The 288,358-nt window shown below is 42.7% G+C and overlaps 3 protein-coding genes across 6 annotated transcripts; 2 read left to right on the top strand and 1 right to left on the bottom strand.

Annotated features, from left to right (window-relative positions):
- Nucleotides 1-91,758: 91,758 nt before the first annotated feature.
- Nucleotides 91,759-159,453, bottom strand: mrrf (mitochondrial ribosome recycling factor). Of its 4 annotated transcripts, none has more exons than XM_085965719.1 (8): nt 159,281-159,453; nt 126,487-126,698; nt 125,494-125,649; nt 121,485-121,603; nt 114,887-114,978; nt 102,667-102,826; nt 101,851-101,983; nt 91,759-95,213 (listed from the first exon to the last, which is right to left on the bottom strand). In XM_085965719.1, the coding sequence occupies exons 2-8, from the start codon at nt 126,668-126,670 to the stop codon at nt 95,182-95,184; spliced, it is 876 nt and encodes a 291-aa protein (XP_085821845.1). In that variant the 5' UTR covers nt 126,671-126,698; nt 159,281-159,453; the 3' UTR covers nt 91,759-95,181. The 4 variants fall into 4 exon arrangements, with proteins under 4 accessions (XP_085821845.1, XP_085821844.1, XP_085821846.1 ...); XM_085965718.1 differs by having other exon boundaries at nt 159,318-159,452; XM_085965720.1 differs by lacking the exon at nt 101,851-101,983 and having other exon boundaries at nt 159,318-159,448.
- Nucleotides 159,454-159,559: 106 nt separating this feature from the next.
- rbm18 (RNA binding motif protein 18) lies at nt 159,560-193,759 on the top strand. The gene is made up of 6 exons (XM_085965723.1): nt 159,560-159,671; nt 165,776-165,894; nt 178,206-178,332; nt 184,251-184,337; nt 187,392-187,477; nt 191,460-193,759. Exons 2-6 carry the CDS (start codon nt 165,782-165,784, stop codon nt 191,632-191,634), a joined length of 588 nt encoding a protein of 195 aa, XP_085821849.1. The 5' UTR covers nt 159,560-159,671; nt 165,776-165,781; the 3' UTR covers nt 191,635-193,759.
- A 31,115-nt stretch (nt 193,760-224,874) lies between these two features.
- On the top strand, nt 224,875-285,040 carry lhx6a (LIM homeobox 6a). The gene is made up of 9 exons (XM_085965717.1): nt 224,875-225,367; nt 226,663-226,734; nt 228,307-228,489; nt 230,596-230,717; nt 247,482-247,702; nt 269,041-269,141; nt 269,909-270,004; nt 277,391-277,565; nt 281,054-285,040. The coding sequence occupies exons 1-9, from the start codon at nt 225,290-225,292 to the stop codon at nt 281,131-281,133; spliced, it is 1,128 nt and encodes a 375-aa protein (XP_085821843.1). The 5' UTR covers nt 224,875-225,289; the 3' UTR covers nt 281,134-285,040.
- The last annotated feature ends 3,318 nt before the right edge of the window (nt 285,041-288,358 follow it).

Genomic DNA, 288,358 nt, shown 5'->3' with positions numbered 1-288,358 from the left:
ATGAAGAGGAATTTCTTCACCCAGAGAGTGGTGAACCTGTGGAATTCTCTACCACAGAAGGCAGTTGAGGCCAATTCATTAAATATATTCAAGAAGGAGTTAGATATATTTCTTAAGGCTAAAGGGATCAAGGGATATGGGGCAAAAGCAGGGACAGGGTACTGAATTTGGATGATCAGCCATGGCAGAGCAGGCTCGAGGGGCCGAATGGCCTACTCCTGCTCCTATCCTCTATGTTTCTATGGTGAAGAGATTCACATAGCCAGTATCACCATGAGCAGAAGGATGAGACGACTAATGCAACAGGAACTTCTGAATAGGCCTTCCTTTTCAGTCTTCTTGAGAAGACAAAGGTATATTCGTGGAAACTGAATCAACTGGTTGTGGGTGCAAGCCCCGCTCTAGAGACTTGAGCACATCATTTTGGGTGACACTTCAGTTTAGTACTGAGGGGGATACTGCACTGGAGGTGACATCAAACCGAGGCCCGTCTGCCTGTTCAGGTGTACTATTTGAAGAACAGTGGTCCCAGTGTACTAGCTAGCATTTATCCCTCAATCAGCACTAGTGAAACAGATTAGCTGGTCATTTATCTCATTGCTGTTTGTGGGACCTTGCTGTGCACAAATTGGCTGCTGCGTACACCTAGATAACAGTGACTACACTTGAAAAGTAATTTGTTGGCTATGAACCACTTTGGGAATGTTCTGAGAATGTGAAAAGCAAATAAATACAAGTTTGTTCATTCATTCAATTAAAATGAACTCTGTTACTAAAGGTAGAAAGTACTTATTGGTAGCCATTCTAGATTTCCTAGGCAAAGTGAATAACTAAGTAAATGGAAGGGATAGTAGAAAAAAGTAGTCAATAGTTATTAGCAATGCCAACAATTCTGTCCAGGCCTGCTCTTTGCTTTAAGGCACCCTGATAGGTGACATCATAGATTTTATATTTAGAATCAAAGTTTAAATCAGTAGTCAACAAGGAACATTTGGACAGCAGTGATCATTGAATGTGATTTGAGGAATTGATGAGGTATGTAGCCAGAATGCTGAACTCTAGAAGAGAAGATATTAGTGCCGTAAAGGAGCAAGTAGGAAAAGAAGCTGGAAAACTGCATTTGAAAAGAAACTTACTGCAGGAAAATTGCCCATTTTAGAAGGTTGGAAGAAAGTCTGTTGAAAAGTACACAGCCGAGAAACAAAGGCTAATATCTTGTCCTAGTCCAAAATGCATGAACAGGAAGGTAAAGGGGACGTCAAAGGCCAAGAAAAAAACTTTAAATCAAAGAAGGAAGGAAGGAGGTAGGTTGAGTGCAGATAACAGATAAAGATTAAAACTTGCGCTGGCCATTAAGGAGAAAGCTTCTTGGTTATATTTGCAGCAGGCAGAGAGCTGGAGGACAGGCCGGGTCTTTAAAAGGAGAGGCTGACAAATGAGTTGAATGGGCTTCAAGTCTAAAATAAGAGTAAGCTAAGTTTAAGCTAATAAATTCTTTAAAGCAATCCTGGAATATAAAACATAGGAGAAAAATTCAAAGCTGAGCAATCTAATCAAAAAGTAAGAGGAAACTCATTCTCACCTAAGACCATTAACTTATGGAATACACTAGTCTCCAGTGCACAGAATGCTGAATCTGTAGGTTTCTTTTTTTTAAAGGTAGTTTGAGGTTGAATGGATACGATGGGCGCTATTGGTCTCAGTTCTTATGTTTTATGTTATCAACATAACATAAAACACAACCTCTGAGTCAGAAGGTTGTGGGTTCAAGTCCCACTCCAGGGACTTGAGCACATAAAGCTAGGCTGACCCTCCAGTGCAGTGTTGAGGGAGTGCTGCACTGTCGGAGGTGCCATCTTTCAGATGAGATGTTAAACCGAGGCCCCGTCTGCTCTCTCGGGTGGACGTAAAAGATCCCATGGCACGATTTTGAAGAAGAGCAGGGGAGTTATCCCCGGTGTCCTGAACAATATTTATCCCTCAATCAACATAACAAAAACAGATTATCTGGTCATTATTGCATTACTGTTTGTGGGACCTTGCTGTGCACAAATTGGCTGCCGCGTTTCCCACATTACAACAGTGACTACACTTCAGAAGTACTTCATTGACTGTAAAGCGCTTTGAGACGTCCAGTGATAGTGATAGGCGCTATATAAATGCAAGCCTTTCTTTTCATTAACATATCACAGCAACAACCCTTTAATATCTTTCTAAAATGAAAACAATTACTTTATTCTGTATTACAGTAGTTATTTAACCATCATATCAAATAAGTCACCATATAGTTCCTGACAAATCAAGAGTGACTTTTAGAAGAAAAAACTTCCATATATATAATCCTCAGGATGCCCCAAAGCATCTTGCATCCAATGAATTGCTTTTGAAGTGCAGTCGCTATTAAATAGGCAAATACAGCAACCAATTTGCATATAATAAGATCCCACAAGCACCAAATGAAATGAATGATCAGTTAATCTAATTTTGGTATCATTAAATGAGGGAGCAATGTTGAGCTGGACATTAGAAACACTCCAATGCATTTTGAATAGCACCAATTGATCTTTTATATCCATGAACTGGCAGACAAAGACTTGGGTTTAATGTGTCATCATCTCTGGCAATGCAGTACTCTGTCAGTACTGAAGTGTTAGCCTAGATTACGTGCTCAAGTCCTGGAGTGGGGCTTGAGCCCACAACCTTCAGACTCCGAGGTGACAGTGCTACCAAAGGAGATAAGAGTACTACAAAGTGAGCCAAGCTGACACGTATTTAACCCTGAGGAATGTTATTAAATTGTACATAAACAATAAGCAAACTATGTAGGTATGAGGGGCGAGTTGGCTAAGGTAGATTGGGAAACTGCATTAAAAGGTATGATGGCAGACAAGCAACGGCTAGCATCTAAAGAATTAATACATAATTTGCAACAAATATACATTCCTTTAAGGCACAAAACCCCCACAGGAAAAGTGGTCCAACCGTGGCTAACAAGAGAAGTTAAAGATAGTGTTAGAGCAAAGGAAGAGGCTTATAATGTTGCCAAAACAAGTAGTAAGGCTGAGGATTGGGTGTATTTTAGAATTCAGCAAAGGAGGACCAAGAAATTGATAAAGAAAGGGAAAATAGAATATGAGAGTAAACTAGCGAGAGACATAAAAACAGACTGTAAAAGCTTCTATAGGTATGTAAGAAGGAAAAGATAAGCCAAAGTAAACGTGGGTCCCTTACAGACTGAGACAGGAAAAATTATAATGGGGAATAAGGAAATGGCTGAGAAATGAAACAAATACTTTGGCCGCGATTTTAATGTAGCAGGTGGGTTGACGGCGGGCCCGCTGCTCGGCGTCTTCTAGACCCGCTCCCAGTTGCCGCTGCCCTGCAGATGAGATTTTAGCTTGATTGGCCTCGTTACAGCCGACGTGCGGGTCCCTCCAGGCAATTGCTTGCAGAGTGTCAGATTCTCGCCTCTGGTGACGTGTTGTTTCAGTAAAGGTTTAAAGGGGCCATGTCCCCTTTGCAGAAGCAATAGCTTTTTTGTGTTAAAAGTGCTGGCTTCTGCAGGAATGGCAGCCCCAAAAACTAAGTCTGCACCCAGGTTCACTGAGGGCTCTCTCCATGCTCTTGTGGAGGGAGTTAGAGGACATCAGGAGGTCCTCTTCCCTGGAAACGGAAGGAGGAGGCCTCCTCAGCAAACCAAGGCAGCTTGGCTGCAAATTGCTGAGGAGGTGAGTTCGAGGTCTGTGTGCAGATGCACTTGGGTTTAGTGTTTAAAAAGGTTTAATGATCTGCTGAGATCACCTAAAGTGTGGCCTCTGTGTCTGGGAAATGGAAGTTCAAGAGTGAGGGCGCAGGGAGAATTCCATTTAGAATGTTGGTGGTGACACGGAGCGCAAACCACTGTTTATTGGACAGATGATGCCTGGGGTTTTGAGAATGTCGTACTTATATTCATCTCCATGTGCCAGCCACCTGTGGTTGAAGCATAAGCTTACACGAATCTGGCATGGATGAGTGCAGCCCTTGCCTGACGGCCAGCAATGTGGTCGCCTGCTGCTGGATTGGCCACATCCGGCCCCGCAAGGCATCGCTCCCCATCCTCCTCCTTGTCCTCTTCCTCGTCCTCTTCCTCGTCTGAGGAGGAGGCTCTGTGCTGAGCCATTTGTTCGTCCAGCAGCACTAATCCGCGCTGCTGTGTGATGTTGTGCAGGGCACAGCAGACCATGACGATTCTTGACACCCTGGCTGGTGCATACTGCAAGGCTCCACCAGATCTGTCTAGGCATTGGAAGCGCATTTTGAGCAAGCAGGTGGTTTGCTTGATGAGGCTTCTGGTGAAAATGTGGCTCACATTGTACCGCTCCTCAGCATCGTTTGATGGCCTCCTCATCGGTGTCATAAGCAACTTTTTCAGGAGATAGCCTTTGTCGCAAAGAAGCCATCCGGAAAATTGGGTTGGCGGATGGAAGAGCTGAGGCACAGTAGACTGGCGCAGGATGAAGCAGTCAGGGTATTTGCGCAAACATGCATGATGATCTTCCTATGGTTACACACCAGCTGGATGTTCAGGGAGTGGAATCCCTTGTGGTTGACAAATACAGCTGGGTTGTGATAGGGGGCTCTCATGGCTACATGTGTGTAGTCTATGACACCCTGCACCATTGGCAAGCCTGCCATATTGGCCGCACACTTGGGCCATCCGTAGAGAAGTGGATGTAATTGTGGGCCTTTGCAAAGAGGGCATCGGTGATCTGTGTGATGCGGGTGTGTGCAGCCGACTGGGAGATGCTGCTGATGTCTGTAGGTGATCACTGGAAGGAGCCCGAAGCAAAGAAGTTGAGTGCGGTGGTGACTTTGACAGCCATTGGTAAGGAGTGTCCACACGATCCTCTGGGCTCTAGGTGTTGGTGCAGCATTGCGCAGATGTCAGCGACTACCTCTCTCGAAAGTCTCAGCCTCCTTTGGCACTGCTGCTCAGTCCTGCTGAGGAAGCTGATCCTCTGCCTGTACACCCTGTGTTGGGGGTATCTCCTGCGGCGTGGTGCAGCCCTGCGCTGAGGCCCTCCGCCCTGTGCATCATCAGGTGGGTGTGGAGGAGGTTGGCGCTCCTGGTGCTGGTGCTGCTGTTGTGGCTGGTTGTGGAGCTGCTGCGGCTGCTCTTCCTCCGAATCTGACGATCAGGATGAGGGGATGTAAATGGTTCCCATCCCGTTGCTATAGATTTCAGTTGAGGCAAGAAGCTTGCAAGCGCACACTCAAAGTGGCCTGAAATTATTCCAATCAGGTCACACTGCAGACGGGTGTCAGCTTGAACAGTCACAAGGTCAGTAGATTTGCAAAATCTTATCCCAAACCTCCAACAACAAAGTTGTTGCATTTGAATGTCAGCCATGTTATAGGAGCGCTTTTAAAGTGCTGCACCAATGACTACAATTCATGTCCTCGAGAAACCTGTCTCCTCGCAGCTGGCATGTTTCTGACAAGACGGGAAACAGGAGCCAGAAGCACGAAAATGGAACACTACTATAAAAATATGATTAGCAAGGCAGTTAACAGGCTCTTAACTGCCTTAACTACCTGCCCCACCAGTTCCCATCGGGTCAGTTTGGGAGCGGCTGACCCAACACTCATGAAAATCGCGTGGAGGCGGGTTGGCAGTCTGAAGCCATTTTTTCCGATTTTCGCTGCCAACCCGCATCCAAAACCGCCTCCTCAGGGCTATTAAAATTGAACCCTCTGTGTCTGTCTTCACGGAAGAAGATGCAAAAAACTTCCGGGAAATAGTGGAGAACCAAGGGTCTAGTGAGAAAGAGGAACTGAAAGAAATTAGTATTAGTAAAAAAATAGTACTGGAGAAATTAATGGGACTGAAAGCCGATAAATCCCCTGGAACTAATGGCCCACATCCCAGGGTTTTAAAAGAGGTGGCTATAGAGATAGTGAATGCATTGGTTGTCATTTTCCAAAATTCCATAGATTTTCGCACGGTTCCCGCGGATTGGAAGGTAGCAAATGTAACCCCACCATTTAAGAAAGGAGGGAGAGAGAAAACGGGGAACTACAGACCAGTTAGCCTGACATCAGTAGTAGGGAAAATGCTAAAATCTATTATTAAGGACGTGGTATAAGGGCACTTAGAAAATAATAATAGGATTGGGCAGTGTCAACATGGATTTATGAAAGGGAAATCGTGTTTGACAAATCTATTAGAGTTTTTTGAGGTTGTAACTAGCAGAATAGGTAAGGGGGAACCAGTGGATGTGGTGTATTTGGATTTTCAGAAGGCATTCGATAAGGTGCCACACAAGAAGTTATTAAACAGAAATAGGACTCATGGGATTGGGGATAATATGCTAGCATGGATTGAGGATTGGTTAATGGACAGAAAAAAGAGAGTAGGAATAAACGACTCATTTTTGGGTTGGCAAGCTGTAACTAGTGGGGTACCGCAAGGATCAGTGCTTGGGCTTCAGCGATTCACAATCTATATCAACGATTTGGATGAGGGGACCAAATGTAATATATCTAAGTTTGCTGATGATACTAAGCTAGGTGGGAATGTAAGTTGTGAGGAGGATGCAAAGCGGTAACAAGGGAATATAGACAGGCTCATTCTTCTAAACACTAAGGAATATAGGCCTAGTCTACTCAATCTCTCCTCATAGGGCAACCCCCCCATCCCAGGAACCAGTCCAGTGAACCTTTGCTGCACTCTCTCTAAGGCAAGTATGTCTTTCCTTTGGTAAGGAGACCAGAACTGTACACAGTACTCCAGGTGTGGCCTCACCAATGCCCTGTATAATTGTAGTAAGACTTCTTTACTCTTATACTCTAATCCCTTTGTAACAAAAGCTAATAAGGGATAGTGCAGGAAAGTGGAGTTGAGATAGAAGATCAGCCATGATCTTGTGGAATGGCGGAGCTGGCTCGAGGGGCTGAATGGCCTACTCCTGCTCCTATTTCTTACGTTCTTATGTTCTGAACACTGGTACATTACACTCTCACAATGTTACACTCTCACTGCACACTACACTCTCCCACAGTGAATTCTGCCCTCCCATGCAACACTACACTTACTGCTTTTCCTTCTGTAATAACTTTCATCTCTAATATTTTCTCCTGAAAGCATTCATTTCTTGCATAGGTGTCGATCTCTTTCAGTACCTCGCCAGCTTGTCATTATTTTTCCATAGCCTGGTCTAGTCGTCGCCTGACATTTACATGTGTGTTCCCACCAATGACATTGGATAGTGATCAGGAGCAGGAATCCTGGATGATTTTGTCCCATCCTAAACCAGTGACTCTGAAGCCAATTGAATGTAGCCAAGTGCTTGAAATTCAGAGCTCAGTAACTCACTGGATAAGCTCTCTGGGCCATCGGATGAGTGATCACACTCTTGGTTCTAAGCCCATGTCTGCATTGTGCGTTTATCCATAGCAATTCTGAAGTATTTCTTGATGGAAGGACTGGAGAAGTTTGACCTCCTTTTCAGTCTAGAAAGGAGGCACCTTATAGAAGTATGTAAGATTTTTAAGGGTACAGAAAAAGTTAACCCCTGAATATTACTTAAATTCAGGAATAGTACAAGGAGACACAGGCAGCTGGTAATTTTAAGATTGATTTCAGGAAACTCTTCCTCACACAAAAAATGATCAATGTGTGGAATAAATTCCCAGATTGAATAGCGGAGGCAAAAAATCTGGGAATCATTTAAAAAACAATCAGATACTATAATGGGAGTCATTAGGATCTCTCTGGATGAATTAATATGGCCCTTCCTCATTTGTAATTATCTCATAATCTTGTGAAAAAACACATTTTAAAAGACTTGGGTCTTGCATAGATTTTGTGCTATTTAGAGTTTATTATTTAGTCTTTTTTTTTAATATTCATGCAATCATTCATTGCTTGGCAGGACCCACTTAGGATGGGGAAGCAAATACAGAACCAATAGTTTATAAAAGCATTGAAGTCTATTGGTGAGTAATGTAAAATTATTAAATTGTAAAATGTATTATCTGACAAAAATTCAGAATGATGCTTTGAGGGACGGTATAGGGAACATTTACATGTGTGTTTCCACCAGTGACATTGGATAGTGATCAGGAGCAGGAATCCTGGATGATTTTGTCCCACCCTAAACCAGTGACTCTGAAGCCAATTGAATGTAGCCAAGTGCTTGAAATTCAGAGCTCAGTAACTCACTGGATAAGCTCTCTGAGCCCTGTTCTACACTACAGAGCTGCTAGACGATTATCTCTTGAGCCTTCTGTTTGGGAGAGACACATGATAACTGAAAAGAGAGTTCGGTCACTCCCAAAAAGTATCATTAAATCATACAAGATTAAATGTTTTAGGCTCTATTTGGAGATGGTTACAGTAAAGCCACTTTGGAATAAACTCAATGTTTTTTTTCTTACAATCATTCGCCAAGATCTCCCTATTATTTTAATGGGAATTTTGTTCCAGAACTTAGAACATTTTCTTTAGCAAAACAAAATGAATTAATCATTGCTGTGCTATATTTAAAAAAAAACATTTTGCATGTCCAAAGCATTTTGTATAACGTCCAGTATTATAATTCAAATAGATAATAGTGAATGAGAAGCTGCAGCATTCAAACTGCAAAACAATCTGTAAGTAATGAGTTGATTTTGTTTACATTATGCAACTATTCTTGACCTGAAACAGTACCATTTTCATTTTGACAAAATACTGCTGTTTGGGTAATTTGTCCTAATTTCCCCATTGCCCCTTCATCACTTCCTTACTCCACTGAACTCTTGAGAGTGAAAGATGTTCTTTCTGCCGCATGTCTGGTCTAGCTCAGAGCTCAAGGTTTATTATTTAAAAGGGTGACAGGGATTTCCTATGCAGTAAAATAAGTTTAAAGTAAACAATGTTCTAGTTTCTATGAACTGTTCTACTATCCTAACATTTACTAACCCTCGTGCATTTCTCCAGATTAGTTCCGAGGCAGTTTCTTTCACCATGTGCACAGGGGAGACAGTAGCCTTGAGGTTTAATGAACATGTCTAACACTGCTAAGGTCATTGGCTAATCCCAGGCTCCCCGAGGGGAGACCTGATACTTGTACTTGGCTCAGTGCTATGAAAAACCAAAAAATGTTATTTAAAGAACTCATTTATCTTTGTTTTAAAATATGTATCTTAAGTACTGTACACTCAAACTTACATATATATCATAAGCAGATTCTTAACTGTGTCTTGATGAATGCAATTTGTTACCGAGCCCCAAATTTTCTCCTCAGACACATAAGTGATGACATCCTTGTCTTGTTTTGTGTAAGTCTGGTTAGATGCAACTCTGTGGTTTTCAGAGTTTAAGGCTAGGAGTTACTCTTGACTATAGCAACAAATAAATGCTTAACAAGTTTATGACATTCCTTCATCCGCCATTTTAACGCAGGCATTAACCCATTTAAAATAAATGGGTCAATCGCTGTGTTATAATAGCAGGCAGAGGAATGTCACAGGGGTGTGTTGCATTTACTATTGTCACCAACATTAATATCTAGGCTGTAATGTATGCAAGAGATTATCACTATGTCACAGATTCAATTTACCCAATGGGGACCTTCCCTTTCCTCTCTCCCCCTGCTTAAAAATCTCTCCTCCCTAACCTTTTCCAGTTCTGACAAAGGGTCCTCAACCCGAAACGTTGACTCTGTTTCTCTCTCCTCGATGCTGCCTGACCTGCTGAGTGTTTCCAGCATTTTCTGCTGCTAATCACACGCTTTGTTGTGTTAACAAACTTGAGTTCCTGTTTACTCAGCAGGACCAATGCATATAGGGACTGAAAATCCATGGCCCTACCAGCACACTCCCACCATAACCATGACAGGAGTGCAGTGGAAAGGCCAGTGTACCCAGCTCCTGGTCGTGCCTTGTAAGAGGCAGAGCCTCTGCCTGTCCTTTACAGGGCCACTGATGCAGGAGGCAGTGGGCTGAGATTCGGGCTTCCCGTGTCCAGCGTTACATAGATCTGGCGTATTCTTGGAGACCACTATACCTGTAACAGGGCATCAAATGGCAGCTGAGGATCCCACCTGAAGGTTGTGGCCTTGACTCCAGAGAATTTAGGTGGAGAATTTATTTTTAATTTTTAAATCAGTCGCCTTACAAAGAGGGCCTGTGAAGGAATATACTGTATAGCCTTTTTAGAAAAATACACTATCTTATGAAAGAATTCTGGCCTTGTTGAGATAAGACAGTGGTTGACCCTGAAGAGTACCTTATCAGGAATTCTACTGCATAAATTCTTTAAAACATGACAAACTGGGTTTGGAAATTTAGAAACCTAACTATGAAATAGCTATGAAAGAATTCTAGCTATTGGAACAGGACAAGTTGTTGACCCTGAATAAATAACCTTATTGAAACAGAAGGTGGACGGTCCTGAGTGGCTGACCTTTTGGGAACAACACAATGGTCAACCCTGGATAAGTGATATAAATTAAACTTCGTAAAGATGGCACATAAGATAAGGAACATCTGCCCTCGTAAAGATGATATATAAAATAAGGGACATCTGCATTTCACACCTTTTTATATGGTGAACCCAGAACACCTGGAGATGTGGCAGATTCTGGAATATTACAAGCTGATGTGGCAGTAAAGAATTGCAGAGGTCAGCAGAAAGATGAATAGTGATAATTAACTTACATCAGCAGAAACCTTAAAGGAAACACAACTGATAAAGGGTATAAATAGTGAAGTCTCAAATGGGATATCAGAGTTGCTTTAATCGGGCAAGGCGATTCTCGACTACAGAGGCGGCTCTGTGGTCTTCCACTCTTTGTACCTCGGGGATCAAAGGTATTTTGATATTGATGGATATCCTGTATAAAAAACTTTAAGAACTGTAATACTGTAGCAAAGTTAAGATTTAAAAGTAAGATTCGCTGTTAAAAATAAGATTGTATTTTTTCTCTTTTTAGAACTGTTAACGTTGCGATTGACTGATTCACCAACTGTAAATTACATGTCAGTTCTTTTAATAAATCTCTATATATTTTTAGAATTGTCTCACATAAGTCTGCTGTATCAATAACTCGCAAACTCAATCTCTGTACACTCTTTGGTGGAGAGTTACATTTCTGAGTGGGTTTCTCCGGACCCTCATAATATCCGGGACGTTACAGTCTAGCTAAACTTATTAAAAGCGCTATCTGGAGGACGGTAACATTCTCAGGTTGTTCCTTTCCTTTCGGGAGAGATAGCCCGGACCTTTAGACCCAGTTAAGCATCTTTAGGATTCGGCTACCTCAAACGTTAGTTGAAAGTGAACATCTGAGAAATACGCCTGATCCGGGATAACCCCAAAGGGGCTAGGACTAGTAAATATCCTTTCAGGCCAAGGGGCCAAGATAATCTTGCTCCCACTGGGAGATATAGTCAACGCCCTCCAATGACCCATCAACCAAAGCTACAGTATACAACCCCTTCGGCACTAGTCATTCATATTTAAATGAAAGATCCTCCCCTGACTCTGCGAGTTTTGGCAGACATCCCAGTCAGGCACATCCCGGTACTTGCACCAAGATACAGTCAACATGGATTTTCGGAACCATAGTAAAATCAAGTAATGTTATTAATGTATTTAATAATTTATCACCGTTTGAGAGTGGTAGCTGCTTAAAACAAGTAAGTTCTGATGTAATTGGCGTTGGATGTAAAATTGTGATTTAATCCACAGTTATCTGTGTCCTATACAGTCACACCCGCTTTCATTCTATTCATTATACTGCTTTGCAAAACCTGTTCATGTGCAATTTTTGTAAAACTGTTTATTTCGAGGCATTCCTATCCATTTCAATGATTCCAATTTCTGGGTAAGTGCTGGAAAACAAATGAGATTATGTGCAATCACTTGTTGATTTAAATTACCAGTTAATCTTCCACGGCATTGCTGACAGAAGTGAGGTGCTTGTGCTCCTGGGACTAAAGGACGTGCTCTGTGAAGGGGACTGTAGAGGTGACAATGGTTCAGTGGATGTACAATGCACTTCCATCTTAGCCCCATTAGGCACTGAGGTACTGTCTTCATCTGCAGTCCCTCCCTCTTCTGTAGCAGTGTCACTGAGGTGGGCATTTCTCCTATGACGTCCATCCATAATGCTACTAACTCTGAAGGCTCTGCTCCACACAGCTGTTGTAGCGGCCATGACCACTTTAATTCCAATTATGAGGGTTGTTAAGGTAATTAATAGATATTCAACAGCCCTCTTTCTCACTGGTTATTTTTTTGCTTACACGCGCAGCACAGTTATAAAATCCCAGCATGGCAGTCAGGAGCAAGGCCTAGTGCTGTTGGTCGCCACTAATCTTTTTAGTTAATGGTAGCATTATTGTTGTTTCCAGAAGCGGGCTAATTAACCTGTGGTAACAAAGTGTTAATGTGGTGCCAATCAATCACGTGCTTAGCATGGGCCAATGAGAGGTCCTGAAACTGACAAATTTTTTTTGTTTTTATAAAGGTGGGTAGATAACTGTAAAATACAAAGCTCGGATTCTCCTGCCACAATTAATGGTTGTTCTATCCCCAGTTTTGCCTTCCAGTGCCCAACTTATTACAAAAGTGTTCCAAGTGATTCAGGAATATGACGCAAGGAAGCAACAATATTCTTGTACCGATGCTGTGGTACGTTAATTAAAAATAATTAATAATCATTGTTATAAATCTCATCATCATAAAGAAACTACTCATGAAATAACACTGGACGGCCAGCTGGTGGCGCCGTCCAAGGAGTATAAATACTCGGGCATGGGCCCAGCTTGCTCAGGGACATTTTGTAAGACAGGAACTAGTGAAGTACAACTAGACCTCCATGTTCTGAAACAAGTTGATTAAAGCCTTGCTTTATACTCAAACCAAGTGTGTAGTGAGTTTTATTACGTCAATCATATAGATACTAGTCAGAATAATTCATAAATCCTATTATGCTATACTAAATAAAGACTGGTAGGATGTTTATGAAATTTATAAAATAAAATTTACCTCTCCTTGTTATTCAGACAAGGAATTGTATATGATAGCAAAATACTGCAGATGTTGGAAATCCGAAATAACAACAGAAAATGCTGGAAAAACTCAGCAGGTCAGGCAACATCCGTGGAGAGAAATTTGAGTTGACGTTTCGGGTTTGACCCTTCTTCAAAACTGGAGAGAAAAGGAACTAGATCGAAGGCAGGGCTGCGATCGGACAAAAGAATAAAAGAACCAAAAGAAGTAAAAGAGATTAGAAGCTAGACGAGATGGTAATAGGCTGGGATTAGGTGTAAAGTGTACTGGCAGGGCACTGTATTCGCTGCTCACGATGCGGTCTCCTCTACATTGGGGAGACCAAACGCAGATTGGGTGACCGCTTTGCGGAACACCTCCGTTCAGTCCGTAAGGGTGACCCCGAGCTTCCGGTCGCCTGTCATTTCAATTCACCGCTCCATTCCCACTCGGACCTCACCGTCCTTGGCCTCTTGTACTGTTCCACGGAAGAACAACGTAAACTCGAGGAACAGCACCTCATCTTCCGATTAGGCACTCTGCAGCCTTCCGGTCTCAATATCGAGTTCAACAATTTCAGATCATAACCTCGGCCCCTATTTCATTTTTACTTATATTTTTCCACTCCTTTCCTCCCCCCCCCCTTTCCTTTTGTTTCTCTCTCACACCTGGCAGCTATCTTTTGCCCTGCCAGTACACTTTACACCTAATCCCAGCCTATTACCATCTCGTCTAGCTTCTAATCTCTTTTACTTCTTTTGGTTCTTTTATTCTTTTGTCCGATCGCAGCCCTGCCTTCGATCTAGTTCCTTTTCTCTCCAGTTTTGAAGAAGGGTCAAACCCGAAACGTCAACTCAAATTTCTCTCCACGGATGTTGCCTGACCTGCTGAGTTTTTCCAGCATTTTCTGTTGTTATTAAGGAATTGTATATTACTGACGGATAATATTAAATGTGTTCAAGGTCTATTGTGTCATGTTAGATTCTTTAGAGAAGTGATTTAATTATTAATAAGTTAAAAAGCTGTAGGGGGTTTATTGGCCCAGAAATTCGGGTCTCCACGGGTGAGTACGCACGGGGTACTCACCCGTAGGCCCAATGGAAGTGCCGGTTTCCTGCATGCACTGCGCATGCACGGGAAACTGGCACTTCCGTTCCCCTGAACGAAGGGGTTCAGAGGTCGAACGCGTGCGCAGGAGAGGCAGCGCGTGTGCATCGAACTTACGTTTTTTTTGCAGGTTTTCCCGGGAGGGTACGTCTCCAGAAGTTACACATATAAAAAGCAAGCGCAAGGCCTGCTTTTTACAAGGTAAGTTGTGAATTAATTAAAATTAAAACATTTTTTCCACAGTTTTATTATTTTTAAATACTTTAAAGAAAGGTAAGTTTATTTTTAGCCCCGTTAGAAAATAAAATTATTTTTTTCAAAAATTTAAATTATTGTTTAAAATAGTTATTTCATGTAATTTATAGTTTATTTAAAAAATGTGCTGTTTTTTTTAATTTATTTGAAAATTTAGTGATGTTTTGGGGCTTATAGTATTTATAAGTTTGACAGCCCTTCCTGTCAAACTTATGAATGAAGCATTCCCTGCTCCGATTGGCTCCCCATGGCCCACGTGATCCCAGGGGACGCATCGAACTAACTGCGCCCCTGGGATACGCAGGCACTGCGCGCCGGCAGTTGGAGGAGGCCCAGGATCGCAATCCCACGCGGGCCCAAAGCACAACGGCCGGCACACTAGGTAAGTGCAGGTCGGGGGCTTACGCCCGCAGGAAGCCCCCGACCCGAATTTCTGGGCTTAAGGTTAAACTAATAGCAATAATGTGCAACCAGCAATGATACTTTTTTTTTTTTTTTTAATTGCCCCATACCATAGCTCTCAAATTAATAAATTTACTTAATAAATTTGCATGACGGCAGATTCATCTTTTTCTTCTCAATAATACTAGGTTTTTACTGTAGTGTTGAGTAAATCCACAGAACTGGTTTCTGTTTCTCCTGTCTCTTACAGAATTTTGATTATTACACAATACCATGCACCAGTTAACTTCTTTTCCAGCACAGAGTTACATTTACTTTTTATAAATTTGGAGAGAATGAGGCCAAAGTGTAGACTGGCAAGCCATAATGGAAGCTGGCGTGGTAACAACAATCAGGGTCAGGGCTCAGTAGCAGAGAAGTAGTTGGGGAGCAGGGACATAAATCTGGAGAATGACGGCAACAGGGTTTTGGAATGGTAACGTGTAGACAGAGGATTAGTCAATGTGGGAATAGGGAACTATGTGGTAGTATGCCACAGATTTTTTTTTAGATAGATTGCAACTGGAAGCAATTAATTAGAAATGATGCGATCTGATTGAAGGGACAGTGATCTCTGGGATTCGATTGGTTGAAGTTCTGGGCAATGGTCTCTAAGTTCTGATTTTTTGAAGGAACACTATAATTATAAATTCCTAAGTTCTTACAGACACAAAGGCCGGAATTTTCCAGGGTGGTCGCGGGCGGGAATGGAGGTGGGTCGGGTGGGAAATTTGAAAAAATTGGGAGCGGGTCGGGAACTTGCCATCATCCCGCTCCCACGTGCCTTTCTCATGGACGTGTTTGCCGGTGTGGCAGCGACCCAACTGGCAGAGGCAGGCGACCTAATTGAAATCATTATCAGGTAGTTTACAGACACTTAAGAGTCTTTTCCCCCTACATTTTAAATTTCCCTGCATGGCCACGTGATTCACGCAGCTCGGGAACCACGTCTGTCAACCTGAGGCAGGAGTTCAGTGGCCATTGCTCCAGCTGATTAGTTGACAGCATCAAATGTAGTTTAAAAGCTCCCACCTGACAGCTGATCACTTTCCCCAGGCAAAAGCTGTTGCTGACTACATTTCCAGCACAGATTCTGCAGGCTGCAAGTCTTTCCAGCAAAGTCGCCATCCAGTCTCACCTCATTGGAAGAACCTTTCTTACCATTGACAGATTGCTTCTGTCAGCTCTACTTCACCTACCATCTCTTCCATCAGCATGGATGCCGTTTATACTGTCTCACCTTGGTCTTTAGAATCTGACCACGATGAGGCCCAACACCAGCAGCACCAGGCACACCAGCAGTACCAACATCACCAACCTTCTCCTCAACGCCCTGATGCTCCACAGGACAGAGGGCATCAGCGCAGGGCTGCACCGCGCCGGAGACAATACCACCAACAAAGGGTATACAGGCAGAGGATGAGCTTCCTCAACATGACTGAGCAGCAGTGCCAAAGGAGGCTCAGGCTATCGCGCCAGGTCATCGCAGACATTTGCACATTGCTGGAGGAAGACCTGCAGCCCAGAGGAGCGGGTGAACACGCCTTACCAGTGGCTGTCAAATTCACCAGTGCAATCAACTTCTTTGCCTCAGGCTCCATCCAAGGATCTGCAGCAGACATTTGCGGCACCTTGCAGTCGGCTGCCCACAGATGCATCACACAGGTCACCGATGCCCTCTTTGACAAGTCAGCCAATTATATCAACTTTGCCACTGATGTAGCCAGTGTTACTGAGCGGGCGCTCGGCTTTGCCACTCTGGCTGGCTTCCCACGGGTGCAAGGCGTCATCGACTGCACATATGTGGCCATTAGGGCACCCATCATTACCCAGAAGTCTTTGTTAACCACAAGGGCTTCCACTCCCTCAATGTGCAGCTGGTCTGCAACCATAGGAAGATCATCATGCATGTGTGTGTGCCAATTTCGCTGGCAGCTGTCATGGCTCTTTCATCCTGCGCCAGTCCACCCTCCCTCAGCTCTTTGCACCTCCAGACATACCTTCCGGCTGGCTGCTTGGAGACAAGGGCTATCCACTGAAGACATGGCTCATGACACCCTTGAGGAGGCCAAGTACTGAGGCCGAGGAGAGATATAATGAAAGCCACATTTCCACCAGATGTGTCATAGAGCAGACAATAGGCATGCTCAAAATGCGATTCAGATGCCATGACAGATCTGGAGGAGCCCTTCAGTAGCACCAACCAGGGTCTCCAGAATCATCGTGGTCTGCTGCGCCCTGCACAACATAGTGCAGCAGTGAGGATTAGCATTGCATGAGGTGCTAGTCTCTTCAGAGGAGGAGGAGGAAGAGGAGGAGCATCAGCTGGAAGACAAGGAGGAGCAGGAGCTGGAGGAACCTGCAGTACAGATGGCACCAGCACCCGAGCACATTGCTGCCCGGGAGGCCAGGGATGGCTTCATCATGGCCAGGTTTACTTAACTTTACGTAGTCCATCCGTATGTCTGCCACATGCTTCGCCAGGTTGGCATCACCCCACAGCCACACCATAAAGCATTCCTACAATGACCAATCCATTCCTTTCACAGTCACCACCATTTCTGGAGGTAAAATTATGTCTGACCCTTCACTCCAACTAATTAAGCAACTTCCAATGGTACACACAAATGTGTCCAAGACCAGAAAGTTTTGAAAAGAAAGAAATTTATGGTTCACATTAAATTAACTGAAACTTCACATTAACATTGAATAAAACACCCAAGTGGCTACCCTTGTGAATCTACTATCTTTCTCATACACGTGCTTCTACACGGTGTTACCTCTGTGGCTTCAGCAGAGGCTGAGGCAGCCTCCTCACCTCCCTGCTGTGACTGCTTAGACACTGTTGGCGGTCGTCCTCTGGGTTTTGGAGCCTGTGATGGCTCCGCCAAAGTCTGCTGCTGATGCGAATGTGCAGGGGCAGAATCGGCCATCGCTGTCCAAGGAGGCATCTGGGGCTCTGACTGAGGGGGTGGCAACGGGGGAGAAGTGTGAGCGCTTTGAGAGGAATCCCCACTTCCATGTCCCCCCTCAACATCACCCCTCTCATGGTCCACCTGTACTTCCCTGCTAGCAAGGAGCAGGAGAGCACCTTGCTGCACTTCAGTGGGGCCACGAGGACCCACATCTACAATGACATCCCTCCTAGAGAGGACATCTATGAACCTCTGCCATCTATCGTCCATAGATAGCCATCTATTCTGCATAGATAGCATGTGCTCCTCTGAGTGGCACATTAGCTGCTCCATGCAGATGGCCATCCTATCCATGGAAGAGCCTACAGTCACCATCGCCTGCGACACAGTGGTGCTCATGTTGGAGATGACCATTCTCTGAACACTGGCAGTCATTGCGCTCACAAAACCTGTCAGAGCCCCTTGCATTTCTTGCTGCACCTCCAGGAACGCCCTCTTTCTGGATGACCTCCAGAGCCTTACCGTCTGCATGCAGCTGAACAGCGCTAGGAGAGTCCTGTGCCCCCCGATGAGGAGTCTCCACTGCTGTCCCTATCTCCACCATCTGCTGTTGCTCGGTTGTGATTTGTGACACACCAGGTGACAACACTACTCTATCTTGTGAGGGACCCATTGAGGTGAGTATCTGCACTGATGCTGGGTGTACTTCTGTCTGGTGACGGTGCACCCTCTTAGGCTGGAGGCTCCTCTGAGGAGTTGTCTTTCTCTTGTGCCCGGACAGTGGTGGGGGCTCTTGATCGACCTGTGGGAGAGTAAAGAGATGAGTTAGATATGTCATATGTAGATTGGGTACAGAAACCATTAGGCACATAATGACCATTCAATGGCTGCTGATATCAGCCCCCCTATGAGTGACTGATGTATGCCATGTAGCTGTATGATATGTAATTCTGTCACCAGGTTACTGAGATGTCCCCTCTCTCCGACTCCCACCAACTCTAAGGCAGCCTTCTCTGCTGTGGTCAGGGTTGCCATTGATGAGGGTCCACCACCAGTTCTCTCCCTCTCCCTCTTATTGTGGGCTCTCTTTTCCTGCAAGGAGGGAAAGAAGTGAAGGTTGGGTGAGAGTGATGGAATGAATATAAGGAATGAATGGGTTACATCTGTAGAGGGTGACTATGATGGAGTGGGGTGGCAATTCCAAGTGGGCTCCTTATATGGACATGGATGGAGTCATCGGAGAACCTGGGTGCAGCCCTCTGCCTCTGTGCAGCCATCTCTCCGACTGTTTGGAGCAATGAAAACCTCCAGTGTGCTGCCTGCACTATCCTAGATCAACCTTCAAATGCAATGTGACCATGGCTCCTTTAAATAGCCCGACTGAAAACGCGTCATCGATGACGTCACCAGACGCGCACCATTTAATTGGGCCGGGTAACGCGCAGGGCAGGCTTAATAGACCCCATTAACGTAAAGTCATTCTGTGGAGCGGGATGGAGCCAGCAACAGGGTCACGACCCGCCATGGCGGCAGCCCGCACCGGACTCTCCCAGGTAGGGAAAATTCCGGCCAAAACATTAAAAAATATAGGTAGTTATGGAAAACCTACAGCTGTTAAATCATTATCAGACTTTGCTAGCTAATGGCTCTATATTTCGTGATGCATGTTCTCAGTGTAACTTTGCCTGCACAACTAGCCAAGGCGCAGTCGAAGGCAAAGAAACAATGGCAGCCTCAGTTTCCTTTCAGACTTTCATTAACTAAAGAAATGCCCTGCTTTCCTAAAAGGGCAGTGCAGCTATGAAACAATAATATTAATTAGATTGAATTTGCATGTTCCAGTTTAGTTAGACAATCAACTTCTTAAAAACTAGAAGATTCCTGGGGGGGACCAGGCCTGTTGCAAAGGTATAGCACCATTGTATCCCTATGTTTGTGTGTGTGTGTGGATTGTGTCGGATGTTACTACTTGAGGACTTAACTGGCCTGGTACGTTTCATGATAAAACTTAAAAGTTTAGAAACCCCAGCCCTACCTTTCCTTTTGGTAGTCAGTTTGTGAGTTTTATTATTCCAGCTGAATCTATTCATTTTCTTGGCCAGATCGCTAAACAAGGCCTCTAAACAAGGTCTCTGGGAAAGAAATCAGAATCGTATTCATAACATAATTATCCCTCTTGAGAAGCTAACATTTAAGTCAAATCTATTCATGTTTATGGACCTTTGTCCATATACCAGAATCTTTGTAACTGTTGTATATTAATCTGTCTGATTTATTTAAGTAATATATTTTCCTTTTACAGTATTTGGGAATCGGAATTCAGATATTTCATCATATTTTCCATTCAGTGGAACAGGATGTCTTGGATGGATTCTTTTGTATTCACATTACTAGTAATGATTCTGATTTATCCCAGTTTATCTTGTAAACTCAGAGATGAAAATATGCATGTGATTAAAAAATTTATAATTTTGGCGAAATTACAAATATCAAATGTACGCAGGCCAGCTTTAAGACTTGACTTCCCAGCTTAATTTCTTTAGCTATTTTATTATTTCTCCTTTAAAGTTAGTAGTTTTGTAGCTGCCCCATTGTAAAATGATTGCGGAGCAGCTCACCTTCATTACCTTTACTGTTGCTTTATTGCAGAGGATTTTTCCTATATTTACAGGAACTATCATTTTAGTCAAGTACAACCTGAGGCCAGTCTCATTTAATGTGTACAGCTAGAAAGGTAGCGTTTGCTTTTTTTTATAGCAACCATCACATCCTCAGGACATCCCAAAGTGCTCCACAACAATGTTCCCGTTAATATTTTTGGTGGGGTGTGCGGCCTCTTTAAGGGGCTGCACGGCCCATTCAAAATACCACACATGCGCATTTTTTCCCATTTAAAAATCGATGACTTGCCAGCACAGGGCTTAAAGGGAACATTGCTCCACAACCAATTAATTACTTTTCAATTACAATCGCTGTTATGCAGGCAAAATGGTGCCATTTGATCCTTTATGTCAATCAATGCCTACAGGCAGGCTAGAGCCATTGTTTTATCCGAAGGATGCACTCCAACACTGTAGCACTCCTTCAGTACTGCACTGGAGTGTCAGTCTAGGTTACGTGCTCCAGTCTTGAACCCACATCCATTTGACTCAGAAGTGAGAGTGCTCTCAACTGAGCCAAGCTGACTTGTCACTCAGTCAGGTTAGAACCTGTCTGAGCATCTAAAAGCCAAGTTACTGACGTAAATGTAACTTTTTCAAAATTCATTCATGGGATGTGGGCGTCGCTCCCAAGGTTGGTATTTACCGTCCATCCCTAATTTCCTGGGAAGCTGGTCGTGGGCCGCCTTTGTGAATTGCTGGTAGCGAGCGGGTTGATGCAACTGAGTGGTTGCTAGGCCATTTTATAGGGCAGTCTGCTGTCAAGCACGTTGGTGTGGGACTGGAGTCACATGTAGGCCAGACCAGGTAAGGATGGCAGGTTTCCTTCCCTCAAGGACGGCAGTGAACCGGTTGGGGTTTTACCACAATCTGACATCGTCATGGTCACTTTAACCGGTGCCAGCTTTTTATTTCCAGATTATTTCTTTTTAAACTGAATTCAAATTCTCAAACTGCCATACAAAAGCAAAATACAGGAAACTTTCGATTAACCGGCCCCTAAATAACCGGAACGCTCTATCCACCGGCAAAATTCAGGAGTCGGTTCAGGTAACTTTTTTTACTTTAGTTACTTTTTTTACTCCATTTGTTGCTGTGCAAGGGTGTAGCTGAAGCTGTTGCTAAGCTACAGAGACGCTTGCAACTTGTGCCGATTGTTTTGATGCTGGCAACAGGGTTTGTTGCTTTATACGGAGCTCTGAGCTCCGTATCTTTTACTATAGCGTTCGGTTATCCGGAATTGTTGATGAACCAGCAACACGTCGGTCCCGTCCGTGCCAGATACCAGAAAGTTTCCTGTACTGCAGATGCTGGAAATCTGAAATAAAAACAGAAAATGCTGGGAAGAACTCAGCAGGCCAGGCAGCATCTGTGGAGAGAGAAACAGAGTTAACGTTTCAGGTCTGTGACCCTTCGTCAGAAATGCCATGGTGGGATTGGAACTTACTTTCTCCGGATTGCTATTCCAGTAGCATAACTTAAATCCATTTAACTTGCTAACATTTTCTGCACAGTATCTGCCCTTAATGAATCCAGACAGAGCTTTGTTAATCAGACATGATAGTAAAATGTACAGTTTTGTTGCTCCAAGTATTTTTATGAGCCACATTGAGTGTAGATACTTGGCATCCAGTCTAATCTTTTTCCTCTGTGGAATTAAGGAACAGACAGATCACTTCTTGTCAAATACCACAAGGATGTGTCTGCAATTAATTACTGTCTTAAAGGGTTTCTATACACTCCCAATTGTCGAACAAATCTTAATCAGGCATTAACAATCTGTTTATTTAGTCATAACAGTTTAAAACAGAAGGGTACAGCTCAGGTGCCTCACTGATAGACATAAACTGTACCTCACTAGATTCAATAAATATCATTAAACTCTGTAAAAAGGAATACACAAATCACTTAAGGAATGAAGTAGAAGAAGGATCAGCAACTAAACTGAGTGGAATTTGAAGCTGTGTAGTATTTTGGAGAGAATAATGATATCCAGTTCTATGTTTTATTTTGAAGATATAATTAGATGATAATGATCCATGCATTACTTATTTTAATTATATTAATAAATGAATAAATTCAGGTAAGGTTATTAAAAAAAACTGATGATTGCCAGCTAAATACTAATTTAAAAGGGCCCTAACAAGAATTGCATTGATAGTGAGCATGGAGTAAAGATCTCTTGATAACTGGTAGAGGAAGTTTAAATGGTGTGTGAATGCAGAGTGGGGAGATGTTACATTGGGCCAACATTTGCGATTGGAGGCTTCCCGCGGGCGGGCCCCTCCGACCTGCATAAAATCTACGAATTTACCTGGTGGCCGGGAGATATGGAGGCTTGCGATCCTGGCACTCTCTGGGTCCGCACAGGCAGAGGTTCCCGTATCCCAGGGACGCAGGCGGTTCGTAGGCGCCCCTGGGATCACATGGGCCGGCCCAACCAATAAAAGAAGGGGATCCCCATTCATACTTATGGGGATTTCCTACGTACGGAACTCCAATAAGTATGAATGGGGATCACTTAAAAAAAATACACCAACGCATGAACAAATATTTTTTAATTACATATTTTAAATTAATTAAAATTTAATTTTTTGGGGAAAAAATTATATGTTTTTACAGGGCTAAACATAAACTTACCTTATTGAAGAGTATTTAAAATTTATAAATGAGTGATAAAACTTTATTTTTCTCTTTTTAAAAATTCTTTTATGCTGGTAAAAGCAGGCCATACGCCTGCTTTTACCAGGCATAAGAATTTGACAGGCATTCAGCAGGCGGAAGTTGTGCAAATAGCGCAACTCTCCACCCACAGAGGCCCATCTTCAGGGGATGTGGAGGCTTGACAGATCGCAAGTGCCGGGTTTTCGTGCATGCGCTTCGCATGCCTAAACCCAGAACTTGCGCGGCCACTACGGGCGCGTACACACCTCGTATGCACCCGTAGGGGTCGCAAAATATGGCCCAAATTGAGTTTCCTAATGGGCGTGATTGCATAGCTTCACTAACATGGGGTTATGACTGCACACTGAACTTAATGCAGGGCTGAGACCTTCTATTACAAATTTAGTCATTACAAAAGAGGCTAGCAAACATGTGCATTTATGTTGCACTTTTAATAAAACATCCCAAAGCAGTTCGCAAAGGTGAAAAACAGACATCAAGCAAGTAATGGGAGCAAGCTTGCTGAACTAACCAAAGGCATGGTCAAAGAGCTAATCTTTGAGGAGGTATTTGAAGGAGGGGGAATGGGGTAGTAAGTCTGAGGGTTTAGGGAGCGTGTTTCAGACTGTGGCTATAAGATGGCTGTGAGCCCAAGGGTGGAGGGCAGGTGCAAAGGAGGCCAAGTTGGAGGTGTGGAGAACATGCCCATGGAGTGAAGTTAGAGGCAGAAGTTGGGTGATGTTGTGGCGCTGGAATTAGGTGGCCTTTGTGCTGGCTAGTTTGGTGGGATTTGGAGCTCAGCTCAGTGTCAAAACAGGACACGAAGGTTGTGCAGCATCAGGATCAGCCTGAGTAAACAGCTAGGGAGGAGGATGAATCAGGGGGCTAGGGAGCGGAGTTTGGGTGGGAGCCCAACAGGATGACTTTGGTCTTGCTGGTGTTAAGCTGGAGAAAGTTACTGCCTCTGTCTGAGCTGATCTCTGACAAGCAGGTAGGACAGTGTGACGCTGTCGCTGCCTGGCACTGTTATATTTCTTACCAGTTCAAAAGTGGGATCATAGAGTTATCAACATTTTGTGAGTTTCTGGTACATTCATAGAATTAGGAACTGTTGGGCTTTGATCTTTCTAGTGTAGAAATGTTTAAGGAAATCCCCCTCTTCAATTCACTTTATCCAGTCTCACGCCATGTGCTGTAGGTCAGAAAATAATCAGTTGAAATGTCTGTGTTCAGATTTTGATTTGATTTGGATTATTTTTGTGATGAGATTGTCCATTTAATCTCTAACTTTGCTGTAACATTTTTGGTATGGAAGTAGGTGACCACTGTAAATCGATCTTTGACTAAGCTGTTTTTCCTTTTTTTGCGCCCAGATTGTGAAGGATTAGTAGCTGTTTGCCTTGGGTGGATATGTATGCTCTTTCGTCAACAGATCATTAAACTTCTCACGTTTAATTCAGTGCAAATTATACTCAATCCATTAGCCTAACATAAAGTGTTCTTTCTTTGAGGTTAGTGTGGTGTGATGTAAAATCTAATTAACTTGCATGCTAACAGCCTGTATATCTGTTGCATATAGGATGTCATTTATCTCTAGCTACAGACAGTCTGGATGCAATTCATTGTCTGTGCCAACAGCTAATCAGCTGCAGTCTGGGTGCATGTGCTGCAAATGTGTAAGGCATATGTGCAACATTGACACGCAGAATGCTTTCAGATGTTTACAGTATTGCATTCTTCATATCCATTCTTTATTCACTTGATATACAAAGGCACAAAACTATCTGGGCAATAATATTTACAGTATTATAAATAGGTATGTAATAACACAGCTCTTGAGTTATATCCTGTTTAATGTGTATTTCATCTCCACATAGGGAATCTATAATGAAACAGATTTGCCCTTTCATAGGGATATTGATACAGATAACAATTCAAGAAGAAAAGTTCAATCAGTTCCTAAAATACTCAGGCAGACAATCTGCTCTTTCTGTTCTTGGGCTTCATTGCAGATGCTTAGATTGGAATCGGCTGTGGTCTGGTGCCATTGCAGTTGGTTTATTTGCCTTTAGGCCACTTGTCACAGTATCTCGAAAGAAGTTGGCTTCAAGGCCTTCTCACAGTCACTCGCCTGAGTTTCTATCCCATTCTACCACACCAACCCAGTGCATCTCTAGACAGCATCACAGGCAGTTGCACATATTCCTGTCATCGTCACCCAGGATACGTTCTGTCTTCCTAACGGCCTGGTTTCTGATTAAAAGAAAATAATAATTCTGAGGATGACGAATGCCATCAATTAAACGGAAGTTCCTCCAACACCCAAAGCCGAGGGTGAAACCCGAGAAGGTGGAGCTGTTGCCTGATTTCATGACTGGCAGCAAACACTTCTTACAATCACACTCCCTTTAGGCAAAATCAGGAGCTTGTTTTTACATGAATTTGCCCACAGGATGCTTGACAAGAGATCGTCATACTCTTCCACATATTTTCTCACAAATGCAAACCACTCCTTGTAGTTTCTGGCACCGATGTGTGGCTCCCTGCCACATAGACCCTTCTTGTGTAGCAGTTGTTTCACAGTCTTAGCACTTACATCAGCTATACTTCTTTATAACAAATGCTTAGCAACTTGGCTGTTCTTCTTGGCTTTGCATTGTTTGATGGTTTTAGAAGTCTTTCTGGACTGCTCAAACTGATGCAAACCTGGTAACACCATTGCTAGATGATCCCTGACATGAATCTTGTTATTCATGTGGTAATGACTTATGAAATAACACTGGGTGGCCTGCTGGTGGCGCTGTCCAGGGAGAGTATAAATACTCGGGCATGGGCCTAGCTTGCTCAGAACATTCTTTAACAGGAGCTAGTGAAGGACACAACTAGACTTCCATGTTGTAAAACAGTTGATTAAAGCTTTGTTTAACACTTAGACCAAGTGCCTAGTAGTTTTCTTACGTCAATCCCATTCACAGTAGACCTTGCCAGATGAACTGTGGAAGCTGCTACATACTGAGACCATCCTTGACTGAGCACTGTCCACATTGTAATACAGTAAATGTTGTCACTGCTGCCCCTGTATAGTACATTGATCTGATTAATACCTAAATTAGCACTACAGGACAAAATAGGATGGGCCAGTAAGGTTTCTGGAGATTCTCATACTGCAAGTGGAAGGATGTTAATAAGACTTGCTTTTTTTTATTTTCACAAGACTGTCTGGGCATTGTGTAGGTAATTCCTTCTGTGAAGCATAAATTATTTCCCTGAAAATAGGTTGGCCTAGAAATTCAGTAGCGCCCCGTTTGGGGCACCAGCCTCGCCAGGGCGCTAAAAGTAGCGCCCCGGAAGCAGTCGCAGCCGCCTGCCGGAAATTCAGTTTACGCGCCCCAGAGGGAAGCGCAGCGCTACTGGAGGCGCCCCGCATCCCTCTTGGGAGGCTGCAGCTGAATATCGCTGCGCAACGTGCCGCAGCGCCACACGCTGGGGCACGGCGCGCTGCGGTACTGCAGGCCTTCCTCCCCTTCTTAAAGGGGAGGGGCCTTGTGCAGCGCGATTGAGGATCGCGAGTGCCGGCAAAAGAGCCCGGCACCGAGGAGAAGTGCCGGGCTCTTGGAACGCCGTCGGCACTCCGCGGGGGGGGGGGTGCTCAGGAGGCTGGAGACGGCAGCGCAGAGAGGTGCTGGCAGGCGGCCAGCAAAAAAAATGGCCGTCCCACACCTCTCCTTTAATTAGCGCCTCTACTGCTGCAGGTAGGCCCCCCTGAACCGGTCGCAAATAGTGTCCGGCGTTAAAGCAGGGGGCGCATCTAAATATCGCAATCGGGGTGTTAGCAGGGCGCTGCGCACACCGATGACGTCATCGGTAGCGGCGCAGCGCTAACGGCTAGCGCCGCCATTAGCGTCCCGCTGAATTTAGCGGGAGGCGTGGCCAGTGGCTTCCGACCCACTTAGCGCCCTCTTAAGGCACTAATGGGTGGCGCAGCCCACTGAATTTCTAGGCCGTTGTGTCTAACATCTTGTTACCTATACTTTTTTTGTTTATTTAACTATTTCTTGTGGGATGAACTGGGGGTGAATAACCCCAATCTATGGGATAGTCTTAGGCAGTCTTTTTGTTCAAAAAATGACTGCAGAGATTGTGCAAGAGATTTTCTTTTTAAAGCCACAGCATTGTGGATAAATTCCAACTGTGATGTGCCTTGATCTCAACCCATGGGTTAATGTGAGCAATCCTAATTCCTGAGAATATTTACTTTCAGAATACATTTACATAGAAATAAAGGCTAACCTTGATGGTTCATTTTACTATATCATTCTAGGAACATTTCACACGTTAGATTACCGAGATTGCCAAAAAAAACAAGCTGTGTCCTGAATAAAAACAGAAAATGCTGGAAAACACTCAGCAGGTCAGGCAGCATCTGTGGAGAGAGAAACAAGAGTTAACGTTTCAGGTCGATGACCTTTCATCAGAACTGGAAAAAGTTGGAGATGTAACAGGTTTTAAGCAAGTACAGAGGCAGGGAATGAGGGGATAGGGAGGAAAGAACAGGAGGGAAGGTCCGTGATAGGGTCGAGGGCAGGAGTGATTAAATGTCAAAAGGGATGATGGTGCAAGGTGAAAAGGGGTGGTAATGGGATTATAAAAGACATAAAAGATGGGTCTAGAGGAGAAGATAATGACAAAAGCAGAATTATTAGCAGCAACTGCTGTCCGAAAAAGTGGGAGCAATGGTTATGATCTGAAATTGTTGAACTCAATGAAGGCTGTAAAGTGCCTAATCGAAAGATGAGGTGCTGTTCCTCAAGCTTCCCTTGAGCTTCATTAAAACAGTGTAGGAGGTTGAGGTCAGAGTGGGCGAGGGGTGGAGATTTAAAATGACAGCTTGCCATAACAGAAAGCAGACCTTCAACCGTTGAAGGCGAGGGTGCCATATCCAACACACCTATGGAAGATACCAGTCTCAGCACAATTAATGATGTCCTGGGGTTTGTAAGCTTTGAGGGGCCCAGGCAACAAGTTTTCCATCCACAGTTCTGCACCGGTAACATCGGAGTTGAGTTTTCCCCGTATGCACGGCAGGACACTGTGTTGTGGCGAGACTTCCACCTCTGAAGCCACCCCTCTGACTGATTACAATCAGGCTCTCCAAGTGCTTCTGCCATCTGCTTGGGCCTTTGGGCTAGAAAGGGGGCCACTGATAATGGCAACTCTCCCACGTGCATTCTGAAACTAGCGGAGAAGTGCCTCCTCGATTTCACCATCCTTAACCTAGCATTTCCTTTTTCTGTTTGGATTATAATTCTGGTGACAGTCACAGTAAATAATAAAAATAAATTCGAAGGATAGTAAAATATTGCTTGGTTGTTAATTTGCAGAACTCTGTGCATCACCTAAAATTATTGAATTGTTACATTTTTTATCTTTTTGTTGGAGAAATTCAACATGAAGGGATGAACAGTTGTACTTGCGAATTTGGCTGATTAATACTCATTTTTATATTGATCTTTACACTGAGTAAACATAGTAAGAAAATAATGAATTGGGAATAAGTAAAAGCTAGCGTTCCCCATTATTTAACGGGGAAAAATGTGGTTGCCTTGCCCCTCCCGTTAGCACTCCAACGGGTGCAAAGCACCTAGCACCCGGGCACGGTGGCGCAATGCCTCCTGCGAAATTCAGCGGGAGGTTAGCGGCAGTGGTAGCCGGTAGCACCCCGCTGCGCCCTCCAGTGATGACGTCATCGTCATGCGCAGTGCCCTGCTCGTGCCCTGGGCACACACTTGGCTCGAGCCCTCTGACATGCCACCGGACGCGATGTCCGACAGGGTCAGGGTGGCGTTTTTGTGGCCGGGGCGACGCTAATTATAGGGCAGGTGCCGGACGGCCATTTTTTTGGCTGCTTACCAGCACCTGCTCTTGCGGGGTGCCGGTTGAGATCGGGCAGCCCGGCACTCCTCGAGTGCCAGGCTCTTTTGCTGGCACCCTGCTCCCCAGTGATCCAGCAGGGCCCCGGTGCGCGCTGCGCTAGGCCCCTCCCATTTAATCAGGGGAGGGAGGCTCGCGTGGCGCTGCTGCACGTCGTGCCGCGATAGTCAATGGGAGCGCCCCCAGTAGCACCCCGCCTCCTGCTTGGGGCGCTACCATTCAATTTCAGGCATGGAGGCGCTAACTTTTTCAGGGTGCTAAAAGAAGTTATCGCCCCAAAGGGGCCGCGAGCCAATTTTTCCAACATTTCCTTCAGAATTCGCCACAAACTCTCATTCTTCATCTTGCCTCTGTGTCAAGCCTATGTTGCTCTACTTGCTGTTGAGTCAGGTATTCGTCTATTACCTTACTGAATACTTCCAACAAAATTAGCATAATTTGTTCATTTTTTATTTCAACAAGAGAAAGCTACCTTTTCACCATAACATGGATAAAAAATGCGTACAGGATTGCATGATCTATATTTAGGCATATATATTGCTTTATTTCTGTAAAAATAAAATGTGACTGTGACATTTTGTGAATGAAAAACATACAGGGGCCAATTTTTCTGCCCCTCCCCCACACCTCAACAAGAATCGGGGATGGGGGGGGGATACGCATTTGAAACCCAACTTGAATGTAGCTCAATATGACTGAATTTCCGAGTTCAGTTCAGTTGCACAACGTAAAAGGCTTGCACCAGTACAGATCCCAGTCAGCTACAACAGCCGAGAAGGCCTCCTGCCCTACAGTAGAGCCCCGCTGCACCCAAGAAGGAAATTCTATCTGAGCTGCAAACCTTTGCTGGCCAGTTTCCATGTCAGATGCCAGGCAGAATCCCCAAAATGGCGCAGGAGGCAATTATGACTTCACTCCCGCATCGTTTATGTTAAATTTGCAGGTTCCTGACAGTTTTCTGGATGCACTACAGGTTTCACTAGAATTCCCTCTGCCTGCTTCCCCCCCAGAAACCAGCGCGGCGAGGCCATTACGCAGAGAAAAATCCACCTCGCCTAGTTCAGTGCAAGTGTCTGCAATTTTATGTGGATAGCAAAAGAAATATAAAATTTGAACTAATGTTAACAACCACTGCAGCTTAGTGCTGTAATAAGAGCTTGTGTGTAAGCGATGTACTGGTTAAAAGGATTAAATAACAGATAAATGCCAGAGGTAAATATTTATTATTCTAGGATACTACAAATTACTTTGGAGCCTGTTCAGTAGATATGCTCTGAGGGCATAAGACATTGGTTTGATGTTGCTGTGTCTGACAGGCTCCCTCTGTTTCGGTTCTAATATTCAGCGTATGTCAGAATAGACCACTCTGCCAATTTAATATGAAGTAACTGTGCCTGGGGAGATTAAAATAGAAGTTTATAGGAATGTACGGCTTTTATAAGAACTAAAGCCTCTATGGGATACTGCAGTTTAACATGATACTCTTATACAACTGGAAGAATGTAAACAGTAATGTGCTGAAAATACAAGAATACATCATCTTCTGATAAAGGAAACTCTGCAACAAATGCTGATGGTTATTGATTACCCTCTGACAACTTGTACTTTTTCTCTATTTAATGGAGCTCTGTTTCACAGAATTGAAAGAATATTTTATTGGATGTAGCTTGAATTTGATGTCAATGCACAACTATTAATTCTAAAAATGCTGATGGTGAAAGATTGCTGTTGTTAACATTCTGGAGAAGTGTATGTTTTACAACAACTCTGGATGTGCTGAAGGAAAGAGGGTCAGCCATGGCTCAGTGGGCAGCACTCTCGCCTCTGAGTCAGAAGGTTGTGGGTTCAAGTCCCACTCCAGAGACTTGAGCACAAAAATCTAAACTGACAGTCCAGTGTAGTACTGAGGGAGTGCGGCACTGTCGGAGGTGCTGTCTTTCGGATGAGATGTTAAACTGAGGCTCCGTCTGCTCTCTCAGGATGGGATTAAAATACCCATGGTATTATTTTGAAGAAGAGCAGGGGAGTTATCCCCGGTGTCCTGGCCAATATTTATCCCTCAATCAACACCGCTAAAACAGATTATTTGGTCATTATTACATTGCTGTTTGTGGGAGCTTGCTGTGCTCAAAATTAGCTGCCGTGTTTCCCACATTACAACAGTGACTACACTTCAGACAAAATACTTCATTGGCTGTAAAGCGCTTTGGGGCATCCGGTGGTCGTGAAAGGTGCTATATAAATGCAAGTCTTTCTTTCTATATTTAGTCTCCACCTTTTGGATGAAAATCTGAATTCTAACAGTATTTTGTGTCTTTTAAAGATGACTAGTGTGCTCTTTGTGGTGTCTTTATGAGTCAGTGCTTCTTTCCTCCTCCTATAGCTCCATAGCTCGCTTATTCATTTGTCCCTTCTGAGTTATAAGTCAGCTTCATGAGTGGGCATAAAAAATGAAATCATACGCAAGCCTCCGCAAATTATTCTGTTCATAAAACTTGGAATTTTCAGTGGATTTGTGCTGTTTTAAAGCAATTTCTTCTTTGCTCTAGTTCATGGAATTTCAAAGCCATTCATGTGGTGATGTCACTGCCATTGCTAGTGTGGAAACACAATTTTTTATTTCCACAGTTCTGGGACCACACAAGCATTATAAAAAATCTTTACTGAATTTCACAATTTTACAAGTTACAGCTGAGGGGGAGGAAGCATACAATCATCAGGAATAAAGCTGTCTACTCACATTTAAGTGACACAAACGAAATATGTGAATCTCACCACAATCTACGAATCTCTTTCCTGATCTATTTTGCCCACAGGGATTAGGAGTCACTCTTAATCTACTGCATTTGTGCAATGCTTTCAAACCTAGTACTCGACAAGCTTGAGCTGAAAAGGGAGGCCACAACTACAAGAAATGGCAGAAATGAAAATGACTTTTCTAAGAACGACAGACGAGTAAATAGATTAAGACCTAAGCATCAGACAGTGATCCATCTGGATGTTACTGGCCAGAAAAGAAGCTTACTGTCTTGTTTTGTATTCTTTCTTAAAAGCAAATAACCCAAGAGAAGTTTGCTACTAGTATGTATAATATTTGTGATTGTAATAAAGAAATAATTGAGGATATGCTTCTGTTAAATAGCTCCATGTACTGTACACCATCTTCTTCAGATGTGTATTCTTAGTCACACAATCTTCAGTGTTTCTTCATATCTCAGTCCTCTATAGTGACTGTGTATCACACAGCGTGCAACTGAATTTCCTAAAGGTAACAGAATGGACATGTCTGTCATAATCACGAAGCATAACTTGGATTAATATTAACAATATATCTAGGAATTTCTAATTTATGTTGGAGATGACTATCTTAAAAAGAACTGACATTACGATATATTGATGTGGCAAGAGTTGATAATGAATACATGATAACTTGTTACTGAGTTTAACAAATAACCACGCGTTCAATCCTTAAAACTAGCCAGTGCTCCTTCCATGGCTCCAGTATATTGCTTTATGTCTTTCATCTTCTTATTAACTAGATAGGAATAACCGCATTTATAATTCTGCTATTCATTCCAGTAAAAGCGGACTTGCATGGATATGATAAACCTTATTTTTGTCATGCCTTGTGGAAGCACATCTCTTGCTAAATAATTGCCAGAGCGTTGTTGGTATTACAAAGAACCTATGGATGTTTCCTGGCAGAATAGTGAGCGGCCCCAAAATAGGAAAGAAGTATGAATAAAAATGATTCGAAAAGTATATTTAAATATGGTATTGAAGTCTCTGAGACATAAATAAAACACATGGAGCCTCTTGAGCTTTTTGATTTAAGACCTCAATGACTCCTCAGTAAAGTCGTGCTAAAACATGATAGGCATATGCTTTTACTTTTAAAATTTCGCCTAATTGCACGTGCAAATCAAAATGCCGAACAATACCATGGTTTAAGGTTCCACAGAGTCCTGCAGCAACATGTTGTGGGTACTGTACTCGGAGAAGTATCAATATTGAACATTAAGTCGCGAAGGATCAAGGCTGTAGGTCAGGAAATTGCCACAGACACAAAGCTAAATATACAATCTCCCTGTATCAGGCAATCATGATTTCCAGCAGATTTGAAATGACATTTTAACCACTTTAATTCAAAGAAGCTCTGTCTAAGGAGCGCAGTGTGTGCCACGGAAGAACTCGTGCCGTTTTTCTATTTTGGGTTGGGTTTTCCTATAATTGAGTGCATGTTTGACTAACTACACTGAATTCTTTAGGTCAGTTGTTTGTAGAGACAAACTGATGGGAGGAAATAATTTACCTTATGGGATCAGTTACCTGATTTAGGAGTTTACTTTATAAAAAATTGCTTCGGAATGGTTCGGTGAGCTAACAGCTGCCACACAACAAATCTGGTTTCCAAAACTAAACCATGTGTAGACTGAAGGGAAACATATGCACATTTTTGACCGAATGTTGCTTCGAGTAATTAAACACTTTCTTTTCACTTTCATTTTTTTGACAGGATAAAATAGTTCATATTCACCATCAAATGAGATTATGTGTAAAGTTTGTTAACCTAATTACGATGACTGTGTCAGTCCTTTCTACAAAACTGTCTACAAGCTTATTTATTTCTATTTAATGGTTTATTGAATTTTTGATTATACGAAGACTGTTTAAACTCTAATTACTCTTGAGTGTTTTTGCAATCTTTTCTAAAGAAACTGCACAAACCTTTTTTTTTCCTTTTCCCATTTTAACAGCTTATTGATTCCAGGCCATATACTTGGTCTCAGGTCCAGGATATACAGCCCAGGCTGCAGGAATAAGAAATTCAATTGTGACTATACCTTTGCCAGGCTTTATCAGACTATGACAGCAAAATCTGTGATTTCTTAACAGCCCGCACACCACCACATGCTAGGACCACTCTGATAGTTGTGCTTCCTATCTTGGCAATGATTTTGATGTCCATGCCAGGCTGTTTGTTTTGGTCGGAGTTCTGAATGATTTAAAATAATCAGTTGCCCCTTTATTATCTCTCTGACCCTTACTTCGGGCTAAAACAACCTGGGGTATAAATGACATTAGCTGTGTCTGAGTGAATTACAAGGCGGTAATCTAATTGAGTGGCTCTGCCAATATCACACACCGAGAGAGAGAGAGAGAGAGAGAGAGAGATGAATGAGTTAAATTTCCTGTTTGAACCCCAAAGGCTGCATTAGTGCCTTAAAATTACTGACAGACATCTAATTTACTTTTCACTGTAAAAAGTGTTTTTTTTTATCACTGTGGCTCAATACCTATGATTCCATTGCCAATTAAAAGTGAAAATGATGCCATGTGATGTAGAACAAAGGGTATTTTTTTAATTGACCCATGACCTGAAAGTGTATTTTGTGCAGTTATACTGCAGCTACTAGTTGTACACTGATGTGATCTTGAGTGTGGTACATGCAGTTATAGGGCTAGAAATTGCTATGCGTTTTTCACGTTTTCTGGGTCTAAAATGGGCATCTTGAAGTCGAATCCCAATGCCTGATATTCCATGCTGCAACGGCACCAGAAATGCGCCCACCATATGGCCTATTGGTTTGAGTGCGCAATAGGCGGTGAAACAAATGCAGGCTTTATTTAAATATGTTAATAAGGGTCCTGCGCCTGAATTAGGACACTTTTTTGTGACATTGTTGTCTGCGCTCGCCTGAAATGTCACGTCCTTAACGTGACGAGCAAATCATGGTGGGAACAGTCGGCGAGCAGCTGTCACAAGCGGTCTTTAAAGGGATCCTCGCCTCCAAGATAAGTCTCACAAGTTAGAGCTGGATTCCTCCATGACCTCTGACATTGTGTGCAAGCTCACTAGCAGGTAAGCCAGTGCATTTAGTTCCGTGTGGATTGACATCTGTCATCTTGTATATGGTGGACCCTCGATGTCTTCATCTGTATGCTTTGCAGCAAGGCTAGGATGCAAGCTCGCTCTCTCTCTCTCTCTCACTCTCGCTCTCTCTCTCTCTGGGCCATCCTATCTCCCTGCTCCTGCACAGTAGTGCTGGGTGCATCTCCATGTGCTGACCCCCCTCTAGCCTATCCTCTGAACTACGCGGGGGTGCCAGTCTCTGAGCTGGTGTCTGCAAATGTAAGGTCGAGTGACGCTTCCTGTTCTGCGGTGATGCCCTCTTCCTCCTCTTCTGCTCCCTGAGGGCTGCGTGGAGCTTCTTGACCTGAAATGGAAGAAAGGGACAAGGGTTAGCATTTAGTGGCATATGGGTAAGCAGAGACAGATGAGTGGCTTCCGAAAGCAGTAGCAATTTGCCGTGCATAGTAAGAGTGAGATTTACGTGAGAAGGGAACGAGAGGAAGATGGTTTAAAAACCCTGCAGGGCTGGTCCTCCAGCCTGGACAGATGTCACGCTCCTGACATGCCCCCTGCCCACGATGCCCATAACCTGTTCAAGTGGGGACAGCACATGTTCGAAATGTGACTGGCTGCTCCCTGTTATTGTGTGCGAGTTTGCCCTGCAAGAGAGCGTGTCAGTGTTACAGTAGTGAGAACTTTTGAGGACACGCATGTCAGGGTAGAATACTGCTGCTGGTGTGTGAAAGGTGGCAGAGGTGTGAGTAGGTGAAGGAAGTAATAGTGAGGAGTATAGCAGGTACAGTAGGAGCAGAAGGAGGTGGTGTGAAGTGTGCTGCAGTGAATTGAGGAGAGTGCTGGTAACCGGGGGAAGGAACGGGAAGGGTTGTCAGTGCTGGGGCAACAGGTAGTGCAAGGCTAAGCAGAGAGTAATGAAAGATCTGTTAGGAGGCTTACCTTAGCAGCCATGTCCTGGGGCGATACTTCTGACACTCACCCGTTTTGCCTACTCATGCTGGGCAGCTGCCTTGATATCTTCCTACCACCTGGTGAATAGAAGACGTCCCTTCTCCTGTCAAGAATCTCCAACCTAAGCATTTGAAAAGCAGGGGCCCTTGCAGCTTTTCCTTTGCCTGGCATTGTCCACAATCTTCAGTTATTGTTATCTGCAGCCAAAATGCACCTTCCGTTTAAGAGGTGCAGGCTTCCTTTAAATGGCATCAGCAACGTGCGACATTAGGCGAGCTGCCAATGAACAGTGTTAGTTGCATCCACATGATCAGGCGTGCACCCATTCTGCACTTGTAAAGGCGCTTGAACTAATTTCTCCCACATACTGCTTTACTGTGATGGAGACAGATCTTCCTGCACCAGTAGTTAAATACATGCGCAGAGGTCTGCTTGATGACATCTAACTGCATCTGACGTTTTCCTTAACTTAGTCAAGAGTCAACTCGCTTCTTGACCCTTTACTAACATTAAGATTTTAACCGCCTAGGCACTTTTCAAATTTTAAACTTTTCCTACATAACCACAGTGACTGCATTTCAAAAAAAATCCCTTGACTGTAGGTGGCTTAGGGACTTTCTGCAGACATGAAAAGGCATCATGTGAATGCAAGTTCTTTTTTTCCAAACTTTAATCTTACACTGGCTTCACAATGGTTGAAAGCAAGCATTCGGAGACTGCCTCCTCAAGGTGAGATCACACCTGGCACCAATCGCCGCAGTTATATTGCACACTTTCAGTTACTAAATTGTCAAAGTAGCTTTGTCGTAATAAAAGCTGTTCAGTGTTACTAACCTGGTATATCTGCAGTATCACATGGTTACTGTTTGTAATGAATTACAGATAAGCTCACAATCTTGTATATATTATGGGCTCATTAAAAATGTCTTCCATTGGGCTTTTGATGTGCGCAGATAGTGAACATTCTGATATTGAGCCAAACTATTTATCATGTCTTTGCCCAGGTTGTAGTTTATCAGAACTTTTCTTTCTGACCTCCTACTGCTCGAATGGTTGTTACAAATTTACCAAATGCCCCTTGACATTTCTTAATGAAAGTGTATATAACTTCACTCTTACATGATGTGTCATCGCACCAATGCTCTTCTCGATCTTCCTTGTTGTAATGCTCCATCTCACCCTCAGTAAGCTCCACACTGGAGTGGAGCTAATCTACAGAACAAACGGGAAACTGTTCAACCTCCGTCGCCTCCAGTCTAGATCCAAGGTCATCCCATCCCCTGTCATCAAATTACAGTATGCAGACGACGCTTGCGTCTGCGCACACTCTGAGGTCGAACTCCAAACCATCGTCAACACCTTCACCAAAGCGTACGAGAGCATGGGCCTTACACTAAACATCCGTAAGACAAAGGTCCTCTACCAACCTGCCCCTGCCACACAGTACTGCTCCCCGATTATCAAAATCCATGACGAGGCCTTGGACAACGTGGTCCACTTTCCATATCTCGGGAGCCTACTGTCAACAAGGGCAGACGTCGATGACTAAGTCCAACACCGCCTTCAGTGTGCCAGTGCAGCCTTTGGTTGCCTGAGCAAGAGAGTGTTTGAAGACCAGGACCTCAAAACCAGCACCAAACTCATGGTCTACAGAGCAGTAGTGATACCCGTCCTCCTGTATGCTTCAGCGACATGGACCATATACAGCAGGCACCTCAAAGCACTGGAGAGGTACCACCAATGCTGCCTCCGCAAGATCCTGCAAATCCATTGGCAGGATAGGTGCACCAACATCAGTGTTCTCTCCCAGGCCAACATCCCCAGCATCGAAGCTCTGACCACACTCGATCAGCTCTGATGGACGGGCCACATCGTCCACATGCCCGATACAAGTGCTTTACTCGGAGCTCTGACACGGCAAGAGAGCCCCAGGTGGGCAGAGGGAATGCTTCAAGGACACCCTCAAAGCCTCCTTGGAAAAAGTGCAACATCCCCACCGACACCTGGGAATCCCTGGCCCAAGACCGCACAAAGTGGAGGAGAAGCTTCTGGGAAGGTGCCGAACACCTCGGGCTGGATTTTGTTAGTGTGGGCGGGCTGGAGTGTGTCAGGTGGAAATCGTGCCAGGACCCTGACTCCTAATTGAAGTGCTGAAAAAGTGGGATTTTCCCCTAATTGGCCAATTGATTTCCTGCATGTGGGAACCCCTGGCCCAATGAGTCTTTTCAGACAGAAAGTCGCCTCCGATGACATCATCAATGCTGCTGGATTTAAGGCCTGCAAGCAGCCTTGCTTCTTCTGGAGACTGCAACCTTTATGGCCATTGCTGTCTTCGCCTTCTTCATCAACTATGTCCAGCAGTAGGCCAAAGTGTGCTCCACGCTTCGATGAGCCCTCCCTCCAAGCTCTGGTGGAGGGAGTGAGATCCAGGAAGGAGGTGCTGTTCCCTACTTCAGGGAGAAAAAAGCCACCCCAGCAGACAAAAGCTGTGTGGCTGCAAGTGGCCTAGGAGGTCAGCTCCATCTCGCTGAGCCGCAGAACCTGGCTGCAGTGCAGGAAGAGGTTTTATGATCTTCTCCGAACAGGAAAAGTGAGTATGACTTTCCCATCACCCTCAATCTGATCCCCATCGCCGCTCCTCACCAGCACTCCACTTTGCCAACCTCTTCCTCCACATTCCACTTGACACTTACATGCCTGCACCCTTACCCATTCCCTCTCTCTCTAAGGTCACATTCACTTAACTATTCGACCATGCAGCCCTCACACTCCCTATCACTGTGATGCCATGACAACAACAACTTTCAGCACACAGGGAGGGCCCTTTGTCTCCTTCTAAGCATCTATGCTATGGATTCTCTACATTCACTCCTTCATTCTCACTCAAACTCCACTTGTGTCCCTCATTGCAGGAAAAGAGAGCCCACAATAAGAGGGAAAGAACCATGACCGGAGGAGGCCCACCCTCAGTAGCCCAGCTCACCCCCTGGGAGGAGGCGGCCCTGGAGATCGGCGGAATCGAGGAGGATTCCCAAGTGGGGGACGGACAGACGGGCGCATCGCAGCAAGCTGGTGGCAGAATAGTTTGGCATCTCTCTCATTGACATTGCATGAGTCACTGATAATGAATCTGATGCTCTAACAGGTTGACTTACATCTCTAACTCTTTCCTTTACTCCCCCACAGGATCATCGAGAGCCTCCGTCCCCACTGTCCAGGAGGAAGAGCCTGAGCTTCCAGACTCCTCAGGAAGCTGCAACCTCTGAGGGCGCAGCATCAGCAGTCAGCACCAGCGTAGGCACTCACACCTCGGTGGGATCTTCGCAAGATAGAGTAGTGTTGTCACCTGGTGTATCACAGCTCACAAGTGAGCATCAGCAGATGGTGGAGACAGGGTCAGCAGTGGAGAGCCCTCATCGGAGAGCACAGGACTCTACCAGCTCGGCTCAGCTGCATGTCGACCCTGTGCCTCCGAGTCCATCCAGAAGGAGAGCGGTGCTGGAACTCCAGGAACTGGTGCAGGAATCTCTGGCAGGTTTTGTCTCCAGGGTCGCTGCGAGTGTGGAGTGAATGGAAGAGTCCATCGCGAACATGAGCAGAGCCTTTGTGGAGGCATTGGCGCATGAACGCATCACTGCCGAAAGGATGGCAACCTCCGTGGAAAGGATGGCTACCTCCGTGGTATGGCTGGCTACCGTAGAGGAGAGGATGGCTATGTCCATGGAGGAGCTTAGTCGCCAGGGTATGGAAAACATGGTAATTGTTCAGAATAGACTGACATTTCTTGAGGAGCGATGGTCAGCTATTGAGCAAACAAACCAGACCTTCATGCAAGTCCTCTGGAGTAGGACTTCCAGTGCAGAAACGAGTCCTCATGGCCCCCCTGCAGTGCAGCAAGGTGCTGTCCAGCCATTTGCTAGCTCTGAAGTGGGGCTGACCCATGAGAGGGATGTTGATGGCATACAACAAGGAAGTGGGGGGCTCCTCTCCAAGCGCTCACACGACCATGTCACTGCAGAGTGCTCGGTCAGAGCCCCACCAGAGTCCCCACCCAACTGAGATCGGCGTCTCAACCCCTGCACAGCCGCAGGAGCAGCAGACTGTTGCCGAGCCTTCACAGGTTTGCAACCTCAGAGGACACCCGCCAAAGGTGTCGAGATAGGAGCAGCAAGAAAGTGAGCAAGGGGCCTCCACATCTGCTGAATCCACAGGGGAAGCACCATGTAGGAGCACACGTAAGAGGAAGATAATGCACAAGTAGTCACAAGGGTTGTCACTTGGGTGTAATGTGTTTAATTTTGAGAAGCCATCAGTTGCTTATTGTCATTAAAAATTCTGTTGGCAAGCTGTTGCATTTGTGGCGTATGTCATTTCGCTAATGGGACTTCCACATTGAGGGCTTAGGGCGACTTGCAATTGTCAGTATGGTGGTCAGAGTGAGAGGAATCCGTAGGGTCTTGTCCATTGTCGATGCTCTGGTAAGAAGGTGCGAGGCTAAACTGTTTGATTGTGCAGGCTAAGCAAATGTGACCAACATGAGTGCGTCCCTTGCATCCCGGGCAGCAATATGATGGTGCTCTGGTGCCTTCTGGCCTGTGCATCTTCAGGTGGGTGACTAGCAGCTTGGCGCTCCTGTTGATGTTCCAGCTGTTGGTGCTGCTGCGGCTGGTCTTCATCTGAATCTGATGTCCAGGAGGAAAGGAATTAAATGGTCACCATGCTTCTGGTATATGCCTCAGTTGAGGAAGCGCTTAGTCAAGGTGGGGAGAGGGGTTTCCAAGGAGGTCACACTGGAGATGGGTGTCAGGCTCCAAACTTCCACACCACTGAGTATGCCTGCTAAAAGTTCCCCCAGACCTGAAACAACAAAGTTCTGCCACCTGCAAATGATCATCGGTGAGAACTCCTTTGTAATGGTGGAGCTGCAGCTGTTCGTAAGCAATCCACTAGTGAGCCCGCCAAGATTACCTGGCGTGTTCCAGAGGAGACGTGCAGGACAGGGGAAATGTGTTAAAATCGGAAAGACCTCTCAAAATGGGATTATAGAGGCAATTAAGTGGTTGTTAAGGGCCTATCCCACCTCTTGGAGGCTGGATGGAAAGCGGGTCAGAAAACACGCACTTGGGAAAATTGCTTGGAGGCGGGATGGAGGCGGGAACGGGCCCGCCCGCCAGTTTTGGCGATTTTAACAACTCGCACGCCTCCAAACCCACCTCCTCAGGGCTGGGAAAATCGAGCCCCTCGAGTCTCTTCACCGGGAGCAAGCAGAAGCCAAGCGCGAACAGCGGAAGGAGCGCACGTCAACCCAAGCACCCCACCCACCCGCCCCTTCAACCACCATCTGCCCCACCTGTGACAGAGACTGTAAGTCCCGCATTGGACTCATCAGCCACTTGAGGACTCATTTTTAGTGTGGAAGCAAGTCATCCTCGGTTCCGAGAGACTGCCTAAGAAGAAGACATGATTTTCGGACACCAGGCTTGTCACTCCGTTTTTTTTTAAACTGGAGTGGTTACATTCACTGTTGCTACTTGAGAAAAGCCTCTGGAGTATTAATTGTAAATATGGATATTGTTACAGATACCGACTAGAAACAGGTTGACTTTCAAACTGGAATAACTTGCGTACGTGTGAGTGTCAAAGAAATAAGAGTAGCGAGGGCTGGGTGCCACACAAAGCGAAGTTGAGAATAGACTTGCACTTTATTGTGGCTCTCAGAAACGTCTCAAAGCACTTTGCATAGAATGATTTACTTTGACATGTAGTGTGTAGGCAATCACTGTACTTATTTTGTGCACAATATCGCACAAACATCAATGAGGTGATTGGTCAGTTAATCTGTTTTAAGTGGTTGAGGGAGGAATGTTGGCTAGGACACTGGGAAATCTCCCTGCTCTTCCCTAAATAATGTCGTGGGATCTTCGACATCGACCTGAAGCACTGGAACAAGTGGGTGTCAGTTTAAAGTCTCTTGTGAAGGGTGACACTTCTCACAGTGCATTGTATCCTCGTTAGTGAGTATCAGCCTAGATTATACTCTCAGTCAAAATGTTCTGATTCTGAGGTGGAATTGCTATCAACTGAGCCAGTTTAGAGTGAAAGGACAGGAGGCCAATATTAAGGCTGCTTGTTTGAAAACAGCAAGGTCGATCCAAAGAAGTTGTTATCAATTTTAGAAGCAAAGAGAGTTAAAAAGACCAAGTTAACAAAATCAGTCAATGAGCAGACAAAGATTAGGTACTTTTTGATTGGAGTCACTAGTTTTCATTCATCATCTGACATGCTGTCCAGTGCTAGATTTTTCAATAGACGCTGGTGGAAAATTTGTCCGTAACATTTCTTCCTGATACAGGCCACTGAAGCTGCACAGCGGCATTTTCTTCATCACAAAGTTTAATTTTATCTTCATTGACAGTGAGTGAGTTTCACTGAACCTTCTTCATCACTCAAAGAACCACACTCAGGTTTAGAACCCTTGTACTGTAAGTGGTGCTCTGAAACAAACAAAAAAGGAAAGTCCTGTAGACATTGCTATGAAAAACTTGCATTTAATGTTTACGTTAGGGTTTAGCTCAGCAGCTTGCATTTATATCACACCTTTAATGTAGAAAAACAATCCCAAGGCACTTCACAAAGGCACAATCAGAACACTAGAGTTTCCTTGGGGACACTGGCTAATTAATACTCAGAGAGACTGTAGGTGCCCAAGACGGTAAGTAGCCGACCTTTTAAACTTCTTGATCTTCCAAAAATATTTATTGGTTATTGATTTGGCCAAAAAGACATATGTGTTTGCAGATTCCTACCCTAATATTATGGCCTTCAAAGAACATATTGCTTGTTTTGTTTAAATTATAAAATACAGTGTATAAAGCTACAGAAGGAAAATATAGGGCCAATTATGATCATTTTATATTGGTCTTTTGTGTGAGCACAATTTATATAAATCTGCATCCAAAGGTGTGTGGAAAATATAAGTAGTTTGAGGGTTAAAACCTACCTCTTTGACCAAGCTTTTGATGGGGCCAAACACTTACTGTGGTGCAATTTAATGCATTTGTAACAAATTCTTTTGTTCCTGTCTTGACCTCTGTGTGCCACTCGCCTCCATTTATATTTGTTGTCAGATGTTGACCACTATAGGCCCGCTGAGCTCCAATATGTCAAAGAGAGAAGAGCAAAGGTGCAGGACCACACCACATGCTACATTTGATGCAGATTCATCGACCCGCGCCTTCATGCTCTATGATGTTGGCGGTTCTCTGCAGCAAGTCATTTATATTTGAGTGCAGCCGGTGGGCACAGAGCCACACTGAGCTGCACTCCTTCAAAACAAGAGTCTTCAGAACGATTTGCAGGTAGACATGCAGCAGGTTGTGGCTGTTTTAATGCAGTGTTTAAATGTGTGAGTCGAAGCTGCATCGATCAGTGTACAGGAAACTCTCTTTTTACCGGCACCTAAATAACCGGAAATCTCTCTTAACCAGCAAAATTCAGGAGTAGGTTGAGGTAAGTTTTACTTCATATTAGTGCTCGTGTAACCGAGGTTCCTGGATCTGTGGTCGTGTAACCGGGGTTCCTGCACCTGTTGCCATGCAACAGGGACGCCTGGATCTATGGCCGTGTACAGGGTTCTCGTACCTTGGTAAGTATACCTCTCTGTAATCCGGTCTTTTTGATCAACCAGCACCACGCCGGTCCCGTCGGTGCCGGATAAGAAAGTGTTTCCTGTACTAAGACATCGGCCACTGGTACCTGCTGCGATGCCAGTGGGGAGCATCGGAAGCCCACTTGCCTCAGATTGAATGCTCTCTCTCTCTCTGGCTACAAACATAATTTCCACTGGCACAATGTGTCCTTGTACATCTACTAAAACCTGTCACTCCACTGTTTTGTAATGAAGTAAACAATGAACATGATATCTCTCTCTAACACTCATCAGCAGTTTTGTCAGAATAAAGGAAACAAAATTATAGTCATGTTGGATGTCCTGTTTTGATGTAAAAATGGGGTCTTAATTCTCAAATGGTCAAAAAATGACTACCCTCCCCCTTCAATCTTCCTCTTATTTTTTGCTTTTCTTCTGTCTGAAGAATCCTGTGGATCTCGATGCATTAATTGATGCGGTTTCAATTCATACTTTTAAATGCTGCATTAAAACGGTCATAACACGCTGGATGTTTGATAGCGAATCGGTCTAAATTACATTTGTTTTTTGATGACTGCGCCACTGAAAGAACCAGGTGCCCAGGTCAGATTAAGTCTTACAGACATAAAAGGACGGAGCCCATGCAAAACAGAGCCACTGATTGCATCAGTTTGTGCCGAAATCACTTTTTTATTCATCTAGGTGAAGATTACAATGTAATGTACGGAGCAGATGGAGATAAGAGTCGTTGACAGCCAATTACAGCCAACTGAAGTGATTAATAAAGCTCTTCAGTTTTGTGTAACTATCTCTGCATCCAATTGCAAATTGCATCTCATCAGTGCTTGCAGAAGGAAGTTAATAACAGACTGATTCATTTCGAACTTACTGTCACTCAAGCATGCAGCTTTACAAGAACACTGGTATGCTAATGTCATACAATTTTGTGGAAAAATTGTATTCTCCTGGAAGTGCTGAAAGTGCTTTGCACCTTGGAGCCCAGGAATAGATTCTGAAGAAAATCTCTTAAAATATGCTGGCTGGAAGCAATACAGAGAGAGAGAGAGAGAGCGAGAAAAATAGGAGCACAGCAGTCAGAATATTGCTTTTAGTGGACAGTTATGCAGGGCTCCATTTGGGAAAATCTATTACTGTTTCTTTTTTCTACACAAAAGAAATTTCACACTCTGCAGAAAAGACCTGGCAGTTTGAGGTCTCCATCAGGGGTGGGAGAGAGGGGGGGGGGAAATTAAATGCTGTTATGATGGAAATTATTGGTCACTTACCTGTGTTCAACCTTATTTTCTGATTTCAGTCCCCTGCTATTTTAAATTAGACTCCCAACGTCCTCTGAGCTGAATCAGTGCTCTTTAACCCCTCTGCATTCACAGTCACCACCTGTAGCATGGCATAACCTGGAGGGGGATTTACATCTTACTTTGGTTATTTGTCTGATTTCAGTGAACCTCTTCCTTAGAACCTTTTGCTTAAGTCAATGAAGGGCTGTTTTGTGCACTCACATATGAGTCATACTTAGCGTACCTGGGATGTTCGGCTAATTAGGTTCTCACACCGTGCAATGAAACTGTAATTTCCCAGTTCTGACTTGTTGCCCTTTTATTAAAATATGTTTACTTTCATAACATTTCAAAAGTAATTTTTTATGTGAAGTAATTTGAACATTTTGGTGTGGGGAAAAAACGCTGTATAAACACCATCCAGGACAAAGCAGCCTGCTTGATTGGCACCCCATCCACCACCTTAAACATTCACTCCCTCCACCACCGGCGCACCGTGGCTGCAGTGTGTACCATCTACAAGATGCACTGCAGCAACTCACCAAGGCTTCTTCGGCAGCACCTCCCAAACCCATGACCTCTACCACCTAGAAGGACAAGGGCAGCAGGTGCCTGGGAACACCACCACCTCCAAGTTCCCCTCCAAGTCACGCACCATCCTGACTTGGAAGTATATCGCTGATCCTTCATCGTCGCTGTTCAAAATCCTGGAACTCCCACCCTAACAGCATTGTGGGAGTACCTTCACCACACAGACTGCAGCGGTTCAAGAAGGCGGCTCACCACCACCTTCTCAAGGGCAATTAGGGATGAGCAATAAATGCTGGCCTTGCCAGCGACGCCCACATCCCATAAAAACGAATAAATAAATAAATAAATAAATAAATAAACAAACACATATTTTCTTTGTGGTCAGGCAGGATGTTCGACATTCATGTAAAACCATCATGTTTCTCGTCTCCAAACCAGTTTAACCATCTGAAACTAGAGAGCTTACCAGCACAGGGCATTTGTAAGCACCCCACTCCTTGATAGGCTGAGTGAGAAGATGCCCAGTAACAGGCCTACACCTCCAGGCACCTTAGCTTCCATGCACGAGCCCGACATCAACAGTGCCTTGGATTACTGTGGACCTGCCTATCTTAAGTATCAGATCACCAAGTTTGCCACAGGCAATTGACTTGGTTCCAATCTCTCATTTTTCTGGTGTGTCATCTTGAATGCAGTTTGACACTGAGTAAATCCGCTCATCTCCCTCCCAAGCAGGGTAGACACCAATTAGTCATTCGACAACTAACAAGTACAAAGGTTTGAGCTCTAAGTGAGCAGCAGCTACCAAGAACTGCTGAGTGCCACGCTGAGTAGCACACCTCACCATAAGATCTGTGAGTACATTGATACCATCGTCCTGACCACATCATTGAAGCTTAGCACAGCAGACCTGCCTGTTAGTTTCAATCTTCTGAGGAGGGATAGTTAAGCCTGTGACTACTGTAAATCTACAGGGTGGTATTACTACTGTTTAATAATCCGTTTACTGCTGATAAACTGCCAAACAGATGTATCAGTCTAAGCCACAGGTCTAGTAGACTGCTCCTGAAATTGAAGAAGATCACTTGAGGCATGTGGTATGATCAGGGAGCTGAAGTACAGTGGTGAGGGTTTTCTGTTCAACTCCTGGACTTACTACCTTAGATAATGAGCAAGTAATGGAACACTCCAATTCAGAGGGGGCAAATGTTTAGCGATGCTGAGACCAAGATCGATATCTGGAGTAAAAGCCCAAAGAACAACACTCAGTATAAGGTCCTAATGGTTTGCCTTACCTTGGCTGATTTCTTCAAGTCTGAAAGGTTCCTAATTTAAAACGGGGCTGTAGACAGACAATAACATTTTTATACATCCAAAAAAAACCTACAGCTCACTTTCAGTTGGGCCTTGAAATAGGCAACCAGTGCCTCCCTCCTTCCATAAGAACAGTTCATAATGTAGAAGAACTTTCCAAAATTGTCTGTTGTCAAAAGAGGCCCTTCCCTTTAAATGGCTTCTGTAGCTCTGGTGGTCACATATCCCATCCCTCAAATCTGTCAGCTCCCTGTGCTAACGAATGACATCCCGGACGCTCACTGTAAGGGCTGATCGCAGATGATTCAACGGACTTGGCTAACTGCTGCCCATACAGGTGAAGAGCCTGCAACACTATGTTCTGGCCAACCCACAACCATCACAGAAAATCTACCCCTTTAAGTAAGTTAGTCCAGTCCTTATTGCCATCAACTCAAGTGTTTATTTTCATTTGTTTAATACACTTGGGGGAAAAAATTATATGAAATGAATGTTAAAACCTGACTATTGAATCGTGGTGCATTAGAGACCATTGTGCATGAATTTTAAGAACATTCCTGGTTTGGGAACTGCTTAACCAACCTATTTACATCACACCTCATTTCTGCATCGTATCCTAGAATGTTACAACACAAAAACTGGCTGACGTAAGAAAACTACTAGGCACTTGTTCTAAGCGTTAAACAAAGCTTTAATCAACTGTTTTACAACATGGAGGTCTAGTTGTGTCCTTCACTAGTTCCTGTTAAGAATGTCCTGCGCAAGCTGGGTCCGTGCCCGAGTATTTATACTCTCCCTGAACAGCGTCACCCGCAGGCTGCTCAGTTGATTCATGTCACTGGCCATTTGGTCCATGAAGTCTGCAATGATGCTTCCCTCCATAAGAACCATCTATTCTAATCCCCTCTCAAGCTCACACTCCACACCATTTAATATTCCTGTTTTTCAAGCAACTATCTAATTTCCTTTCGAAAGTACTTATGGAATCTGCTTCAACATTGGTTAATGCAGTGGATTCCACATTGTAACCACCCTCTAAAGACATTTCTTCCAACATCCCCTTTAAGTCTTGTGATTACCTTAAATTTGTACTCTCTGACCAGTGGAAATAATCCATCACTTTTTAACCTATCATAAGGCTTCATAACTTTGAAGAGCTCTGTCAAATCTCCCCTCAACCTTCTTGGCTCCAATGAAAAATGCCCTTTCTCAAGTGTCTCTTCATAACTGTAACTGCTCATCCCTGGTAACATCCGAGTGAATCTACCATTTGCAGTGCTTTTTAATTCTTCCTATAACGGGCTACCCAAAACAGTGCTCAACACTCAAATTGTGGCCTAACTGAGGTGTGGAATTTTAACATTACCTCCTTGCTTCCTATTCTATGCCTCCAGATACAAAACCCATATTTGTGGCCGTACCTCCTTTAAAAACCTATTTATTGCTCCAAAGGGACACCGGGGGCACAGTTTGCCATTCCAACATTGGCACAGAACAAGTTTTGTTTTTCAAGTAACAAAATGCAAATCACGTTCTGCATGAAGTAAACGCAGCAGAAGGATTCAGAAAACCAGCAGAACAAAAGAGCAACATGTGGAAGAATATTTCAGAAATGATGAAACTTGTACCCTGTAGAGTAAGAAAGAACATGCCTTTAGATAGCAGACCTGTTGCATGAATACCTTGTACCACTCTTCACAGTGGAGGAAGAGGATACACTTAAACTTAAAGTGTAAATCATTTTATTAATCAAGTTTAAATAATTTCCCCTTGCCTCTAATTGACTTAACTTACTGCTGATAACTTGATACCCAGTGATGCTTAAAGTGGACACAATTGTCTGGGCAACAGTTGTCTAAACCTGGCAGTACATAAGCAGAGTATTTAACACTTAGACAGCCTTCCTTCTGAGCTACCAATGGCTGAGGAGGCTGATTACATTCCTATTTGTTTATTACTTTTCTATTTATTTATTACATTTAATGATGAAGATTTTGTTGCTGTGTAACAATGTACTATCGATTCCAAAGCCTGGATTTTCCACTTCCTACCAACTGATAGTTGGGTGGTTGGGCTGGGAAATGAATTGGGGTTTCCCCTTTGCTGGATCCCTCGCATTGCAGCACCCACCTCATTTTGCATCATCATTCCTAGTGGACGGTGGAAGTGCCTGCCCTAAAAAGGGTGGGTTTATCATAATGACGTGACGACATTACACATCGCAAATTCTGTCACTACCACTTCACTTATGTTCAGTGGGAACCAGGCCCATAGACAGCAGGTGTCATGGGATGCTAGTCAGTGGGGGGTGGAGGCAGTGTTGGAAGGGGAAAGGCAGAGGTACATTTAAAGAACCATACACAATATTTTAAAGTTTTGCAGAATTCTTTCTCCGCTGATTCCTAAAATTGTTTTTTTTTTTGCTCCTACCGACTGCTTTACCGCCTGCCATTTGTTGCGGGGCTGCTGTCTCCCCTATTCATCAGGGATTATCCTCCACCTCTGCTTCCTGGAGAAACGGAAGATGGAATGGAGGGAGAGCAGGCTGCTGAGGCTGCACTGGAGACACTTGGCACCTAACCACTGGTCCCTCCACACTTTAGGCAGTGGTGCTGCTACCTGCGTTTGCTAGAAGAGAAGGAGGGGCAGCAACAACAGCAACCTGAAGAGGACAATCTTCTCCTGACCACAAGGCACATTCATGCCGCACTGATGCAGGACACTTTTACATTCCATAGAATTTACAGCAGAGAAACAGGCCATTCGGCCCAACCGTTCTATGCCGGTATTTATGCTCCACACTTTTTTTTCTTGACCATCACATCTGGTCACTGCACTAAGAGTCTTGTGTACATCTCCAGCCACCCTAAGCACCAACCCTACCCAACCCGCTCTCTTCCCCCCTACCCCATTCCTTCTAGCCATTAATATGCCATCATCCACAGAACTTTCCTTGTGCATATCAAATCACCCAGTCCCCATTCATACCACCTCATCAAATCCACTTCCAAACTTTGCCAACACCAATGTCTCCATGTGCAACAATGTTAGTGCAACCTTAATTCTAATCAAAAGATGTAGCACAGGAATCCCTCCCCAACTGCGGGGGATGCGTCCCTGAAAACCCCTGTGGTTAGTAAAACTGCGGTTGGCAAATACAGTATAAATGTTCAAATAACATAACAAAAAAAGAATATAAAAGCAATAAAATCATGTTATTTACCTTAATCCTAAATTAAAAACTGTGTATACGCAAAATTCACTGCCGCAGTTGGCAAAAGTTGTCGCAGAGAAGAAACCTTGTATACTTGAAATCCGCATATGGCAAAACCGCGGTTGGGGCGGGATTCCTGTATGTGTGTGTGTGTGTGTGTGCCTGGTGCTTCTTCCCACTCTCAACCCAAAGGTAGTGCTCCTCCTAGAGACTAGCTCAATGGGAGGGGGGGTGGTGAGATGGCTGTTTACTGTGTGAACCATAGATGTTTATAGCACAGAAGGAAGCCATTTAGCCCCTGGCTCTTTACTAGTGCCACTACACTGCTCTCCCCATAGCCCTGTATCTTTCTCTGCTTCAAATACCTATCCAATTTTCCCTTAAAGGATACGGTGGTCTCTGTCTCAACCATTCCTTGTGACAAACCATTCCATGCTCCCAACAACTCACTGCACAAAGAAATGTATTCTAATCCCTTTCCTCACTCTCTTGGTGATAATTTGAAATTGATGACCCATTGTCATTGAATCCTCAACCAGAGGAAATAATCTTTCCCTATTCACTTTGCCAAAACACGTCATAATTTAAAAAAATCTCTATTAAACCTCCTCTTAGCCGACTGTATTCCAGGGGAAATAGCCCTGGCATCTCCAGTCTCTCCTCATAATTGTAGTTTCCCATCCCTGGCATCATCCTGGTAAAACTACACTGTTCTAATCACTTTAATGTCCTTTCTATAATGGGGTGCCGAAATCTGCATGCAGTACTCTAACTGTGGCCAAGTCAATGTTTTATATGCATTCACCATTACTTCATTACTCTTTGCAAAACATAGAATTCCATTGGCCTTTTTCATGACTTTATATACCTACACTTGCACTTTCAGGGAATTCCGTATTTCAGTGCCTATGTTTCTGTTAATCCATACCCTTCAGCATTTTTCAGTTGAGTGTATATTTTCTTTCCTTGTTTTACTAATAAAGTATCACCTCACACACATCCACCTTAAATTGTATCTGCCTGTTCCACTAGCTTTTCCATATTTTCCCGAATACTTTTCCAGTCCTCCTCACTATTTACCAAAACCCTCGACCTTTTCATCATCAGCAAATTTTGAGATTGTGCTCCCTATGCCTAAATTATCTATATATACACCAAGAAAAAAAATACTGGACCCAGCACTGACCCCCTGGGGTACAGAAGTTCCAACCTTTCCACCATCAGAGCAAAGCCCATTTTTCCTAACTCATCGTTCCTGTTGGTCAACCAACTTCCTGTTCAAATTGTTATATTTCTTCTTCCATACACTGGATTTTTTAACAGTCATTTGTGAGCCACATTCATTATCAAATACCTTCTGAAAATCCATATACTGTATACTATATATACGGTGACATGAATCAGTCATTCATGAAACAAAGACTTATGAAATAATACTGAGTGGCCTGCGGGTGGCGCTGTCCAGGGAGAGTATAAATACTCGGGCACGGGCCCAGCTTGCGCAGGACATTCTTAACAGGAACTAGTGAAGGACACAACTAGACCGCCATGTTGTAAAACAGTTGATTAAAGCTTTGTTTAACGCTTAGACCAAGTGCCTAGTAGTTTTCTTACGTCATACGGCATTTCTTTTATCTGTCGAATCAATCACTTCTTCAAAAAACCCTGTTAAATCTGTCAAACATGACTTGCCTTTAACAAATCCACACTGGCTGTCCTTTATTCACACATGCATTTCTAAATGTTCAATAATTGAATCATAAATTATGAATTATAAATTTACCCACAACTGGAGATGGACGTGCTGTTCCGTAGTTACCCGGTTCATCATTCTGTCCCTTCTTAAACAAATGTTTTACATCGGCTACTTTCCAACTCCATGACACAATATTCATATTTAAGCAGAATTTAAAAATTGTGGTCACAACCTCCACAATCACCTCTGACATTTTTAAACAGCCTACGGCGTATGTCATCAGTTCAGTATGAGCCTTCCAAGATTAAAGTGACCATTGCCTCTTGGAGCCAAATCCTCAGGTGGATCTGCTCCAGGCTACTACTCTTGTGCTGGTACCGGGGTCCCCTGGCCCTGCTTTCCCACAGACCAGATGCTGACTCTGACCTGTGGGAAAGCAACCCTAATGGTACCAATACAATCAGTAAAGTCCTGCGAGATACTTGTCCCAATTGCTTGGAAGCCAGAAGAGGCAGCCCTCTCCAATCTGGTACCCCAATTCTCTATGGCAACAGTCTGAGCATATATGGAGAAAGCGCAGATTGCCCTTAGGGCCTCTGTCCTGGGGACCTCTGCTGCAGATCTGCCTGAAGCTGTCACAAGTTCCAAAGTGAACTGCAATACTTTGAAACCATTCATCAAAGTGAATGTAAAGGCAATGGATTTCTCTGTTCACTCAGCCATCTGCAGCACACTGTTTGACAGCACCTACAAATACATTTGACACTCTGACTGCTTTTTTTAAAAAGCAGAATCTGTAAGATCTGTATCACCAGCAAGGGGTGACATTTCTTGGCCCACCAATCAGCCACCTCTGCATTTAACCCAGCGCGCATTCTGGCTTATTCTCTAATTGGTAGGGGGTAGAGGTTTGGGGGTCCGCCACCTGTTGCCAATCTCTTTCTGTGATTATTGACTGGCTCCTCCGTTGGAACAGAATATAAGCAGTGAGAATGACAGTAAGATGCACTCAAACTCAAAGATCAGCATGCAGACCATAATACGGGTCATGATAGGTGCATCAATCAAGCAAGTAATTATGTGAGACTTTCAGTGGGGTGATAGTATTTAAGGATATGGGAGAAGGAATACTTGCAGGGAAAAGCTGATGGTGTAAAGGGCACTGTGCTACACCATTGCTGGTAACTTATTGAACTTTAACACTGTGAGGGGAAGGTGATTGGAAGTTGCAGACATGCTTAGTCCTGATCATTCTTGAAAATGTGTGACTGGCTCCTCTTATCTTGCTAGATTGGGTAATGTCATTAAACTTTTTCCGGCACTGTGCTTGCGTCGTTGTGTTGGCAGTGACTACATTGGCCACCTCCTGCCACTACCACTGATATGAATCAGTCATTCATGAAAGAAAGACTTATGAAATAATACTGAGCGGCCTACGGGTGGCGCTGTCCAGGGAGTGTATAAATACACAGGCACGGGCCCAGCTTGCGCAGGATATTCTTAACAGGAACTAGTGAAGGACACAACTAGACCTCCATGTTGTAAAACAGTTGATTAAAGCTTTGTTTAACGCTTAGACCAAGTGCCTAGTAGTTTTCTTACGTCAACCACCATGCTGCTCTCCTTGCGAGTGGCGTTGATGATCACTATCCAGTAATCCCTGTTGTATTGTGTATGCATGCGAGTATCAGGCTTGGGTGTGACGATTCCCAGGTTGAATATCCATTGATACTTACCAAGCAGGTTCATATATGAGGAAAAGACACTTGGGTGAAATACCAGAGGACAGACAACTTGTGCCCATGAAACGGTACTGCAGCATGAGTCCATACCTTCAAGAGATAAGGGGAGAAAATTGTAAATAAAGGGGAATTAATGTAAGAGCTAACATTTAATACTCCTCCAAAATCCTTTCTGGTAAAAATCCTTTCTGGTAAAAGTCATAATGAGCTTGTTTCCTGCCTGTCAGCTTTGAATGTAAAAACCAATATTGTTGATTTGTTAACAACCAGATGACTTCAAGTGTTATTTGATTTTCGCTTCTTTTTTTCCCCTCCTGTAATTTTCCCTGCATCCTTTCTAGCCGGGAGGATAGGAGGGAGACCTCCTCCTGACCCTCCACCAATGGCATTTGAAAGTCCCCCGCAAGGAAGCAGTTGAATTGGACAATGGGTGATTGGTCCTCAGATATCCTGGGAAAGTACAGCCTTTACTCAGCATCTCCTTTCATGTGGAGATTCAGTACCCCACTGCAGGTCTGCAGCTTTCAATCTATACATTTTCAAAGTAGATTTAAGCGTGGAGCCCAAGCTTCCGGTCGCCTGTCATTTTAATTCTTCGCCCCACTCCCACTCTGACCTCTCTGTCCTCGGCCTCCTACACTGTTCCAATGAAGCTCGAGGAACAGTGCCTCATTTTTCGATTAGGCACTTTACAGCCTTCTGGACTCAACACTGAGTTCAACAATTTCAGATCATAACCTCGGCCCCATTTTTTTGGGCAGCAGCTGTTGCTAATGATTCAGCTATTCCCATTTACACCTCCTCTAGACCCAGCTTTTGTTTCTTTACTTGTCCCATTACCACCCCCTTTTGCCTTGCACTATCATCCCTTTTGTCATTTAATCTCTCCTGCCTTCCACCCTGTCACAGACCTTCCCTTTTGTTCTTTCCTCCCCTCCCCCTTTCCCTGCCCCTACACTTGCTTAAAACCTGTTACATCTCTAACTTTTTCCAGTTCTGACGAAAGGTCATCGACCTGAAATGTTAACTCTGTTTCTCTCTCCACAGATGCTGCCTGACCTGCTGAGTATTTCCAGCATTTTCTGTTTTGACTTAATTTCTCAGAACACTTAATGTTACTTATGATCCTTTCTACAAAGCTAGTTGCAGCTGATTTATGTTAATAATTCTCACGAGAATTCTATGCATAGACTCTCAGCACCTGCAGTAAATTTATCCATCTGTTTCCCTTCTTCCCATTCCCTTTTCATGTTCTTTTCCAGTTCAGTTACATGTTGGATTTAGTATGAAATTAGTGATGTGTGGTTTCACTGCAGCACTATATAGGCTGCATAATGCAGTTGGTTACCTGTTTACTCTGCGTTATGACATTGAGCAAGTCGGTCATTATTAACTTTGAAAACTGCTAAACTGCTGACCATCCAATTTCCCTTCCTGGCTCCCATGTTAGTTGAACATAAGAACATAAGAAATAGGAGCAGGAATAGGCCACTTGGCCCCTCGAGCCTGCTCCACCATTCAATAAGATCATGGCTGATCTTGGGCTCAAAGCCACATCCCTGCCTGCTCCCCATAACCCTTCACTCCCTTATCTTGTAAAAATGTGTCTATCTCCACCTTAAATGTATTTAATGACCCAGCCTCCACAGCTCTCTGGGGCAGAGAATTCCACAGATTTACGACCCCCTGAGACAAGAAGTTCCTCCTCATCTCAGTTCTAAAAGGGCGACCCTTTATTCTGAGACTGTGCCCCCGAGTTCTAGATTTCCCCATGAAATCTCAAAGAACTCCAGCAAATTTGTTAAACATGATTTCCCTTTCCTAAAACCATGCTGACTCTGTTTAACTGCAGTATATTTTTCCAAATGCCCTGCTACTGCTTCCTTAATGAAGGACTCCAGCATTTTCCTAACAACAGATGTTCGGCTAACTGGTCTATAGTTTCCTGCTTTCTGTCTCCCTCCTTTCTTAAATAGGGGTGTTACATTTGCGGTTTTCCAATCCGCTGGGACCTCTCCAGAGTCCAGGGAATTTTGGTATATTGCAACCAATACATCCACTATCTCTGCAGCCACTTCTTTTAAGACCCTGAGATGCAGGCCATCTGGTCCAGGGGACTTGTCGTCTTATAGTCCCATTATTTTACCGAGTACAGTACTATTTCCTTAGTGATATTGTTAACAGTTCTCTCTCCTCAGGTACTGTCCCCCTCTCCCTCAAATCTGCCATCATCACCGCTCTCCTCAAAAAAACAACCCTTGACCCCTCCGTCCTTGTAAACTACAGCCCCATCACCAACCTCCCTTTCCTCTCAAGTCCTTGAACATGCTGTCACCTCCCAAATCCATGCCCATCTTTCCCGGAACTCTGTTTGAGTCCCACCAATCAGGTTTCCACCTCTGCCACACCGAAACGGTTCTTATCAAAGTCACAAATGACATCCCATGTGACTGTGACAAAGGCAAACTATCCCGCCTCATCCTTCTCGATCTGTCTGCAGCCTTTGACATGGTAGACCAGACCATCCTCCTCCAACGCCTCTCCATCGTCGTCCAGCTGGGTGGGGCTGCACTCGCCTGGTTCCATTCTTATCTGTCCAGTCATAGCTAGAGAATCACCTGCAATGGTGTCTCTTCCCACTCCTGCAACATTACCTCTGGAGTCTCCCAAGGATCTATCCTTGGCTCCCTCCTATTTCTGATCTACATGCTGCCCTTCGGCAACGTCATCCGAAAACACAGTATAATTTTTAACATGTACACTGACGACACCCAGCTCTACCTCACCACCACTTCTCTCGACCTCTCTAAATTGTCACACTGCTTAGCCGACATCCAGTACTGGATGAGCAGAAATTTCCTCCAACTAAATATTGGGAACACCAAAGCCATTGTCTTTGGTCCCCACCACAAACTCTGTTCCTTTGCCACTGACTCCATCCCTCTCCCTGGTGACGGTCTGAGGCTGAACCAAACTGTCGCAACCTTGGTGTCATATTTGATGAGCTTCCGACCACATATTCGCGCCACAACTAAGACTGCCTATTTCCACCTCCATAACATCATCTGACTCCGCCCTTGCCTCAGCTCACCCGCTGCTCAATCCCTCATCCATGCCTTTGTTATCTCTAGACTTGACTAGTCCAACGCACTCCTGGCTGACCTCCCACTTTCTACCCTCCGTAAACTTGAGGTCATCCAAAACTCCGCTGCTCGTGTCCTAACTCACACCAAGTTCCGTTCACCCATCACCCCTGTGCTCACTGACCTACATTGGCTCCCGGTTAAGCAACGGCTCAATTTTAAAATTCTCATCCTTGTTTTCAAATCCCTCCATGGCTTTGCTCCTCCGAGATAGCTGCACTCCTCTAATTCTGGCCTCTTGAGCATTCTCAATTTTAATCGCTCCACCATTGGCAGCCGTGCCTTCAGCTGCCAAGACCCTAAGCTCTGGAGTTCTCTTCCTGAACCTCTCCGCCTCTCTACCTCCCTTTCCTCCTTTAAGACGCTCCTTAAAACCTACTTCTTTGACCAAGCTATTGGTCATAGAGTCATAACGGCACAGAAGGAGGCCATTCGGCCCATTAAGTCCATGCAGGCTCTCTGTAGAGCAATCCAGCCAGTCCCATTCCCCTGCTCTATCCCCGTAGCCCTGCAAGTTTACTTCCCTCAAGTGCCTATCCAGTCTCCCCTTGAAAACATTGAGTGTCTCCGCTTCCACCACTTCCATCGGCAGTGAGTTCCAGGTCCCCACCACTCGCTGCGTAAAAAAGTTTTTCCTCACACCCCCCTGTATCTCTTGCCCAAAACCTTAAATCTGTGTCCCCTAGTCCTTGTACCGTCAACTAGTGGGAACAGCCTTTCCCTGTCTAGCCTATCCAAACCCGTCATAATCTTGTACACCTCTATCAAATCATCTGCCCTAATCTCTCCTTACGTGGCTCAGTGTCAAATTTTGATTGATAACGCTCCTGTGAAGCACCTTGGGACGTTTTACTATGTTAAAGGTGCTTTTTAAATACAGGTGGTTGTTGTTGAAAGTGCTTATCTTTAAAAACACCTAAATAATCTGAGATGCGAATGAGGCAACACTAATCAATGGCTTGCTGGTAGAAATGAAAAAGGAAAATGGTTCATGCAGATCCTATGGAAGGATTGGATTGGTGAGATACTAGTATCAGGGCAATAATGGGTTCTTGATAAACAAAAACCATTTAATCAGCATAAGCACAGGCACAGTGGTACAGCTCAGAATCTTCACATGTTGTCTTTGCATTCTCACCTTATTAGTTAACCCTGATATTGTGGTTACTAATTAGTTCATTTTAATTGCTGTGTTTTTTAATCTATTCACACTGCTGTGCCATCAGTAATACCTTCAGTAGTAAACCACAAATTATTTCGAATGACAGGCCTTATTTCACAATCTTATGCTCAACATGAATGACAGCTTGTATTACCTGGAGCAGATGGTGTCTAATGAAGACCTTCCAACTCAGGCACATGAAAATCAGCTGTGCATTAAGCTCCAAACCCTCAGAGTGGTTTTGCCTTCTCCTGACTGGAATTTCTAACTACATAGGCGCTACACAGACAAAAGTAATCTGCCAGGAATCAGGTGCACATTCACTGCTAGGCTGTTGGGGAGCAGATTTTTCTTTGGAGGATCCTAGGTTGAAGAGAAGATGATTATATGATGCCAAGGTTTGCTTTTAAAAGCCCGTAGATTGTCAGAGGAAGGGAAGAATGAGAAAGGTAAGGGGTTCCACATTTATAGGATCCTCAGAAAGAATGAGTTACAACTTAATGGGACGTAGAGAGGAGTAAGGGTGGCATATTTGATGTTGAGGAGGGATGAGAGAGGAAATTTCAGGGGAGTGAAGAGCACAATATCGAGATGTGGAGAGAGAGGAGGAGGATAGTGGTGAGCAAAGGATTGGATATCAAACAAGTGGTTTTTTTTCTTGCGACTCACCGGTGACCATTTTGACTGTCAGGGTATCTGGTGCCTTACTCACTGCTAGTCTGAGCCTGACATACATAACTAGCATTGTGAGTTTTGTAAAGGGCAACGGTCATTTACAGCCCACAAGCCAGTCATAAGAACATGAACTGTGCCATCAGAAAAGGCCAATGGCCCAATCAACCCGACCCCTTCCAACAGGCCACAGAACTGAATTTGTCTTCACTAGAGATTGAGAGCAGATATGATCCTGGTTTTACAAATGCTGAGAGGAATTACTAATATAGATACAAGCAGGTTATTTAAAATACACAGGAAATGTAAAACCAGAGGATGTAAATGTAAGGCTTACAAACCAAACATGAGATTAACATGTAAAATATAAACAGAAAATACTCAGCAGAACTGGTGACAGGTACAGACCAGAAACGTTGGCCCAAATTTTGCGGTGGTTATGGCGGCATACTCTCTGAGTACGCCATCATACCTCCTTTAAAATCCACTGCAAGTTCGGGATTTCCGCATGCGCTGGCATGAACAAGCAATTGCTGGCGCAGACTTGGGCTATTTGCCCATTGACTGGCCAGCAACTGCGCACGGAAATGTTACGGTTGATGCAAACAGGCACAGGGGCTGTTTGCATCAGGCATGTTTTAAACATTTTCATCTCGGAAATCGTACGGTTTAATTGTATCAAATGAGTTTTTCAATGTTTCTGCAAATATTAGAGTTTTAATGATGTCGAAAATGATCAAAAAATTAAATTTTTAGTGAAGTTAGTGGAACGAAGCTAATTAGGAATTAAATTCCAATCCTGTAAATTGTAATTAAATCTGATTACGGGATTCCATTAAATCTGATTACGGGATTCCCTTCTGAAAAGATTAAAATCTAATTCTATTTGCTGATTGGAGGACCAGGCCCACGTGGTCCCGGGTACGCTCCCACACAGGCTGGGACCCGTGGGCCATTACGCTGCCCTCCGCCTCGCAGCGTCAGACTGCAGGTTTTCGCAGGAGCGCCGCCATCAGGTAGGTGCGTATTCGTTTCACGGGTCGGAGGCGTACTCAGGAGGTAGGCCTCCGACCACAATGTTTGGCCCACGTTAACTCTTTCTCTCTCCACAGATGCTGCCTGACCGGCTGAGTACTTCCAGCATTTTCTGTTTCTATATTTCAAATTTCCAGTATCCGCAGTATTTTGCATTTTGTATGAGATTAACATAATGTTTTGTCCCCACAGAGTGGTGAATATGTGAAGTAGATAAAGTTACTAATCCCATCTCAATTTAAATTTTTAAAAAAGCACAGCTGGGCGAATATCTAGTCAGGAACAAGACTGAGGATACAGGATAGTTCCTAAGCTGCTGGAACCCTGGAAATATACCTAGCCTGGGAATTTCCTCAGTGCTTCTCCTGCTTTGTCCATAAACAAGGTTTTACCGCACTTCCGGCGAAGTTACGACAGCAGAACAGGAGCAGGAGAATCCCAGCCCGTGTTTTGCTCATTCGGCCCCTTTGGTTTGTGGTTGCACATTTTTTTAGTGCTTTCTGTCAAAAAGGTAAAAAAAATCAAGACAAATGCAGTAACTTTACTCACCTCACTGTATTCAACACAAATAGAATCAAACATCATGCAAATCACCCTGTGCAATAATTTTCTCTCTTACTTTGGAAGAAGCTCAGAAACATAGTCCAGCATTCTTAACAGTAAAATCAGCGCTGCAGAAGGTTATGAGGGTGATGATGAGGTTATCGGGTTTTATCAGTATAACTCAAAAATCAGAAAGTTTAATTAGACTTTGCACACTTGCTGTAACTCTATGAAGGTGCAGAGATATTTAGCTGTGTATGGATTGGGCCTTTATCCCCTCTCCTGCACTCTAGTGCTAAGTAAACGCCACCTGCTGGATTTTCCAAATCATTACAATGTGTAAAACAATGTTATTAAATGACGTAATCTTATTTGCTATAAGCATTGCCTGTTCCAGATTCTGAGCATGATTTCATCACGACTCGTTCCAAAATAATATGCAGCAAATACTAATTAAAACATGCACTATGAATGGCGTCATGCCATCTAATGTTTATGAATGTTAAGTAGAAGACTTGGCCTCACTAATGATAACTACTGGGTTAAAAAAGTACGAGGAGCCAGATAGCAAGCCATGGGGTAGCCTAAAGACTTTGACTGTTGCATGCAGGAGTTCCAGGCAGGGGACCTGAGATGAAATGTGTACATCACCTTTAAAGCTTGCCTTTCCCCAGCCAATAGTTGAAATATATTGCACTAGCAGAGGACTCCATATTAGAAGTCAGCACTGAAGATTAACCTACCCAGTGAAATGTGCGGCCTGTGGGCTGATATGGAATGATGGCAGACATTCGAGAGGTCTGCAGGTCAGTGGACAGGCTGGGTAGCAGCAGATACAGAGATGGGAAAAGATCTTTTTTAAATGCATGAGTGATTCATCATTTTTATAAAGCAGGATATGTATGCCACATCTATAAATAGGAATTGTATTTTTGCTTTGTATTCCCTGGGCATTTTTGTGTGTGTGTGTGTTTTTTTTAACATTTTTAAGCTGTTAGAAATATGCTACATGGTGCTGTGATGGTGTTTTGCTTTCAGATATGTCTAATGAATCTTATCAGAGTGTTCTTCAAAGCATTCCACTATGTATGGATGGCTCCTAAATAGGAACAGTTACATGAGTGTTTGTTTTTGTTGCAAGCTATCTGATATTTTGTGCCCTGCCCCCTCGCATGGATCTCTCTGCACTACCCACCATACCTGGGCTGAGGATGTACTGGGAAGTTGCTGTCTGAACTCTACTAATGTAACTCCGTAACCAGGCAGTGAAAATTGTGTAGCACCAGCTTAGTGTGAGTCATCCTCTCTCCTTCCCTACCTCCGTCTGCTATTGGTCCACACAAGGGAGGAGGTTTTGATCATGGATACGCATTTGCAGACTGTTAGATCCATGATTCTGAGAGTATGCTGTTTTTCAATAACCACACGGATGCTGTAACTTAACAATAAACAGGTCTTTACTGGAGGAGGGTAGTCTCAAGACTGGGGGTACAGAGGCATGCGCAAGGCTTATATACAGGTGTGGTCACTGCCGGTACTACAGTATACAGGAGCTGTAAAAGTAGTTCTGTCTTAAAGGCACATACACTACACAGACTACCACAAAATCTGTCAGATTATTATTTCTTTGGAATAACATAAGAACATAAGGAGTAAGAACAGGAGTAGGCCATACGGCCCCTCGAGCCTGCTCCGCCATTCAATAAGATCATGGCTGATCATCGACCTCAACTCCACTTTCCCGCCCGATCTCCATATCCCTTGATTCCCCTAGAGTCCAAAAATCTATCGATCTCAGCCTTGAATATACTCAAAGACTCAGCATTCACAGCCCACTGGGGCAGAGAATTCCAAAGATTCACAACCCTCTGAGTGAAGAAATTTCTCCTCATCTCAGTCTTAAATGGCCGACCCCTTATCCTGAGACTATGCCCCCTAGTTCTAGACACTCCAGCCATGGGAAACAACCTCTCAGCATCTACCCTGTCAATCCCCTTCAGAATCATGTATGTTTCAATGAGATCACCTCTCAAGGCAGGTGTCCTGCTGTCTACCTGAAAATTTTTAATGGAACAAGTATTTAATACAGCACAATCACAGATGGTAACATGTACTTTAATAAGCTGCACTGACATTCGGTATCTAACTGCAGCTACAAAGTTCAAAGCCATTCTTCATTCTCCCAAGGCTTTATTTCCGAGCATTCCCTATATTTGAGAATGTTGCAATGTCTGCTATTATCAGTGCACGTGTGCGGGTGATGCTGTTTTTCTGTAGCTGGCACAGGAGGGTTCATGCACCAAACACGACACGTACTGGTCCTAAAAAATATAATTGAAAACAGCAAGTTTTTAGATAATCACTGGGGCTTTGTATTTTTAAATGTCATTGTTAATAGTTGAAAGCTTGTTCTGACTTAGTGAGCCCATGACATGCTTTCAGTGCGAATGTTGTCATCCAGAAGCAGGAAGGGAGATGGTCCTATTTACCTTCAGTAGCAGCTGGTTGTGGAGGGGTCTCCTGGTTACTTCGTCCAGGTGCTGTCTTCCAGTCAGATTTGACATAGCAGGCCTCCACAAATCTTTCAGACTTAAATATGTCATCTCAGCAAGGAGTTGTATTTAACAATCATTTCTAATTGTTTTACAGGAGCATTCTATATTGAAAGCACTGCTCCTCCAGAGCAACATTCCTCTTTAACCAGAGCCTCATTGTGAAACATTCCTTTAATAAGTAGATCCAATTTGTGCTTATTAGGGTGTGAGGTAATCTGAAATGCCGCTATCCGTATCAAAACAAAGTGAGACTGAGACAAATGGAGTAGTCAATGGGTATTACAATGTAAAAATATAAGTCTTATTGATAGGTGCCCCAGGCTAGATTCCATAACGTGTGTGTGATTGGTTCTAATTGCTGGACTTAGTAAGCTTCTAAGTTGCCTGATTTCACATGCAATTGAGTAATTCTGAAATGACTCTTCCCTTTTTGTGTTTTATTTTGTATTTCTCCCTCTTTAGGTCCCTCCTTATCGTGTCCCAGCTGCTAGTTGAGAGTATGGGCACCTGGGCAACCTGTTCCCAGTTGTTTACCAGTGCCGTGCTTAAGTCAACTGCTGATTTTGCTCCCCACCCTGTGGGACCCAGCCTCCTCCTTTGAAAATCACAGGCAGAATAGCGCATCCTCCCATTCGATAGGCACAGTGCCCATGGGAATGCCAGAAAACTTGTGCTTCCGTGCTGTGACCCATCCTCATTTATCATTTTATTTTATTTTAATCCATCAGAATCATAGCTGCTAAAAAGCTTGTGCTCTCCTGCAATTGTGCTTGTCCTTATTTAAATGTGAATGAATGCATATTAGCATATTAATGCATATTAGAACGTAGATAACAGTTTCACGGATTGGATGCCTGTGCTCAGGAAAAAGAAAATAGGGAAGTTAACTCTCCAAATTGAGCCTAACAACTACTGGTTAACTCTCTCCGAGTGCCATCGTAAGGTGTCACCCTTAGCTCGGTTGGTAGCACTCCTGCCTCTGAGTCGGAAGATTGCAAGTTCAAACTCCACTCCAGAGACTTGAGCACATCATCTAGTTTGACACTCCAGTGCAATACTGAGGGAGTGCTGCGCTTTCGGAGGTGCCGTCTTTCGGATGAGACGTTAAACCGAGGCCCCGTTTGCCCCCTCAGGCGGAGGTAAAACATCCCACGGCACTATTTGAAGAAGAGCAGGGGAGTTCTCCAGTGTCCTGGCTCAACATTTAGCCCTCAACCAATACCTGAAACAGATGATCTGGTCATTATCTCATTGCTGTTTGTGGGACCTTGCTGTGCGCAAATTGGCTGCCACATTTCCTACATTATAACACTGCCTACACTTCAAAAGTACTTCATTGACTAAAAATCGCTTTGGGACATCCCGAGAACGTGAAAGGCACTATATAAATGCAAGTTTTTCTTCTTACCAACAGAACAATAAAGTTCCGTTTAATTTGTACTGTAATGGCCATCAGTGTAACAACCATTTTAGCAAACATATTGCAGAAGCTTGCCCAAAACTGCTGCTGTCTAATATCAAACTTGACTGCACTGTGCTGCCAAGGATTTTTTGGCTTGTGAGCCATACGGTTGATTTGGGATTTTTAATTATATGTGCGCCTGCAGCCACCTTTTTATTACTATTTCTATGACAGCAGCTAGGAATGGGCATTTAAGTCTTTCAGGGGCCTTAATGACTTCTCCTTTAGAACGACTAAAATTTGCATATTGTTGTAATCAAAGCAGCAGTCTCCCTGAATTGCCAGGAAACATGAAAAATTCCGCTTCCTTTGTCGTGCCCTCAGGAAATGTAAGTGAGGTCCTACACACCTGGGACTGAATGTAGATTCCCTTCTGGACCACTTAACTTAGTGCCTCCACAAAAAGCAGATGCATCTCACCTGCTGGACTAAAAGGGAATGTAAAAGTCTGGAGAGCGGTACAGCGATTTTTGTCGGGCTTCATCCCAGGCAGCCCCATAACACGGGACTGTTCCCAGGGACACACACAGACAGACAAAAATCAACCACTGATGTCAAGCCATCAATCGGCAAAAAGACACCCTTTTGGCTGCCTGAAAATCTGCTTCGCTTCCAGACCAAGGCCCTGTCCATAAGAGTGTTACAGACGGACACATTCCATGGTCCAGGCCTATGTACTGAGGGATGGCACTGAAGCTCGGTGCAGTTGCTGCAAAGGCAAAATGAGGAGCAGCTGCGATCAGAGGTGCTCTTGCCATTTGTGTACGCAGAGCCTGAATTTAAATGAAACAGCCTTTCAGTTTGAATATTTACAAGAGAACCAAATGTATTAAGGTGAACAAACCTCCAATGCACATGTAGCACCTTCCAAATGTTTGGATGAGGGAGTTCTCCAGATGTCCTGGCTAACAATTATCGTTCAATCTCTACCTCGAAAAACGGATCAACTGGTTATTTGTTTCTTTGTTATTTGTGGGATCTGGCTGTGCGCAAATTGGCTGATGTACTTGCCTTAAAAACAATAGTGACTGCACTTCAAAAATAATTCATTGATTGAAAAACACTTCCTGAGGATGTGAAAGGTGCTCTTTAATTAATATATATAAATGCAAGTTTTTTTCTTCTTTCTTCGTCTCTTCCAAGCCAAAGTAGTTCAGATTTGAGTAATGTTATATTTTATTGAGTAAACCTAAAAGGGTCCCATAATATCTTAATGGTACTTTTCCCTTCCCTTTCTTCAGTTTAATAGTCTTTGGAGATCTACACTTTATTACAAAGTTACTGACGTAAGAAAACTACTAGGCACTTGGTCTAAGCGTTAAACAAAGCTTTAATCAACTGTTTTACAACCAGTGTCCTTCACTAGTTCCTGTTAAGAATGTCCTGCGCAAGCTGGGCCCGTGCCCGAGTATTTATAATGTCCCTGGACAGCGCCACCCGCAGGCCGCTCAGTTGATTCATGTCAGTTATCCCTTTAAAAAAAAGTGTGTGTGTTTGATATTATCATTGAATCATGGAATTACACAGCACAGGCCATTCGCCTATTATGCCTTAGCTGGCTCTTTGAAAGAGCTGTCCAATTAGTCCCACTTCTCTGCTCTTTCCCCACAGCCCTGCATTTTTTTTTCTTTTTCAAGTATACATCCAATTCCCTTTTGAAAGTTACTATTGAATCTGCTTCCACCACCCATTCAGGCAGTGCATTGCTCTGGTTGTGGTACTGCCTGTCCACTCTGATCACTGGCCTATATTAACCCAGGAATGTAAAACACTTGGATATGAATCACATATCCTAAGTTGTAACATCTTCTCATTGGACATTGAATGGCTTCCCAAAGCGAAGCATGCTGAGAACAGTGCACACATGTGTGGAGAGTATCCATAAACAGTGCCTGACTCACTCAGCGGCTTGGACCATTTTATCAGATGTTAACCAGAACTGATCAACTGTCCTTAAAGGCTTAATTCTTTCCACAAATCAACAAGCTGGGAGCTGCCCATGTGTTTGCTTCAATAATCTGGAAGTGTTTTTTTGTAAAAAGCATTTGGAATTTTATAGCTTCAACTGTCTGATCCTGCTCAACAGCCCATAAAATACTGAAACGTTTACAGCTCTGACTTTGTAAAACAGAGTGTGTGCTCCCCAAGACCACGAGGTAATATGATCTGACTATTAATGACTTTGATAATGGGTGAAGGAAAATATCCCCTGTTCTATGAATATGATGGGATTATACCAGGTGTTTTACAAATAGACAATACAATAACATCACTACATCTCCAGTTGTGTAAAAAAATAAAAACCATCTTACAAAAGCTGCATTTCAAGTTTGCGCTGTAGTATTTTCCACAAGAACAAGCTGAACAAAACGATTTTGTCCAGCTTTGATTTTGCTGCTGGCCATTTTTGTGGCCTTTTTTTTTTAACGAAAGCGACAGAAACATTTGTGACGATTTAATTTTCACAACAAAAGTGTGGAGGAGAAATCCGCAAAAGTAAGGCCCACATGAAAATGATCGAATTTGCAGCTCGTCACATCTACTGCGGTATAAAATAGCGCCTGTAAAATAGTATTTTCAGAGCAACTGGACCGGCCTGAGAATTCCCCCCAGGGTGTCCGTGCCCCAATTATCGGTTCTGCGAGAAGAAAAGTACCTCGACTGGCAATGCAATCTAAGTCAGAAAAGCGTGTCACAAGTTGCACAGTCTGCTTCGAAAGCAGCAAGATAGATGTTGGAGCAGCAAGGCAACCAGAATTCAAAAAGATCATAAAGATCATAAAGCACCTCATCTTCCGATTAGGCACTCTGCAGCCTTCCGGACGCAATTATCGAGTTCAACAATTTCAGATCATAACCTCGGCCCCTATTACTTTTTTACTTATAATTTTTTCCACCCCTTTGTTTCGGGTCTTCCTTTTCCCCCCCCCCCCACTTTCCTTTTGTTTCTCTCTCCCACCTGGCAGCTGTCTCTTACCTGCCAGTACACTTCACACCTAATCTCAGCTGTCTTTTGTCTCCACCGGCCTATTACCATCTCATCTGGTTTCGAATACCTTTTATTGTCTCTTTCACTTCTTTTGTTTGATCGCAGCCCTGCCTTCGATCTATTTTCTTTTCTTTCCAGTTTTGAAAAAGGGTTTCGACCCGAAACGTCAACTCAAATTTCTCTCCACGGATGTTGCCTGACCTGCTGAGTTTTTCCAGCATTTTCTGTTATAAAGGTTTGACACCCTGAGAATTAGGTTTGCTTTGCGCTACTGAAGGATGCAAGCAGCAATCCACATATTACGGGCATTTTACTTGGTTGGAAAGAACATTTCTGCTCGCTTTTTAACTTATCTTCCACGATTGCCTTTGTTTGACCTTGTCTATTGCTTTTGGGACAATGGGAGGAGACCACAATGAACCACTTATTATGGTTGAAATTTGCAAAGAAAATAAACGGAAAGCAGTAAAGCAACAGGTTTTATTTGGCAGTGGCTGTGTTAGTAGTCTGAAGGTAATCTGCAGCATATTATTAGAAAATGCTGGGAATGCTCAGCAGGTCAGGCAGCATCTGTGGAGAGAGCAACAGAGTGAACGTTTCAGGTCGATGACCTATCCTCAAAACTGGAAAAAGTTAGAAATGTTAACAGGTTTTAAGCAAGTACAGGGGCAGGGAAAGGGGGAGGGGAGAAAAGAACAAAAGGGAAGGTCTGTGATAGGGTGGAAGAAAGGAGAGATTAAATGCATGATTTGTACAAAGCAAAAGGAGAGGATAATGAGACAGGTAAAGAAACAAAATGTGATAACTCCATGTAGTGAGACAAGGAACTCGAAGAGGCGAGGTATTAGAATTAATACGAGTACTTTATTAAACGACTGCGAAACAACCAGGCAGGCCTGCATCCAGGCATTGCACCTTTGCTGACCTTAACAGGAAGCAAACCCCTGACCTTAGCAGCAGCATTGGCTACAGCACCACCTGGTGGATAACCTTAATGATAACATCCCAGATTACTATATCTGTTGTGTATGTACCTTTAAGGGAATAACTGGTCTCAGACTGCAGTACCGGCAGTGACCACCCCTGTATAAAAGGCACTAGCAGCCTTCTGTAGTTTCAGTTTCCCAATTGTCTCCATTCAGTAAAGACTTGTTATAATCAACTCCTGCTGTCCATGTCTCAATTATACACGGACATAATATTGGCGACGAGCAGATACGAACTTACCTACAGTCTGCACCACCTCATGGGATCCATCCCTGAAGCGAAGTGAGCAGAGGTCGAGGCCAGAAAGAAGAAAGAAACAGTAGAAACGGGCGTCGACCGTGGGCATCCGCCCCTGAGTCAGCGGAGTTCAAGATTTGCAGGAGAGGCTGTCAAGAGCGGGGCTTGGTTCCTGTCGACGGTGCTTCAGCTAATCGGGCTGGTGGCAGGTAGTACACTGATCCTTCCTGGGCTGCGGCGGTCTAGAACTCGAGCGGGTGGCTTGCAACGGGGCCGAGCAGCGTTGTCGGGAAGAGGAGAGAGAGGATGGAGCACACAGGGCGCGGCTGGTGCTACGAAGCCGGGCAGCGTACAGACGCGAGAAGAGGGAGGCAAGAGTCCCACAGGGTTGTTCCACGACGGGAAAATAATAATAAAAAAATATATATTAAACGCGCAGAAAGCCGCGAGGAGCTGCAGGTTGCCACGGAAACTGCGGAAAGCAGCGCTAGCAACAGCGGGGAAGAAGGCAAAGCGCGGGAGGCGCCATCTTAATCCAACGGGGAAGAAGGCAAAGCGCGGGAGGCGCCATTTTGTTAAATCGTGGAAGAAGGCAAAACGCGGGAGGCGCCATTTTAGATTTCCAAGATGCCGAAGACTGGCTATATCACTGCCTTTGATAATGCAATAGAAGACTGGACCACGTATGTGGAAAGAGTCGAGGTATATTGCGAGGCAAACGAAATAGCCGATGAGAAAAAGGCATCGGTACTGCTAAACTTAATGGGCGCAAGAACGTACGGCCTATTGCGGGACCTGATTACTCCAGCCAAACCGAAGGCGAAGAGTTTTAACGAAATTGTTGCTATCCTACAGGAACACCTAAACCCTGCACCGCTGCTGATAGCAGAAAGATTTAAATTCCACAGGAGAAATCAGCATAAAGATGAGAGCAATGCTGAGTACCTTACGGAACTACGCAAGCTATCAAAGCACTGCCAGTTCGGAGCAGGACTGGCAGATACCCTATGGGACAAATTTGTCTGTGGACTCCTGAGTGAAGGAACCCAGAAGAAGTTACTCTCAGAGAAAGAGCTGACGCTAGATAAGACTTTCAGCGTGGCAGTATCGTACGAAGTAGCAGCCAGGGGAGCTGCGGAAATACAACAAAAGCCACAGGAATACGGCACCCACGAAATGACACGGGGATTTGCAAAATGTTATCGCTGCGGCAGAACAAACCATGACCAGAAGGACTGCTGGTCCAAGGACAAAATATGCAGGCAATGCGGAAAGATGGGACACATTGCACGAGTTTGCAGGTCTGGGAAGAAGACCAACAACAACAAAAAGGCTACTAAGGAACCGTACAGGAAAGTACAAAAGATGACGGACAGTAGTTCCGAAGACCAGATGAGCGATAGTGAATCCGGGAACAAGAGACTAAGCTGTCTCAAACTTCACAACGTAATTGCAAAAGAGGATCACCGAATCATTTGGGTCACCCTCACGATAGCAGGGTCCCAAGTCAAAATGGAATTGGATACAGGATCAGCGCTAACCGTCATGAATCGATGAGACTACGAGCGGCTATTCTCACACATACCCTTGAGAGAGACATCCATCGTCTTGAGGACGTATACAGGGAAAAAAGTATACCTCAGAGGAAAAATAAGGGTGCCTGTCGAATACAACGGCAAGAAAATACGGAAATTGTATCTCTACATTCTGCAAGATGGTGGACCACCGTTATTGGGACGTGAATGGATCAGAAAGATAAGTTTAGACTGGCACTCCATTCAGGCACTGACGGTGGCTGGTAAAAAGGATGACGACGTCACTCCTGGACGATTGTCAACAATCTTAGCTGACGCCAAAGAGGTATTTCAACAAGAACTGGGCACTCTTAAAGGCGTAGCCGCCTCGATAAAAATAGAGGAGAATGCAATTCCCAAGTTTTTCAAAGCAAGACCGGTACCATATGCAATTCGCCCAGCCGTCGAGGCAGAGCTGGAGAATCTGGAGAATGCAGGCATGTTATCTAAGGTAGACTGGAGCGAGTGGGCGACACCCATCATTCCTGTCATGAAGAAAACGTTAAACAATAAGTCTGAGGAGCCAAGGAAGGTTCGCATCTGTGGGGACTTCAAGGTGACGGTGAACCCAGTCCTTCACACAGTACAATATCCTCTTCCAAGGATAGAAGATATCTTCGCCTCACTATCTGGAGGGAAGCGTTTTACAAAAATTGACCTAGCACAAGCATATTTGCAGATGGAGGTTGAAGAATCCTCTAGGAAGTATCTCACGATAAACACTCACAAAGGTCTTTACCAGTATAATCGACTGGTCTTCGGAGTAGCATCAGCTCCGGCGATATGGCAAAGAGCGATGGAACAAGTCCTGCAAGGGATTCCGGGGACTCAGTGTTACTTAGACGACATCCTAGTGACAGGTGAAGATGACAGTGAACACCTTGCCAACCTAGAGCAGGTGCTCACTAGACTATGTGAACATGGGCTACGAGCCAATCGCCCCAAGTGCGAGTTTTTTAAGAAACAGATATCGTATTGTGGCCACGTGATTGATGAAGAGGGGTTGCATAAGTCCCCTGACAAAATTGAAGCGGGAGTTATGGCTCCGGCGCCTGAAAATGTGTCGCAACTGAGGTCATTCCTCGGATTGGTGAATTACTACCATAAGTTTTTGCCGAATTTGTCCACAATTCTGCATCCACTGAATGCCCTACTACGAACGGGAGTAGCATGGAAATGGAGTGATGAATGTAAGCGGGCCTTTCAGAAGAGTAAGGACCTAATCACTTCAAGAGAAGTATTGGCTCACTACAACCCATCACTACCGATAAGACTGGCGTGTGATGCGTCTCCCTACGGCATTGGGGCGGTACTGTCACATAAATTCCTTGATGGTTCAGAGAGGCCGATAGCTTTTGCGTCACGCTCGTTAACTTCAGCCGAGCGTAACTATGCTCAGATTGACAGAGAGGCCCTCAGCCTGGTGTGGGGGGTGAAGAAGTTCAATCACTATCTGCACGGTCAGAAATTTACTTTACTAACTGATCATCAACCTCTCGTCTCCATTTTCAACCCTCAGAAGGGCGTACCGATAATGACGGCACAACGGCTGCAGAGGTGGTTCCTTTTCCTAGGGGCACACCAATATGACATCGAGTACAAGGGAACTAAACAGCATGGGAATGCTGATGGATTGTCGCGCCTACCGTTACCGATGGTGGAAGAAGAACTGGCAGTGGATCCAGTGGAGTTATTCCACTCGGCTATAGTCGAATGTCTCCCTGTGACAAATGCAAACATAGAAAAGGAAACACGAAATGACCCGACACTCTCCTGGGTCTATGATTTAACGGTGAAGGGATGGCCAGCACATGGCGAACCACTGCTGCCAGCATTCGCGCCGAGAAGAGAACAGCTGTCAGTGTGCAGAGGAACCTTGATGTGTGGATCCAGAGTAGTAATTCCACCCAAATTGATGGATAGAGTGCTCAATGAGCTTCATGAGGGTCATCTGGGTGGGGTAAAAATGAAGAACTTAGCCAGAGCGTTTGTGTGGTGGCCGGGAATCGATAGAGAAATCGAAGAGATGACCAAGAGCTGTACAGGATGTCAGAAGGTCCAAAACGCCCCACCACAAGCTCCTCTACATCCATGGGAGTGGCCCTCATCTCCATGGCAAAGGGTGCACATTGATTTTGCTGGTCCCTTTATGGACTCAATGTTTTTAATTGCGGTGGATGCACATTCAAAGTGGCCAGAGGTAATAAAAATGTCCTCAACCACCACAGAAAAAACTATCACAGTCTTACGAACCATATTCGCCAGGAATGGGCTGCCTGAACAGATTTGCTCTGACAATGGACCACAGTTTGTGTCTGAAGAGTTCCGGAGGTTCTTAAAGAACAATGGTGTTAAGCATTACACATCCGCCCCATATCATCCAACCACTAATGGATTGGCCGAGAGGTTTGTTCAAACATTCAAGAAGGCTATCAAGGCAATGTGTAATGAAGATATACCCCTACAACACAAGGTGGATAACTTCTTGTTTGCCTACCAGAATGCGACACATGCGGTTACCAACCAAACTCCAGCCATGATGTTCTTCAATCGAAGACTACGATGCCGCTTGGATTTGGTTAAGCCAAACGTCTGAAGAGATGTGGAGAACAGGCAGTTTCAGAATATGAATGAAAGGCCGACCAGGAGTTTTAAGATAGGTCAACCAGTTTTGGCCCGGGACTACCGCACAGAGAAATGGCAGCCAGGAACGATCTGTACACGGCAAGGACCTCTAATGTATACCGTGGACGTTGGAGAGAGCATTGTAAGACGCCATGCTGACCAGATTCTAGAGTCACTGGAAAACGTCAACTCCACACCACGATCTGATACACCTGGCGATGAAACCGAAGTACCAATTGCATCTACCACAGAATTGGTGATATTGGAAGCAGACGAACCAAACAACGACATTGATCCCGACTCAACCTCACCAGAAGAACCTGATACCCCAAAGAGGCGTTATCCAGACAGAATCAGGAAGCCTCCTCAAAGACTGAACTTATAATTGCTTAACCTCAACCAATGTATCTAGCAACCGTAATTGTAATTGTAATTAGTTATTATTTAGTTGTTAAATGAATGTTGTGTACTGTTTATCTAAAAGGGGAGGAATTGTTGTGTATGTACCTTTAAGGGAATAACTGGTCTCAGACTGCAGTACCAGCAGTGACCACCCCTGTATAAAAGGCACTATCAGCCTTCTGTAGTTTCAGTTTCCCAATTGTCTCCATTCAGTAAAGACTTGTTACAATCAACTCCTGCTGTCCGTGTCTCAATTATACACGGACATAATAATATCCCTCCCCCCTTAAGATTTCAATATGAATTTCTTAACAAACAACCATTCCTAAGGGTCACATAAGAAGCCTCCCTTCACCATGTTCCATACTTGGCGAATCTAACAGGTCAGTATCAATCTCTTTGGTGGCTTGCGAGCCCTTTGTGAACGTCTGACAGTAAAGTCCCTGCTTGTTTGTGGTGAAGCCACCCACTGCTCCTGAGCAGTGCTTGGAGCATCTGACTCTGCAACGATGGTTTCCTCTTGACGAATGGGTTCCTGTGGAATTGTCTCTGTCCCTGGTGGTGGCACCACAGATGCACTTGGATAACTGGGGGCAAACCTGTCCTCAGCCATTGCATCTGAAACCTTCATTTCAATTTCCCCTTGTCTGGTAAGTACCTGATCTACATGTCTGTGTACTACCCTACCATCACCCAACATGACCTTGTATGATACGGGACCGGTCATTGAGTCTATGAAGCCAGGAATCCACTTGGGTCCATAACTGAAATTCTTGGTAAGGACCGCATCTCCTTCTCCAAAACTTCGGCTCTTTGTTCTTTTGTCATGGTTCTCTTTTTGTTTGTTTTGTCTGTTTTCCATTTTCCTTTTTAGGTCTGGGTGGACAAGGTCAAGAGTGGAGCGTAGTCTACGACCTAATAACATCTCAGCAGGAGAGAGTCCTGTGGTGGATTGAGGTGTTATTCTGTAGCTGAACAGAACCCGTGACACTTTGGCTGCTAAACTCCCTTCTGCACTTTTTTTCAATCATCTCTTTAAATGTTTGTACGGCTCTCTCCGCAAGTCCATTTGAGGATGGATGATATGGAGCCGAGGTCACCTGCACTTATGCCATTTTTTCTCAAGAACTCTTTTGTCTCTGTACTCACAAAACAAGTGGCATTGTCACTCACCACGATCTCCGGTAGCCCTTGATTACTGAAGCTCCGACACAGGCAGTCTATAGTAGTAGTGGCGGAAGCAGAATTTACAGGATAAACATCCATCCATTTGGAATGTGCATCAATGATTATGAGGAACATCTTCCCCATGAATGGACCCGCATAATCTAAGTGCAATCTTCTCCATGGTTTATCCGGCCACTCCCAGGGGTGGAGAGGAGCTGCTGCTGGTGCCTTCCGGTGTTCCTGACAAGTGCTGCATGTCTTGACTAGATTTTCTATCTCCTCATCTAGCTTTTGCCACCACAAGTAACTCCTAGCCAAGGCTTTCATACGCAAGACCCCAGGATGACACTGATGTAGTTGCTCTAGGATAGACTGTCGTGCTGGCTGTGGAATAATCACTCGTGCTCCCCACAACACGCAACCATCCTGCACACTCAGCTCTGTTTTCCTGACACTGTAGGGTGTGAAGTCAGCCTTTCCGGATGCTGTGGCCATCCCCTCACCACATATTCTCGAACTCTAGACAGTACTGGATCTTTACCTGTCCATGTTCTTACTTGCTCTGCAGTCACATGTGCCGTGTCAGTGTCCTCCAACATCAACACTCTGTCCTCTGGAGCTGCACGGATAGGTGTGCCTGGCAGTGGAAGACAGCGCAAGGCATCTGCGTTCCCATGGTACTTGCCCACCTTGTAGACGATGACATACTCATATGCCCTCAACGTCACGGCCCACCTCTGGATCCGGGGTGACACCATCTGTGGAACTGCTTTCATTTCATTGAAAAGAGAGAGAAGAGGTTTATGATCGGTGCATATGGTGAACTTCCTGCCATATATGTACTTGTGGAACCTCTGTAACCCAAACATTACTGCTAACCCCTCCTTGTCTAACTGGGAATAGTTTTTTTCCGCTGGTGTTAGAGTTCAGGACATGAACCCTATTGGTCTTTCAGTTCCATCTTCCATGCAGTGTGAAAGAACTGCCCCTACCCCGTATAGTGAAGCGTCACAAGGGAGAATGATGTCTTTCTCTGCATTGTAGTGAACCAGCACATCCGACGACAGCATCAGTTTCTTGGACTGTTCAAATGAAACCCCCTGCTCCTCTCCCCACTGCCACTGTGTCTCCTTGTGCAGTAGTTTGTGAAGAGGTGCTAACACAGTTGACAAGTTTGGTAAAAACCTGTTATAATAGTTCAGCAGTCCCAGGTAAGCTTTTAACTCAGCCACATTTGTAGGAGCAGGGGCGTCCTGCAGTGCTTGTACCTTCTCCTTGAGTGGATGGAGCCCGGTGACGTCCACTCTGTGTCCCAGGAACACTGCCTCATTCCCCAGGCAAGTGCACTTACTCCTCTTGAGCCGGAACCCTGCCCTCTCTAATCTCTGTAGTACCTCTCTCAGAGTGCTCAGATGCTCCTGGTCGGTTCTTCCCGTCACCAGAATGTCATCCAGATAGATGGAAACATGTGGAATCCCTTGCAGTACACCTTTGATTGTCCTCTGGAAGATAGCTGGACTAGATGAGACACCAAATGGTAAGCGGTTATATGTAAACAAGCCCTTGTGTGTATTTATGGTGACATACTTCTTTGATTCGTCATCCAGTGTAATCTACAAGTAGGCATGACTCATATCCAACTTTGTGAATTTCTTTCCTCCAGCCAGGTTTGCAAAGAGATCCTCTGTTTTGGGAATAGGATACTGCTCTAGTTTGGACACCCGATTGACTGTCAATTTATAGTCTCCACAGAGTCTTACCGAATTGTTCGGTTTTAAAACAGGTACGATGGGAGCTGCCCATTCCGAACATTTCACTGGCTCCAGTATGTTCTCTCTCAATAGACGGTCAAGCTCAGCCTCTACCTTTGGCTTCATGGCATAAGGCACCGGTCGTTGTTTAAAAAACCTTGGCGGTGCCTCCTTGTCTACATAAATCTTAGCTGGGGGGGCCATTAAATGTGCCAAGTTCCTCCTTGAACACATTCGCATGTTCACTCAACACTTCTTGCAAAGTCAACTGTTTGCCCGCATCTATTTGATTTACTGCTCCCCAGTCTAATTTAAGTTCTTTTATCCTGCCTCGACCTAACAGGTTTGGTCCGGTACCCGATACTATAACTACCGGTAGCTGTTCCACGGTGTCCCTGTGTTGCACAGTTACATAAGCTGTACCTAATGTCACTACTCGTTCACCTGTATATGTTTTAAGATGCAGGGAGCAAGGCTTTAACTCTGGAACTTTTGCACGGTTCCAGAATTTTGAGTACTCTGCCTTGTTCATTATGGTCACACCGCACCCTGTATCCACTTCAAAGTTCACCTTAGAGTCATTTACTGTCAGTTGCAATGTGATAGGAGCCACTTCTGGAATGTTCTCTAACATGCTATACATTATGAACATGTCCTCCTCTTCCTCAGCTTCCCCGCTGATGTGGTGTGCTCCATGCTTTTTCACTTCTCTTCCTTGGTTTTGCTTTCCTCCCCCTTTTGGTTTGGATTCTTCCACAGGTGATTTTGCCCTGCATGCTCGTTTTATGTGTCCTTGTTTCCCACACTTGTAGCACTTTTCCTCCAGAAACCGGCATTCACTCGCCAGGTGATCGCCCTTGCATTTATAACATGCCTTCACATGCTCACGTTGTGGTTTCTGATGCATGTTCAACTTGTGCACAACAACCTGACCTGCAACTTGCATAGCATTAGCCCTGTCTGAACCCTGTATTTCTTTTACATCTCGGTTCGCTGTCTCTATGGCTTGAGCAAGTTCCAATGCTTTTTCATAAGTAAGCCCAGTCTCGGATAATAATCTACGCTGCATTCGGTCATCCATAATTCCGCAAACTAGCCTATCTCACAGCATTTCCTTCAGGTTGTTCCCATAATTGCAATCTTGTGCTAATTTACGCAACACCGCTACATAGTCCATTACACTCTCTTCCTCTTTTCTGTTCCTTGAATTAAACTTGAACCACTGTACAATCTCACTAGGCTTAGGGTTGAAATGTTCTTTTAGCAAGGCCACTAATTCAACAAATGATTTGTCTCCAGGCTTTTCAGGACTGAGCAGATTCCTCATCAAACTGTAGTTTTGGCTTCCCACTGAACTAAGCAGAATGGCTTTCCTTTTTCCGGCATCATTTATTTCATTTGCTTCGAAGAAATAACCCAACACTTCACAGTATTCCTCCCAGGTTTGTGCTTGAATATCAAAAGCGGAGACCGTTCCTACTGTGGCAGCCATGCTCTCTTCCAACTGGTAGCTAACTTTAGCTCGCGAGTTTGTTGTTTAAAAGTCCTGGCAGACTTCTCTTCCTTATTCAAGGTCCTTTTTACCTCGTCGCCAAATGTGATAACTCCATGTAGTGAGACAAGGAACTTGAAGAGGCGAGGTATTAGAATTAATACGAGTACTTTATTAAACGACTGCGAAACAACCAGGCAGGCCTGCATCCAGGCATTGCACCTTTGCTGACCTTAACAGGAAGCAAACCCCTGACCTTAGCAGCAGCATTGGCTACAGCACCACCTGGTGGATAACCTTAATCATAACATCCCAGATTACTATACAAAAGATTGGTCTAGAAGAGGTGTAAATGGGAATGGCAGAATCATCAACAGCTGCCATCTGAAAAAATAGGGGTAGAGGTTATGATCTGAAATTGTTGAACTCGATGTTGAGTCCAGAAAGCTGTAAAGTGCCTAATCGAAAGGTGAGGTGCTGTTCCTCCACAGATGCTGCCTGACCTGCTGAGTATTCCCAGCATTTTCTGTTCTTATTTCAGATTTCCAGCATCTGCAGTATTTTGCTTTTGTACAGCATATTATTGATTGGTTTGCTAGGTCAGCCTTGCATTATGGATTGACCATCAGGCTAAAAAAAATTTGAAGCCATGCACCAAACTGGACCGGGTCACCTTTACAATGGCCCAAGATCATGGCGGGCGGCACAAAGTTAAATTCAATTAACAGTTTTACATACCTGAACACTGTACTTGGTTGCAGTACGCAATGGGAGCACGAAACCAACAGCCACATCATAAAGGCCAATGCAGCATTACAGCCCATCATATTTGGAACCAATGCAACCTACAGCTATGGCTGTACAGCGCAATTGTGCTCACCACATTTGTTTTTTCATGTGAAGTACAGGAAACTTTGTGCTATCCGGCACCGACGGGACCGAGCTGCTGCCGTTCCCTCAAAACTGCCGGACACTCCAGAGTTAATGTTGACAACAAACACTGTTGCTTAGCAACAGCTTCTAAACAGTCCGGTGCAGCTGCAAGCGTCTGTAGCTGAAGCTGTTGCTATAGCTACAGACCTTGCAGTGCTTGACTGGGGAAAAAAAAGCAAAGAAAAGAAACGAAAATAATAAAAAACGGCTCCTGATTTTTGCCGGTGGCTCCAGCTTGCCGGATGGTTCACCTCCGGATAATTCAAAGTTTCCTGTAGCTCAGAAAATTCCACTTGAGATGTACATAATTGCTCATGAAAATGAAGTGGCAAGACAGAATGATGGACCCTGAAATTTTGCGGTGTGCAAATATGACTAGTATCCAAGTTATGGTTATACAGGGACAGCTCTGATGGGCTGTACATGTTTGAATTTCAGACGTATGGCTCTTCCGAAGCCATATATTGCAGCTAGCTGATGACAGAAAAAGTATTTGAAGGATGTGATGCTGAAATTTAATGGATGTGACATGCATCCAGAAACCTAGGACAATCTAGCCAAAGATCACTGTCTGTAAATCTGCTGTGATCATAAGGTTCATGCTTTGAAACCAACAGAGTAACAACAAAAGAATAGCCAACCAGCTACAGTTGGCAATGGACATGAAATGTGCATAGCTGTCAATGTGCTTTGCACATTTATCTATTTAGGCATTCCTAAAAATACCACTGACCGACTCTCCTGCGTACATGCTGTGGCCAAATCTGTTTAATAGCATTACTATTTGGCAACATATCCTGGAATCAGTTGAACCAATGAGATTTTTTTAAGGAAGGAAAAGAGGGTACTTGACTGATCACTCGCTTTTGTACTTGCGTTCTAAAACTCAAAATAAATCTAAGCATTTACATTGATAAATCTTCAGCGTAAAACTGTGTGTTTTCCCAGCACAGTTTAGTTAGTTATTGAATGAATAACATGTTTTCCTAGTTCCTGGACTTGTTGCAATCATGTTATTTGTATTTTTCCTCGGATGTGATGTGTTCCAATTATAGAAACATAGACATAGAAAAATAGGAGCAGGAGTAGGCCATTCGGCCCTTCGAGCCTGCTCTACCATTCAATATGATCATGGCTGCTCCTCTATCTCAATACCATATTCCCCCTCTCTCCCCATACCCCTTGATGTCTTTTGTGTCTAGAAATCTATCTATCTCCTTAAATATATTCAGTGACTTGGCCTCCACAGCCTTCTGTGGTAGAGAATTCCACAGGTTCACCACCCTCTGAGTGAAGAAATTTCTCATCTCAGTCCTAAATGTCCTACCCCGTATCCTGAGACTGTGACCCCTCGTTCTTGACCCCCCCCAGCCAGAGGAAACATCCTCCCTGCATCTATTCTGTCTAGCCCTGTCAGAATTTTATAATTCAAAAAGTATTAAATTAAATTTGAAAAACGTAAGCACTAGATTGTTTCAACCAAAGGAAAATGTAAGGTAACACTTGTTGCCATCTATTGTTTTTCAGTAGCTGTTGCAGTGCTGCAGGAATTTACCATTTATCAAACCTTTGCGTCTGGTGGCATTAACAGACCTCCAATGAGTCATGTTGTTCTAGCAGCCAGAACTGATTCAAACACATGGTGGGGGTGGGGAGAGAGGTGTTGACTGAGTTGTTCATTAAAGCCGTGTGTGTTTTTAACACTGTTTCTGATCATGTTCCAGAAAACTCCAGATATTTACACTCCGGCTCCTCCTAACAAGTGATTTCCCAACCTCGGTGGTCCTTTTTTTACACTTGTGACAGAATGTTTGTCTATGATAGATTATAGTATTGACGTCTGTCTTGCTGGTCACAGAATATGCAGGGTTAAAATTAGGTTCAAATACAGAAAATGGCTGTCTGGTTGATGTATATGTGAAGCCAGTTCAGAGAAGCAGGATTGTTGAGGGATGGCTTACTATGTGAATGCTTAGTACCACCATTGTTTCTGGATGGTGACCTGTCTCACAGGTCATCTAGACTATTTGAGGATAGATTAATCTGTTTCCCAGGAAAGGGTTCAAGCCATTCAATTCCAGCATGAGCTGAGAGATGTCTTTTGAACCTACTGTAAGTGACAGATGTATTTTGAATGGGCAAATACCTTTTGTCCTGAGTCAAGTCTGTGCAGGGGAGGGACTGTGATTCTTGTAGACCATTTGATTCACAGATCTGTAGCCAGTAGCTGTCTGACGTGAGTTTATATTTGGCAGCCTTTTCCCGATTCTGGATCCGGAACGACCATGAGAGGAGCACGTCAGAGACTGTGTAGGTTGATCCGCCGAAAACTGTTACATCAGGGACCGTGTTTCTGATACAGTTTATAGTGAAAGTTAGTGTCGGAGAACGGCTTTTGTTGTTTTTGATATTCCAAGAAGGAACAATAAAATTAGTAATAACTGTAAATCTACTGTTTGTATTTAATACTGCTCATCTACCTGTTTAATATATCTGTCTATAATAGCTCATAGCCGAAGCTACTTCTGATCGAATGTTTGTTCTGAAGTTGAGGAAACTATATGACAGCAAATGAATCTATCCAGTAGGTCCAAATACAATGACGCAGGTTCTCTATTCAACTGCTGGGCTCACTACATTTATCTGGATATTGAGCAATGGGTCATAGGGAGCGAGGCCTCATTCATGGGATTGGTCTCCTGACGCTCAACCCTGGGAAAGTATCCACTGTTAAAACCCAACAACGTAACAACACTGCTCAAGGACAACTCCCGATTGGTCAGCTATAGACTGGTAGTGATGACATCAGGGCGATTTCTGAAGACCAGACAATTACATCCTCCTTATGAAAAATGGGGGGAAATGTTGAATATAAATATCGATACATTCTATTCCCTGGGCTCGCTCAAGGGCAATGGAAAAGCTTGGCCACACCCACAAAGAATTATTTTCAAGTTATTCAAAAACCAATCCAGACTCTGCTGAACCTGAAACAGTGAGGGAAAGATCAGTTTTGCTTAGCCTTATACCACCAAGTAAGTTTTGGATGAGGAAGTTGGGCGCATTTGTTCGGGTGCTGTGTTCTCTCATAATATTTGTCAACTTAATAAATCACATTACCTTTTAACCTTTTGAATGAGGATTATTTTGTGTGCAACACGGCCCCAAATTATAAATAGCTAGTAATAACTGTCAGAATGGAAAATAGGTAGGATAATGAGTAAAATGTGTAAATGTATATGTGCAACAAATATAAGACACAGTATCCTTTGAGCTACCTGGGCAGGATGCCAAACGTACCAAATTACAAAATGTTAATAATATATTCCCAATAGCATTAAAAGAGCTGAATTTGTTTTCTATTATCTTTATTCATGGGCCCATAATAAATGCTTTGAACTTACAGTGAAAAAACTGCCTAAGCTGAGATCTGAGACCTATTCTGAATGCTCTCCCCTCTCACCACAGCTCCCTCTCTCACACACACAAAACATTGGTACAATAGCAAAATACTGCGGAAGCTGGAAATCCGAAATAACAACAGAAAATGCTGGAAAACCTCAGCAGGCCAGGCATCATCCGTGGAGAGAGAAACAGAGTTAATGTTTCAGGTCGAAGACCTTTCGTCAGAACTGGAAAAATGCAGGAAATGGAAAGCAAGTTTAGAGGCTGGGAAAAGGGGGAGGGGATGAAAGAACAAAAGGGAAGGTCAGTGATAGGATAGAAAGCAGGAGAGATTAAGAGACATTGAGAGACATTAAGAGATATTCAAGGCAAGAGGAGGTGGTAATGGGACAGGTTAAGGAACAAAGGATGGCTCTAGATGAAGTGTGAATTGCGATTGGTTGTTGACTTCTGCTGTTCTATTATCAGGCTACATTTATTTAAAGGAGGCGTAGGCTTTATTTTGTAATAATCTTTACATGAGAGTACAAGGCATCCACATCTGTGTCGAGAACACTAAATAGGTTGGTCCCTCCTCCCTCCAGTGATGTGACGGTGCACCGATTATGTCTGGCTCTCTACCACCTGTAAAATGGACTTAAACTACAGGTGAACGGTAGCGGGCAGATACAGCCTCCCCAACCTACCCACACTCAAAATGTTCACTCTGCTGGGGTACCAGATGTAAGGAAACTATATTTTTTAAAAATCAAATGCCTATCCACTGGTGTATTAATTTAAATTACTTATATTTAGGGGTTAATTGTTTTGTGATCAATTGTTAGTGAAGTAAATACTTTGGAATGGAGCACTTTTCCACTTTCAGTACTAAGTGTTAGCAACAGGCTCCCTCCCTCCCGGAACCACGATAGGGTTCCCCTTGTCCTCAGCTTTCACCCCACCAGCCTCCACATTCAACAGATCATCCTCCGCCATTTCCACTACCTCCAAAGTGATCCCACCACCAAACACATCTTCCCCTCCCCTCCCCTTTCAGCATTCCATAGGGACCGCTCCCTCCGAGACACCCTAGTCCTCCTCTATCACCCCAAACAGCCCTTCCCCTTCGCCTGGCACCTTCCCGTGCAAGATGTAACACCTGCCCCTATACCTCCCCCCTTCCCACTGTCCAGGGCCCCAAACACCCCTTCCAGGTGAAACAGCGATTTACTTGTACTTCTTGCAATCCAGTATACTGTATTCACTGCTCACGATGCGGTCTCCTCTACATTGGGGAGACCAAACGCAGATTGGGTGACCGCTTTGCGGAACACCTCCGTTCAGTCCGTAAGGGTGACCCCGAGCTTCCGGTCGCCTGTCATTTTAATTCACCGCTCCATTCCCACTTGGACCTCACCGTCCTTGGCCTCTTGTATTGTTCTACGGAAGCTCAACGTAAACTCGAGGAACAGCAACTCATCTTCCGATTAGGCACTTTGCAGCCTTCCGGACTCGATATCGAGTTCAACAATTTCAGATCATAACCTCGGCCCCTATTACTTTTTTTACTTATAATTTTTTCCACCCCTTTGTTTTGGGTCCTCCTTTCTCCCCCCCCCCCCATTCCTTTTGTTTCTCTCTCTCACCTGGCAGCTGTCTCTTACCTGCCAGTATACTTCACACCTAATCTCAGCTGCCTTTTGTCTCCACGGGCCTATTACCATCTGGTCTGGCTTCGAATACCTTTTATTGTCTCCTTTTCTTCTTTTGTTCGATCGCAGTCTTGCCTTCGATCTATTTTCTTTTCTTTCCAGTTTTGAAGAAGGATTTTGACCCGAAACATCAACTCAAATTTCTCTCCACAGATGTTGCCTGACCTGCTGAGTTTTTCCAGCATTTTCTGTTGTTATTTTGGATTTCCAGCATCTGCAGTATTTTGCTATCGTACTCCTAGGTCAGGTATGGATCACTTCGACATCACACCCCCGATTCCCAATTCCCGCCCCGCATTAAAATTGGGGCTTGAGTGGAGCTCCTCTTACTCTCCAACAATTTACCATAAGGCTAGCCTCAGAAAAGCCCCATCTACAACATCCACACTGATTTATCCACATCCCAGTTTGTGCTATAGTTGCACAGTTCTGGGCTGTGGATCCACACTTGTTGCAGAGCTTGGAGTTAGCCACCCAGATTGAGTTGTCTACTGAGCCTAAAAAACATTCAGGATTACACTTCAGTTGGAGTCATGGGGGTATTTGCTGCTCTTTCAGGGTTCATCGTTATCTTGGTGTATATAGTTTGTGATATTGCAGTGACTAGAATGGAATGTTATTCCATTGAACACTTTATAGTGTTCTTGCAGTCTAAAGGCCAACTACAACTTGGAATAAATATCCCCACACTTAATGTTCAAATTTGTCATTAAGAAAAATGGATGTTTGTGTATTTCCTGTCATATTAGCTCCTCTTTGAGCTTGGTTGTCTCAATCACACCAGTAATAAACCCTTGGAGAAGGTACAGAAGAGGTTTACCAAGAATGAGAGACCAGTTATGTGGAGAGATTGGAGAAGCTGGGATTGTTCTCCTTAGAGCAGCGAAGGTTAATGGGAGACCTAATAGAGGTTATTAAAATTGAGGGGTTTTGATAGAGCAAGTAGGGAGAAACTGTTTCCTCTGGCAAGTGGGTCAGTAACCAGAGCTCACAGATTTAAAATAATTGTCAAAAGAACTAGAGGGAAAATGAGGAGAAATTTCTTCACACAGAGAGTTGCTAAGATCTAGAATGCACTACCTGAAAGGGTGGTAGAATCAGATTCCATCGGAACTTTCAAAGGGCAATTGGACATGTACTTGAAGAGGACAAATTTGCAGGGTTATGGGGGAAAAGCTGGGGTGTGGGACTAAATTGGAGAGCTCTTTCAAAGAGCCAGCATAGGCACGACGGACCAAATGGCCTCTTTCTATGCTGTAAAATTCTATGATTCTACCACCAATTATCAGCACAAAGCAACTCCAAATAGGCAAAAATAGGGCATTTTATAGTTGGTTGTTTCACTGGTGTTAACGGGGCAGTAACGGCCTCAAAATGAGGTTGGTAATCTAACCATCTCGTTAACCCCAACGATGAGGCTGACATTTGAAAAGGGGCCCACTACTGGGCACCCGAAGTGCCCACCTGCTTCAGGCAGTCAGCCCCTTTAAATATGCAAATCAGGGTCCTCGGACCCTGATTACCACTTAAGGTTACATGCGTCGTTCAAACTGATCAGTTCCACGGGCGATAGAGTCAAAGAGGCCCAGCAAAGGTAAGTTTCAGATTATTTCTATAGTGCCAGGGGTAGCTGGCTCCAAAAGTCAAAATGGAACTCTAAGAATATAGAGGACCAGAAAAAAAACCCCATTGCAGTCCATCTGACTGGTCCCAGGAAATATCTCGCATTCCCCCTCTATTAAATCTTTCAGCAGGTACGTATGCAACTCGTTCTTGAATTTTCTGATATACTGTAATCAGCCCTCACTGCTTTCTTTGGCAGTTCAATTCCATACATTCACCACCCTCTGCATAAAGGAAATCTTAACTGTCTTTTCACCCTTCCTCTTCTATATTTGAGGCCACGTTACTGCCAGTGTGAAATCTGATCAATCCACTACCATATATTGGAAGTGTTGGAATGTGTTACATTGTCTTGCCTTCCTGTACAGAATTCCGGTGTGTCCACCTTTCGAGTCCTAAGCATTTGCACAGAAAAGGGTTTCACACACACACAGAATCACACAGAAACCCCACAGTGCAGATAGAGGCCATTTCGGCCCATCGAGCCTGCACCGACACATATCCCACCCAATCCCCGTAACCCCTACACCAACACATATCCCACCCTATCCCTGTAACCCCACGTATTTAATCCCCCTAACACTAAGGGTCAATTTATCATAGCCAATCAACCTAACCCGCACATCTTTGGACTGTGGGAGGAAACCGGAGCACCCGGAGAAAACCCACGCAAACACGGGGAGAATGTGCAAACTCCACACAGACAGTCGCCCGAGGCCGGATTCGAACCCGGGTCTCTGGCGCTGTGAGGCAACAGTGCTAACCACCATGCCACCGTGCTTTTTCTTCTGCAATATTTTGTTTGCTGCTTTTCTCATTTCTCCAGATCACTTAAACCTCGACTACAATGTTTCAGCAGCGACACTCGAACATTTTATTTCCAATAAAAAAAACTAGGAGACCTTGGTTCAAATTCCAATCTTAGAAAAAATATTGAAAAAAGCTGCACAACTTAAAGGAGATTGAAAAATGGACACATTAGAATCAAATCAAACATTTCTGTGTATTTATGCATACTTTAAACGTGGAGAATGACCATGCCGAAGAAATATCTGAACCGCTCCCTCCAAATCTAAGGGGAAGGGGAGGGAAACCAAAATTCTTCTCATCACTCCCAAAGCTAATCTTAGTAAGGGCATCTTTCAGCTTCAAATTCTAATCTTAACTGACTTCGATACTCCAGTTTCCGCCCCCCCCCCCCCCCGGAGAGAGCCAATTGATGGAGGGGAGAGAACTTAAACCAGAGAATGAGACCCTTGCCACAGTGTTCCAATACATCTCCAAATGAAGAAGTATCACGCTGTTCAGACATGAAGCTAACAGTTAGCCTGCCTGCTGGTCCTTGCACAACGTTTAACACAACTTTTTATCTGACTGCTTCAGAATGGACCATCTTCATCTCGCTCAATACTGGTGTTGGGGCCTAAAATGAAGAGGTGGTGGGGGTGGGGAATGGGGAAAAACTTAACAGGAGCAGGCAGCCCACAAGAGCAGCAAGTTTTGTTTGAAAGGCGCTGATGTCTTGTAGAAGTGTCACCGGCTCTGTGTCTTAACTTCAGCAGATTAACATTTTTGCATCAGCTAAACTTATTAACACAATTACGTTGAGATTTAAAAAATTATTTTAACAATCTCTTGCACAGTAGTAGAACGATGTATCCATTGAAAACTATTTGATAAATGTCAAATGAAATAAAGTAATCAGCTGAAAGCAATTTGCATGGCCCTGGGACTGCCAGGGGCTTATGATTTTCCTTCATTCATCTATCATGAAATACTGTTGTTCGCCAAAATACACAAAGCAGTAAAATTGCTGACATATGTAGACTAACTGCAAAAAAAACCCCCACATTTTTCTTGTGCCTGGGCAAAATAAACTTTTGTTTATTTGAAGACCATTGAGCATTTTCTCGCTATTAGCAAAGATGTTTTTTTAATGCAGTTCTTAAACAATGTGCAATTTCCTCAGTTTATTAGGAAGGACTACAGCCATGGCCTGATTTGCAAGATAATATGGCAGTCTTTTCACAGAATGTTTTAGCCTGTGCATAGACATGAAATCCAAACTACTGTAAAATGCATCACATTTCAATTTGAGTGCAAACAGCAGCAAATAGCAACAGTTTGCTAGGACTGTGTTCCTCTGCAGAAAAACAGAAGCGTGCAAAGAGAAAAGTGAAATTTCTGCGATAATTTATGATTCCTCTCAAAATATTTCTATCCTGAAATTTAACAAAGACAAAGGAACAGGTAAAGCTTTGTGCCAGCAGCTTGTTAATCCCACTCTGCCTATGTGGATCTGTAGGTGCAGCCTGCCAGAGGGGGATCATTTCTTTACATCCATCTTTTAATTTTGTTCACTGAATAATCCAAACGAAAGAATAGACTGTCGTCGCGTGCATTTTTGTAATTCTATTTCATATTAGATGTCAGTACACAGGTTAAAAGCAAATGATTCAGCGGCGTTTGATATTCTAGGTTGTAGCACTGTGTCAAATAAAAAATACGCTTGCTGTAAACTGTGTGTTAAATTGCGTGCACAGCACAGCAGAAAAAAACCCAGATACCTGATAGCAGAACGAGCTGTGTTGGTGAAGGAGGAGCCAATATTCTATTTAACTACAGTATAGGCAGGGACAGCAGCTGGATAAATAGCGTGTGTCCCACTGTGTAAATATGCTGTACAAATCACATACAGCTTTAGTATGGTGCATGCACCAGTGCCAGTGTTTAGCTGATGTTTACAGTATAATAGATACTGTACTGGAAGGGTGCTATAAATCTAACTCGGCAAAGGGATTACGGTGATGTCATTGAGACATCAGCAGAACGCCGAGATCTAATTGCAGCTTTTAACTCCTTGGCAGCTGTTCTTTTTATATTATACATAATGACATCATACTTAAAATAAACTTTTAAAATCGTTACCTTACTGTTACTCTGGAGAGGCTTTGAGCACTTAAGTCTCTAATTATGGTATCAGCAGTTAGAACTAATGCCAATTGATGTAATTGTATTTTGAAGTACATTAGCAAACAGTTCATTATGCTGGATATTTTAGATGGAGAATTACACATTTTAAAATTTACAAAGCACTTTGGAGCTATATGGTTGAAATTATGCAGTTTGTAAATGTCAAGGGGCTTTGATGCTGCAAAGGTTAGCTAATACCTTCATAAAATGTAGTTTATGTTTGTTATAAACTCATTTGTAAAATAATTATAGTCTTTAATTATTTCACTGGAAAAAATTCTAACAGCACATTCATAGTACAGAAGAACCTTTTTTCTCACAAGCACATCCATCCAGAACTTATTTTTCACACTCACCCAGCCCAGATTCTTTTGTACTCTTCTAACCAATGGGGGAAGAGGTGAATTTAAAAGTAGGTGAAAGATCTGACGGTGTTTTTTTTAAAGTAGCCATTACAAAATTACATTTTACCCATCTTGCCCATTTTAGGCTTAAATCTGAACAAGAATGTATTGCAATCAATGAACAGAATAAAAGCTAGCAAAGCAAAATGTTACTTTTTGACACTAGCTGAAACGAACGTTTGTTTTAGCAATTAGGCCTTCGGACATTATTACAGCGACTATGAAGCAAATCCCAAACATAATTCAGCAATGTTGTTCGCAGTCTTGCAATTTTTATTTTGTATCAACGTAAACAGAAGTTCCTGGCGCACCACAGCTCACATCACCAGGTCACATCACCAGCTCACATCACAAGCTCACATCACCAGCTCACATCACATCACCAGGTCACATCACATCACCAGCTCACATCACCAGCTGACATCACCAGGTCACGTCACCAGCTCACATCACCAGCTCACATCACATCACCAGCTCACATCACCAGCTCACATCACCAGGTCTACCAGTTGAATGCAGTAATGCTGTTCTGGGAACTTGTGTGATGTTTTTGTTTTCAGCAAGTTACTGGTGCAGTATGGTCAGGATTGTGCTTCAGTGACTGACGTTCCTGGTTGAACTTGGATCCGTAGCAAGAAAACAGCTCCAAAATAGCAAATGCGTGAGTTCAGGTGCTGCACGAAGCAAGATTTTTTTCTATTTAGTTTAAAATGGAGTAAGTGTAGATCTTTATCCAGAGTCCTTTACAGTCTTGTAAAGTTTGAGACCAACCAAAAAACTGTGCTTCTTTAAAACAACAATACAAATATTATTTGTATTTACAGATGAAAATTCTGGCCCAATGCCAGGGCACTCCTATAGGGACGAGAGTGTTTTTTGTCAAGTCTGCATCTCCAGAGGTTTAACGGGCATGGGCCCAGCAGAAAAGGAAACTGCATTAAAAAAAAATGTGTTTATGCGATGTAGGCGTCGCTGGCAAGGCCAGCATTTATTGCCCATTCCTAATTGCCCTCGAGAAGGTGGTGGTGAGCCGCCTTCTTGAACCGCTGCAGTCCGTGTGGTGCTGTTAGGTAGGGAGTTCCAGGATTTTGACCCAGCGACGATGAAGGATCGGCGATATACTTCTAAATCAGGATGGTGTGTGACTTGGATGGGAACTTGGAGGTGGTGGTGTTCCCATGCGCCTGCTGCCCTTGTCCTTCTAGGTGGAAGAGGTCGTGGGTTTGGGAGGTGCTGCCGAAGAAGCCGTGGTGAGTTGCTGCAGTGCATTTTGTAGATGGTACACACTGCAGCCACGGTACGCTGGTGGTGGAGGGAGTGAATGTTTAAGGTGGTGGATGGGGTGCCAAACAAGCGGGCTTCTTTGTCCTGGATGGTGTCGAGCTTCTTGAGTGTTGTTGGAGCTGCACTCATCCAGGCAAGTGGAGAGTATTCCATTACACTCCTTACTTGTGCCTTGTAGATGGCGGAAAGGCTTTGGGGAGTCAGGAGGTGAGACACTCACTGCAGAATACCTAGTCTCTGACCTGCTCTTGTTGCCACAGTATTCACTGTGCAAGAAATGGCAGTTTCACCTTTTATATGCCTCACACCATTCGAAGTTATGTATACCCAGCATGACTTTCCACAGCCCAGCCTGGAATAAATCCAGGGAGCTTCTACACTTTGTGTCGCGATTTGCTGTCTGAGTCCCACAATTTTGCATTAAAAAGTCCTAAAAGGCAGCGAAAAAGCTGGTGTGTAGATCTGAATAATCAGGTACCTTACTCCTACCTCACGAGCACCGCTCAGATTTAAATGCTATTTTTTTGCACACACAGTCATTTCATTTAGAAAGTGGATATAAACTCAGAAATGAAGTGTGAAACTGATAAGTCTTGATTTTCTGCTTTAGTGGATTTGGGCCACATCTTCAGTGAGTCACTAGGACTTCCACCGGCCACAAAGATGTGCCCCTAACCCCAGCTAATTTTCTGTCCTCAGGGCCATTTGCATTACAGTATTTTGCCAGTAGTCCCTATGCTGCTGGTGTAAATCTGAAAAAGTTTTCAATTTTTTTTAAAATTTGGCACCTGAACCTCTGCAATCACGATCAAATGCATCATTTTCTGGGCCAATTAACTACGGGTCAAATGAAGGAAAATGAATCAGATGATGTATTTCCATCATTGGAATATGATTTCAAAACATCCGTCCGTATATGGGCAGACTGATTGAAGATTGTTGGTGGAACATCAGGTCGGTGTGAAGATGGACAGGTGCACAGTGAAGCATGCCCTTGTCCAATTTTCTGCTAAAGTTCCACCCATAAATGGTGTTTGGTGCAGGTATAATCAGCAGATTTCCGTTTTTCTTTCAAACTGGTAATAGATGGCAGACCTCGCCTCATCCATCCAGATTTAAAAAAAAACTGAAAATATTGAGTACATTGACAAAAATTAAACAAAACTAAGAAAACTAACTGATTAGGGGTCTAGACAGAGTAGATAGGGAGAAACTGTTCCCATTGGCAGAAGGGTCGAGAATCAGCGGACACAGATTGAGGGTGATTGGCGGACGAACCAAAGGCGACACGAGGGAAAACTTTTTTTTTTACGCAGCGAGGTGGTTAGGATCTGGGATGAACAGCCTGAAAGGGTGGCGGAGTCAGATTCATTCATGGCTTTCAAAAGGGAATTAGATAAGTATCTGAAGGAAAACATTTACAGGGCTACAGGGAAAGGGCAGGGGTGTGGGACTGGCTGAAGTGCTCTTGCAGAGAGCCGGCACGGGCTCGATGGGCCGAATGGCCTCCTGCTGCGCTGTAACCAGTCTATGATTGTAACCCATTATTTTGCTTTTTGTTGCATCTCTTTCACCTGAAAGTGCTATAATTCAGAGTTGTAGTATGCAAACATTTAACTTTAATTCCATGCACGGCTATTAACTTTCTAAAAAAAAAATACATGTATAGGTTCTCAATTTAGATCAACCTCAATATTTCGCCTGAAGGTGATTGCAAATACTTTTGGATTCATTTATAGGAAATCAAAGCAAAGCCTTTGACGCTAATAAAGTATCAAATAAGTTCAGTGTGGAAGGTAGTCTAGACATTTTGGGGTGCATTTTCCAGTCGGATAGTTTATCAGTGAAGGGATATGTGGGGTCCTGGTTATGGCATGCTATCCTATTATGTAGATTCTCCGCTGAGAGCTTCATTATCATATACAATTTGATGTAAATTTACTTGTGCAAATCCCAATTGTTAATCCATAAATTCCACAGTGCCGTTATCCTGCCTAAATAAAATGGGCCTTCAAGGCCAGTCTTGTTCTTGCCTTTCAGGAAGTAGTTTCTTACAAGTTAACTGTTTGAATCGTCATTGCTCCAAGCAAAATTGTGAAAATTAACATCGCATTCAATGCTTTTTGGGAGGCCAAAAGGATGAAGAAGAAGAAAATGCCAGGGAGGTTTATCTACACCAGAGGGCTCTGTCTGCACCTGCCATTGTGCACTGAGCTGTGATTAAAGACCTAAGTGCAGTTACCTGGGACCTTCACCTGCTGGGAGCTGACCTGCGGATGAGAGAGCCAATCGAGGTCCCCACCACCACCCTCAACATCTCCACCTCCAGATCCTTCCCATCTGCCAGAAAGGACATCTGCAAAATCATTCAATCAGTGGTATACAGATGGATCAAGCAGGTTATTGATCTTTATTTATCAGGCCAAACACCTTCATTACTTTCAACAGAGAAAAGCAATAAGGGGAACAGATAGGGTAGATAGAGGGGAACTATTTCTGCTGGTTGGGGAGTCTAGGACTAGGGGGCATAGTCTAAAAATTAGAGCCAGACCTTTAAGGTGTGAAATTAGGAAACACTTCTACACACAAAGGGTGGTAGAAGTTTGGAACTCTCTTCCGCAAACAGCAATTGATGCTGTATCAATTGTTAATTTTAAATCGGAGATTGATAGATTTTTGTTAACCAAAGGTATTAAGGGATATGGGCCAAAGGCGGGTATATGGAGTTAGGTCGCAGGTCTGCCATGATCTCATTGAATGGCAGAACAGGCTCAAGGGGCTAAGTGGCCTACTCCTGTTCCTATGTTCCTAAAAGAAAGGACTTACATTTATTATAAACCTTTGTCATGTCCTCAGGATGTCTCACATCACTTCATAAGAATTACATTTTTGAAATGCAGTCACCATTATCATGTAGGCAAGTGGGCAGCAAATTTGCATGCTGCAAAGTCTCACAATCAGCAAATGAGATGAATTACCAATTAATATGGGGGTTTTGGGTGGTCTTGTTGAGGGACAAATATTAGCCAGGTGAATATTGCCCATGGGATCTTATGTCTATCCGAAAAGACAGGACCTAGGTTTTAATGTCTCTGATGTCATCTCGACAGTGCAGTCTAGATTATGTGCTCAAATACGCGTTTGAACTTTCAAGTTTCTAATTTAACGGCAAAATGGATACCAACTGAGCAAGATGACATTTAATGACTGAGCACTGTAATCCTTCCACATCAGATTTCCCCAAATCTAGGGTCAAATTGGTGCTCATGCAGCTACCCAGGGCCCGAGATACATTGTTACAGTGTTCATGAACTGTAAGGCCTTTCACTACAGGTGGTCAGTTATCAGAAGCACCGGATCATACAGGTAATGGCAGCCTCCCAAGCAGTCACGATTCTCTTATTTTTAAGGTCATCCTCTGCACCTACATCACTTGAAGGAGAATGTAGACTTAAAGGATGGCTCCTGGAGAAAAAGGCCATCATAAGCCCAGGCTATGAGTCAGAAAGTGAATACAGATACAATGATGTGCAAGCATCCATCAGGTTGATTATAGGACAGATCACTGGCATCATGAAACAGTGCTTTAGATGTCTGGACAGATTAGTGGATGTCTTGAGGCATCCCACAAGCGTCTCCAAGATCAAAGTCATCTGATGCATGCTTCATAATTTTGCTACCCAAAGAGGTCTAGTATGGAGGAGGTGGTCCATCTGAGCCAGCACTAGAGGACATTGACGATAAGCCTGAGGGTACTGCCTCAAAATAGCTTTGCACCTGGTAGTACAACACTAGGTTCTCAGAGATAACATTCATCTAAGTGCCTGAACTGCTCCTGTGCATTATGCAGTGGATACAAACAGAATCAACATCATTGTCCTCTGCACTACCTAAACTACCATAATTCGCTACCTTATTCTGCACCAGCATTATCAGCTTGCAAACAGGTCAAGAAATCCTCTTCTCAAGATACGCCTGCAAAAATTGACCAACCATAACTGCAGCACCAAATATCCCACCCCTAAATCGATGAGCTGCCCTTGTGAGTTACACCAGGAGTTTACTTTGAATATGTAGCTAGATTTGAACCCAGAAGATTAACTGGAATTGGACATGCATCACTCGACCGTTACAAAGCCCACACCGCAACACTCCTCCACCATCTACGACCATTGCAGAAATCTACCCCTTTATCCTCCTGAAACTCAGCATTTTCTAGGAGTCCAGTGCATGAACATTGGGTACAGTTGTACCAACTTGAACTTAAAAGCTTCAAGGGCTAATATGTTCTTTGAATTTTTGAAAAGTTGTAACATTTGCAAAAAAAACTCTACATTTATGTTAATTTTAAATTAAAACTGGAGAAATGCACACAGCCCCAGAATATTTCTTCTAATAGTAAATTTACTGTGTTTTAATTTTGATGCAAAATATTGTGTCAGATTAATGCTGTTTGTGTTCATTTTCTTAAATAGCCACCTGTTCAGAACTAACATTTTGTGCAAATGACTTCCAATAATTTTCTTAAATTGACATGTGGTTTCATATATTTTACAGAAAGAAAATAGTGAAGAAACAGCATCTTTTCATTTTAAAGTCAAAATTTACACAGTCTCATTTTCTGACAACAGCATTATAAAAGGATTTCTCAATTATTCACATAATTCAAGTGACAAAATGTAGTCTTTTACCTGTGCCAGTTAAACTAAGTTATTCTACTTCACAAAATTAAGTTACTGAGACACACCAATCAGAATGTGTTAATTTCATTTTCTACAGTTCGAAATAGCAACGGTGTAGAACGGAAATGCATTCAGTCTTTTCAATGTACAACGTACCTTCAGTGACCAATGCTCAACGCTGTGTGATACAGGGCCATACAACAGAAGAAAGGAAAGAGCTTACATTTATATAGATCTTTTCATCTCCTCAGGACACACCAAAGCACCACTATTAGATTACTTCTGAAGTACAGTCGCTGTTGTCATGCAGGCAAACAGATCAGGAACATCCCAAGTTTGATCCATGATCTGTGCTCATTTAACTGATCTCAGCCACACTGGCTACACAGGGAGAAAATATGGGCAGGGTTTCTGCGCCTGTTGGAAGGGTGACTGGTACCATATTCAAATACTGTACCTTGTTAATATTCAGTGGCTATGTTAACAGGTGTCAGCCTTAGCTCAGGGGCTATCCTCCTCTGAGGCAGGAGGTTGTGGGTTCAAGGCCCACTCTAGAGACTCGAGCACATAATCCAGGCTGGCACTACTGTGTAGTACGGAAGGAGTGCTGCACTGTTGGGGGTGTCGTCTTTTGGATGAGACGTTAAACCGAGGCCCTGTCTGTTCTCTTAGGTGGACGTAAATGATCCCACGGCACTATTCAAAGAAGAAAAGGGGCGTGCTCCCGGGGTCCAGCATTTATTCCTCAACCAACACCTAAAATAGATTATCTGGTCACATTGCGTTGCTGTTGTGGCAGCTTGCTGTGCGAAAAATTGGATGCCGCGTTTCCTACATTACTACAGTGATTACGCCTCAAAAGTACTCTATTGGTTGTAAAGCACTTTGGGATGGGTGAAAGGTGCTATCTAAATGCAAATCTTTCTTGATTAACACACAAAGAATGGTCTCTGGAATGAACAGATGGATGGCTGCCAGTACCTATGGAACTGTATCCAGCATGAACAACCATTTTTGGGAAAGGACGTGGGGGAATAAATGGAATTATTTATCTCCAGCCCATTTCATATACTTCCCATCTTGCTTATCCTAAGAGCTCTTTGGTTTTTGCCATCAGATGTTTGTCCATGTCAGCAACAACATCCTCTGCCATCTGTTGAATCTGCAAAGAATAACAAAGGAATTTACCAACTACCACCACTGCTTAAACTCTCACAGAACCAGTGTGTGCACTGAGAACTTTTGCTATAGCACTGAATGCAGTTTTTTTTGGAACATTATATTTGAAGTTAAAATAAGATTAACTAGCAAATAAATGGTAATCTGAATCAAGTTCTTGTTAAATTGCATTGGCTTTCTGGACACCAGTGTGTATATTTTGCTGTGTGTTTGAAATAAAGATTTTTTTTTACTAAGCCATAATTTTAAAGTTCCCTAATTTAATTACCTTTACACAGAGCAAAATATACTCTAGGTTCATACAACATCAATTATCTAAAAAAAATATAATTAACTATACAAAGATAATGAGAGCGCTTGTACCAACCACAGTAGAGTTTTACATTATTCAGAAAATGCTCAGACCTAAATACAGCACCACATTGGTAAAAGACCTTGTTCTTTTTTGATCAGTGTAATTTCATTCAAATGCAACTTCTTCTAACAATTAACACTTATCCAGCGCTGTTAAAGAGCAGTGATTTCTAAAAGATGTTGCAAACATCACAGAGGCCAGTTGTTAGCAGCTTTGTCCAAATGATTTGCTTTGCTCCTGCCCCTCCCCTTATTCACTCATGAATAGTCAATTTATAAAAGATAACTTACTGTGGACAATTGATAAATGGAATGAGCTGGCCTTTCGGGGGCACTGTATTGTTGGGTTTGGTAAAATAAAAGTTAGTGTCAATAGAAACATGCAGGAGAAATTTGCAGAGTTATGGAGAAAGAGCAGGGGAGTGGGATTAATTGGATAGCTCAAAGAGCCGGCAGAGACACGATTGGCCAAATGGTCTCCTTTGGTGCTGTATGATTCTATGCAGAGAATATGGAAATGCACGTATTAAGCAATGACTTGATAGAAATCAAGTAATTCAGAAGCACTGGGATGACACGTTTCACCTAGAAAAAGATCCATTCCATGATTTGCTGCTTGTCAATCCATTCCATGATTTCTACTTATTCACAACCAACTTTTATTGGATTGGATCTATTAATCTTATATTCCTTTGCTGTACATGTTATGGTACAGGAACAGTGATCATAATATCATAAGGTTTAGATTAGCTATGGAAAAGGACAGGGAGCAATCTAGAGTAAAATTGTTTAACTGGGGGAAAGTCAATTTCAGTGGGATGAGAACGGATCTGGCCCGGGTAAACTGGAATCAAAGATTAGCAGGCAAAACTGTAGTGGAACAATGGGCTGTCTTTCAAGAGGAAAGTGTTTGGGTACAGTCGAAGTACATTCCCACGAGAGAGAAAGGTAGGGCAACTAAAATTAGAACTCCTTGGATGACGAAACAGATAGAGAATATGATGAAGCAGAAAAAGAGTGCGTATGACCGATGTCAGGTTGCAAATACATCCAAGAATCAGGCTAAATATAGAAACATCAGAGGAGAAGTGAAAAAGAAAATAAGAGGGGCAAAGAGAGGATATGAGAATAGAATGGCAGCCAACATAAACGGTCATATAAATAGTAAAAGTGTAGTATGAGGAGGGGTGGGGCCAATTAGGGACCAAAAAGGAGACCTATGCATAAAGGCAGAGGGTATGGCTGAGGTACTATGAGTACTATGCATCGGTCTTCACCAAGGAAGAGGATGCTGCCATAGACATAGTGAAGTAGGAGGTAGTAGAGACACTTGATAGGATAAAAATTGATAAAGAAGAGGAATTAGAAAGGAAAGAAGAGGTATTAGAAAGGATGGCTGTACTTAAAGTAGATAAATCACCAGGAGCGGATGGGATGCTTCCTAGGATGCCGAGGGAATTGAGGGCGGAATTCGCGGAGGTACTGGCCATAATATTCCAATCCTCCATAGATACAGGGGTGGTGCCAGAGGACTGGAGAATTGCAAATGGTACACCATTTTTCAAAAAAGGGTGTCAAGATAAACCCAGCAACTACAGGCCAGTCAGTTTAACCTTGGTAGTGGGGAAGCTTTTAGAAACAGTAATCGGGGACAAAATCAAGAGTCACTTGGATAAGGGGTGAATTAATTAAGGGAAGCCAGCACGCATTTGTTAAAGGCAAATCGTGTTTAACCAACTTGATCAAGTTTTTTGATGAGGTAACAGAGAGGGTTGATGAGGACAATGCGGTTGACGTGGTGCACATGGATTTCCAAAAGGCGTTCGACAAAGCGCCACATAATAGGCTTGCCAGCAAAATTGAAGCCCATAGAATAAAAGGGACAGTGGCAGCCTGGATACGAAATTGGCTAAGTGACAGGAAAGAGAGTGTAGTGGTGAACGGTTGTTATTCGGCCTGGGGGAAGGCATATGGTGGTGTTCCCCGGGGTCGGTACTACGACCACTGTTTTTCTTGATATATAATGATGATTTGGACTTGGGTGTACCGGGCACAATTTCAAAATTTGCAGATGACACAAAACTTGGAAGTATAATGAACAGTGAGGAGGAGACTGATAGACTTCAGGAAGACATAGACAGGCTGGTGAAATAGAAAGACACGTGGCAGATGAAATTTAACGCAGAAAAGTGTGAAGTAATGCATTTTGGAAGAAAGAATGAGGAGAGGACATATAAACTAAATGGTACAATCCTAAAGGGGGTGCACAAACAGAGAGATCTGGGGGTATGTGTGCATAAATTGTTGACGGTGGCAGGGCTGGTTGAGAAAGCAGTTAAAAAAGGCTTATGGGATGCTGGGCTTCATAAATAGAGGTATAGAGTACAAAAGTGTGGAAATTATGATGAACCTGTATAAAACACTGGTTTGGCCCCAACTGGACTAGTGTGTCCAATTCTAGGCACCACACTTTAGGAAGGGTGTGAAGGCCTTGGAGAGGGTGCAGAAAAGATTTACGAGAATGATTCCAGGAATGAGGGACTTCAGTTACGTTGATGGACTGGAGAAGCTGGGGTTGTTCTCCTTGGAGCAGAGAAGATTGAGAGGAGATTTGATAGAGGTGTTCAAAATCATGAGGGGTCTGGACAGGGTAGAGAGAAACTGTTCCCATTGGCAGAATGGTCGAGAACCAGAGGACACAGATTTAAAGTAATTGGCAAAAGAACCAAAGGTGACATAAGAAAAAACTTTTTACACAGCGAGTGGTTAAGATCTGGAATGCACTGCCTGAAAGGGTGGTGGAGGCAGACTCAATTTTATCTTTCAAAAGGGAGTTGGATAAGTATCTGAAGGAAAATAAATTGCAGGACTACGGGGAAAGGGCAGGGGAGTGGGACTAGCTGAGAGTCAGCCTTCCGTGCTGTAACCATTCTACAAAAATAACTGAAAAGCAGTTTTAAAATTAAGATGTACAGTTGCTATTTTGCCAGTTTATCTGCACTGGGGCATTTAAATATAATTGAGGGGATTATTCTCAATCTGCATGCATTATATAGTTATCCCCTCTAACTTCACAATAACAATCAGAATCAACATGGTTAGATCAGTTAAACCATTCCAGAATACTAACACTAGGCCCTGAATTTACTCTGTAATATCAGTGTACGAATACTTAACTTTCAGGATAATTTCAGAGCCCAGGTTTAAAAGATTGGTTTAAAAGGAGGATTCCCTAGGTGGGACTTATTAGAATCCTGCACTGCAAACAATTAAAAAATATTCCCCAAACTTTAAATAAAATAAAGTAACAGAGAGCAAAGTGACACCCTTCCACAATACACAAACAAGCCTTTTCTAAAAGGCTTATTTGTCAATTTCAGAACAACATTACAAACGCGACCAAACAGTATAGAGACGATTGTAATTAAAGTTTAAAGAACTGTAAAATGAAGAACAAAACCAAACAACGCAGTCAGAAGGAAGTAATTACAGGAAGTCATGCAAGAGACTGCATAGTGATCCGCAATGGGTTTTAAGCTGGAATATCATTTACCAGAAAATTAATGTAGCAATGCCAGTATAATTACATCTTGCTTTATTTAGAATGCATTTCATCTTTGATATATATGATATCTATACTAACATTAATTGGCCTTCTCTATAAAGATTTCTGCAGCCAGCAGGGCCAGGTGCTTCCCCACAGGAAGCAAGAAAAAAAATCAGAGGAAGGATCATTGCTGGTCTGTTGTGCATCTCCTCGTGGCCAAATTCACATTGGCACACTGGCAGATGCCTGGGAGTGGATTACCTGACCTAACTGTGAATGATTTGTGGCGCGGGAAGTCAGGAAGATAGGAAAGAAGAATCCTCAACTAAGGACTAATGCAGCATGATGTCCAATCTATAGGCAAGACCACCCCGTAACCCCTTCTCAAGCTCAACAAAACACAGGGAACCTGACCAAACAAATTCCTTTGATATTTAAACACTCAATGCCTCCAGAGTATGCACAGCTCTACCAGCAGAAACAGTTCTTCCACAAGCACTCTGCAAATTGGAGCTCGACACCTCAAAATATGAATATGTACAATAATTTCCAGCTTCATCAAACAAAAATAATGAGCTCTGCAGACAACAACATATTTAGGTGTTTTCAATGACTATGGTCAATATCTAGTGATGTAATCTTCAATCACAGCCTGGATTTGCTGAAGAGGTTATGATTACTTTCACATACTCAGTTCTTTGAAGAGTGCGTTCCCACCTTTTGGGTTTAAATTGGAGATGGATGGCGCAATTTGACTTGCTGCTTCTTTAGGAGAGCTTCCACAAACAGCAACTGAACTTTCTGGCAAGCATCGGGCGGGAATGTCAACCATCTTCCCAATAGGCTGAGATGTCTGTACAAATGGAAGCCAATATGCAAGCCGTGGGATTTATTCACTGATTTCATGGGTAACAACAGATATCAGCCATAATCTCTTGGCTCAGGGAGAAAAGGCTTATCCAAAGTACTACAGAAGTATAGAGTTTTGTATTTATCGGCAAATTTCTTGTGGTTTTTGGTATTGAAATTAGTTTCCTTCATATTAATACTTATTTTGATTTCAATAATTAGGGTTGGCATTAATGATTTGTAATTTACTTAATGGGATGAAACTGAAGATTTGCATCTGTGCAGCAGGATTTTGTTGAAGCATCTAACAATATTTCATTGGAGCCCTGTGTCTCTCTTGACAAACCAAAGGCTATCATTCTGTTGCCAGAAACAGAACAGATTTTCTCCCAACATGCATCTATGGCTTCAACTCCCACAATTTTTTTTTGATTTGAATGCAGGACTGGTCAGTTGCTGTTTGTGTCAAGACTTGCTGGTTGCAACTCCCCCTAAATGTTAAACAGTCATCTGGTGCGTAGGTGTTACAATGTCACTACCAAACAGGTACATTTGGGAGGTTAAAATTATTTTTAACTTTATCCCAGGAGGGGCAACCAATGAAGTAACGATTTCACAAATCAGTAAAAAGGTTTTCATCCCTAGCCCCTTAGCCTTTGGGGACCTGAACTGCAGAAGACTGCATCGACACTGCAGTCTGAGATCTGCAGTTCAGGTCTGATACCACTAGGTGTTGTGGTGGACAGTTGCAGCTGCAGATTGATTTGAGCTGCTATTGACCGAGTTTACACAATCTGTAGCATTACTGCAAAGTCGGAAAGCCCGTCACATCCACTCCCCCTCTCCTCACAACCGCCCCCTCCCTCCACCACAATGTAATGTCTGGCTCACCATCAGCAAAACCACAAAAGATCTAAGATTTTTTAATTTAAATTGCAGTTCTTCATTTTCAACACACATTAATTGGGCCACCATGTAGAAAACCTTAAGTTTCACTGCCAAGTAAATTCATCTTTAGACCAACTGCAGCAAACCTCCTTTGTTTATAGTAGTGGGAATATTACAGGTCATATCACAGCACACTGACATTCTGGAAATTAGACACTGTACCATGTGTATACAATACTGTTCCATATAACATTCATTTAGACAAGTACAGCAAAGCCAAAAATAGAGGTTCACTCTAGTCAGACTTTCTTTGATCTTTATTTCAGTGTCTGCGTCACTTCCCCACTGTTTTATTTTTCCATAATTTATGCAGATACAGGTATCACCTTCGTGGGGGGGCGTTGCATTAAGAAGCAAATTATATTTTGCATGTTTGTTGGTCAGAATGTACAATGGCGCGGATTTTGCTGTACTGACAATGGCGAGGGTGTCGATGCGCGCCGTTATTACAGGGTAAAACTGACAGCTGTTGCAGTCTTCGCCAATGGAATCTGCACAGATATCAGTGTAATTTTTTTTTCCATTCATTCCTGGGATGTGGGCCTCGCTGGCGAGGCCAGCATTTATTGCCCATCCCGAATTGCCCTCGAGAAGGTGGTGGTGAGCCGCCTTCTTGAACCGCTGCAGTCCGTGTGGTGAAGGTACTCCCACCGTGCTGTTAGGGAGGGAGTTCCAGGATTTTGACCCAGCGATGATGAAGGAACGGTGATATATTTCCAAGTCAGGATGGTGTATAACTTGGGAGGGGAACTTGCAGGTGGTGGTGTTCCCACTGGATCAGATGACTGGAAGTCTCTGCTGACAAGTCCGCGAAAAGTCTGGGCAACTGTACGCGAGGTGAATGGCGGAAGCCGTTCCTTCGCCGCTCAGAGCAAAATCTGGGCCAATATCACTTCCCTACACTTGCACGGTATTTTTATACCTCCAAGATCATCCTCTAATCCAATGGGATGGTGTTGTGGAGGGTGGAGAACTACAGTATTTTTTCTGGATGGATAGGTTGAATGGTCTTCCTCATCCAGAGCTAGCCTGTGATCTTGTCTTTGCAATCTACTCTTTGTAAGTAAACAAACAAGAAATAATGAGGAAAGAGAGAAATTAGGAAAGGGAAAGTTTATAATTAGTTATGTAATGCAGCCTATCTAAAGAAAAAAAGACTTGCTTTTATATAGCGACCACCGGACGTCTCAAAGCACTTTACAGCCAATGAAGTACTTTTGTAGTGTCGTCACTTTTGTAATGTGGGAAACACAGCCAATTTGCGCACTCCCCTGCTCCTCTTCGAAATAGTGCCGTGGGATTTTTTATGTCCACCTGAAAGCGCAGTCGGGACCTCAGTTTAACGTCTCATCTGAAAGACGGCACCTCCAACAGTGCAGCACTCCCTCAGCATTGCACTAGAGCGTCAGCCTAAATTTTTGTGCTCAAGTCCCTGGAATGGGACTTGAACCCGCAACCTTCTGACTCAGAGGCGAGCGTGCTACCCACTGAGCCACAGCTGACAGTGTCTATTATTCTACTTTTGTCAACCTACAGAAAGCACAGCGGTACAATAAAGTCAGGTATTTAGTCTTGTAGTGCAATTGGGAACACCAAAGGTCTTCAGTCAGAACATTATTACACTGCTTTTAAGAAACATTTAAGAAACCCTTATGGTCTAGTGAAAACATTAAAAGGAAAAAAAAAAATGGGGTTGGGAAAATTATAACCATATTCTGTTGAAAGACACTAGACTGACCTGTTTTTCTAGTAGTCTGATCGTATCTTCAGAGACAGAGTCCTTTGATTTCTTTACATGAGCAATGGCATTAGTACGAATTTTTCGCAGTGATTCTTTTGACTTGTTTGTAAACTGTTTAGCAAGTTTGGTTAGATTTTCCCTGTGCTCTCTGGTCACCCTGCAAAAATGGTTACAGATATCAAAGCAAATTCCAGAAATATAAAGACTGCAGGGTACATTCATATGTAAACACACATAATAATACATGGTTTAAAAAAAATACTGCATTAAGAATCTTGCTAGATTAACTGTACATGTACAGGAAACTGGTATATCCGGAGGTTGTATGTCCGGAATACTCGATCTAACGGCAAAAATCAGGAGCTGTTTTCTATAAGTTTTTTTTAGTTCTCGTTCTTTTTTTTCCCCCCGTCAGGCACTGCAAGGTCTGTAGCTATAGCAACAGCTTCAGCTAGAGACGCTTGCAGCTGCAGCTGACTCTTTAGAAGCTGTTGCTAAGCAACAGTGTTTGTTATCAGATACGGAGATGAAAACCTCCGTATGCTTCAACATTAACTTTGTATGTCCGGCAGTTTTGATAGATTGGCAACACGCCAGTCCCGTCGGTGCCGGATATCACAAAGTTTCCTGTATACATAAACTGCTTTATCTCCTGTATTTTCAATGGCAGATTCTTCTAATCTAAATGATTTACATCAGAATGTGCAAGTGTTCCTTTAATGTTGCACCAACACCATGCCGCCTTTGCTCTACATTCTGATTTTTAACTTATCAATAAAGGAAATAAAAAACATTTTTTGTGTGTGAATTGTAGAGTTGTATAGGATCCCCTGTTGGCTAGGGTTGTCTGTGGCCTGCTAGTAGGGGTGTGAGAATGGTAATGAGATAACTCATGCTTGGATTTTCCGTCCTTCTGTGGGGATGCCTCGCCTCCATTCAGAATGTCTCCTGCAGCTCAGATGAGATTAACATGAGCTGTAAATAAGAATCTGTGCCCATCCATTCCATGCACACATCAAGTACGCCAACCACTGCCCCATCATGCCATCTCAGCACATTCCTGAACCAAAAGCAACATTTCTTGTTTTCAAATACACTGCATTAAGAATGTGTTATAAGGCATGATGCTTACATTTCTCCAATTTCAGTTCAACATTTTTAGCATTGGAAGTTTACAGAATTTTACTAGTACAGGTTGAGCGTTCTGAATCCGGCAACCTCGGGACCGAGGCCGAACCGGTTTTCGTGTTTTTCCGGACTTTGGAACGTGTTTCTGATGTCCGAAGTCCAGAAATATCGCAACCTGGGCCCGGGCGTTTCCGGACTTCAGAAACATGTTCCGAGTCCGGAAATGCCTGGGCCCAGGTTGCAGTTTGACAGGGTGTCCGGATTCCGGAACTCTGGATTTTGGACGCTCAACCTGTATTGTAAAAAAAAAAACCTGCTAATATTTAGCTGAAATGGACCTTCAGTGTTTCTAGGGTTACCTTCTTTGTTATGCTCTTATAAAATTCAATACAAAATACCAAAAGTATAAGTGTCTTTACATGTAAAACTAATTGTGAAACTGTTCAAAAATTCAATTCAATTTCTGCTTGGATGGTTTGGTGATTTTATGCCCTTAAGCCTCAAAAGCTTATTTTTGAAATGGGAGCAAGTACAAATTTGCATTCAATCTTCATTTTGTAAACCAGTCACTACACATATTACAAAAAAAATGTTTGTCGGTTGTATTGCTGGGTTAGACCTTGACATTTCACTGTTCTTCATTATGGCACCAGCTCAGTGTGAATTACAGATTCATTATAAAAACAATCTCGCATAGTAATAGTAGCCCTGAAAGATCTGTGGTTAGAATTGACTCTGAACTTCATCTAGTATAATTACCATGGGCCAACTGAAATTATGAAGAAGCAATTTGAATTTAAAATACAAATTTTCCTTAATAACTATGATTAGACAGTATCGAAAGTTCCTATTCTTTTCCAGGATGTGAAAACACTTGTTACATTTCTATTTACATGAATAACAAGCTTTGATTTGGCTAACAATAGGACACAGTGTACTTCACAACGCATGGATTAAAATAAAATATACTGATTGTAAATTGCTTTGCCTTTTTGAATATTAAGGCTGAAATAATGGATTTCTAAATTTAACACTCACTTTGCATTTTATCACTGGGGTACGAATATTCCTCATTTAAATTTTTTGTCAAAAGAAAATTAGAAGGCAAACATTTATATCCTTTTCCAATATCTCATTTATTTAAAAACATTTTTTTTTAATTCACAAGATTCTTTATATTTAGAATTGATCACTGAAATTAAAACTGGGAAACTTGCAATTATTATTCAATAAATCAATCAGTCCATGACGACCCTCGTTTTGATTAGGTGTCAAAACAATCCTTATGAAAACAACAGTGCTAAAATATATCTTATATATACAATGTAATATTCCAAACCTACCATTACAAATAAGTATTATAATACTTTTAAATCAACAACATTTGGGAAATATGAGATATTCGGGATATGTTTGCCTACATAAATCATTGCACTTCGAAAGTAGTTCACTGTGTGAAGCATCTGAGGCATTTCGACATGATAAGGCACTATTTAATGGGAGTATTATGTATTTAAGAACACTACATTATGTGTAATAAAATGAATGTTTCTATTTTCTCCCCCTCTCTTTAGGCCTGGGCTTCGCAGCATCTTACATCCAAGGCAACAGGAAGACAACATTCCCATGGCCTCTGCCAATAATGCTTTCAGCTGGCTGCTAGGAGCTGTATGACAGGTGTGCCTCAATACAGAGTTTCCCTTTTTCCCTGCTTATAGCTGGCCTCCAATTGGTGGTTTTCTCACAGCAGGAAAGTTTTGTGTGTGGAACTGTGGGTGTTAACCTAGATCCTATGAGTATAGGATGTTGGAGCACCCAAACGCTGCACCACCCTACTACAAATTAACTTATTACTGAGGGATTGATTAAATATCACAATTGAATAAGTATAATAAACTATAAAATATATATCAGAGAGAACTGGACACAGCTGCTGAAACCCTCATCCATGCCTTTGTTACCTCTAGACTTGACTATTCCAATGCTCTCTTGGCCGGCCTCCCATCTTCACCCTCCGTAAACTTGAGCTCATCCAAAACTCTGCTGCCCGTGTCCTAATTCGCACCAAGTCCCGTTCACCCATCAACCCTGTGCTCGCTGACCTAAATTGGCTCCTGGTCCTGCAATGCCACAATTTAACAATTCTCATCCTTGTTTTCAAATCCCTCCATGGCCGCGCCCCTCCCATATCTCTGTAACCTCCTCCAGCTCTACAACCCTCCGAGATCTCTACACTCCACCAATTCTAGCCTCTTGCAGATCCCCAATTGTCATTGCTCTACCATTGGCGGATGTGCCTTCAGCTGCCTAGGCCCTAAGCTCTGGAATTCCCTCCCTAAACCTCTCTGCCTCTTTCCCCTCCTTTAAGAAACTCCTTAAAATCTACATCTTTTGACCAAGCTTTTGGTCACCTGTCCTAATATCGCATGTGGCTCGGAGCCAATTTTTTTTTGATGTTCCCGTGAAGCACTTTTGAGACATTTTATTACGTAAAGTACTATATAAATGCAAGTTATTGTTGTTGCTTTCCATTCCATTATTTAAGTGATCACACTAATTAAATTTGCAACTTGAAGGGGATAACTGGCTAAATCAATAAATTGATATTGTTATAATTAACCAGTGTATCTTATCCTGATGCGATATTTGATCAACTGTGGCATGGAATAACAAAAGGATAATACATTAAGGATTGTATATGGACATTAAAGGATACTGAAGGGCAGATTCAAACTGATTCTTGGGTTATGGCAGAGCTGTTAAATGATTATTTTGCTTATGTTCCAGATGAGGGGTGCTCAGTATTAAATAACATTATCAATATTAAAATAGATAGTAATGTCATTTTGGATAGATTAGGAAAGCTCAAAATTGATAGGGCTCCAGGCCTGGATAATATCAATCCAAGGTGATTAAAGAGATGGGACACGTGCTCTGTGAGCACCTTGTCTGTATCTTTAATAGTTCAACAGTCCTTTAGACTGGAAGCTAGCTCAGTTCATTCCCATTTTTAAAAAAGGGGACAAATCAGAGCCAGGGAACTACAGGCCTATCAGCCTGACATCCATTATTGGGAAGATGCCAGAAGGGATCATGAGAGATGCTCTTTAAGATCACTGGACTAAGGAAGGGGCCATTAGAAATTTACAACACAGCTTCTGAAAAAAATTGGTCATGCCTAACAAATTTGATAGAGTATTTTGAGGAAGTTACTAGGGTAGTGGATGGGGGAAATCCGGTCGACATCGTCTACCTGGACTTTCAGAAAGTCTTTGATAAGGTATCTCACACTAGGTTACTTCACAAGATGGAATCCTCAGTCATTGTCCTTTCCTCTTTCAAAACTACTGTTATCACCCACCTCCCTGGACCCCTCCATCCTTGCTAACTGCCATTCCATCTCCAACTTTCCTTTCCTCTCCAAGGTCCTTGAACACGTCAATGCCTCCCAGTTTTGTGTCCTTTCCCTCCCATAACTGTTTGAATTCCTCTAGTCAATCTTCTGTTTTCACACTACCAACAGCCCTAACCAAAGTGAAGAATGACATCCTCTGCAGTGCTTTATCCAACCTTGTCTTCCTGAATCTCCCCGCAGCTTTCAGCACAATGACCCCAACACCTGTTCTCCATCATCCAAGTCTGTGGGATTCCACTATATGGTTCCATTCCTACCTCTCCGAATGTAATCAGAGCATCTTCAGTGATGGCTTCTCTTTCTTCCCCCACACCATCACCTCTTGAGTTCCCCAAGGAGCTATTTTTGCCCTTCTCATCCACATTCTGCCCCTCGGTGACATCAACAGACACAGGGTCATCTTCCACACATATGCATTGACACCCAGCTCCAACTCTCCACCATTTTGCTTGACTGCCTCTGTGCTGTCAGACTGCTTGTCTGGCATCCAGTCTTGGATGTGTCATAACTTCCTCCAGCTCAACATTGGGAAGACCAAAGCAATCGCAAAGCTCACAAACTGCTCCTTTGCCACCGATTCCATCCCCATTCCCTTGGCATTGTCTCAGGTACCTATCTGTGAAGCATCCTGGAATGTTTTTATATTAAAGGCAGTATATGAATGCACGTTCTTTTTGCTGTATGAGCATTATTAACTCAACAATTACTGCTGCTATTATGACATATCAACAACAGGTGCTTCTACAGCCATTAAAGAACTAATTGCACACATTTAAAACATTAGTCTTTGAGATCTGTCTAAATGACAGAATTACCAACAACCAACAGATTTTTGCTTTGTGTTGTCTACACAAAGGGACGATTTTGGGCCAATTTAACGCTCAATTATATAATACTATTGCTGAAGTGGATCAAGTTGTGTGAGAGTTCATGATTAAAAGAAGATATTTGGTATTCTAAATGAAAGCTAACTAAGCCATGCCTTAATAATTGGACGATAAATTGGATTATCCCAAGTGATTACAGCACAGCTTTCAAATATTCCATTTGTACTGCGCATGTCCTGAACTTAAGAACATAAAAATTAGGAGCAGGCCATACAGTCCCTCGAGCCTGCTCTGCCATTCAATAAGATCATGGCTGATCTTCCACCTCAACTCCACTTTCCTGCCCGATCCCCATATCCCTTAATTCCTCTGGGCCTAGAAATTCAGTATAGCCATGTTTGGGGCGCTACAGCCGGGCGGCCGCTAAAGTTTGCGCCCGGCGCAACTTAGCGCCACCTTCGCCGCTATTCAGTGGCATCGCCCCAAGAGGTTGCTGCTGCGCTAAAACAGGCGATGCGCGACTATCATTAGGCGCTAAGCCGGCGGCCCGGGGCGATACCCCCGAGGGCGGGCGCAGCGCAGGTGCGGCGAGTTGCTGATTGAAGGCAGACACTCTGGCGCCGGTGAGCTCTTAAAGGGGGAGGGTGGATTTGTTTGGCTGCCACGCCCTGCACACTGCAGCCCTGAAGCAAGGCCTGACCACTGCTGCTTGATCTGTACAACGCCCAGGACAATGGAGAAGGCCAGGGAGAGAGCGCAGCGCTTCAGCGAGGGTGACCTGAGGGTGCTGGTTGGCGCAGTGGAGCGCAGGCGCCATGTTCTGTTCCCTGAAGGTGGCAGGAGGCCGCTGCCCAGCGCCTATCGGAAAGCCTGGAGGGAGGTGTCAAACAGGGTGACCTCCAACAGCGTGGTTGCCAGGACTCCTGTACAATGCCGAAAAAAGTTCAACGACCTCACTCGGGTTGTCAGGGTGAGTACCCTTTCCAGTGTCCTCCTCATCCCTGCATGTGCACCTCAGTTTATGGGCAAAGGGACCTAAAAGCCCTAATGCCCAGCCCTCATCCAGCAGCAATGGGACTGTCATGAAAATCACTTGCACATTCAGGACTTTACACACTGTCAGGGCTATTCCACCATGGGAGGCAGTGCAGACAAGATCAGGGCTTCACACTGTCAGGGCTAGTCCACCATGGGAGGCAGTGCAGACAAGATCAGGGCTTCACACTGTACTTAGAGGCCGTCCTTTCTCTTGCAGGGCAAGGTGGCGCACAACCGAAGGCAGCAGCGTGAGACCGGGGGAGGCCATCCTGACCTCAAACAGCTCTCCGACCTGGAGCAGCGTGTGGAGCGCATTATGTCAGGCCGGCTGATTGGCCCCGTCGCCAGTGGAGATGCCGACCCTGTTGTGGGCCCCAATGGTAAGGGCATCACCTTTTTGACCTCTCTCTTTCCACTTGCGCCTCAGAACAGCATCCTTTGCCACTGTCGGACCAATGCAGTGCATAGCAGCACTCATGCCTCCCTCGCTGCCGCCCTGTCCTCACTCTAAAGCAACTCTTGTGCCTCCCTGCTTTCAGATGCTGAATCGCCAGGTGAGGAGGCGGGCCCTCAAGCTGGCACTGTGAGTGAATCGGAGGGCGAGGAGGAGGAAGAGGAAGCCGGACCATCAGTGCCACCCTTAGCCGAGGCAGCCCATGGCGATGATGGGGACACGTCTTCCCTGGAGGGGAGCAGGGGGGAAGGGTCGGAGGAGAGTGAAGCTCTGGGGCCCAGCGGGCTGCAGCAACGCGGGAGGGGTGGGGAAGCTCGGCGGCCTTCTCCCCAGAGGGTGAGTGCAGCCTCCAGTCCTGCTACGGTGAGCGCAGAGGACGTGCGGCTCCTAGCGGAAATGGCCGCCCAGGCTGAGCGCAGGCACACTGAGCTCATGGCTGCAGTGGCAAGGATGCCTGACTCCATAGAGTCACTGTCAAGGAGTGTGCAGGAATTCGGGGCAGCACAGGCCAGGAGTCTGCAACAATTCAGTGCAGCACAGGCCAAGAGTCTGCAACAATTCAGTGCAGCACAGGCCAGGAGTCTGCAGGACTTCGCGGCAGCACAGGCGGCTTCTAGCCAAGTGCTCAGTCGTGCCGTGCATTCACTGGCTGGTGTCATGCGGACACAGACCAGGGCCACACGGGCACTAACTGCTGCCACCCTCGCTGGATCGGCCAGGCATCGCCAGGGCACTCGCCGCGCCGCAGCAGCCTAGCAGTCTGTGCTTCAGCAGATTGCTGCGCATGCTGCAGTGCTGGCCCGTGCGAGTGCCAATGTATCAGGCGACCAGGGAGTACCTGTGATCTGTCAGGTTGGCAGCATTCCTGCAGCCGAAATTGTCACTCCTCCATTGCAGCTGCCACCAGCCGCTGGACAGACTGCTGCCACCCAAGCAGAGTTGGAGCAGTCAGCAGCCGGCCCCTCCAGGCCCAGAGCTGGTCCAGGCCGACCCCCAAGGGCATCTGCCGTCTCGCCATCTGACCCTCAGCAGCCTTCCCCCAGCCTTGCTGCAGCCACTGGGGTCCCATTGAGGAGCTGCTGCAGGGCGGGCAGGGGCCAGTCACGGATGCGAAACGCATCACCCTCACGGGGGAAAAAGTAGAAGGTGTGGCCAAATGTTTTGTTTCACTTGTAAAGGCCGATACTGGTGTCTTTGTTTTACTTGTAAAGGCCGAGACTGGTCTATTTGTTTTTTTGGAAAGGCCGAGACTGGTCTATTTGTTTTTTTGGAAAGGCCGAGACTGGTCTATTTGTTTTTTTTGGAAAGGCCGAGACTGGTCTATTTGTTTTTTTGGGGGGGGGCTTCTCTCCATTAGTTTGTTATGTGGGAAGGGCACAGAGGTATCAAAGTAATAAATTTTCTGAAATCGCACTGTCCATGCTTTCTTTTGGAAGTCCTGGTTGCCCTGCTCGGCTGAGGGCTTGTGGAGCGGCGACATTCATCTTGTGCCACAAGCCATTCCCTGAGAGGGGGCCTAGAATCGACGTGCAATAAGCCGCCGACGGGCGGCCCTTGCACTTTCTGCCTCCCTCCTGTGCTGGTCCTCCTCCTCCTCCTTCTCCTCTGGTGGTCCTCCAATGTCTGGTGGCAGTGGCTGAGTCCTGCGGATAGCCAGGTTGTGCAGCATGCAGCACACGACCACGAAATGGGAGACTCGCTCAGGCGAGTACTGTAGGGCTCCTCCGGAACGATCCAGACAGCGGAACCGTTGCTTCAGGACGCCGATTGTTTGCTCAATGATGTTCCTGGTTGCTTGATGGCTGTCATTGTATCCCTCTTCAGCAGGGGTGCAGGGCGCACGGAGCGGGGTCATCAGCCAGGTGCACAAAGGATAGCCTTTGTCCCCGAGAAGCCATTCTCATGGGTGAGGCTGGGCCTGGAACATGTCTGCCACAGAAGTCTGGCGCAGGATGAAGGCACCATGGCTGCTGCCTGGAAAGCGGGCATTGACAGCTAGGATGAGCTGCCTGTGGTCACACACCAACTGCACGTTGAGCGAATGGTAGCCCTTCCGGTTGCAGTAATCCTCGGCATTCTCTAGAGGTGCCCGCAAAGCCACATGCGTGCAGTCAATGGCGCCCTGCACCATGGGGAAGCCCGTTAATGCTGCAAAGCCCATTGCACGCTGTTGCTGCTTGTCAACGGTCATGGAGAAGGAGATGAACTGACGTCTCCTTCTGAAAAGGGCATTGGTCACCTGGCGGATGCAGCAATGTACCGCAAACTGGGAGATGTTGGAAATGTCCCCAGTAGCGGATTGGAAGGAGCCGGTGGCATAGAAGTTGAGAGACACCGTCACCTTCACTGCCACCGACAGAGACGTCCTGCTCCTCAGCTGTGGCTGCAGATCTCCGCGAAGCAGGTGGCAGATCTCAGTGACCACCGCCCTTCTGAATCGCAGCCTCCGAACACACTGCTCGTCAGACATGTTCAGATATGAGAACTGCTGGCGGTATACCCTGGGTGGGTAAGGCCTCCTTTGCCGACGCCTGTTGCCCCTTCTCCGCCTGGCCATGACTGGCACTCTCTCACGGCGTCTCTGAGCCCTTTGAATGCAATGGAGAAGCCCAACGTTTCCACCCATTGCAGCCCCCATTATATGTTTCCAATCAATGCTATGGCTCGGAAGTTAAAGACAAGTGCAAAGCTGTGGCCTGAAGCCACAAGTGCCTGTGCGAGTGTGGAGCCAAACCAGAAAGCTCTCTATCTTTGTCTCTCTCCAAAGATCCGTCTCTCACAAAGGAGTGTTGCAAAATGGCTACCATTTCTACTGCAGGAGGAGTGCCCTTTAATTAGCGCCCCCCGCAGCGACTGGGAACCGTTCCCCTCTACCAGTCGCTAGGGGCGCCAGGCGCACAATAGGCCGGCGCCACTGAATTTCCGGTTTGGGGCGCACAAAGGGCGTTGCACCATGAAATGACGTCAGGATCTGCGCGCGCAGCTGAGCGCGCGCAAAGGCTTGGCGCCGCCGCTAAATCTTAACTGAAGTTGGCGAGAGGCGCAGATCGCGCTGCGCCCGGGCGCTAGCCGCTTAGCACCCCACATCTCCTCCTCCTAAGGCGCTAGCGGCTGGCGCAAACAACTGAATTTCTAGGCCCTGGAGTCCAAAAATCCATCTATCTCAGCCTTGAATATATTCAATGAATGAGCATTCACAGCACTTTGGGGCAGAGAATTCCAAACATTCACAACCCTCTGAGTGAAGAAATTCCTCCTCATCTCAGTCTTAAAAGGCCGGCCCCTTATCCTGAGATTATGCCCCCTAGTTCTAGACTCTCCAGCCAGGGGAAACAATCTCTCAGCATCTACCCTGTCAATCCCCCTCAGAATCTTACATGTTTCAATGAGATCACCTCTCAGTCTTCTAAACTCGAGAGTATAGGCTCAATCTCTCCTCATAGGACAACCCTCTTATCCCAGGAATCAATCTAGTGAACCTTCGTTGCACTGCCTCTAAGGCAAGTATATCCTTCCTTAAATAAGGAGACCAAAACTGTGCTCAGTACTCCAGGTGTGGTCTCGCCAGAGCCCTTTACAATTGTTTCAAGACTTCCTTATTCTTGAACTCCAACCCTCTAGCAATAAAGGCCAACATGCCATTTGCCAGCTAATTGCTTGCTGTACCTGCATGCTAACTCTGTATTTCTTATACTAGGACACCCAACTCTCTCTGAACACCAACATTTGAAAGTTTCTCACCATTTAAAAAATATTCTGTTTTTCTATTCTTCCTACAAAAGTGAATAACCTCACATTTCCCCACATTATACTCCATCTGCCACCTTATTGCCCACTCACTTAACCTGTCAATATCCCTTGCAGGTTCTTTGTGTCCTCCTCACATTTTACTTTTCCACCTAGGTTTATATAGTCGGCAAACTTGGATACATTGCACTCGGTCCCTTCATCTAAGTCATTAATATAGATAGTAAATAGCTGAGGCCCAAGCACTGGTCCGTGCAGCACCCCTCTAGTTACAGCCTGCCAATCTGAAAATGACCCGTTTATCCCTACTCTGTTTTCTGAATGCTAACCAATCCTTTATCCATGCTAATACCTTACCCCCAACCCATGTGCCCTTATCTTGCTCAACAACCTTTTATGTGGCACCTTATCGAATGCCTTTTGGAAATCCAAATATACTACATGCTAAGACACACTTCTAAGAGATCAGCAAGCTTGACAAAGAATCAGGAATGAAAACTATAGATTTATCAAAAGCAATAAAATTACTTAAGACTAGGGATTAAAAAATCATCTTATCCTGGCAGTATTTAAATTGTTAAAAGTGGAGTTTCTTGGTGAGCTTTTGAATCACCAGCAAGTTTAATTTCAAGCACTTAAATTGGCTTTGTAACTTTCAAATATCCAAATTTTCCACAACACATTGGCCTAGAAATTTGGTCGGGGCGCCAAGCTCGCCTGGGCGCTGGAATTACTGCTCCGGACGGAGCTGCTTGTGTCAGCCGGAAATTCAGTTTTGGCTCCCCAAACGGAAGCGGGGCGCTGCTCGAGGCGCCCCGCATCCCTCTTGGGGCGCTGCAACTGAATATCGCAGCGCAACGTGCCACAGCGTGGCGCGCTGCAGTAGTGCAGGCCTTCCTCCCCTTCTTAAAGGGGAGAGCCCTGCACCAGCGCGATTGGAGATCGCGAGTGCCGGCAAAAGAGCCCAGCACCGAGGAGAAGTGCTGGGCTCTTGGGACACAGCCAGCACTGCCTGGGGGGGGGGGGGCGGGGGCTCAGGAGGCCGGGGATGGCGGCGCGAGGAGGTGCTGGCAGGCGGCCAGCAAAAAAAATGGCTGCCCCGCACCTCCCTTTTAATTAGCGCCATTACCGTCGCAGGTAGGCCCCCCTGACGGGGGCGCGACCAAATATCGCGATCGGGGCGGTAGCGGGGTGCTGCGCACACCGATGACGTCATCGGTGGCGGCACAGCGCTACAGGCTAACTTCGCCATTAGCGCCCCACTAAATTTTGCGGGAGGCGTGGCCAGTGGCGCTAAACCCACTAAGTGCCCTCTTTGGGCGCTAACTGGTGGCACAGCCCACCGAATTTCTAGGCCATTATTTCTCTGGATTTTACAAAGTATTCTAAATTAGATGGAGAGGAAGGTAATATATTTAATTCACGTTATTTTCTGAAAAGAGAAAGTAAAACATTGCATATTATACAGAAATCATCTTCATCAAGAAAATTCACATCATGATTCAAAAACTTAATTTTCAGCCGTAAGTATTTTTGCCAGCAACTGCCCTGTAATGACAGTCAGCAGACAAAGACGGAAACCTTAGGCATAACCTTCGAATTACTTACTTAGGAACTGGCACCCTGATCAGAGTCCCATCCACTTCTGGGTTCAGGTTCATTCCACTTTCTCTTATGGCCTTGGTGGCAGCCACCGTCGCCTGTGAACCAGATCAAAAGGTAAAGGGCATTAGCAGAATAATTACTTACAGATGACTGCTCCGTCTCCGTCCGGCTAATCTATTTGCCCAGAACATGGAAACGTTTACCTCTTTCACCAAGAATATCAGGAAGTTAGATTCAGTCCAAGCAGCTTTGATCCCACTGCGAATTGCAAGCTAAGTCCCCTTGCACACAGAGGGATAAAATTGTGGTATTGTAGAGGAGGAGAAAGGAAGGGGAAAAAAAATTTAAAGGAAAAAAGTTCTGCCTCTTTGAACATATTTTCAATGGTTTGAGGCAATCTATTTTAGAAACCACAAATTAATGCTCTTGGGAATAGTTGCAAAACCAAGAACTTTTTTTAAATCTAAATTTTTTTTAAAAAGCAAAGTTTAAATTGGGTATCTATGTAGATGTTTTATACGGTATTCGTTATAACTGTTAAATAAATATATTTTCTAAAATATCAAACAGGCTATTAAGTTGAAGAACAGAACTTAAATACATAAAAAGGAGTAACCAACATCATTGTTAAAGGGGACTGATCTGACATCAATAAACAGGTAAATAGTTACAAGGAGCAATTGTTGGGCTGATCTACAGGCAATAAACAGAAAGGACTTCATAATCAAAACCACATTTCCTCCAAATTGTGTGAAACATTTATTTTATTATGTACTGGGCGCAGAATTGCTCATTAATCAACTACAAATTATTTCGTGATAAAGTAGCAATAATGATATGCATCAACAGCATCAAGCAGTGTAACTTGGTGTTCACAGCGGCACTCCTTGTCAACACAAATATGAATTAAAAACTTCAATAGAAACGCACGCAAGTCTAAGTGTATGTATTGCAAAAGGGAATGAATAAGTGAGACGGACTTCCAGCTATTAATCTCATCTTGGGTTCAGCTTTGGTCTCAATGTCCATTCTGCTTGTTCATTGATCTCCCTGCACCAAACACCATTTACATGACATGACATGCGGTTGTGGCCTGTTCCAAAGCTTCCACCAATGCTTCTCTAAATCCATATGCTGAGAGATGTGCAACAGAAGCCCACAGGTGCTACCTCTTCTGATATTTCCTTTCTGCCTGCTGCTAGGTACAAAACATAATCAGAAGGGCTAATGGGATCTTGGCCTTTATCTCAAGGGGTCTAGAATTCAAAAGTGAGGAAGTGATGCTTCAGTTGTACAGAACCTTGATCGAAATTCCATCTGGAGCACTGCGTTCAGTTTTGGGCACCGAACCTCAGGAAAGATATATTGGCCTTGGAGGGGGTACGATGCAGACTCACCATAATGATACCAGTTCTCAAAGAGTTAAATTATGAGGACAGGTTGCATTAAACTTGGCTTGTATTCCTTTGAGCTTAGACAGTTGAGGGGGTCATGGTTAAAATGATAAAGGGATTCAATAGGATGGAGAGAGAGAAACTATTTTCTCTGGTGGGGAAATCCAGAATAAGAGGGCATAATGTTAAAAATAGGGGTAGGCAATTCAGGAGTGAAATCAGGAAGCATTTTTTCCACACAAAGTGTAGCGGAAACCTGGAGCTTTCTTCCCCCAGAAGGTCGTGGATGCTGGGTCAACTGAAATTTTCAAGACTGAGATCGATTGATTTTTGTTGGGCAAGGGTATCAGATGAAATGGAGCAAAGGCGGGTAAAAGGAGTTGCTATAATGCTAGCTCCCCAGCACCCTAATGGGGAAATGGTAACTTGTGCATAATTTAGCACCAGGCCATAGACACAGAAGGTCCTGGGTCAAATCTCCAGTCTGGGCAACATCAGACAATTTCAGTCACGGCAGCAGCTGGGGAACTACAATTAGCCTCAGCGTCCCTGAGCAAGGGAGGAAAAGGTTAGCCGGGTTTCCCCACTCCTGATCACCATCTAATGACTCTTACTGCAAAATGCAAGTATAGATGGGATCAGACTCGGTTGTGAAGCCCTTTATGGTCAAATAGTTTGCCAATACTCACTGTCTAGGCTCACACATTTTTTTTTTTTTTTAAATGGCCACTTGGCTGAGGTACCAGAAGGCTGCTATCCTTGTAAAACAATACTCCTCAACATTCAGGAGAAAAGCAGAGAAATTGGGAAAAAAATTGGGGGAAAAAAGAATGTTAATGATGCTGGCACTTAGTACAAATAAAAACATTTGATATCCTGAGGGATATTTTTAACATTCCTAGAGAGGGGCTTTATAAGCCAGATGTCAAAAACCAAGCTAAAGCTACTTGTAAATCTCAGTACAGATCTTGCACTTTGCTTGTACTGTGCTAATGGTTCCCATGGCAAATGAAAGAGCAGGACATGTACATAATGTTTAAAGAGAAACCTCTTCTAAAGTGATGGTTTCCAAACTGCAAATAGTGGCACATTCTTTTGAAAGACAGTTAGCCACCAAATGGAAAACAATGCCAACATGGCAGAAAATATTGTTTTAATTAGCACACTGCAATAGAAATAACATGCCAGTAAGCCAGATATAACAAGAACACATTTATATAGTGCTTTTAACTTAGAAAAACACCCCAAGCTGCTTCACAGAGGCGTAATCAGAAAGATATGGATGTCGAGTCAAAGAACATATTAAGAGGGGGTGATCAGAAACTTAGTCAAAGAGGTGGGTTATAAGGAGGGTCTTGAAGGAGGAATTGCAGGTGGAGAAGCAAATGGGCTGAGGCAGGGAATTCCAGAGCATGGGGCTTAGGCAGATGAAGGCACGGCTGCTAATGGTAGGGTGAAGGGAGAGGAAAAAATCACCATCATTGCCTGTGCTAACTCCAGCCAGATACTGCAAGTTGACCGTACCCTATTCTGAGGCTAGCTAACTAAACGGCTCATTGTGCTATTTTTGCACCTCCTCACTTTTTCTTCAAGCAAGAGGGGATTAAACAGTTCCTTTGCTAAAATGTCCTAAACACGAACTGAGGTTATCGGGCCATTTTCTTTTCTGTTTGTTTGTTGATGCTGTTGGGAAAGCATTTCATGTCCCTACGTGGATGTTCCCCAGTTACTGGTTCTCAATACAGAGGAGGTATTTCCCATTTAAAGTTGTTATTTTGTCCATTTGCCCCACTCTGTGTAATCCGGTGGCAATAATGTAAAAAGCTAGACGACTTTGAGATCCCGACCTACCACCTTAAGTGTTCAAAGAGTTTTCCAAAAATATTAGATACATTTAGGAAAAATAAAAAGTGGATTGACTAACAGAAAACTCAAATTATGAGATTTTCACTTTTTATACAAACTGTTTTTCTAGGTTGGGGCAGAATAACAACGAGGGGGAGTAGTGTTAATTGCCTTTTGAATGTTGAAGTGATTACAAGTAGACCGACACAATTACAGTTTTACACTCAATGTTTTTAACATTGAATAAAACACCCAAATTGTTCGAAGACAAAATAATTCAGTATTATGCTGTCCTCGCACAAACCTCTGTACTGCAGATCTAGATCTGGGTTGTTTTGACAGGCCAGTTGCCTTTTATTCAAACACAAAGAGAAATCAGAATGTAATAAGTAAGCTCAGCTTGCCTTTCTGGTGATGAAAGCAGAACGGCCAATGTCTTTATGTGACAAATGGTCACAAGCAGACAGGAAAATGGTGATAAAATAAAGATAAACCACTTTACGCCTTGCATTAACTGTATAACAGACAAATTTTCTAAAGTTGCGAAACTTAAATCTATGGAGTTACACCAACATGGGACAGCAGTTTTTGTTAAATAGACTGGTTCTATTCACAGCATTCAAGATACAGTACTTTAAATTTCACTGACGTGTCGTTAGCTGGCAGTAATTTTGCATTCCTAGTCGGCCATTAACGACCGTGCAAAAACTGGGCAGCTCACAGTCCCATGATGTAGACACTCTGTCAAGGAAATGGTGACAGTGTACCTGATCAATGCCATGCTTGACCTTTGGAGTATTTTAGAAATTTAAAGTCAATCATTTCTGCACATATTAAATATAAGAAAACATGATCAGATTTTGAAAGTTACTGAGGGCACTCGGTGCAATCATTACTCACACTGTGAAGTCGCTCATAACCATTTTCAAAACATTGTTCAACCCAACTGCAGGATGCAAGCGGCATGAATAATTCAGTATTCAAAGGGTTACTCTTGTGACTTATGCAAAAGCATTTTCTGGCTGTTGCAAGAAACTATAAATGTTGTACTTTGTTCGTCGGACTAAAGAAGTGATTCCAAAATATAAATCCAAAACACTTTCTAATTGAATTGGAAATGTCTCAAAATCCAAGATGTTTCCACGTGTATCACGTATAGAAAACGATGGGAATAGAGGTTTATATCTACTAAGAGGCACTGGAAAAACATAGTCCAAAATATGCATTTTCTGACATGGTTGACTTTTAAATATTGATGGTGAGATTTGATCTTTAATCTAATAGCCTGGAAACAGTAATGCACACACAACAGGTATATTACAAAATAAAGCATTTTACTTCAGACTAAATATAGTTTACTCCATCCATGGCTTAGTGGGTAAATGCACCTTGTGGTTTGGTACTGAGTCATAGAAACCAAGAAAGTCTGAAGTTCAAACCATAGCAAATGCTTAATTAGCGAGGATACTATTAATTTCCTCAGCTTCCCTGAGCTAGGGAAGAAAAAACAAAATCAGTTATCAGCCCCAATCTAGTTTGCTACCCCAGTATCCCTTGCTGGAAAATATGTCTGCGGACGTCACGTCAGGTCAGGACAGAATTAGGCAAGGCTACAACATCTTCCATGGTCAAATAGCCTGCCAACACTCCATTTTGGCTGGCACATTAAGCATGGTTTCGTGGGTGAATGACTGAAGGGTTGCCAGTGCCATAGAACTATACCCCACCATAAGGCAGCACCTTCAGGAGAGAAATAGAGTCTGTGCCACCAAACGGTAGCGTGCCAGTGTGTTGGAACAAATTATAGCTCACAAAGATAAAGGAAAATAGCAGAACCCTTATTGTTATAATGACAGTCCTATTCACAACACTTTTGTCTTTGTAACCACATTCATAACAGTAAAAGACATTATCAGAGTAGGCAGAGCAATTTTGCACAATTGTAGTGAAAGCTCTTGTTTATCGAGCAAACATGTTCCCGAATACGACAATACAAGGTGGAAGTGTAGCTCATTTCCTTCTCATGAAAGATGCTTTGGAATGGAGTACTTAAAAGTTAAAGTAGGCTTTGAACAATCCATCATCTTGTCATACAGTAAACAACAGGCTTTACTGTAATTGAGAATTTGAGTTTTAACTGAACAGCCTTCTGCTCTTTTCGTGGTGGTAGCCTTTGAAATACGGTGCAATCATAATATCAAGCAGAATGTGTTCTTCAAAACAGGTCACAGAATCATACAAATTGTAGAATTGTTAGAGGCTATTCGGCCTAACTCACCAGGGCCAGTGCTAGCTCTTCAACTGGAGTTATCTACTCTAATCACATTTCTTTTAGATTTCTCCATTATCCTTTTATATTCTTCCTTTTCAAATGCTTATTCCATTCCTTTCTTAAATAATATAGTCTCTGCCTCAATAGCCAATTACAATAAAGCGTTCCATGATTTAATAAACCTCTAAAAAAAAAACTTCTAACTTCCCTCTTATTCTTCTAGTTACAATCTTGAGTTTCTGTCCCCTCGTTACTGATTTAGTAACCAGTGGAAACCATCTTTCACTATTTGCCCTCTCAAAACCTATCATAATTTTGAAAAATTAAAAACGTATTTAACAGGCTCACAGTACTTTTACTGATTGGAAAATATTACACATTAGCAATGTGCACAGCAGTGCACTGGTGTAGCAAGATGCTGAGCTACAGCAACAGGATGCCCATGATTCCCCACACAGCAAGTTCCAATTTTCAGGAGGCCGTGAGGAATAGGTACACTTCCCTCTGAGAATGAGGACGAGCACAACTCCTAGTGGCCTGTTAGATCGCAGTATTGGCAGAGGCCTGGGCAGCATGCCACCCACCCCCTCAGTCAATGGTGTGCACTGTAGGGGAAGAGAGAGCGAGATAAGTGCTTTGTACCTCTATTTAGTTTTATGACCATTGTACATTGATTTCAAGTGGGATATATTTAAAGATGGCAGTCAGATTCTGAATGTCAATTTAGAAGACTATTAAAAAACAAGGTTCAGCATGATTCTTATGCTTGGTACTTTTAGGATTTTTAAGAACTTTAGAGCTGCACTTAAATAAAGAGTTCATTAGTCTATAAAACATTTTTTTTTTTTTAAAGTACATTTTGCTCTTATAGGTTACATAGGCTATAACAAAAAGGCTACTACATTTTATCACCGAAATGCAATTTCTTAATTGAATAATCTGTCGTACACACAGAATTATACTGTTTTGCCTCAATCAATATTTAACTATATACCAAGTAATGGTTAAATATGCACATACAATTAATGGCATCCACAAACATCACACTTACGGTACATAAACACTGCGCATATTCTACACATTCACTTACCTCAGGGAAACTCATCATATTTACCAAGATGAGTTGAGGTGACTTCAGGGAGACTTGTCCCAGATGGTTTAATGGAAATTTTCCATCGCTGGTAGTAACTGTTATATGATCCAAAGCACCTAAAGAAAATATCATGTTTTTAGCACACGATGACAGTATTTAACAAACAAGATCAAGTAAATGTAAAATGGAGCATTTTTAGGTAATGGGCCGTATTTTGTGGCCCCTACGGGTGCGTACGCGCCCGTAAGGGCCTCAAGTTCTGGGTTTAGGCATGCGCTGCGCGTGCGCTAAATCCCGGAACTTACAATCTGTCCTCCGCATCCCCGGGAAAAGGACATCCATGGGCGGACAGTTGCGCTATTTGCCCAACTTCTGCCCAGCGAATGCATGTGAAATTCTTATGTCTGGTAAAAGCAGACGCAAGGCCTGTTTTTACCAGCATAAAAGAGTTTTAAAAAGCAGAAAAATAAAATTTTATGAATAATTTATATATTTAAAAACCTGTGAAATAAGGTAAATTTATTTTTCAAAAAATTAAATTTGTTTAAAATGTTTAATTAAATGCCATTTTAATTAATTTTAAATGTGATTAAAAAAAATATTTATTTAAAGTGTATAGGTATTTTTTGGGGGTATTCCCATTCATACTTATGGGGTTTCCGTACATACGGAATCCTGATAAGAAGAATGAATGGGTATTCCCTTCTTTCATTGGTTGGGCCGGCCCACGTGATCCTAGGGGCGCTTTCAAACCGCATGCACCTGAGATACTTGGGCCTCGACGCATGTCTACGTATAGAGGCCCAGGAGCGCGAGTCTCCGTGGATCCCGAGGCAGAAGGTAAGTTCGTAGATTTTTTGCCGGTCGGAGCCTCCGACCACAAATTCAGGCCCAATGTTTCTATAGTAACAGATGTGCTCGTTTAAACTGAATATTCATACATCACAAACTGGGCTTCACTGTATTCAATTTAGAATTATCCCCGTCAATCCACTGCATACCTTTGTCCTACACATCAACTGAACATAGGTCCTGAGACACAGTCTCCTGCAAATTATAGAAATTCAGCTCAATTTTATCTCGTAACAAGTTGCCTAGTGGCAATACAGAGTCAATTATATGTCAAAAGCAATTGGTGACGGGGTGGCCTGCTACCAGTCACTGGCTGCTTATGACACATTTTATGTTCTGAACTACAAAGCAGCCATTTTGGAAATGGGCAGAAAACAATGGAAACCCAAAGCTACTGATTCTACAGTTTCGCTGTTTTCTTTCCGGTGATCAACTCGGAATTTCAAATACAAGAAAGTCTCAACCTGTTGGACCATTGTGCCTTGTGGACTGCTGTCAACATAAACCAATTACCTGATGTAACCCTGCAAATCCCAGGATTTCACACCACATCATCCCTGCACCATGCAGCAAAGGAAATATTAACGGTGCTGTTTCTGACTACTGATGTCATTGTGAAAATGAGTCAGATGTAAAAGAATCACTGAGGAATGAATTGGTCTTCAAGTAACTATGTAAAAGAGAATCATATTCGATAGTAGGACATTATCTTGTAAATCCAAATGAGGAATCTCCTGCAGATGTTTGATCTTGTAATATGAAGACATTATGGTTTAAATTTTATATATATTTCCAGAAATTCTTCCTTGATTATGTTAATAGCCTTCATGAGGCAAAAGGAGTTGAATATTTTTTGTAAATCCACCTGAATTAGCAGCTTCCTTATATAGACATGACAAATAAATTTTGGTTTAATATTATAAGTAGATAGGAGTTTTGGATAATCAATTCTGATAGTAAATGAAGCTTAACTATTCAGTCAACACTACAATAATAATGGTTTTAATAATCCTTTTTATTTATAATATATGGACAGAAATACTGATGTCACAAGACTCCAGATGTAGGACCCCACAATCGATCCTAAAAGAACCTTGGTATTTGAAGACTGTTCTACTACAATTAAATCAAGGGCTCAGCATTTCAGTCCAGCATCCATTCACATTCTGTCTCTCTAATTCCTTTTCCTATTCAACTCACATTACAGCTAATAAAACTATCACTGGGACTTGTTGCACATATCACTGAATTCAGAACACAGTAAATACACGTTGAATGATTTATTATTTACCGTACAGTTAAAGCTTCAGGTGTCAAAATTTCTATTCTGGGTGATAAAAGTAAGCAAAACAACATGGGCTGGTGCTTCAGCATGTTACAAGATGGGTGATATTTTGCTCCTACTATTCCACATGCCATAAATTCCTTTACACTTCTTGGCAGAAACATTTAAAGAAAATTTAATTTTACTGGCAGCTCATTCTCACAAATTTTGCAGTTCAGTATAACCACCATTTTTTTATTTGGAAGTTTCATGTCAGCACTTAATCAGCGAAAGTGGAAAAAAAACAACTCCTTAAATAATAGAACTCAGTACTTGATAACTTGCTTGATATTGGGAACACAACTGAATTTTTTTTTGGAAATGGATTCATGACAATTAGATTTTTCCTGCCTTGGGATGCTGTTACCTGTCAGCCTACATGGAAAACCAATCCATCACATCTGCAAACACTTCTGCTAGACGGTTTTGACATATGCCTCCTACAAAAACCATTTTCAGGAAGCTATTAGCAAAAATGGACTCTTCCTGGTCAAGACCATGGTAAAGAGGGGCTGTGGAAGGTCGTACAGGGCGACCAAAGTATAATGTAGCGCACCCAAAGCATGGTTAGGCACTCAAAATAAATGTGAATTTTATAAAGTAAAGTGTGGAATATCAAGAATTGGGAATCTTGCATGCCACCATTTCCTTTCTTAAACTGGCGTTTGGATTTTTTTTTTAATTGATCATTTTAAAACATTGAGTACTAAATGACTTATATAACTTTCAAAATGAAACTTCCCACAGCAGCTTTCTGTAAATTTCAAATTCAGATTACTGACATGTACAATTAGGAAAAAAATTAATGAAATACCATGTTTATAATTTGCATAAGACTATAAAGTGCACTCGGAGAAGAGAGGGGTATGCTCCATTTTTATTTAACAGTACTCTTGGGAACAGTAAGTAAAATCGTACTCTTTATGGTTTTGTGAAAAGATAATCATTATGGATAGCTTCCTGTTCAGCAGCAATATTCTCCAAAAGTGAAAATAGAACACTGAGCATTTTTGGTGCAGAAACAGAGGCCTGGTCCTCAGACAATCATTTCTGGAAGCTATTAGGGTTTCACACCACAGATCTTTTAAATATAAAAAGTTTGCCTAATTATCCATCTTGGCTTTTTAGCTTCGACCACTCAGACAAAGAATGTAATGAAATTTAGCCTGGGGCAGGTTTCAGGAAACCCAGGAACACTTAATTCAGGCACTTGACTATAAAAATAGTGTCGCATCAGCAAAAGAACAGCCTCACAAATGCACAGCAGTGGAAATGAAGGTCAATTTTGCCAAACAAAATGAGTGATTACTTGAGCAGCGATTTAGGTATTGGATACATAGCGGGGAGCCAAATCAGCTTGTTGGATAATGAATAAAAAGAAGTAAAATGGAGGTCAACTTACTGTTGCAAATTATGACTGTGTGATTTTGATGAGAAGAGACATTCTGATCACATTGTAATGGGCTGGCAGCCACTTTGACCACAGCAGCTTAAGATTCCTCTGTAATGTTATGTGGACTATTGATAGCTGTTTGTGTGGCATTTAAACAATTGTACTGGTTAATCTGATGAAGGAAGTGGCGAGTGGCAAAAGCAAAATTCTGGGTGACTTGTGGTAGCACATGTACAGTCACACTGAAAGGATCATGCTGTATGAAAAATCAGTTCCAGCCAAGCAATAAACCAGCATGAATAAGCCCACACACACACATTGTATAATTACATGTGCATTATTTCTAAAACCTCTAGGTTTTTTTTAAAATTTTTAGAGAGCAGGAGCTATAATTAATATTTGTGTTCCAAAATACACTGTACAACCATAAAGCTTACCTGGTGAGGTTCTTATATTTAGATTCTTCCCATAATCATCTTTGAGATTCTCTAGGATTTCCAGCATTTCTTGTTTTAATTCGCTGAGGTTAATAATGTCCTCCACTAAAGCAGCATTGATGTTCACTCGCGGTCCTGGCTGTCCTTTAGCTTTCACTACAAGTTACAATCAGCAACAGTTCAGGTACATTGCACTGCAAGTATAAAGGTACTATAAGCTAATGTAAGTTCAGCAGATGTAACTAGCCATTGGGAGCTCATCTGTAAACAGCTGAAATCAGTTCAATGTACATAGATTTACCTGCCGCAGCTGTCATATTGAGGCTGAGTCATTTTGTGTTTGGACACCAAAGTGGCTGGGGTAAAGGAAATTTCAGTAATGACACCACTTCTTTTTACTCCTTTATTCTGTATATCGAATTAAGTAGGATGTTTTCCTGTCTGCTGACTGATCATAAGCACTCTGCAATTTATGCAGTATGATAGTATTTTACCAAAATTTAGTAAGTCAAAACCTTCATTGATCTCACCTGAGCAAATATTCACATTCGATAACCACCTTACAATGACATTCTAGTGGTTGTATTTGCATCTTTCCGGTTGTGTAACCAACAGATACTTGGAAAGGCCATGTAAAAATTTCCATCCCGTAAACAAGCAAGAGTATACACTGAGTTCAGAGATGGATGCCAAAAATATGTATGTACTGTAGACGTTTACACACCACAAAAATAGGTTACCAGATGATAGGATTTCAAACCCAAATAAGATTACATTTTAAACCATAACTCTGATCATGGAGAACCAATACTTCAACCATTATTAGCTGAATTACAAAAACTGATCTGAACCAGATGACTTTCTATAATAGTATCACAAACATAGCAATTACAGTACATAGGCAAATGATTTCAACAACTAAACAAACACCTTTTCCATTTCTACATATTATAGATTATAAAAAAGGGAGAAGTAAGAAGGGAGGGTGGTTACCTTTGGTCTTCTTGGTAGCAAGCGGTCGGCTCGGCGTTACATGCAGGGCCCCACACTGCTTGCAGTTGTCTAGGAACAGAGCTGCAGGTCCTACCCGGCTCTCCACTGCTGATCGCATGAGAAGCGGCCGGAATTTGTAGAACGTAGGTCTTAGCTGGTACATCTGTCTCAGCACAAGCGACATTGTGCAGGAAACCGCTTTTAATTGTTACCTAGAGTATAGCAGAAAGGCATTTTCAGGGTTGAAGAAAGGTTCAAAGAATCAGTGAGACAGATCCAAAACCGAGAAGCTTTCAGCAGCTTGTTAACATTATTTAAAATTTGATTTTCCTCACTCGCTTTAGTTTTCCCAAGGCCTCGGTCAGTGAGTCACCTACCTATTCCCAATGTTGCAAGGCAGATGAAAACAACTTTTCATTCAACATCTCCCAATATTCAAAACAAAACCCACTCATTCTCATTTTATTCCAGGTTTTTTTCATTAATAGTTTTTTTTTACATGTGGCCTAAAATAGCTTCTTCCAACTCAATGTAGCATTCAGCCACATACAGCCCCTGAAAAAGTACTGCCAAGCAATTCTTACACTGAACATCTCAGCTGTGTTTGACGCCAGCTGCTATCTTGTGCATAACACCAAAGCTTTAAAGCATATTTATCAGAGCTCGGTGCATAGCTGTTAGAGAGAGGGAAATATCCTGCAAATTTGAACAATTTATATTAATTAGTCTTCTGATAATTAGCCTTGTAATTCTATTACATTTTTTGTTTGAATTTAATGCTGATGCCAGTGCTGGGGAATGGAACGGAAACCTTTTCCACTTTTAACACCCACTGAGGTACTTTTGAGTTCAGGTATAACACAGACCAGATGCAGAATAAAGTTCATTCCACTCTATCCTTTCGATGCACCTTAAACCAATTTTCACAGCAGTAAGGCTGCAAGGGTGTGAATGTTTCCAATTTTCACACAAGCCGTCCCGGTGGCCTCTGAGCGAGATTGCTAATTAGTGCTGTAGTTAAGAGCAGCTTTGTGCTGTAGATCTAGGCCCGGTAGGAACTGGGTTCAAACTGCCCAAACTCATTTTACGTAGGACCTTTATAGCAGAAAGAGGAAGCATTTATCCGTTCTGTCTGGACTGGATTTGAATGCAAGTCGCACAGATCAAAGGGCAGGTTTTAACACAACGTGCCACCCAGTCTCCTAAAATAGACTGTCTGAATTTCAGTAACACTTAACAGTCATAGTCATGAAGATTTCACCTGGTTAAGGGAGGATACAATACGCTGGCTCAGTGCATACATTTATCAGTATTATTATAATTGTCTACATCAGTCAGTGTTACTAAAATCTCAGCTGTTTGTTACTTATCTGACTCTGCGAATATTCCGACTGAATATACCATTTTCTGCATACTCTGAACAGAGTTCTACACGCAACAAACATTACATCACAAACTATTAGTATTTCCCTATTAATGCAGTCAAATTAGCTCAAGAATCTTAATTAATTACTCATCAAAGTTCCTCTTCACTAATTGCGTTAATGCTAACCTGGGAAAGTTGTTAATAACATTTATAATGGGGATCCTTGATTGAACAGTTCCTCAGCAGCAAGGAACGGTGCTATTGTATAAAATTACAAGCACCCAAGGCGGAATCTATTTAAACACAGTATAGAACATTACAGTACTAAATGCAGACTAGTTACAGAATTGACTGGTAATTCCCAGTAAACTTGGGGGAAGCATGCCAGAATTATTAATCATTTAGTGTAAACATCATTGTGTGTTAAAGGCATAGAGGGCAGAAAAACGCACGCAAAATGATAAAATCCTCTCAGAAAACTAAAGCCATTAGAAAAATAAATAGAAGCAGGGGTGATTTTGAAGCAGCAATTTTATTTTGCAGTTCAGATGCCAGTTCAGCTCACATGTGGTTTGATGAAGGCATCTGAACCCCTCCCCCGCAAATAGATTACTGTCTTGTAATGACTCCCAGGTATCTATTATTTATACAAAGCATGGTATTTCCTGGTATCAGTGAAACAAAGCTGCACTTATATTTGTAGTGCAAGTCTGAAATTAAAACCGGAGCTGACTCCAGCACAAAGAGGCTCAAGATTCTCTGTAGTGAGTCGCATGCAGCTCTCTCAAATCTCAAGCGCGGCTTTTGACCTTTTACATGTGATGTCAGTAGCGGGGTTCAAAGAGCAAGTGTGATTGGTAATGGCTTTACAAGCAGGAGTAGGACTTCAGAAGTGGAAATGGACCAACAGGAGCATGCCTGCCATTTTCAGTAGGACAGGAGGCAGGATATTGCGAAGTGAGCAAGCAGGATGCACAGAGAGGTGCAGCAAAGAGCGATGAGTGAAACCTGGTGACTGAGATCAAGAGTCCATATCAAGCTGATTTCAGCTTCACAGCATCAGCTTGTTGCACATCTTTTCCACTGGATTCTATTTGAGGAGTGGGGAAGTGAACTAAACCTACACAACATTTTTAAATAAAAACATTTTCCAAAGTATGAACTATCCTTCTGTCACATAATCTGATAGAACAGTATCATATCCTTTGAACAGAGATGGGGGGAGGGGGAGGGAGACTAATGGATTGAAATGGCAGAACATGAATCAGAAGCATTTTTAAGATGCTGGTGTCGAGATGAAGTCTCTCCTTTATGGAATTAGGTCCAGGCATGTGCCACACAATTCAAAATAAATATTGGGTATAGTTATCTTCTTACAGGCTGCACTATAGAGAGCATCCTGACAAACTGTATCACGGTATGGTACGGCAGCTGTAGCTCCCATGACCGGAAAGCCCTGCAGCGGGTAGTCAAAACTGCCCAACACATTACCGGCACCCGGCTACCGACCATAGAACATATATATCAGAAACGCTGCCTACGGAGGGCACGGTCCATCATCAAAGACCCTACCCACCCCAGCCACAGTCTGTTCGCCCTCCTACCATCTGGAAGACGCTACAGATGCATTTGCACCCGTACGACCAGATTTAGGAACAGCTTCTTTCCCAGGGCTGTCAGCCTACTGAACTCCACAAATAAACACTAAAGCCTGCACATCTGCCGATGCACTTTATTATGGTCATATTTATGCTAATATATATGTACAAATGTATGTTGAATGTTTAAGTGTCCTAATCCAAATTGTACACTCTCGGGAGCCGCAAGCCTACATTTCGTTGTACTGCACTGTGCACTAACAATGACAATAAAAGTTGATTTGATTTGATTTGATTTGATTCATTTGTTTCATATCATTTTTTATAACATATAAGGGAGTGCAGAGAGAAATACGCAATGTGTATTTCTCTGTATAGTTACGCTTTTTTGTAAATAATCATGCCACTCAGCTGGACTGCTACTTATATTGCTGGTTGGAGGCGGGGGTGCAACTGGTGGCTTAGCTCTGCTTTGAATGCAAACTTCCTAACCATATGTGACTTAGCAGAGTAGGAGCTCGCCTGTTATTTTTGAGAGTGGGGCATAATGAGAATCCTGTGCATCATCATTGTCACTTGAGGACTGACTATGAGCAGTTTGGCAAGCACATACACTACAGTCAGCTATCTGCAGTTCATGTCTCAAATTATCAGGTACTGTGGATTCCACTTCCTGCTCTCAGGTTCAACATCATTATGAACCCTTGATGTGCTACTAACTCATGATACCCTCCAAGATAATCAACTGTTCAACATGCACACTGAAGATATCATTCATTAACTGCTAATACTGCCTACATACGGGATGGGACAAAACGCGTAATTTGACTGAGAATCTGGTGAAAAGCTTTTGCTACAATGGCCCAGAAATTCGGGTATCCACGGGCGAGTAAGCACGGGGTACTCACCCGTAAGCCCAATGGAAGTGCCAGTTTCCTGCATGCACTGCGCATGCGCGGGAAACCGGCACTTCCGTTCCCCTGAAAGAAGGGGTTACGAGGTGGAACGCGTGCGCATCGAACTTACGTTTTATTTTGCAGGTTTTCCCGGGAAGGTAAGTCTCCAGGAGTTAGACATGTAAAAAGCAGTCGCAAGGCCTGCTTTTTACAAGGTAAGTGGTGAATTAATTAAAATTAAAACATTTTTTCCACAGGTTTATTATTTTTAAATACTTTAAAGAAAGGTACGTTTATTTTTAGCCCCGTTAGAAAATAAAATTATTTTTTTCAAAAATGTATATTGTTTAAAATAGTTATTTCATGTAATTTATATTTATTTAAAAAATGTGATTTAAAAAAAAATTATTTGAAGATTTAGTGATGTTTTGGGGCTTATAGTATTTATAGGTTTGACAGGTCTTCCTGTCAAACTTATGAATGAAGCATTCCCTGCTACCATTGGCTCTCCATGGCCCACGTGATCCCAGGGGACGCATCGAACTAACTGCGCCCCTGGGATACGCAAGCACTGCGCGCCAGCAGTTGGAGGAGGCCCAGGATCGCAATTCCACGGGGGCCCACAGCTCAACAGCCGGCGCGCAAGGTAAGTGCACGTCGGGGGCTTGCACCCGCGGGAAGCCCCGATTCGAATTTCTGGGCCAATATCACTGGATTTATGTTTCTCCACTTGCCTACCAATAGGGTTGTCAAGAAACCCTCTCCCAGGTCTGGCGACTAGAAGGTGCACAACAGTGACCTAGGGTGGCTCTTCTGTGGAAAAGAAATGAATTTCTGCTCACGCCCCTCACCATTATAGGCAACCGGAGGTCAGGAGCTTGCCATTTGGGAAAGCATATCCCAGCAGGCTGGAAGTGCCACTGTAGTTAATGGGTTGAAACACTATATAAGCAGTAATGCCCCCAAAAAAATCTACTTTGAAAGAACTACTTCAAATTTTATATTAACACATTTGAATAAAAGCATCATATCTCACACAGATCACTCCCCAATCAATAGAAGCTTCGCTGTAACCTTTGCAACCTGATTTTAACTTACTATACTGTACAAAATGACATGCAAAGTTTTAACTGAAAACCTTTCTAAATACCTTCTTCAAATACAGAAGCAATCATGTATAGAGTGCTTCAGAAACAAATGAGATGCACATTTTAATGTTTTCTTCCCTTTATTCATAATGGTTTATTCAAATCAATTCATGTACTTTTCTAACTATTTTTGTCATTCCACCTACCATGTGGTTGGGTTTTTAATATTACTTCTGAGCACATACGCTGTGTAAAAGTATTTTTAAGTAAAACACCAGAACAAGAGAAGAATGGCCCAATTGTGGGGCATCAGCATTAAGGATTTAAGGCTCATTAACAATCTTAATTCCCAATGAAATCTGTAATTACTGTATTCGTGCAGCTGCATGTTTAACCCTTTCTTCCTGAAACTAGATTCTCAAAGGCAGCCACCATCATTGTTTGTAACTTATTCATTATTCTAGTCATTAACAATTAGAATTTGTGCTCTAACCCATTTTGGAAGCAGCTCTTTTACATCTCTGGTTCTAACATTACTGTGCAATTTCCTCCTGTAAATTAATGTGTAATTGGTGGCTTGACTGATGAATATATCTTTGTAGTTTTGTTCCCCAATATGTAATGAGTATTTTTCCAACTGTACAATTGTACAACTGTATTTTTAAAAATACTATGCCTCAGAAAATGTCAGGCAATTTCTTCTAGCAGATTAAAAAAAAACTTCTCTCAAGTCTCCTCCTGTAATTCATGTTTCTTTTCTCCTCTAAGATACCATGGGGGAGAAATTGGGTGAGTAGCGCCACCTGTTAGCGCCTAAAGAGGCAGTCAGTGGCTGTAGGGCCACTGGCTGCGCATCTCGCGATATTCAGCAGGGGCGCTAATGGTGACGTTAGCCATTTGTGCTGCGCCGCCACCGATGACATCATCAGTGTGCGCAGCGCCCTGTTCACGATATTTGGTAGCGAACGGCGCAAACCCGCGCCCGGTTCACGGGGCCTTACTGTGCCGGCAGCGGCACAAGTTAAGGTGGAGGTGCGGGGCAGCCGCCTTTTTCGGCGGCCGCCTTTTCGCCTGCCAGCACCTCCGTCCCCGGCCTCCTAACCCCAACGCCCCCCCACCCCCCCCGCGGCATTGCCAGCTGTTTCCCGAGAGCCCGGCACTTCTCCTTGGTGCCGGGCTCATTTGCCGGCACTCGCGAGCGGGGATCGCGCTGTTGCAGGCCCCTCCCCCTTAACAGTGGGAGGAAGGCCTGCAGTACCGCAGCGTGCCGTTGCGCTGTGATATTCAGTTTCAGCGCCCTAAGAGGGACGCGGAGCGCCTCGAGCCTCGCCCCGTGTCCCTCGAGGGGCAATGAAACTGAATATCTGACGATCACTGAAGCCTCGAACGCTGCGCTAAATCCTGCGCTCAGGCGACTTTTGCGCCCCAACCCAATTTCTAGGCCCATCTCTCCAGATGGCAACTGGGCAACCTGCTTTTCTGCTTGAGACAGCCACTAGGAGTGACCCAAGGTGATGCATTTGCGGATGTTCTCTTGGTATTCCTGGGAGGAAGGCCCTAGGCTCCGGTCACCACCCGGCAATGTTGTGGCCACGGACGGGGACTTGTCATGTGGCGAATTACAACTTCACATCTTGCCACTTTGCGGCATAGCAACGAGGGCTTTATGAAAATCTTATCCAGGACACATGAATGCTGATTGACTAACACTGCAACTTTTAACGCTCCTGTGAAGCGCCTTTGGATGTTTTACTACATTAAAGGCGCTATATAAATGCAAGTTGTTGTTTACTTCAGCTTAATCCATACAATGCCACGAGCTGTGAAAGTCATGGAATATATAAAATACTTCAATAAATCGTTTAAAAGCATTTCCAAGAATGATCTTTTGTGCCTAGAACGGAATAGATTTTTTATCCCCCAAGGGTAAAACTGTGGGTTAGACAAAGGGTTAACAGAAGAGTGGATCATGTATTATGCCTTTCACTTAGACTGGCTACTTGAGTGTGTCATAAAACACAAAATGGCCTCACTATGCTAAAGAAGAGAGCAGCTAAATGTGTGCCCAGAAACAATACACAACACACTGTACATCATAGCCTTAATTTTCCACAGACTCGCTGGCAGCAAGCATAGGTAGGAAAATTGGACCCCCAACCTATTGTACCTCTATTTGCACCACACTTTTGAGGGAAACAAAGAGGTGGTGTTACAGGCATGAAAAGCCTAATTTAATTAGTATATTTAGGAAAATGAGGTCCCACAAATGATGCGCAACATAGAAACAGGCCTGGTCAGCTTTGGAGTATATCTCTTAAAGCAAGGTCGCTGTTGTTGTTCCGCTGAGTGTTTTGAAGTCTAGTTTATTGGCAGTGAACATTTCTTTGTTTGTGAGCAAACATCCTGTATACTTTTCCTCCCTCTACATTGTTGCATCTTTGCTGAAAGGCAACAATTGGCTAACACACACTTTTCTGGAGTTTGGATAATTACTGCTGCAGGACACGTTACAGCTAGCAAAGTTGGGAGAAGGGGAATCCCCATCGGTGTTCCCACAGTGCTGGATGAATTGCATGAAAAAGACCAACTAACAAGGGTACAACAGCCAAGGACCCATGTTTACAGCCACTCCTACCTGGATGTGTCAGATATACCTGTCTTCGACACAGCCCCTTCACAGCAGAGGCATTCATTCAGCTAAGTAACTTGCTGCAAGCTCATTTACAAACAACTGCAAGGACTGGGATGGCTCTTCCCATATTATGGAGGGTCGGAATTGCATTAGCTTCTACGCCATAGTATCTTTCCAGCCTACTGCAGGGATATCTGGCCAATAAACCAGTCTGCTGTTCATTCCTGTATTAAGGAAGTGACTGACATCAGGTTTATCGGGGAGGCATTTTGCCACTTTCCCATTGGGAAATAGATACCCAGTGGAGAAGGCTTCATAAGAAATCATAGACAGAACCTGTCGTGTATGTAACCGTTTACCTTTAAGGGAACTATAGAATGTAACCGTTCGCCTTTAAGAGCACTACTTTAGGGTGGCACTATTTATTGGCTCATGTATACTGTAATACCGATAGTGACCACACCAGTATATAAGGGTTGGAATACGTTAACTAGGGCAGAAATCGCCCAGACCTCTGAATAGTAAAGACCTGTTTTGTTTGTACTTCTAAAGTCTCTGAAGTTATTTACTGCACAACCTACAGACTTTACAGTGGCGACGAGTCCGATCGTACCCTGCGGCAAGACTAACCAGTAGCAGAGAGCTTCAAAAAGAAAACACGAGGCTCCGTCTACTAAAAGTATAGTACTTACTGGAAGCTGGAAGATTAACAGCAAAGCTGCGGCAGCAACAGGCACAGATTACCCTGCTACCACATCTTGAGCGAGCCAATCAGCCTAAAACAAGGCGGCCGAAGAGACTGTGAGTAGTTAAAACAACTAAATTAAAAAAAAAAAAAAAAAAACGGGGTAGAAGTATTTGGAGGAGAAGGGCAAAGCATTCGGGTCCAACGGCGTCGGGTGACAGCCGGACCGCGGGCAATGTGAGAAGCCGTGCAGCAACCGCTGCCACGAAGCGCTGAGCCTGCGAGTAGGCGCGGGAGTGTCAGAGCCGAGAGCCGCGCGAGCGGGGGAGCCAGAGCCGAGCGGGAGGCGTTGCAAGCCAGCGATCGCATCTCCAGATAAGGGCCGAGAGCCGCGAGAGCGATCGGATCTACAGATAAGGGCCGGCAGCCGCTTCGCGATCCAGCGATCGCATTATAGATAAGGGCCGCACTCGGGCTGACAGACGGCGTCGGGGGACCGGGTGAAGACCGCCAAGCGCGGGAAAACCGCCATTGAAGTGGGCGGGGAGAGCGAGAAGCGCGGGAAAGCCGCCATTTTTCGGGGAAAACCGCTGAAGAAGAAGGAAGAAGCGGGAAACCGCCATCTTGGAAATTATTAAGAATTTCAGAAAAGTAATAAGATTTTTCAGAAAGGCTGGTGTGTTCTCAAGAAGAGAAAAAAAAAAAAAATTAATAATAAGTAAAGAAATACTTGTGTTGTTCTCGAGAAGAGAAGATGCCTAAACGAGGTAATATCACCAAATGCTATCGTTGTGGGAAGTCAACACACGACCAAAAGCAATGCTGGGGTAAAAACCAGGAATGCTGGAAATGTGGCAAGATCGGGCACATAGCTAAAGTGTGCCGGTCAGGAACGACGTGCAACAATAATGAGTCCTCACAAAAATGGGACAGAAAGGTACATGACGCAAATAGGAAGAGTCTGAAGGAACAGAAGTCGGACACACACGCCAAAGGCAGAGGACTGGACGGTCTAAGAATTCACAACGTGAGCAATGAAGCCGACCGTCAAACTATTTGGATAACGCTACCGATTGAAAAGGTCCCAGTAAAAATGGAAGTGGACACCGGATCGGCGTTGACGGTCATGAATAAGCATGACTATCAAAAGTTTTTCAAGCATATTCCACTACGGGATGCGGATCTGATACTGAAGACATACACGGGGCAAAAAGTATTCCCCATCGGGAAGATAGAGGTCAAGGTGAAATACAAAGATAAAGTTCACCACCGGTTGGAGCTGTATGTGTTGTCTGAGGGAGGCCCACCACTTCTGGGACGGGAGTGGATCCGGAAAATAAAGATGGATTGGCATGCACTAAACACCATGACGGTGGAGCCCGAAAAAGAGGACGTCAAACCTGAACGGTTGGCCAGAATATTAGACGAAGCTAAAGAGGTATTCCAGCAAGGACTGGGAAAGCTACGAGGTATTAAAGCAAAGGTCAAGATTGCAGAACATGCAAGCCCAAAGTTTTGTAAGGCCAGGTCGGTACCGTATGCAATACGACCAGCAGTGGAGGCAGAACTAGAAGAACTTGAACGATCAGGGGTTCTGTCAAAAGTAGACCACAGTGAGTGGGCCACGGCCATTGTACCCGTCATGAAATCCTCACCAAGTAGTAAGCCAGGGGGACCGGGGAAGGTCCGTATCTGCGGGGATTTCAAGATCACAGTGAACCCGGTGCTTCAGTCGGTACAATACCCGCTGCCAAGGATTGAAGATATTTTCGCTTTGTTGGCTGGAGGAAAACACTTCACGAAGATAGACCTAGCTCAGGCATATTTACAGATGGAGGTTGAGGAAGAGTCACGCCAATACCTAACTATCAATACCCACAGAGGGTTGTACCGTTATAACAGACTGGTCTTTGGAGTGGCTTCGGCACCAGCAATTTGGCAGAGGGCCATGGAACAGGTGTTACAAGGAATTCCAAGCACGCAGTGCTATTTGGATGATATCCTAATCACGGGAATGGATGAAGAGGAACAGCTCACGAATTTGAAACTGGTACTCACCAGGTTAAAGGAGTATGGCCTTAGGGTTAACCGCAATAAGTGTGAGTTTTTCCAAAAACAAATCTCATACTGCGGTCATATCATTGACCGCGAGGGACTACATAAATCACCGGAGAAGATAGAAGCAGTCGTGAAGGCTCCCGCTCCAGGGAACGTGTCACAGTTACGATCATTCTTGGGGTTAATCAATTACTACCACAAGTTCCTACCAAATTTGTCCACGGTGCTGCATCCACTGAATGAGCTGTTGCGAAAGGAGACACCATGGAAGTGGAGTGAGGAGTGCAAAAAGGCTTTTCGCAGAAGCAAGGAGTTGATTACCTCTGAAGAAGTGTTGGCTCATTTCAACCCAGCATTACCCCTTCGGCTGGCGTGTGATGCTTCACCGTACGGAATTGGAGCAGTACTTTCGCACAGGCTACCAAATGGCTCGGAAAGGCCAGTGGCTTTTGCGTCCCGATCTTTGACACCCGCGGAGCGAAATTACGCCCAGATAGACAGGGAGGCCCTCAGTCTTGTGTGGGGCGTGAAGAAATTCAACCATTACTTGCAATGTAAGAGGTTCACATTGCTGACAGACCACCAGCCGTTGGTGTCCATATTTAACCCGAACAAGGCCGTGTCCAACATGACAGCACAAAGGCTACAAAGATGGTCAGTCTTACTTGGGGCACACCAGTATGATATTGAGTACAAACGGTCCAAGCAACATGGAAACGCTGATGGGCTATCACGCTTGCCATTGCCAATGGTAGAAGAAGCGAGGACAGTAGACCCAGTAGAGTTGTTCCACTCATCAATAGTGGAGTGTTTGCCGATCACGAACTCAATGATCGAAAATGAGACAAGGAATGACCCGACTCTTTCACGAGTCTATGACTTAACGGTGGAGGGATGGCCAGCGCAGTGCGAACCAACACTGCAAGCATTCGCACAAAGGAAAGAACAACTGTCTGTGTGTCGAGGAACCCTGATGTGTGGGTCTAGAGTGGTGATTCCACCCAAACTCCAAAAGAAAATACTCAAGGAGCTGCACGAAGGACACCTGGGGGGCGTAAAGATGAAGAACCTAGCTAGGGCGTTTGTGTGGTGGCCAGGCATCGATGGGGACATAGAGGAGATAACGAAGAATTGCCTAGGATGTCAGAGGGTTCAGAACGCGCCACCACAGGCTCCTCTGCACCCATGGGAGTGGCCCTCATCTCCCTGGCAAAGAGTACACATCGACTTTGCGGGGCCTTTCATGGACTCGGTGTTCTTAATAGCGGTAGATGCCCACTCCAAGTGGCCGGAAGTAATTAAGATGACCACCACCACGACGGAAAAAACCATTACGGTGCTAAGGACAATGTTTGCGCGGAATGGTCTGCCAGAACAGGTCTGTTCCGATAATGGGCCGCAATTTGTGTCTGAGGAATTTAAGAAATTTCTAAAAAGCAATGGGGTTAAACATTACACATCAGCCCCATACCATCCCGCCTCCAATGGACTGGCTGAAAGATTTGTCCAGACCTTCAAGAAGGCCATAAAGGCCATGAGTAATGAAGACATAAGTTTACAGCATAAGGTGGATAGCTTTTTGTTGGCCTATCGAAATGCAACACATGCGGTCACGAATCAAACTCCCGCAATGATGTTTTGCAATAGACGCCTAAGATGCCGGCTGGATTTGCTCAAACCAAACGTAAGAAGGGACGTAGAGAACCGGCAATTCCAGGGCATGAATGAAAGGGCCACCAGATCTTTCCAGATGGGGCAACAAGTTTTGGCCCGGGACTACCGTACGGAGAAATGGCAGCCTGGAACTATTAAAAAAAGGCTAGGACCGTTGATGTACACGGTGGACATTGGGGACAAGGTAATAAGGCGCCATGTTGACCAGATCACAGGGTCCGCCACAAATGAGCAGCCGACTTCACCACCTTACCCGAGTAATGTTGAAACTGAAGTACCCAGAACACCTACTTCTGATCTAGTAATACTAGAATCAGATAAACCTGACACTGTTGTTCCAGCTGAATCGACTTTACCAGAGACACCTACTGGACCGCTGGGAATGACGACACCACTGCGGCGTTATCCGGACAGAATCCGGAAACCTCCACAGAGACTGAACCTGTAAACTGTTTCCACTAAGAGTATGTTGCAACTGTTCCTACGGAGACTGAATCTGTGATCTGTTTTGACATGAAGTTATATATGTTATTATGTTATGTTAAACATGAAGTTATATGACGTTGACTCCATCGAGAGTATATCTGTAAATTGTTATATGACGTTGACTCCATCGAGAGTATATCTGCAAACTGTCTATATAAGTTGAAGATTGTATGTTTAACGGGATTCTGTAAGTAATAAGCTAGAAAGGGAGGAGTGTTGTGTATGTAGCCGTTTACCTTTAAGGGAACTATAGAATGTAACCGTTCGCCTTTAAGAGCACTACTTTAGGGTGGCACTATTTATTGGCTCATGTATACTGTAATACCGATAGTGACCACACCAGTATATAAGGGTTGGAATACGTTAACTAGGGCAGAAATCGCCCAGACCTCTGAATAGTAAAGACCTGTTTTGTTTGTACTTCTAAAGTCTCTGAAGTTATTTACTGCACAACCTACAGACTTTACAGAACCCATCTGGTCATCAGTGCTCCACGTCAACCCAAATACAACAACTACAGGAAACTTTTTTTTAATCCGGCACGGACGGGACCGACGTGGTGCCGGTTCATCAAAAATTCCGGATAACCGAAAGCTATAGTAAAAGATATGGAGAGCTGACAGCTCCGTATAAAGCAACAAACCCTGTTGCTTAGCAACAAGTGCAGAACAATGGCCACAAGTTCCAAGCGTCTCTGTAGCTTAGCAACAGCCACACCCTTGCACAGCAACAGATCTGAGGAAGGCAAGTACAATATGAAGTAAAACTTACCTGAACCCACTCCTGAATTTTGCCGGTTAACCGAGATTTCCGGTTATTTAGGTGCCGGTAAATCGAAAGTTTCCTGTAGAAGGAATATCCCATCCATAATCAGGTGGTTCCACACTGCACATTAATACCCATTATCCTGAGGGCGACTGAGCTTTTACTATGGAGCAGTCAATGGTGTGTGTGTTATTTGACAGCCCCGAGAAAGAAAGATTTGCATTTATATAGCACTTGTCGTGCCCGACCGTTAATAAATTACTTTTGAAGTGTAGTCACCCGCATGTAGGCAAACGTGGCAGCTAATTTATGCACAGCAAAGTCCCACAAACCACAAAAATTACCAGTTTATCTACTTTTTTGGGTGGACTACCTGCTCTTCTTTGAATGTCATGGGATCTTTTACATCCACCTGAACAGGCAGATATGGCCTCGGTTTAATGCGTGATCCAAAACACGTTACCTCCTTTAGTGCACTCCCTCAGTACTGCACTAAAGGGCCAGCCTAGATTATGTGCTCATTTCTATACTGGAGCTTGAAGCTACAATCTTCTGACTGAGCTGAGTGTGCTTCTGTGATGAAATAACTCTGGCCTAGAAATTGGGTTGGGGCGCCAAAGTGGCGCAAAAGTCGGCTGAGCGCAAGATTTAGCGCAGTGATACCGATCGCCAGAAATTCAGTTTCAGTGCCCCTCGAGGGAGACGGGGCGAGGCTCGAGGCGCTCCACGTCCCTCTTAGGGCGCTGAAACTGATTATCGCAGCGCAATGTGCCGCAGCGCCACATGCTGCGGCACGGCACGCTGCGGTACTGCAGGCCTTCCTCCCACTGTTAAGGGGGAGGTGCCTGCAACAGCGCGATCCCTGATCGCGAGTGCCGGCAAATGAGCCTGGCACCAAGGAGAAGTGCCAGGCTCTCGGGAAACAGCCGGCAATGCTGCGGGGGGGGGGGGGGGGGGTGGTTAGGAGGCCGGGGACGGAGGTGCTGGCAGGCGGCCGCTTTTTCCGCACCTCCACCTTAACTTGCGCCGCTGCTGGCACAGTAAGGCCCCGTGAACCGGGCGCGGGTAGCGAGCGGCGCAACTGCGGCGTTCGCTACCAAATATTGCGAACGGGGCGCTGCGCACACCGATGACATCATCGGCGGCAGCGCAGCGCAAATGCCTAACGCCACCATTAGCGCCCCTACTGAATATCGCCGGAGACGCAGCCAGTGGCGCTACAGCCACTGACTGCCTCTTTAGGCGCTAACAGGTGGCGCTACTCACCCAATTTCTCCCCCTCTGTGTTCTGGCATTTGTATTGTTTGTTGTTGTTGTACTTGTTAATGTCTGGAATGTTCTACCGGTGTAACCACTAACGCTCCTCCCTAGCCCCGCCCCTCTGGATCGGTGTGAGTCTTACTTATAAGAGCTGGGTCTTACTCATAAGGGCTGGGTCGGTGATGAATGATGGTTGCCCTGTGTTAACTTGATGCCATGTTCTTACTTAATAAAAGCCTTTAGTTTTAAGCTTTGACCTCATGGATTCAGGCCGTTATTTGGCACATCAATTTTATTAAGTAAGAACATGGCATCAAGTTAACACAGGGCAACCATCATTCATCACCGATCCAGCCCTTATGAGTAAGACCCAGCTCTTATAAGTAAGACTCACACCAATACGGAGGATCCAGAGGGGCGGGGCTAGGGAGGAACATTAGTGGTTACACCGGTAGAACATTCCAGACATTAACAAGTACAACAACAACAAACAATACAAATGCCAGAACACAGAGTTATTTCATCACAGCTTCCACTGAGCCAAGGTGAGAGAGAATATGAATGGATGGCTTTCAGGTGACCAGGGCTGCAGTTTGTAGCCATGGTTGATGAGCTGAGTCATAACTCCACATACACAACAGACAGAGCGTATACACTGCCCATGCCACCACCTGAGATACTGTGGAGCTCACCACAGGGATGGTGAAGCAACAATTCTGTTTTTTTGGACCCCTCAGGTTTGGTATTGCTCTACAGTCCATTCAAAGCCTTCAAAAGTCATTACTGTCTGTTGCACACTGCATAATTTTACAATCTAAAGGGGAGCAAGCATAAAGTAAGACATGGTGGAGACCATGGGTGGAATTTTGCCGGCGCGCGGGGGGGCGGGTTTGGAGGTGGGACATCCGGCAAAATTGCAAAGATTGACAGCGGGTCGGAAACCCGCCGTCAACCTGCCTCCAATCAATCTTCCCAGGTGTCGGGTCCCTGATTTGCGCATGGACCCGACACCTAGCGCCGGGAAGAAGATTGGGTGAGTCGGAGTTGGGTGAGGAGTGGAAGGAGGAGCTCCCTTGCTTCGCCTTTGTTTTTCCTAACTTTTCACCCTGTAGGAAGAGGCTGGTGTCGAGAGCAGCAGGAGAGTAGTGAGTATTTAAACTCACTTTCGCGGGCTTTTTCTCAAAGGCCGGTCAATCTCGCAGACCGGCGGCGGCGTTCCAGAGCCACGCCATGATTCAAAAAGTGACACGGGCAAGAGGAAGAAGCTGATTGGGTGAGTACGGCCAGGTGAGTATTTATACTACTCCAAAGTTTGACAGTTAAGGCTAATAGTTTATAAAGGTTAGAAGGTCTTAATTTTTGTGGTTATAGTTTCTAAGGTCTCTGTTGTGTATCAGGGAGTGCTAGTTACCAAGGGCCTTTGAGTATATCATTTAATTGTAGTGTAATTGGTGGTATTGATTTGATTTAATTTAACTTAAATTAATTGAAGGGTAAGTCATGACAGCACAGCTCGGCCCCGTGGCATGCTCCTCCTGCGCTATGTGGGAAATCAGGGACACTTCCTGTGTCCCTGACGACCATGTGTGCAGGAAGTGTATCCAGCTGCAGCTACTGGCAGACCGCATTGCGGCGCTGGAGCTGCAAATGGATACATACTGGAGCATTCGCGATGCTGAGAACATCGTGGATATCACGTTTAATCAGTTGGTCACACCGCAGGTAAAGGCTGCACAGGCAGGAAGGGAATGGGTGACCGCCAGGCAGAATAGTAGGCGCAGGCAGGTAGTGCAGGGGTTCCCTGTGGCCATCCCCCTCTCAAACAGATATACCAATTTGGATATTGTTGAGGGAGATGACTTATCGGGGGAAGGCAGCAGTAGCCAACTTCCTGGCACCATGGGTAGTTCTGCTGCGGAGGAAAGAGAGCGGGAGAGCTATAGTGATAGGGGATTCCATTGTAAGGGGAATAGATAGGCGTTTCTGCGGCCGCAAGCGAGACTCCAGGATGGTATGTTGCCTCCCTGGTGCAAGGGTCAAGGATGTCTCGGAGCGGCTGCAGGGCATTCTGGAGGGGGAGGGTGAACAGCCAGTTGTCGTGGTGCACATAGGTACCAACGATATAGGTAAAAACCGGGACGAGGTCCTAAAAGCTGAATATAGGGAGTTAGGAGGTAAATTAAAAAATAGGACCTCAAAGGTAGTAATCTCAGGATTGCTACCAGTGCCACGTGCTAGTCAGAGTAGAAATAGAAGGCTATTTCAGATGAATACGTGGCTAGAGGAATGGTGCAAGGGGGAGGGATTCAAATTCCTGGGACATTGGAACCGGTTCTGCGGGAGGTAGGACCAGTACAAACTGGACGGTTTGCACCTGGGCAGGACCGGGACCGATGTCCTAGGGGGAGTGTTTGCTAGTGCAGTTGGGGAGGGTTTAAACTGAAATGGCAGGGGGTTGGGAACCTGTGCAGGGAGAGAGAGGAAAGGGAAGCAAGGATAGAAGTAAAAGACAGAAAGGAGAAAAGCAAAAGTGGCAGTCAGAGAAATCAAGGGTTTAAATCAAACATGGCCACAGTAAATAATAATTCTAAAAGGTTTAAGAGTGTTAAAAAATAAGCCTGAAGGCTTTGTGTCTTAATGCGAAGAGCATTCGTAATAAGGTGGATGAATTAGCTGCGCAAATAGATGTAAACGGATATGATATAATTGGGATTATGGAGACATGGCTCCAGAGTAACCAAGGCTGGGAATTCAACATCCAGGGGTATTCAATATTCAGGAAAGACAGGCAAAAAGGAAAAGGAGGTGGGGTAGCATTGCTGGTTAAAGAGGAGATTAACACAATAGTAAGAAAGGATATTAGCTCTGATGTGGAATCTGTATGGGTAGAGCTGAGAAATACCAAGGGGCAGAAAACATTAATGGGAGTTGTATACAGACCCCCAAACAGTAATGCTGAGGTTGGGGATGGCATTAAATGGGAAATTAGAGACGCGTGCAATAAGGGCACAGCAGTTAGCATGGGTGACTTTAATCTACATATAGATTGGGCTAACCAAATTAGTAACAATACTGTGGAGGAGGAATCCCTGGAGTGCATATGAGATGGTTTCCTGGACCAATATGGCAAGGAACCAACTAGAGATCAGGCCATCTTAGACTGGGTATTATGTAATGAGAAAGGATTAATTAGCAATCTTGTTGTGCGAGGCCCCTTGGGGCAGAGCGATCATAATATGATTGAATTCTTCATTAAGATGGAGAGTGAAGTATTTCACTCAGAGACTAGGGTCCTGAATTTAAATAAAGGAAACTACGATGGTATGAGGCGCAAGTTGGCTCGGATGGATTGGGGAACGTTACTTAAAGGGTTGACGATGGATAGGCAATGGCAAACATTTAAAGATCGCATGGATGAACTACAGAATTTGTGATTCCCTGTTTGGCATAAAAATAAAACAAAAAAGGTGACTCAACTGTGGCTAACAAGGGAAATTAGTGATAGCATAAGATCCAAGGAGTGGACATATAAATTGGCCAGAAAAAAAGTAGCAAACTTGAGGATTGGGAGCAGTTTAGGATTCAGCAAAGGAGGACAAAGGGATTAATTAAGAGGGGGAAAATAGAGTATGAGAGTAAGCTTGCAGGGAACATAAAAACTGACTGTAAAAGCTTCTATAGATATGTGAAGAGAAAAAGATTGGTGCAGTCAAGCGTAGGTCCCTTGCAGTCAGAATCAGGGGAATTTACAATGGGGAACAAAGAAATGGCAGACCAATTAAATACATACTTTGGTTCTGTCTTCACAAAGGAGGACACAAATAACCTCCCAAAGATGTTGGGGAACATAGGGTCTAATGAGAGGGAGGAACTGAATTAAATCAGTATTTGTAGGGAAATGGTGTTAGGGAAATTGACGGGATTGAAGGCTGATAAATCCCTAGGGCCTGATAATCTACATCCTAGGGTACTTAAGGAAGTGGCCCTAGAAATAGTAGATGCATTGCTGGTCATCTTCCAAAATTTTATAGACTCTGGAACAGTTCCCATGGATTGGAGGGTAGCTAATGTAACCCCACTATTCAAAAAAGGTAGTAGAGAGAAAACGGGAAGACATCGGTAGTGGGGAAAATGCTAGAGTTCATTATAAAAGATGTAATAGCAGAGCACTTGGAAAACAGTGACAGGATCGGACAAAGTCAACATGGATTTACAAAAGGTAAATCCTGCTTGACTAATCTACTGGAATTTTTTGAGGATGTAACTGGTAGAATAGATAAGGGAGAACCAGTGGATGTGGTGTATTTGGACTTTCAGAAGGCTTTCGATAAGATCCCGCATAAGAGATTGGCATGTAAAGTTAAAGCACATGGGATTGGGGGTAAGGTACTGACTTGGATAGAGAACTGGTTGGCAGACAGGAAGCAAAGAGTTGGAATAAACGGGTCTTTTTCCGAGTGGCAGGCAGTGACTAGTGGGGTAGCGCAGGGATCGGTGCTAGGACCCCAGCTATTCACAATATATATTAAATGATCTAGATGAGGGAACTAGATGTAATATCTCCAAATTTGCAGACGACACAAAGCTGGGTGGGCATGTGCACTGTGAGGAGGATGCCAAGAAACTCCAGTATGATTTGGACAGGTTGGGTGATTGGGCAGATGCAGTATAATGTGGATAAATGTGAGGTTATCCACTTTGGTGGCAAAAACAGGAAGGCAGATTATCTGAACGGTAATAGATTGGGAGAAGGGGGAGTGCAACGAGACCTGGGTGTCCTTGTGCACCAGTCGCTGAAGGTAAGCATGCAGGTGCAGCAGGCGGTTAAGAAGGCAAATGGTATGTTGGCCTTCATAGCAAGAGGATTCGCGTACAGGAGCAAGGATGTCTTGCTGCAGTTGTACAGGGCCTTGGTGAGACCACACCTTGAGTATTGTGTGCAGTTTTGGTCACCTTATCTGAGGAAGGATGTTCTTGCCATGGAGGGAGTGCAGCGAAGATTCACCAGACTGATACCTGGGATGGCAGGAATGACGTATGAGGAGAGATTGGGTCGATTGGGCTTATATTCGCTGGAGTTTAGAAGAATGAGAGAGGATCTCATTGAAACGTATAAACTTCTAACAGGACTAGGCAGGCTAGATGCAGGAAGGATGTTCCTGATGGTTGGGGAATCCAGAACCAGGGGTCACAGTCTAAAGATAAGGAGTAAGCCATTTAGGACAGAGATGAGGAGGAATTTCTTCACCCAGAGAGTGGTGAACCTGTGGAATTCTCTACCACAAAAAGCAGTTGAGGCCAATTCATTAAATATATTCAAGAAGGAGTTAGATATATTTCTTAAGGCTAAAGGGATCAAGGGATATGGGGAGAAAGCAGGGACAGGGTACTGAATTTGGATGATCAGCCATGATCTCATTAAATGGCGGAGCAGACTCGAGGGGCCGAATGGCCTACTCCTGCTCCTATGTTTCTATGATTATAGGCACTTAACTGCTTGTTAACAGGCAGTTAAGAGGCTTTTTGCAATTTTGACAGGTCTACTGCGGGCTTCCCGATGTCCAGGCACCATGACAGGCAAGTGTGGCATGCTGTGGGTCCACTGTAATGTTTGTGCATTGATGACAGCTGCAGAAGTGGTGTGAAGGATCCAATGGTACACTGGTGAGTTTGAGAGGTAAGAAAATGTTGGGGAAATCATTTTTAATGTATTTAGACTTTTCTATAGGTGACAAGATTTCAATTTTTTGTATAGTCCCACCTCATTGGGAGAACCTCTCTCAACAGTAACAGATCACTTCTGTAACCTCACTTGCAGCTGCCATCTGTTCTAGCCTAAGGAGGGAGTCACTGGAGAGCCTGGCTGCAAGAGCTCACCTTTGTACAGTGATTGTCAGTGTTTGCAGCACCTAAATGCTGTCAAACACTGAAAAATCAGCTGTCAAAAAAAATTGTGCTTGGCCCCTTTAAGAAAACCAGCAGATGACGCATCATCAACTGACGTCATCTGACACCGGCTTTCTCTTAATTGGCCGGCAAGCCCGCAGGGTGGGCTTAACAAGGCCAACTGACGCAAAATCGCATTGGACGTCGTTGGGGGCGGGATTGGAACCCTGAAACATAGAAACATAGAAGATAGGAGCAGGAGTAGGCCATTCGGCCCTTTCAAGCCTGCTCCGCCATTCAACGAGATCATGGCTGATCATCCAAACCCTAGCACCCGGTCCCTACACCGACAGCCATCCCACCCAAGCCCTATCCCCGTAACCCCACGTATTTAATCCCCCCTAACACTAAGGGCCAATTTTTATCATGGCCAATCAACCTAACCCGCACATCTTTGGACTGGAAGGCAGCTGTCCCGCCCCCAAGCTGCATTGAGAGGAAAAATCGCGGCCCATGCCTTTGCAGATCATAGGAAAAGGGTGACATCAACAGAAATGATATATTGGCTGTAAGTGTGGAGTGGAGTTCTGTTATAAACAACTGCTTCTCATAATGAACATCTCTGGTTACTGACCGTATGAACTTTCACACGCTATCACCCAAAAAGCATGCTGACCAGCCATCACTTAGACCCTTCCTAGCACGTATTCACTTTCTACTGCCTTATCCAACAAACATTTTTCATACTAAGAAATAAAAAGATCTACATTTTCTGATATTTACATTGCAAACATTGTCTAAGTCCTACATGGGCGCTTTATCTTGGTGATTCTATAAGGTGCTTGTCCTACTCCTCAACCCAAAGCTGTGTCAAAGTGCTCTGAGTGGAAGGAGCAACCATGGTGGCATACAAATCTATGTGGGGTAGAAGAGCAAAGGGATCTGGGAGTACAAATACACAAATCACTGAAAGTAGTGACACAGGTTAACAAGGCCATCAAAAAAGCAAACCAAGCACTAGGGTTTATTTCTGAAGGGACTGAATTAAAAAGTAGAGAAGTTATGCTGAACTTGTATCGAACTTTGGTTAGTCCACACTTGGAGTACTGCGTACAATTCTGGTCGCCATATTATAAAAAGCTTATAGAGACACTGGAGAGGGTGCATAAAAGATTTACAAGGACGATACCAGAAATGCAAGGGTATACTTATCAGGAAAGGATGAACAGGCTGGGTGTCTTTTCTCTTGACCTAATAGAGGTCTTTAAAATTATGAAAGGTTTTGATAGAGTAGATACAGAGTTTCCACTTGTGGGGAAGAGCATAACTAGAGGCCGTCAATATAAGATAGTCACCAAGAAATCCAATAGGGAATTCAGAAGAAACTTCTTTACCCAAAAGAGTGGTGAGAATGTGGAACTCGCTACCACAGGGAGTGGTTGAAGTGAATGGTGTAGATGCATTTAAGGGGAGGCTAGATAAGCATATGAGGGAGAAGGGAATAGAGGGTTATACAGATAGTTAGATGAGAAAAGAAGGGAGGAGGCTTGAGTGGAGCAAGGACTGGCTGGGCCGAATGGCCTGTTTCTGTGCTGTATATCCTATGTAATCCTATCATATATTTTCATCACAATTCAAATTAAAACATCATTTTCAAATAATCTATTTAACTTAGAAATCTACATTGTGTCCAATTCTGGCTAACATTTTGGAGCAGATGCACGGTTAAATGTGAAAATATAGAAGTTGCTCCTGAGATGCACCGCTCCACCGTTAGTTTCCCGAAAACAGCATCTCGCTGTCTGGCTCCCCATTCAAATGTATTCAATGGCTTAAAGTTCCTGAACTTGCACAGTAGATACGAACTAAACTCACCACAGAAAGTTAGGACTTGTCCATTTCAGTCGAAGTACCCTTTTTATTGGCGTGATAAGTCTTAATTACTGCTAAACAACCCCTCTGACACTGAAAATTAACTATTACAAGTGTGGAGTCTCATTCCTTCAAGCTTTTTGTTGGAGATTTTTTTTAACTTTTTCTTTCTGCCTCTTAATCCAATCTTTCTTTCCCTCTCTTTATTTGGCTTGCTGTACCCGATTTGATATTGAATTCACTCTTCTTCCTGATTTAGACTCTGCGCTGTGCAATGCTCAGTTCTTCAGTCTGATTGGTTAAGGATATACACAGTTGCTTGTCCTGTACAGACAGGTCCCAGATGCCTTGTAGAGGGCACCGCACCGATTCCCTCACCCACTTACAGCAACTTGCCGTGCAAAGTCGCCTGGAAATTAAACAGGCAAGGGCAAGTGTAGCCGTTCATTCGCCAGCTACGGTAAATTCTGGCCCATTATTTGAATAAGATATATTGGCAGGTACATATGTTGCTAAGAGTGCTGGTTTCTCAACAAGGAGACTAAACTCAAATCCCAGTCTGGTATGATGGTAACAATGACACTCAGGATTGGTTTGGCTGTCTCTACAGGAGCGATCCCTTCTTGTAGTACTCAAATATGCTCTTTTGCAGGTCGACCAGGAAATAGGAATGAAAGCACCAGTGAAAATGTTCACAAGTTGGACAACCGCACCCAACAGACCAAGCAGAAGTGGAGTGAAATTTGAGGGGCAGAAATAAAGGGGAATTACCATTTAATAAATCTGCATGACTCTGGTTCTGTAATATAATACTCAACACTGTAAAACTAAATTTTCAGGCTGGCAGACAATATATCCTGCATGAAGTTTATAATAATGCCAGTTTTTACCACATGAAGCTATATTTTTCCCTTTGCACTGCAACTAAATAATTGTGTTTATAATAGACGTAGTAAAATAAAAGCTATCCTGGCACCTTCCTCGATAATTCATAGTAATCTGTATTTGTTGAAACACTGTGCCTCAGGCACAAATCTTTAATTTGTTTTTATTTGTTAATGGGATGTGGGCGTCGCTGGCAATGCCAGCATTTATTGCCCATCCCTAATTGCCCTTGAGAAGGTGGTGGTGAGCCGCCTAGAACCGCTGCAGTCCGTGTGGTGAAAGTACTCCCACAGTGCTGTTAGGTAGGGAGTTCCAGGATTTTGACCCAGCGACGATGAAGGATCGGCGATATACTTCCAAGTCAGGATGGTGTGTGACTTGGAGGAGAACTTGGAGGTGGTTGTGTTCCCATGCGCCTGCTGCCCTTGTCCTTCTAGGTGGAAGAGGTCGCGGGTTTGGGAGTTGCTGCCGAAGAAGCCTTGGCGAGTTGCTGCAGTGCATCTTGTAGATGGTACACACTGTAGCCACGGTACGCCGGTGGTGGAGGGAGTGAATGTTTAAGGTGGTTGTCCTGGATGGTGTCGAGCTTCTTGAGTGTTGTTGCAGCTGCACTCATCCAGGCAAGTGGAGAGTATTCGATCACACTCCTTACTTGTGCCTTGCAGATGGTAGAAAGGCTTTGGGAAGTCAGGAGGTGAGACACTCGCCGCAGAATACCCAGCCTCTGACCTGCTCTTGTTGCCACAGTATTTATGTGGCTGGTCCAGTTAAGTTTCTGGTCAATGGTGAACCCCAGGATGTTGATGGTGGAGGATGCGGCGATGGTAATGCCGTTGAATGTCATGGGGTGGTGGTTAGACTCTCGCTTGTTGAAGATAGTCATTGCCTGGCACTTCTGTGGCGCGAATGTTACCTGCCACTTATCAGCCCAAGCCTGAACGTCGTCCGGGTCTTGTTGCATGCGGGCATACACTGCTTCATTATCTGAGGAGTTGTGAATGGCACTGAACACTGTGCAGTCATCAGCGAACATCCCCATTTCTGACCTTATGTTGGAGGGGAGGTCATTGATGAAGCAGCTGAAGATGGTTGGGCCTAGGGCGCTGCCCTGAGGAACTCCTGTAGCGATGTCCTGGGGCTGTGATGATTGACCTTCAATCACCACAACCATCTTCCTTTGTGCCAGGTATGACTCCAGCCAGTGGAGAGTTTTCCCCCCCGATTCCCATTGACTTCAATTTTACTAGGGCTCCTTCATGCCACACTTGGTCAAATGCTGCCTTGATGTCAAGGGCAGTCACTCTCACCTCACCTCTGGAATTTAGCTCCTTTGTCCATGTTTGAACCAAGGCTGTAATGAGGTCAGGAGCCGAGTCGTCTTGGCGGAACCCAAACTGGGCATCAGTGAGCAGGTTATTGGTGAGTAAGTGCCGCTTGATAGCACTGTCGATGACACTTTCCATCACTTTGCAGATGATTGAGAGTAGACGGATGGGGCGGTAATTGGCCAGATTGGATTTATCCTGCTTTTTGTGGACAGGACATACCTGAGCAGTTTTCCACATTGTCAGATAGATGCCAGTGTTGTAGCTGTACTGGAACAGCTTGGCTAGAGCACGGCTAGTTCTGGAGCACAAGTCTTCAGCACGATATTTGATTGCATAACCTTTTGAGCATTAATGTGTTATGGCAAGTACTATTGAATGAGAGGAATCTCATATGGATGTGTTCAACATTCATATGCTAAAATAAATCACAATTTCAAAGCAGAAGTTTTTAAAGAAAATTTCTCAATATTCACCCAATAATAAATATAATCAATTGCTATCTGCCTCCAATCCATTCCACCTCCATCTCAGTCAAACGGAATGCATACCCTGGTGTTTTAAAGGTGAAATCCTTGTTTCTGGGTCACACAGATAGGAAGACCCCAGGTTCAATATCCGAACTGTGCTGAGATTGCGGATTTAAGGGTGCTACAATTGGTCACAGTACCACTGGGCTCGCGAAGGGAAAAATCAGCCACAGTTGCCACTGCTGAATGCTATACGGCAACCTGACTGGAACTGCATGTGATTGCGCTCAATATGCTGTCCTGCACAGCTGGCTAGCCTGTTAGATTGTGCAACCATGCTTTGGCAAAGTATCAGAATACGACCAGTTCTATTTAAACAGTACCAGAGTGAGGGAGGTAAGAAAAGCAATTTAAAATTACTTCAAAAATCCTAAAGCACATGAACCATAATCAATCATTGTGGAGCATTACATTAACATTGAATTAAGATTTTCAGCCTACAGCTCTAAAAGCTAAATCTTCTTCACTTATGCTACAATATTTGGATACAAGACACATTTGTACAAAAAAAATTTGAAGGCTTACTTAGTACAAACACTACCAACCATACCGAACTGGAAACAAAGTGGGTTTGCTTTTCTTTTATCTTTTTGAAGTCTAATTTAATAGAAACCAAATTCAGCTTGCATCACTCTGGAAAACATTAACTATATGCATTATGCAGGTAAGTGCATTAGCCCCATGATTGAAGTCATTGAGGACAACATCAAGCGAAATGCATCAATAATAACCAGATCCTTTTCTCCACCTGAACCTGTCCTCAAATTCCGGAAATAAATATTATTTCATTCGTATTTAACAAAGTGTGTTTCTTTTTGCATGCATAATTTGCTGTTTTTAAATAAAGCTGTAAAACCCCAATCTGCAATTGATACAGGAAACTCTCGATTTACCGGCACCAAAGCAACCGGAAATCTCGGTTAACCGGCAAAATTCAGGAGTAGGTTCAGTTAAGTTTTTCTTCATATTAGTGGCCGTTTCTTGATTCTTGGCTGTGTAATCGGGGTTCCTGCACTTGTTGCTAAGCAACAGGGACGCTTGGTCTGTGGTCGGGCTTCTTGCACCTGTTGCTAAGCAACAGGGAAGCCTGGATTTGTGGCTGTGTACGGAGCTCTCGTACCTTTTAACTATAACTCTCTGTAATCCGGTACCACGCCGGTCCCGTCGGTGCCGGATAAAAAAAAGTGTCCTGTACTTTATTTCACTTTTTTTTAAAAATTTGTCTCCATCTTCTTTCATTTTACCATTCTGTGAATGAGAGACGAAGCAGCTGACCTACAGGCGATGCTCTCCCGAAACACTCGATTTGGGTGCTGGGATGTGCACAGGCTTATTGGCTCACAAACTAACCCTTTTCTCTGTGTCAGGAATCAGTCTTGAACACATGGCCGAGCATTCTGACACCGTACATTAGCATATAAACGTGCTATTCCATTACACCATGTTATTTCAGGAAAAACTATACTCCTTAACGAGTTACTATTTATAATTGAAGTTATAAGACTTAAAAGTAAAACCGTACTTGTGGCTTATTTATAGATCCATCAATAATGCTTTTCCAAGGCATTAAAGGTTTAACACTGAATGGAAACATCACTAAAATGGCAAACTTGCACTAACTGCAGATGTGGTTTCCTGGAGGTACAAAACACCGACTAGCAGTTCTTAGTTATTTATTTTGCCATTTACAGCTCCAAACCCCAAAAATAATTTAGTGCATATTATGTTATTTCAAGAATGTTACTCATCTTCATCAGAACATCATTTAGTTTATATCGCCTCTCCTCATTCTTCCTACCAAAATGCATCACTTTACACTTCTGTTAAATTTCATCTCATGTTTCTGTCCATTTCACCAGTCTATGCCCTCCTGAAGTCTGTTACGATCCTCCTCATTGTTTACTACATTTCCAAGTTGCATGTCATCTGTAAACTTTGAAATTTTGCTCTATATACCCAAATCCAGGTCATTAACATATGTCCTAAAACCGACACCTGGGGAACACCACTGTATACTTCCCTCCAGTCTGAAAAACAACTGTTCTCCACATTCAATGGATCATCCTCCGCCATTTCCGCCACCTCCAACGTGATCCCACCACCAAACACATCTTCCCCTCACCTCCCCTTTCAGCATTCCGAAGGGACCGCTCCCTCCACGACACCCTGGTCCACTCCTCAATCACCCCCTAACAGCCCTTCTCCTTCACCTGGCACCTTCCCGTGCAAGCGCAGGAGATGCAACACATGCCCTTTTACCTCCTCCCTTCCCACTGTCCAGGGCCCCAAACACCCCTTCCAGGTGAAACAGCGATTTACTTGTACTTCTTGCAATTTAGTATACTGTATTCGCTGCTCACGATGCGGTCTCCTCTACATTGGGGAGACCAAACGCAGATTGGGCGACCGCTTTGCGGAACACCTCCGTTCAGTCCGTAAGGTTGACCCTGAGCTTCCGGTCGCCTGTCACTTTAATTCACCGCTTCACTCCCACTCTGATCATTCTGTCCTCGGGCTATTGCATTGTTCCAATGAAGCTCAACGTAAGCTCGAGGAACAGCACCTCATCTTTCGATTGGGCACTTTGCAGCCTGCCGGACTCAACATTGAGTTCAACAATTTCTCATGCAGCATGATTTTTGCCATTCCCATTTGCAACATTTTATCTTTCCTGCCTCTTACAAAAGTACAGGGTGTTCTTTCTATTCCTTCCTCCCCTCCTAACCACCCCCCCCACCCCCCGTCTCTGCACCTGCTTAATATCGGTTACATCGCCAGCTTTTTCCAGTTCTGATGAAGGGTCCCAAACCTGAAACGTTAACTCTGTTTCTCTCTCTCCACAGATGCTGCCTGGCCTGCTGAGTATTTCCAGCATTTTCTGTTGTTATTTCAGAGTTCCAGCATCCACAGTATTTTGCTATTATGTTCACCACGACACTCTCCTTTCTCCCCATTCGTCAGTTTTGTAGCTGCATTGCCACTGTCCCTTTAATCCCATGGGCTTTAATTTTGCTAACAAGTCTATTATATGGTATTTTATCAAACACCTTTTGAAAGTCCATACACAACATCAACCGCAGTACCCTCATCGACCCTCTCCATTATTTCATAAAAGAACTCAAATCAAGTTACTCAAACACGATTTGCCTTTAACAAATCTGTGCTGACTTTCAGTTATTAGCCCATACTTTTCCAAGTGCCAATTAACTTTGTCCCGGATTATTGTCTCTAAAGTTTCCCCACCACCGACGTGAAGCTGACTGGCGTGTAATTGGCAGGTTTATCCCTCTTCCCTTTATTGAACAGGGGTGTAACCTTGCAATCCTCTGGCACCACTCCCGTACTTAATGAGGATTGGAAGATTGTAGCCAGAGCCTCTGCTATTTCAACTCTTACTTCCCTCAGTAACCTAGGATGCAGTCCATCTGGACCGGGTGACTTTTCTACTTTGAGTACCTCCTCTATCTATTTTTATCCTATCCAATCAGTATACATCCTCTCTTACTGCTACATTGGCAGCATCCACTTCTCTAGTAAAGATACATAGAAACATAGAAGATAGGAGCAGGAGTAGGCCATTCGGCCCTTCGAGCCTGCTCCGCCATTCAATGAGATCATGGCTGATCATCCAAATTCAGTACCCTGTCCTTGCCTTCTCCCCATATCCCTCGATCCCTTTAGCCTCAAGAAATATATCCGACTCTTTTTTGAATATATTTAATGAACTGGCCTCCACCGCCCTCTGTGGCAGAGAATTCCACAGGTTCACCACTCTCTGGGTGAAGAAATTCCTCCTCATTTCAGTCCTAAATGGCCTACCCCTTATCCTTAGACTATGACCCCTGGTTCTGGACTCCCCGGCCATCAGAAACATCCTTCCTGCATCTAGTCTGTCCAGGTCTGACAGAATTTTATAGGTTTCGATGAGATCCCCTCTCAATCTTCTAAACTCCAGTGAGCATAAGCCCAATCGACACAATCTCTCCTCATACGTCATTCCTGCCATCCAGCCTGGTGAATCTTCGCTGCACTCCTTCCATGGCAAGAACGTCCTTCCTCAGGTAAGGCGACCAAAACTGCACACAATACTCAAGGTGCGGTCTCACCAAGGCCCTGTACAACTGCAGCAAGACATCCTTGTTCCTGTACTCGAACCCTCTCGCTACGAAGGCCAACATACCATTTGCCTTCTTAACCACCTGCTGCACCTGCAAAGTACTCATTTAGTACCTCAGCTATGCCCGCTGCCTAATCAGTCCCACCCTTCCTTTTACTATTTATATGTCGATAAAAGACATTTGAGTTCCTTTTTTGTTAGCTGCTAATCTACTCTCAGGCTCTCTCTTTGCCCCTCTAATTCCCTTTTTTGGACCTCCTGTGTACTTCTATAGTCAGCTTGGTTCTCTACTGTATTATGAACCTCACATTTGTCATAAGCCTCCTTTTTCTGTTTCATTTTAATCTCTATATTTTTATTCATCCTTAGGGAGCTCTAGCTTTGGATGCCCTTCTTTTCCACCTCGTGGGAGTGTGTCGACTCTGTACCCAAAGGCCTCCCATTGTTTAATTACTGATGAAAAATCTCCTTTCCTCAAAAAACAATGGAAATGCAACTGGGCGAAAAAAACCGCCTCAACGCCATTTTCTAATCCCAGCTTCAGAAGAGCACCCAATGCTGCTATAGTATATGAATTTTCCATTTTCCACACGTCAATACAGTAGCCTTTGGCTGAGATTAACTGTTTAGCATTAATCTGAATCATATTTTATAGTATAGCTATGAGTACAAAAAACTAGACATAGAAACATAGAAGATAGGAGCAGGAGTAGGCCATTCGGCCCCTCGAGCCTGCTCCGCCATTTAATGAGATCATGGCTGATCATCCAAATTCAGTACCCTGTCCCTGCTTTCTCCCCATATCCCTTGATCCCTTTAGCCTTAAGAAATATATCTAACTCCTTCTTGAGTATATTTAATGAATTGGCCTCAACCGCCTTCTGTGGTAGAGAATTCCACAGGTTCACCACTCTCTGGATGAAGAAATTCCTCCTCATTTCAGTCCTAAATGGCTTACCCCTTATCCTTAGACAGTGACCCCTGGTTCTGGACTCCCCAACCATCGGGAACATCCTTCCTGCATCTAGTCTGTCTAGTCCTGTTAGAATTTTATAAGTTTCAATGAGATCCCCTCTCATTCTTCTAAACACCAGCGAGTATAAGCCCAATCGACCCAATCTCTCTTCATACGTCATTCTGCCATCCCAGGTATCAGCCTGGTGAATCTTCGCTGCACTCCCTCCATGGCAAGAACATCCTTCCTCAGATAAGGCGACCAAAACTGCACACAATACTCAAGGTGTGGTCTCACCAAGGCCCTGTGCAACTGCAGCAAGACATCCTTGCTCCTGTACTCGAACCCTCTCGCTATGAAGGCCAACATACCATTTTCCTTTTTAACTGCCTGCTGCACCTGCATGCTTACCTTCAGCGACTGGTGCACAAGGACACCCAGGTCTCGCTGCACTTCCCCTTCTCCCAATCTATTGCCGTTCAGATAATAATCTGCCTTCCTGTTTTTGGTCACCAAAGTGGATAACCTTGCATTTATCCACATTATATTGCATTTGCCATGCTTCTGCCCAATCACCCAACCTGTCCAAATCATACTGGAATTTCTCGGCATCCTCCTTACAGCACACACGCCCACCCAGACTGAGACCGACTGGACTTGGGTCCAAGAGGTCAAGGGTCACTGTTGTAACAGTCCTACCGCTACATCTACTGCTGAGTTTGCAATCTGGAAGTTACAGATCAATGGGTGTCCTTGAAAGAACTTGCATTTATGTAGCACTTTTCACATCCTCAGTATGTCCCAAAGCGCTTCAATTAAGTCACTATTGTAAAGCAGACAAACAGATATTACAACCTCAGCTGTTGAAATGGTGTCAGCCAATACTCTAACATGCTGTGTAACATGTTATACAAACAACAAAAGAGTTTTTAGGAACAGGATAAAGCAATCGCCTTAATAAATCTGGCCTTTTTCGAATAATCTAATCTCCACCTACCCATCTTCATGCCATATTCCACCATTTTTTTAAAATCAAGAAACATACCTATCAAAAAAAATCTGCTTGATTTCCTTTCTTGCTCCTAACTTTTAAACTTGTGTCCCCAGTAATGGAACTCTCATCAGTGAAATATTTGACTTGATTAGCTTTGTTAATCCATTTGACAACGGTAAAAGTCTCTTTTTCCCCTAAAGAAAATTAGCTCAATTTCATTGACCTTCCATCATAGCTTTGATTATTAATAATCAGCATCATTTTTATTGCTCATCTGTACAGAATCTCAAGGGCAATGATCTGTCTCCTATGACTAGGTGGCCAGAAGTGCATAAATTACTTAAAATGGGATCTGTCTGCTGAACACCTTAGACACAGCAACAATAAAATCTAAGTAGGAAAAATATGCCAAACATTCCTTTATTTAGTTGTGGGAAAACAAGCAGGAACAGTAAAAATCTAGCAAAAAGCTACTCACTCATCCCTGCAAATGTATTTTACACAGTCCTTCATCAACACAAATCAAACAATTTGTCTCAACTTTATCACCAAAATGAACTGGTATTGGACAACCTTCTGATCAATGAAAACAAGTATAAATACTGTACCACTATGCCACAGAAAATAAAACAAACTCCCCTGCTTTAATACGATAAGCGAATGCCTTTGAAGGGAGAAAACTTATTTAGTTGCTGGACAGCATTCATGTCCTGAACTGCATCCCCCCATCCCTATCGTATTTATAATTTAAATTATATGATTACTATAAAGCATAATAATTTATGATCACACAGGGCTGGTCTCTGACATCTGTAAGTAACATGACCCACTAAAGTGGAACAGAAATGCCACTAAAGGACATGTGGACTGAAGCCATGGCATGTTAAGGGGGTGGAGACAGTGAAGCGGGGATGTTTTCACCTTTACCCAAGGTCATCTTATTAAAGTGGCCGATATCCCATGATTATTGTTGTAGTCAGCTTGGGAACAATTATAGAATGGTTACAGCACAGAAGGAGGCCATTCAGGCTGTCAAGCCTATGCCAGCTCTCTAAGAACACTTCAGCTAGTCCCCACTTCCCCACAACCCCACAGCCCTGCAATTATTTTCCCTTCAGGTACTTATGCAATTCCTTTTGAAAGCCACGATTGACTCTGCCCCCACCACCCTCTCAGGCAGTGCATTCCAGATCCTAACCACTCGCTGAGTAAAAAAGCTTTTCCTCACGTCGTCTTTGGTTCTTCTACCAATCACCTTAAATCTGTGTCTTCTGGTTCTCGACCCTTCCACCAATGGGATCAGTTTCTCGCTATCTACTCTGTCTGGACTTCTCATGATTTTGAACACCTCTATCAAATCTCCTCTTCACCTTCTCTGCTCCAAGGAGAACAATCCCAATTTGTCCAGTCCGTCCATGTAACTGAAGTCTCTCATCCCTGGAACCATTCTTGTAAATCTTTTCTGCACCCTTTCTAAGGCCTTCACATCCTTCCTAAAGTGCGGTGCCCAGAATTGGACACAATACTCCAGTTGAGGCCGAACCAGTGTTTTATAAAAGTTCATCATAACTTCCTTGCTTTTGTACTCTATGCCTCTATTTATGAAGCCCAGGATCCCGTATGCTTTTTTAACCGCTTTCTCAACCTGCTCTGCCACCTTTAACGATTTGTGCACATATACCCCCAGGTCTCTCTGTTCATGCACCCACTTTAGGATCGTACCCTTTAGTTTATATTGCCTACTCCTCGTTCTTCCTACCATTAGACTGGAAAGCCAGCGGGTTAAAGGCTCCCCGGCTCCTCCTGTTGTTCGCCTTCTTGGGACATCCGGGGGAACCACAGGACCCCGAGCTAGCTGCCCTGGTCTGCTCGGCCTCAGAACTACATTACCCAGAAGGGCGGCGGGTGTGCGCGCGCACGGAAGTCTACGCACGTTGGCCGCGTGAGGCCTCATGGGTAATGTAGTCCACTTCCCGCCCACCCTCGCACCGACAGGAAGCGCACGGCGCGGGTTGAAAGGTCAAGCCATTGGCTTGACCGGATGTCGTTGACAGGAGGAGGAGGCGGCGGTGGTGGTGGTGAGAACGGAGGGGGAATGAAAACTTCACCCGAGGTAATCGGCGGATGGCGTGAGGGCCGCAAGGGACTCGCATCGAGTTGGGCGGCCTGAGGTTTATGACGATCAAATCGGCGGTGGGAGTTGAAATAAAGCAAATGGCGCCCCCCTCCCCTACCGCACCGCTTGGAAGGCCATGTCCCGCAATCCAAGCGGATTTTATCACTGGCCTCTCCTAATCCAGGGCGCCCGCGGGGTGGGTGGGGGGACACAACTTGGCCGTGGTCCGCCATCTGAGGTAGAGGTTTTTGTCGCTCTGGGAGTTGCTGCCGCAGTGACCGAGGGCCCCGCAGACTCTCTCTCACTAGCTCGGGTATTCGCGCCCCCTCCCTCCCATCGTTGCGTTGACAATTCCCCGGGGTAATACGACTCAGACAGACAACCACCCCACCCACCCCTGTCGACCTGACAGCGCTTGGAAACTTGTGCCATTGCGGTTCTTGTGCAGATTTCTCAGGAGGTTGTAAAGAAAAACAATGCACCGAACAGCAGTTCCTTCAGCATCTGTAACCTATACGATTATGAGGGGGGATTGACAGGGTAGATGCTGAGATGCTGCTTCCCCTGGCTGGAGAGTCTAGAACTAGGGGGGTCATAGTTTCAGGATAAGGGGCCATAGGATTACATATGGCACAGAAACAGGCTATTCAGCTCAACCAGTCCATGCTGGCGTATATAGATGCTCCACATGAGCCTCCTCCCATCTTTCCTCATCTAAATCTATCAGCATAACCCTCTATTCCCTTTTCCCTCATATGCTTGTCTAGTCTCCCCTTAAAAGCATCTATACTATTTGCTTCAACCACTCCCTGTGATAGCAAGTTCCACATTCTCATCACTCTTTGGGTAAAAAAGTTTCTTCTGAATTCCCTATTGGATTTCTTGGTGACTATCTTATATTGATGGCCTCTAGTTATGCTCTTCCCCACAAGTGGAAACATTCTCTCTGTATTTACTCTATAATTTTAAAGACTTCTATTAGGTCACACTTCAGCCTTTTATCAAGAGAAAAGAGACCCAGCCCGTTCATCCTTTCCTGATGGGTATACCCCCTCATTTCTGGTATCATCCTTGTAAATCTTCTCTGCACCCTCTCAAGTGCCTCTATATCTTTTTTATAATATTGCGACCAGAACTGTACGCAGTACTCCAAGTGTAGTCTAACCAAGGTTCGATACAGGTTTAGCATAACTTCCCTACTTTTCAATTCTATACCTCTAGAAATAAACCCTAGTGCTTGATTTGCTTTTTTTATGGCCTTGCTAGCCTGTGTCGCAACTTTGTGATTTGTGAATTTGTACTCCGAGATCCCTTTGTTCCTCTACCCCACCTAGACTCGCACCCTCCAAGTGATAAGTGACCTCTCTATGCTTCCTACCAAAATGTAATACCTCACATTTATCTGTGTTGAACTTAATTTGCCAATTATATGCCCATTCTGTAAGTTTATTAATGTCCTCCTGTAATTTGTTGCAGTCCTCCTCAGTATTGACTATCTTCCCCCCCCCCCCCCCAAAATTTGGTGTCATCCATAAATTTAGAAATTGTTTTTGATTCCAAAGTCTAAATCGTTGATGTAAATTGTGAACAGCAGTGGTCCCAGCACTAATTCTTGTGGAACACCACTTCCCACCTTCTGCCACTGTGAGTAAATACCCTTTACTCCCACTCTCTGCTTTCAGTCCTGAAGCCATCCAGAAATCCATTCTGCTACTTGTCCCCTGACTCCGCATTCTCTGACCTTGTTCATCAGCCTATTATGGGGTACCTTATCGAAGGCCTTTTGAAAATCCAGATAAATGACATCTACTGCATTACCATTGTCTACTCTCTCTGTTATCTCTTCAAAAAATTCAATAAGGTTGGTCAAGCAAGGGAAGCAAGCCCAACAAGGGAGGATTCGCTATTTGATCTAGTAATGGGGAATGAACCAGAACAGATTAGAGAAGTAGAAGTCGGGGAACATATAGGCAGTAGTGACCATAATATACGTTTTAAGATGATAATTGAGAAAGACATGAGTATGACAAAAACTAGGTTAATAGATTGGAGAAAAGCTGATTTTTGAGGGGCTGAGAAGAGAACTTGGGTGGGGGAATGGGCAACGGTATTGGCAAACAACAATGTAGAACAGCAATGGGAAACATTTAAAATGGTGTTCAACACAGTGCAGGAAAAATATATTCTGCTAAAAGGAAAGAACAAACTAAACAATAATGAGACTCCATGGATGAATAAAGCCATAAGAGAATAATTGAGGGCAAGGAAAGAGGCATACATTAAGTACATAGACAGCAGGGGAGTGCATGATAAGGGAGAATACGAAAAGATTAGGAGAGAAGTTTAAAAAAAAAAAGCAATTAGGGAGGCAAAGAGGATCTATGAAATTAAATTATCAAGGAACATAAAACAAAATAGTAAAATACTTTATAGGCACATCAATAAAAAAAGGAAGGTTGGGATGGGAATAGGGCCATTAAGGGATAGACAGGACAATACCACAGGTAATGATAGAGAGATGGCAGAAATATTAAATTATTATTTTGCTTCGGTATTTACCAGGGAGATAGAACAGGTGGACATGACATTGGATGATGAGATTAGTAATGAGATAAGTGCATTTAAAATGAAAAAGGGGATATATTAAATAAACTAACCAAACTCAAAGATAATTAAACCCCTGGCCTGGATGGATTGCATCTACGCATTTTAAATGAATCTAGGGAAGAGATAGCAGAGACATTACTACGGATATTTAATAATTCGTTAGAAAATGGTGTACTGCCAGAGGACTGGCGGATAGCTAATGTTCTATCACCCTTAAATATTGGTATTACATGTCCAGGGAATTACAGACCAGTCAGCTTAACATCAGTGGTAGGAAAAATAATGGAATCCCCACTAAAGGAGAAAATAGAAGAACATCTAGGAACCAAAAATATAATAGTGAATAGTCAGCGTGGATTTCAAAAGGGAAAGTCTTGCTTGACCAACCTTATTGAATTTTTTGAAAAGGTAAGAGAGAGAGTAGACAAGGGTAATGCAGTAGATGTAATTTATCTGGATTTTCAAAAGGCCTTCGATAAGGTTACCCCATAATAGACTGATGAACAAGGTCAGAGTGCGGAGTCGGGACAAGTCGATACTGAGGAGGAATGCAGCAAATTACAGATAAATGTGAGGTATTACATTTTGGTAGGAAGAATAGGGAGGCCACTTATCACTTGGAGGGTGCGAGTCTAGATGGGGTAAAGGAACGAAGGGATCCGAGTGCAAATACACAAATCACTAAAAGTTGCGACACAGTTTAGCAAGGCCATAAAAAAAGCAAATCAAGCACTAGTGTTTATTTCTAGAGGTTCAGAATTGAAAAGTAGGGAAGTTATGCTAAACCTGTATCGAACCTTGGTTAGGCTACACTTGGAGTACTGCATACAGTTCTGGTCGCCATATTATAAAAAGGATATCGAGGCACTGGAGAGGGTGCAGAGAAGATTTGCGAGGATGATACTAGAAATGCGAGGGCATACCTATCAGGAAAGGATGAACAGGCTGGGTCTCTTTACTCGCAAAAAGAAGGCTGAGGGGTGACCTAATAGAGGTCTTTAAAATTAGAAAAATGTTGATAGAGTGGATAGAGAGAGTGTTTCCACTTGTAGGGAAGAGCATAACTAGAGGCCATCAATATACGATAGTCACCAAGAAATCCAATAGAGAATTCAGAAGAAACTTCTTTACCCAAAAGAGTAGTGAGAATGTGGAACTCGCTACCACAGGGAGTGGTTGAAGCGAATAGTATCGATTCTATTTAAGGGGAGGTTAGACAAGCATATGAGGGAAAAGGGAATAGAGGGTTATGCTGATAGATGAGGAAAGACTGGAGGAAGCTTGTGTGCAGCATAAACGCCGGCATGGACTGGTTGGGCCGAATGGCCTGTTTCTGTGCCATATATCCTATGTCATGCGCCCTTTTTCTGCTTCATCTTACTCTCTATCTCTTTCGTCATCCAGGGAGCTCTGGCTTTTGTTGCCCTACCTTTCCCCTTCGTGGGAATGTACCTCAAGTGTAGCCGAACCATCTCCCCTTTAAAGGCAGCCCATTGTTCCATTACAGTTTTGCTTGCCAATCTTTGATTCCAATTTACCCGGGCCAGATCCGTTCTCGACCCAGTGAAATTTGCCTTCCTGCAGTTAAGTATTGCAGGGAAAATGTTCTAACTTGTACAGGGTGGTTTGCTGTACTTCTTCAGCACTATTATATTCTAATGCATGTTGGAGGCCATGAAAATTAAGGTCTGAATGATGATGTCAATTTTTGTATTTTGCAGTTACTTCTGAATTGGCTTTAGTGTGTTTGTTTGTGAAGAAACATTTCCGGTCTTCAGTCCTAAATTTGCCATTTGCTGCTTTGAGTCTGAGCTCTCCTGCCCTGATGTGACAATTTGATTTGAAACAGTTGTCCAGATTTTCTTTTCTGTACTCTTCAGTATCTTCCCTTATTTGCCTCCTTTTCAAGGCTAGAAAGCCCAAGTTTGTGTGTTATTCCTCATAACTCTGTTCCGTGCTGAGGATCAGCCTCATGTCTCCTCTCGCCATTGTCTCTAGGGCTTGCATGTCTCTCTTTGTCTTGGTGACCAGAATTACTACTCGAGATGCAGTCTGATTTTAGCTTTCAGTGCTCTATCTTCCAACTTGGGAATCACTGACTTTACTGTATAATTCAGCATTCCATCTACTCTGATTGCTGCTTTGCAGTGATTAAACATGCAAAGTGCTAAGTCTGCTACCCCTCTCTGGTCTTTGAATTTCACCCTTGGATATTCTGACACAATTCATTATGTATATCATAATTATTTTTTACTGCACAAAACAGTTCACGTATCTGTATTTAAAATTTTTTACGTTTTTTTTCCTCCTTCCTTCCCCGCCCCTTTATTCAATTGTCTCCTCCTGTTTCCTGACTGTTGTAAGTCTTGTGCAGTTTTGATTTCACTGGGGCTGGCCACCCTCTGATATCCCTTCCTAAATCAGTATTCTTCACGTGTGAGCCTCTGTGGAAAAATTACAGGTGAACCAGACCCCGTCCTTTGGCCACAAGTGTGCACTTTCCAGCTGTGGCCGCTGGCTAGCGATCATAAGCCGCTATTCTGCCTGTGGTCTGGTAAAATCGGCTAATTCAACACAGGCAGGATTGGACCAATTGCTTTTCTGCTCTGTATGGCTGAGTTCCACATTGGACATAAAATTACCAACTGAACCCCTGGAGCAGGGAGCTGGCTTTTTGTTTGTACGTACACAGTGGTCAAGGGTATTGGAGGGGGTGGCGGGGGGATTGTGGTGTATTGACCATTTCCTATGTTAAATGGTAAAACATGCTAGTGTATTTTGTAGTCAAAACAGCATGGTTCCTTAAGTCAGTTGGAAAATGGCAGTTTAATTCAGCCAGTGCCTATTTTAATGGTAAATGTAGAATTGATAGTAAGTTGGGTTTTACTCATGTAATTCACACAATCAAGAATATAGTTTGTACTGTCTTGTACCTGTCATTATTTGAAGACAAATGAAAAGAGAATTCTTGAAGTGGCTGAATTAATAATGTGGCCTTTTGATTCTTCTTGAGGTGTCAGTCTTGGCTCAGTGGTAGAACTCTCGTCTCTGCGTCAGAAGGTTGGCTGTTGGGTTCAAGTCCCACTCCAGAGACTCAAGGCACATAATCCAGGCTGACACTTCAGTGCTGCACTGAGGGAGTGCTGCACTGCCGGAGATGCCGTCTTTCAGATGAGACATTAAACCGGGGCCCTATCTGCCCTCTCGGGTGGACGTAAAAGATCTCATGGCATTATTCAAAGAAGAGCAGGAAGTTCTCCCCGGTGTCCTAGCCAATATTTATCCCTGAACCAACATCACTAAAAACAGCAGATGATCTGGTCATTTATCTCATTACTGTGAGTGGGGCCTTGCTATGCACAAATTGGTTGCTGCGTTTCCCACATTACATCAGTGACTACACTTCAAAAGTACTTCATTGGCTGTAAAGCACTTTGGGACGTCCTGGGGTCGTGATAAATGCTATATAAATGCAAGTTCGTTCTTTCTTGTAGTGACGTATGGGGACTGAAAATGAATCTCTTCCATTGGAGAATGCTTCTATTTTGTCTGAAAGCTCCTCACAAGAGGGACATCGACTCTGGATTGGCAATCTCGATTCCAGGTTAACTGAGTAAGTACGGTAAATGTTGGTTTGTTTTCCAAATAGAGAGTTCAGATTCAAAATTTTGTCACTGCTGCCTGTAAGCATTGTGCTGAATAAAAAAAAAACTTCTTTTTTAATGCCTACATTCATGTTGGTTGCTAAATAAATATCAAATACATATTTTCAGTTCTGTGTTACACCTGTCTTCTGCCGAACAGGATCAAAATAACTTAAATCTAATGTCTGTAAAGTATTGTACCATGACGGGTAACAATTAAATATTGATTTTAAAATTATTAATCTAGTTCACAACAAAAAATCACTCCTAATTTGGCACAGATTCTCTTTTTTGTTATACCTTCATTTTACATTTTCCCCCACTGTTCTGTTCTACGTTTTAGTGGAAACAGCTCAGTTGACTTATCCAATTTAAACAAATCAGTTGGGCAAGTCAAAGACTTCATAATTAGATGCAGCTGATAAATAAATACCACATACATATTTTTAGTTCTGTATTACACCTGTTTTCTGTGGAGGAGGATCAAAATGACAAATCTAATGTCTGTACAGTATTGTACCATGATGGGTAATGATCAGATATTTCAACAAACTCAAGGGTTCCTGTTTTACAGCCGTGACATAACACACACTGAGCTTTAAAAATGTTTTAAAAAGCTGCAACTAATTATGAAGCCTGTTTACTAAATTATAAGGAATACATTGCTAAGTTTTTTTTTTGTACAAGGTTACATAGAATTACATTATATAGAATATACAGCACAGAAACGGGCCATTCGGTCCAACTAGTCTGTGCTGATGTTTATACTCCACACGAGTCTCCTCCCGTTCCATCTGCCTCATCTCAGTCCTTCAGCATATCTCTTTATTCGCTTATGTGATCTGGGCGTCGCTGGCAAGGCCAGCATTTATTGCCCATCCCTAGTTGCCCTTGAGAAGGTGGTGGTGAGCCACTGCCTTGAACCGCTGCAGTCCGTGTGGTGAAGGAACTCCCACAGTGCTGTTAGGGAGGGAGTTCCAGGATTTTGACCCAGCGACAGTGAAGGATCGATGATATACTTCTAAGTCAGGATGGTGTGTGATTTGGAGGGGAACTTGGAGGTGGTGGTGTTCCCATGCGCCTGCTGCCCTTGCCCTTCTAGGTGGAAGAGGTTGCGTGTTTGGGAGGTGCAGCCGAAGAAGCCTTGGCGAGTTGCTGCAGTGCATCTTGTAGATGGTATACACTGCAGCCACAGTACGCCGGTGGTGGAGGGAGTGAATGTTTAAGGTGGTGGATGGGGTGCCAATCAAGCGGGCTGCTGTGTCCTGGATGGTGTCGAGCTTCTTGAGTGTTGTTGGAGCTGCACTCATCCAAGCAAGTGGCGAGTATTCCATCACACTCCTTACTTGTGCCTTGTAGATGGTAGAAAGGCTTTGGGGAGTCAGGAGGTGAGACACTCGCCACAGAATACCTAGCCTCTGACCTGCTCTTGTTGCCACAGCATTTATGTGGCTGGTCCAGTTAAGTTTCTGGTCAATGGTAACCCCCCAGGATGTTGATTAGTGGGAGATTTGGCGATGGTAATGCCGTTGAATGTCAAGGGTAGGTGGTTAGACTCTCGCTTGTTGGAGATAGTCATTGCCCATCTTATTTTAATACACAATAGCACCAGAATATTTGTTTTGTCCGGTCAGGTATCTGAGGAAGGGACTAGGCCATTCAATTCAAATGCAAGCATCTTGTGGGATTTGTTAGAATTTGTGTTCGGCAACTCTATTTGAATTTAATATACATACATGTTTAAATTTCCTGTGTCCCAGTTATTTAAAACACTTCTATCTTGTTCTAATTTAGTGGCCTATCTAAAACCACCAGTGAGAGAGAGGCCAGAGACTCCAATGACAGTCAGCAATAAAACAGCACATATATGATTAATATTCAGGGACAATTTATCCAGTCCAGTTCATATTGAAGTTTAGTTATTTTCTGATGAGGGACTGTACAGTGTTTTATTGCTGCAGTTGACTTATCTTTTTACTGTTTAAAAAATCTCTTTGGCAGTTTTATTGCCTAAGCCACAGTCTGGTGTTTATTCTATTCCCTTACAAAGTTGAGGAAGATCATGTGAGGACATAAGATATTATCAGTAAGCTGAAATACAGTCATCAGAGGTTTTCTATTTGACGCTGGAGCTCACTGCGAGTTACCCAGCTATTGGGCAGGTGAAGGGGTGAGGGCTTGCCTGCAGGTGTGGTCTGAGATGCTGAACCTGAGAAATACCTGGAGTGAAAAAAAAACTCAATGTTAACGAGCTGCATTTTCATTAGGTAGACTATGTGAACTCTAAGTGATTGTGTCAGCTCTGCAGGCTCAATGGTTACTGTTGGGATTCATTAGTCATCCTAAAATGTGAGTCGCAGTGGCCACTAAAATGTTGAGGCAGATCTAATCGTAGTACGGTAATGTATCTATGGGCGATGCCAGTATCCTTGTAGTTCAGCATCTCCTTTGTGATTAAAATTAGCCATGCAGGTAATGGATTACTTGGTCATTTTATATCTCTATCTACCCTCTTGATAAATCTGTATTACAGATGTTTGCTTTTCTACAAGTGGTTAGCAGAATTGAATTACTGTACTAAATACTTCATAATTGCAGTATTTTCTAAATAAACTAGGACACTTGTAATTTATTTGGTGTAGGAATGTCGCAAAAGGCTAATGTATTTAGAAATGCTAATTAGATTTTAAAAAGGTGAATAGTACTATACTGAAACTGTTCTCTGCCCAAAGTACGTCGAGGTAGGTTTAAGTTGCTATTATTAGATTAAACCTCCGCTTTCATACTGTAAGAAGTTGTAGCAGGGCTATGTCAGAATAAACTAGCTTTGTTCCTCAGGGTACAATCACTGGTGATGATTGATTTAGCGTATGTGGTTGACTGCTGTTTTATTGCTTTCGGTGTTTTGGATATTATTGTTTTGAAAGAAGCCTTGACTCTAATGACAAAAAGTTTTGAATAGTTGTAGTAGTGCCAGGCGGAAAGCCAGAGGAAGAGGAAAGAGAGGCGAATTGGGAAGGCTGCTGTTGTGACTCACGTTCACATCAGTTGTCAGGAAGTAGAAGGCAAACTTGGCCAACAGTAATGTGCATGACCACTCCTTTCTGGGCAGCTGGGAGCTTGTTAATTGTGACTGCTGTCAGTCTAAAGCCTGCTTTTAGAGAATGTAACGAGTGTTTGGGTGTATTTTACTGACTGAACCAAAATCTATTATTACATGCAAGCGGCAGAATGACATCAAAATGTTATTCAATGAAATTCTTGTCATGTCAGTTTAGCCAGCTTTTGTCAGGTTCATGTTGTATTGTCTCAGATTTTGACCAGTTTCTGATATAAAAACTGTCAAAATAATTGCACTACTATCTTTTTAAGTTGTGGTAAATGAGCACATAGCACTTCATTGAGAGGCTGGCTGCTAAATGATAGTTTTGACAGAAACTAAGGTACAGTATTTACATATGAACATACAAAAATAATGGCAGGAATAGACCATCTGATCCATCAAGCCTTCCCCACACAATCGTAATGTGTGAAGCATCATGATTGGACACCGCCTGCTCAGCAGCAGCAGTAATCTCCTAGATAGATAAAAACCCACAGACAATTGGGGGGAGAAAATCTGGAAAATCCCTCTCCGACCTCTTAGCCGATCAAAACTAGCCCAGGAGACCACCTTGATCATACTTCTATTACTTGGTATTTCACCTACCTTAAGACGTGATCTCCACCCCAGCCACAAACAAGTCCCACTCTCCTTGTAGGTATTCAGAGAGTCAGCTCTCACCGCATGAACCGGTAGCTTGTTTCATAGGTCAACTATCCTCTGGCAAAAGCAGAACCGCCTAACAAATAACCTAGTCCTACCATTGTGCAACTTGGATCGGGGGACCAAAGGTCATGAGTATATCAGTAGGAACACAGTCTAGCCACTTAACTATTTTACATACCTCACCTGAAGTCTACACACCTCTAAAGTGAATAGACCCAGCTTTTTAAGCCTATCTGAATAACTACGGTTGTTTAAGCTGGGAATCATTCTTTTGGTCCTCCTCTGAACCTTTTCCAAAGCCTCTCTCACCAACTGTATGAGGGGTCCAAAACTGGACACAGTGTTCTAAATGTGGTCCAACCAAGGTTTATTATACAAGGACAAAATGGTGTGCTTTGTTTTATATTAAATAGTCCTGTTAACATACTAATTCCCTATTTGCCTTGGCTATGGCTTCTTGGCATTGGTCATGACCTTTAGAGAATTCTGAACTATAATGCCAAGGTCCTTTTCTTTCTCATCCAATTTTGGTTCTGTTCCATGTGAAGTGCAAGTATACTTGGTGTTGGTCCTTCCCACATGCATAGCATTACACTTAAGTACATTAAATACCATTTTCCAGAGTTTGACCCATTCTCGCAGTGCATCGAAATCTTCTTGCAGAAACTTGTTCTCCACAGTCCTAACACTTGCACAAATTGTTGTTGTATCATCTGTGAACGCCTATATCCAGGTCATTTAGATAGTAAAAAGCAGTGGCCTTCATACCGATTCCTGTGCGACACCATTGGTCCAATGTAGCAATTTCTCACTGACTCCAAGATTCTGCCTTGCAGAGTAATCTGTTGTGAGGTACAGTCCACACTGTTTATCCCACACATGCCGTTTATGTCTGATTCCATCAGGTGTTTTAAGCTGTCTGTTTCTCCTAAAGGCTGCATTTTTTTTCCTGCAGTGTGACTGGGCCATCCATCATATTTCAATTTAGCCTTGTGCATTTGTTACTATATCATCAGCCAGTGGAAACCATCTTTTACTTTTTACCCTCTCAAAACCTTTCATAATTTTGAAACCGTCTAGTAGATTCCCCCATTACCATTCTCCGTTCAGTTGGGGGGGTGCGGGGAGAGGAAAGCCTTTCTTCAAACATAGATTCATAATTATCTTGTACCCTTTCCATTGCTCTAATATCCTTCTTGTAACTCCGTGCCCAAAACAATATAACTGGTCTAACCAACGTCTTGCACAAATTCAACATCAACACCACCTTGCTTTTGCATTCACTGTCCCTGTATATACCTGTGTAAAATCCTATTTGCTGCCTTTCATTGATCTATTGTACCAGCTTTTAAAGTTCTAAGTATTTGCACCCCTAGACATCTGTTTCTCCAGTCTGTTAAGAATCTTGCTGCTTAGGGTATATTAATTTTTGCAACACATTTCTATGCATTGAACTACATCTGCCACCTATCTTCTCACTCTCCTACCCTGTCTGTTCTCCTGCAATCTCTTGCATTCTTCTTCACAATTTACAATGCCCCCCCTAATCAGCAAATTTCTCTATTATTCCTCATGCCTATATCCCAATCTGAAAAACATTCATTTACCCCTCTACTTTCTGCTTTGTGTCCCATGGCTTACTCTCTTTCCATGCAGCTACATTTCCTTTAATGTTTGTACCTTAATTTTCACAGCAGGTTTCTTATGTGGCAGTTTATCATATGACTTCTGAAAATCCATATGCACTCCCTTTATCTGTAACTAATTTCTCCAAAAAATGCAATTAACGTGTCGAGCACAACTTGCACCTTAAAATGCACTGTCCCCGATTATCCCATGTTTTTCTCAACGTTCACTAATTGCATTCTGTGTTCCGGATTCTGGAAGTTTACCCACAACGGTCCTAAGACTAATTAGACAATAACTTCCTGAGCTTATATCTTTCTCCTCTTTTTGAACAAGGGTGTAATGTTTACCACCCTCTGATCTTTTGCACGTAAACAACATCCCAAAAAAACTGATTTAAAAAAAAAAAACTCATCATTTTAAGAATTTCCCAGAAGGTGTCAACATGAATTTGACTTCAGTCCTGCAAACGCTCATTGGATGCAATTACAGGAAACTTTCTGATATCCGGCACTGACGGGACCGAGCTGGTGCCGTACCATCAAAAGTGCCAGACATACCAGCATAATGTTGAAACATACGGAACTGAAAAGCTCCGTGTGAATCAACAAACCCTGTTGCTTAGCAACAGCTTCAAAACAGTCGGCTGCAGCTGCAAGCGTCTCTAGCTGAAGCTGCTGCTATAGCTACAGACCTTGCAGTGCCTGACTGGGGGAAAAAAAAGCAACGAGAACTAAAAAAACTTATAGAAAACGGCTCCTGATTTTTGCTGTTAGATCGAGTATTCCGGACATATAACCTCCGGATAAACCAAAGTTTCCTGTATTGCGTGGTGTGGAACTTAGCCATATGGACCAGATCAATCCTTGACCTCTGCTAGGTTATCCAATCACCACAGAGCAGCAGGGTGTCCTGCCTGGACCAGAGTGGGGAAGAATTAGGAGGCTCCCATATTAGATTGTTAACCAGCAATCCCTGCGGGAAATGCATGCTTGTGGATACCGGATGAAGAAAGGATAGGGCTCCGCCTCCTCTCCACAGTTGGAAATCTACATTACTGTCTTAAAGAGATGAAGGCTAGGGAGAGAAACTAAATTTGGAAAAATAACAAACAATGACACAAGGAACATTGAAAGATGCACAGAAGGGATTTCCGCCTTTTTAAGGCTTTCACATTTTTAATTTTGTGAAAATTGGTCACCTAAAAGCTGGGTGTATTAGAAAATTGGTGTGTATATTCTCTGTTTGTCAGCTTTGAATGAAGCCTATTGCATTTAGGTTTATACTGAAGATAATTGAAATAACTTGTGAATATGTGCTTTATTTTTTTTTTTGTGAAATCTTTAAAACCTCACATTTATACTTCAGTAACCAATCCACGTAGGAATAATTCCTGGAGCATGCCTGTTGTAACTTTTTCTTTTCTTGCTAAACTTTTAACTTTTGTGTGCATTTGCAGTAGTTTTTTAACAATTGCTTTTTTTTAACTGCCTGTAATCCAGGCAGCACTAGCATCTTCATTTCTACATCTATCAGCTATACTGAAACATTCCAAAGAAAGAAGAGCTTGCATTAATATTGTGCATTTCATGACCTTGGAACATCCTAAAGCGCTTCACAGCCAATTAAGTACTTTTGAAGTGTAATCACTTTTGCAATGTAGGGAAATGAGGCAGACAATTTACTTACAGCAGGGTTCCACAAACAGCAATGAGATAAATGACCAGGCAATCTATATTCTGATGGTTTGGGTTGAGGGATAAATGTTGGCCAGGACATCGGGAGTGCCCTGCTCTTCTTTGAGTAATGCTGTGGGATGATCTTTGTCCATCTGAGCGCGCAGACAGGCCCTCAGCTTAACATCTCGCCCAACAGACGGCACCTCCAACAATGCAGCGCTCACTCAATACCACTCTGAAGTATCAGCCTAGATTATGTGCTCAAGTCTCTGGAGTGGAGCCTGAGCCCATGACCTTCAGACTCTGAGACGAGAGTGTTACCACTGAGCCAAATCTGACACCCTGTAAGTAGCAATTTTCTTTTGTTTCAGGCATTCTTTAAATAACACCTATCCATGATGGCAGGTGAAATTTAATTTTGATTTAAGTTCGAATAACAAAAATAAGATTAAAAAAATGTAAGCAGTAGGAATTGGTGTTCCCTGTCCAGAAATATTTAGCTAATTATTGTCTCTTACTTGCGAACTTGCTGAGTGGGAAGGGCGCTGCCTGGTGTAGTTCATAGAATCATAGAAGTTTACAGCACAGAAGGAGGCCATTTGGCCCATTGCATCTGTGCCAGCCAAAAAAGAGCCATCCAGCCTAATCTCACTTTCCAGCTCTTGGTCCGTAGCCCTGTAGGTTATGGCTCTTCAAGTACATAGCCAAGTACTTTTTTTAATGCGATGAGGGTTTCTGCCTCTACCACCCTTTCAGGCATTGAGTTCCAGTTTCTCCTCAACTCCTCTTTAATCCTTCGAACAATCACTTTAAATCTATGCCAGCTGGTTATTGACCTCTCTGCTAAAGGAAATAGGTCCTTCCTATTCACTTTATCTAGGCCCCTCATAATTTTATACACTTCAATTAAATCTCCCCTTCTGTTCCACAGAAAGCCATACGGATCAGAAGATGCTAGGTTTGGTTCAGAGTTAGCGGATCTCATCTGGGGTGATGCTATAATGTCCTTCATCACAAGATAATTATGGATGACCAAGGCCATTTGGCCTATTTTAATTTAAACATTCCCTAAAGACACCCTAATGTTGCGCCCAATTGTTTTTTAAATGGTTCCAGGGTTTTCAAAAACAACAGCTTGCGTTTATATAGCACCTTTTAACTAGAAAAATGTTCCACAGCATTTCACAGAGGTGTAATCAAAAAATGGACATCAAGCCCAAGTTGATATAGGAGGGTTGGTCAGAGGTGGATTTTAAGGCGGGACGTAAAGGAGGAGAGGGACGTGGAGAGGCAGAGAGAGAGAACATTCCATCGCTATATTAACACTGCTGTCATTGCAAATTGGTCTTCGATTCTTCAAAGAGTAACTGCAGCTATGACGGTTATTAAGAGCAATGTTGGTTGTTCTGATATTTGTTAAATACTCGAGTTCTTTCGAAAAGCCTTTTTTGTGCAAATATTGTACAACTTGGCACTGCTCCATAATCTCTTTTAAATGTGGAAGTTTTTGTAAATTTTGTCTGCTCCAACAGCTTATATTTAGGTGTGTTGTATAAATGTTAGAAGAACTCCCTCCATAAAATGCTAGACAGGTCATTTTTGAAAATACAGGAAACTTTCTGGTATCCGGCACTGACGGGACCAAGCTGGTGCCGGTCGATCAACACTGCCGGAGAAACGAGCGCTCTTGTTAAAACATACGGAGCTCCGAGCTCCGTCTGAAGCAACAAACCCTGTTGCTTGCTTCAAAACAGTCGGTGCAGCTTGCAAGCGTCTCTGTAGCTAAGCAACAGCTTCAGCTAGATGCTTGCAGAGACAGAAATGGAGAAAAAAAGCAACTAAAAGTAAAAAAAAAGTTATCTGAACTGACTCCTGAATTTTGCCGGTGGACAGAGCGTTCTGGACATTTAACCTCCATTTTAAACGAAAGTTTCCTGTAGTGCTTCTGAACTCCATACGGAAACCCTGTGGGAGGGGGGGGGGGTGGGGGGAACTAAAGGAAGACAGAAATAGATCTCCCATGCTGTGGCTCACCATTGTTGATGAGCAGGACTGAGAGCACAGATGGGCCAAGTTCCTGCCTCTTTGCAGCTTGTGCCTGGTGGCTGACGTCAAGGGCTGTTTTCATTTTTAAATAATATTAGTTTGAGTAGGAAAGCCCAACATCCCCAAGAAGGACTAGCAGTGCAGGGCCAGAAAGGTCAAGGTGGGAACAGGCCTGGGAAGAGAGAAGACCCGAGTGGCTGCCATTACAGGAAGAAGAAATCTGAGTCCCATGGACCAATCCAATTGCTAAAAGAGCAGAGGGTCATCGTTGTCTGGAAAAGTAATGGCATTGGTCATGTGATTCCCACACAAGTTTCTAATTGCTGGAAGGCGATGCAGACTCTGGGCCAATGGAATGGTCAGACAATAATAGACGAGTAGATCTCCTGTGATGTTGCTGTGTGCCCCTGATCTCTGTTTCTTCTGTGTGCAGTGAGCTTTCTCTTTCTCTGACCCCTTTTATTTCATTATCTATCTCTCCCTCTGTCCCCTCCTCCGATTTCCTTTCTGTTCCTTGATTTGTTTGTGTGATCTTTTATCTTCCTTATGTCTCTTTGTTTGCCCTAATCTGTATCGCCAGTATCTTTCTATATCGCCATCTCTTCTAAAAATGTGTCACTACTCTGACTTGTTACCTGTAAATCTGGCTGTCCTTCGTTAACTCCTCGCTCCCATATTTTTTTGTGTGTATGATTATCTCTATAACAATTCTATCTTGCAATCTGTGTGTTTGTATATTATGAACATTTGTCTACTCCCTGTTTTTTTTTAAACCGGTGGCTTGCCTTCTCTCCTTTCTTGCAGTTTTTGTTTCCCCATCTGTTTTCTAAATGCCTGACTCTCTCAACCCGAGCTCGCTCTTTCTGCCCACCCCATCCCCCCCGGCTTCTGATCTCCTCTGCCATGCATGCAGTCTTTCTGTAGTTTTTATTAAAATATGACGCAAGCCATAAATCAATGGATGTAAAATTCGGTCTGTCTCTGCAGACTCTTGACACCCTTATCTGTACTTTGTGTTGTGCATTCCTCGCAGCTTTTTAAGCCTTAAGCTCCCTTTGGGAAAACTACAAATTTGCCCAGCCTTAGTGGGTGGTGATTGGGAAGGGTGAGCACCTCTGTACATGAAGGTCACTGCTAGAGGGAAAATAAGGGAAGCTGTTAATATACCCACCAAACCTACTGCATCCGGATTATCAACACTGTCAGACTGTTTAAGTCAAGGGTACGGTTTGATTCTAAGCAAGAGAATGGGAATCCTTTGTACACTAAGAATGGAGGAAAAACCACAAAAATAAGGTTACTTTAATTGAAATTTGTAACGTCTGTTTATTAGGAAGGTCATGTCAGCCAGGGTAAAATGAGGAGTCATATTAAATGTGATGTTTGGCTGATTTTTTTTCCACCACCAGCTTTCAGTATAGATGTGTTATCAACATCCCAGTTAAGGCTTTTGCATTGTGATACTGAAAAGTTATAGAAAATTGCTGTCTAATGGCTGAAGGACATATTCACTACAATAGCTTTTTAAAATTAGAGGCTGATAAGTGTTTTTGAAACCTGGCAGCGAATTGTGTGGAAATGGCATGTTTGATCGACAAGCTGTGTTTGCAGCTGTTTAATCCATTGCTGCTGTTGACCATGTCCTGGAAACACGAGATTGGACCTGAAAATCAGTAGCTGTACTCAACACAAAAAAAAAAAAAATATTTTTAACTCGTTCTTCCAGAAAGATTTGGACATGGGGATGTCAGTGGACTGGTTTTATTAGATTGTAACTGTGTCTTGTTTCTCTCTGTCAAACTGTTATTGGCAATGGAATAGGAGGGGTACTGCCAGTTTTTGTGCACTGTTGTTGCCGTGCTCGTCTGCAGGATCAAAGGCTAGTGACAAACCTTTTGCCAAGGTTCACCAAGACACTTTTTGTTCAATGCAACAACAATCCAATGTGTCTTGTTTTATGTTGCAATGTATAAACAGTAGTGGGGGGTTTTTGGTGGGGGGAGGGGGCAACAAGAGGAAATGAGTTGAAAATAGTCTTGAGTTGAAATGTGCAGAATCCCAAACTTGATGCTACTCAAAAACCAAAACAGTCTGAAGTCTTGGCAAGTGTAAATGCCCTACTTCTTGTTTGAAGGGAGAGAAAAAGACTTTCATTTCTATAGAGCCTTTTACAACCTCAGGACGTCCCAAAGCACTTTACAGCCAATGAGGTACTTTTGAAGTGTAGTCACTGTTGTAATGTAAGAAACGCAGCAGCCAATTTGCACACAGCAAGCTCCCACAAACAGCAATGCCCAGATAATCTGTTTTTGTGATGTAGTTTGAGGGATAAATATTGGCCAGGACACCAGGGAGAACTCCCCTGCTCGTCTTCGAAATAGTGCCATGGGATCTTTTACGTCCACCTGAGAGAGCAGACGGGCCTTACGCCTCATCCAAAAGACAGCTCCTCCGACAGTGCAGCACTCCCTCAGTACTGCACTGGAGTGTTAGCCTAGACTTTTGTGCTCCAGTCTCTAGAGTGGGACTTGAACCCACAACCTTCTAACTCCGAGGCAAGAATGCTACCCACTGAGCCACGGCTAACACCGCAGAAAGGAGATTACGTGCAAGGGTATCTGTCAATCATTTTACTGCCAACTTGCTAGCAGGAAAAAGTACAATAATTATTTTTCCCTTGTCATGCTATCCTTAGCACGTATTCCCTTTCTCTGCCCATTTGGTTAGGTTTTAAAAAAAATCTTTCCCCATTCTTTTACACTTCAGTATGCTTTCCTGTCACTAACCACCCCATCCTGTGACATCCCCCATACAGTACCTATGCTGCTAACATGCCTGCTCTGGTCATTGCACAGTTGCCTGAATCATACTTGAGCCTGTTATCTGATGAACATACATAGCATAGTGCTGATCCCTCACACATGACAAGAGGTTCCTGTAAATTAGTATTACCTGAGCTTAACAAAATGTTCCAGCTTTGCCCTAAATAGAGCCTTCAGTAAACACAGAAAACCACCGATTTGAATTTACAATTCAAGCTTTATACTGTGTGGGTTTACTCAAATTATGTGTGGATATACAGGTTTCTTCGATAGTGCTAATATTCAATTCTGACTCAACAACCGCAATCATATTAACAGCATTCCCACCTGTTTTACAGATATAACCTTCTAAAGCTACTGCAGAAATTTGGAAAAGTAAAGCAATTTGACTTTCTGTTTCACAAATCGGGTCCACTTGAGGGGCAACCTAGGGGCTACTGCTTTGTCAACTTTGAGACAAAAGAGGTAGGTATTTTTTCCAAAGGTAATATTGTTTTGGGGCCACTAAAGATTCAGATCAATCATTGCTTTTTAATTCATTACTTATGTTGGTTCTACTTACTTGGAATTAAAGAAGTCTGGTTCATAATACTGTTGTACCTGGACTTAAAACTTGACTGCATTAATAGTTAGTGTTAAGTGAAGCCCCAATCCAAGAATTGCTCCAATTTTATTTAACTAGGGAGCTGCATAGTTTTTTTCATATACCTGCTTTAATGTGCATATTTAATGCCATTCATTTTCTCCATTTTAATTTCCCATCTACCCATCTTCTCACCATGTTCTTCAATCCCTTCTCTTGCCACAGATCGATCCAGTTGTCTCCTCCACCCACTTATTCACATTAATGGCCTCCCCAAACCAGCCTCGGACTTCACCCTTTGCACTGTCATTTTTATTAGTCCCCTAGTATTGGAACAATTTGCCAGCAACAACTTTATCAATCACCCCTCATAATCCTGAACACTTAATTAAGTCAGATAATCAACTAATGTCCTAAGCTTTAAGTAGGTCACGCTTTGTATGTTCTGTCACGCACCAAAGCCCCATACCTATTGGCTTAGCTTGTACTGAAATGGCTCGTACCAGGAAATTAAAAAAAACAACACAGCTCCCAGCTTTGAGAACAACCAGCAAGATGACCTGTACAGACTTCTGTAGACACAGCATTTTCATACCATCGCAAGGGGGGAGGGGAATGAATGTACAAAATCTCGATAATTAAATGTTAAGTTTAATTAGCCAAATACCATCTTAGCCTACACCATATACTGTATGCTTTCTAATTTGTAATGACGTGATGCTTGAAACTTGCTGCTTTAATATCACTCCCTTAGAACCTCTTGAATTGAGATTCATTTTTATAGCGTGTTGTGAATGTTTATTACTCTAGTGACAAAATTTGTGGTGTTTTCCTTTTTTAAAAAAAAAAAAACACTCAACTAGCTACCTGCTCATTTCTTTCAAATCTCACGGAACATTATTGAGTACAGTGTTTGTAGTGAGATTTTATTTTTGACTTGCATCTAGTTTAACATTTAATACTGGAATTAACACAAAATTCAGTCTATGGATGTTTGAAAATGAGTGCAAGTCATGTTGCACCCCATACCTGCAGGGATTAATAAAATATTAATATAGAAACCAGTTCCTTTTTATATTTTCACAAACCACTAGTGTACAAGTTTAGAGATTCTGTAAACCATTGGTTTGGAAAAGGTTTCAAATATTATTAGAACATAGTAGCAGCAAAGGAAAATAAAGACCAGATGACCTTTGCAGTGAACATGAGGGGAAAACTCCTGAGCCAGTCTGTTTACCAGTCAACTGTACAGCCCTTAATAATTGGTGACCTTGGGTGCCCTCCCTCAGGTATTTTTTCTCTATCAACTTCACTTCCTCTCACATGCTAATAAGGTGTATTTAGCATTTTCCTTCAAAGAAAGAAAACCTTCAAATCAAAAACAGCTTTGGCTGTGAAGGGCAACCAGTCTTGTTTTGAATGTTGCTTTATATTTACCATATTGTTTAAATGAGACTTGGTAGTTATGTTGTGCTAACTTTGTACGTTTGAGACCTGTTTTCAGCAAGTGTAGGTATAAAAGCCTGTTGTGTTTAAAAGCAAAAGATACAATTCACTAGCTTGCAGTCAAGTTGGTAGGTTGCAGGAGTGGCTCCCAACGTTTTGTACGGTGGAGTATTTGGAACTGACCTGTCGCATACATCAGTCGGTACAAGTTAAATCGTACTTTTTTTTTTTTCCTTGGCATCAATTCAGCCCAACACGTCTGTGCCTTTTTGGCTGGATCTGAGCCCAATCTACCTATTTTCTTGTCTTATCCTTTGAGCCCTATTCAGAAATGCCTTCAGTTGCTTCTTGACATAACTTATACTATTTGCCTCAATGGTCTTCCCAGGTGACTTATTGCACCAGTTTTTTACTAACATCTTTTGTGTGAAAACATTCTTCATGAAGACCCCCTCCCCTTTTCTTTAATATTTAACTGTGTCTCTAGTATTAAACAAATTGCCTTGATCAGCTTTGTCAGTCCCCTTCAGAATTCTGAAAAATATAATTTGGTCACCTTGAAGGCTCTTTTCCAAAGAAAACAAGCTGAACTTCCTTTCATTTAGAACTTGGATTCCTCATTCCTGGAATTATCTGGGTTGGTTGTCCTGGACCCCCCTCGAGGGCAACAAGTGATTAAAATATTTAAGGTGGCATTTGCCTAATTATACGTTGCCCTATTTGCAAAGACTATCACAGCATAGAAATAGGCCATTTGGTTCATCAAGTTAGTGGTTATTTCCTCTACCAGTGTCATCCTCCTTGCTCTCCATACCCTTTTAATATTCTTTTTCAAACAATTATCTAATTCCCTTTTTTAAAAGAATTTTTGAACATTGACTCAACAATGATCTGTGACAGAGCATTCTATATTGTAACCATTGTCTGAGTAAACCTCCCTTTTTTAATACCTTTTGTGATCACTTTAAATTTCTGCCCGCTTGTTAACTGTCTTACTGAGCTGTAAAAACAATCTATTGCTATTTACCTTTCTCATAGCCCTTCATAGTCCTGAAGCCCTTTATTGGGTGACACCTTAACCTTTGCAGCTTTAGTGAAAAAGCCCAAACTTCTCAAGTCTCTCCTCATAACTCTACCTCCTCATCTAGTGAAACTACAATGCACCTTTCCTATTACTTTTATATGGTTGCCATTCTCGGGTACCCAAAACTGTACACAGTACTCCCAAGTACAGTCTAACTATGGTCTGGTACAATTCCAAATATTATCTCCTTGCTCTTGTATTCTGTACCTCAAGACATACCATGGATTCATTTTTTTTATGGCCTTGTGTACTTGTGCTCCACCTTTTTCAGGACCTGTATATCTGCACAACAAGGTTCCTGTGCTCCATTTAAAATTTTACCATTTTTAAGGTGTGTATTTGCTTTCCTTATTCTTCCAAAATGTATTGCTTCACATTATTCTACTTTGAACTGCATCTGCCCATTCTCTGACCCGTTCTATATCCTACTCTTTTTTTTTTTCTATGTCCTCCTACAGTCTTTCACAACCTACAGTGCAATTTGGTGTCATTAACAAATTTCAATATTGGTCCGTCAATCCCCGAGTCCAGATCATTTATTTATGCAGTAAATAAGAGCAGAGCCAACACCAATCCATGTAAAATACTACTCACCACGTCTTTCCAGTCACAGAAAGCTTGTTTACTCCTACCCTCCAACTACCTCTTCATGTGGCTACATTTCCTTTAATTCCATGTGCCATTATCTTTGCCATCAGTCTTTTATGTGGTACCTTTTCAAATGCTTTTTGAAAATCCATATCGACCATATGTTGTACCACATCCACTACATTTTCTTTTTTTTATCCTCTGTCATTTTTTCAAAGAATTCTAATAAGGTTGGTCAAACGCAACCTTTGGCCATCTGCACACAGTGGCAATGCCTCCAGTTTCTCCACATGCTTAGTATAATGTATAGACGAGTAGTTTACCAACAACTAAGGTCGGACTAACTGGGCTGTAATTTTCTGGCTTATCTCCGCCTCCTTTTTTGAAGGACTCTAGCACAACTTACCGTTCCCCAAATATTTTGGAAAATTATAGTCAGCCTCTGTTATTTCTTGGCCAGTTTCTCAATGAACGAATGTAAGCCAGCAGATCCTGGTGATTTGTCTACCTTGAGTTTGGGTAACTTCTTTGTCTATCTCTTTATTAAATATAATAACCACCAGCTGTTCTCCAATTCTCAATATCCACCTCCTCTGTAAAACTGATGCAATGTATTTGCTTATTATGTCTGCCATCCCCCTACTCTTCACAACAAGCTTACCACCTTCGTCTCTTAATATTCCTATCTGAATACCTTCTTACCACTAATGTATTGGCAAGTTCTTCAATTTTTAATGTTGAGGGATTAAAAACAAGTGAGCTGATGAATTACTAGCTGTTGGCCCCGTGAACTCTAGGCCACGGAAATCCTGGCTGCTGCTGCTTTTTGCATTTCTTTAGCGCTGGCTATTTTCCCCGACATTTCTAATTTTAAAAACGTACTGGCTGCAGCTTCACCTTTTTTTAAACGGTGAAAATGACATCTTGACAGAATTAGAAGTTTAGCATTGGTGGTCCACTCAGAATTATTTCTATTGGATTTGTTCTGTAATGATGACTAAAAGCAGCAAGGCATAAAGGAAGCCTCCTTCTTAACTATTCTCAATTTCCCTACATTAAGCAGCACCACTGAGAAAAATGGCTTGATTCCCCAAGCTGTCAAAGCAAACTGATTTTGCGAATCCAATAAGAAACTTGCAGTACTGGCCCAAACTCAGCGTGCTATAGGCTGAATGGTATGATGCAGAGCCTTGTTGTTTTACTCTGGGGAAGGGTCTGAAATCTAGTAACTTCACTATTTGTTTTAAATTAACGGGATAGATAATGTATAGATTCCAAGTAGAGAGCATATATGATCTTTTATAAAACTAGATTTTAGAGTCTAATTTTAATACTGTCTCATGCACTATTCAGAATATACTTAATATAAAATAGCAGTTGAGCTGGAGTGTTGTATATCTGGCCTGGAGTGTATCCAAGCTGTAACAATTAAGGGGGTTAAGATGACATCCTAAATGGTGATTGAACCTCAAGTGGCTTGTAAATGTTGTCTGAGTAGCATGATTCTGTTTCAGCTCACAACTGGAGTGTTTTGTATAATCAAATGGTTGGGCTTTTCCTATACTTGCAGTCGTTACTGCACTGGAAAGTACACTGAAAGTAGCCACCCGAGGATGCTAGAGATTGTCACCTGTCCAGATTGAGTTAGCATCCTGTTGCAGTGGAAGTTTTCAGGTATATTCCATCATATGACACATGGCCAGTGATCGAGGAATGGTGTTGGGACATAGAAAATTTGCTTCGCTAATTTTGTTTTCATCACCTAAAGTCATGTGTTTATTTTAGTTTACAATAGTTTGACCTGCAATTGAATTTTTTAAGTGATTATTTAATGATTATCATTGTGATGGAAACATTGTTCTAGTTCTAGGACAAACTGAAGTTGATTTAAAATACTAAATAGTATAGCCCTCAATAAATTGTACATGAATAGGTTTTCAGCTTACAGTGCCATGCTGTTGTTTTTCTTAGCGCATTTTTGAATCATTTTTGTTTCTGAAATCATCTGTCAAAACACTTCCTGTGTAGATTTACAAAATGCCTTCTCATAAGTGTACTGATAACATTTTGGATCTGTAGAGCTACATAATTCCTGCCAGCCCCCTCAATGCTTTATGCACTTTAACTTACTAGAAAGATAGAACTTGTGTGTATATATAGCTCCTTTTACAACTTCAGGATGTCTCAAAGCACTTTACTGCCAATGTAGTACTTTTGAAGTGTAGTCACTGTTGTAATGTAGGAAATGTGGCAGCCAATTTACGCAGAGCACGGTCCCACAAGCAGCAATGAAATAGATGATCTGTTTTAGGTGTTGATTCAGGAATAAATATTGGCCAGGACATTGGGAGAACTCCCATGCTCTTCTTCAGATAGTGCCGTGGAATCTTCTACATCCACCTGAGAGGGCCTCGGTTTAACGTCTCATCTGAAAGTGCAGCACTCCCTTAGTATTGCACTGAAGTGCCAGCCTAGATTATGTACTCAAATCTCTGGAGTGGGGCTTGAACCCTCGACCTTCAGACTCCGCGGCAAGGCTGCTACCACTGAGCCAAGGCTGACGCCTACTAAAGCTAATGAGTTATTCAAATAACTAGACATCGGTGTTGAGGTTTTCTAAGAAACAAATGTTGCCTATTCAAACACTATTAACTTAGTTTCCCCCTTGTTTTATTTTTCTAGGAAGCCGAGCGAGCCATTCAGTGCTTAAATGGCAAGCTTGCTCTCTCTAAGAAACTGGTAGTGCGTTGGGCACATGCACAAATGAAGGTGAATACTGTTGCTGAACTTTTCTCAATTTGTCATAAATATATAAAAGTCTTATCCTGTAGATTTTTGAGATGGGATTTAAGATTTAAAAGTGCAGTCTTTAGTTTTGCTTTTCTGGACTATAATTTTATAGTCACTGAGTGCTTGCATTAACCCTTATCCTGCTGAATGAACAGAAGCTCCATATGGTTAGCACTATAAATGCTGTAACATGTGCCATTAAACAATCCCGATCTTTTCTTCAACCCTCTTGTCAGTACTTTATATACTTCAGGTTTTAATTTTGTAAGCATTTCTGATATCTATCCAAAAAGAAAATATAACAATTCCTACCTAAATATCTATCAGTTTGACATCCCAATGGGAGTATCTTACTTTCCCAACATTATTTAAACTACTTCAGGCCTCTTTGTTAGCTGAACTTCTATTTTTGATGTTGGAAGACTTTTGCACTCAAACATAGGATTACATAGAATATACAGGACAGAATATACAGGACAGAATATACAGGACAGAATATACAGCACAGAATATACAGCACAGAAACGGACCTGTCGGCCTTTATGCTTCACTCGAGCCTCCTCCCATCCTTCCTCATCGAACTCTTATCAGCATAACCCTCTATTCCCTTCTCCCTCATAGGGTTATCTAGCCTCCCCTTAAATAGTTCTGAGTTACAAGCGATCTGTAGATGGGGGAGATATGTGCTGCCACCCTTGTCTAGTGTCTCATGGACAGAACAATTTCATTCATGAAATATATATGGAAATTTAGTCGTTGTGGAAAATTCTACCCAAAATGTCCAGGTCTTTCAGTACTGGTCATCTGTCCAACAGCTGTGACTAACATTGTATACTGCAACAGTGCATTATACTGACTGTAGCACATTGCTGTCTGGTGTGTGCCAAAGTGAGTAAGTTCAGACGAGGCTCTTATCGCAATGAATTTTCAGATTAAAACTGTTGAAGTAAGAACATGGGAATGTGTCACAATGAGTTGTGTAGCTGGTCACGATCTTAGTCTGCATTGTGGAGGAGAGGAGGAGGAACTGGTCTTGTACCTTTTTTAAATCAATGAAGTTTTCCAATTGATTAGTTCTGGTTCTTAAAAGGTTAACTCAGGGTTGAAATGGAGAAAGTGAGAGAGCAGCTCTAGTTCCTTTCAACAGACTCCCACCAAAGATTGTTTTTGTCATGTTCAGTATTGTTGATTGCAGTAGTCATATAGGCTGATTAATTTATCGAACTATGCTAATTTCTGTTTGAGTGCTGTCGTAAATAATGGGGAACATTGTATAGTGTTCTAATTATGACCTATAACTTGGGTATGTTGGGGATCCTGGCTAGTTTCATGAAAATTGCATGGGTAAGGAGCAGTTAACAGCTGCAGGACATTTCAAAAGTTCCGCCGAGAAAGTAAGTTTGAACAACTGCCAAATAAAACATTTCTGAGGAAGCCGAACATGCTGATGCCGTTCCAGGAGGCCCTACAACGCAGGACTAGGAGCAGGGACCCTAACTTTCATATTTCAGGGTGGGGAAGCCAGTAGCTAAACTCAAAATTCCAGCTTGCATTTTGATGATAACTATTGTAACCAGTTTTTCATATCTTTTGCTTAAACACTAAGATGTACATTTCAGTTAGACACATCATTAGGGTGTCTTTACTCATTCATTAATTGTGTTCTGTCTTTTTTCTTGTTCCAAAATAATTACATGCAAGTTAAGGATAGATACTCTTTAGCACTGCAGTCTGTACACCAATTGTGCACGCACAAACCAGTAGTCAAAGTAATGTGTCCTTGCCCTTGAGCGTATAAAGCTAAAAATTGTTGCTTAATACATTTGCATTATCCAAAAGCAATGAAGGAAGCAGTAAGAAATTGTACATAATTTAGAATATATGATATCCAGTGGACTACACACACATAATTTTGGTTAAATTTATCCAACTCTATTTAGAATACACTTCTCGTAACTATTAAAAGTCCGGGCCCAATTCAGATCATGGATGTTTTCCTAGCAAGGATGTCAAATGCATTTCTGTTGGGATACATAAGCCAATAGTCTATTCAGATCAGTATTGTCACTTGCTCACTTAGGCAGGAGGAAACAGTTCAGCAATAGCGCTGCTGAAGAGCTAGACATCCGCATATTTGTAGATCAGCACAATCCTCCAAATGCCCCCCACATACTGTACAATCCATGAATCTCCTTTTTCACATCTAATAGTATTACAAAATATAATATGCATGTAATCTTGTAGATCTTTGAATGATGTACAGATACACCATATAGTATCGCATTGCGTAGAGATTTAAATTAATCAAATACCAATTGATTTTTAAGAGCAGTTTGAGTTGCTGCACTACGTTTAATGCAGCTTCAGAATCACCTGCTGTTTAATTCTGCACGATTGCCATCTACCTAGAGGTGCATGAACGTTACATTCTGCTCAGTCAACTTGATCTGAACGTGGCTGAATATATGTATTCCAGTAATGTGAATACAGCTTTTTCGAAGAAACTCTGTTTGAGAACTCGCAAGGAGCACAGGTTGGAGATCGGCGACAATATTGTATCCCTACCTCTGACCTGCACTTCCTTCAAGTACAGCTTTCTTGCTGGAAGCACAGGATAGTGCTTGTATTCCTACTTTAGTGTGACTTGTTTGCAGATCTTTTATTGGTTGCCATGGACAATTGTTAGGTTCCAGGAGCTCCATATGTAGATCTGTGAATGTTTAACCCTTTTGAGAACTGTGGTACCATTTCTGTACCAAAGTAAATGTAACACTGTTTACACTAAGAATTTATTCCACTGTAACTGTTGGTGTTTCTGCTAGCAAGTTGGTTAACTACTTGGCAGAAACAAAATGCTCTTACACTACAATATAATGTGGTCTTTACTGTTTAGTTAGATATTGTTTTTGCCTGCTCCAAATTCATAAAGCAGATCTCCGACTCGAGTTTTTATCCACTGATAGAAAGTGCATAGAAGTTTTGGCCAAGCAAAAGTTCATCATCTATATTTCTTCCACTTGTTTTTTTATGCAGAGATATGATCAGTACAAAAATGATAAGATTCTTCCAATAAGTCTGGAGCCTTCTTCGAGCACTGAGCCAGCCCAGTCCAATCTGAGGTAATGTAAATAATGTTTCTTTAGCCAGTTAGTCACCAGTACAATGGAACATCTAATTTTCCTGTACCACCAATTTGGTTTTATGGAAGCTCGTGAGTTCAAGCCCCATTGCAGAGGCTTGAGCATATAATCTAGGGTGCCATTTCAGTGCAGTACTGAAGGAATGCGGCACTGTTGGAGATGCCGTCTTTCAGATGAGACATTAAACTGCCTTCTCAAGTTGAGACAAATGTTCCCATGGCAGGATTCGAAGAATTTTCATGCCCTTCTATCAGTGTCCTGGCTAACATTTATCCTTCAACCAACACCACTAGATTATAAGAACATAAGAAATAGGAGCAGGAATAGGCCACTTGGCCCCTCGAGCCTGCTCCGCCATTCAATAAGATCATGGCTGATCTTGGGCTCAAAGCCACTTCCCTGCCTGCTCTCCATAACCCTTCACTCCCTTATCTTGTAAAAAATCTGTCTCTCTCCACCTTAAATGTATTTAATGACCCAGCCTCCACAGCTCTCTGGGGCAGAGAATTCCACAGATTTTCGACCCTCAGAGAAGAAATCCCTCCTCATCTCGGTTCTAAAAGGGCCACCCTTTATTCTGAAACTATGTCCCTGAGTTCTAGATTTCCCCACGAGGGGAAACAGCCTCTCTGCATCTACCTTGTCGAGCCCCCTCAGTATCTTATATGTTTCAATAAGATCACCTCTCATTCTTCTAAATTATCTGATAATTTGGCCCATTGCTGTGTGTGGGATCATGCTGTGCCCATATTAGCTGCTGCATTTGACTGTATTGCAAGTGACGACAATTCAGAAGTACTTAATTGGCTAGGAAGTGCTTTTGAACAGCCTGAGGACGTGAAAGATGCGATTATAAATACTTTTTCTTTTTTACCTTTTTCTTCGACTGTCTGTCTTTCCTTTTTTGTTGCAAGTTAGAACTTTGATGTGTGCAGGCAGTCATTGTACCAGAGCCTCCGCTGTGCTTCAGTGCTTCTGCTCATACGTCCACATAGCTGTTTGCTGGCGTGTGGATAAAGTGTTATTTAAAACAATAACAGAAACTAAACTGATTCATTACAAATTAACCCAAGTGCCCATTATAATTGCGTTTGTTTCTGGTCCTCACTCATCATCTACTGAATCCAATGTATGTCGAGTCTCTAGTGGAAGAAACGCCATTGTTTAATTGAGTCGTCTTTAAACAAAGGGAGTAGTGGTTCCTGTGGAGTTTTTAATATAAAAGAAAGACTTGCATTTCTATAGCACCTTTCACGACCTCTGGACGTCCCAAAGCGCTTTACAGCCAATGAAGTACTTTATGAAGTGTAGTCACTGTTGTAACGTGGGAAACACAACAGCCAATTTGCACACAGCAAGATTCCACAAACAACTATGTGATAATGATCAGATAATCTGTTTTAAGAGAGATGTTGGTTGAGGGATAATTATTGGCCAGGACACCGGGGAGAACTCCCCAGCTCTTAGAATTGTGCCGTGGGATCTTTTACGTCCACCTGAGAGAGCAGACAGTGCCTCGGTTTAACGTCTCATCCGAAAGACGGCACCTCTGACAGTGCAGCACTCCCTCAGCACTGCACTGGAGTGTTAACCTAGATTATGTGCTCAGGTCGCTGAAGTGGGACTTAAGCCCACCACTTTCTGATTCGGAGGCGAGAGTGCTACCTACTGACTTAGCAAATTAGGTAGAAGTGCTTTATTCCCTTATTACAAGAATAGCATATTTTGAGCTTCTCTGGTCACTGAGTCTATTCAGTGAGTAGTCTAAGGCTAAGGGGTAAGCCATTTAGAACAGAGATGAGGAGGAATTTCTTCACCCAGAGAGTGGTGAACCTGTGGAATTCTCTGCCAAAGAAGGCAGTAGAGGCCAATTCATTAAATATATTCAAGAAGGAGTTGGATATATTTCTTCAGGCTAAAGGGATCAAGGGATATGAGGAGAAAGCAGGGACAGGGTACTGAATTTGGATGATCAGCCATGATCTCATTGAATGGCGGAGCAGGCTCGAGGGGCCGAATGGCCTACTCCTGCTCCTATCTTCTATGTTTAGTTGAGATTACAGTCTAAGAAGGTCCTAGATTTAGTCCAAGACCTGTGTGGATTTAGCTGAACTCTGACGGAGTGACTGTAGCTATGCTAAAATTGGGCTTGATACTCCGGGTTAGGAAGAGGGGGAAAAAATCAGTCAGAATTTCTGCTCCTGGTCAATACCCAGTAAACCCTATTGGAAATGTCCATGTGTAGATCTTGGGTGAAGACAGGATTGGGTTCAGCTAGGATGTACCCACAGTCAAATAGCCTGCTGACATTCGTTATTAAGACTCCAACAGGAATGATGGCCACTTAGTTTACCAGTGCCCACTGAGCTTTAGCCCAACGAGAAGCCAATACCTTCAGGAGGTGAGTTAATTGGTGTGTGGGGGCTTGGGAAGAGAGATTAAACTGCATGGTTTTTAAAGCATTTTAGATCAGTTTTAGTTGCACACACCAGAACTAAGCAAGGTCATAACTAACAACAAAAAAAAGTGGGAAGGAAGGAGGAAGTCAGATATAAATTAGACAGACATGGTGAAAGGACAGTAACTCCTGCTTTGGCCACCTGATTTTTTTTTCCCCCTCTCTGCAACGAGGTAAAACTTCACAACAGAGGGGACAGATCAACCAGTTAAAGTATTTTATGTACCACATATAGGCCCACTGGGTTGTTTTAATGTAACCTCAATGCATTTAACAAAACCTCGCTCTAACTTGTCCCCGCCAAGCAGGATACACAATCTATTCACTATAACCAGTGCTTCCGATGGGCAAGGTAGGAGATGATAAACAAGATGCTATTTACACTGAGAATCTAACATAAGAATATGCAGGCAGTGATTTAAGGCTTTTACCGCCAATAAATGAGTTGTGTGTTATTAGACTACAGGTATATAGAGACCGATACCTTCTGGCCCCTGTGATTTGAAATGTTCGTGTTTAGCATGCAGCAGCAGTCAAAAGCACAAGAGCAGAATAAGGACTAAAGCCTCTTGTTATCTTACAGAAAGAGTAGTAAACTTTCACAGTGATACAGTGAAGCTAGTTTAAAAATGGTGTTGTGCATTTGTAGATCCATATTAAATAGTGACTATTTTTATTACTATAAAATTGCACCATATTTGAATATTCTAGCCCACAACTAGATGAGTTCCTGTTTAGAGAAATGATATAGTTAGCCCTAGTGAGTTTCTTTATAAGGAGTCTTAACTATGCAGTGTTACATTGGTGGAGTCTCAATAGAATTTCTCCAGCTGCATTAGATATACTGTGGAATTGTAAGCTTGTGTTATTAAAAAAAAATTGTGGGGATGGGATGTGTGGATCTTTGCAGTAAATGTAAATTTGTGATACAAGCTCCATATCCCATATAATTACAATAAGTTTGTTTTCATGGGCTGGGTGTCCTTGCAAAAAGATCAGATTTAAATTTATCACAAAAATAATCAGTTCTACAGTAGATGTCATTAGAAGTGTGTTCCACAGAAGGAAAAGGAAACAAAATGGGTGCCATTTACTGAATACAGTTTGATCATTTGCCTGCACTACTGTTCGATGCATGTTATTTCAGGATATAAAACAATTACTAAAAGATCTTACCAGATAGTTTGGTTGAATCGAATTCTAGATATTGCTGTTCTGATAAAATTTAACCCTTTCTGCCAACAAGATTATTCTATTTTTTAAAAAATATTTTTTGTATTCAATTGAAAACTTCAAACATTTTAGGAAAGCTTTCATTTCGGTGCTTTACATTAGATATCTGCATTTACTGACGTCTGGCAAATAATGTGTTAAGCTATTATGTTAATAGCCAACTACTTGATTTTGAAAGTCACTTTGCTGTTGACTTATCAAAGCCACAGGATATAATGCAGATTAAAGCGCTTTAATCTTGTTCTAATGGCCATCTCTTTTTATTTGCAGCATTAGCGCAAAAATAAAAGCAATTGAAACCAAGCTTAAAATGATGGCTGAAAACCCAGATGCTGAATATACAGGACCCCCAGCTTACTCGTACAATAAGCCCACAGACAAAGTACCGGGTAACAAGTCACGAACTGCTCCCTATTCTAGACTTGCTCGGAAATCCAAGCGATGACTGGGACCACGAGAGCTTCACTTCAGTCAGATCATTTTCGTCAGATTTCTTCACATGATATTCAGTGACACTGTAAAACATAACAACTCCTGTACAGTGACTTGATATATATAATTTATTTTTCTAAGGAAACAAATTTAAGCTGTTTGTCTTTATAGCACGTGGTTCAAATATATTCCAGCAGGATCATTAGGAGTACCAACTACTTCTACTCCAGCCTGGAAAGCTGATTCCCTAATCTGGGTGTCTGTTTTGGCCATGCTGTTTAAGGCTCTGTGCCCATGACTTTGGGTGGTGTCAGTGTGACTGAAATACGTTTGTTACTTGAGTAATGTCACTTAACAGCTTCTTGCAATTTGCGGTGCAGGGATTTTCTGCTGTGGTTTATCACGTAGGATGCAACCATAATCTTGCAATTTTCTATGTAACTAAGGTTGTAAGTTTGCCACAAAAGGCCCTGGCTTATATGGTGATACTTCCCCTTTCCATTTCTTTGCAAATTTAGAATCGCAACGTAAATATAGTTGCAGATTTGGCAACAAAGAGCATCATGGAGAGTCTGGTGATGATACAGAAGTTTTATTTTGACTTGTGTTCAAAATGAACTGAGAGCTTGTTAGATCACAAACTGATATTTGTAAAGTAGTATGTGCTGTTTGTTCTTTTCTGTGATACAGCGAAGGTGAGTCACATGCCAACACTGATTTGCTTTGACATCAGATGAGGGGCAGGCTAAGTTTTGTCACTTTGTGCGTGGCTGGAGTATAACTTTTTTTAAATCCAGTAACAAAATGCACATTGGTAATGATCCAGATCAGTATGAAAATGGTGGAATATAGTGAAGCTCTGTCATTAAAAATTTTTTTCGTGATACTGGCTAGGTCAGAATCCATAGTATTGTGCAATTGATAATGATTATAGATACAACATCCAGTACGTGTAACTAAAGCACCTCACGCAGGTTATTTTCCCTGACCCTGAAGGACATTAGCTTTTTGTCTTTGTTCATTATTCACAAGCTTTGAAATTCATAAATGCATTGAGATTGGCAAGGTTTAGTATGTGATGGACATCACTAAAGAAAAACTGCAAAATACACTTCAGTTTTTTTTATACAAGACCAGACTTGTGTATATTTTTAGAGATTTATTCGGGAGCCTATAACTTTCTAGTGAGGACCCTGATCCCGCACATTCTTGCTATGGGGACGTGATTTGTAACTGAGTTTGGCCGTTGGGGATGGTGATCTGATGCACTGCTTGCAGCATGTTATGAGGTTTATCACCCTCTGCACTAATCAGATTTAGTTTTCTCCCTTGCATGCAAGGGGGGACAGTAAAACAATTTAAACCATTTGTAACAGAATTTTTGCCCGACAGTAACATGAGCATAGTACAGTTGTGTATTGTAAATGTGTGAACATGGATTTGTAAATATTTACAAAAAATGATACTGTTACTCTAAACAGTCTTCGAGTTACATTGGTTAATGTTATGGGGGTTGAAGTACAGATTTTTATGTTGTAGCTAGCCAGATGTCTTGAGCACTATGACCCAGCTTTTTTGAAGAGTGAGCCTTTCTTACTTTAGCCAAGCCACTAACTCAATCTCAGGAACTGACTGGCCTTTTTTTATGTAAACCACCCAAAGTGGTAAGATTGCTTCCTATTTTTTCCAATCCTTGGTATACAAATCAGGCCAAAGTGACTGGATGATTCCCATTCGCAATGGGTTGAATCTTGTGACTTGGAGAAGGGGCCCATACCCAACCCTGGGTTCCTACTTGTACATTGACGAGTCATCCCTAGAACAGATCATGATTTCAATTAGAAACTGTATTTTGTGTATATTTTATGACTGAATCCCTTTTAAAGACTTTGTTAGTCCATGCTAATAATGGTAAAATGTTAATGTCATTCCTTGTGTAAAATTTGTTATTTATGACTTACAATTAAACACTTTGGATAAAAATATTAGACTTTCAAATCATCAACATTGGAGAATGGAGGACATCTATTGGTTGGGTTTTTTTTCTAGGTTTTGTGACTGGTAGAACAAGTTTCCTTTTCTGTAATGCCTGTTTTATCTTTTTGAAACTTATCATTAAAAATGAATGTATTTAAAAATAGTTGGTCTAAGTAATGTGTGTGCGCATCTGATCCATACTGATTGCAACAACTTCAATTTCTTTCCCAACTAAATCTGAAATATAATGGCAGCCTAAATCATTTTAGTGTCACTTGTTCTACCATGATATTAGAGTTACATTAGTGATTCGGGCTGCCATTTTTGTATAAAAATTTTTAAACTGTAAATACATATTTTTTCTTGTCTAAATTCTCCTGAACAAGAAAATGTTTACTGTTTTTATTTGTATGCCTCTGCTCCTCCGGTTTACATTACAAAGATTCCATTAAATATATTGCTACATTTAAATTGGGAAAATAATATGCTTTAGTTATAGGAGTCAATTTTTTTTAAAGGAAGAAAGAGCTTGCATTTATATATACAGGAAACTTTGGTTTATTCGGAGGTTAACTGTCCGGAATGCTCGAGCCACCGGCAAAAATCAGGAGCCGTTTCGTTAGGTTTTTTTTTCTCGTTGCTTTTTTTTCACCAGTCAGGCTCTGCAAGGTCTCGCTGAAGCTGTTGCTAAGCTACAGAGACGCTTGCAAGGTACGGCCGACTGTTTAGAAGCTGTTGCTAAGCAACAGGGTTTGTTGCCAGATATGGAGCTCAAAATCTCCGTATGTTTCAACATTAGCGCTGGTTTGTCCGGCAGTTTTGATGGGACGGCAACAGCTCGGTGCCGGATAGCACAAAGTTTCCTGTAGTGTGATTCACAACATCAGGACGTGCCAAAGCGCATCAGTCAGTGAAGCATTTTTGAAGTGTAGTCGCTGTAGAAATATAAGAAAAAGGAATATAACACTATAAAGTCAACCTGTATAAAGCTTTGACCTGCCTGAAGGGCACAATAAAGTTGTAGATTTTTCTTAGAAAATCTATTGAGTAGATTTATTTGTCAAAATGCTGCTTAGTTTGGGCACATAAGATGATACAATTTTTTTTTTAATTATATGCTCATACTCACTTTGTTCCTGTAATGATGACGTTATCTAAAAGGGTGAATCTGTATTGCATGTGAAAGAAGCTGTATGTTTAAGCTTAAAAGCCTGTAAAGAAATCTTGGTATGAATTTTGGACGTGCTGAAACTTCTTTAAAACATTTCATCAGTACAATTCTCATGTCTTTAGACTTTGTTAAATGTTGTACGGTTATTTAACTTCCAAAAATAATTAGCAGTATAAATGTTTGATTAAAGTGCAGTCACAAGTCTATGGAAACGTTGCCATTGGCCATTTAGAGCTTTGGCCATCCAGTTTCAAGAGAAAATCTGACTGGAAAAATGACTGATAAGCTAGTTTCATAACTGCTCCGTTGCGAGATTGGTGCTATTTATGTCTGTTTTGAGTTGTCCAGTTTCAAAACAGTGAGATTCTGATGTAGAGGAGTTGTATGTAACACTGACCTGATAAATAGCAGTTTCAAAGATAATTCAGGTCACAAGAAAACACAAGGGAGGGTGACATTGGGCTCTAGCGGCCATTTTTTGGGCACACGAGGCCCCTCGAGCATCAAATCGCATCCGTGGCACGCACTCTTCCGATGGGAAGTGTGCCGGATGCCATCTTTGTAAAGGTGCTTGCGTGCGTGCACCTAACATCCGCCGGCAGCAGGCAGATCCTGGTGTCAATCGGTGTGTAATGCTGATTTGACGCCAGTGCTGCCGTTTTGGAGCTCCAGCCTACTTGATCCTCTCTTAACCCTGCACAGCTGAACACGACGTTAAACAGAATGAAGGACACTTCCCACCACCCACCCCACCAGCACGATTTAAAGGGATCATGAACTACTTGCAGGTTAGTTGCTGGTTTATTTCTTCTGGTTGTTGCTGCAATTCTATGCATTTTGGATGCTTTCTATAGTTAGTTAAAGCTTCAGTAGCCTACAGGGAGTGGTGTGGCAGGTGCTGAAGTACCTTTATGCTGACTTAAAAAGAAAAAGAAACAAATGACTTACAACTAAGTTGGCAGGGGATGGCACCAGGGTGTAGCATTAGAAAGAAACAAAGGGCACAAAGGATTGGGAGAGACAGAAAGCAAGCACTAAAGTAAGAAATAGTAAGGTATTAGGTGGGGTCAGACCAAGAGCGAACACAGGATGGTCTAAGATAGGTTTGCAGCGTATGTATGTGAACGCATGAAGCACAGTAAATGAGGTTGGTGAGCTGCAGGCGCAAATAGCCACATGGGAATATGATGTGGCAATAACTGAGACCTGGCTCAAAAAAGGCCAGGATTGGGTATTAAATATTCCTTGATATAAGGTGTTCAGGAAAGATGGGGAAGGAAAGATAGGAGGTGGTGTGGCAATATTAGTTAAGGAGAATGTTAGTGCTGGAGAGAGATTATGTCCTGGAAGGGTCAAGGACAGAATCTATTTGGTTAGAGTTAAGAAATAATAGAGCTGCCATTACACTACTAGATGTATTCTATAGGCCACCAACTAGTGGGAAAAATTTGGAGGAGCAAATTTGCAGAGAAATTAGAGATGCAAGAACAATAGAATCGTGATAATGGGGGATTCCAACTATCCTAATATAGACTGGGATAGCAATAATGTAAACGACAGAGAGGGGGAAGAATTTCTGAAGTGTGTTAAAGAAAACTTTCTTGATCAGTATGTTTCCGACCCAACGAGGAAGGAGGCATTGCTGGTTCTGGGGAATGTGATACGTCAAGTGGAGTAAGTGTCAGTAGGTGAACATTTAGGGAACAGTGATCATAGTATCATGAGGTTTAGATTAGCTATGGAAAGGACAGGGAGCAATCTAGAGTAAAACTACTTAATTGGAGGAAGGCCAATTTCAGTGGGATGAGAACGGATCTGGCCCGGGTAAATTGGAATCAAAGATTGGCAAGCAAAACTGTAATGGAACAATGGGCTGCCTTTCAAGAGGAAATAATTCCGGTACAGTCGAGGTACATTTCCACTAGGGGGAAAGGTAGGGCAACTAAAGTCAGAGCTCCCTGGATGATGAAAGAGATAGCGAATAAGATGAAGTAGAAAAAGAGCGCGTATTATAGATGTAAGGGTCGAGAATACATCTGAGAATCAGGCTAAATATAGAAAGTTCAGAGGAGAAGTGAAAAGGAAAATAAGAGGGGCAAAGAGAGTTTACGAGAACAGCATAGCAACTAACCTAAAAGGTAACCCAAAAGTCTTCTATAGGCATATAAATAGTTAACGGGTAGTAGGAGGGGTGGGTCCAATTAGGGACCAAAAAGGAGACCTATGCATGGAGGCAGAGTATGGCTGAGGTGCTAAATGAGTACTTTGTATCTGTCTTCACCAAAGAAGATGATGCTGTCATAGACATAGTGAAGGAGGAGGTAGAGGAGATATTGGATGGGATAAAAATTGATAGAGGAGGTACTAGAAAGGCTGGCTGTACTTAAAGTAGATAAGTAAGCAGGACCAGATGGGATGCATCCCAGGATGCTGAGGGAAGTGAAGGAAGAAATTGCGGAGGTACTGGCCATAATCTTCCAATCCTCCTTCGAAATGGGGGTGGTGCCAGAGGACTGGAGAATTACAAATGTTACACCCTTGTTCAAAAAATGGTGTAAAGATAAACCCAGCAATTACAGGCCAATCTGTTTAACCTTGGTAGTGGGGAAGCTTTTAGAAACAATAATCAGGGACAAAATTAACAGTCACTTGGACAAGTGTGGATTAATTAAGGAAAACCAGCACGGATTCGTTAAAGGCAAATCGTGTTTAACCAACTTGATCGAGTTTTTTGATGAGGTAGCAGAGAGGGTTGATGTGGTGTACGTGGATTTCCAAAAGGTGTTTGACAAAGTGCCACATAATAAGCTTGCCAGCAAAGTTGAAACCCATGGAATAAAAGGGACAGTGGGAGCATAGATACGAAATTGGCTAAGTTACAGGAAACAGAGAGCGTAGTGGTGAACGACTGTTTTTCAGACTGGAGGAAGGTATACAGTGGTGTTCCCCAGGGGTCGGTTCTAGGGCCACTGCTTTTCTTGATGTATTCATGACTTGGACAGGTCACAATTTCAAAATTTGCAGATGACACAAAACTCTGAAGTATAGTGAACCGTGAGGAGGATAGTGATAGACTTCAAGAGGACATAGACAGGCTGGTGGAATGGGTGGAAATGTGGCAGATGAAATTTAACACAGAAAAGTGCAAAGTAATACATTTTGGTAGAAAGAATGAAAGGAAATATAAACTAAAGGGTACAATCCTAAAGGGGGTGCATGAACAGAGATATACCATGGGGTATATGTGCACAAATTGTTGAAGGTGGCAGGGCAGGTTGAGAAAGTGGTTTAAAAAGCTTACAGGATCCTGGGCTTCATGTATAGAAGTATAGAGAACAAAAGCATTGAAATTATGATGAACTTGTATAAAACACTGGTTTGGCCTCAACTGAAGTACTGTGTCCAATTCTGGACACCGCACTTTAGAAAGATGTGAAGGCCTAAGAGAGGGTGCAGAAAAGATTTATGAGAATGATTGCAGGGATGAGAGACTTCAGTTATGTGGATAGACGGGAGAAGCTGGGGTTGTTCTCCTCAGAGCAGAGAAGATTGGGAGGAGATTTGATTTAGGTGTTCAAAATCATGAGGGGTCTGGACAGAGAGGAAACTGTTCCCATTGGCAGAAGGGTCAAGAACCAGAGGACACAGATAACTCCACTGCTCTTCGAAATAGTGCCATAGGATCTTTTACATCCACCTGAGAGAGCAGATGGGGCCTCGGTTTAACGTCTCATCCGAAAGACGGCACCTCCGACAGTGCAGCACTCCCTCAGCACTGCACTGGAGTGTTAGCCTAGATTTTTGTGTTCAAGTTCCTGGAGTGGGGCTTGAACCCACAACCTTCTGACTCAGAGGTGAGTGTGCTACCCACTTTTTTTTCTATACTTTATTGAACATTAGGAACATTTACAACATTGTGATCATTTCATTGTATCATACAAATCAATTCCGCCGCTCTGCACAGCCATTCCGCCACCACATTTTAACATCAAAACTTGACGTTTAATTTGTCTCCTGTAACATATTAATCGATTGTACTTTAAAAATTAATTGTAAAATACTATCTTTAAATTCCTTTCTGAATAAAACCTCCACAGAGCCTTATAATCTTTTAGCTTATATTTAAAATACTCTTAGATTGATTCTCCTCCCCTTAAAAAACAGAGCATTCCTTCTTTGCACAATCACAAATCTAGCCAAACTGAACATTAAATTAATTGCCGCTCTGCTAGACTCGGGCAGACTCTCCTGCAATCCCCATCTCAAAATTGAGTCCCACGGGATTCCCATTCTCGTTCTTCGGTCCCCACCCAGCAAAAAAACTTCACACAACTGTTGAACATCGTACTTAAAATCATTTAACTGTGGACATAACACCAGTAAATGGGACAGAGTCTCATCCCATGTCCCATACACTGGGCAAGTTGCCCCCTCCACTCGTCCAATCTTGCACAAGACCGTCATGGTAAAAATCCAGTTATGAGCCAATTTGAAATCCAGTTCAATCCACTCTGGACATTTAAAATTTGCCCACATTCCCTTCCAAATCCTGTTGAAGTCCAGCTGTGGGTATATACTCTGCCAAAACTCCTGACCAGCAGGTGTCTTGTATCTCCATTCTCTAAATACCTCATAGAAATCTCGAGTATTACAGTTGTCAAATTGGACCAACTCTCCCCCCTTTCTCCAGCAGAAAGCTTGGCAAAGCGGAACACATTTTACTTCCTTTGGAAATTTCTGCATTTATTTCTTCCATCCAATCCTGTGGCATTGCCCTCACAATCTTCTCCTACATGATCCCTATTGTTTTTTCCTCTACCTCCTGATCCTCCTCCTACACCATGTCCCTCACTATTGCTTCCGGCAACCAACCTGGAATTACCTCGTATAAGACATCTTTCACACATATAATACCAGCTTTTATAAAAGCTTGATTAAATAAAACCTCTCCTTCGATGTTGACTCACCTGTTCAAAAATAAGGGCTGTTGTAAAAATTCCTCAGCCCCCTTGGGCATAAACTGCACACTCTTTAAAAATTGGGCCCAAGTCTCTACAGCCCCCTTATAAAACCTAGGGAGAAGTTTAATCAATTTCAAAAACAGGGAGTCCTCCCTGATTTCTCTGTCCAATGATGGTATTGTAAGCCACCAAGGCTGGTTTCCCTTCCCATAAAAACCTCACACAAGCCCCTCTGATGGACTTTTCCACCCACTCAGGAATATCCTCCACCGTCAATAAGTACCATAGCTTAGATGGCAGGAGAGCGGACACCACTGTCGTTCTTCCTTGCACTTTCAACCACCTTCTTTCCCATCTTCCCAAAATCTTTTTAATTTTCATAACCTTTGGTTCCCAATTTAATCAATCCACTTCATCCCTGTCTTTCTTGTACCCCATGTGCACCCCCAGAACTTCCAAAACCACCTCCACCTTAAAGGGACTTTCCTCCAACCATTCCCCCCTACCCCATCCTGCAATCAGGCATTGGGACTTACTATAATTCACTCTGGCTCCTGAAGCTCTACAATATTCCTCCACTACATCCATAGCTTTCCTCACTGACTCCCCATTTCTCAATGTTAAGGTTGTGTCATCTACATATTGGTGTATCACTGACACCAGCCCAGAACTGGGAACCACAATCCCAACTACACCTTGTTTCTTTTGCATCATGTAACCTAAAGGTTCTGCTACCAATGTGTACAACAATGGGGACAGGGGACAACCGTCTCACTGATCTCTGTATCGGAAAATACTTGGATAAAAAACCATTACATTTAACACAGCTAAATATGTTTGAATAAAAAATCCTTATCCACTCAATGAAATTTTCCCTGAAACCAAATGCTTCCAAAACCTTCAATAAAAACTCATGAGAGACCCTATCAAAGGTTTTCTCTTGATCTCTCTTTAATACATAAGACCCTCTTCCATGAGCTCTATCGCATCTTGGATTGAGACCACAGAGTCTGCGAAGTCCCGGCCTATGACTCCATAGGACTGAGGGCAAAACTATCTGCGGCAACACCTCCTTCATAAGATTTGCCATAACCCTTGCCAAGATCTTATAATCCACATTTAATAATGTGATGGGCCTCCAAGTCTTCAGATCCCTTCTATCCCCTTTATTTTTATAAGCTAAGCTTCTGACACCTCTCCTCATAGACGTAAGTGTTGGCTGCTCGAGGAATTCCGGCTCCGTGTTGATGAGCTGGAGTCCGAGCTTCAAACACTGCGACACATCAGGGAGGGGGAAGAGTTACCTGGACTCTGTGTTCCAGGAAGTAGTCACACCAATTAGATGAACTAATTCAGATGTAGTCCGTGGTCAAGGACAGGAGGGTGTGACTATGAGTGAGGCAGGTACAGGGATCCAGGAGGTCATGTTGGAGGAGCCGCAGCCCTTGCTCTTGTCCAACAGGTTCGAGGCTCTTACTCCCTGTGAGGACAGGAGCAGGGACTGCAGGGAGGATGAGCAACCTGGCCACAGCAGCGTGGAACGGGGGACCATTCAAGTGGTGGGAGTAAAAAGAAATGTTGTAGTGGTAGGGGATAGTATCATAAGGGGGATAGATGGGGTTCTTTGCAGCCGAGAGCGAGAGTCCCGAAGGTTGTGCTGCCTGCCTGGTGCCAGGGTTAAGGACATCTCCTCTGGGCTGGAGAGAAACTTGGAGTAGGAGGGGGAGGATCCAGTTGTCATGGTCCATGTTGGTACCAACGACATAGATAGGACAAGGAAAGAGGTTCTGCTGAGGGAGTTTGAGCAGCTAGGGGCCAAATTAAAAAGCAGAACCACAAGGGTAATAATCTCTGGATTACTACCTGAGCCACGAGCAAATTTGGCTAGGGTAAATAAAATCAGAGTTAAATGCGTGGCTCAAAGACTGGTGTGGGAGAAATGGGTTTTGCTTCTGGGGACACTGGCACCAGTACTGGGACAGGAGAGAGCTGTTCCGTTGGGACGGACTTCACTTGGCCAGTGCTGGGGCTAGAATCCTGGTGAATCGAATAACTAGGGCTGTAGAGAGGGCTTTAAACTAATTAGTGGGGGGGAGGTTTCAAGAGAGCAAAAAATAAAAATGTCAGCGGAGAAGGCAATAGAGCAAAGTAGCAGTAGGGAAATTAAAAACCAGAGGGTGTCAGGAAGGGACAGTATGTATAAAGATAAAGTTAAAGTAGTAAAGGGGGTAAAAGCAGGAATAAATTGTCACAAAACATATTTAAAAGTTCTTTATCTGAATGCACGCAGCATTCGTAACAAAATAGACGAGTTGACGGTACAAATAACTACACATGGATATGATCTGGTGGCCATTACAGAAACATGGCTGCGAGGTGACCATGACTGGGCACTAAACATCCAGGGGTATTTGACTATTAGGAAGGACAGACAGGAAGGAAAGGGAGGTGGGGTGGCTATGTTAATAAAGGATGGAATCACTGCAATAGTGAGAAATGATATTGGGTCAAAGGATCAGGATAGTGAAACGGTTTGGGTGGAGATAAGGAATAATAAGGGGAAAAAGTCACTAGTGGGCGTAATCTATAGGCCTCCTAACAGTTGCAACTCTATTGGTTGGAGTATAAATCAGGAAATAGTTGGGGCTTGTAATAAGGGAACAGCTATAATCATGGGAGATTTTAACTTTCATATTGACTGGACAAATCAAATTGGGCAGGGCAGCCTTGAGGAAGAGTTCATAGAGTGCATTAGGGACGGGTTCCTTGAGCAGTATGTTACTGAACCAACCAGGGGGCAGGCAATCTTAGATCTGGTCCTGTGTAATGAGACAGGATTAATAAAAAAGGTCCTAGTAAAGGATCCCCTTGGAATGAGTGACCATAACATGGTTGAATTCCAAATTCAGTTGGAGGGTGAGAGTTTTGGATCTCAAACCAGCATACTAAGCTTAAATAAAGGAGACTATGAAGGTATGAGAGCAGAGTTGACTAAAGTGGACTGGGAAAATAGATTAAGGTGTAAGATGGTACATGAGCAGTGGTGTACATTCAAGGAGATATTTCACAACTTTCAAGAAAAATATATTCCACTGAGAAAAAAGGGGCGTAAAAGAAAAGACAGCCATCCGTGGCTAAGTAAAGTAATAAAGGGTAGTATCCGACTGAAAACAAAGGCATATAAAGTAACCAAATCTAGTGGGAGGATAGAAGATTGGGAAGCATTTAAAAGCCAGCAAAGAATAACTAAAAGATTAATTAAGAAAGGGAAGATAGATTATGAAATTAAACTAGCAAAAAATATAAAAACAGATAGCAAGAGTTTCTACAGTTATATAAAAAGAAAAAGGGTGGCTAAAGTGAATGTTGGTCCCTTAGAGGACGAGACTGGGAAATTAGTAGTGGGGAACATGGAGATGGCAAATACGCTGAACAAATATTTTGTATCGGTCTTTACAGTAGAGGACACTAAAAATATCCCAACACTGGACAAACAGGGGGCTATAGGGGGGGGAGGAGCTAAACACGATTAAAATCACTAAGGAGATGGTACTCGGTAAGATAATGGGACTTAAGGCTGATAAGTCCCCTGGACCTGATGGCTTACATCCTAGGGTCTTGAGAGAAGTAGCGGTAGGGATTGCAGATGCATTGGTGGTAATTTTCCAAAACTCCCTGGATTCAGGAAAGGTCCCAGCAGATTGGAAAACTGCTAATGTAACGCCCTTATTTAAAAAGGGAGGTAGACAAAAGGCTGGAAACTATAGACCAGTTAGCCTAACATCTGTCATTGGTAAAATGTTGGAGTCCATTATTAAGGAAGCAGTAACAGGACATTTGGATAAGCATAATTTAATCGGACAGAGTCAGCATGGTTTTATGAAGGGGAAATCATGTTTGACAAATTTGCTCGAATTCTTTGAGAACGTAACAAACAGGGTGGATAAAGAGGAACCAGTGGATGTGGTGTATTTGGACTTCCAAAAGGCATTTGACAAGGTGCCACATAAAAGATTACTGCACAAGATAAAAAATCACGGGATTGGGGGTAATATACTGGCATAGGTGGAAGATTGCCTATCTAACAGAAAACAAAGAGTTGGGATAAATGGTTCATTCTCGGGTTGGCAATCAGTAACTAGTGGTGTTCCGCAGGGGTCAGTGCTGGGACCCCAACTCTTTACAATCTATATTAACGATTTGGAGGAGGGGACCAAGTGCAACATATCCAAGTTTGCCGACGATACAAAAATGGGAGGGAAAGCAGTGAGTGAGGAGGACATAAAAAACCTGCAAAAGTACATAGACAGGCTAAGTGAGTGGGCAGAAATTTGGCAGATGGAATATAATCTTGGAAAGTGTGAGGTTATGCACTTTGGCAGAAAAAATCAAAGAGCAAGTTATTATCTAAATGGAAAGAAACTGCAAAGTGCTGCAGTACAAAGGGATCTGGGGGTCCTGGTGCATGAAACACAGAAGGTTAGTATGCAGGTACAGCAGGTGATCAGGAAGGCCAATGGAATCTTGGCTTTTATTGCAAGGGGGATGGAGTATAAAAGCAGGGAAGTCTTGCTTCAGTTATACAGGGTACTGGTGAGGCCACACCTGGAATACTGCGTACAGTTTTGGTTTCCATATTTAAGAAAAGATATACTTGCTCTCGAGGCAGTTCAGAGAAGGTTCACTCGGTTGATTCCGGAGATGAGGGGGTTGACTTGTGAGGAAAGGTTGAATAGGTTGGGCCTCTACTCATTGGAATTCAGAAGAATGAGAGGCGATCTTATCGAAACATATAAGATTGTGAGGGGGCTTGATCGGGTGGATGTGGTGAGGATGTTTCCACTGATGGGTGAGACTAGAACTAGGGGGCATAATCTTAGAATAAGGGGCTGCCCTTTCAAAACTGAGATGAGGTGAAACTTCTTCACTCAGGGTAGTAAATCTATGGAATTTGCTACCTCAGAGAGCTGTGGAAGCTGCGACATTAAATAAATTTAAAACGAAGATAGACAGTTTCCTAACTGATAAGGGAATTAAGGGTTATGGGGAGCGGGCAGGGAAGTGGACGTGAGTCTAGGTTCGGATCAGCCATGATCCTATTGAATGGCGGAGCAGGCCCAAGGGGCCGTATGGCCTACTCCTGCTCCTACTTGTGTTCTTATGTTCTTATGGGGCCAGGCTTCCCTCAATTTTAATTTCCTTAAAAACTCCTAAGAGCAATGGACTTAAAATCTCGAAAAATTCTTTATAAAATTCTGCACTTAGTCCATCGGACCCTAGGCTTTTCCCCCCCTTCATTCCACTTATTGCTACTTTTATTTCCGCTAATCCTACTTCTTTGTCACACATGCTTCTCTCATCCTCCTTTAAACCCTCTTCAATAAAAGCAGTAACCTTCTCCATCGCCAAATTGGAAATATCTTCTTTTGTATATAACTCTTGATTAAAAGCTGCTAGCCGTCTCTAAAATCTCCCCACTTTCATGAATGATCTTCTCCCCAACCTTCAACTCTCCAATGAATGATGATCTCTGTCGCAGCTTCTCTTGCTCTGGAAAATTTCTAGTGCATCTTTCGCCCTCCAATGCATCTCTAGCCTTTGCACGGAGAATGGCCCCCTTGCATTTTTCAGCTTGCAATAATTCCCACTCTTCCTTTAGCACCCGGAACTTAGTCTCAGCTCCCTTATCCCCTCCGTCAACTGCTTTACAGGCATCCATAAACCTTTTATTTATATTCTCTTTTTCCCATAACGTACCGAAAAACCTTTTACCTCATATTTGAAATTGTCCCACCAAACTCTTCTTTCTTTCAAGAACAAAGGTTCCTTCCGAGCATTCTTTATTATACAGTATTTAAAATCCCTTCTTTATAAGCAATTTCTTTCAGGTATTGATTGTTTAAAATCCACAGCCCGGAACCGATCTTAACTCTGCTGTTCCTAATTCTAAGAACCAAAGCCGAGTGATCACTAAAAAATACTTTTTTATAATAAATCTCCATCACCTCAGAACTTAACCCTTCCCGCATTAACACAAAGTCTATTTGGCTCTGTTTTAAAACATCACCCACCCAACCTGTTCTGGAGAACTCCTTTTTTATGGGGTTCCGGTCCCTCCATAATTCTCTCGAATTTAAATTTGCCATCATTTTTACAATCATCCCTCTGGAGTTATCATCCTTAAAGGTCATCTGGGCTGAAATGTCCATCCGAGATAAAAATACATTAAAGTCCCCCACTATACAAGGATTTTCCACCTCTGCCACTTCAGTGAATAACCCCCGAAAAAACTCACGATGCTTGCATGGTCGTTTGGTGCATAGAAATGAAAGAGATTGCAATTAAATTCCTCCATTTTTACCCTTAGCCGTAAAAATCTCCGCTCAGTGTCCTTGTCCATCAAGGCAACGTTCTCTTTTATGGACGGCCTCACCAAAACAGCCACCCCTCTACGGTTATTGTTTGCACAACTTGCAAACACCTCTCCCTTCCAAACCTTTGAACTCTTTCTAGGATATCCTCATCCCAAAAGGTTTCTTGCAGACACAAGTTCGTGTCTTTAAAACCCTGCAACAACTGCTGCAATTTCTTCTCACCCCTCAGTCCGTTCACATTAATCGAGACCAATGTAATCATGGCTCCGAAGAAGGGAAGTATGCCTGATAATCTCCCATCATTTAATCTCTGGCCCTTCCCTCCTCTCATGCTCCTTCCCAATTTTTCGGCCAGCTGTTGCTTTTTCCTGCAGCCTCCAACTCTTTTTCACCTCCTGTTTGAACCTCCCCTGCTGTTTCAGCCTCTTCCTTGCATTACGTTTGGGCCAAGGAGCTGCCCTTTCTCCCTCCTTCTGCCCCTCACTAACCTTTCCACATGATGCCACCCCACCCCCCACTTCCATGTCTCTGTCCCCCTCTAATACCTCACTCTCAAGCTCTTCTGTAACCCTCTATGCCTGCTCCCTGTCAGATACATCATCTCCCATAGAGAGTCTTCCTGCTATCGCGGTTTCTCCAACAGTGCTGCTCCCTTCGACCTCATCTCCACCTCTGACCCTTCTCCCTGATCCTTCTCTCTCTGGGACAATGGCACACCTATATTGCGCCCTTCTGCCATCTTTGTCTTGCTGCTCCCGTCCTGCTGCCTCTTTAAGACTCCTGCTTCTTGCACCCTCTCCTTGTCTTGCCCCCTCCTGCTCACTGAGATGTCCGACTCCCCGTCTTTCTTTGGAGTACTTACATTTACCACGCACCCCGCTCCCGCCTCCTCTCCCTCCACGGACACCAGATTCTTTAGGGAGAGCTGAACCACATTAAGGTTCGAGTCTGCACTCAACCCTTGCTGCCCTCTGCTGTCTTTGTTCTTTTCCACTGTACTTGGTATGTTTTCCACCATCTCCATCCTGTTCTCTGCTCCGCAATTTTCTGCCTCTTCCTGTGCTTTTTACTCCTTCAATTTACCAGCTGTGTCCTCCGACTGCTCCGCTCCTCCGGCCGTTCCACTCACACCTCCTGCTCCTTCTCCCATCTCCTTGTCACTCAGAGCTTCCTTCTGCCTCACACTCACAGCGGGTGGGGCCTTTGTGACATACCCCACAGCTCTCCGCCTTGCAGCTCTGAGTGATGTGTCCAGACTCGTCGCAATTATAACAGCACAAGTCTGGACAGTTTCGTACAAGATGGTCGTGTCCAAGACAATAATAACAAACCTTCACTTGGTTATCATGCAGTACTCGGAAGTACTGCACTCCTTCCATTGTCTCGAATTTCATGCTGTATGGTAATGACTTCACCCTCTCTGGGAACCGCACCTTTACGTAACGGGTTCCATTTGCTACCCATGTTCCTGGATAGTATCTCCTCGTTATTGCTGAGCAAATTTTAATGTCCCACAACTCCAACTTTTTGATTAGCACATTGTCCTCAATATAAACTGGCAAGTTTAAGAATGAGACCACCACCTCTTCCGAATATAGCAGAGATACCTCCAAGAACTTATCAGCAACTTTCAAACTGAGTAAAAGTCTTTCCACCTCCTCTCGGCCACTGACCGTCACCTCGAACCCAACATTTGGCTTTGGTCGGCAGGCAAAGCAGCTTCCCTCGCCACAGTCCTTGTGTACTGCTTGGATAGTATCCCAAGCTCGTATCTCCTTATCCTCGCACTGAACCACCACCGTGTTTTCTTTTCCAAACCTCCTGGGGCCCCGGCCCAAATGTTTGGGCCTTTTTCTTTCCCTTCCAACCACAGTTTCTCCCCTAATTAAATTCATCTTGGGAACACTGTCCTCTGAGCTGCCCGGTACTCCGGATCCCTCAACAGCCATCTGGCTGTTGTTTATGGGCTAAAAAGGCCCTAAAACCTGAAAAAAAACACCACCAACTTTTTTCAAACTCACTCCAACTCCCTGCAGTAATCAGGCAACCAGTAACACCTGCTCACTCCTAGCCCCTCCCACCTAGAGAGTGCTATCCACTGAGCCACAGCTGACTTAAAGGCTTCTGCACAGACCAGTTGCTCCCAGACGTGGGTGAACTCTTCGGCCTTCCTCTTGGCATTGAGCATGATTGAGAGAATGAGCAGCGACCACGCAGAGCAGGTCAAGCTGCTAGAAGAAGGAGGAGGGGAAGAAGGGCTCTCGGCAGGAGACCATATCTTCAGAGGGTGCTTAGCGAGCAATTCTCTACCTGAACTTCAGCGATGACCAATGCTTGAGACATCTGCGCTTCACTAAAGAGGTCGTCACTGAAATCTGCCACCTGCTGCAGCCACAACTCTACCTCAGAGCAGGGCAAGGACTGCATTGCCTGTGGTTGTCAAGGTGACTGTGGCTCTGAACTTCTATGCTCCTCAGTTTTCAGTGCACTGCTGCATAAGGGAGGTCACTGAGGCTCTCTATGCAAAGAGAGACAACTTCATCTCATTCCCTCTTGCCAGAGTGAAGCAGACCGAGCGAGTACGATGGTTTTCAAGGATTGCAGGCTTCCCCATGATGCAGGGTGCCAATGACTGCAAGCACATTGCTTTGCGTGCACCTCATGTCAACTCTGCCAAGTACCTGACTGAAAGCAGTTCCACTCCCTCAATGGAGTTGGTGTGTGACCACAGGCAGCCCATCATGCAGGTCAGTGCCTGGTATCTTGGCATCCTAGCAATCGCGATCCGTTCATTTTGTGGCTGTCCTCTATGCCAGCTGTATTTCAACCCCCATGGCGAACCAAAGGGTGTCTACTGGGCGATGAGGGTTATCCTCTGACGACATGGCTCATGACTCCAGTCCGTAACCCACGCATACGTGCACAACAGGCATTCAATGAGAGCCATGCTGTCACAAGAAATCTTATAGAGCAGACCATTGGCATCCTAAAGCAACGATTCCGCTCTGGATGACCCCTGCAGTACTCAGCTGAACGGGTCTCAAGATTTCACATGTTATGCTGCATGGTGGACAACCTTGCCATCATGAGGGAACAGCCCTTACCAGCACCTATCAAGCGAGAAGCTGAGGAGCAGGAGCACGAGGAGGTGGAAGAGGAAGGGAGGCTGCAACCTTAACAGCCCCTTTCTGCCCAGGTTCTAAGTCAACGAATAATGAATGAGCGACACCAGTAACCTCAACCCCAATTCCCCATTCACCAACAGTCACACACTCCTTACCATTCCTCTGTCACTGACCATCGTCCTCTTTCCCACAATGCAAAAATAAAAACCAACACAAAATACACATTCCAATCCAAATGTATAAATTAAAACATGCTTCGGTGCATACAAATATAAACTAATCACCCTTGTGCATTCCCTTAGTGCCTGTCTTCCGTGTGCCTTTGCCTGCTCCTCTGAGGTGCTTCCCCAGTGGCTACAGCATGGCTGGTGGAAGGCTGCTAACTTTCAGTGGAGAAGACTGCAGATGGCCTTGGAGGGCAACCTCGAGCAGCTCTGGACCTAAAAGGTCCGACTGCAGGCTGCACCATCTCGGCCTGGGCTGGCTGGGTGGCTGGCTGACAGGCAACAGCAAGGGCACTGGCGGAGTGCCAGGGGTAGGAGCACGAATGCTGTCACCCGGAGAGAGGACAGCAGGTTCGTGCTCCCTGGAGCCACTGCCACTCTCCGGGGCAGCGCCTCAGCAACCCTAGTAATCTGTTGGAGAGCAGATTGCTGGAGTGCTGTGTCACCCTGGAAGCCCCTTTGAACAGTGGTTTCCAGAACTATGGTGGCGGCAGTTTGAGCTTGCATGGCAGCAAGCTGAGATTGCATGACAGCAGTCTGATCTTCCACTGCCGCACTCAGACGTTGGGCGGCTGCTGCTTGTGCTGCAATGGAAGCTGAGACATCGGCCATCAGATGCTGCATCATGGTTGGTGTGCTGATGGAGGTGGCCACCTGCTCCATGTTGGAAAGGATGGGCTCCAAGCTCTGTGCAAAGCCCTGTGCCAAGTTGGTGCCGGACTCCTCCATTCTCCTTGACATTGAATGCAGGCTTTCTGGCAGAAGAGATGAGGGAGAAGTGGGATGAGAGAAGGAAGATTAGATATGCAGATACCCTCATCTTCAATCACTTCAGCCCTGCCGGTGGCCACGGCCTCAGCAATGGCTCTTCCCATAATGGCCAGCAACGTATCTTCCATGGGGGTTGGAACATGCAGGCGCACCTCTCTCCTCTCCCCCTCATGTTAGTTCCTGCTGTCTCCAGTTGTGCGCCACCTTCTCCTGTAAGAGAGAGGGAAATGCGTCAGTGAGTGTCGTGCAATCTGTTTGGGTGATGTCGCTGTCATGGTTGAATAGCTGCCAGTGTGTGCAAGCTGTGAGATGTGGGCTTGAGGCTTGAAGCTGTGCATAGTGTTTGAGGGTGAGGTGAAGCATATGAATGTTAGGTGTGAGTCCTGATTCATAGATATTGTTGGTAGGTGAGTGATGGGGGTGTGGTGAATTGAGTAGCGGCTGAGGCTAATGGTGCACTTGGTAGGATATGGCATTTGAAGATGCATTCACTGATCTTGACTACTCATGTGAGATCATTAAACTTCTTCCTGCACACTGCATCCATGTTCTTGGAGCTATACTCCTGTCATTGACCTTCCACTGCCTTCTGAGCATGTGTCTGGAGGGCCTCCAACCCCCGGAGAGTACAGGACATCTCTCCTTCCCATCCCTTCAACCAAGACCTCCAGCACAGTGTCCACAAGCCTTGGTGCCCGCACTCTCCCATTCAGCCATTGTTGATTGTTTTACAGCATACTATTCCCAATGATCTCCGCATCTCCAGCAGCCACAATGCACCTTCCCCTTTAATAGGTGCAGGCTAGCTTTAAGGTAGTGCTAGGCACTCATGATATTGGGCCCCCCGCTGCTGCGTGCAGCCAATGAATAGCGTGGGGAGCGCTGGCTGCACGCAGAAATCGTGGTAATGCACAGGCAGCACAAAGTTAGCATCCTGCCTGTTTTTCAATCAACATGCGCGGGTTAATCACGCATCGCGATCCCGGCGCCCATTTTCAGGGGTGATCCAATTTAACTCCCAGGAGCTGCTGGCCAATAGTGGGTGCCCTTATCAGATGCCCAGTAAGTATCCATGGTGATCATTTCCTAAAAATATTAGGTGGCTTTAGATTGTTGAGTAAAGTTCTTATCTTAATTGAATAGGTAAGAAATACAATTCTTCAAAAATTTTACGTTAAGGTATTTGTGGCATTTACTTTGTTCAACTTTATCATTTCATAACTACTGTTAAAATGTATAAAGGGATAGATTATTTACCTGGACACTCCTGCCCATACCAAGGTAATGGGTCTGCTTACCTTATGAATAAAAAGATGGGCGTTTTCCCCTTAAAGCTGATAACATTCTTAGACCAATTACTCATTTCCATCACCTACGAAATTAAAAATTGTGTTTTGTTAGATAAAGGGTTACATAGGGTGACTTGTCCCATTCACAAGAATCTACATTCATCTTACTGAGACAGTTGAAGGAAAAAAAAGTAATACTGTAACAATTCTAAATGTGTGTATTATATCTATAAGAGGATCCTGAAGATTTGATATGAATTAATGGGACTAAAAGTCGATAAATCCCAGGGACCGGATGACCTACATCCTAGGGTTTTGAAAGAGCTGACCATTGGGACAGTGGACACATTGGTTGTCATCTTCCAAAATTCTATAGATTCTGGAACGGTTCCTGCAGATTGGAGGATAGCAAATGTAACCCCGCTATTTAAGAAAGGAGGGAGAGAGAAAACGGGGAACTACAGACCTGTTAGCCTCACATCAGTACAGGAAACTTTGTGCTATCCGGCACTGACGGGACCGAACTGCTGCCGTTCCCTCAAAACTGCCGTACACTCCAGAGCTAATGTTGAAACATACGGAGATTTTCATCTCCGTATGAATCAACAAACCCTGTTGCTTAGCAACAGCCTCTAAACAGTCGGCAAGCGTCTCTGCAGTGTCTCTAGCTGAAGCTGTTGCTTAGCTACAGATGTTGCAGAGCTTGACTATTCAAAAAAAGCAAAGAAAAGAAATGAAAAGAATAAAAAACGGCTCCTGATTTTTGCCAGTGGCTCGAGCTTGCCGGACGGTTCGCCTCCGGATAACGCACAGTTTCCTGTAGTTGGGAAAATGCTGGAATCTATTATAAAGGATGCAATAACTGGGCACTTATAAACTAATAGTAAGATTGGGCAGAGTCAACATGGATTTATGAAAGGGAAATCCTGTTTGACAAACCTATTGGAGTTCTTTGAGGATGTAACTAGTGGAGTAGACAATGGGTAACTGGTAGATGTAGTGTATCTGGATTTTCAGAAGGCCTTCGATAAGGTCCCACACAAGAGGTTGGTGAGCAAAATTAGGGCACATGGAATTGGGGGTAATATACTAGCATGGATTGAGAATTGGTTAACAGACAGAAAACAAAGTGTAGGGATAAACGGGTCTTTTTCAGGAAGGCAGGCTGTGACTAGTGGGGTACCACAAGGATCGGTGCTTGGGCCCCAGTTATTCACAATCTATATCAATGATTTGGATGAGGGGACTAAATGTAACATTTCCAAATTTGCTGATGATACAAAGCTAGGTGGCAGTGTCAGTTGTGAAGAGGATGTGAGGAGGCTTCAAGGGGATCTCGACAGACTCAGTGAGTGGGCGAGAACATGGCAGATGGAATATAATGTGGATAAATGTGAAGAAAAAACAGAAAGGCAGAGTATTTCCTAAATGGTGAAAGATTGGGGAATGCAGATGCTCAAAGGGACCTGGGTGTCCCTGTACACAAGTCACTGAAACTGAATGTGCAGGTGCAGCAAGCCATTAGGAAGGCAAATGGTATGCTGGCCTTCATTACAAGAGGATTTGAGTACAGGAGTAAAGAAGTCTTACTCTAATTATATAGGGCCTTGGTGAGTCCACACCTGGAGTACTGTGTACAATTTTGGTCTCCATACCTAAGGAAGGATATACTTGCCATAGAGGGAGTGCAACGAAGGTTCACGAGATTGATTCCTGGGATGGCGGGACTGGCGTATGAGAAGAGATTGAGTAAACTAAGCCTGTATTCTCTTGAATTCAGAAGAATGAGAGGGGATCTCATTGAAGCATACAAAATTATTACAGGGCTTGATAGGGTGGATGCTGGGAGAATGTTTCCTTGGCTGGGGAGTCTAGAACCAGGGGCCACAGCCTCAGGATAAAGGGTAGGCCATTCAGGACTGAGATGAGAAGAAATTTCTTCACACAGAGGGTGGATAATCTTTGGAATTCTCTACCCCAGAGGGCTGTGGAGGCTCAGTCATTGGGTATATTCAAAACAGAAGTCGATAGATTTCTGACTAGTAAAGGCATCAAGGGATGTGGCGATTGGGCCGGTGAATGGAATTGAGGCAGAAGATCAGCCATGATCTCATTGAATGGTGGAGCAGGCTCGAAGGGCCGAATGGCCTACTCCTGCTCCTATTTCTTATGTTCTTATGTAAATGAACAAGATTATTACACAAGAAAGAAGTAACTTATATTTCTATAACACCTTTCATAACCTCAGGACGTCCCAAAGCGCTTTTTAGCCAATTAAGTACTTTTGAAGTGCAGTCACTGTTGCAATGTAGGAAATGCGGCAGCCAAATTGCACACAGCAAGCTCCCACAAACAGCCATGTGATAGTGACCAGATAATCATTATCATTATTAGTGATGTTGCTTGAGGGATAGATATTGGCCAGGCCACCTACCGGGGAGAACTCCTCTGCACTTCTTTGAAATAGTGCCATGGATCTTTTTACATCCACCTCCCTCAGCACTGCGCTGGAGTGTCAGCTTAGATTGTGCACAAGACTCTAGAGTGGGACTTGAACCCACAACTTCTGACTCAGGTGAAAGTGCTGCCACTGAATCAGGGCTGGCACCTTGGAATAGTGGAGATATGAAAAAAATATATAAATGACATTGAAGGTCAGTGATGTGAGTGGCAGCTTCCCACTACAGTTTAAAGGCAGCAACAGCAGAGTCCGACATCTAAACTGGTTTTAGGAGATGAGTGGAAACTGACAGTTTTGCTCCCTCTTTTTGTGTCACTTCATTTTCTGCCCCATCTTCAAAAAAGGTGGGAGTGAAATTGGTAGCTCACTGTATTTTTCCAAACAATCTGCCTCACGTTCAGACCTGGTTTAATGAATAACAACAGAAAACGCTGGAAAAACTCAGCAGGCCAGGCAACATCCATGGAGAGAGAAACAGAGTCAATGTTTCAGGTCAAAACCCTTCTACAGAACTGAGAAAAAAAGGCAGGAAATGAAAAGATTAAAAGGCAGTTTGGGGGCTGGGAAATGGGGGAGGGGATGAAAGAGGAGACATTAAGAGATATTCAAGGTGAGACGAGATAGTAATAGGACAGGTAAAGAAACAGACAATGGCTCTAGATGAAGTGTGAAATGCGCTGGCAGGGTGAGAGACAGCTGCCATGTGGGAGAGAGAGGAAAAAAAGGAAAAGTCACAAACCAAAAGTGTGAATAAAAAATATATAAAAATGTAATAGGGGCCGAGGTTATGATCTGAAATTGTTGAACTCGATATTGAGTCCGGAAGGCTGTAAAGTGCCTAATCGGAAGATGAGGTGCTGTTCCTCGAGCTTACGCTGAGCTTCCGTGGAACAATGCAAGAGGCCGCAGACAGTGAGGTCTGAGTGGGAATGGAACGATGAATTGAAATGACAGGTGACCGGAAGCTCGGGGTCACCCTTACAGACTGAACGGAGGTGTTCCGCAAAGCGGTCACCCAATCTGCGTTTGGTTTCCCCAAACGGATGTTGCCTGGACTGCTGAGTTTTTCCTGGTTTAATGAATGTTCAGAACCGGAAATTTTCCACTGGTAGAAATTAAAATCTATAGATATGAATTAGCTTAGCTGTAGTTAATTCAATGATGGAGCACCCAAACCTTTTGGCACAGTATTTATTGACGTAGATTTTGCTGCATTAACTGGTTCCATATTGCTGGTGATGGGCCGAAGGCTGCCAAGGAGTACAGACTCCACTGGAGACTGAGCACCCACCCCACCAAATGCCATCAGGCTGTTAAACAATCTACTGCGCCACAATCATCGGCATTTAATCAGATAAGCAACGCTCAGCTTAACGGACCTAAAACAGTGAGCAGAGACTTTTGAAAAGCTCCAATGTATTGTTCAGCATTATATTTCATTCTCTGTCATGGGAATTTGAAAATTTCAGTTTTTAAATATTTAAATTGTAATGAGTATAAAGGTCAATTCATCAACAAATAAATATAATTTTCAATACAAACTACAGAAGCAGATGCATGCTTATTTTCAAAGTTGAATTGTAATTTGCCCTTTGCTTCTGATTTCAAAACCCAGAGGTTGATTACACACATAAGAGGAACTATTAATGCCCTGGATCTATAAATCAGTCTTCCAGAATATGGAAATGGCTGTGTTAGTGAATAAGGTTATACAAATCCATTGGTCTGCTTAATTATGCACTGTTTCCTGCTCTTTAGAGCTGGATTAATGTTCCTGGCTGTTACTTGACTAGTTAGGAGGCTGCTAAACTACTTGGGAGGCCCAAAGTGAGCACTGTTGCAGGTGAGTCCTGATTGGCTGGATTTCTGTCTGTAAGGCTAGCAAAATCCAATGGAATAAAACTGAATTGATTTACATTTCTATTCATTGCTTTTAGATTTTTTTTTAAATGTCAAGATTAACATTTCCCATGGATCCTGAATTTCAGCTGGATTTTGAATAAAAACTAGACTAAAACTCTGTAATGAAGGTGTGATATTTCCAATAGGCAAATGTAGATTGAACGGTACCAGAGGAGTTAAACACAATCTTGAGATCCAAGCTCTAGATAAAGATGTCACACTTGCACGTGCAGATTTGTGTCAGAAGCTAAAAACTTTCTAAAGACCCTGCTTGCCGATGCAAAGTGTCATTATGCAAATACTGTTATGACAGCTAATGAAGCAATATAACCAAAAAAGGCTGTTACTTTTGATCCAAAAGTAGGGGTATAATTCAGTAGTGCACTGAAGCCCAGAGGTAACTTCACAGTGCTTGGGTTTCACACCGACTATCTGTAACTGCAACCTGGTGCAAAGACAAGTTTAAAAGTTCCCATGCATCTACTGGATCTCCTGGGAACTTTTTCCAAACGATCTGATAGCATTAAAAAATTAACTAGGGATTGGAGTTCAGCACATGTCCAAATGTGAAAATGCACAAGCTGCTCATGATGTTCAGCTCCTGCCTGCGCATTACATTTTACAGATGTACACTGATATCTGTAGTATGGTGGCAGCCTAAGAAAATTATGAACATGTATTTGAAAACCAGGGTTGCCAACAAAATTCATATTACATTGAAGTAGAAATTGGTAATGCACACCCTGGACAAAATTGCTGTTGCAAATAAGGAGCCAGTGAAGAAAGATTTTGCTTCTACTAGATGCCAAAGATGTGTTCTGGCAAATCAAGATGGGCAAAAAATCAAAGTCTATTGGCAACCTTCAGTATTTCATTTTAAAGGCAGCAGTGGCTCTGTTTTTGCTGTTGCATTGGCTTCAGAGGAGTAACAAAATGAAATGCATAAAACTCTTGAGGAGCTTGATCAGTAAAGGTTATTGCAATAAAACAAAAAGCAAAATACAGCAGATTCTGAAAATCTGAAATAAAAATAGAAAATGCTGGAAACACACAGCAGGTCAGGCAGCATCTGTGGATAAAAGAGAATGGTTATGACCAGAGGTCGCAGACCTGAAACGTTAACCTAATCTTTTTCCTTTATCCAAAGTTATTGCAATGACATTTTAGTGTACAAAGAAGGAAGTGGTCTTATGACTGCCATAGAGAACATGGCAAGATTCTCTGTAGTCTGTTTGAGAGATCATATGAGACAACTTGAGCTTAAATATATGGGTCACATATTAACTATTAGTAGGTTGAAGCCATATGAAAACAAGTTAAAGCTTCCTAGCAGATGCTTAACCCGACTAATGTCCATTCATTCAAGCACCTCGTGGGTATGGTGAATTATCTTTCAAAGGTTGTTCCACATTTGTTGACTGTAACTGGACCATTGAAACGTATAAAGGTAAAGAATGGAGCTGGATATAGACCCATGACCAAGCTGTAACAGAAGACAAAAAGCTAAGCACAGAATATACAGTTTGTAGATGCTGTGATTTGAAGGAGGAGATCACATTACAATGTGATTCATTGGAATCAGGTCTTGGTGCAATTTTGATCCCAAAAGGATTGCCAGTGACATATGCCTCAGGTATTTACCAGGAAGGAATTATGTACAAAGTGAGATAGAAATGCTTGTCAAGAAAATTGACTGTTAGGGGTTTCAGAAATATGTGTACGGAAGAAACATATTGAGGGAGACCTTTGAGAATATTGTAAGAAATCACTCCTTTCTGCATCCAAATTACAAAGAATGCTGTTACGTTTGCAGAAGTACGTGTTGAAATTATAGTACAAGCAAGGAACAGATATGTACATTGCTGATGCTTTCAGTAGAGTTTACTTGCCTGGACAAATAAATAAGGTGATCATGAAGCACTCCTGACCAAAGCTGAAGATAAAATTAATTGAAGAGATCAGGAGCATCAACATCATGCACTGTCCCCCTATCTTGGAACAGTGACTAGCTGAAATCCAGAGCATCAACATCATGCACTGTCCCCCTATCTTGGAACAGTGACTAGCTGAAATCCAGAGCATCAACATCATGCACTGTCCCCCTATCTTGGAACAGTGACTAGCTGAAATCCAGGGCATCAACATCATGCGCTGTCCCCCTATCTTGAAACAGTGACTAGCTGAAATCCAGCTGAAAGCTCAAAAACCCAAGCCCTACAAAAATGTAAATATCCAATTTTGACAGGATGACCAAAGTGCAAAAAATAGTGATACTTATGAGATTAAAGGACATGACCATTTCCAACCTGACCAGTCCAATCAAAAGGAGATCTTGTTCAAAGGAAATTGAGTTTCTTGGAGGGCAGAGATGAAGTGAATAATCCACTCCAGCCATATTGGAATTAAAGAATGTCTGTACAATACCAGAGAGATGTTATATGCTGGCACAGCATGAATGCTGAAATTAAGTCTACATCTCTTCATGTAACATTTGTAAAACATATTGCAAATCACAGACTGAAGAACTTTTGGTGTCTCATGATTTCCCTGACAGGTTGTGGCCAAATGTAGATGTAGATGAATTCATCCTAAATAGAAAAAAAGTTATGTCATTGCATTAAACTGCGATTCAAAGTATTTTGAGCTTAACTTACAACAGATTACTTGGAGTTCTGTTATTGCTAGTCTTAAATCACATTTTGCATACTAGATAGAGGTTAAAATTCCTCCGTGTGCTGTCTTAAGTATTTTTAACCCATTTATTTAACTACATTCATGTATTTGTTGAAATAGTACACACAGATATTTGATGGAAATATGTTAACCAATTTGCTAAAATAGAACAAAGAAGAATTTCAGTCCTATTGTATGGAGTGGCACTGGATTTCTGATCTCAAGCTTGGAGCTTAATTTGCAATAGATTAGGGTTTTATCCATATAACATCATTTTCAAATTATGCAGTCTAATGGTAGAGTGGAGAGTGCAGTTAAAACAATGAAAGGATTGATGAAGAAAACTAAGGCAGATCAAGGTACTTACTTATCGCTGATTGACTGGAGAAACACTCCAACTGAAGGATTTGGCTCTTCTCCAGTGCAAATACTGATGGAACAAAGAACCAAAATACTGTTTCCTTTTCAAAGGCAAGAATTATGGAAGGTGTTCTCAAAAGCTAGAAAGGGGTGCGAAGGGACAATCACACTATTACAAAGGAGGAATAGGACAGTAAATAAAGCTAAATGAAGAAAATGCAACCATGATCAACAGGTAGCAACAATCAGTGGGAAGGGCTGCATATGTGAATTGAAGAGTATTAGGAAACAGCGCAGACAACTTGTGAAAACAAAGGAATCTCCTGATTGATCTACAAGATGCCAGGTGGATGTGGATTCTTACAGAGGCACCGTTTGTATATTGCTGAGAACTACCAACTGCAGCTGCGGAGAGCAAACGCATACAGGATGCAGAGAAAGAACCAAAGACTGACTCAGATCCTCCAGTCAGAAGCCACCACCATCACAAGCAGAGATCAACAAGAGGGAGACCGCTCAAACTTACGTTGAAGTTAGAGGAGACGGTTGTAAGATAAAACTCGACTAGTTTTAATTTAGTATGTTGAAACTTTTTATTTTTTTTGGAAAGGAATAGAGATATATGCACAATGCAGAGATTAGACCAACACCAGAGATCATTATGTAATCTCTGTAGTTCCAGAGGTCACCAGAAATCGTAGCTAAATACACAACAGGATTGAGCCAATTATCTCAGTTTTAAGGATATGTTTTGTGAAGCATACAAAACTCAGCAGGTGGAAAATAAACTACTGAATATGTTGTGAATGAGAGACATTGCTACAATTATCGCCGTGTTTATCCAACAGCAGTTTAATGGTGTGATTGTACATGTTTTATATGGTTTCTATAATACACTTTTATACTGTACTAAACACTGTAGTCTATAATACTCCAGCACAAGTTCAAGATGGATTACAGGTGAGCCAGTGCTAAATTGTTCTTTTCAGCATATAAATATACTGATGACAAGAAAGCCACGGTTTTGCTTACAGATTAAAAACAATTTCGAGCTTTTTAATAAAATAATTTGGTTCGCATCTATGAACAATCTCAAGAACATGACGTGTACCGTAAACACACAAGTGGTCGGATTTAGCTGCGTGAAACTGTCAATGCATTTACTATTTGAAGGATGTGTGGCACAGAACAGTTGTAACAATTCGAACCGCTGGACCACATGTGACACCAGCTCCATGGATGGTGCGGGGCAAAGTAACGCTTCACTTATTACTTTCTGAATGAAGTCGTAACACTTTCAAACAAGTCACCACAGTATACCTAAAGTTCACACCAACCCATAGTTAATTGGGTAACGGCGATTTTGATTTGTGGCCGTTGGTAGATAAGTGTGTTGTTTAAATCGGTACGTCCTATTTCTAAAGCGAAACATTGAATTATTACTTTCCTATTACCTCCAAACTCAGCACAGTTTGTTGGTTCTTTATCTCTGTGCATCGTTCTGTGCTCCATACAGATCGCCGACTAACAGCACTGTAATAGATTAGAAACCAGTGTTCACGAATTCATCTTCTGTGTCAAGCATACAAAATCAGAGTTTCACTTTGCAGCCATTCTTGGAAAAATATTGAGGATGGTTTGTGGGGGCAAGAGTACTGATCAGAGAAGCTCCTTTCGAAAGAGCCCTGGAGTTGAATTGTTGCGGATCAATCATTAGTTTGGCTTATTGGTTTGTTTCTGTGTATTCATCGCCGAATGATCATTGCATGTGTACAGTATAACACTGATATAATACTGCTTCTTGTAAAATATACTGAGCTCCATAATAGACACTTAGTGATTATAATCTACTTAGTGGTATATCGACGGAGCAGATACCCTCAGTCGCCTCCCCGTGCAAACTGGAGACAGGAGGTGGAATTGAACCAGTTAATAGATATTTTTTTAGGAGATTTTATAAGCTGAGCTTCATTTTTGAGGGAAGGGAGTCTCCACTCCTTCCTATCCTGGAGGCGTTGGCTCCTTGCTGGGGTAGAGTTCCTCCAGGCACCAGCAGCCTTCCGGGTGCCCATTGTACATGTGTGAGCTTGGCAGGCTATTTAATCGCGGGGTGCATCACAGCTTGGCCGGATCCTGTCCTTACCCGCGGTCCACACAAATGCAATTCCAGCAGAGGTCATTGGATGCCAACCCTGACTGGTTCCCCCCCCCCCCCCCCACTCCCTAACACAAGGGCACTGAAGCCGCTTGTGGCACCTGGTACTGCCCACACCGAGCAACTAACTCGGCACAGAGCACGGGAGGAAGCGAGGGCCTGCCTTCCCTGTATGGATCAACTACCCACTCCATAATAAAAACAGAAAATGCTGGAGATACTCAGCAGGTCAGGCAGCATCTGTGAAGATCACTGAAACGTTAACTCTGTTTCTCTCTTCACAGATGCTGCCTGACCTGCTGAGTATCTCCAGTATTTTCTGTTATTATTTCAGATTTCCAGCATCTGCAGTATTTTCTTCTTGTACCCACTCAATAAACTGGCTGATCCACTGAGCCTCTTCTTTTTAATTATAGATTTGTTCACCAGTCATTGCAGGATCCCTTTAAGCCCTACAGTTAGTATTTCAATCAGAAATGGCAGAGTTAAGCAGAGAATTTATCAGATTAAATGTCAAAGTACCCCCCACGCGCCCCCCCCCCTCCCTCCCAACCCAAAATGATCTGTGGTGAGAGAAATGTTTCCTTTTTTATGCTTTTCACTCATTTATTTTTCTGTCATTTTGGCCACCGGTTTCGCAGAGCTGAAGAGACTTACCCTGGCCACTGGAGTATCTGTGAGCCTCTGACCAGTCGCTGCATTTCACAGCCATTCTGCTGGGCTCAGTGCCGAGCTAAGGCCCAGTCCCGTCAGCAGGCGACGTGCAAAACTGTTGGTTGTTTCATGTGTGAGTTGCGAATGATTTCTTTCGCGTGAGTTCTCCGCTGAGTGGTTTCAGTAACTGGTTAGTTCTCTCTGGGTGCTGTAGTCGTTGAGGTGACGGCCTCGGTATTTTGCTTCGTGCCAAACTGACCCTCTGACCGTGTGCAAGATAATGGTTTCCTAAGAAAACACAGTCCACCAAATAAATCCGAAGTATATGAAATGGGCGATTGAATCGTTTTTTTCTCTTGGAAAGCTGATAATTAATATGAATTATTGTACTTTCCGGGAAAAAATCCAGCTAAACAGGGAAATAACACTGTCCATAAAGACCCCGTCCTTTAAAAACACTGTAAAAACTCTATATTTACTGATATAGAAACTTGTAGAATCAGAGAACGATACAACACAGAAGGAGGCCATTCGGCCCAGCGAGCCTGTGCCAGCTCTTTAGTAGTCCTATCCAATAAGTCCCATTCCTCTACTTTTTTCCCTTCAAATATTTATCTAATTCTCTTTTGAAAGTTTCTATTGAATCTTCTTCCACCACCCTTCCAGATCACAGCAACTCGCTGTGCAAAAGATATAAATATACAACTTCAAGTAACTAATACTGTTCCGCATTTCACTCTTACTCCATTCACTGAATATCAACCCACATCACTAATGTAACAAAAAATTACATTTCAAAATAAGGGCAGTCATTTCCAATATAAGCGCAAAATGAGTTATTACTACACTGAACATAAACTGTCCATTCCACCTAATGGAGACAGGCTAACCTCGTCCTTCGTGCTACCAAAGAAAAGAAAGTGTGGGACAGAGAATTGTGAGGGGAGCGGAACGGATGCCAAGTGACAACTGACCTCAACGGAGATGTCAGGTGTGCTCAAAGGGAGTCTGCATTCCTCGTCTGAATACAGTGGCGTTCACACACACACACGTTCTCATACCCATGGGAGAGGCACTGTCGGTGCACAAGTGTACCTGGGAGTGAGCGGGGCAGGCACCATTCAGTGTTGGAGTCCCATTCACGATTGGAATACACTGCTACCCAACTATTTAACAGGGAGGGATGGGTTTATGCAACGAATGCGTTATTACAGGCACTGAGACGCTCCAATGGCTCATTGTCTTTATGTAAAATACTTTCAGGTCTCTGCCCAGGATTTTGTCTGCCATCCTGAAAATCCTAAAAGTGGGGATTGAAGTTAGAAATTGTGCGGAGTGCCGGCAGTCCCAGCACATTTTAATAATCTAACCTCGAGCTATTCTAGATTTCTAGCTCCCCCCCCCACCCCTCCTTAGCTCTCTAACTATTAAAATAAGCTATAATTAAACCCTGCTGGTAGGTTACAGGCACATATCCCACTGATGTGGCTTCTTTCATTTGCAAATTTTAATATGTATTAACATAGTAAGCCATTCAGCCCCTCGAGTCTGTCCCGCCATTCAATTAGATCATGGCTGACTCCATGTTCCCGCCTTTGCTCCCTATCCATTGATACCCTTACCTAACACAAATCTATACATCTCAGTTTTGAAAATTTCAATTGACCCAGCATCTACAGCCTTTAGGGGAGAGAGTTCCAGATGTCCGCTCCGCTTTGTGTGTGAAAAGTGCTGCCTGATCTCACTCCTGAATGGCCGAACTCCATGCTTAAGATTATGCCCCTTTGTACTATATTATTTTATACATTCTTATAAAATATGTGATGCCAATTCCACCAGGGAGCCAGAAATTCAAATTGGCCTTGTGACAAATTCATCAAATGTACTGTTTCAGAGCTTTGAGTGGGGCAGTGCTGGCAGCCGAGGAGTACAGGAAAGTAGTCCCAGTCTCTTATACATGCGAAAGAGAACTGAACGAGTAGTACTAATATACAGCACATGCAAATTTCATAGACACAGTGCACAGTTGGGCACACACACACACACACACACACACACATATACACACCTGCATACAGGTACAAAGCCTAGCTAGCCACAGACACACAAATACGTACATACCTAATTGCAGCTGCACATGGAAATATACACATCCACAAACTTAGGTATACATTGGCATTTATAAAATAGATGCCTCGGTGCAAATTCATTTATAATGCTCCACTGGCGCATTTCTATTTTATCATAAGCATCACAATGGACCCAAGGGAAAAAAAGAATAAGGACATAAAATCTATAAAATCTAAATGCTTACACTGAAGGTTTGTCACATATCGTATGGAGTCTGAGCCGAGCGAAAATAATGCGAACACTTTGCATAAAAAAACATCGGTCGGGATTGCGTTCTGGGGGTGGAGTGAGGAGCAGATGACAGCAACAGTGCCATGTGCACAGATTACTGTGCCAGTCCAGGCACGGGCAGATGTGTTAACTCACATACCTAATCATCTCTCAGTCAACCAGAGGGTGTGCCTTTCATTTATTTGTAGATGTGTGCGCGCATAGCAAGTGCAATAACTAACCAACTCCCGAAATTGTACATTTAAGGCGGGGGTTGTTCATCCCCAGTTCAGTTTTGTACATGCCGAACAAACCAATTGCTTGTTTATAAAATTGTTTGATTTGATTTGATTTAGATGAGTCATTAATATATAGATGACCGCAATGAATTTCCATAATTAAAAATAAACTGTGGTAGGAATTTAACTGCATGATTATACATTTCAATAAGGGTCCATGAAAAATGATTGGGAAACAGATACACAGATCTTGAAACGCCTGCTAACCCACTGATAACCCTGTGGGCGCTTCTGGCTGAGGTTGAACTCACTCGGGTTAAAGTGAAGGAGAGGAGGTGAACTTTCTCTCCCAGTCACCTCCGGTCAATCCTGATTACACAGTTAGATTAAACAGATCCCTAAACCCCTCGTATTTCCACATGGACTTTCTCTAGAAGCTGACAGACCAGACGTGCCCTACATGATCGAGTCACTTCACTTCCTGGCTTCCAGCAACTTCATCTCCAAACGGAAAAGTGGAAGGAAGAATTTTTTTTTAACAAAGCCCAGTAAACATTTACCTCTTGAAAAAGCCCGCTGTCTGCGATCAGATCTCTGAAGTCGAGGAACTGAAACTTCCAAGCAAATTGATGTGTGTGTGTGTGTGTGTGTTTCTCTCTCTCTCTCTCTCTCCACAGCTAAAAATTCGCAAGCGCTGCGTTGATGTCCAGTTTCGAAACGTAATCACACTGAATGCCCCCTCATACCTCAGCGCAAACAGGATTTTCTGGTCCGCCTCTGATAAATGCTGATGCTGTCTAACCGTGCTGTGCTCCCGAAACACAGGGGCTGCTTCTGGAGCTGTCCACAAGTGGATTTTATACTTTTATCTAGCAAGGGGGAAGAGGAGAGAGAGAGAGAAAAAAAGAGGGAATCTTTTGATCGACACTGAAAGTTCTCGAGCAGTTTCCTGGGTGTTGCGGAACCAGTTCTTTTAAGACTCGACGTTCCCCATGTACTGGAAAAGTGAAACTTTGGCTCCTCTGCCAGAGGGGAACAAGGTTCAATCTGAAGGAATTCCGGCCGAAAAGGTAAAACACTTCGCTTTTGCAAAGAGGGACGGAGCGCGAGAAATACTGTGGACAATTCTGTGTGCAATGTTAAATGGGAGTTTCAGTAACTTTCTGGTCAGTCCGTGTGTGTGTCTCCCTTGCATTTTAACCATAGTAAAGCAGCCGGCTGCAAAACCTTGTTGGATACGAATGGCTTGGAAATCATTTAAATTGCGTTAAAGTGTGTCCAAGTGTCTCCTGTGAGCTTATTATGGGATTTATTACAGATTTCCAAATATAGCTAAAAGGCGAACGTGGAGAATGAACGTCTCAAACATAAAACTGAATTGAAAATAGACCGCCCCTTCAAAAATAGGTGATAGGAGTGTAGGGGGACGTATAATAACCAATGGGCCGGAATAATATCAGTGAGATTGTTCAACTAGGAAGCTAGACACGGCAGAGTATTGCAGTACAGTGTTATGTTTGTATACATTTCAAATGAACTGTTTAAATTGTAATAGTGCCCACAACCATTTAAGTTTGGAGAATATATTCAAACAAGTATTTATTTTGTTTATAAGGCCATTGGAAACAAAACGTATTGTAAAATGCATGATGCAATGTCAAGATACTGTGTGTGTGCCAAAAAAAAAGCTTTCAGATATAACTGTACTCCCAGACCTCATGCAAGTTGTGCCGGCTCCTTAAACGCGACTAATAATCGAAAACGTGCCCCCTTTTCCATTTAACTCCGCACTATAGATCGAAAAATTACTACCTTCCTCCTCAGTATTAGCTGGTTAAAAAGGAGCATTTGCAATTGTAAATCTCGATCTGAAATTAAAAGGGGGGAAAAAGAGGTCTCCTGAATAGAAAAAGCTTTCAAGCTGTCCACTTCACACTCTCATCTCCCAGTCGTTCGTTCAAAAAATATTAGATTTTTAATTACTGCCATTTAGGAAATCAAATTTCCAATTCTGTGGTGCCCGGATGCCTTATTGATTGACAGCTGTAATTGACACCCTGGCTGGCACTTATCTTCCGGATTTCATCCAGTTTCTAATTGCAGGTAGTTTATTTCTCTGCCTTGGATTGCACAGAAAGTGAGCGATTACTTCAAGAGCCCAGGGTTAAGTGGAGAAAAGATCGAATCAAAATTAAAATTGCTTCATTAAATGCCGTATTGTTGCATAGGCTTAAATGCCCACTAGAAAAATATTATTTATTATTTTAGGCGCATATATAAACGTCCAGTTCTTCTTTAAAGACCTTTATAAGACTGCTGCAGCTAGCACTGCATTCATGTTTCTGGTTCAAAATCTTTCTTAAAGGTAATGTCACAGGACAGTCAGCATAAACAAGGCACATCGCGGTGTGTGGAAAGCAAAATTTCTCAGATCATGGTGAGTAAGAGAACATTTAAGATGAACATGATTAGTCAGAACTTGCTTCATTCACTCAAGGTTGACTATGTACCTATAGATGTTATTTTTTTTCATGTAAATCCTGTGTTCATTTGCTGTTGCTGGATCCCTCTTGTATTGTACGTGTCAATGTCAGAGATTAAACAATCGGCGCTTTTTACAAGCGGGGCCGTCAAAGTAAAACAATCAAAGTTTGAAAAGAAAAGGTCATGGTGAATAACAGACGATGTTAACGGCATCACTTTCTTGTGCTCGCCTTTATTCAATACAGCTTTATGCCGCTGCTAAGACATAAACCATTTAATGTTAAGAATCTTTGTACTTAATCACTATGATTTGGCTCTTAAAGCTGACCATTACTTTCCCGTATGAAATTGTCATTTTAATGATCAGCCGAAACATACCTCAAAATACCCCCCCCCCCTCCAGTATCATTTTTAAAAATCCATTTTAGTTAGTGTGTGCTAGATTTTATATAGGATAAAAAGATATATATGTGGATGGTAATTATTAACTGTTAGAGCGCTTCAGCTGTTTCGGTGTATAGTACAGGAGCCTGAATATATTTGTCTTTTCAAATGACCAGGATCAAAGCATGCTCTTCAGATACAAGTCAGCCCAGCTGTCACGATGAAGTGCATATTGTTGGCTAAGCTCATAATATTTAGATCCTTTGTAACAGCCCGTGTCACAGAATGCGTTTCCCTTGAACTCCCCAGTGCAAAACAAAACTGATCAGCCTCGACTGCAATGTTACTGGTGATGTACAATCTCGTTCAAAATCGACCATAATAAACCCGTCCATTGATCGGCTTTTAACTAGATGTTGCACGATGCTACGTCTAAAACGTGGACAACATTTGAATCCATCGGTAGAAAACACAGTCGGAATAGCGAGCAAACCATGTTGGTTTGTGAATGTGGAATCCCCTGGTTCTAGACAGGTGAACTGTTGGTCATATAGTACAGTGCCGCACACTGATCGAGTGCTTATTGGTAAAATGTATTAATTCTCCGGCCCCTCTTTACTTCACAACAATAACAGCCATTTTCAAATGATTTCCCGAGGGTTAACAAAATCCCAAATCGATCAGCAATAATTTTTATAGGCGCATTTTAAACGTTATAATCAATGCTATGGTAGGACTAGTCTATAGAAGCAGACATGTATACAAATAACATCAACCCTGGTTTAGAGAGGTGTGCAGCTGGGTGAGTCTGAAATACGTGAAATACGTGTATTGGATATTGATTTATTTAACTGGAAACCAACATCTGTATTTATCAGGTATACTTTATTTCTCAACGTGAAAAGTTAGTTTCATAAATTAAAAATTTGCAATCCAATCTTATATTCGGTCTGATTATAGAACTAGTACTGATAGCAAATAGTTACTGGCAAAAAGCATAGATAGTGTTTAAAATTCAAAATGATATGCAGTGGCAGTCCCTAAATTTAAAGTGTTTTTACAAGTTTGTGAAAGGACTCTAGAACGGATATAATACTGTTGGATGCAATGTATTAATTTTTCATTTTGTCCTTTTCTACAGTCCCACTCTGATGGTGACACGTTGGGAACTAACGTGGAGAAGGACGAGATTCGATCTTCCCCCAGTCCTCCATCCACTCCCTCTATTTCATCTCCGCCTTCATCTTCTTACTCCATCGCCTCTGCCGACAAAAACATCTGTGCCAGCTGTGGCTTAGAAATCCTCGACAAATATCTGTTAAAGGTGAGTATTTTAATTAAAGGTCACAAGGAGACCAAAGTCAGAGTAACACCTCCATATAGAGTAATCAGTTACATGCAATTCAAATAAGGCGCGCTCGCTTAAATAAGCAAATAGTCCTAAATCTCAATTGAATTAGAAAAGTAAAGTAGATAATGGGGACAAAGAGGAGAAAGCGTGTGTTTAAGTGCTGATCTCTGATAAGCGTGGCTAATGAAAATAGGTCTTGCTGATTCAGATTAATCACTGCGTCAATTCCAATTTTATACATTTACGTTGATATATTTTATATGTGTACTTTTGCAAGAAAATATGTACGTACTTTGAATCTACTGTTCAGCAATGCAGTAGATTTTCAAACTCTCCAAACCTGCTCAATGTGAAACTGCGGTATCCAGATGCATTGGTTTATATTTCAATGTATAGGCAAACACACTCCCCAAACTTAGAAATGCAGCATCCAGAGGATGTCTCGCAGCACTGTGTTACAATGTCAACATAATGCAGAAAAGGCCGCTTCATAAACTGTCATCCAACGCGACATCAACATCCAAGTTCGGATTGTGTTGGAAAGTTCCCAATATCCCTTATGTTGATATAGGAGGCGTTGTGCATGCTGGGTAGACAGAGGGTTATGGAAAATAAAGCGGAGTTGGGTTAGGATAAATGGAAATAAGGAAATAATACTCTATAAATGACAGCATTTACAATGTAGAAAGTGTGGATTGTTAACTGTTGGTTTTTAACTCTTTCCAAGTGGAAATACTAATCACTCTTAGACAAAAATATTGACTGAATCGAGCAACGTTTTGTAAAATGAAATACTATTTTTTTAATACACGAATTCTAACGAAAGAGAGAAGAGTTTACTGACTGTAATCTACACATGCAGTTATATTCGTTGTTTCAAAGATGTAACGAAATGTGGTTCCACCTGAACTGTTGGGGGAATGGGACACCCATTTACTGAAAAGGGAAGCATTCTGATTTCTAAATCTTGAACTTATGATTTTCTAGCTGGCTTTCTATGGATACGGGTATTTAATTAATGTTTGTGATGCAGTTACCATCGATAGATAAATGGTGTGTTGCTTGGAACATCGATAACTGGAGTTCCTGTTAAACGTTAAAGTCCTTCGAATTCAAAGTCGTGTCGAATTTACTATTTTAGACTATTTGACAAGGGGCGGGGGCGGTGGAAACAAATCATGGATTGGTGTAAATCTACGACAAACGCTGCCGAATTCCTTTTAAAACAACTTGTGTAGAACGCATTATATGAATATCTACACCTATTTTGCATGAAACTCTTGTAGGTTTTGAAAAATCTATTAGGCAGAACCACATGAATCTGTATAACGATTGTGACTCCTAGAGCCCAAACCTCATTATTTTCACCAATAAATAGTTGAGATTCTAGTTATATTTTGCATACAGAGGCAGGGTGGCTACACTGTCCATCTTGGGTGATGGATTCACTGATCAGCAGAAAATGGCTTAATGAGCAACACTAAATGTTCAAGTAACTTCCTTAGTTAAACCTTTCCCCTTTCCTTGGATAGTTTGAACCTTAACAAATATTTTTATATCTGAGGTGGGAAGATGCCAGCACCAAGGCGATCTCGTTATTTTCCATTAAATGTTACAATTAAGTTATAATAAATTTGCGTCATGTTTAATATATAAATACAATGATAACCGCAAAGTAAGCCTGATTACTTTGGTTTGCGCGTTCAATGTATGCGATAAACCCATGATGCTCAATAAGGAATTCTCAAATCAAATTATATACATGATATATCTAAAAATATCATCAGAAAGTAATACTAATATCCGCATTTAATATTTCGCTAAGTATTTTCAGTGAGTTTTACACACTCATCTCTGTATGATGTTACAATAACATTATAGTGTGTCGCTGGTTATAAAACAGATCAGACAAAATACACAAGTACTACCTGAAATAAATCCTAAACAGGTTAATAATGAATGGATGGACCTTTTGGCCTCAATTCGCACTTTCTGCGCATTTGATGTGTTCAGGTTAAGTGAGTGAAGTGCTTAATCTGACTCTGTGACAGTTGATGGATTTTCTGCATTAAATTGCAGGTGAATAATCTGATCTGGCACGTTCGCTGTTTGGCGTGTTCAGTCTGCAGGACCTCCCTACGCAGACATACCAGCTGTTACATTAAAAACAAAGAAATCTTCTGCAAAGTGGATTATTTCAGGTAAGGACCTGCATCCCGTTGGGAATCTGCACCGTTGTTTTCATTCCCGTTTGGCAAAGACTCTTAAAGTGCGTCAGGATGTTTAAAAAGCAATGTCAAGCGCGCTTCAGAGAGCACAGAATGAAATGTTTGGAGCCAGCCTTTTAATATTTCACAGCCAACCTTCTGAAGCACTGTTAAGGGTAGAATTTTGTTGTTGTTGAATTAATGGATCTTTATTAAACCGAACTTTCATCAGTTGTAAATTTCAACAAAAAATAATTGATGTCAGCACGTAATTACAGTTAGTGTGTGTGTGGGGGGCTGGGTGTCTGTGTGTATGCGGGTTTCTGTGTGTGTCTGTGAGGGTGTGTGTTCTTAAACGGGTCCTTTCAGTAAATCACGAAAGCAGTTCACATAAAGCGCTGCGGTGCCGTGATCAGGTATCCGAGCAGGTAACCGCAGTCTGTCCTTTACAGAGTCTTGTCGCTTTGAAAGTTGAGAGAAAGTTTCAAAGCTCCATTCACCAGTTCCAAAAATGCTCTCAGCTCTCGTCCATAAGCAGTGCTCATGTTAAAACCCCGCGAGTGGGCTAAAGTACCGAATCATTCACCCATAGTGTTACAAATTGTATTTACTCGTTCAATTGCACTCGTTCTGAACTATTTTAGCTTCTTGCCACTCGCCGAATATTTGGTTCATTTCGTTATTTTAAATTCCGTTTACTTTCACATAACTGCGCGATTCATTTAGACAATTATATGAAAATAATCCCAACTCCTTCCATGATGTGCAATGTACGTAATGTAATTATTAGAAAGGAACAGGCAGGCCTTTGTGTCGGCGCTGTGAGGCCTGCATCAGTATTGTGCGCCACATTGAAACATTTTACAAGGTCAGAATTTTCCATTTTTTTTCGCAGAACGGGGAAATTACGCTGCCTCTTTTTATTAATCATCTTGTCAATTTAAATTCTCCGTTGTAATTTAAATTCCCAACCAGTCACTACTATATGCGATATTTGCTCTGAATCCGGAATGTCATTGCTCGAGAGCATTGTTGCCCTCACTTTTGAAAAATATTGGTGAGGTGTATTGTACCCTAAAGAAGCGATTGAAATATAATTGCATAATTGCGTAACATCTAGTTCAGACTGGACGCGGATTTCATATTTTATGAATAATTTATTTCAAGTTTATAAATGTTCTGCAGCAGGATGTGTGCAAGATTCCCAGCACATCCCAGGGCTGTTAGCAGCAGAGTGTCGAGGGTCCAATCCTTAGATCAAACCCTGTGTGATATTAAGCCAAAGTAATGCGGTGCCCTCTGTGCTGTGGGGATTTGGTCACTGGGATAGATTGGATGGATCGCTGCAATAAAGTTAATATCAATTTCAGGGGCGAAGACAAGGATGAACCAATTTGCAGAAATTCTGATAGGAAGTATATTTCTTCTCATTTTGCTGATAATTGATGCATATATTCACAAAATGAAAGGCATGACTATAATTTTCCTTGAACTGTTTGTGTCCATATGGGAGGCATCTCTAAAGCTGTCACATCAAACGTGCCACCAATAAGTACCAAGGATAGTCTATATGAAAACATGAATGTGTTGCTTGGATCCGGAGTTTGTTGAATGCATTCTCTATTGTGTCGGTCCAGCAAGAAGTATTTACATTCCGCCAGCTAAATGACCTTTGCATGCTGTAAATTATAACGGAACAAATGTTCTGCAGGTCTAAGATATCACACTGAAATATATTAACAATTTGACCAAACCCATCAGTAAAATTCTCCTTTCATGTCTTCGTTCTTTTATCATTTTAAAAACTTGCTGCGAATCTTTTATTCTGGCTTTGTGCTCTGTCAAATGAACGATGTTTTTGCTCTGAGCAAACATGTTTTACAAATATATCATGACATATGACACGTGTTGTGACAGCCCGTTAAATTAATTCCCTTCAAATTTCAAACACAGTTGGACTGTCAGAGCTATCATATTCAAACAATGCTTCCAACGTGAAGTTAGTTAACCCACACCAAAAGTGCGGATCCCTCAGCTTATGTGTGTGTGTGTGTGTGTGTGTGTGTGTGTGTGTGTATCATCAAATTTATGTCACTTCATCTACTTCCTGTAGTCTGTTCGACTGACGAGTTAAATCTCACGCATTCCATTTGTTTGATCTGTTAAAGATGAATTGCTCATATTCACAAAAGAATCAGTAACATTTAAGGTGCAGATTTAGGATTTCAGACCTTGGAGCGTTGGGTTTTGGTAGAATTTTAAAAGGACACTGTTCGGTTTGGAAACCGATTACACGTTTATTGCACTTTGCAATAACCTGCTGTCAAGTTAAGCAATTTAATGTTTTTTATCAAACATTGGCCAATAACGGATTCTTCCAATCAGTTATTCAGAAATTGGGCCTGCAAAGCAGAATGAAGTAGCTAACTTTTAAGCAAGAATAATTTATCATATCAGTAAATAAGTTAAAATAGGGATTTAACAACATATAATTCATATATATTTGTAATAGGCACAAATAAAGCTACATATTGGAATCACTTTGTAATCAGGATTCTTATTGAACCGAATGTTTTTTTTTCACAAATCAACTGTGTGAGTGTGTATGGGGACAGAGTAGGAATAAACTCGCACCTTATGAACCTTCCCGCTCCTTATAGAGGTCGTTTGCGCAGAACAAATGCCACCAGTATAGGTGTTGACATTTTGACATGCTCGCCATCCAATCGGTGTTTGCAGGAGAATCTAACGCGGGGAATAATTGAAAGCAATGTAATAAATGGCCGAGGGGAGTGGTAATGAATTTGTGCACCACATTTAGCATCTGGGCGCGTGAATAACCGTGTCTGAGTAACCTTTGCTGTGGAGAAATATGAATATTTTCCATCTAAGTTAATTTGGACTGTTTCCCTATTTTCTATAATACTGAAGGTGGGGAGAAGGGAGCGCACTGGTCATGTTGTTAGCTGTTGGTGTGTTCATTTAAAAAAAAATACTGGATTTAGTAAATCATACAAAGAGGCGAGTCTAGCTGATTTATTAAAAAGGGGGGGGGGTGTACTATACAGTGCTACTCCACGTTGCGTTACGCCATTGCACTGAGTTCTCACCACGCCACGATTTAAAGCCCCGGCTGTCCAAAGTAAATGTATGGGATTGAGCTTCAGCGGGCGATGTGAGGATCTGTGCAGGGCAGCACAGGCTGTGCAATGAGACATGTTAAATATTACAGAGTTGGGACCGTGATGACCCCGACATGTGATTGCGATAGTGAGTGCAGTGCAGCTATATTTCATGCATATTGTGGATGGGATGTCTTTAACACGGCACCACCCTTTTACAAACCAATCACTTACCCGTTTGATGCATTGAAATTAAAATAACCAGTCAGCTCATTGAGAAAACATAACCAGCAGTGAACAAAGTAACTGAATTAGGATTGAAATAATTGTTAGTCAAAGACAATGGCGACAATTGCATGAATCGTTTTTGTCTTATAACCTCCTGTGAAGTACCTTGGGACGTTTTACTACATAAAGGCGCTATATAAATACAAGTTGTTGTTGTTGTTGTTGCTGCTGAATATAAGTTAAGAAAAAAACTGTGTGTTTATAGTTTAAATTGCTAGAGTGACTACACTTCAAAAAGTACTTCATAGGCGGTAAAGCGCGTTGGGACGTCCTAAGGTCGCGAAAGGCGCTTTATAGAACCATAGAACAGTGCAGCACAGAAGGAAGCCATTCGACCCATCGAGTCTGCGCCAGCTCTTTCCCCAGATCCCTACATTGTTTTCCTCCTTCAGGTAGTTATCCAATTCCCTTTTGAAGGCTACTATTGAATCTGTATCCAAAAATGCAAGTGCTTCGTGTGTTTTTTTTACTTTTAGCTCTATAAAATAGTAAAGAAAGAGACAATTAGCTTTAATAAACGAGAGGGGAGTGTCCCAGTGCAGGCTTTGTAATTATCTGCCTAAATTTATGGCGGAATGCTGGTTGTTCTTGTGCGTGTGAATTTGCAGGCAGAATGGGAGTGCTTGTGTCCAGAGATTCTGTCCGTGTGGACTTTCTGGTGAATATCGAGAATAGACGAGAGAGCAGATGTGTGTTAAAGCATTAATGTGCGGAGTGCCGCCGGACTGCCACTAACGCAAGTCATCAGCACCGCCGGTGTTATACTGGACATATATATTCACCCGCGAAGCACGCTCACACTCCGTGTACTAGTGTTTCGGGTTTCAATGTCGAACAGATAAGGAGGAGAGATAATCAAGCGCTTCGTATAAGTGCCATAAAACACAAGAGCAACAGTGGCTATATCTGTCATCTGAACCCCCAAGAACATAAGAAATAGGTGCAGGAATAGGCCACTTGGCCCCTCCAGCCTGCTTCGCCATTCAATAAGATCATGGCTGATCTTGGGCTCAAAGCCACTTCCTTGCCCGCTCCCCATAACCATTAACCCAAGGCTGTAGTAAACCCTCCCAGCTGCGTGTCAGTTCATACAATACAAGCAAATTCCGCTTTTATTTAAAAAAGACAAACTTCACCTTGGAGCAACAGGTTAGCCAAATCACATTATACTGCAAAGCACCGTGATGTTAGCAAACAGTGGCACCCCATAACAAGTGCTAGGGTGTTATTCAGTATTTCACTGTGTTGTGGTATAAATAGAACATTGAACGTGATTGGCACATTCTTGCCACTCTTATCTGAGTAATAAAACTCATTCCTATTCATTAAAACAATGCTTATATCAGGAGCTGCCTGTCATCTCATTATATTATGAATATTTTTAATGATACTATTTCCACTCCTTTTCTGGGCATCGCGGAAAGCGTTGCATGTTTAAACACAAGCAGACCTTCGTCCGCGTGCTCCAGGACCTCCAGCAACAGACCATAAACATTCCCTTAGCAACCACGCCGCCACCTAAGAACTAAACTACCCAATAACATAGATACTGCAATTACACAATTAATGATTTCACGTGATATCATCACATCACTCGGTGCCACATAATCTCAGTTCATACTAACCCCATCTTTCTGAGAGCTATAAGTTTGCTTGTACCTATAAATACTGGCCTGTTCACAGTACAAGCATGTTGGGAGTCCATTGAATGTCCTTTTTACAGGCGAGGTGAGGTGCAGCCTTTCTTTAGAATGGTGAAATACCAGCGGGGATAGATTTCTGCTGGCGTGACCTCACCCTGACGGGACAAGATCACAAAACACCTTCAGCTGAAAACAGAAACAGAAAAAAACCCAGCAAATATAAATATAAGTTGTTGTTGTCGTTAAAATATTCAGCAGAATAGGCAGCATCTGTGGAGAAACAGAAGGCAGTCTAAGGCTCAACTATCTAGGACACCAGGACATTATAGTTGAACTCCTTGCTCCTGGGTTAATGTAATAAAAAGTGCTAAGCCCCCCTCCTCTCGATGGCTAACCAGTGATTAAACTGGAAGGAATGCATGCTGTGATGCGTCGTGATGTCGAATATCTAACGTCTCGGCTTAAAGCAAGTCTTGAATAAAAATATATTTTCAAGTGCGGCTAAGCTGATAACTTATGGATGACTTATATTTGGAATGTAAATCCTATCTCTATAGGTATGTTATTGGGATGGTAAAATTCCATCATTAAGCAGCTCCAAATGATCTTCTAGGGCTTCACAAACTTAGTAAAATTAAAATAGTTTTTTTGTTGGTTGAAAAAAAGGTGCTATAAATATGGTAAACACGTGATGTTACGACTTTATCATCTGTGAGCTGCTTAGAGAGCCCCGTTTATAATATCACACGCTGACTTTTAATAACACACAGTCGCTCACTGTGTTATTCTGTTTTATGAGAATTGCCTGAATGGTTACAAGTTTCCCCTGTGGCTTGGAGATAAAGACACCATCGTTGAGCTGTACAGGCCAGAAAGGTCCTAAGGAAGATCAGAAACGGGGCTGGTTGTGATCTCAAATTCACACATAAGTAATGACTATTTGGGCAAAGAACAGGACGAAGACCAACATCCCTGAAACTGTACCTCAGCAAGCCAGCCTTGAGAAAAGAAAATGAGGGGAGTGGGAAAGACTGGTGAGATATCTAAATTAATTAATTAAATAACAAAATTGTGTCAATTTAATGGGTATAAATCATTAGGTGACTTTTTTTTCAGTGTTGTAAACAATGTCTTTCAGGGACTGTGACAATCACAGCAGAGCCTATCGAATAAAGAACAGTGCTAAAGTAACCGCTCACAGGGCATATATTTAGATCTATTTTTCTGGACTTTTGTGATCTTTAAGTGAATGCTATCAGTACTGATGACCCATATTGGCATCAGGTGCTTCCAGGTAAGGTTTAGCATGTTTAGATGCAGAGTAAAGCTCCCTCCCCACTACATGAACCACTGTTTCGGAAGAGCTTCCCCAATTCTATCACCAGCCAACTTTGTGCCGTGGAACTGATTTACATTAGAATTAAGAACATAAGAATTAGGAGTAGGAGTAGGCCATACGGCCCCTTGAGCCTGCTCCGCCATTCAATCAGATCATGGCTGATCATCCACCTCAACTCCACTCTCCCGCCCGATCCCCATGTCCCTTAATTCCTCTGGAGTCCAAAAATCTATATCTCAGCCTTGAATATGCTCAATGACTGAGCATCCACAGCACTTTGGGGCACAGAATTCCAAAGATTCACAACCCTCTGAGTGAAGAATTTCCTCTTCATCTCAGTCTTAAAAGGCCAGCCCCTTATCCTGAGACTATGCCCCCTAGTTCTAGACTCTCCAGCTAGGGGAAACAATCTCTCAGCATTTATCCTGTCAATCCCCCTCAAAATCTTATACATTTCAATGAGATCACCTCTCATTCTTCTGAACTCCAAAGAGTATAGGCCCAATCTACTCAATCTCTCCTCACAGGACAACCCTCTCATCCCAGGAATCAATCTAGTATTTTTGATTTGAGATAAGCAATTTGAGATAACCCAAATTAATTTCATGTAGGACCCCTAAAGCCAACAAACAGAGGTGACGTCACATTCACCCCTATCTGTCTGGCTTGCATTTGAACACAGCTCCCAGAACTGAGAGGCCAAGGTCTAACTGCATCATGCAGCCTACCTGACAGGGTTTTTGTTTGATGAAACTCATTCAAACTGTAACCTTGTCACAGAGATTATCCCATCAGGAACATTTCTGTTGCTTCATCATTTGATCTAGTCTTAGAATCCAGCCCTAGCACATCACACTCCACTTTTACTTCATTGTAATCAGTGTTCTTCTGTCTTTCAGTGCTTGGCATTGAGCATATACGCTATACCCCAATTAAAAGTGAGATGAATCCTCACTCAAGTAATTCCTCTGATCTTTGTTTATTTATGCTTAAGTAAAGCACTAATGAGCCCAATGTCAATGGTGCTCTGGAAAGTAGGTCTGAATAGTAACACTGATGACATTTTAGAAATGCTTTAAAATGAGCATAGTTGGGCAGTATTTTTGTTTAAAGTTGGGCATCTTTGAGGAGGTACTTTGCTCCATAGATTTTCTATTCCTTATTTGCAATATTTAATTTGACTTTTAAATAAATTGTTCTTTGTTCACAACATGGTATATTAGAATACATGGTACATTGTGGTAGTGAGTGAGCTTTGGGTTGTGGATGACTCTGGAAACTGATTCCAGGAAGTGGTGTTGGCGTTAGTTTGCACTGCTGTGCTTGTCTGCTGTGTCAGTACCCCATGGGTTTGGGTTGTATCACTAGAACTTTGGAAGTTAACCTAGTCAAGTGGTTGGATTGTGCTCCAGATGTTTGGTATATGAACTATATGGAGTGTTGCATCGGCAGTGTTGTTGACCTGCACAAGCTTACATATGCAGAGAATACAAAATCATTTTAGATGACAATATGCTTTAATGTAGGTTAAATCAGGACTACAACTGACAGATAAAACTTTTCATTTTATTACTTTCACCTATTTATAGTTAGCCTTGTTCATAAATGTGAAAAACAATCTCTAATACTACTGCCAATCTCATTTCTCCTCCTGATTAAACTGGGCTTTCACTTAAGAATCAGCAGCTGTGTTTCCCAGTATGGGAGCCCAAAGTTAGCTCACCATTCTCACAACAATTTCTACAAATAATTTACACATGCTTAGCTAGATTTCACAGCCTAATAGTTTCAATTATTTTCTTGAAGTCTTAATTTCATACACATACAAGAATATATTTTATTGCATTATATCAGTGGGCAGGCTTGTTTCATTTAAGGCAAAATGCAAACCAACTTTTAAGAAAATAAAAAAATAGTGCAGAAAATAAAAAAATACTGTGTGTATTTGTTATTTTTTCTTAAAATTTAAACTTGCAAATTCCACTTTAAATATTGTGGCCGTGCAGTTTATGAACAGGTTTAGATGATTAGCCTTTGTTACTGTATAGAGGGTCCTTACATTTTGTCAGATACAGTGATATAGAAATCACAACGCTGCTCCTATGATGTGAGGATTGCTCCTTTTATGCCCAAGTAGCCATTCTCAGAGTTTTGATGTAAAAAAAATAAAAACACATGTTTAAACTACTGGAGAAATGAGCAGTATGACTTTTATAAGATGTTTCTGAAGCAATGATTAAAAGTTACACACCCCAGGTCATGGCAAAATTGCCTTGACGCTTAAAAATGCACTGCCTTCAGTATGTGCATCACCCCACAGCCAGCCAAAAGCATCAATTTATTCTCCAAAAGCACTTTGCACCAGAATTTTATGAGGACATCAAAACATATGTGAATGGATGTAATTATCTAATTCTGAAATAAAAGTAAGGGTGGAAAAAGGGGCACGCTTTTTCATTGCAAGACAAAAATAATAATGCACAATAAAAGTAATGATCCGTGGCACTCTGTCCCAATAAAATTTTATAATACTCAGTGCTCTTGGTCCCATTGACAAAGTATTTCCATGTTACAGATGATGTTCACACTTACACTGAAGTTCCAGCTAACAAACCATGTTCTCCATGTGGGGTGACCTTGCCATGAGCACTCAAATTCCTATCACATAGATGCAAGCACTTCACATCATAAGGGAAATACTGCTGGTTATTGTTTATGTGAAGTCAGTTAATTATGTTCCTCTGCCTCATGTTAAAAATGGAACGGATGTGTTTGGAAAATATTATTGCACTGTATAGTGTTTGGAGGCCATACGTTGATCACAGAAGGCCTGAATGCTCATAACTTGTTCTCTTAACACTTTAAAGTGATCTACAGTTCAGGAATCCATTGCTGCTACAACATCTGTGAGGAATTCCATAGAATGTGTTGCTGTTCTCCATACTAATATGCTTCTAAATTATGTATTGAAGTCATTCTGTCAGTCTATCGCTATTGTGTTATCCAAAATACGGTTAGAACAAGCAAAGATATTCTTCAACATGGCACCATTATCTCAGGTGTCATATCTACATAGTCTAACTCATTCTTTTTCAGCCGCTCCAGCTTGTTGAAGTATTTACCTTCCCCAGTCTTTCCTACCTCTCATGATCTTCAGCCTTTTACAACCTACATTTGGGGTTCCATATACACTACTTCCTGATTGACATCACCTTCTAATCTATTCTTTTCAATTTTGGTCGTTTCCTGGACCCATGGCCTTCACCTGGATTACCCAATTAATAGAAAATGTAAAATCTAATGTATAAATCACACATTTTTATGTCCTATACACAATGGGGAACAACTCATGGCAGTCTAACTTAGGCTTTTTACCACAACAGCAACTTTAAAAACACAGGTCTAAATAGTTACTTGGATGTAAACTGAGACATCAATCAAAGTTTTGTGAAAGGGCAGGTCACACACAGGAACATAAACTGAAGCCAAGCAGTTGGCTCTGAAGTTGCCGCATAGTTGGTGTTGCAGCCAAAGTTGGTACCTGCTTGGCTTCAGACGTAGTTCTCTTTGCTGACCGAGTTCAAGTTTCACAAGTGACTGGTGAATGTATTATACTAACTGCAGCCAAATGCCCACAAAACAATATTTGACCAATTATAGTCTGAAAACTGCAGCCAAGATAAGATTTTTTTTAAACATTCAAGTAACACCAGAATTATGGAAATAAATATCATATTTCCTTAATACTGATGTCATGACAGAACAGTGACAATCCATATCAATTTTCTTAATTTAAAAAGTCAATAAAAATCATTTTGCAAACTTAAAAATGAAATAACATACATCTGCTCAAACAGAGCACTGGATCTATCTCCCCGTGACTGGCAACAGATAATAGGACACAAAGGTCCTTCAAAATATTAAACTATTCTGTAGCCTAAGTTCTGGTATAGTTTGAACTGCAATGCAAATATTTTAAAATATAAACTACATTACACTCTTGCATAAATTTTACTTTGTGAGTTTAGACAGAATATTTTTAAGTAATAAATATTTATTGCAGCAACCATTTGGGACACAAGAAAATTCATTTGCAATTTGAGTTGGCAAAATTCTAAAATGATAATACAATAACCCAACAGAAAATCACAGCATATTGAAATAATATGATCAAAATACTAGCCACTCCTCAAACTTAGTTTTTCTATTAAAAAAAAACATAGTTTGGGTAGCAGAATGCTTCATGTGTAAGGAATTCATTGAAATAGATAAATTAAACAAAGTTTGAAAATGTCTGAGTATTCAAAACTAGACTGGAAGAGAGAAGTAATAGTGATCCACAAATCAGTAATAATCGAATGCTACTGCAATAGGCTTTTATCAATGTGTATGTTACATCTCCACTGAAGAGGGGACGAGCCTATATTAATTATCTGGGATAGCTAGCAGTACTTTATATGATGATGCAGTGTCATTCAGTAAAGATACTCAATCAGCCTAATTATATATAAGTATTGATAACTCTAAACTACATTTTCATAATTTGACTTGTGTCAATTTGGCAATATTCTATTTAATTATTTTTGTATATTAGTACAGGCTGTCCTTAATGCTGTGTTATGCTGGTCCACAGTAAATCTATCAGTTATCAATGATTTTATGAAGTAAATTAACAGGACTGGCTGTAATCTCAAGATTTAATTATAAAGAACAAGATTAAAATGCATGTGACTGAAGGTTCAGAAACTAAAGACATTTTAGCTGTGAATCTAAAAGCCTTAGGATATTCCTATTGGATTGAAATTTGAGTCTTGGAGTTTAAATGTCTTTCATTCTCTTTATTTGAAAGTTTTTTCCTATTGCACTGACTGATGCTCAACTTAGAAAAAAATATAAACTCATTCAAACTGTTAAAATTCTTTCACAATTAAATTTAGATTTTCACAATTATTTTAGATTTTCACAATTAAACTTATTGAAAGGAAAGTGTGTTCAATGGGATTGTCAGCTAACAAATATAAAAGGAATGCATTTAAATATTTATCAATGACTCTCAGATAACCTTTGTTGATCTATATAATGGTTTATAATTCCTTGCTTGAGGCAGCCTGGTGTAGATATTTTGTGTAGAATTGGCTCTGATTGACGCCATGAAGTTCACTTCATGACGAAGTGAGTGAGGGTGGTGGGGCTGTGGGCAGCACCTACTGTTCGTGATTTCACTGGAGCAAAACTTTGTGAGCGGGCTGTTATGAATTCACATTTTAAAATACTGAATTTATGGAAAATAATTTCAATAGACACCAACAGGGAGGAGCTGGTCAAGAGATATATCCACAACAACAAAGCTTTTCCATACCTTTTAACACACCTGTTTGCAATGTCTGTTGTGCCAGGGTTACTGCATCACAGCTGCATATCTCAGTGCAGTGGCTGCGGGTTCCAGCTTTGTGCTGGAAGCTTTCCCTGCAACATTTGCCCCATCAGCGAGGTGCATTCTCCTGCACGTGGTGCCAATGTGAATTTTTAGCAAGTTCCAAGAAAATGTTGGCAACTACAGTTAAAGTACAACCTCAGAATGCACAACTGCCAAAGGAACTAGCATCTGCAAGGAATTAGCATTTACTGCATTTTATTGATTGGTTAATATAAAATAATTTTAAGGGTTTATGTAGTGTCATCTGAAACAGATTAAAGATATTCTACAAAAGATATTATCTAATGTTCTAATGAACACAATCTGAGTCAATCTGATATTATGTATATTAAGCGGATAAATGAAAGAAAAAGAAAGACTTGCATTTATACAGCGCATTTTGTGATCTCAGGACATCCCAACGCGCTTTGCAGCCAATGATGTACTTTTGAAGTGTGGTCAGTATTGTAAGGTAGGAAACACAGCAGTTAATTTGCACAAAGCAAGGTCCCACAAACAGCAATAAGGTAATGACCAGATAACCTGTTTTTTAATGATGTTGGTTGAGGAATAAATATTGACCAGGACACCAGAGGGAAGTCCCCTGCTCTACTTTGAAATAGTGCCATGGAATCTTTTGTGTCTGAGAGGGCAGACGGGGCACCTCAATTTAACGTCTCATCTGAAAGACAGCACCTCCGACAGTGTAGCTTTCCCTCAGTGCTGCATTGAAGTGTCAGCCTAGATTTTTGTGCTCAAGTCTCTGAAGTGGGAGTTGAATCCACAAACCTTCTGTGCTGCCTACTGAGTGACACATAATTGGTGCACAAGCAGAATTTTTGTATCAAACTTCCCCCTGCCCCCCACTCCCCGTATATGTAAGTGCTGACTTCATCAAATATATTTGATAATGGTAAACAGTATTTGAGAATACAGTGGAAAAATGTAATTAAACTTTGTTCCTGAACGAGTACTTAATAGAGAGTATATTCATCATCTGGGATTTACTGCTTTAATACAGTTCTTGCAGATGTACTTTGGCAGTTTAAAAGGAAGCCTGGTTTATCACTTTTCTGACTATAAATCTGCACTATTGGCAGTTAAATAAATGTGTCCTTACCTTAAAAGAAATAAACTCTAGTCTGTAAGCTAAGGATATGCTCACTATAATCGTTTTAGCAAATTTCTAAAAATACTCTCCATTGTTACAAATGTTGATTTTTGAAAATAACTTGAATTCCTATTTGTTTTGATTGATAGGAAAAATTGCAACAATAACAAGTTCTGGCTTCTATTACCCTTTAAAGACTGATTTCCTTTTTTTAGTTTGTGAGAAACTATTATGTTTCCCATCGCATATTGCTTCCTGCAATAATATTCCACACGAACGTAAGGCTGAATGAAACTGAACCAACCGAGAACAAAGCACAGAGCAAACATATGTCGTCTTTATGGGGCAGTAGCCTTTGAACATTATAGCTTTAGAATATTTGATGGTTTATAAACTTGCCAGTCCACTGAAATTCTTTCCCCCCCAAAAAAAGATAGTCAAATGCTGATATATTTCCAGAGGTATAATAATGAAAGCAGTACTCCCTGAATGAATGCACAATCTACACTTCACTTACATAACAATAACGGCTGCCCTTTAATGCATTCACTGTCCATATAGCATTTTGGGACATTTCTGAGAGACATGTAAGTTGCTATATAATTGTAGATTTGTTCTATCTATCTGATGTAGCACTTCACCATTTAGATCAGAAAGAGCCCAAATTTGTTTCGTAGGCTGTGCTGAGTTAGCTGATGTCTGGTGGGGCAGAGGTGCTATAAAATAAATTCAAATATGCTTCTGTTTACTATCCAGTGACCTGTACTGTGAAGTGTGTGTGAGTGAAAATTCAACTGAGAGCAGGATTGGCCCCAACTGTGATGCTCATTGCAGTCAAATAACCTGTTGATACTGGATGAGGTACTCGAGGACTGCAGGAACCTATTGGACCACACCTAGCATGGGTCAGCACTTGTGGGGGGTGGGGGAGGAGGGTTTGTAAATTGGGGGGAGGGATGGAAAGAGAAGCAATAAAATAACTGAATCTAATAGGTTCAAATTGTGGTGTATTCACATGATGTTTCTATTCACTTGACTATAGCTCTACATACACCCATTTTGGAAGGTGCTATGCCAGTATCTGGGTCAAGGGGAAGAAATGTTATTGTAGGATGGTAATTATGTTTCTGTTTAATGTATTTCTTCTTTTTCTGGACAGTTTGGCAGAGAAACTACATTTAAGTCTCTGCCTTTAGCCAAAACAAAGCTGCAGTACATATTTCTAAGTTGGTACATAAATGCTAGCAATTTGTTAAAGTACACAATGAATAAAGGCCTGCTCATGTGTAAGGATAGTGTTGTCTTGGTCGCTGGCAGGCATATGCTGAGAGCACCTAAACTGAAAAAGCCCTGCTTGCAATGAAAACAGATATCACAAAATCAAAGCAATTACCGATGGTTTAAAGGACAATTGCACCCAAATTACAAGTGTGGAGAGGCTGAAGGGTCACTGTCCAATTGGGCTTTGTTTGTCCAATTGAATGCAGCTACTGGTAGCAGGGCCTGGAGTTTTGTCTTGTTGGATTCTAAGACAAGTCATAACATTTTACCCTTCTACATGTGTCAGATCATTTTCTGTTTAGTCAGCCAAGATACTTATATTTGTTTAAATCTTTAAAGTTTGCTACCTTTATGTAATCACGTGCGAGTCCACAAATAGGTTTTATTTATTATTCAAATTAAATGAGAAGAAATTGAAATTGCAACACGACATTCTGCCCTTCGTAGTAAGTGCTGTGTTGGCACTTTTTGTAAAGGGGCGTTCGAGAGGAAAAGCCTAAAGGCACGACTTCAATCTCAAAGTCCCCAAGCTTAATAGATCATCAGCTTTATTTAGACACAGAAGTAAAAGTGACTGATAGGGAATCATATTTCAGTCTAACCGCAGATATAAGAAGAAGGTTGTTTTTTTAATGAAAAGAAACTATATAGGAAAGAAAGAAAAACAGAAAAGGAAACAAATGAAGACAGAACAAAAGAAAAAGGACTGAGGGTTACTTATTTAATGGCAATTAAATGCTGTGTCTCTATCTGGATTAATTATGCAATCATCACTGAATATTAATTACTTAAATTGTTAATGCATGTGCATAAAATACAAACTGTCTTGGAAAGTTCAAACTACAGTCAAAATATTGCTGTGTTGGATGGTAAGATTTGTATTTTTTTCCAAATATGTGTAAAGAATGTCTTAAACTTTACTGTGGAAAGATCCTAAATTTGTGTACATGTGGGCCACCAAATTAAATATTGGCAGTGGTATATTAGCTTTTAGAAATTAAGTGGTAGAAGTGGTCAATGAAAACTCAGCTTGGCAGCTCTAGGCTGGTCCATTTTTGCTTTTCTTGGCCCACATCTCGTATCCTGTGGGCCCTGATCTCATTTACCCATGGCCCTCATCCTTGATTTCACATCCTCAGTCCTGAGCCTGCTCCCTCTGCCAGTCTTCTGAAAATTAAGTCTTGAAGCAGGCCCCCTCAAAAAATTAATACATTTGTGCAATGGAGTCATCTATTGATGTACTAATATGTAATAAAAGTTGACTATAAGATTTAAATGCTATAAAACTAATGTTAATAGCTACAAAGATTCGAGCCTTTGAAAAATCTATCATGCACTAAAATTTAATAACTTTGTTTGATATAATATTTTTCAATCAATTGCACGTGTGCTATCTATGATCCCCAGATTACGGCTGGGGAATTGGAGAGGAAGAAAGAATGAAAGAGAGAACCTGAAAATTGGAATCCAGTGTTGACCTTAGATTGAGACTTCAATTTCTAAAATTAAATTAATATTATAAATCCCACAAGTTATCTACTCAAGTAACTCAAACTGTTTAGCTAGCAATGTAAATATAGCCATTTGTATGTTCTGGGATTCAGCACTGAAAGAGTTAAGAGTTGGATTGTAAGGACAGAGCAGTTACTGGCTCTCATGCCTGTAAGAGATGATTAATACCGTCATGGCATTTCTCACACAAATAAACACAAATCCATGAAAAATAACCTCTGCAGGTTGTGTTATAAACACCTTATTGCACAGTCTAGCCTTCGCTTTCCTTGGCTCCTCCTCCCACACTGCGGCCTTGCTTCTGAATCTCAATACTGTGCAGTAACTGAGATTGTGGAGTTGCAGTAAACACAGGACTGTTGTTCACAAATAGGACAAAAAAAATCCAATGTTGCAATACAATAACCAGAGCCGTCAACTTTTGGGGGAAAAAGTCCTGAGTGAGATTCATGATCAAAAAGAGAAACGGATCACAAACCTACTTGAACATATGGAACAGTTTTTAAAAATTAGGTACATTAAAATATGTCACTTTTTAAAAATCAGATGAGTGAGTCGCACTCCAAATGAGTAACGCTTGATGTGCCTGATTATAATGTGTAAGTGGGAAAGAGGGAACCTGCCTTTTCTAGGAAAATATCATTCTAAGTTGCAGGAAAGTAACTTTTCAAAGTGTGTCTGAATCTTTTCTGGGGGTGAAGCACACCCCTGGTCCAATCTCTTATCCAGAGACGAGAGCTGCCCTTTTCTGAAACCCTGATCAGGCCCCTAGTTTAAGAGTCATATGATGATTACTAAATTCACTAAAGCAGGTATGCCTTCAGCTGTTTCTAATGGTAGGAATTAATGTTAGGGGCATTGTAGGGGGCATGTGGTACCAGATTTCTTTGATTACTTTTTCATTATATGTCATGCTCAAAAACTCGCAATATTTTAGACCACCCATGATTAAAGCTTCATTTCCTGACATTTTATGATACATGACTTCAGCTGTACAGCTGAGACCTAATTGCATTTCTGATGTATTGTTTCCTTTTTTTTTCCAGCCGGTTTGGCACTAAGTGCGCCCGCTGTGGTAGGCAGATCTATGCCAGTGACTGGGTACGGAGAGCACGGGGTAATGCCTACCACCTGGCATGCTTTGCTTGTTTCTCCTGTAAGAGGCAGCTCTCCACAGGGGAGGAGTTTGGGCTGGTCGAAGAAAAAGTGCTCTGTAGGATCCACTACGACACCATGCTGGAAAACCTCAAGCAAGCAGCGGAGAATGGTAATTGTAGCGAGATTGTTAATCCATTGGATTTACGTACTTCTGCATGCATGTGTCCTCGAAACAGCAAAGAAAGGTGACACAAATACGATTTGCTTTATAAAGACAAATCCTACTAAATATGTAGCCAAGAAATGTCATAGTTGGATTGAGATTCCTTTGATCTTTTAAAAGAAAAAGTTTTTTTGAAGTGCAGATAAAATGTTCAATTTGCGAATCGCTGTACTGCATTCACTTAATTATTCATTCAGCAAATCAATCTAAACAAAATAATATAAAACACTTGAAATGAAAGAGGGATTTGGCTTCTGGAATGTGCTGCGGCCTCTCGGTGATACTTGGTAGTGTCTGGCTGTAATTATTGTGCTGGTAACTGGGTAGCATTTAATGTCTGGCTCAAGAGTTTCGTGTTGTGCTGAGTGTATTCTGTGCTATACCTTGAACCGGAACTTATACATGATAGGAATGATTGGAAGGTGGTTTGGTACATTAGAAATTCTGTGCTTCAATCAGGAGTTAAGTTTATCTGGAGCTGAATGTATATTTGATAAAAATGATTATAATACAATAGGTCTCACCAAGAAGTCAATATTGATCGCGTCTTTACATCCTCTTTGCCCATTGCCTAATCGCTTACTGTTCTTAAACTTATTTTTGCCCCTAAACTTTGCCCCTTGTAGCCCACGTACCACCACACATCCTCCCTGGTGTTAACAATGATGACGCATCCACCATCAATGCCAATTCATGACTGGGCAGTAGGGCACATGATTCATGTGGAAATGAGTCATTGCTGTTTGTTTTCCTCCGACAGTTGACTGCTTTGTGCCCATGTGGCACGCCACCTAATAATCTGAGTGGGAAATGCATTAAACACAACTTACTGAGGCTTCACAGGACGCGTTGGGTTATAAAACTGCATGGTCAAGAGGCACTTATCCACTTTACTTTGCTAGTGTAACAACATTATGGATTTCTTCTTATTTGATTTTCACTTTGATTAATTTTTTATGTCAGTGTTAGGGAATGGAACATTTTTTGACCTGCAGCAAAACGCTCAGCTTGCAATGTCCATTTCCTACACCTGTCATTCCTGTGACTTGCTGAATTGAGATTAGTAATTTGTCTGAATTATGGACATCATTATTCTGAGGATTTACAATCAGTAGTAACTGAGGTTGCCAAAACATATTTCACATAGGACACTTGCCTCTGGCAAAGAGATTGGACTTCAGTGTGGGGTCAAGAGGGTAAGTAGAGAGGAACTATTTCCTCTGGTGGGGCAGTCCAGAACAAGGGGGCATAACCTTAACATTAGAGCTGGGCCATTCAGGGGTAATGTCAGGAAGCATGTCTTCACACAAATGGTAGTGGAAATCTGGAACACTCTCTTCCCCAAAAAGCAGTTGAGGCTGGGTCAATTGAAAATTAAAAAACTGAGATTGACAGATTTTTCTTAGGTAAGAGTATTAAGGGCGATGTAGCCAAGATGGGTAAATGAAATTAAGATACAGATCAGCCATGATCTAATTGAACAAGCTCGAGGTGGCTGAATGGCCTACTCCTGTTCCTATGCAATTCAAACTCAGGCTCCAGAGGTGAAAGGACAGTGTGGTAACAATCCCCTTTAGCTGGATATTTGGATGTATTTTGTTTGTAAATAACAGTAAGTTGTTCATCATTGCATTCACTTGCTTTGTGCTTTGTATATCAAGTTAACCTTTTCAGGCTGCAGTTGCTCTTAATTACCCTGAAATAATACTTCATAGCTCTAAGTACCGACTTTTATTTTACAAAATCTATTAGTAAAGAAATGATGATTTATTGCAGTAGTTATGATATTAGATGTACATTAACATTGGATCTGGTGAAACAGACATGGTATGTTTCACACTGAATGTTGAATCCACAAAGGGCGACTTGGCGCATTTGATCAGAAAGGGCTGGCACCCTTCCAAATATTTCTCCAAGCCTCTTAATGTTACCTCGTTATTCTGAAATGTTATCTCATTATTATTGTTTCTTATTATACAGGGGGAAAAATGGCCTTACAGTAATGTAAATGTGTAGTGGGTGGAATCACAATGTTTACTTTTAGTGGCACACTGGTACTCTGGCCTTTAACCAAATGGCTCTGCTGGGAAATCAGTCAAGATCAATGTACTTTATTGAAGATAAGAATGCTTTCATGTTAGAGCTCCAATGTCCATTTATGTTAGCCTTACAAAATCATTGAAAACCAAAATATACAATCATCTTTTTTCTGTTTGTTTTATTTAAAAGTTATAATAACATTTTAATATTATACCGTTCTAGAGCTATAATCTGGACAATACTTAACTTTGCCAATGTCATCAAAAGGCAGAGGCTTTTGCTTCCAGTGACAATCCAGTAGCATCTTATGCCTATTCATTAACAGTTTCTCAATAAGCTATTAGTGTGATAGTGTTGTGTTGTTTGGTTATGTATTGTTCTTACATGATAAATGTCCTTGTACACCCTATCAAAAAACTAAGGCTAACAGGTTAGTTAAAACAACAACTTGCATTTATATAGCGTCTTTAACATAGTAAAACATCCCAAGGTGCTTCACAGGAGCAATTTATCAAACAAAATTTGACACCGAGCCACATAAGGAGATATTAGGACAGTTAATGAGATAGGTTTTAAGGAGCATCTTAAAGGAGGAGAGAGAGGTAGCGAGGTGGAGAGGTTTAGGGAGCAAATTCCAGAGTTCAGGGCCTAGGCAGCTGAAGGCACGGCTGCCAATGGTGGAGCGAAGAAAATCGGGGATGTGCAAGAAGCCAGAATTGGAGGAACGCAGAGATCTCAGAGGGTTGTAGGACTGGAGGAGGTTACAGAGTTAGGGAGGGGGTGAGTTCATGGAGGGATTTGAAGATAAGGACGAGATTTTAAAAATTGAGGCGTTGGTGGACTGGGAGCTAATGTAGGTCAACGAGCACAACTGTGATGGGTGAACGGGACTTGGTGCGAGTTAGGATACGACAGCAGAGTTTTGGATGAGCTCATTTTACGGAGGGTGCAAGGTGAGAGGCTGACCAGGAGAACATTGGAATAGTCGAGTCTAGAGGTAACAAAGGCATGGATGAGCTGAGGCAGGAGCGGAGACGGGCGATGTTACAGAGGTAGAAGTAGGTAGTCTTGGTGATGGAGAGAATACGGGGTGTATCCAATAAAGTCCTACAGCTGATTAACCTAACCTTAGCTCCCCCATAGTGCAAAACATGCACAAGCATGTTCTGAATATTGTGTTGTGCCTTTTCGAAAAAGAAAACTTTTTAACTTGTGTGTACAAACCTCAAATTCTGGTACTGTTGATGTACGCTGTTGATTCTATAGAAGCTCAGTGTGTTAATTGGTCTATTATGTTATGGCATCTGAAATCACATTGAGGTAGCCTTTGTTTGCACTTGCAATTACAATAGCCTAATGCTGCAGTTTAATCAGGTGGTATCAAATAAGTCATTATGACCTGCACTCGATTTATCTGTGCAAATTGTCAGAGCAACATGCGTTAACTGTTTACTTCCTTTTGAGTGTCCCCATGAGAATGTGTTCTCTTGTCCTGAACTTTGCGCCTTGTTGTGTTTTATTAGATTAAGCATCAGGTTTTTGCCAAACATGATTGAAAATATCTTGATGGGAAAAAAAATGGTTTCCCCACGGCCCTCAAGAGTTTAAAATATCAAACTCATTGAAGTTGATGATAATTCCCTCCGCCAGGAGGAAACGGGACGGCAGCAGAGTTAAAATGGAGGTGGGAGGCTTACCGTTCCTGCTCTGCCGTCATGTTCCCCGGGCCCTTCCATTGGGTGGCCGAGGCATTCGCCTGAATCAGGCAGGGGTCTCATTACTTGATGCAAATCAAGGTCCTATGCCATTTGAATTGCCTACTGGGCAGAGTGTTCACTGAGGACACTCTGCTCAGTAAAACCTGACAGAAACACAGAAGAGGCCCTTTCATTCTAGTGCTAAAATTCGTTTTGAGGGGCAGGAGCGCGCCTCCGAACTCCACAGGAATAATGTGGGCTGCTCCTGCCCAGGTTGCCACCACCCCCCCCAACCCCCGCACCCCCTCCATGATCACAACTGTCCCCCTGTCCTACCTTATTCCCGGCTGTGTCGGCCTCTGGGCTGCCCGATATTGCGCCAGCTCGCAGCCCGCGGCCCACCACATATATGTTAATGAGGTCTGGCCCTGGAAGTGGATCGAGCCTCCCGCTGGCACCATTGAGCGCCTGGCCAGCGCATTCCGCCAGTCAACCGCCTGATAGTTAAAACCTAGGAACAGGAGTAGGCCAATTCAGCCCCTCGAGCCTGTTCCACCATTCAGTGAGATCATGGCTAATTTGTATCTTAACTCCATCTACCTTGGCTCCATATCCCTTAATACCCTTGCCTAGCAAAAATCTATCGATCTCTATTTTAAAATTTCCAATTGACCCCCAGCCTCAACAGCTTTTTGGAAGAAAGAGTTCCAGATTTCCACTACCCTCTGTGTGAAAAATCTACCCCGGTTTGTGTGCTCCAGATTAGCTGGGGATGTGAAGTTGCACCTAAACTGGAGCAGTGTACAATTTTTTCATTTATATTATAGATCTGAATGTGGGGCCTGCTTTATCCAATTTCATGGACAATCTCTGCAGGCTAAATAGTGCTTGCACCGTTCACGAGCTTATCCCCGATCCATTCAATTCAGGCTTTCTGCACCCAGCTTCCAAATGGCAAAATAGACAAACCTAATTGAATCAGATTCTGGTATCTTCCGGTGTATTCCCGTAAATCTAGTCCTGTCTCCACATCACTGCTTTGCTTCTTAAATTCATCACTTCCTTCCCGAGGTCAGTGCTTCCTCTCTGATTTCCCCCAGCACTTGCTTGTTGCAATGATTTCAGACTTTTGACATTGACGTGCGCCAGTGATGATAATTTTTCTGCATCTTGTACCGTTTTGTGATTATTATAATTCGGTACCAAATAATCATTCGCTGGCTAAGTTCTAATCCTCCTTACCTGCAGTGTGCATCAGAAGGTCATTTTATTCTGCCTCCTAAACAGCAAAAGGAAAAAGATCTGTAGGGCACTGAATCAAACAATGCAAGAGAGATCCAAAGACTAGGCTTGCTCTGGTCTCCCTTTCAGTTGCAGTAACACAATGTGAAGCACACGGCAGATGGTGGCACATTTGTGAAACAAATGTTTTTGCGACAAAGAGTTTCAGGAAGAACTAATCTGTTTTCAATGACTGAAACCAAACATAACAGAATGGCTATTCATGGAATATGGCTATAATATGCATTTGATTCACTTAGCACAAATACATTGTGTTTTTATTACTCATCTGGATTTTCTTGCCCCTCTCTTTCTCATGTTTTCACTGCTCCGCGTATCATTCCCAACCTAAGCGGTAAACAGTGATCTGCTTCCAGGTCCCCAATGAGTTGACTCAGGTACCAGCTCCTAGAACATGTGCAGAAGTGGCTTTGTGTGACTGGCTAAGATTTTTTTCCCCTCCATCCCAATGGGGAAGCACTCGTTCTCTGCTTTGTATTCCCCCTTGATGGCACAGTTAAGACCAAGCATTACACTTTGAAACTGTCACTATAAATTCTGTGGCTTTTTTAAAATTCAGAGATCAGTACAGGTCATTCTTCAGAATAATAATAAGCAGAACTCTATGTCCCAGAACTTTGCATAAGTTAAGTAAAACAAAAGAATAGTGATCTTTTTCTGGAAGATATTTGTGATATTTGATGGATTAGAGCATAGTTTCCTAAGGATTCCAATCTATGCATGCAGGTTATTAAAATCAGAGCTCACTTCAGACTGAGTGGCACATTGGCTTAGCATTTCTCATTACTATCTTGACCCTTCCAGGTTGAGAAAAGTTCCTGTCGACAGTTCTGTCCTGCCCTTTCCCCTCAGGAGCCTGGGTGCAAAATCAATGTAGATTGATTGAATAAATCTTTTCTCCCGATTTTTCTCTTGCTCTCTTTTCTCCGAGGGTTCTATTTGAAATGAGGTTAAACAATTTAACCCAATTCCTAGTGGACATGAATCCACAGCACTAAACCTTCCATACTGTGGAACTATTTGGTAAATAATTGTCTGTCTCCATCCAATAACTCATTTAGATGGTTACTGATGTAGTATGCAGTGTTCTTCTGAGGTTCAATATGAGGTGCATTGTTGTGTTCTGCAGAACAAACTTTACGCAGCATCTTGATCTAGATATAGATCTATATCCTACATAACTTGGCAGTACTTGATGCTGACACTGGTTGAAAAGTGTGTCCTTTCCTCACAAATGACAACCTTCAACTTGATGAGCACAACACTCACCTATCTAGCTATCTATATAATTATATATATTCCCTCCATGCTATAAATCTTAGATATATTGACCAATATCTAATTTCAAACAAAATTGCTAATGGAACCCTTAAAGAATCAATCATATGTGAAATATTTCTTTAATAGGATATAATTGTGGGAAATGTAACAATTGGCTCATAGCTTTTTCTTCCATTATTTGTGACACCATCCATGTTTATTTTTCTAAACTGTATTTCATGATTCCCCCCTGCCTCTCAGTTGCCTTCAGTGAAAAGAAGGGGGAGAAAACTGAGTGGTGGGGAGAAATCCTGAAATATAATGGCTCAGGTTGTTACACTCCATGGGTGGTGAGATATCTCCAGTGCCTCATCCATGCGTAAGCCTGCACAGTGTGTCTGCAGAGTAAATGATTGTGGATCACAACACAGCCCAGTCATCTCGTCACCTAATATGATATGTGCTCTTTCCAACAGTGGTAAAGGAGCAGCCATCAGGATTGGGCACCCCCTCGCTAATTGTTTCCCTCCCTGGTCTAGAGGCATTGAGGCTGTTTCCAGAGCCCAACCTTTTTCCAGCTTAGATCAGCTAACTCACACAGGGATCGAATCTGAAGCCTTCCTTGTTCATATGGTTCAGTAACGCACCACAAGGTGCATTTACTCATTGAACCATTGAGGAGGTATATTTCATGGTTTAGTGTGCAGGATCCTGTGTATATCAAAAAAAGGCTTATGTTCAGGACATCTCAAGAGAGGGAAAACTAACAGTGCATCTCAGTTCTGCCCCTCTCTCATGCATTTCTCTTGGCACTTTAGCATGGAGTACTGTTAGTGTTAGAGTCACGTAAGAGTCCACAGTGTCTGCCCTCCCAATGGATAGAGTTTGACCAGAGGCAAGAGCCCTTGAGAGAAGAAAATGGAGAAAAATCAAGGCAAAACTGTAAATAGAAAAGAGGCTTGTGTTCACAAATATAAGCATATACTGTTTAACCAGGCCAAGAAACAGCTATAGTTTGCCAAATATTTCTCGGGCGTCATGGCAATAGAGACATATTGGCCAGGGTTTAAACCCACAGACACATTCATCTTGCAACCTGATCCCACCCAGACTTCTCTGCATGTGATCTCCTTCTAAAAGGCACTCTTTTAAGCCAAGGATAGGAATCTAGTTGCACTCCTTGGAACCAATACTTTTAATGAAGATAATATACTTGAGCATAATTACAATTGGGGAAAAATAATGGAGGCATTATAGATGGACGCTGATCCTTGCTATGTCTATATATACTGATGAGTTTAATTGACAATATGTGCTGCGTTTTTTATACAAAGTAGTCCCCTGGGATACTGGTACTGGCCAGATGGACTGCAATGGTCTATTCCAATCTTTATATTCTATATTCCCCACTTAAGTTTAACTGTTTTTAATGAATTCCCACAACAAGAAACAGATTGAACTGTCCCAAATTAAATCTAATGCAATTCTATGGTAATAGTACTCGCAAATAATGAAAAATTATATCTTTACAATTATTTTTTTAATATACTTCCTTGAAAGGAACACATGAAATCCCAGAGCAATTACTAAATGACAGGAGCCTCTGCTAAGAGCAGCTGTGACATTTCCATGCATCCATGCTGCTCTCATTGACACACAAGCCTGTTACTGAACAGCCCCCTTCACAGATCTGTTGTCATAGCCTTCTACTTTCCCCCTCAGACATTGGAAAATTGGCATCTTTCCTCAAAGAAAGAAAGAACGTGCATGTATATAGCGCCTTTCATGACCTCAGGACGTCCCAATGTGCTTTACAGCCAATGAAGTACTTTTGAAGTGTAGCCAGAGTTGTAATGTCTGAGCTTTGATAAAGGGAATGTACTGTCAGAGATGACCTCAGTCACCGGCCAATGAAAGAACCGGCTGATGTTGTCAGAAGTTTGAGGTTTTGCTGAGTCCAAAGTTTTACCTCCACTTCCACACTCTGTTCTTGCTCCTCATTCTCTCCAATGTGTTTCCTGCACCAAATGGGAAGTCCCAATAAAGGAGTTGGTAGGATCCAACTGAGGAATTAGGAACTTCTTAGGAGCTGCATTGTAAATTGTTGTGTTCCTGCCTGACCTATCTTATTTAGGCAAAAAATTAGACAACAATTTAAATATACAGTCAACTCCACATTGAATAAACACTCACATATAATAAATGTTCAGTGTGGCATTATGGTGTTCATTATATGCCCGATTAATGTTGTAATTAATTTCTTTCTTTTTTTTAATCTGATAAAATTCAGTAAATCTGAAATGAGAAAAGGAGGCAGTAATAATAAAATATTGTTTTGTTACTTCAATTAAGAGATTTAAAAATTTGGTTTACAAATTCCTTTCAAGATCATTTCTGGTGTGTTAACACACAGATCAAGAGCAATAGGTGGTAATGGTACTCTTTGACAGAGAGACGTTTTGCTGCTTGATTAAAGCAGGCAGACACCCCATTTATTTGGAAAGTTATGTTTGTATATATTTGAGTGTAGGCTGCAGGAAAATTCCCTTCACTTGGTCATCTTGTCTTCTAAATTTAGAGGTCATTCATCGTTGGTGGAGAGTGATGTAATAATTTTTCCCAGAACTGTTCAGTCCATTTTATTATTTAACGTTTGAGGACTGCGTGTGCTTCTCAGCTTTCAAATGTGCATTCTATCATAGACACGCTGCCAAAAACAAAATGTTTGTCGATGGACAATATCCAGCAGTCTAATGTGGAATTCTCTGAGATAACTGGAAAATGGAAGTAGTGGGGATTGGGCTAGTGATGGTAGAAATGGGAGCGCTGAGAGCAGCAATAGTGTTGAGGATTACAAAAGTTCTACAGCAGTCTTCTGAGGGGTAAACATAGACTGGGAGCTGCATTATATATTTTTTTGGATTTTGGTAAACTTCTTTTCCATGCCTTTTTGTTAACATTTTCCTTTGTTAGCCAAATTGATGGCATGTGTTTAAACCAAGCTACTGAGAAATCCTACAGTTTTTGTTTGTCCATTATGGAATCTCTATCTGTAAGTACATACCCTACTTGCTTAAGTCCATAAAGCATAAATGCATGTTGGCAGAGCCAAGGCTTAAGGACCCCCAAGTGGGCAGTAGATATTGCTGGAATATAAATAATTAAATCCATACATATTCCCACTGCTTTTCCAGCCAGGACTACCTTGCATGTTAGAGTATTTGCTGGCAAGATTAGCTGGTGCAGAAAGGGAACAATATCAACCCCCAGTGACGGGTCTACTCCTCCAAGTTCCATTATTGAGCCAGGCTGGCTGGTTCATCATCAACCATGCCCTAGAGTACTGCAGACCTACACAGCTCAGGTAACACATTACCTAGTCTAGCACAGAGCAATGGGAGTCTTTCAGAAAGGAAATAGAGAGAGTACAACGCCAACATGTTCCCGTAAAGGTCAAGGGTGGGACCAACAAGCCCAGGGAACCCTGGATGTCAAGGGATATACAAGAATGGATTAGGAAAAAAAGGGAGGCTTTTGGCAGATACAATGGACTAAAAACAGTGGAAGCACTAGAGGAGTATAGAAAGTGCAGGGGGGTACTTAAAAAGAAATTAGGAGAGGGAAGAGGGTGCATGAAAAAACACTGGCGGGCAAAATAAAGGAAAATCCCAAGGTGTTTTATAAGTATATTAAGGGCAAGAGGATAACCAGGGAAAGAGTAGGGCCCATTAGGGACCAAAATGGCAATCTGTGTGTAGAGCCGGAAGATGTGGGGGAGGTTTTAAATGAATATTTTGCATCTGTGTTCACTATGGAGAAGAGTGATGTAGGCATAGAAATCAGGCAGGGGGGTTGTGATATACTTGAACAAATTAGTATTGAGAGGGAGGAGGTACTAGCAGTTTTAGCAGGCTTAAAAGTGGATAAATCCCCAGGCCCTGACGGGATGTATCCCAGGCTGCTGTGTGAGGCAAGGGAGGAGATTGCAGGGGCTCTGACACAAATTTTCAGAACCTCTCTGGCCACAGGGGAGGTGCCAGAGGACTGGAGAACAGCTAACGTAGTACCATTGTTCAAGAAGGGTAGTAGGGATAAACCAGGGAATTACAGGCCAGTGAAGCTAACATCAGTGGTAGGGAAATTATTGGACAAAATTCTGAGGGACAGAATTAGTCTCCACTTGGGGAGGCAGGGATTAATCAGGAATAGTCAGCATGGCTTTGTCAGGGGGAGATCATGTCTGACCAATTTGATTGAATTTTTCGAGGGGGTGACTAGGTGTGTGGATGAGGGTAGTGCAGTTGATGTAGTCTACATGGACTTCAGTAAGGCATTTGACAAAGTCCCACATGGGAGACTGGTCAAGAAGGTAAGAGCCCTTGGGATCCAGGGCAACTTGGCACATTGGATCCAAAATTGACTTAGTGGCAGGAGGCAGAAGGTGATGGTCGAAGGTTGTTTTTGTGACTGGAAGCCTGTGTCCAGTGGTGTACCGCAGGGATCGGTGCTGGGTCCTTTGATGTTTGTAGTGTACATTAATGATTTAGATATGAATGTAGGAGGTATGATCAGTAAGTTCGCAGATAACACGAAAAGTGGTGGAGTGGTAAATAGCGAGGAGGGAAGCCTCAGGCTACAGGACAATATAGGTGGGGTGGTTAGATGGGCAGAACAGTGGCAAATGGAATTTAACCCTGAAACGTGTGAGGTGATGCATTTTGGGAGGACTAACCAGGCAAGGGAATACATTCATTGGTAGGATCCTAGGAAGGACAGAGGATCAGAGGGACCTTGGTGTGCATGTACATAGATCCCTGAAGACAGCAGGACAGGTAGATAAGGTGGTTAAAAAGGCATATGGGATAATTGCCTTCATTAGCCGAGGCATAGAATATAAGAGCAGGGAGGTTATGATTGAGCTGTACAAAATGCTAGTTAGGCCACAGCTGGAATACTGTGTGCAATTCTGGTTGCCACACTATAGGGAGGATGTGATTGCATTGGAGAGGGTGCAAAGGAGATTCACCAGGATGTTACCTGGGCTGGAGCGCTTCAACTATGAAGAGATGCTGGACAGGCTGGGGTTGTTTTCCTTAGAGCAGAGAAGGCTGAGGGGGGCCCTGATTGAGGTGTACAAAATTATGAGGGGCATAGATAGGGTAGATAGAAAGGAACTTTTCCCCTTAGTAGAGGGGTCAATAACCAGGGGGCATAGTTTCAAGGTAAGGGGCAGGAGGTTTAGAGGGGATTTGAGGAAAAACTTTTTCACCCAGTGGGTGGTTGGAATCTGGAACTCACTGCCTGAAAGGGTGGTAGAGGCAGGAACCCTCAACATTCAAGAAGCACTTAGATGAGCACTTGGTCCGTAGCCTTGTATGCTATTGTGATTCAAGTGCTGGAAAATGGGATTAGAATAGACAGGGCTTGATGGCCGGCACGGACACGATGGGCCGAAGGGCCTCCTTCTGTGCTGTATGACTCTATGAGAGGGTTCCGAACTTCCATCGTTAGGTGTGCTGTCTTGGCGCCACCTTAACACAAAGGAGATTTACCTACCCTCCCTCCCAAGAAGTATAGTTACTAGTTGCAGATACTAATCACTCTCCATGAGCAATACTGTCAGTAACACAACTTACCATAATGAATGTATAGACACCACAACACAGACACACACTATACTCCATCAACTGGTAACTCCGCCAGTTAGAGGTGCAGAGCTGTGTTATTTATTTCTCTGGTTTTCAGTAAACTTTCTTTACAATTTTTTAGTTAGCTGACATGTGCGGAAGCCCATCACCACGTTATGTATTCCTAGATCTTCCAGTTTCTTCATGAGGGCGGCATGATGCACTAGGTAGAAAGCTTTATGAAAATCAATGAAGGCAATGTGAGTGGATTTCTTTACCCTTAATCTTACAATACTCTGCGACCTTGCACAAAGCCATAACCTGTCCTACACGTTGTTCACAAGAGTAAAAATGAGTCTTTTTCCCCCCCCAATTACCTCATGGGCCTCCAAAGCATTTGATACCCCTACACAACAACCCAAAAAAACACCTTAAGAACCATTGATATCAGAGAGATTATTCTGTAGTTTTTGGGCTTATTTAAGTTTTACTCATGGATAAAAAGGACAATTGATCTCTGGAACACCCAAGAATATGTATGTCCTATTCACCAATTGCAGAATGGTAGCCCCAAGGAAAGTCGATGGTTCCTGTGGGTGTTCTCCAACACCATTCTTGCTCAGAGTAGCTTTTAAAAACTCTGGATGAATACCTTCCCTATCTGCTGTCTTGCTATTGTAAGGTTCTTAGACTTGACACCAATTTTTGGTTGCAAATAAATTTTATGAGTTCAACCGAGTCTTGACGCACTCAGTATGTTAAGCAATAGTCATACAGAGAAATAAACAATATTATCCGCTTTCACTCTGGATAGAGAATGTAACCTTCATTGATTCTTTCATTCTTGTCTCTCTCCATAAATTGTAATGGAAAGTTTAAAATCTTTATAGAGCTCTAGTCATGCAAGCCTTCCCTTAAAAGGAGTTGTTTTTCAGTTTCCTAACAATCTGTTGGTCATTGTCTTGTTTGTTTGTAATATAGGCTATGCTCTTATCTGGGAGACCACTGACCCTTTATTCAGCATTCCTTGCTAACAAAAGACCTATCCTTGCTGACAAAGCTTTTTCTTGCTAAATTTCATCCATACCCTGAAGAATTCTGGGAATGAGCAACTTAACCATTTTATTATTTCTAGCTACAGTACATGCCTACTAGCTATTTATAAGTGAAAAGAAAGCAAGAACCTTAATCATATGAGATTAAACCAAATTTTAAGAATAGGGTATCTTACACTATTATCTAGGTGAAACAGTGTGGAATCCATTTCCTCCAATCAAATTGGTTCACCTAGGTCTTCTATCTGTGCAGCACACTCCGACAGCTATCCGAATCTCCATGCAAATTACATTTTACTATGGCCTTTTGAGTCAGATGCCAACTCAATAAAGTGCTCTTCTTTTCATTCTATATATATTTGTAGTGGTGGTGGTGCTAGGAGGAAGGGGTTGGTTAACAATTTTTGGGAATAGATTTTCATACTCAGTAGAAGCAGTAACAGATCAGGAATAACAGATGCAATACAGGGCTTCCCTTATGGTACCAACATATATGTTGCATCACTCATGTTGTCTGTCTTTAGAGATTTAAGTGTGTGAGATTGCTGAGTTGGTCCCAATTGTGCCAGCTATAAGGGTAGTTTGGTGCCATGGATTGAGATGGTGGGTCCTCATTTCACTCAATACCCTTTACAATTATCTGAGAAAGCTAACTTTCATCCCACTTATCTAGCCTGGATTCCAACTCAGGTCCCAAGAAATCACAATGGCCCAGATATTCCGATCCCTACGGGTGGGTATGCGCTGTGTACCCACCTGTTGGGACATTGGAAATGCTGATTTCAGGCATGCACAATGCATGTGCTGAAAACCGGCATTTCCGATCTGTCAACAATGCTCTTGACAGATCGGACGCCTGCCCTGGAGAAGGGCCTCTGTGGGTGCATAGTTCCGCTTTCTGGAGAACCTCCGCCCACAGAAAGCCTTTAGGATTCTTACGCCTGGTAAAAGCAGGTGTAAGGCCTGCTTTTACCAGGATAAGAGTTGAAAAAAGTTTTTTAAAAATTTTCAGTCATTTATCATTGAAAAATACTTTTAAAAAAGGTAAGTTTATTTTTAGCCCTGTAAAAAACTTTAATTATTTTTTTCAAAAAATTAAATTTTAGTTTAAAATATTTAATTTATTGTAATTTCAACTAATTTTAAAAATGTGATGTTTTTAATAAAAAATTATTTAATGTTTTGAAGTGTTTTTGGGGTGATCTCCATTCATATATTTGACAGGTCTATCTGTCAAGTGTATGAAGGGTGATTCCCTTCTATGAGTGGCTCCCCCATGGCCCACGTGATCACAGGGACACTTGCGAATCGCATGTGCCTTTGGGATACGTGGGCCCTGCACATTGGGAGTTCGAGAGGCCCAGTATTGGAACTATCAGGTAACTGCGTAGATTTTTCCAGACGCGGGAAGCCTCCGATCGGAAAATACGGCCCAATATTTTACCACCAAGCTAATTTCTGCTAAAGTTTTGATACTGAATATCATAAAATAGAATGATAGGAACATATATCAATTTGATATTAATACATTGAGGGGGGATAATATGTTTAAAATGTTCCCAAGCCTTCCCTTTGATTTTGACCACTATGTGCAGTAGCATAGTAAAAGAACCAGCTGGTTGAGTAGCTTAGGCCCTGAGCAATTTTCCAAGTTCTTCATCTGAATAATGTTGTTGAAATGTTATTACAAATAAAAATATTTTAAGATAATTAGTTTCATTGCTCATAAAATGAAATATTATGAGTGATATGCCAGCCAACCAAATAGTGTGTTATAGCAAGTGGCTGTTGACTGCCATGGACCCATATACCAGTTGAACAATTACATAGTAAGAATACTGATTGTGTACAAGGCAATAAGTCTTCAGAACACAGGAACATCAATACAGGAATAGGCCATTCAACCTCATGAACCTGTTCCGCCAGTCAATTAGATCATGGCTGATCTGTATCTTAACTCCATTTACCCGTCTTGGTTCCATGTCCCTTAATACTCTTACCAAACAAAAATCTATCAATCTCAATTTTGAAATTTTCAATTGACCTACCCTCAACAACTTTTTGGGGGACAGAGTTCCAGATTTTCACTACCCTTTGTGTGACATTACCGCTGAACAGCCTAGCTCAAATTTTAAGGTTATGCCTCCTTGTTCCGGACTCCCCTGCCAGCAGAAATAGCTTCTCTCTATCTATCCTTTAACCATCTTAAACACCACAATTAGATCACCTTTAATCTTCTCTGCTCAAGGGAATACAAGCTTAGTCTATGCAACCCGTCCTCATAGTTTAACCCTTTTAGCCCCGGTATCAGTCTAGTGAATCTGCATTGCAGCCCCTACATGATAACACAGGAAACTGACCAGATTTCAGGAGGCCATGCATTCAGATCCATGCAGTAAAGAGGACATGATATTAGTTAGGATCAGTTAGAAATGGTAAAGTTCAGACCAGTTGACCTACTGAGTTGTTTTGAATTGGTTATTAACTGAAAGTTAAAAACAGGGAATTAGAAGCCCATAGGAAACTGTGTGGTTACGAGCAGCACTGGGCAGAGGGAAAGACTGCAGCCCGACTACAGGCAAATTGAAATGCCACAGAGACATTACTAAGATCTGTTTTTTGCTGAACGCTTAATGAATAGACGTAGGAACATAGGAATAGGAGTAGGCCAATCAGCCCCTTGAGTCTGTTGCCATTCTATTAGATCATGGTTGATCTGTACTTCAACTCCATTAACTCACCTTTGCTCCATATTCCTTGATACCCTTAACTATTCTCAGTTGTGAAAATTTCTTATGGGGCAGAAAGTTCCAGATCTTGAGACACTTTGGCCTAGAAATTCAGTGGCCTGTGCCACCAGTTTGCGCCCAAAGAGGGCACTCAGTGGCTTTTGCGCCACTGGCCACACCTACCGCGATATTTAGCGGGGCGCTAATGGCGGCGTTAGCCTGTAGCGCTGCGCCGCCACCGGTGACGTCATCGGTGTGCGCAGCGCCCCGCTCCCGCCCCGATGACCATATTTGGTCGCGCCCGCCTCCTCAGCGCCGGCCGCAAATAGCGACCGGTACACAGGGGCCTACCTGTGGTGGTAGTGGCGCTAGTTAAGGTGGAGGTGCGGCCGGCCACTTTTTCAGCGGCCGCCTGCCAGCACCTCCGTCCCCGGCCTCCTACACCCCCCCCCCCCACGGCATTGCCGGCTGTTTCCCGAGAGCCCGGCACTTCTCCTTGGTGCCGGGCTCATTTGCCGGCACTCGCGAGCGGGGATCGTGCTGTTGCAGGCACCGCCCCCTTAACAGTGGGAGGAAGGCCTGCAGTACCGCAGCGTGCCATGCCACAGCGTGTGGCGCTGCGGCCCTTAGTGCGCCGATATTCAGGGTGAGCGCCCCAAGCGGGGCGCGGGAAGCCTCGATTAGTGGCCCGCTTCCATTTGGGGCGCAGAAACTGAATATCCGGATGGCGCAAGTGGCTCCGCTCGCAGCGGTAATTCCAGTGCCCAGGCGAGCTTGGCGCCCCAAACGGCGCCCAACTGAATTTTTAGCCCTTTGTGTGAAAAAGTGCTTCCTGATTTCACTGCTCAATGACTTGGCTCTAATTTTGAGATTATGCCCTCTTGTTATGGGTTTCCCCACCAGAGGCGATAGTTTCTTTGTATCTACTCTTATCTAATCCCTTTTATACTTTTAAACACAAACATATGGGTGTTAGTAAACTAAATGAAAGTAAACCTACAGATGACATTCTGGGAAAGGACTTCACGCAGTTTTTGTTGTTTTGTAATAGAGTTGCTGATGTGAAATGGAACACAGGTGTTGAAGATAAATTTACCACGTGGTCCCTGGTGACAAAAGGATGTGCTAAAAACCATACGGTCTTCCTTCTTTGTCACTATTGCCAGAGTTAGGCCCATGGTGCTGTGTGGGACTTTCGGAGGAGGCTCATGTTTGGCCCATATCAGAGGCTTTCTGATTCATGTAGGCAGCGAGGGAAGGGTCGAGACTACCCGGTCCCTCCCAAGTCTTAGACAGAGTCTGTACATTATCTATTGGAACTGGGTATTTGTCCCACAGGAACACTGAATTCTCTCAGAACAAGCCGAGTCCCGGGTACATCACTAAATAATCCCCAGTGTGTCTGTTGTCTCCAGCGTGTCTCCAACCCAACAGGCAAACCCATTAACGTGTCAGTGAGAAAACTGCGCTGTGACTGCACAAAATGTGTTTATTGGATTTTTTTTTAATGAGAATGGGGAAATAATCTGACCTTTTACAGCTGCTGTACAAAAAGCGCTACCCAAAGATAGTTCATTTAGAGGTGACAATCTTGGACCAGTGCTGTGTAACTTCTGTAACAAGGGCGAACTGTATAACCAGGAGACAGAGAGAGAGAGAGAGCAGGAACTGTCCGTCTGTACCATGATAACCATTGTGGAAGAATTAGAAATAACAACAGAAAATGCTGGAAAAACTCAGCAGACCAGGCAACATCCGTGGAGAGAGAAATAGAGTCAACGTTTCAGGTCGAAACCTTTCTACAGAATCGACCCGAAACGTTGACCCTATTTCTCTCCACGGATGTTGCCTGGCCTGCTGAGTTTTTCCAGCATTTTCTGTTGTTATTTCGGATTTCCAGCATCCGCAGTATTTTGCTATCGTGGAAGAATTAGAATTATTTTCTGATCCGAGTTTCCTCTGATCGGCCAGCGCTTGGTAGACAGGTTCGTTGTGTTAGAACTTAGTTCAAGGCTAAGTTACATTTACTTTCTAAATCTAGAATGTGACGCCGATCTGACTGGTCCGATAGCAGCAAAGGCTGTCGACAGTCATCCGGCCACATAGCGGAGTAATCGGAATAATGCAAAGCTGCTTCACGTTTGCGAGAGCGGGTTTGACCCACCGAGAGGGGAAAGGATTAAAAGCGGCACATCAATCAATACGGTGCACGGAGAGCACAGCTACACATCTGTACATTACCATTGCTTTACCTGATCCAATTCTATAATGTCGCCTTGCCTGGTGCTAAATCTTCCAGTTAGACAGCCCAAGTCTGAACTTGCATTAAAACCTTTTCGTGCTTAGAACTATTTCTATTATATACTGTCATTGTTCATTCATATATATATATATAAGAACTATTTATTATATACTGCCATTGTTCATATATATAATAGAACTAATTCTATTATATTCTGCCATTGTTCCTATATATATATATATATATAAAATTATTTCTATTATATACTATATAGGACTATTTCTATTATATACTCATTGTTCATATATATTTACAATATATAATAGAACAATTTCTATTATATACTGTCATTGTTCATCTATATATAGATGAACAATACAATATATAATATAAATTGTTCTAAGCACGAAAAGGTTTACATATTCATATATATATTGTAATTATATATAATTTTCAGACATGGTCACGAAGGGCCGAATGGCCTCCTGCTGTGCCGTAATCTGCTATTGTTCTATGATAATCAGTTCCGCTCAGGTAAGCATTAAGCAGAGTTGTCACTCTCACTTTTTTCAGTCCAGTTGCTATCTGTCTGGGCTCAACAGCGATTTGCAGAAAAAAACCAAAAGTCTGAACAGCATGGGTGCACTGCTTGGAGGAAGTGAATACTTCGGACAGCCTTACAGTGGGGCGGGGAGTTTGATAAGATTTTGGTGGCATAGTGACGTGAATTTGAATGGAGCGATGTTACACTGGGTTAAACGAATGTGACCGATGCATTTATTCAGGATGGGCTGGAGCTGGAGGTTTTTGGTCCCGGTATGGAGTGATTCAATTCAGATTTGATGGAGACGGGGGCAATGGATCGTGCTGTGCATTAAACGGGTCTGCAGCTCGTTTCTTTTTCGGACTGTTTTACAATTGTGGGCAGTTTTTGTGAGTCTCTGAGGTTTTCTAGATCACTGCAGGCGCTTGTGTTTTTGATGCAGACACCGCTCTTCATTGGTGAAGGTGGTTTCTGGGGGGGGTAAGGTTGAGAATTCCGGGGCGGAGGGAGGGCTTTCTCTGGTCAGAATGAGGATGGACATTCTCAACACATTCTACTGAACGCAATCAACCAGCTCCCGACAGACGGGAGCCGGAGCAACTCTTCCCCCATCGCTCTGAAAGTTTTTAACACTTGCGCTGTTTTGCAGCCTCTGAACTTTAATCAGGACCAATCCCTCCTAAAATTCTCCCGCTTGTAGGAGAAATATTGAATAATATGTATTTGTAAACATCATTTTCTTTGACTAGATGGTCAGAACCTTTAATCAAAATGTATAGATTTTAACGGAGAGGAATTAAACAGGAAAGTGAAGATGAAGGAATGTGGCCTTGTAATCATTCAGTTTTTTCACTGACTTTGGGGATTTTTTTTAAAGTCCAAAGCGAGCCTGTATATTATATACTGGTTCTCATTTACACAGCACATCGCAAACTCACTTCAACACGCCCAGTCTCCTCTTCCCAAACGGAAACGAGCAAGTCAAATGGAAACTCTCAGTTCACCATTAACGGAATCAGGGATCTCGGCCTCAATAACTGGCGAGTTCACTTACAGTCTTCTTTAGGTGTCGCTCTGTATTGTGTTCGTTTCATACCCTGTGTTCTTTCTACTTAACATTTCATGTTGGTGGGATAACCCATTCATTAAATTTATCAGCAAAACAATTACATCAACATAAACCGTTTGTTTCAATATAACATTAACATAGCAAATACATTTTCAGTACGAATATGCAATCTTTACACAAACCTTTTCCTCAATATAACCTATTTTTGCAATAATTAAAGTAATAACACTTTCTTAGCAGCGAATGCATTTGACACAATTTCGGTCACAGTTGATTTGCGCGTTATTTACAGATGTCAAAATAACAGCCCCCTCCCTCTTTCAAAAGTGCAAAATAACCATGTTAGAACAATCCCGTCGCATTTTTGAAGTGCATTCCAGTATCTTAAAGTTGGCTATTCGCAGTTTAAAGATGATGAGAGAGAATCAGAAGTGTGTCCTTAAATTTGCAAAGCTGGCAGAAACTGTGGTTTTCTGATGTTCCGAATGCAGCTGGATTTCAGTGTCCTTGACTTGATGCATCCATGCAGGACAATCACAATTATTTTCATCGTGGAGGTGGTTTACTTGTTTTAGCTACATTTTTGCTCATTTATTTTATTTTAGTGACTTTCCCTCTTGTTCTTTGTAGGTACACGTCCCAATTTCTAACCTCGCTGTTTCCATCTGCAGTTACTCCATGTATTATTTCCGTAACAAAGGTGCCCACACATCCCAGGAAATTCCTATGTCCGCCTGCGGTGTGGACCTTTCTCTGTCAGAACCATGTTGTTTTGTTCTTCTTATGTCATGAGGTTCTTTTAGTGCATGAAAGAAAGACTTGCATTTATATAGCGCCTTTCACAACCACCGGACGTATCAAAGCGCTTTACAGCCAATGAAGGGAAACGCGGCAGTCAATTTGTGCACAGCAAGGTCCCACAAACAGCAATGTGATAATGACCAGATAATCTGTCTTTGTTATGTTGGTTGAGGGATAAATATTGGCCAGGACACCAGGGATAACTCCCCTGCTCTTCTTCGAAATAGTGCCATGGGATATTTTACATCCACCTGTAAGAGCAGACGGGGCCTCGGTTTAACGTCGCATCCAAAAGACGGCACCTCCAACAGCGCAGCACTCCCTCAACACTGCACTGAAGTGTCGGCCTAGCTTTATGTACTCAAGTCCCTGGAGTGGGACGTGAACCCACAACTGTCTGCCTCCGAGGCGAGTGTGCTACCCACTGAGCCACAGCTGGATATGGTGGATATGGGAATCCCTTTTTAAATTGATTGCCTTTACTAAAAATCAAAGGAGAAAAAGTTCACTATATTCACTTGAGCAGGGTCAGACTGGGGTGAGTGGGGAGCCATGCTGGAGGAAACAATGTTATCCCATCCTGAACCCCAGGCATTATATATTCTGTCTGTTACTAGTTATTTTTTAACTGTATGTTATGTGAGCAACTCCCCCCACCATTACTTGGATCCTGCTCTGTGAAATTTGAGGCATTGTTTTACATAAAGTACAGTACCATTAGGTACAATATATTCAAACCAAAGACAAGCTAATTCCTGATAAACTAAAGAAAGACTTGGAAAATATGTTTATAACTCAGACTGACGTAACCATTCCTATAATATTCAAGTTTGTAATTGTTGTGTGCATCCTGTCTTACCGTATATCACAAGATGGCCTATCACATATTTATTTATATATTTTATTTTTGAAATTCAGGTAATGGGCTGACCTTGGAGGGAGCTGTACCTTCAGACCAAGACAGTCATCCCAAACCAGCAAAAAGAGCACGGACGTCATTCACAGCAGAGCAATTACAGGTAGCATTGCGGCAGGGATCCCCGTCTCTCTTACTGCGGGGCAGTCCATTTAAGATCAGACACTTTCCAGTTATGTTGCTACTTCTATTCCTGGAGCATACTGAATGAATATCACTGCCGTCTGTCAGTGAGGAACACAGGATAACTAACCAGTGGGATAAAAATTATATTTCAAAGTCACCCATTGAATATTAAAGTACTTCCCCATTTAGACCATATCCATTCTAACCTCCATATTGTATAACCTCACACTTTTTGTTACATTAAACTGTATCTGCCATCATTTTGCCCACTCATTTATTTTGTTAATTTCCTATATAACATATAGCAAGCCTCTATACTACAGGCGACTCCTGTCATACCTGAACTGGATGCAATATATAACAAATATATTCCTGGATAGCAACCCATCATTTCAGTGAGACAGTAGTGAAAAGATATACATAAATACAGTGTTTATTCATAGAGGGGCCCTCATTTACTGAAGGGACAGTGAACCCAAAATGATCTAAATCGGGCAAAGTCAAGTATTTGAAAGTTGATCAAAGTTGCCCTTTTGAGGTCATTTCAGATTTTGAGTCAAATTGAATTCTTATCCCTTATAGTGACATCTAGTACCAGAATGTAGATCCCACACCAGCTGCTTTATTCTCATTGTCTTTTCCTTTAATAGATACAAATTGATCTTAAGTGGGAGACACTGTCTTACGATCCTTATATTGAACTCTGCCTTTGCTGACAGTACCTTTCTCACTATCTGTGTACAGGTGATGCAGGCACAGTTTGCACAAGACAATAACCCTGATGCACAAACGCTTCAGAAGCTTGCGGACATGACTGGGTTGAGCAGACGTGTTATCCAGGTATGAATAGATTCATGTAATGAAGAATGTGTAGATGCTCACGAGTTGGGTAGCTGCTGGAATTACTTGCCGGTGAATAGCTCACTGCATTATATCAAACAATGAATACCAGAAGATGTGTTTTTTTTTGTATAGATCACTAAGAACCACATGCCCTAATAAGTAGTGGGATGATTATTGATGATGCTCATTCTTATTTTGTGGAACTATAGCCCAGCAGAGCTACAGTCACAGCCAGTTCCCAGCATTTGTTTCAATTCCATTATTTTGGCTGCCAGGGTTGATTTTCACTGCAGCAAACACTAAAGATGGGATTTTCTCTCATTAACCAGGAATAGGGGAATAATTCCTGTGTTAGCCTGATACAGTGTAAACTTTCAAACTGAGCTTGGTTTTTTAAATGTTAGCCTTACCTATTTGTTTAAACATTTCTAGGCACCAGATGCAATGGGGAGGAACATAGGAACAGGAGTAGGCCCTTTAGCCCCTCGAGCCTGTTCCACCATTCAATGAGATCATGGCTGATCTGTGACCTAACTCCATATACCCGCCTTTGTCCCATATCGCTTTGGCTAACAAAAATCTATCAATCTCAGCTTTAAAATTAACAATTGACCCAGCATCAACTGCAGTTTGTGGAAGAGAGTTCCAAACTTCTATCACCCTTTGTGTATAGAAGTGTCTCCTAACTTCACTCCTGAAAGGCCTGGCTCTAGTTTTTAGACTATACCTCATAGTCCTAGGCTCCCCAACCAGCAGAAATAGTTTCTCTCTATCTACCCTATCAGTTCCCCTTAATATCTTGAAAACTTCGATCAAATCAACCTTCTAAATTCCAGGGAATACAACCCTAGTTTGTGTAATCTCTCCTCGTAATTTAACCCTTGGAGTCCAGGTATCATTCTGATAAATCTACGCTGCACACCCTCCAAGGCCAATATATCCTTCCTAAGGTGTGGTGCCCAGAGCTGCTCATAGTGCTCCAGGTGTGGCCTAACCAGGGCTTTGTATAGCTGTAGCATAACTTCTACCGCCTTGTATTTTAATCCTCTAGATATAAAGGCCAGCATTCTGTTAGCCTTTTTGATTAATATCTGTACCTGTCTATGACATTTTAATGGTCTATGTACATGGACCCCTAAGTCTCTTTGGACCTCCACTGTTTCTAGCTTTTCACCATTTAGAAAGTACTCTGATCTATCCCTTTTAGGTCCAAAGTGGATGACCTCACATTTGCCTACATTGAAATTCATTTGCCACAGTTTTGCCCATTCGCTTAATCTATTAATATCTCTTTATAATTTTATGCTTCCATCTGTTAGCTTGTAGAGATTACCAATCTCTTTCAAATTATCAGGAGCGACTGCAAACCAATATGGTGGGAATATTGTGTTAACCAGTGTATGAGAATAGAATAGAAGGTATCTTTGGGAATTTAATGATTCATTCCATGGTACAATAGTCTGATAATGAAATAGTTAGTTTTTCATAGCTAAAGCTGCATGAACAGCATGAACATAAATAACTGATAACAAGCAGTTATGTACATCTGATGGCTAAGAATGGTGGCATAGTGGTTAGCACTGTTGCCTCACAGCGCCAGGGTTCGAATCCGGCCTCGGGCGACTGTCTGTGTGGAGTTTGCACATTCTCCCCGTGTTTGCGTGGGTTTCCTCCGGGTGCTCCGGTTTCCTCCCACAGTCCAAAGATGTGCGGGTTAGGTTGATTGGCTATGATAAATTGACCCTTAGTGTTAGGGGGATTAAATACGTGGGGTTACGGGGATAGGGTGGGATATGTGTTGGTGTAGGGGTTACGGGGATCGGGTGGGATATGTGTCGGTGCAGGCTCGATGGGCCGAAATGGCCTCTATCTGCACTGTGGGGTTTCTGTGTGATTCTGTGTGTGAATGGCATGCCTGACTCCAAACTAGGGAGGATAGGGACAAGGGAGATAAGAGAAATTCTGATGGGTAGGCCTTCAAAACGTATAAACAATAAAGCATGTGTAATGGTTGTGAAGACCCCTCTTGGAGGGAGTTTAAGATGGAATATAACACATTAGCTATACAGCAAAAACATACAACCGTCACAATCAGCTGGTACTGGTCCCGATCGGACAGACAGCTGGCGTGCGCGAAAATTCTCCGGCTTATGGCCTTTCTCCCTCTCGTCCAGAACTTCCAAGAATGGGCTGAGTCTGCTCCTGGAAGAGTGTTAGACCAGCCTCACTCTTGTATGTCTCTCCCCTCCACCATCTGTGCTAAGGGCTTTTCAGGTTTTTCTCTTATACCTTTTTTAGGGGTGAGCCTGATGTAAAATATGGACAGGACCATTTAACCTGTAAGGTCTCTTCCTAAACCTAGGTGCCCAATGGCACGTCGAGTTCTTAATCTCAACTTCAAGATTAAGATCCACCCTCCAGGAGGGGTCTTCACAATCATTACACATGCTTTATTGTTTATACGTTTTGAAGGCCTACCCATCAGAATTTCTCTTATCTCTCTTGTCCCTATCCTCCCTAGTTTGGAGTCAGACATGCCATTCTTGGCCATCAGATGTACGTAACTGCTTGTTATCAGTTATTTATGTAGCTTTAGCTATGCAAAACTAACTATTTCATTATCAGACTATTGTACCATGGAATGAATCATTAAATTCCCAAAGATACCTTCTATTCTAGTCTCATACACTGGTTAACTTACGCATTTTGAAGCAGTTTTGTTAGACAAAGTCAAAATCCTAACATAGCATTATAATATGGTTATTTGCAGTAATGGAAGAAACATAGGCATTGGGCTTTGGTTGGTCAAATTAAAGATACATAAAACAACCTTTCTAGCACACAAACAGCAGACAGCTAGCTTGGAAACAAGGTCATATGTGACCGTCACAGTGCAAAATGTTATAACATCCGCAGGGAACCAAAACATAAGCAAATTCTAAGCATCTATCCAGTTATTCTAACACCAGTATGAAGAGATTTTTTGTCTCACGTTCTAATACCATCATGTAAGCACAGCATTATTCGTGTCACAATTTTATCCGCATAACCATATACATTTTGGACACCACTGATTTCTAACATCTCACTTTCAATTTTGCACACATTGTGCCAGCTCTAAATTGTTAGTTCGATGATTCAGTTGGAGGGTCAGACGTTTCAAATAGCAAGACTATTTGAAGGACTATTAAGACCAGACACTGGGAAATCACTAGGCCTGCTGATATCATTCATGCCCAGGGATGCTGGCTGGCATTATAGGCTACTCCCCACCACTCGTGGTCCCCTAATTTTCTCAACTTGAGCGTTAGTTATTAGGGAGACTCAGAAATGAAGATTTCCCCCTTTCTTACAGTCCACTCCTTTTGAGGGGGAGGAGCAACCTCCGACCCCTCACTCAAATTCAATTCACTGTTCCGGTGTTCCAATTCTGCCCCAACTGGAGTATCTTCTGTTCCTTCTAACTTTCCTGATCTTACCCCACCTGGGGTATCCTCTACGTTGCTTCGGATCTTCTCTTTCGGTGTGCTCAATTAATTTGTTAGTGCTGGTTCGTCATAGGCATGAGTACACAATTAGCTTATGCATCAAAGTCTTACTACACAGGTTACATATGTCAAATACACTATCATTACAAGTTGGAGAACTACCACTGATTTCTACACATCTACACTGCCAGTTAGAGTACCTGCCCATTATCCCTACTTTCTGTCTCCTGCCACTCGGCCAATTTCCTAACCAGGTCAATAATTTCCCTTCAATTCCATGAGCTTCAACTTCAGCTAACAGTTTCTTGTGAGGGACTTTATCAAATGCCTTCCGGAAATCCATATAAATAACATCCATAGACATTCCCCTGTCCACTACTTTAGTCACCTCTTCAAAAAATTCAATCAGGTTTGTCAGGCATGACCTACCTTTCACAAATCAATGCTGGCTCTCTCTGATCAGCTGAAAATTTTCAAGGTGTTCAATCACCCTATCCTTAATTATAGACTCTAGTAATTTTTCGACAACAGATGTTAGGCTAACTGGTTTATAATTCCCTCTCTCACTTTTCTTAAATAGCAGAGTGACATAGGAGGGGGTGAGAGTTAGGATGGTGCCACTGTGTTACCATTCAGTTAAATGTAAATTGTCCTGCTCATAAACTTAGGTCAGTATATTCCAGGATATTATACCGGTTAACAATTCTTTAACCAAATCATGAGATGCACAATCTAAGTCAGTTAACATCAACTCTAAAACCAAAACTGATTTTAAAAAATTCGATTTTAAATCTGCCATTTCACTCTAATCTGCATTACAACCTGTGGCACCCTTTAATAGTAAAACCACAGACATTATAGTTTTATTCAAGAGGCTATTAACACCAATTGCATGGAAGACAGAGTTTTGTAAATGGTCTGGCCCCATATGCAGTATATGAATTGTGATTCATGCTTACGAAATGCAACAAATATTCGAAGTATGGGTATAATAGTGGAATGATCCCACTCAATCTGCATATATTGGCATGGTTGTGAACACAGTACCTGACTTGGCAGTAGTGCTATACAGCAGACATCTCTTAAGATATGGATCATTATAACTCAGACGTGCCTCTGGTGCTCATGCTATTCAGTTCACAGCCACTCAGTGCGATGTTTTCTATCACCTCTGTTTCCTGTCATGTGTGATCTATATATACGTGCTATGTTAACACTTACTAAAGATCCACTATTATGCCTTTAATCTTGTAGGGACTGTTTTTTTTGAAAAAAGCATTTTTTCAACTATTAACTATTTTTCAATTTCTGTGGAATGTAATATAAGTAAAAACATATTTCATTGGAATATAATATAAAGTGATCAGGGTTGGAAAATTCCACTTGTCAACCAGCCTGGGTTGAGTTACCTTCCAGCCCTGGATGAACTAAGAATCAAAGCAGACTCCAGTGCAGTGAGTTCATCCCTCCAACACTTTGTTGTCTGGTTCTGAGCTTTCTGGCTGCATTTGATCAATGTGGCCCATGGCAGCTCTTCCCTATCTAGATCCTCTTCTATTTCCAAAGCATATTTTGTTCCTCTGGATTTATTTTTTCCAGTCCAATTCATATTGTTGGTGAGCCTAAAGCTAATTTATGTCAAATTTAGAAAAATCTTCCAAAGTGACAAGAAATATTTTAAATGAAAATTCCAGCTAGGAAGGAATTACACATCTCCAGATTCCAAGAGTTATTTTCATCACCTTGTATTATTCAGCTTTCATGACGAAAATGATGGAACACAGTCACAAGATGGGAGCCAAGATCCAGGGAGGACTAACAGTGTTGTAATATGCTTGTTAATATTATTGTATCTGTTTGCCATATGTCTGATAATAATTACCATCTCTCAGGTAGAGAAACAATCTTTAACTAGAATTATGGGAGTGGATGTACTGTTTAGAATTGCGGTTCTGCTATGTTAGGGAATTTAAATCCAAACTTCTGATTCTAAATATTATTTTCTGGTTTCCAAATCTGACATCCAGCTATGAATTTGGAATGATATTTTTCAGATTCACAAATCTAAATTTTTGACTCAGATTCTTTAACAGTGCAATCAATTTTTGTTGATAATATCAGGGAGTTTTCTCTGAATACTCAGAGATGATGTTTAAAGCTTACCTTGGTTGGAACTGTAGTACAGCAGGAAAGAAAAGGACTAGATCCAAACTAGAGTAGTTTGAACTCAGAAGTGGCTGTGAAGCTCAACCCTGGCTTGCCATGGCTCCAGTAAGTAGGTGAGCTTTGGAGATCACAGGTTCCATGTTCAATCCCTGGTCTATGCTAAGTTAGCTGACCCCAGCTGGGATAGGGGTGCTCCAATTGGCACCAGCACTTGTGGGTTAGGGTTAGGGAGAGGTAAATCAGCCTATGTCCCTGCTCCTGTTATCCGACATCCTTTACTGGAAAGTGCATTTGTGTGAAAACTCTGCTGCCCGCGTCCTAACTTGTACAAAGTCCCATTCCCCCATTACCCCTGTACTCACTGAGCTACATTGGCTCCCGGTTAAGCAACACCTCGATTTTAAAATTCTCATCCTTGTTTTCAAATCCCTCCATGGCCTCACCCCTCCCTATCTCTGTAACCTCCTCCAGCCCTACAACCCTCTGAGATACCTGCGCTCCTCTAATTCTGGCCTCTTGAGCATCCTTGATTTTAATCGCTCCACCATTGGTGGATGTGCCTTCAGCTGCCAAGGCCCTAAGCTCTGGAATTTCCTCCCTAAACCTATCCACCTATCCACCTCTCTCTCCTCCTTCAAGGCACACCTTCAAACCTACCTCTTTGACCAAGCTTTTGGTCATCTTGACTAATTTCTCCTTATGTGGCTCGGTGTCAAATTTTGTTTTATGACCCTCTTATGAAGTGCCTTGGGACATTTTACTATGTTAAAGGTGTTATATAAATACAAGTTGTTGTTATTGTTGGATACCCACCCTTGAGCTACCCGGTTCCCATTAACTTTGGCTTTTACACAGGCTTCTGAATGGGCGGCTGAGCTTTAAATATGCAAATCAGGGTCCGATGATGTCATCAGGCCATGACTACATTTTGAACTCGGGCCTGAGCGGGGAAGCTACTGTGGTTTTCCTGGGCTGAAGAGAGTCGGGACCTGCCGGGGAGATGAAGAGGCCCAAATAGATACGTTTTTCACTTTCTTTTGTGGGGCCAGGAGGAGCAGGAGGGCTTGTCCAGGCCCCACAAGACCACCCGTGCCCCAGACCTCTCCACCTCTCTTCCGTCCCGTGAGACCCTCCCAGATACCCATTCCACTCACTTCTTTGAGTGCTTGTCGGCGGCCATGGGACACACAAATTTCCAGAGGCCAGCAGCTGCTTCCCAGCAACTTCCAGTCGGGCGGTAAGTGGGCTGGTGGCATGTTAATGAGGCCTGGGAGTTAAAACAGCCATAGGGCTGAATTGTGCAACAACAGATGAATTTCCAACTCTCCTCCGTATCTACCCACCCAGAGTTAAAATTGGGGCAACAAAAAGGATGCATGCACAGAGCTGCAGTCGTACTATCTGTCCATCTGAGGATCAGGATTGTTCTTCACATGGATGTACATTATAATTCCCCCTCTCCTCAAGTTGCAGTCCTCAATATTATTCATGTTTATGAATAAATTATTAATTGCTTTGAACATGTACTGAGTTGTGTTCGTATTTGTACTTGGTAACTAATTATATTTAAGCAACTTAATAGAGGAGTTTTAGATTTCATTTTTTTTTTAAAGTTTGTTGGACAAACCCTGTAGTCATGTGCACAGTTGAAAAGATTCCTAATCATTGGGCCCCATCTGTGGCTCTCACCGTGGCGTACCGTGATGGATTGTATCTGTTGCTATTGCAGGTCTGGTTTCAAAACTGCAGAGCGCGGCACAAAAAGCATACTCCACAGCACGCAGTAGGTCAACCAGGTCCCCCTCGGTCACGCCTCCCTCCGTCCCTACCAGAGGACATTCATTACCAAGCTTTCAGTCACCATGAGCGGACCAGGATGGTGGCACTTCATGGCTATGTGGAAAGTAAGTAGACATGTGTTACATTCTGTTCCACTTGAGTTTGCACAATATTCTACAGAGTACAATATTCTAGAGTCCTCCTCATTCAGTTATGTGGAATTCTTTAAAGTGTATCAGCTTTGGGAACAAGTACATTAAATAAATTTAAAACAGAGATAGACAGTTTCCTAGCTGATAAGGGAATTAAGGGTTATGGGAAGCGGGCAGGGAAGTGGACGTGAGTCTAGGTTCGGATCAGCCATGATCCTATTGAATGGCGGAGCAGGCCCGAGGGGTCGTATGGCCTACTCCTGCTTCTTATGTTCTAAGTACAGATTTTTTTAATTACATGTAACAATTAAAGTGGAACTGTATTCTATTGAATTGAGCACCTTTAAGTATTGTGTCCAGTTCTGATCATTCTAGCCCCGAAGCCAGTGAAAGGGAGTGTCCTGAAACTGATCCCTGGCATTAAAGGGTTAAGTTATGAGGAAAGATGGAAAAACTGTGACTCTTCACCCTTGAAAGGCAATGACTGAGAGGGAGCCTTTAAAAGTATATCGGATATTAAATGGTATAGCAAGGTAAATCTGGAGCACGACTTCACAGTAAGCCATTACAGTGGGCTAAAACTGATGAAAGTGATGTCAGGAAGAATTTATTCACACAGAGCGATCATCATTTGAAATAGAATTCTGGGTTGGGGAATGAATGTGAAGAAACTCGATTCATTCTTCAAGATCCAGTTGGATGATGTAATGAGGGGGACTGTTGAGGCTGTTTTCCTAGATGTGTGAACTAAGATGGGCCCAATGGCATTCCTCATCTGTAGTTATCCTGTGATGCTGTGAATTGCTGCATAATGTTATCGGTGCACTTTGATTGGACATTACTACATTTGTGCAACACTTACCTAGTCATGATGTCACTGAAGTTAACTTCATGATGTCACAGCAGTATCGGCTAAACAAAATGTGAGTCCCCAGGCTATTTCTAACCAGCAGTTTCTATCCTGTTTATGCTGTTAATTATAACTAGGAGTGCTTCCAATGGCCGCAGAATGAAACAGATTTTCCCAGACTTGTAGCCATTGGTTGTCTGTAGAATTTCTTTTGCACAGATCCGGGGAGAAACTGTCCTGAATCCTTCCTTATCTGGAGGCAGTTTGAATCAAGGCACTGATGCGTAATTAAGGCTCTTTTCCCTTGAATATAGGCTTTTTGTTTCTTAGAATCCAAACACATTGGGCTGGATTTTCTCAATGGGAAGCTTTTGGATGCAGGACTGCTGCTTGCCGGCTTTCAATCCCGCCTCCATCAGCTTCTGGCCAACCAGCGGGATTTTCCCCTGATTGACCTTGTTAAGCCCGCGCAGCAGGCTCAGCAGGCCAATTAGGGGGAAGTCAATGACAGAGCACGTCAACGTCAGACATGTCATCCGTCAAGAACTTTTGAAAGAAGAAATGTCATCATTTGACAGCTTTGTGAAGCTGTCAAACACTGACATTCTGTGTAGTTTGATGAGACCTTGTGTTCAGGACTCATCAAACTTTTCAACTTTGCAGAAGTCAGCTGGCTGTTGGGTCGGAGGATCCAACAGCCAGTCTGTGATCTCTACAATGGAGATGTCGGGGACTACGGCTCCACAGTGGCTGAAGGCTGTAGGGAGAAACAAAGGTAAGTTAACATTTTCTAACACTTTACACTCACCTCACATACTTACCACTCCACACTTGCACCCATCACTCACCTCTACATCGCACTTTCAGACCCCTCTGACCCCCGCAGACCTCCGACTCACCTCCTACACCCCGGCGGGGTTCCACCAGGTCGGGAAGCCCGCACTTCAGCGCCAAAAATAGGGATAATCCTATTTTCTGCCTGTTAACTAACTACCTGTTAACAGGCAGTTAATAGGCTTTAATTCCTTCCTTACTCCAAGGAGACGGGAACCAGGGCCGGGCGGCTTCCCGCCTCCTGGCAAGAGGGCACGGAGGCGGGTTTGCCATCCGCCCCCAAATTCTGCAACTTTCCCGGCAGTCCCGCCTCCATGGGACTGAGAAAATTCAGCCCATTGAGTATCAATACCTCTGTTAAAATAACAAAGGAATTTCACACAAATGCTGTGACCCAGATTTTCAGCCTATTGTCTAGCAGTTTTAGAGCAGGACGGGAATAGGAATAATGGCGATTATGTATTTCACCAGTTCTCTGGGCCTAGAAATTCAGTGGGCCTTGCGCCCACTTAGCGCCTAAAGAGGTCTTCTGCGCCGGCGGGGTTGGTAGCGCGGAAATTGAGTGCAGCGTTAATGGCGGCGGTAGCCAGTAGCGCTGCGCCGGCACCGATGACGTCATCGGTGTGCGCAGCGCCCCGGTTCCGCCCCGATGCCGGCCCGACGCCCATATTCAGTTGCAGCCGCCTCTTCCGCAGCGGCCGCAAACAACGTTCGTGAAACACGGCCTTCATGCAGCGTTAGTGGGGCGCATAAAGGTGGAGGTGCGGCCGGCCGTTTTTTCGGCGGCCGCCTGCCCACACCTCCCTCCCCGGCCTCCTACACCACCCCCCCCCGCGGCATTGGTAGCTGATTCCCGCGAGCCCGGCACTTCTCCGTGGTGCCGGGCTCATTTGCCGGCAGAATCCAGCGGTGATCTCACGGCTGCAGGCAGCTCCTCCTTAAGAGAAGGAGGAGGCCTGCAGTACCCCAGCCTGCCGCACCGCATCGGGTGGCGCAGCGGCAGCTGGAGCGCTGAAATTCACTTTCAGCGCCCCAAGCGGAGGCGGGCACACCCTGGAACAGCGCCCGGTTCCGACTTGGGGCGCTAAAAGTGAATTTCTGGCGGGCGCAACGGGCTCCGGGCACTGCGCAAACTTTTGGGCGCAACTGAGCTGGCGGGGCCATACCTAATTTCTAGGCCCTGATGTCTGAATTGAATATTCCCACCCATATTTTGGCAGATAGATTAATTTAGATGCTTTAAAGCCACTAACTGTGATTATCTTCATTCACGGGATGTGGGCGTTGCTGGCAAGGCCAGCATTTATTGCCATCCCTAATTTCCCTTGAGAAGGTGGTGGTGAGCCACCTTATACAACTGAATGGCTTGCTAGGCCATTTCAGAGGGCAGTTAAGAGTCACCCACATTGCTGTGAGTTTGGAGTCACGTATAGGCCAGACCAGGTAAGGACAGCAGATTTCCTGCCCCCAAAAGAACCAGATGGGATTTTACAACAATCCAGTAGTGTCACAGTCACCACTATTAGTTTTTTATTCCAGATTTATTTAATTAATTGAATTTAATTAATGTGGTGGGATTTGAACTCATGCCTCTCAGATCATTAGTCCAGGCTTCTGGATTATTAGTCCAGTAACATAACTACTATGCTACCGTAACAACTATATAATGCTTTAACCATGTAATGCTTCCTACAATGTTAATGTGACCTTACACTTATGAATCTAGTCACTGCTGTATTCAAATGTATTGGCATATTTGCTCTCATTTTATTTTTAGGTCATCCATTTTCAGTATTGACAGCACAGTCTATTCCACACCAAGCTTTGGCTCTGCCACAGTTGCCAATCAGCCGTTGATCCCTCTACCGAAAAAACAGTCTTTGAAGAACAGATGGCATTCATGGATCGTGTGTCGAGCAAACATTTAATTCGTAAACCCCGCTTGTGTACATTCTCAGTCATGTGTTAAGATGCTAGGACCTGTCTATATGCTGTTCACATTGCTTGGTTTTCAAAATTGTATTGAATCCAATTAATTGTCTAAGGAAACAAAAACAGAAAATGCTGGAAATACTCAGCAGATCAGGCAGCATCTTTGGAGAGAACAGACAAGTTAACGTTTCAGGTGATGGGCCCTTCATCAGACCTGATTTCCAGCATCTGCTGTATTTTGCTCTTTGTTCATTATCTAAAGAACATTCTCACTAGTCCGTAGGCTGCACCTTTTTAGTTCTTGTCAGGATAAGGACCGATGTCAGTGATAGAGAACAGTGTTAGCCCCCATCTTGTTTCTCGTCACAGTATTAATGTTCTCCTACATCAGAGTTGGTCAAACCAGCTGGTGCATCAAATCACCTCCAGCATTGCATCAGGAACACAACCTTAGCCTGAGCTGAGAAGACTTTGAACTTTCTTTGACGTAGTCCATTTTCTTTATATTGACAATGCAGCATGAAGGCGTGTTATGCATTATGACTCATGTCCGCAATATTGGCAACAACTTGTCACCTTTAAATATCTTGGCCGAGTATCACACATGTGGACCCAATATGGATGGTTTATTTGTGCATTTTTTGAGTTGGCACTTTTTTGACTCCCAAAATCACATGACACAATAATGGCTGAGTTAAACATTCCTTCAGCCCACCAACTATGAACCATGGACACAGTACTCTACTCCAGCTAGAAAAAAATCTACATAATTCTCTCTCTCACACGCACTTTCTGTGTCTCAGACCTTCATTTCAAAATAACTTGCTGATGAAAACTTTCCCTCCTATTTTCTTTTACTCCACCACATGTACATCAGCCAGTCCAGATCAACACTGTGAATTCACTCACTGCCATGTGAATGCATCACCACACAGCAACAGTCTTGTGCCACGTTGAACACCCCACACAATAACACTATTTTGCTGCCTTCATTTTTCAGAAGTAATTTAAATAAACTGTTAAAATCAATGATGCTGTGTTTTAAACAAGGTAATGGGCATTTGCTGGTTTACAGAAATATAAACCAGGAGAAAATCAGGCCCACAAAACTCATTCATCCCTTGGGCTCACGGATTATGCACTAATGGCTCTCGGTGCTTTATGGTGGCTTATTGATTTAGTAAACAACAAACTTCATCATATATCACCTATTAAATTATAGCTACAACCAATAATGTCCAGTTCAGCTCAGTTGAAATGATGTTATTTAAATTCTGAAGTAAGGAACTCATCAGAAATAATCTTCCTTACCCATCTCACTGCATTTGAACAAGGCGTAATGATTGTGTTTCAGACCAGCCCAGTTAAGGCCACTGGCTGTAATTTGTTGTACAATGTTTTATTCATGTGGCATGAATTAATGATGTCTGAACAGAAAAAGACGCCTAAATTAATTGTTTCCATTTGTTCAAATAATAATGAAAGGAACATGATGTCAAAGTTCCATGTGAGCAGTGTAAAGCCATTTATAGGGTGAGTCGGACTGGTTTGTCTGTATTGTAAATATGGTCTGCAAAGGGTCGCTGCCCCAGCGGCCCAGTGAGAATGATAGACATGCTTGGGGAGGCTGTCCTTCTGGCCTAGTTGGTAAATGCATCACCCTCTGTGATACTGCAATAAACAGACCAAAGCTTCTAGGTTTGAACCCCAGTCTGTGCTGTTTGGTGATCTCAGATAGAGCGATTTTCCTCAGTTGACCTGAGCTAGGGAGGGGGTAAATCAGCAAAGGATCCAGTTCCAGACTGCTACCTGGTGGCCTGTGTTGGGAAAGTGTGCCAAGTGTGAGGAGAGGAAGGTCCCAGTGTCGAATAGCCTGCGAGCACTCTTGTCTAGAGTCACGGATTTAAAAATGATCACTTGGGTGGGCTTATGGAACCATGCCCCATTAAGAGTCGAGGCTTTCTTGAGAGGAGGAAAGAAATGGTGAGAATCAGGGGGAAATTGAAGCACTTGGGTAAATACTATTTTTCTCTAATTAATAGAAACAAATTAACATTGTTTGCCAACTCTCATAGTGAGGCGAGTGAACTATGTTAACATGAACCGTGCAAGAGACGAGAAATGGCCAGAGGCCGCAGCAGAATAATTTGTCGCACATTTTAGTGAAAGTAAACAATTCTTACCCAATTTGTCAATATTCATGGGAAATGAAATAATTTTAAAGGGTTTCTGCTGCTTCGTTCACCTGAGTAATCAATCCCATTTGTTTCTAAATGCAACCTGCTGTTCTACTGCCAGAACTCGCCAGATCCTGGGACCTGCGTGATAGTGACACAAAGCAATAGTGACAAAAACATAAACTCGGGTTTTAAAGGTGAGATTTGTGTTTTTAAACATTGTAAAAGTGTATTTCACACTTCAAAAAAAGGGGAATCATTCTGCTTAAGATATGTATGCCCACAAATCGGGTTTCATTGGCTTCAGTGTAACTTCTGCAGCATGGAAAAGCAGAGTCTCGCTACCGCGTAACCTTTTGACGTGTGGTCCACAGACCTCCCTTTCAGTGGGTTATTCATGCTGAGGTCGGTAGCTTGAGATCATAAGGAAGACATCACAATGCAGGAAGGACCGCCAAAATTACACCGTTTACTTGGGTTTTTCCCCCCTCAAACCTTTACGGAATTAACAGTAGCCACCTCCAGTAGGTTGAAATGGGAGGCAACCATCTCTTTAAATCAGGAGGATCATATCGTGTTTTCGGGGTAAGATTGAGGGCTTGAGTCATCCTGAACAATGCTTCGAAAATCAATTGAGTCCTTCATTCCTGGACTTTAAAATAGCCCAGAGTTTTTCTGGCATACTAGTGTAACATCCATCTATCTATTGCTTATCTGACTGGTAGCAGAGCCATTGTGAGCATGTATACAGTAGAGAAGGAGACGTTTGCTGTTCTTCACTGGGATAACTGTTATTTAGCCGGCTAATGGTTCACAAATCCGGTTTTAGCCCCAATGCTCCTATTTTATCTCATGTACTTAGATCTGTGGGTCATCCTGTGCTTTAACTGGTAGCAGTGACTAATAGAGGATGTGGATGAGTTGCTGTCATGTCTGGCTGGCTTGAGCGGTGAGGAAATAATAAGAGCTATGGTATTAGCGGAGTACTTTGTCAGCATTTCACACATTTTACCATAAAGGAAATCAAGTTGTGTAGATCTCACATTTAGAACACAATGGATCAACAAGCAATTCCAGCAAGCGATGTATCAGCAATTACACAGGATTAACCACAGAACGTTGAATGAATCATCGTACCTCATACAGACAGGTTTTACTGTTCATCATTCTATGTCTAATGAAAATGTAAAGGTTTACAAGGACCATCCAGGCTAGAGCAAAGAAGCACAATGACAAAATTATTTTGTTTTAATAAAAAAATGTAATTGTTTACTTCTTTCCAAACATACTGTCTTCGTATGTACAACTTTGTAACCTGAAGAAGGAGGTTTCACTCTAGTTCTTGGATTATGCTGAAGCATAGACTCATGTCTTGTCCTATGTGTTCTTGTACATAGATGTTTAAAGCGTTTTTAATCCAAATGTAAATTGTTTGTTTTAGCATGTGATGATTAAACATGTCTTGGCTTACAACAATTACCATTAAAAAATGGATGCTACTTTTAAAATGTCAAGACACTGTTAATCAAGTATTTATTGTAAAATATAAACTTCTGTAAGCACTTTTAAAATTTTCTGTTTTTGTAACATTTAGACTTTTATTGTTGTGCATTGTTAATGTATTATTTGTGTGATTAAATGCAATAAAAGAAGTGCTGCCACTTTGATGAATTCAAGCCTCTGCTAATATCATTTTTGTTTTAAGTTTTACTTTTCTCCCCCAAAGTCTACCTGCATCACGCACCTTCCTGATCTGAGAAGATAGGCCTTCATCAATCTCACTGGATAAATTGGAGCTGTAAAAGGACGGCCCAGGGCTGGCCAGGGACAGGGGACTGAATTTGGATGATCAGCCATGATCTCATTGAATGGCGGAGCAGGCTCGAGGGGCCGAATGGCCTACTCCTGCTCCTATCTTCTATGTATCTATGCCAGGCAGCATCCATGGAGAGAGAAACAGAGTTAACGTTTCAGGTCGATGACCCTTCGTCAGAACTGGAAAAAAGCAGGAAATGGAAAGCAAGATTAGGGGCTGGGAAAAGGGGGAGGGGATGAAAGAACAAAAGGGAAGGTCAGTGATAGGATAGAAAGCAGGAGAGATTAAGAGACATTGAGAGACATTAAGAGATATTCAAGGCGAGAGGAGGTGGTAATGGGACAGGTTAAGGAACAAAGGATGGCTCTAGAATGAAGGTCCTTCATTCTGCCAGCACAATTCACACCTCATCTAGAGCCATCCTTTGTTCCTTAACCTGTCCCATTACCACCTCCTCTCGCCTTGAATATCTCTTAATGTCTCTCAATGTCTCTTAATCTCTCCTGCTTTCTATCCTATCACTGACCTTCCCTTTTGTTCTTTCATCCTCTCCCCCTTTTCCCAGCCCCTAAACTTGCTTTCCATTTCCTGCTTTTTTCCAGTTCTGACGAAGGGTCATTGACCTGAAACGTTAACTCTGTTTCTCTCTCCATGGATGCTACCTGGCCTGCTGAGTTTTTCCAGCGTTTTCTGTTGTTATTCCATATTATGTATATGTAAGGAGTGTGATGGAATACTCGCCACTTGCCTGGATGACTGCAGCTCCAACAACACTCAAGAAGCTCGACAGCATCCAGGACAAAGCAGCCTGTTTGATTGGCACCCCATCCACCACCTTATGCATTAATTCCCTCCACCACTGGCGTACCGTGGCTGCAGTGTGTGCTATCTACAAGATGCACCACAGCAACTCGCCAAGTCTTCTTCGGCAGCACCTCCCAAACCCGCGACCTCTTCCACCTAGAAGGACAATGGCAGCAGGCGCATGGGAACACCACCACCTCCAAGTTCTCCTCCAAGTCACACACCATCCTGACTTGGAAGTATATCACCGATCCTTCATCGTCGCTGGGTTAAAATCCTGGAACTCCCTCCCTAACAGCACTGTGGGAGTACCTTCACCACACGGACTGCAGCGGTTGAAGAAGGCGGCTCACCACCACCTTCTCGAGGGCAATTAGGGATGGGCAATAAATGCTGGCCTTGCCAGTGACGCCCACATCCCATAAACGAATAAAAAAAATATTATAATTAATCCCAGTTAGACACTGGTTTGGACTGACTTTGATCATCGATTTAGCTGGGTAATTGATGAATTATTTCACCCTGCTCCTCAGTCTGTTAACTCCAATTAAACAACAAGGACAACAAACGGTGAATGCGGATGATGTCAGCAAGGCAACTAACTTGTAGAACCACTCCTCAGACTGATGGTGTTGAGCAGAGTCAAAATAACACAATCACTGTGTTAGTGACCACGAGTGTAAAAGTTAACAGGATCAGGCAAAGGGTATATATGCTTTTTGTGCTTTAAATCACAGAACTGCTTCATGTAGAAGTAGTTCTGTAAAATGCTGGTGATTTCAGTGCTGTGAAATCCAGCTCAGTCACATTGCAGGGCAGATTTCACAACTCCAGCAACAACTGAGATTTTGCACATGTAGTCGTTTGCTGCTACTGGTGCCACAGGGGCTCTGGTGGAGCCCGAGAAAACCACATTTTCTGTTTATTATCTAAAGCATGCCCACTTTCCAAGTGCTGAGTAAAGAGTGTGCATTTCATCATTTCAATACAACCATTGTCGCGAGTTATATACATATAAGAGGAGCAAAGTGTCTGACTGGATTATAAACTAGATTTCTTGTGTGTGCTCAGTATAACACACACTAATGCATGAATAATGCCAACATTACTATTGACAGTAACAAACCTCAAAGTACAGATGTAGGTTAAACTTCACAGTTATTTAGAAATCCGTGTGAAATAAATCTGTTATAATTCACACTGATCAAAAGAAATACAGAAAAAAAGATAGATCCTTTAACAAATTAATGGTGTGCAGCAGACACAAACCAGTGTCACATCATTTCCACTTTTAAACCATATATTACTCCCTCCTGGACAAAATATTAGAGGGACAATTTTCTGGCCCCAGTGAAGAGGTGTCAGGATTGATTTGCAGTATGCGTGCGTCCTGCAAACTTGTTCAATGATTGATTTTACACGGCCCGCTAATTTGCATATGAATAGTGAACTCCCTATCCAGACTGGGCCTGGGGCCAGGGGCTCATCAATCGAGAGAGCAGGATATCCTGGGCAGCAGCAACTGTTAAAAGGCTGCTGCTGCAATTTAGAAGGAAGCAGCTTTGTGATGTTGCAAAGTGTCATTTTGGAACTCGAATGACAGAGGTAAGAAGAGTCCACCTTCAAACTTCTCCCTTTGAAGAGATGTAATTGAAGTGCAGCAAAGGAGGGCTTGGGGCAGAAGGAGAGGCGCTTCACCACACAGCAGCTTGAACTACATGCGAAATGAGAAAGAAATTTGCCAGCCTTTGGAAGGTAAGCCAAGGCAAGCCTAAAATGTGCTTACTGAAAGTATATATATGGTCATATATATGGACACATATATATAAAGTATATATCGTCCAAGGCACAGATGTTCCTCTCAGCCTGGTGTAGCTTGATTGAAGCCACATGCAAAGCAATCAGACAATCTTTCAGCTCTTTTACTCATGCATATTCAGGCCAGATTGCTGTAGGACAAAAGTTGTAGCTGGCACTGAAATATGGAACCACTGTCTTTGAATCTTTAAAAGTTGTGCCCACAAAGCAAGCTTCCAGCAAAGTGTAGGTGCATGATGTATGGCCATTGACTTGCGCACAAGATGGGCAGGATAAGCTATTGGGTGTAATTTCTGTGCTCTTTCAACGTCCAACATCTCAGCACTTTGTATCTGCCTGCAAGAAAAGACTTGATGGGAGGAGGGCCCTGCGATTGCAGGCCCTTAAACAGATCAGGTCTAGTAGCATCCTATGCTTATTAATTTCCTCATACTCACTCACTTATAGACATGCACTCCACTATAGCAGCATGACGTAATAATATATTGGCATGCCAACTCTATTTTCAAAAGGTTCCCACTGTCACCATTCTAAA

The sequence above is a fragment of the Somniosus microcephalus genome, chromosome 23 (assembly GCF_052327205.1).
Source record: "Somniosus microcephalus isolate GS21.2 chromosome 23, FLI_Smic_1.0, whole genome shotgun sequence".
NCBI classification, from domain to species: domain Eukaryota; kingdom Metazoa; phylum Chordata; class Chondrichthyes; order Squaliformes; family Somniosidae; genus Somniosus; species Somniosus microcephalus.
Note: the sequence above shows the minus strand (reverse complement) of the source record. Positions and strands in the feature narration are given on the sequence as shown.

What these genes read in the sequence shown, in the direction of transcription:
- lhx6a (XM_085965717.1), top strand. Translation starts at nt 225,290, where the DNA reads ATGTACTGGAAAAGTGAAACTTTGGCTCCTCTGCCAGAGGGGAACAAG. An exon ending in TCGACAAATATCTGTTAAAG is followed by an intron (nt 228,490 to 230,595) that starts GTGAGTATTTTA and finishes ATTAAATTGCAG; the next exon opens with GTGAATAATCTGATCTGGCA. An exon ending in ACTTCATGGCTATGTGGAAA is followed by an intron (nt 277,566 to 281,053) that starts GTAAGTAGACAT and finishes TTTTATTTTTAG; the next exon opens with GTCATCCATTTTCAGTATTG.
- rbm18 (XM_085965723.1), top strand. Translation starts at nt 165,782, where the DNA reads ATGGGGACTGAAAATGAATCTCTTCCATTGGAGAATGCTTCTATTTTG. An exon ending in GGGCACATGCACAAATGAAG is followed by an intron (nt 184,338 to 187,391) that starts GTGAATACTGTT and finishes TTTTTTATGCAG; the next exon opens with AGATATGATCAGTACAAAAA. An exon ending in CCAGCCCAGTCCAATCTGAG is followed by an intron (nt 187,478 to 191,459) that starts GTAATGTAAATA and finishes TTTTATTTGCAG; the next exon opens with CATTAGCGCAAAAATAAAAG.
- mrrf (XM_085965719.1), bottom strand. Translation starts at nt 126,670, where the DNA reads ATGTCGCTTGTGCTGAGACAGATGTACCAGCTAAGACCTACGTTCTAC. An exon ending in AAATATAAGAACCTCACCAG is followed by an intron (nt 121,604 to 125,493) that starts GTAAGCTTTATG and finishes TATTTTCTTTAG; the next exon opens with GTGCTTTGGATCATATAACA. An exon ending in ATTAGAGGATGATCTTGGAG is followed by an intron (nt 95,214 to 101,850) that starts GTATAAAAATAC and finishes TATTCTTTGCAG; the next exon opens with ATTCAACAGATGGCAGAGGA.